Source organism: Camarhynchus parvulus, chromosome 4, assembly GCF_901933205.1.
Source record: "Camarhynchus parvulus chromosome 4, STF_HiC, whole genome shotgun sequence".
Lineage (NCBI taxonomy): Eukaryota > Metazoa > Chordata > Aves > Passeriformes > Thraupidae > Camarhynchus > Camarhynchus parvulus.
The window spans coordinates 64,794,908-65,082,187 of NC_044574.1; the positions used below are offsets into that span (position 1 = coordinate 64,794,908).

The 287,280-nt window shown below is 42.7% G+C and overlaps 6 protein-coding genes and 1 long non-coding RNA gene across 12 annotated transcripts; 4 read left to right on the forward strand and 3 right to left on the reverse strand.

The window, feature by feature from the left end:
* Positions 1-1,099: 1,099 nt before the first annotated feature.
* LOC115903566 (centrin-2) lies at positions 1,100-5,757 on the reverse strand. Of its 2 annotated transcripts, none has more exons than XM_030948158.1 (5): positions 5,658-5,757; positions 3,981-4,136; positions 2,915-3,043; positions 2,678-2,815; positions 1,100-2,443 (listed from the first exon to the last, which is right to left on the reverse strand). In XM_030948158.1, the coding sequence occupies exons 1-5, from the start codon at positions 5,658-5,660 to the stop codon at positions 2,354-2,356; spliced, it is 516 nt and encodes a 171-aa protein (XP_030804018.1). In that variant the 5' UTR covers positions 5,661-5,757; the 3' UTR covers positions 1,100-2,353. The 2 variants fall into 2 exon arrangements, with proteins under 2 accessions (XP_030804018.1, XP_030804019.1); XM_030948159.1 differs by lacking the exon at positions 5,658-5,757 and adding an exon at positions 5,279-5,587.
* Positions 5,758-5,849: 92 nt separating this feature from the next.
* Positions 5,850-9,827, forward strand: BBS12 (Bardet-Biedl syndrome 12; the record flags this gene model as incomplete). The annotated part of the gene is made up of 2 exons (XM_030948359.1): positions 5,850-5,947; positions 7,292-9,827. Coding segments are annotated over 2 exons (2,244 nt in total), but the record flags the coding sequence as incomplete, so codon positions are not given.
* Positions 9,828-33,245: 23,418 nt separating this feature from the next.
* FGF2 (fibroblast growth factor 2) lies at positions 33,246-56,103 on the forward strand. The gene is made up of 3 exons (XM_030946842.1): positions 33,246-33,508; positions 48,000-48,103; positions 51,641-56,103. Exons 1-3 carry the CDS (start codon positions 33,337-33,339, stop codon positions 51,824-51,826), a joined length of 462 nt encoding a protein of 153 aa, XP_030802702.1. The 5' UTR covers positions 33,246-33,336; the 3' UTR covers positions 51,827-56,103.
* Positions 51,585-52,968, reverse strand: NUDT6 (nudix hydrolase 6). The gene has a single exon (XM_030946843.1). It carries the CDS (start codon positions 52,714-52,716, stop codon positions 52,297-52,299), a length of 420 nt encoding a protein of 139 aa, XP_030802703.1. The 5' UTR covers positions 52,717-52,968; the 3' UTR covers positions 51,585-52,296.
* Positions 55,480-63,058, reverse strand: LOC115902908. The gene is made up of 3 exons (XR_004060663.1): positions 63,024-63,058; positions 58,077-58,132; positions 55,480-55,688 (listed from the first exon to the last, which is right to left on the reverse strand). It is a non-coding gene; the product is annotated as an uncharacterized LOC115902908 (long non-coding RNA).
* A 1,302-nt stretch (positions 63,059-64,360) lies between these two features.
* On the forward strand, positions 64,361-226,124 carry SPATA5 (spermatogenesis associated 5). Its single transcript, XM_030946841.1, is given in 17 exon segments — positions 64,361-64,512; positions 65,217-65,341; positions 65,914-66,071; positions 67,229-67,287; positions 68,111-68,452; positions 68,455-68,724; positions 70,788-70,917; positions 71,572-71,628; positions 72,294-72,417; positions 73,533-73,788; positions 85,250-85,404; positions 89,574-89,783; positions 100,877-100,930; positions 101,306-101,385; positions 112,998-113,124; positions 192,630-192,794; positions 225,350-226,124. Coding segments are annotated over 17 exon segments (2,622 nt in total). The 5' UTR covers positions 64,361-64,379; the 3' UTR covers positions 225,527-226,124.
* Positions 226,125-232,241: 6,117 nt separating this feature from the next.
* SPRY1 (sprouty RTK signaling antagonist 1) lies at positions 232,242-251,375 on the forward strand. 5 transcript variants are annotated; one of them, XM_030948040.1, is made up of 4 exons: positions 232,242-232,404; positions 232,518-232,721; positions 238,198-239,070; positions 245,961-251,375. In XM_030948040.1, the coding sequence occupies exon 4, from the start codon at positions 246,016-246,018 to the stop codon at positions 246,976-246,978; it is 963 nt and encodes a 320-aa protein (XP_030803900.1). In that variant the 5' UTR covers positions 232,242-232,404; positions 232,518-232,721; positions 238,198-239,070; positions 245,961-246,015; the 3' UTR covers positions 246,979-251,375. The 5 variants fall into 5 exon arrangements, with proteins under 5 accessions (XP_030803900.1, XP_030803901.1, XP_030803899.1 ...); XM_030948041.1 differs by lacking the exons at positions 232,242-232,404; positions 232,518-232,721 and having other exon boundaries at positions 238,158-239,070; XM_030948039.1 differs by lacking the exons at positions 232,242-232,404; positions 232,518-232,721; positions 238,198-239,070 and adding an exon at positions 241,996-242,112.
* Positions 251,376-287,280: the final 35,905 nt, after the last annotated feature.

The window sequence follows — 287,280 nt, forward strand, 5'->3', positions numbered from 1 at the left end:
TCATTGCTCTGAAAACAAACTCACACCTAATGAAGTGAGAGCACAGCACTCCTTGGCAGTTCCTTGGGTCTTTTTTCCCTAAAGGCAGCTGAAGATTTGCCTGAGTGAGGGACTGGCAGGACTGTTGGACTGTACTGTGGGCCTGAGAGATGATGCAGAAGTTAGAAGCTGCATGTGGGAGATTAAAATTGCCATGCAATTGTCATATTTTGGAATATAACTTGGAAGCAATTTTTTTCCTCTTGAACTATTTTGTATTTTATTAAAAGCCTGGTACTTTTCCAGTTCAAAACATATCTCATTAGAAGACATTTGCAATATTATCTTCAGCTGTTTATTGCCCTTACCAGTGCTTTGAAATTTAGGTGTCTGCCAGACACAAACTGCAGTTCCACTTTCCTTTCTGTGCAGTGTCTGCCTAGAAGGAACACTCAGAGTGAAAACCAGGCTTTGCTGATGGTGCAGAGGAAGGATCTCAGCTGGGTGCACACAATGAATGTCTGAATTGCAGCCACCTGAGGGGAATCTGCAGGTGCCAGGTAAGGACCCACTCTCGTGTCAGCATAAGGAGAAAAGGGATGCAAAGAATGGGTTTACAGAGCACCATGAGATGCTTGTTAACACTTGCAAGTTTTGTGCTCATTCAGACACTGCTTGACATTCCAGACTTCAGAGATTAATGGGCAAGCCAGAAATAACATTTCACAATTGTAGTACACATGGCAGGGATGATTGTGTGGCTTTTTCCTACCTTCAGGGCAGATAATGGGATTAGAACAGGAAGAGAGAAGTGACATGCATCATAGGTAAACCACAGTCATCAATCTCTTCCTGTGGCAGCACAAAAAAAAGTACAGTCACTCTTAATAGGCTCTGGGATTCCCCATAATCAACTAGAACTTCAAATTTCCCTTTCTGAATATATGTGGTTAGTGCTAGAAACTTTTAATCAGCAGAGTGGAAGAGGAATTACGTGACAGACTACTGCACCTAAGAATTCGTCTCTTAGAAAGAAGAGATAAATGAAAGTGAAAATAGGCTTGTTGAACCATTTAAGACTTTAAAATAATTAAGGAAAAAAGAGAACAAGCACAAAAACTTAACTTGCAAAACAGTTTTATTTCACACTTATACAAAGGTAAGACATTTTAAAACACTTGCAGTACTACAGATTACATCTATAGCCACCATGTTAACAGGGGACTTCTCAGGCCTCTGGAGCTTTACAGGATTTGAAAGTTTTGAAGCTGATTGTCTATACAGGATAAACCCTCCTGCAGAGCAACATAATCACATAGCAGGCTGTGTGTCACTGCTCTATAATTCAGAAGGAAATGTGACTCTCCAATTAGTCCTGGATTGACAGTATATGAAAGAAATACTGAAGAAAATGAAGGTACTACTAAAAAAAACCACCCCAAAACCTGTGATGTGCAAAATGGATTTGGACTGCATGGATTTAAACATATTCAGTGCTCCACAGATGTCCATGGTGACCTACTTTTTCACTTCAGATGCAAATCCTCTCTGCAGTGTAACTGTCAGCAAGACAAAATTTACTCTCCTGCACCATGGAACTGAACTTTTTAGGTCCCTGAAATCCTGGAATAACAGCAACTCTGGGGATGCCTGGGGAGTAAGAACAATGGCACAAGGTGTTGCCTGGTTATAAACAACAAACTTTGGTCACCCAAGCAGGTTACATTCAAGTTTCATTCTGGTTTCAGGTGATCAGCTAAACACAAGAACATCTATGGATAGCACAAAGGTCCAAAGGAAAAGCCAAATCTACATTTGCTTTCCATTAAATCCAAAAACAACTTGCCATAGGAAAACAGTGTTTCATACAGAAATACAGACAAATATACAATTAATTTTAGAGTCTTTCGTGGAAATAAACAACAGGAGACAAATACCAAAAGATAACCTAAAAAACCTTCAAAGGAATAAAAAATACTGCGCTTGTCCCTTCAATCAGTAACCTTAGAAAAGGCAAAGTAGCCTTTCCCAGCAGCAGTGGGCATCTTCACATCTGAAGTGAAGTATCTTTTAGTTAAATAGTAAAACACAGCAGTTTTTATCCAAAATGGCAATCAGGGAAGTTGTTATGGTAGAGGGGAAGGGACCCTGCCTTGCAGTATCTTCCTTGACTTCTGCAGTATCTCATTTTGGCAGTCTTGGGTACTGCAGCCCTCCCTCCCCAATCATCTTTGTTTAAAAAGAGAAATAAACAAAAAAATCTGCCCTTTCAAACTCTGTTCACATGGCAGAAAACATGCAGGAGGCACAAGCCCAGTTTTTAAACCTTTTCCAGGTTATCTTTTGGACCAGCTGTATAGCAAGGCAACAAATATTAGTATAAGCTAGTTTTCTTCATGATTCTCAAAAATTCTTGCTCGCTTACTTCCCCATCTCCATCTCGATCAGCTTCATCAATCATTTCCTACAAAACACAATGTACATTTCATCAGGCACTGGACTCTAAACACAACACAATCCACTCATTAAAACAACAATAAATCAGAGGCCCATCATGTGAAAACAACAATGTATTTGACTGCTTTTCATATTTCTGATCTCTCAGCCCTTCTGATATAGCAGTAAATTCCCACCCAATCCCTGGCAGATACAGAAATGGTCTGTGCCTGTTAGAAAAGCTCTGGCAATCAGAATTTACCTGAAGTTCTTCATCTGTTAAATTTTCTCCCAGCTCCTTGGCAACCCTCTTCAAGTTTTTGAATGAAATTTTTCCTGTGCCATCATCATCAAATAATCTGAAAGCTTTCAGGATTTCTTCTTTTGAATCCTTTTCGCTCTAAACCAAGAGTAAAGCATATGTGAATCAGAAAACCTCTGACACTGAGATGTTCCTTGCTCTTATGCTGCCACAAGAACTTCTGCTAAGAGTTCCTACCATTTTTTGTGTCATCATAGCCAAAAAGTCTTCAAAGTTGATGGTGCCACTTCCTTCCTTGTCAATATCTGCTATCATCTTCTTAATCTCTTCCTTCTTTGGCTCAAAGCCTAAGGCACGCATTGCAACCTGTGCCAAAGCAGCAAAACCAATTCTGTTAGGAGGCCACCAGAATTTTGGTCTAAGAGCTGAGCTAAAGCCTGTTTCATTTCCTTGTCCAGAACTCTAGTCACAACTCACTGCCATGGAAACACCTTGGTGTCCTCTACCATCTTCTTTCATCTTGCTGAACAATAATAGTGTTGGTTTGATTTTTTTATGGTGTTGTTTTTCCTATATAGTAGTGGAAATCCATAGTTTATATCAGGCAGAGGTAATTTTCAGGTTACAGAAATTGAGATTTCAGAAATTGAGGTTTCACATGCAGAAATTGAGCAGAGTGTATGTAAGAAATCAAGGTAAAGAAGGTAAGTAAATTTAAAGTGTTCATGCTTACAAAAAAATCAAACCCATAAAATCACAGGGAGACAACTGATATTCATCTTCCCCCTTGTACTACTGTATGTGTGCAAGTGCACACACAGTGCCTCACTTGTAACTGAAACACAACTCAGATCTCTTTTTTGTTCTTTTTTAAATTAAAAACCAGGTATTTTTTGGATTACATATATGCAAATATGGTTGTAACTTTCCTGAATGTGTGCAAAATCTGTGTTTAGTTCTCAGCTGAAGTAAATATTTGATACTCTGATACTCATCCCAGAACAACAAAAGTCTGCTTCCCAGGAACAAGCACCTTAGTCATGAAACCTGAAACTGTTTAGTTTCTCTAAAGCTCAGCTACTCAAAGCTGTCAGATTTAAATAGCTACATAGAGAAGCCTGTCTGCTTCATGCATTACATGCAGAGTGCACCCCAAATTCAGTCATGACAGCAAGCCATTACTCTTCCTTGTACTCCAAAAACTGCTTTAAAATAGGGTTGGACAAACAGAAAAAGCAGCTGCAATTTTGAGATCAAAGATATTTTCACCTCAGAGGAAAAAGAAAAAAAAAAGTTTGAAAACCTTCAGTTCTTTTATGTCGATGCTTCCAGATCCATCAGTGTCAAACAAATCAAAAGCTTCTCTGATCTCCTGCTTTTGCTCTTCTGTAAGTTCAGGTTTCAAGCCACTTTTCTTCCTCTGGGCTGTACCTAAGCCAGGTTTTCTATAGTTGGATGCCTTCAGAAAGTGAAGGGAGAGAGCAGATAAGAAACAGCACCTTCCTGGGAGAATTTCAAATACACTTAATTATAAATGAGAACAGTAATACAGTAGAGGTGAGAGACATTCCTTGCTGCCAATGATAGACATTGAGTCTCTAGGTCAATTTCCTTAGGTTACTGTAGAAAGAAAAAAAGATATTTTGTTTCTGAGGAATGCGGATTTGGCCTTCCTGTTTTCTGTTTTAAACTGAAGTATTATCAATTCAAGGAATAATGCCAAAAAACAGGTGGACAGCCTGAAAATGAATACTCCATTGAGGTGACCACAACCCTCTGCACCTCCTGCCAGTTGCCTTTCCTGCAGGTTTACCTGAAAAATATGAGTACAGCATCCTCACAGCTAAAGAGGGTGGTTGCTTAGGGTCTTGGCTGTAAATAAGACTCAAAATCAGCCACTCCTGTGGGAAACGAGTTTAAAGGGAGCCGTGTGGCTCCAGGCTGCCTGTCCATTGAGTAGATGTGGAGCCAGGCAGCAACGTACAGTGGGAGCAGCGAGATAACACACGATCTGTCCCATAAGGAGAACTAATCTGCTTGTGCTGAGCTGGTGCATCATTATCCAGGACACTTCCGAGACTCTTCCTGCCTCTGGTGTAAGCCAGTGCAGGAGAGAGTGTCCCTCCCCATCTATAAAGCAGGGAAAACCCCTTCCTCAAGTATAGTTTTGGTTTTAAATCAGCAGCAGACAGATTTTCATGCTGCAGTCTGGAATCTGCACAGGATTGTGGAAGGAAAGGCAGTCGCTTCCACCCCCAGCTCCAAGTGGCTAGGCTTTATAGAAGTAAATAAAACAAGCACAAAGCAAGGGATTTGTTACCTAGTTACTGCTGACCAGTGTCTGCCTCTGCTGAATTGTTAACGTGTTTAGGGCTGGGATCTCTCTTTTAACTAACAAGATTCCACTTTCTTCTATTTTTTCTTCATTTTGTTAATGAAATTTCGTTTTCCAACGTGATTTGTCCCTACCAGGTTGGACTGCAAAGCCATTTGTCTGGCTCACCCCTGACTTCCCTCTGCTATTAACACATGTATCAGACTTTTTATATGCTGCACTGGGAAGAAGCCACACAAGACCTTTTCCTGGCTACGGAGACTTACTGTTCCGTTTATTTCACATCTGATTTGTGCAAATCCCTTTCAGGTTCCACCTCCGGGCCTGGCCGGTGCCATTCCCACAACGCTGCCGGGGCCCGAACGCTGAGCTGCGGTCTGTGAGCTGTGCCAAGAAGAACCAGGCACGCCGAGAGCCGGTGACGCGTTTTGCGAATCCCGGTGTTCTTCCGGGCGCGTTTTTCCCGTTGGAGTAGGGGGCCTTTCTGGGGTGCGCTGCGCGAGGTAACCGGGCAGCAGCGACGGCCTGGGCAGGGGTGGAACCTGAAGGGGGTTTGCACAACGCACGGTGCCGGCGGGAGGGGGCGGAGGGGCTCGGGGGAGGCGACGGTGGGAAGGGAGCCCGCGGCGGGGAGGGCGCGCTCACCATCCGGCCGGGAACGCCGCTCCGGGCTGGCACCGGGCGGGACGGGACAGCACGGGAGCTCCGCACCGCCGCGCGCAGCCGGCACGCGCCGCCCAGCCGGCCAATGAGCGGGCGGAACGAGCTCGGGAAGCCGCCCCCTCTCACGGCGCCGGCCAATGAGAGCGCGGCGTGCCCGTGAGGGACAGGTGAGGGAGCGCGAGGGCGGGCCCGCCCGCGGGCAGCCTGAGGGAGCGGCGGCCGTGTCCAGGCAACTCCGTGTCCAGGGAAGCGGCGGGAGCGCGGCCCCTCCGGTGAGACACCCGCCCCGGCCCGCCGGGCACCCTCCGGGCCGCAGGAAGCGGCCAGGCCGCCGCCAATGCAGTTCCGGTGTGTCCGCTCCGGGCGGCTTCCCCCCGGCCGTGTGGAGCGGGCGGGCCGGACGCGCTTCCTCTCCTTAGCGATAGTACGACATAATAACGTAATATTCAAGTGGACTTTCACTGTGTAGGATGGGGAGAAAAAAAAAAAAGGAAAAAAAGAGCTTTTTGGATTGGGAATAGCTACGCAAACGGTCCTTCAGTGAGCTGGAATAAATCATGTGAATGAATTCCAGTACCTGAAGGGAACTTACAGGAAAGATGAGGCAGGACTATTCACAAGGACATATAGCGATGGGACAAGGGAGGATGGGTTCAAACTGACAGACAGTCGATTTAGATTGGATATTAGGAAGAGAATCTTTATTGTGAGGGGGGTGACGGACGGGAACAGGTTGCCCAGAGAAGTTGTGGACACCCCATCCCTGGAAGTGGTGAATGCCAGGTCAGATGTGGCTCTGAGCAGCCTGGTCTGGTGGCAGATGATCCTGCCCATGGCAGGGGGTTGAAACTGAGTGATCTTTAAGGTCGCTTCCCACCCAGGCCATTCTGTGATTCTGTGATTTGAATCTGAGCATACGAGATACAGGACCCAGGATTCTTGGTATATATTCTTAGTTATTCAAAAATGGAGCCTTATTTTAATCCACATCTGCCACGGGACCATGGTGTGGCAGAGATTTTGAGCGAAAGATTTCTTTTTGATGTGCTAAGAATGAATAGTTGGTCAAAACTTTAAAGTCTCAGCAGTTTGTAAGTTACGAAGAAGTGGCATTGCATTTATTTCGCTTAATGAAGTATTTATGCATGTTAGTTGGACTAAACAGAATTTGGAATAAAATATGTTTTTCCAGACTTGAAAGTTAAAGTCAGTGGCATGACTGTTGTTACCAAGAAGGATCCACACAGAGCTCTTGAGTTTGGCATGTAATTTGTCCATTCTGCTCTAATGAACTTTTGCCCTAAGCAAGGCAAATAACTGAAATTCCAGACATCAGGGCAGGAGGAGGTGGTAGTTCCACGCAGCCTGCACTGCCAGAAGTGTAAGAAATCGTGGGAATTAACAGCTCTTCACTATCAGCCAGCCTGAAACGATTCCATGGTATTAGTGACCCAATTCAGCAACTCTGACCAGTGATTTCTCAAAATCAGCACACAGGAATAAAGCTTTATATGGCAGAGAGCTGTGTTCAGGTGTAGACTGTTAAATTATTTTTTTGGTGATTTGTGCTGTGGTGTGCTGTGAGGATGGGGCAGTAATTTGTCATCTGTTCACAGATGCTGCCCACTGCCCATGGCTTTCAGGGATGTGAATGCCAGGAGACACATTGGACTCCAACAACTCTCAGCCTTAGCATCCACTGGGAGAACATTCCTGGGGCCAATGAAATCACATAAATTCATTGTGGATGAAATCACCAAGCAGAGCACATTGATTTGTTCTGCTGTTAGGCTGCTGGAAAGTTTGGATTTGACAAGTGCTGTTGGACAGCTTCTTAACGAGACCATTCAGGCCCAGAACAAGGAGTTTAAGACGGGGATGAGTACCCTGTTGTTCCTGGTTGGAGCGTGGAGCAGTGCTGTGGTGGAGTGCCTGCAGCAGAACATTCCTGTCCCAGCAATAGTGTCTGTGATGTCTGAGGGGTTGAACTCCTGCTGTGAGAGAGTCCAGTGTCTTCAGATACCAATACACGATGTAAAGAAAGAGTTGTGTTCTAGCAGAGTTAGGCCAAAGGCTTTTGGAAGCAAAACTGACCAAGCTGGATGTGATGCTCTTACAAATCCTTGGGATTTGCTGTGTCTTCAGAGAGATATTTCTGCAGCAGAAGAAGTAATTCCAATAAATTCTTGTTCCCATCAAGGAGATTATTGTAATTTTAACAAGCTCCTGGTTTCACCCTTGGCTGGCTTTGGTTCAGTGGCTTCTGTTGTCAAGGCAGCGGGTGACAAAAGTTCATCTGCTCTGTCGGGAAGTGGTGTTTCTGCTTCCAGCTGTGTCACACGGAAGTTAACCCACAGCAGACACTTCAGCACTCTAAGGAAAGGCCATTTTGGAGGTCAGCAGGGAAATTTTCAGGGACACCTTTCAGGACCACCAGCAGATGTGTGTGGATGTTGTGGTTTAGGACACCTGGCAGTGGCTCTGAGCCATGGAAACCAGACCAGCGTGAAGCTGCTACAAAGCATTGCTGCTTATCAGCAAGAGAGAGCAGAGTGCAGTGGCAATTCCCAGGTTAATATCGCAGAGATTGTGACGTGCTGTGTGCTGGGCCTGCCCGAGAGCTGTTCCTGTGTCTCCCCAGGCTTTGTCACATTAGTGTCACCAGAGCAAGCCTCAGTCATCAAACACTTTGCAGACAAAGCCCTCCGGGTTCTGCTGATGGATGGTGACCTCACGGAGGGGTACCGACACTTAGGTTTTAACAGACCACCTAATGTAAGGACCGTCTTGGAGCATCCCAGTCCACAGGGAGGCAGGGCAGGAGATGCGTGGCTAAGCAGAATGTTGGATATTCTGATGAGCTTTGAAGTAAACCTGGTTTTGGTCAAAGGAAACGTGTGCAAAAACTTCATGGAGAGGTGCGTGGCCAGCAGGATATTGGTAATCGGCTGCGTGGCTCGGGATGTGCTGTGTGCCTTCGGGGCAGCCACTGGTGCCCAGGCAGTGACGTACCCGAGCCAGCTGAACGCTTCCTCCATCGGGAATGGGGCCTGGGCGGAGCTGTGGAAGAGCAGCGATGGGCGCGCGGTGGATCTGGGCGAGCTGCTGCCGGCGCGGATCAGCGCGGGAGGCATCCCCCTGCTCACGGCCGTGCTCACCACTGCCCTGCCTTCCAAGGCGCAGCTCCTCGAAGACCAGTTCTGGACGTTGCTGTATCGGCTCCATCACGCTCTAAAGGACGGGAAGGTTTTCCCTGGGGGCGGTGCGGTGGAGCTCTTGTGCCTCAGTCACATCCAGGCGCTCGCAGAGCAGCCCGGGCGGCCGGGAAACGACAGAGTTGTGAGAGAGCTCCCCAGTCCCTGGCTGGCAGAGTATAAACCCATTGTGCTCCAGGCACTGGCAAGTGGCTGGAGGCAGTACCTGTCCGTGCTCCTGTGGAACACTGCGAGGGCCAGCTCGGAGCTGGAAGCAGGTGCCTCCGTGGATCATCACCTCCAGAAAGCAGCGGCCTGCGGCTCTCCCTCAGCTTACATTTTGGAAGAGTTTAGGAGAGGGGGAGTGCTCAGGAGTGGCTCTGAACCCTTCCCTGAGCAGGTCGCAGATTTAAAGGTTTGTGATAATGTTACAGCCAAGACAGAGGCGTGGAGGAGAGCTCTGGACCTGGTGCTGCTGGTGCTTCAAACTGATGCTGAAATTATCACAGGCCCCAGAAGGAATCAGATCCTGAACTCGCCTGTGTCAAGCGAATTTATGTTTTTATAGGATTTTGAGGATTTGTAAGTCTGTGAGTCAAATTTGTAAGTCCATGGGAGAAGGCTGAGTGCAACCTACATGTCTTTATAAAGCAAACAGTGTGATGTGATTGTGACTTTAAATTGTAACAGCAGAAGTCAGAATGAGGGACAGTCACAAGGTAATTTCTTTTTTCTAGAGATGAGAATTAAATAACAAACAAAAAACCACTTGTGGGTTTATCTCTAACCTAGGCCATGCATTTCTAGCTAATGGTATTGCCTGTATGGATGTCCCCTAATGTCTTCTGAAGAAAGGTGGAGATCTCTTATATTACATTGCTGTACTTGTGTTAAATGAAAGAATATTTGTAATTATTTCTTAATTAATACCTTTTTCTTAATTTCTGTACATTGCAAACATAAGAGTTAAACTTGAAATGATGTGAGTGTTACATTTGTATGAATAGATTCTATTTTTGCATATTTATATGGTCCATACGTCTCTGATTTCCCAGTGTAGACCCTCTGGAATTTCTCTGGTTTTGACCAATTCAGGCTGAATCCTTCCTCTTGGTATTACAGACTGGATGCATCTCTACACAAAATTTTCCTTTACATTCCCAACTGGATTTTTAGATCATTTCCATGGGGTTGTTCTGCTGTCCTTGCAGAGAGGAGAATGTTGCTGTAAGTTTTTGATGCTGGCTAACAACTGAATCTCTCCTGGTGACTGAGGCACGGCATTTTTGCTGGGTTACAGCACTGACAGTTTGAAAGCTGGGCATGGAGAGCTGGCACTTCATTGCAACAGAGAGGTGTGTAACTATGGAGATAGTTTTTTTCTGAGCTTGGCATTCTGAGTCACACTGAAAGTGAAATGTCTCACCAGTCTGGTGAAAATAGAATGGAAAACGACTGGAAATGGTGATGCTAAAGAGGATCCTTGCATTCAAGAGCTTTCTCATGAAAATGCTCATGGCTGGCAGCACAGATAATAAAATGCATCCATAAATTAGGTTTAGATACTTATTGGGGGTATCTTTATTAAAGTCATGTTACGTCTCTGACCTGAAGCTAAATATTCTGATTTTCTGTCAGATCACAGAATTTGGTGGATTTTGGCAAAATACTGTAGGGGCTTACAATTTTAATTTGGAACAGTAGTTCCTAGCAGCATAAGGATCTCGTTAGAGTACAGTTTTGATCATCCTGCAATTATTATTTCCATTATTAGGAGGTTGGCAATTTAATGTGTAGCTGCTGGGCCATACTCTTGATGTACCAAGCTGTGAGAAAGAGTCTGGTAGATCAAAAGAGACAAAAGGAGCTGGGGGCTGTTAAGTGAGAATGAAATGGAAACACAACACATAAATAAATATAAACAGACTCTGCTGCTCTGCAAGTGTTTGCAGCTCATGTTGGGCTTTACACTGTTTTTCTTGAGCCTCCTGTGCTGAGCATTGCATAAGCCCTGTTCCCAGGGAAAGATCCACTTGGACTTTATTTGAATAATAGAGTGAAGTGTGTTATGGAAAATCTGCAGACAGGAATTGTATTGAGGTGGTCCAACATCTATTTATGGGACTCTTAGACACGGGGAGCTGACGCACCAAATGTTGAGAAAGTCCAAAATGATGTAATTTTTCCAATCAGGCTTTTGAAAAGCACATAATGATATATTTAAATGTTGTGATGCCAAACCAGGACAAGAGGTTTTCAAAAAAGCTGTCAGATGTTACATTTGGATTAATTAATGCCTGTTTTGATGCAGACCAACGAAATGGAACCATTTATAAACTAGGTACATCCTGTATCCTGGGTTATTTAAAATTCTGTCTGATACACACAGAAGATTGCCATGCAAGCTCTCCTCAAGGCTTCTCCTGTAATTTGGAATACAACATTCTGCTGTGGCTCCCTCAGCCTCAGATCTCCTAAAGCTCTCTGCACCATGGAGTGGAGATCCCGGGCCTGTGTGCCATGGCGCTCGGCACAGAAATGATTTCAACATCTGCCACAGGCAATTTCAGCTCCTGCCAGGCAGAGGCTCCTCCTCTGGACACAAAGGCTGTTTGTGTAGAGCATGGTGTGATGGCAGAGCTAAGCTTTCACATGTGATGTGCTTGGGAAATTGGGAAATGGCTGAGATTTCAGGAGTTGGCACATCTTGCTCCCCGCTGGAACCAAGTCCCAGTCAGGTGCCTTGTTTCTCCCTTGCATCCCAGTATCATCATTCCCATCTCACTCCACCTTCTCTTTGGGGCTGATGGCATTGTATTTCATATTTCTCTTTATAAAACAAAATTTTAGGCCTCTGTACCTTGAGGATTTCCTGAAAGGTAGTAGAGGTCTTGTAATTCATAGCAACCAGACCCTTGTCCCAAGCTGAGCCAGCCTGGAGGGCACAGCCACCTGCCAATTCTGTCCATGTAAGGGACATGGACCAGTGATCAGTGGCTGTCAGGAGGCACCTGAGAGTTTGCCTGCTGCCAGGTGTGCTGAAAATGTCAGCTGGGGGATGTAGGAGACTGTGTGTGCCTACAGTGCTCCCCAGGTAGGAAGGGAGTGACTCTGGGAGGGTGAGGAGAAAACTGTTAAGACTGTTTGTTTGCACTGAACTCCTTTAGATACCCTAAGCCAGGGCTGATGGAGAGGCTGGGAGAACATTTTCCTTTTTCTTAGGGGAGGGAGTTGGAGAGGGCAGTTGAATCTAGGAGAAAAGTTATAGAGTGACAAGAGATTTTCAGCTCTGCTCACAAGGATGAGGTGACTGCAGGCCTGAGTCATCCCATCAGTCACACTGCCAGCAAAAAATCATTCTGAAGAATGGGAAGAACTGACCTTCTTCCATGTTGGCTTCCCATAACCAACATCTACAGGAGCTGAACCAACATCACCAGGTATCAAGTGAATGAAATGTAACTCTTTGGGGGTTTTTTGTATCTTTTTGTTTGTGTGTAATCTCTCTAAAACTCCCGTGTAAACTCCCTGTTACATGAAAGTGCCAAACTCAAATGGGGCTGAGCTGCTGCTTCAAGAATGGACTTGCTGTTCTGGAACCAGCTGAATTGGCAGGACTGCTGTGAACAACAGGCACTTCTGGGAGCAACAGAGACCCATTACAAGCCTGAAGATTTGTTTTACCCAGTTTTATCCCTCTCTCTCTGAAGATCAGCAATCCTTTCGAGGTAGTTCCACACCAGCCCAGTCAGACCATAGTTTGTATGACATAATTTGGAAAAATTGCAAATTTAATTCCTCCACTTGCCGCAAATTAATACAATTAATCATTGTATTAATTAACCATTTATTGCAAAGCTGCAGGACCAAGACTGTTATTTTCTAACCAAGCATGAATAGATCTGCAGTCTTAAAGGGCTTTTTCTTTACAGATAATGTTGCTCCAAGAACTAATGTCCACAGGGATGATTCCAGCCCAGGTGAGAGAAGAAGGAGAGCAGCTCAGGTGCATGCACAAACCAGAGGCTGGGGTTGGTACTGAATAGTGGGAGGGAAAAAAGAACACACCCCTCTGTTCTGGCTTCCTACCTGTTTATTCTGCTCATAATACCCATTTCTGTAGATTTTTGAAGAGCACCCACAGCTTCTGATTTCAGTGCTGGTTTGCTGTGAGTACTGGGATTCAGCTTCTTGCACTGTGTCCCTGAAAACTCTGTAGGGACAAGGGCACTTTGGGGCAGAGATGCAGAATGGAAGGAGAGAGTAGTTCCCCAGTTTCTCCTTCCACATCAGGCCCTGGATGACCCCTGGGGAGTGGCTTCAAGTCACATTTAATCAAACCCCGAGTTCCCAGCAGCCATGTGTTCCCATGGTGAGAAGTGTTTGGGAGGAGTCTTTCTCAGAGAGTGGAAAGAAAGGCTGGGCCATGATCATGCACAGATGGTGAAAAAGCTCATTAGAAAGGAGAGAAACCAAGGGCTGTATTTGGTTTCCCTGCCTAGCAGAGATTCAAAACAAAAAACTGTTTAGTTCAAAAGGAATTCTTTCCTTGGGGACCAAGTGCTACTCCAAACAATAGGATTATTTTTTCATTATTGCAGGAGTAGCAAAGATAGCATGCAGTTTTGATTTAGAAGTAATGGGAAGATTCGCCTCAACTGTGTTTTATTCCAGCTGAAATCAGTAGAATGGGGTTTAGTGCTATTCACAACTGTTGTCCACTGTGTTGTGAGACCAAATATTTAACCAGCATTGCAGATTTGGAGAGATGACTGAAAATAACACAGTTGGTGAACTTACTTATTTCCAAGGTATAATTTGAGTCACTGCTTTCACTGACTACACTTAAAAACAAAACAAAAACAAACAACAAAAACTTTTTATTTGTTAGGACTGGAGAGCCAGAATCACCCCACAGGAGTTGTATAAAATAAATTTTGTTTATATATATTGTATTTGTACATATATTCACACATTCTGGAGCAGAACAGTTTCTCAATCAGCAACATTAATTTACAGTGTAGTCATACAACTCTGACTGATTCACCTCCTGTTTATGTCAAAGAAAACCGTCGAAATACCTCCTTTTTTAGAATGGCTACCTATTATCAGTTTGTTTTTTTCAAAAGAGCCTTGTAGAAAAAGGATCCCTCCAGTAAACTGAAAGGAATTGTGTCTTGTTTGGGGTATTAACTCCTGTATCCCATCTGCTGCTCCATTTGCAGTTTTGCCTGTGAGTCACAGCTCCAAGATAAGCCTGTACCAGTTTTACAGGAAGTGAGCACAATTCCACATGTGTAATTCCAGTATGTCTTTGATTCCCTACACTGATGAAAATTAACTGGTACACCTGCAGCAATACAGACATGCTGATTAGATCAGATTAATTAACTGGCAAAGCCCTGCTAATGTAACATTATTCCAGCTCCCTGAGTATTCCTTGTTCAAGGTTAGGGGCAGTCATTGCTCAGTACCTCTCACTGCCTTCATCTCTTGGTTTAGGTGAGCACTGTTTAAATAACCACCCCAACCATCCCACCCAAATTCTGGTGCTTTCTGGAGCTCTTCAGCTGGGACAGCGTTGCTGATGGCTGCCAGAAGCCAGGAAACTTGGATGTCATTGGCAGTAAGAGAGCTTTACTGGAGCTGAAGCCCAAATCTCTCTTTGTTTATCTGAAGTACCAGGCAGTTAACTTGAAAAATGGCCATTTATTGTGACCCTGGCTGTGCAACTATTCAGGCTTGTAATTGACATCTCAAACACAAGAGCAGTGCTGTAAAAAAGCACTCAGAGTTGCCAAATGTCAGAGCAGTGACTGCTGTACACGGAGTCACTGTGGCTAATTTGGGAACTGCTCTCACATCTCAGCTCCAGTGCTGGATACTTGGGACAGTTTCCCAGCAGAGCTTGAGGAGGGCCTCCAGCTTCCCAGATCCCTCTCACAGCCATTCATAAGGCCAGTGAAACTGTGGAAGAAGAGAGAAGTTTCAAGGCCAGGAGAAGCTGGAGGAAATCCAGTGTCTCTTGTTTGTTCACATCTCATTATTAAACAGACTTATTATTATTATTAAAGTGCTGAAGAAAGGCCTTCCAAAAATACAGGAGCTAATTTAAAAGAATTTTGTCTGTGCCAAGAGGTCCTGCTTGAATTAACTGTGTTTGAATTAACTGTGTTTGCTCACCTTGAATGGGAATTCCCAGATGCTTTTGCTGATGTGTGTGTGTGACAAGATGTAATTTCCCAGATGTTATTCTCAGGAGACTGGAGGGGAAGGGGAAATCACACTTGGGTCCTGAATTAATACAGGGACCAATCCCTTTCTCATTAAAAACATCAGTGAACTTTCCATGGTTTTGGGGATTGGTCCCTGAGAAACTGAATTTTGCAAAACCATGATTGTCCTTCTTCTAAATACTGGCAAAAGGTGGCTTTTGGATATTTCTTAGTGGCAAGAAATGCAAAACCGAAGACTGCAAATGATGAGGAGTGCAACCTTCATTCAAAGCCACTCTCTCTCAGATGAAGCTCTGGTAGCAATAACCATTGCTTAGGGATGACATGGAGAACATTTCCTTCAGAGATGCAATAGGTTGAGCCGTGCTATCCACTGAAGAATTTGATGAGGTTTAGAAGCCCAGCCATCCCTGGGTTAAGGGATGCCTCCTGCAGGGAATGCCACATAGGAAGGGCAGTCAGCTTTGGAAACAGGCATATCCAGGTCTGTCAATCTGTTTCCTTTCTTGAAACTGCAAACTTTGTAGAGAAGAAACTCTTTACTCTGTTCATGTGGTATGTAACAAAAAGCGGCCTTGGATCAGGAGTCAGAACTGTTGTAGGAATGAATGAATGTTTGATGTCATCAAAGATACAGTTTCTTCACCTCAAAGGAAATTTCCTTGATTTGCAAAGCTGATGAAGGTGATGGAATTTCTCTAAAAGCCTTTTCACTTGGCCATACACCATTCCCACAAGTCTGAACTCCACAGGGATAATATCAGAGTAGCTGAGTAATAGTAAAGTAAAGGAGAGTAATAGTAAACTTTGACAATGAACACAGTAGCTCTTTTTTGGAATGGAGGGTGAAGATTAAACCACAGCAGTTACAATGTGCCAAGCAGAGCTCTGAGTAGTCCTACAACACACAGTGCAAACTCAGAGGAGCAGAACAGTTCCTCCACATCCGAGCTGGCAGGATGGAAGGAATGTTGTCTTTTCAAATGCCTGGCAAATGAAGTGAGACCACAGTATGTGTGTGAGGGGTTGGAGTTTCACTAATTCTTTTTAACATCTCTTTGAAATAATTCCCCATAATCTGCCATCCTTTCCTTTGCAAGCCATCTCTTTATTTATGGCTTTAATACTAATCTCCAGGGCTGAGTCTCTGTCTGTTTGTCTTGGTCTGACAAAAGTGTTGGAAGTTGCCCCTTGTCACATTTCCTGTACTGCTGATGCAGTGCTGGGTCAGGCAGATTTGTAGCAATGCTTTTAATATTGCAAGCAAAAAATGAACAGACTTGATTGCTGCAGGTTAGAGGAAAATCCTTCCTTCTCCTCTTTGGTTTAGCTGGGGTTGTTTTGGTTGTGGTTTATTTTTTTAAGTGGAAACTTAAAATGCTTTTTAGAATTGTGCTTTCATCTGTCTGCCTCTTCCCCTGCTCTGTTTGCTCTTGTGTCCCCAAAATTAGCAAGAGTAATGTTCTAGTTTGCAGTGCAGTAGGAAAGAATAACTTGACTTTCTAAAATGTAATAAACAGTGCAAGACCTGGAACAAGTACAAAACCTTCAGACAAGGTGAAAGCCCCCAGAAGAATACCTCCATTCAAACAGTCTGGGGATGTCTGCAAATACTGCCAGCAGCTTAAGTCTTGTCCTTTTCCTTTCCAAACATGTGTATTAGGTTTTCCTTTAAAAATACATACTGTATCCCTGAACTCTTCCATGCTCCCAGTCAAAGAAGGTAGTATTTCCTTTAGACCAGTTGATTCATACACAAAATAAAAGATGTGAGACATTATTTTGGTCTTGGTGGTTTCCCTCTTGTGATATTGATGGAAAACATTCTCTTTGAAATATTCAACCTTTAAAACCACCAATCATCTCTAGCTCTTGAGGGTTACCTGGCTCCACGTCTCAGGAATTCCACGGGGCTCCCATTCACTTCTACCTGACCTGATCCAGCTCTGTTTAAAATGTCCCTTATCCTCTGGGGCCTGTCTGTGCTGTACAGGAAATCTGACAATGGAGAAATAAAGTGCAGTGTACAGATTTGTGTTTTGGTTTGGAATGGAAGTAACTATGATCTTCCCTCCTCTTGGTATTTTTACAACAAAATATCTGCTTTGCAGACAGAGCAAAACGGTTTTGTTTTGTGTAGGAAGCTCAGGTACTTTCTGTAATGCCTCTAGGCTAAATCAGTGAAGATAAAGCCCTTACATCACACCATCTGTTCTGTACCTGGGCCTCTAAATGCACATGGGATGACTTAGAATAATATGCCTAACAGATCAGGGTAATTTGTTCCTTAAATATGAGCTTTGTCATTTTGGGGTCAAATATGATGGAGTGAGAGACTGTCTGTTGTTTAATGTGTCATCTGTTCCACCTGGGTGACACCCATCTGTTTGAGTGACCCAAGCACAGGCTAATTTTGTAGTTGTGCTGTTGCCAGCAGCCTGAGAAGGATTCCTTGTGGCATTTATTTACTTCTTTTTATTTGCCTTCAAATCACTGCTGATTACGGTCTGACTTTCTCTTTGTGGTCAGATGAGAACAGCAGTGAAAATTCCACTGAAATTTAACTTACTGGGAAGGAGCCACGAGTGGTCTAGGATTTATTCTTGGATTGTTTTGCTGTGTCACCATCTTTTATTAGCTGGTAATTTCCTGTTCATCAGTGACAAAGCAGTCAAACAGCACATCCTCTGCAGTGGAGGTTGTCCCTGCATGAGTAGCTTTTTGTATTTTAAGTCTGGGCAAGAGAGAATTCTTCATAGGGGTAAAAAATGTGCGTGGAAGGAAGGGATTAATATTAGGATGATGGCCTCATCATCTGATTTGGCCTCTTAAATCCTTCTGGAAGTGCCAGGTCTAGAAATTCCCGCAATTAATTTTCCTACAATCCCTTCTGTATTCTGCTTCTAACAAAGTCCTGTGAGAATGACTGCAACAGATGAGAAAATTAACTGAGATTTGAATCACATTTGAAATTGGCAGGAAAGTGAGGGGCTTAAAGCCAAGCTCCACAACATCCTCAAATACAGAATACTTGGGATCAAGAGCCCAGTGTTTGCTTCTGAGGAGAGCTAGGCAGCTTGTGATTTGCTACAATCAATCAGGACTTTGCAGTCCCATCAAAGAAATGTCACTGGGAAGGAAGTGCATGAAGGGAGAGCCACCCTGGAGGCTTGCCTGGGGAACAGCACCAGCTGGGGCTGGGACCCCTTCCTGCTGTTATCTGGAGTGTGGAAAAGCCAGGCTGGAGAATATTATGAATCCATTTTTGTTGCTGTTGTTTTGTTTGATTTTTTTTAGTGAGTTGATTAGCAGAGGTTGGCTGCTGTTGATGACAGGGTTACCTGTGAGAACTGTGTGACCTGCTCAGATGTAATTGTGAGGGCATTAATTACATATTGCTGAAATTTCAAACTATAATTGGAGATCAGTGTTATGTTGCAGCCTTTGCAGTAATCTGAAGCAGCTCCGTTCCACAAGAAATTTTGGAGACAAGTAACCACTTGAAGCCTAAAACTGCTCCATTTCATTACTGCTCTTTGTTTTCATTTTTAAATCTTGCAATTAGTGTTCTTAAAAAAATAATAAAGCAAAAGGCAAATGCAGACCATCTGTGAAATAGAAAGAAATTGTTAAAAGCTGCATCCACGAGGATCTCTGGGAAGAGTGCCACAACACAATAAAGCATTCAGCCAGCATGATATAATTACAAATTAAACATCTCTAAAACAAATTCCACATTGAAAATAAAAATGAGTTCTGCTTCTTTCTTTGTGGTAGAGGATCATATGAATCTCAGTTCTAGAAATTACCACCTATCCTCCTGCAAACTGCAAGGTCTGGGGGTTCTGCGTGCCCTCCACAGGTGGGGTTTTTGGAGGCGGCACCTCATGGGGCATTGCTCAAACCATGTTTCAGTCAAGAGAGTGAGTTCAGGAGGATTTAGAGCAAGTGTGGAGCTTGCTGTGTTTTTTAGAGCTCTGACATGATGGCAGGTAATGGCATTCTGTATTCATGGGATACAGAAACGTGTCTCTTGTTCCAGGAGATGGCTTATTCAGCTCCTATCAACTGGGTTCATTGAAATAAAGGGCTATTGTCAATTATGTTAAGACATAATCATTTTACACTTAACTAGAACACAATCTTCAATATTCTCATTTCTTGTTTTTATCTAAAGGAACATTTTTCTGGTTTAAGCCAGACTGGATCTGATGGCTCTTGGGGCATGCTTGAGGTAAAAGTTCTTTCAGCAAAGTCATCTAAGTATTTGTATTGACAACTTATGTTATAATTTACTGCTGTATTTGCAAGAGGAACAAATGGAAACTTTAGTCCTTGAAAAAGAAAAAGCCAGCAGACAAATTCTGTAAATAAATGAAATTGATGATGATACAATATTTAAAATTATTGCTGAACAATTTTGTCATTTAAACAAGACTCTTTTTTTCTAGGCATGGCCTGCCTTTCACAGAAGTGTTACCCTCAGTTTTAGAGGTTAGTTCTGTCTGTTAAATAGATCTGTCCTCTCCATCGAAACCAGAAGTATTCCTAAGAACTGAAGATGGCTGTAATGAAACAAAAATCTCCAGAATAAAATTTCTCCATGAAGATCAGATTAATCCTGAGACTGAATAAACAAATGTGTTTCTCAGGAAAGTTGAAAGTAGCTGCAAGAAAATGGTTTGGCCTGCAAAGGCACAAAATAGTACACCAAACACAACACAGTCTTTGGAACCTTCCTAATTTTAACCAAAAGAAAAATCCTCTACCTCATATATATAGTTCTAAATAAATAATCAGTAATTAACATGTTTGGAATAGGAAAAACTGAATTTTCTGCTTTGAAGAGGAGCATAAACCAATGGCTTTTAAGGGAAGGCCCATCAGAGTTTCCTTTGGACATCTGAAACCAATGAAGATGTCCTTGGTCAACATGAGTACTGCAATAAATGTACAAATTCAAGCTTCTTTGCTTGCTGATCCAATGTTTTTTTTTTTCCTGTGACACTGTTGTAGAAATAGAAGCCATGTATTTAATTGTGAATTTCTTTACTTAGTTCTGGAACTTCAACCTTAGATTTTTTTTTTTTTAGATTTTTCAATACCTCTGAAGTGTGATGATTTAATTTCAGAATTCTGTTTGATGTGCATTGTAAGCTTTACTTTGGTCACAAAAGCTCTTGTTTCTGATTGCAATTACCACCAGTGTATTTCTATAACAGAGAGGTTATCTGGGGAAATAATTGCCATTCTTTTTATCCAGCCTGTTCATCTTCATACTTGCACTTCTCAGCTCTCCCCTCCTGTCCTAGGTGTGTTAAATCAGGAAGTCTCAGCCCTGCTGTCACCTGAGCTGTGCTTCCTGGCTTTCCACCCTCTGAGAAACCATTCCCTGGATAGAGTGCTGTCTGCAATTAGCCTTCTGTGCCTCGTGGAATAAAGATGAGCAGCAGCAGCCCAGAGCTCTTGTTGTGCTCAGTCAACTCGAAATGACAGCTGCTGTTAATAACAATTAGAACTCATTAAAACTAAGTCCACTGGTGGTTTGTATGAAGTGAATACCTGCTTGCTCACTGGCTATTTAATTAATGTACAGACTGTCAAGCAGACAACAACAGCACTGACTGGAGAGACACTATAAATCCAGCTGACTTCCCCCATTTTCAAATCTCCAGAGACTGCTGACAAAATTGTTGAGATTTTTTTCCCCTCCAGTGAATAAGAAATGCTGAGTAAAAGGATATTACATAAATTGGCTGACATTTGGAGTGAACTAGCTAATTCTCATTGCCTCGTGTGTGGTGGCTGTGTGTGTGTGCACATGTGCCTGGTATTGTCAATGAGCTCCCTGCCCACTCCCCTCTGCTCCCAGCAGGCTGCTGGGAGGCTGAATTTTGGGGGTTACGTAAGAGACAGTCTAGGAAAACATCCCAACCATGTGGAATTTACCCTCAGCACTAACCTCTTTCCTCCATTGTGTCATGCACTTAAAAAAATTATTTTTTGTTTAGTGGCATGACGGGGATGTGTCTCATCTGAAAAAATGAGGTCTGTCTGTCGTGGGGAGGGAGTTGGGTGTACCAAAATTGACTTCTGCTCACTTCTGCTTTCCATGGGCTGTGGCTACAGTCCCTGGAGTCAAAAATCTTTCCTTTCTCTAACAGCTGGGAGTTGAAGATCAACAAGGGCAATCATGCAGCAAAGGGAGATAAAAATGAGCTGTTAGGGCTGTACCTTCACCCTGCTGGCAGCTGCTTCCTGGGAAAGGGCTAGCAGCAGGTGCTGTGTCTACAAACATTTCTGACAAATAATTTCCCTTGAAAAGTAACAAAAAGTAATGTTGTGAGGTTACACTTTATGGTCAGAGAAGTTGGGGTCATTTGTAGTTTGAATAAATTGATATGAAAATCATAAAACACATTCCAGTGAAAGTGCATTTGCCCAGGAACATCACTTGTTTGCCATGTGTAACCCTCCTCTGAGCTGTGCTCATTCTGAATGCAGCTTCATACTCCTGCAGATTTGTGAGGAGTTTTATCCAACAAGTTTTGGTTGGCCTGTCTTTTAACACCAGAAGCACACTCAGTACATTTTTCTTATACCCCTTTGGAACAGTGCAGCGTTACTTTATTACATGGGATTTTTCTCTTGTGGCCTAGAACCTTAATCCTGATTCCACTCAAGTTTCATAGCAAAGATAAATTTGTGTAAGCAAAGTAATATTTGTGTTTTCTTTTAAAAGTGGTTGGGATCGGACCTCTAGGCCCTGTCTCTGCTTTGTAATGTTCTGCTTTGAATTTCTTAAACGTTCTGTTCTTGATCTTTTGCAGGTTGAAATGAATGAGAGTTCAGCTCCATGCAACAGAGCAGGAATTACAGCTGAATTCCTCCCAGTACCACTGCTTTTCATATGCTAAAATCAATAGATTGGATTCAGACAGTAGGTAAGCAAATGCATCTCCTTTGTTCACACTCACCTGTACCACATCTGGATTCTGGCCAGTTCCATCCAGTCTCCTGTGATAATTGCATACAGTTTGTTCCTGTCCCTTCATCCCATTGCTTACAATGCTTACAGTTTGCCTTTCTTGCATGTAACCATCCTGGAAAAAAGACTGGTGTCTGCGAGGTAATGTAATTGTGTTTTCAATTATGCTCTGTGGGAGTAATCCAAACATCATCATATAAACGAATTTCTTTTTTTGAAGATGGCACACAGAGCTCCTGTAAAGAAACTGAAATAAGAATAAAGGCTATTCAGTGCTGGTCTATTTTGTATGTGAGTAGAAGAACAAAGGTACCCCACTTCACCCCTCCTAACAGCCAAACCTACTCACCTCTGTTGGCTCCTAACACAGGATATAGCAACACACAAGCTGCAGCTTTTTCCCTAGGAATTTGGTGTTGTGTCTTGGGCATGTGGCAGCCAAAAAGCATTTGTTTACCCCCTCATAATTTTCAGGGGCCTCTTTTTTTTTTCTCTTTTCAGAAAAAATTACTTCCATCTGCTAAGGACAGAAAAAAAAGTTGGATAAAGTTAAAATTCATGCTTTTTACTTTTTTTTACACAAATCACTTCATCATTATTTCTGTCACATCTTTACTCTGCTGTCCTTACTGCACGTCTTAGACCCAGGCAGTTTCACACATGTGGTGCATGGAGCCAGGACTTCTAGTGAGAGCTGGCTGGGAATGCAAATGACTTAGAAACAATGGCTGCCATCATCACTTCAAAGAGTCCAAGAGATTTTTAAGGGATTTGGATCGAGGCCTGAACTGACTCCAGAGTGCTGAGATAATTTATTGGTGCTTAATTTGGGGAGCATGGGAGATTTCTGGGAATCAACTGCTGGAAATGGCAGGCAACATAGGGATACCCTAAAGCATTCATTTCTCTAGAAGCTTATGCTCGGGGTATCAAGGTGAGAGAGTAATGAAGAATGACAGAAAAGGTTTGTCATCAAGCTAACAACTCCAGTGACAGGAATTTAATTGTAGTCATCCCCTAAGCTTGAAAAATGTTTCAAACAGAGCTCCCAAATAGGTCCAGCGGACTCCTGAGACACTAATTGTGTCTGTCTGGCAGTTGAGTGGCACTGGCCAGGCTGCACTAAATATGGCATCAGGTTGGTTCAGAATAGTTGATTCTGAACTAATTACTTAATAAAATCACAGGTTTATTAGATGATTAACCTAACTTTTTATTTGTTATAGGCTCTGGAGAAAACATGCATTGGCAGTAACTCATTCCTTATATTGCACTTGCCACTTTTTCCTGCTCTCCTGCCCTAAGCTCCTGAGTTTTGCTATGATATTTATAACTGTCTCATCTATTTGCCTTTATAGAGCATGGAATCTTCTAGAAACCAGAGAAGAGCATACAATATAGATGGAGAAAAGCAAGAAAGGGATTGGCTGTAGTGTGTACAGAAAAAACCCCAAACAAACATAAGGAAAGGCTTTTTTTTGGACTTCCCTAAGTACATTCTTTGGGCTGTAGTCAGGTTGTACTCAGCCTCTTCCCCTTCTGAATTTCTGAAACTTTGGTTTTCTAAAGATCACAGTTCTCTGCTGCTTCGTTCTGTTCTCCATTCCACAGCCACAGCTGGGAAAGGTATTCTCTGTGATGAAACTGGCCACTAGGAAAAAAGCCAGTGTTCCATAAAAATAACTCTGCTCAATAATAAATTTGTGCATGAGGTCATATTCTTAATCTGAAAATAAATAGCTAAATAGTTTTTAAAAAAAGGTCCAAAAAAGCAGCAAGCAGTTTATAAGGAAGAGAGCCATACTACAGCAACTAATGAACTGATGATGCCTTATGGGCTACTTGGTACCATTGTAAGAAGGAAGTTGGAACAAATAATTGTCTTTGAAAGTCACCTCTACAAATACCCTTGATAAAAAACAGAGTAGTTGGCATGGCACTGGTGTCACTTTACATTGTCTGTGGTGGTGGGGTTGTGACAAGAGACCTGTTAGTGAAAACTACAGGAATTGTTCAGCATGAGTTGAAGTTATTTGATGCAGGGCCATAAAGGCTCTTGTACACTTTCCTTGGGAATGCACAAGTGCTGCAGGTAAAAAGATTTCAATACCTTCATTTGATATCTGTGTGCACTGAAAATACCATCTGGAGGTGGCTGCCAAAGAAGTCAGTGAGAGCTGCTATTTGAAGGGTGTGAGTGAAAAGTAATGTCACCGTAACTTCCAACCAAGTAGGGGAGGTAGCCTGGGGATATATCCTGTGCACATCCTGTTCTTCCTTCCATACTCTGCATGGGGATTGATATCCCTGCTAACTGTGCATCCAGCCTTTCCCTTGGCATGGTGTCCCCACCTCTCCTGCTTTGAGGGACAGCAGCTTCAGGTACAGCAGCTACAGCATCTTGGTAGCTTAGGGAGGCTGGGGAAGACATTGGGAAGTAAAAACCTTAAAGGAATGTTAACCTTAAAATCACTCTCTTCTTGCCTGTCTTCAAATCATCCCAGAGCAATTTTTTTTTACATCAGTAAAAACAAGGAAGGATGTTGGCTCTGAACTGTACAAGCACTACTTAATACAAGCACAGCTTGGCCAGCAGCGCCTGCTCTATGGCCTGCCTTGGCAGCACCCTCCTGGCTGTGTGTGGACACCCAGGGAGCTGCTGCAGGAGCTCTGGCAGCTCTGGCAGGCTGCAGCTGCCCCAGGATCCCAGCCCCCGGCACAGCCCCACACGCTGTGCGCTCCCAGATGTGACAGGAGGCACGGTGCTCCCTGCACAGCTGGGCTGAGTGACTAACCCTGGCTGTGCACCCACACACGGATGTCAGGAGAGCAGCCAATAGCTCAGAGTGACTCTCCTTGTCTCTGTGTGCACGTCAGCCACAACAGTGGCAAACCCAACAATGGGCAAGGAAGCAATCAAAGGAAAACCCAACTTCAGACTAGGAGCAACTGATGTAAAATGGGATGTGTAACTCCTATTTCCAGGGAAAGGAATCATCGATATTAGCTTGCTCATTTTAAAACAAATGAATCATTAGATGACAAAGCCCATAAATTGATTCATAAACAGCTGTCATCTGAATATGAAAACTCTGAGATTAATCTGTCTGAAAAATTGCAGTTCAATTGTGAATGGAAATAACAGCTAAAATCCAGCATTCATCTTGGCCAGGATGAATTTTACAAAATAAACTTCAGAGTACACTTCAAAGTTCTATCCATCCTTGCATGTATAATATGTGTATGCTGTCTGGCCACCTGGATTTCAGTTAATTCGTTAATATCACTAATTGCAATGACTTTGGCTTTCTGGTGTTTGAGGGGAAGGCTTCTATCACTGTTTGCTTGCTGAGTTTTTGGTTGTTTTTCCAAGGTACTTGTTGGCTGTGGTGCAGTGACTCAAGGCATGGGATTACTCAGAATGAGCCCTCAATACTTATGGCAATAAAGTCTGGCACGCATATTTTTGTTATTTTTCCCCACAGTGAAGCACTCCTAGACAAAGGTATGGGTTTGGGATTGGTTGCACTTGCTGAGGTAATGGATGCCATGGGACCTGCTTTGAAGAAGACTGAAGAGGTTTGTAACTTGAGTTTTGTGGTAGGCAGGTGATGGGCAGTCTGGTGGGACTCAGGGAGACTGCCACCCTGCCAGGGAGTGAAATGGGGAGCTGGGAACTACCGTGAGATGGGGAAGTCCTAGGGGAAAGGAAAATGAAGGAGCCTATGGAAAAAATAAGCTATAGGGTTATGAGGATTGGCTGAGGAAGGAGAACGTGAGCTTTGAATTTCAAGAAAGGAGGCAGCGATTAAGAAGCATTGGGGAAAGGAAACACAGCTCTGGAGCACATGGCTAGGAGCCACAGTGAGATACAAAGGAAAAGTAGTCCAGAGGACAGAGCTTGGCATGAGGAGCTGGGGAAAGATTTAGAAACAGGCCAGGAACCTGTGCCTGACAGCAGGGGAAGGGAAAACAACAGGGTGGGGACAAAGGAGAGGAGACGAGACAGGCTGGGGGTGGAGGGTGGGGCAGCCAAGAGAAAGGAAGATGAGTCTGTGCCTATTTCAGTGTCCTCCTGGTTCTCACTCCTGGGTCTGGCATTACACAGCCTTTCCCTTCATCTGCTGTCAGGAGACACTGTCATCCCCCGATAACGTGCACACATGGACTCCTACACAGCAGACAACCTGCCACAGGGACAACCCTTCACTGTTTGGGACACAGAGTCACTGTGGCCTGCGGCAAAGCCGGTGGGCCCAGCTTTATCTCCGGTGTCAGCTGACAGCCCCCACAGGGGATGGGTAGGGAATCTGTGAGTGTTAGATCAACAAGATGAACAGCCCACAAAGGTTTCAGAGCAAACATTCAGACTCCTAATGACACTCATAACTCTTGCCTTTCATTCTTAAGTCCCAGTTGCTTGGAGTTTTCACCTTCATCATTCTTTTTAAGGTACAGCTGGTTTTTCCCTAGAAAAGTCTTCCCAAATGCCATGTGAAGTATGTGACGGCTGGAATTCATGGCAGTATGAGTTCAGCAGTTAAACAAGGCAGAGGTCAGTAGCTGGCCAATTCATGTCAGAGTGAACTTCCTCTTTAGCATTTGCTGGGCGCGCTTGGAGCAGGTAATGCAACTTCTACAGAGAAAAACAATCAAGACTGCACTTGATAAAAGTAATGAGGCTATAACAACGTGGCTTATGCAGGCATTCGTCCTCTATTTTTTCCTGAGGAGGAAAAGGATATAAATTGTGATTCTTATGTAATGAGTATTGCTTTTGCATAAAAGGAGACAAAACACTGAGCAATTTAACCTCTCAGATGCTTGGAAGTTAATGATTGCAGGTCAGCTTTGAGATAATAGCCTGGGCAGTGTTGGGAAAGTCATTTTCTGGCAGATAACAGATTCCATTTTGGCATGTGGACAGTGGATTACAGTCCTTTAACCACCACGAAGCGCTGCGCTAAGCTCTGGTCTCTCCAAGAAACAAACAAGATTTCACAAGAGCCAGCTGGCTTCAGTTGCACTTACAGTACTTGTAGCTTCAGATATCGTGGGAGATGCAGTCATGGTGAACTTAAAGACATATAGGGATGCTTTCCTAGCTGAGAAAGGGGGGATTGCAGAACGTGTCTGTCCCAAGCTGGTCACTGCATGGATGGATGCATTGGGGTGTGGTGGAGCAATAACTGCATCCACCCCAGCACTGAACACTGCCTCAGGCTCATTTGGGAGAGTTCTCCCTCCCTAGAAATAAAAGCTAACACAGCACAAGGGACCACATCATTTCTTTGCACTTCCAAAGGCATTCCAGGGCTTGTCTGTCCTTTCTCAGATGCTGCTGTGCCGATACCCTGTACAGGGAGCTGTCTCTGCAAGGGCTTAATGTGTTCACTGTGCCACTGGAACTGTCTTTGTGTTCTGCATGTGATGCTTGGTCTGTGACCTGCTGCTGCAGGGTGTTATGCTCTGGGGAACCCTTTAGTGGGGCCTAGGTTTGGGGATCCATGGAAACAGTCCTGAAACAAAAAGAAAACAAATGGGAGAGTTGTGACATTCCTTCTGGAATACTATCAGCACAGATTGTTACCAAGAGAGAGAGGTTTGGGATTGTTTCTTTAGTCTTGCTTTTCCTACCTGCCAGCTAATACATCCTACAGAAATGACGCAGAGCAAGATTTTGGTTGTGCAAGTGGTAGAAATTAAATTCATGATGTAGTAAAATAATTCTTTTTCTTTGTAATGTCCCGCTGATCTCATCTCTCCTTGCCCTTCAGTGTGACATGATGAAAGCTGCATGATGTGGTAACTGCTGTTCCTTGGGAACAGTCTGTCTTTGCTGTATTCCTCCATGAGGTTACTTTGGCTTTGTACTATAACATACCAGGGAATGGAAAGAGTATTTTCCTCACTTCCACCTATATTTCTATTTCCAGCTGTAGTCCTGTGAATAATGTAACATTCTCCAGAATTAGCCCATGTGGAAGTTATTCTATGTGGAAGTAATTCTATAACCTGTATAAGAATCTAATTTAAAAGAGGATAAAGACAAATCTGTAACAAAATTTCCACTATTTCATGATCACTTGCTAGGAGAGACAGTGAAAGAGACATTTTTGACTTGCAAGGGGTTTGTAGTTGATGTGGAAATATTTAGAGCTGAAATTATTGCAGGCAGACTTGTTGCAAGCAGCCGTGCTTGAGCTTTCCAACCTTAACTATTCTGTGTTTATGTGAAGATCTGCTTCCTAACAATTTGTGTGTGCTCTGATCAAATGGGGTAATGGGTTTCTGAAATTACAACAACCACACAGGCAGGCACAGGCTGTATCTGCCCCACAAACACTGATTTCCCCCAAACACAGGGAAAAAGATCTCCCTCTAATCTCTGAGCATGTGTTCAAGCACTTCCAGTGCAAAAGCAGTTGCTTTACCCTGTAGCAATACAACAAAATGTGTCCTGAGTCCTGAGCAGGGGCCAAGTTACTTTGGGACACTTTCTGCTGCCCTTTCAGTGACATGGGATCAGGAGAGATAAATAATTAAACCATGATCTTATGGTTACAATGCAATGCTATGAGAAAGAGATGTGATTTTATGTTTCTTCCCATTAAGGAATCTCTCAACAAGTCGATTTCTTTGAAATCCAATATTAACCAATATTGTTTGAGTTCATGATGTTTGATTGCAGAGTATTTTTGAAAACTTTTTTTTTAATGTATATCATCAATCTTTATACTGACATTGTTTATTTTCTTAGCCTGGAGTAATTTTGCTAATTTAGATGGTTTGCTCTATGTGATGTGCATACAGAAGGACAGAGAGGTTGTGCATATGTGTTTGTGTGTATATTAGAGAGAGGGAGAGGGGTGATTTTGCTAATTCTGAACTGTAACCCCCATAAATATTTGTACTTAAGACATTATTTCTCATTTCTCATAAGCTGAGGTCACTACTCCATCTCTTAGAATTGCAACAGCTGCCAGTGCTTCTAGATAGTTCAGATCTTTTTCCAAGTGCAATTATTCTGGACTACAGAAAATTTGATTTACTTCCAATTTAGACCTCACTGGATTGTTTGGTCTCTTATTTTCAGCCATGCTGGGCTGCTGTGTTTCCAACATTTGTAAAGACAACCCAAAACAAAGTTTTGGCCATCTGTGGCATTATCAGATTAAGCATATGTTGAGAAAATTTTATTTGGAAAGACATAAACAAGTGTCCACTGGTACTTTAGAGGAATAAAGTACTCCTTTGAACTGGAACGGAGACTGTAAGAGGTTTGTAATAGGGAGGAGATTTTTGTTTCTATTGTTGATGTAATGTCTTTCTACTATTTGCACCAGAAGAAGAAAAAAAATGAGGAGGGAAGAAATAAGCTTTTGTTTACAAGAAATATTGAAGGGTCTTAAAGTCTTCAGAAAGGTAAATGAAAAGCTGAACTTCTGTTACAGGTGTTTTTAAAAGAGTGACCATGCAAGTAGATTTTCCCAGGCACTTAATATCCATATATACTTCAAGCAGAGAAACTTTGCCTCAAAACTGCACCTACAAAAGCAGGTGGGCAAAAACTGAAGCTACTTTTTATAGCAACTAATTTGTAGAAGGAAAATTCAGTTATAGCCAGATTTGTGGCTGTTTGCTTCCATCATACAAGGCAGGAATCTTCCCAAATTTAAACTCAAGCAGTTAATGTACTTTAAGTTTTTACATTTCCTGTGACAAGTGAGTGTGAGAATTTGTGGGAGACCTTTGGTGTCAATATTCAGTGCTGGAGAAACGAGATGGATGATTTCTTTCCACTGTTAGCTGAGTGCTAGACAACACAGGAACAGCTTCAGAAGGGACACAGCCCATCCATCTCTTTTTGGCTAATTGCTTCTTGGATATGCACCAAAGAGAGGGACTGGGAAGCCAAGAGCCCCAGGGAGTGGAGAAGCTCTGTGCTGGAGTGGAGGCCTGGGCTGATGTTCCGTTTCCAGCAGCTGGAAGCGTTCCCTGCGCCAGAGACACAAACCACCCGCTGAGGTGTCCTCATGGTGGAAGATGGATGAGCCTGAGTATTCCTGGGTGTCTTTGCTTTCCCGTAGTTCTACTTGCTTTTCAAAAGTGAGGGGCTGTTTGTTTGTTTGTTCGTTTGATTTTAATTCTATCATAAGTGCTTTTCAAACACTACTTTCATTATTCCAGTGTGAGCAAACTGGAGATGTTATCCTGATAAACTATCAAGGACATATGGCTTGAAACTCTTTGAAAAGCAGTTTCTGTGGGAGGGGATTGACATTTCCTGGGCTCATCATATGGCAGGATTTGTAGTAGTAACTGCTGGAAAACCAGGAAAGGTGTTGCCCCTTGGATTAAAAACCAAAAACTCATGGATCAACCTGATGGAGTTTCTTACTCTTAATTTAAAATTATCTCAAAAATTACTCTTGGATTTTTCAGGGTTTTCCTGTAACCACACTAACAATATAATTTAGGTCTGAAATGTGTTTACTCTGGAGTTTTTTTCCCAGATGTTCTTGCTGAGAGTCTCTAGAAATTGAAGAATTATATATTGAATAAATGAGATGATTAGATGAGCAGATGAGTGCCTTGTGTTTAGTATGACCTCTGTGTGTGAGAGCAGCTTTTTCTCTGTAAGAGGTAAGGCATTCCTGTGAGGAACAGGAAATTGGACTCAGATGATTCTTAAGGGTCCCTTCCAGCTTGAGATGTTCTCTGATTCCATTAAAAATTGTAGCTGGTTACAAAACAGGGCAGGACAAACAGAGAATGGCAGCAGTTCAGATAAATGGAACAGGTTAGAGAAAAGGTCTCTAGGAGGTACGTTTGAAGTAGCAGGAAGGTGGGGTCTAAGGCATTGTAACATGGAGTGTCTTACACAGGCCAAGAGAAGACCTGTGGAGGGGTTGGATAACTGATGGTCTGGGTGGAGGGGAAGCAGCCATATGGGTGTGATTGTGTGGAAGATCTGAGTTGAGGAAGGGTGGTGGAAGAGGCCACAAGAAAGGAAAATGCTACTGCCAGAATTGCTTTAGTCTATGTTCAAGAGCAATATTAATGACCATATTAAGAGGCTGGACTGCAGAAGAAAGTAGAGTGGAGAAAAGAAAACAGGCGTGTTTTCCATTTGAAGAAGAGAAAGGAAAATATATTTAAAAATATAGACGGTTGGCAGATACTGAGGTGAGTGTAGATTGCTTAGGGAATAGAACTTTCATTTTAGCTCTGTTATCTTTTAGTTGTAGGCCCCACATACACAATTCCCAGTGACAAGCTTCTAAAGAGTTCTCAAGCCTCACAATTTTATTGGTGCGCTGGATTTTACTGATTTTCAAAAGGATCATTTGATAAGGATTTTAAGCTGGTTGCCATACCTACCCTGCCACCACTGGGTTTGGCCCACTCATGGAGATCAGGGCTCCAAAGACTGAGAAATACCAGGACTGTGTCCTGTAAAACTTGGTGTCTACTCTGCAGCTGTGACAGGGCATCCAGCTGAGAGCTGTGAGGGCTGCCGTGTGTGCAGGGAATGTAAAGTTCCAGGAATGGCTGAGTGGAACCATGGATGTTTAGTCTTAGGAAAGTTTTTTTGATTTTAAGCATTTTGAGATTGTTTTTTAAAGAACGTATTAGAGTTTTTAAAATGACATTTTCACCCCTTCCCTTCATCTACTTGAAGTCAGCTTCATCTTCTCTTCATCTGCCTTCCAAGAAAGACACAAGGACTTCAGAAGGCTCCATAGTGCAAGGACACAGAATGCCCTGAATGGAGCTTCTGTTGCAGGGGAGGAGCAAGAGGAAACAAGGAGGGTCTTCACTGTTGGCTGTGACCATCCAGAGCTCTCAGGTACGGTGATAATGTGGGATTTCCATGAGAAGGAGCAGAGAGTGTTTTGAAGTGGATGGGTGGCTGGGGGACCTAGGGAAGGGGGGATGCTCACGGAGCAGCAGGGCTGCGATGCCCATTTGGCAGCAGATGCCTGCCCTGGGCTGTGCCTGTGGCACTGAGGGGAGCAGCTCACATGGGGTGAACCTGTGCCTGGGCTGGGCCGTGCTCTGCCTGCTCCCTTCATCATGAGGGTGTGGGAAGCAGTGTAATTGCCTCTGATTCTGGTAAAGAACTAAAATTTATGGCTTGCCAGAGGTCAGAGCTGGGAAGGGAAGTTAAGCAGAAACAAAATATCCTTGACGTACTTGCTAGCAAAGTGAATACTGCAAACTGCGTGAGCTGGACGCTGTGTCTGCCTTGGCGTTGGTTTGTTCCTGTGGGTTGCTGCATATTGGCTCTGTGAAAAGCCCAGTGTTTGCAGTTCCACCTGGGACTGTCCAGGGCTGCTTGTGCTGCCTTTGAAGCCAGAGAGCTTCCCAAGCTCCAGGCATGAGCAGCTAGCCTGCTGTTACATAGGAGATAAGGGGCGCAAAGCATGTTTTGGGAAACAAACCTTTTCATCCTGGTTTGTTGTCAGCCTCAGGCACAAACTGCATTTGATGGGTCACTATACTTTATAAACTCTGTCCTTTTGTTTTATTAGAGGGGGAAGGCCTATACCAGAATTTTCACCTGTTGCCTTTTGTTATCATTTTGCTCCTGTTGGCTGGGAGGAGAACTGGTCTCTGGTGAATGCAATGGAACAAAACGGTTACCACAGATTTATTTTAAACACATGTGTCATCATATTGTGATTTAAACAATTTAGTGTGGTGCACAACATCTTCTAATCTAAAATAACTCTCCAGTTACTTTTTTTATAAGACCAGAGGAAAAGATGTCCGACCGATGTTCGCTGCATCCCGTTTCCAGCGCTGCTGCAGCGATGCTCAGCCGGACAGAGCCCCGCGCTCCAGGCCGGGGTCCCTCGGCGCGGGGACCCGCTGCCGCCCCTGCCCGGTCCCCCGGGCTGTCCGGCCCGGCTGTGCCGGCGCAGGGAGCGGCCCCCGGCGCGGCGCGGGGGCGGTCGGGGGCGGGGCGCGGCGGGGGCAGCCCGGTGCCGGCGGGGAGCCCGTCCCCGGCGTGCTGGGCTCTGCCGCCTGTCTTGCTTCCCGCTCTCCCGAGCCGGCAGCACCGTTGCGCAGCTCCCGCGGACCGGCCGGGACGGGACGTGTCGGGACTCAGCGGGGCTCGGGGCTTGCGAGGCGAGGCGAGGCTGGACGGCCGGGGCAGGGGCCGAGGCCGCCCGGCGCTGGCGGCGGGGGGCGGCGGGGGCCCGGCGCGGCGCGGAGCCGCCGGGGCCCGGCGCATGGCGGCGGCGGGGGGCATCGCCACGCTGCCCGACGACGGCGGCAGCGGCGCCTTTCCCCCGGGGCACTTCAAGGACCCCAAGCGCCTGTACTGCAAGAACGGCGGCTTCTTCCTGCGCATCAACCCCGACGGGAAGGTGGACGGCGTCCGCGAGAAGAGCGACCCACACAGTGAGTTGTCCCGGGAGCACCGCGGGCGGCACCGGGGCGGGCGGGCGACTCCTCGCCCGGGCAGCGGGGCTGCGAGAGGGGCCGCGCCTCGGCCGTCCCGCCCTGCCGGAGCTTCGGCAGCGAGCCGTGCTTGGAAAGCGCCCGTCAGTGTGCCGAATGTTCCTGCGCGAATAACCGCGAGTACGCAGACCGAGTTAATTCACAACGAGTTAATTCACACCGAGTTAATTCATACCCACATCCCGTAGCCGGTGGTTCCGCACCGGCACCCGCGGGATGTCCCGGGGCAAAGCCTCGCTGGCGGCTCCGCGCTCAACCTGCTGGGTGCAGAGCTTGTCAGGTGCACAGAGGTTCTGTTACGGGCTTGAAGGGGTCTCTGGTTTGTTTGCGTGGCCCTTATACGGGTCTGATGGCACTTGGCGGCTCTACACGGCGGCGGTGAATGCGGTGGATGCATCAAGGTAGGAAGGAGGCTGTTCTTTTTTCCGGTGCGGGTAGGTGCTCATGAGTAGGAGCACTTTGGGCACACAGGTACTCTTAGGAGGGGTAAATCTGGCCAAGGAAGCAGGGTTTATAACAAACTGCTGGCAGACCACCTTTTTGGCTTAAACTGTTACATGTTGCATTGTTTGTTAGGTTTTCTTAAACTTAATTAATGATGATACAGATAAAATGTATGGATACCAGCAGCAGCAGGAGGTTGTCCCTCCAGTACCCGATCTTCTGAAGGGAGGGAAGGGCTCCAGCCCATGGACTGAATGATCATAGGCTTTCAGGGACCGTGTAGCAGGTTGCTGTTACCAACACAGGCTGCTTTTTGTCCCACAAACAAACTGCCTTTTGCAGAGCTCAGAATATTTTGGAAGTATTCAGCATGGAGGTTTTGTGGTGAGTTTTTGATGCACCTGTGAGGCATTTCCTTCAGTGCAGGTACAGGGACTTGCTGCATCAGATCATCCCAGTGTGATTCCCAGCTGGAGGGAGTTGGTTACTGTGCTCGGTGTGCAGGGCCTGCCTGCAGGCACTTGGCATGAGGAGCAGGTGAAATGCCTTACTGGCATTCTTCATCTGCTTTGCACCTGTGCTCTGACTGATGGATGCAGGGACCGGGTTAAACTCAGGGGCCAGGAGGAAAAGGAAGTGAGGAGACAGACCAAGGATTCTTAATATTACTTTCCACTTCAGACATTCACCTTTTGCAAAACAATTACCCAACAATTCCAAAACAAATACCCAACAATTCCAAAGAAATCTTGTAACAGGAATCCTTAAAGGAACAAAATCTCATTAGATTCATCAGACATGTCACCTCACCCTAGAAGTAGCTATGGAAATGTACTGCAAAGGGAGGTGATGTTGAGTGGAGGATGTTCAAGGCTGAAGCTGAATCCAAGACATTGCCATGGCTGTTGAGATCTTGCCTCATTCCCTATCTTTGCTTTTGAAAAGTGCAGGTAATGGTGTGTGTTGTTGTGTGCTCACCTGGCTGGGCCAGGCTGCCCTGAGTGGAGGTGGTATTTATCACTGCTGCCTTTTTCATCATAGAGCTCCCCCATAATAATTTCTTCCCTCCTGCCTTTTTAAATTATTTTCTCAGGAAAACCAATACTAGTTTTTCATTCTTGAGTCCACTGAATGTGTGTTTTCTCTTCCTATTGAACCTTATCAATACCAAAATTTTCAACTGACATCTCGTGCTTTCCTAGTAGTGAATTCTCTCCTTTTTTCATTATCAGACAGCTCTTGGCTTGTTGCTTTTTCTTCCTTTCTTTTTTTTTTTTCTTTTCCTGGAAGAACCCTAGTTCTGAGAAGCAGAGAATAATCAGTGCTTGAAGCATCAGCGAGGCTCATTGCTGGGGCATTGCGTGGTTCACATCCTTAGCATCCTTGCTGTAAATACGTCATTCCACACGACACTGCTCAACTCTGACCTGCTGAGTGCTGCTCTGTGGAAGTCCCTGTGAAATCTCCTGGTATTCCCGGCATGGCAGAGGGCAATAAGTCTTGGACAATGTGAGAGGACTTCAAAAAAGAAATTAGCAATGAAAATATACACCTCGAGTAGGGTGATTTTCTTAGTTAAGCAAAAGGTTTTGTAAGGTGGTTTTGAGAAAAGAAATACAATGTCTGCACAATTTGGTTTAGAAATAATTAAAGGCCCCTTCATAGAGATGCTTGTGGTTGCTGCTATTCTTAGGAATTAATTATACAAAATAACATTTCAGTAGCACATCATCCTTCTTGCTTTTAAAGGAAGTTCTTATTTTAGAAGGCAAGTTACTGTCTCCTTATGTTTCAGACCAAAGTTTTAATACTATAAACAATTTCCATGATCCATGTCCTTTTTAGCTCCCCTCCTCCTGCCTCTATTTGAAATACACAATACACATCCACTTTAGGTCATGGCATGGTTTTACACTCACCTTCATTTATTCATAATTGTGTCGTTAATGAAATTAAGAATGCCGGAGGATTGGGATCATATGATTCACCCAGCTGAAACCCAGGACAGGGCACCTTCCATGGCCATTATTGCCACATCTGACGCGTGTGCTGCCGTGACTCCAGTGAAGTGCCCCTTTGGACACACTCTGGGGACTCCATCCAGAGTGTTTTCCCTTGAAGAAGTGCTTTCAGACAAACAAGAAACAGAAGGTGCTTTCTGAGAGTTTTGTTGTCTAAAGCAAAACAAAAACATGGCTGGTTTGTTGTTGTTGATCAACAACTGTTGATTTATGCCCTGGAAATTGTACAAAGGACGCAGTGTTTCTGGAAAGGCTCTTAGAAACTCTCCAGAGGTGTTTCCCTCAAAGAGGCTACAGTGCTGGTGAGGGAGAAAAACCTGGAGAATGGAAAGGGAACACTTATCCATACATTTAGAACATGTCTAGTAGCACAGCTGGTTCCTTTCAGAGTTTCCCTACATGAGGAATGGCTGGCATTTATGAATTTCCATAATTTCTTAAGCAGCTTTGTTTCATGATGAGCATAACCCAAGACTATCCAAGGCATCCTGAGCCATTCTTGTCCATTCCTTAATGAGGTGACAAGGCTCCAGCCTCTCACTTGGAAAGGATTCAGCTGTGTGAGCTCAGTCAACCCTGCAGATGTATGAAACACCTCCTTCCTGCTCAGTACCTCTCTCCTCTTCCATAAATATCTGAAGAAAATGTAAAATAGGGTAATACTTGTCCAGGAAAATTTCTTAAGAAGGTTCCTTTCATAACCAGTGGTTAATATTAAGATTTTGACTTGTCTCTCTCACAACATTTAAATGGTTATGCTGTAAATGTTTTGGAAAGACTGCTGAAGTATAGACTGACTTTTAGAGCAACTCAGTGCAGATGATGGAAATCTGATCACTGATCATGCAATGGGAGAAAACTCATGGTGACCCTCAAGCTGAGCAAGTGTCAGGAAGTGTTTCCATATGAAGGTTCAGGACCTGGTGTTTAGCTTTCATAGGTAAGTTGTTTGGGACTTGGATTATCTTCTTTCCCATTCTGGTGTCCCACAGACATGGCCAGAGCTGTTGACAGGGCAAGATCTTTTCCAAATCTTAGCACTAAGTGAGAGGTGACTTGTTTAAAAAACCTCTGTCCCTAAATGCTCAAATACGTTGCTTCTACCTCAGTCCTTCTGGAAACAGACTCTTTTTGCATTACTTTTGATCTGTTGCACAGATCTGCACTGCTTTGCCAAGTACTTTGTGGCAATAGCATGGAAATTCCTCCTGGCTCCTGGATGTAGCTGCCTTTAGGGGATGAAGTAGCAGAGATCCCGTGTGAAAAAGTTGGGAATATGCTTCCTTTGCTTCTCTTATCATAGAAATACCATCGTGTTCCTGCATGTGCCTGCTCAGGGGAGGATGCCTTCTCATCTCTCACTGTGTCTGCTACTCCTCTATCCCAGTTCCTGGAGAGTCTTGCCCACCCCAGAGCTGTGTGATCCAGTAGCAGGTACACTCCCAAGGTGAACCAAGGCAACACGAGATGTCTCCAGTGGGCAGTGAACTGTCCTGTCCCTCCCAGCTGTTTTCTGCCCAGTTTGGAAGTGGGGAAGGTTCTAAGGGCACCACCACCCACAGGTACACTAGAGGGCAGGATTTAGCCCTTAGATTGTCTCACACAGGAAATCAGGAGCACTTTTAGGTACTTACATAGTCTGGTTTGCAGGAAAATGATAATCCAACTCCTGTTAGCCACTGCACTCCCAGAGCTGGAAAAGAAATACAGATAACATGTTGTGAGATCAGGTGGCTGCTGTTGGTTTTCATTTGTTTCATAAATGCTTGAAATTTGTGCAGCTGATTCTAAGGAAAAGTTTATCTGTAGTGGGGTCATATTTAAAAGCATTTTACAAAAAGTAAATTATTTTAGTAACTCAACCTGAATTTTACATCATAGTCTTTTCAGTTACACTTTGTAAGCTTTCCCCTGCTCCCCTGGATTACAGATAAGGCAGGCAGTTCTAATAAATAATTATTTGATCATTATGGCTTTCAGCACTCTTGGGAGCATTGCCCTGGGATCAGTGGCCATCTGTTCCAGGATACTTGAGAGGTGATGGATTGTGCTGAACTGGTGCTCAACCCTGGAATTAATGGTGCTTTTGACTGTTGGTGACAGTGTGTTTAGTGCAATTATCTAATATAACCAAACCAGACCCAGTGCAGCCCAGAGAATGCTCCAGTTACTGTTGCTGAAGAACATACATAAGTGTACAACATCTGTAAACTGAGTATCTATACCAGGTGGTATCTGAAATCATGTTTATAGCATGATTTTTGAAGCCTTAACGTTGGTAATGAGATAATGTTTCAATCCTGATGGAGAATTAATAGCCTTTGCTTTTCTTAGCACCTGTTTAAGATGTGTTTCAAAATGAAGCAGCTCTCTCACCCTTCGTCATTTTCAGTAATGTTTGGTAACAATATGCAAGTCAAGTGTTTTGCCTGTGCCTCTTCTGCTGCCTCCAGACTTGTCAATAAAAATATTCAAAGGGCGACTCTCTGGAGTGCTGGTGGCATTTTAGGGTTATTATCTTACGTAGTTTTTTGTTTGTTCAGGGTAGGGCCAGATTTTGACTGGAGCTCGATAGGATCAGCCGAGAATACAAATGAGATGATGTCTGCCTGGTTGGGTGGAGGTTGTCCTGCAGGAGCTGTCATGGTGCACTGCTGCTGGAGTGACCCTGGCTGAGCCTGGTGCTCATCTCTGACTTGCAGAGCTTGAAACCACACTGACCGAGTGATTCAAAGGAGAAGGAGACTGAGGGTATTGGGAAAAGGCAAAGTAGGGCCCTGACTCCATGGCCATGTGCAGTGCCAGTGTGGTGAAATTCTGCTCGTGAATGTGCTGCAGAGCTCGGGGTTTGTCTGTTACCTTCTGCAAGGGTTGTAGCAGATCTCATAAAACCAGAATCATTAGGATTCCTGGAATATGCAAGTCACAGAATCCTTGCAGCCGTGGCTGTGGAATCCTGCATGGTGGTGTTTTGTAAGAGCAACGAGAGACGTCAGCTGTGATACAGCTTGAAAATATTTGTAGTCTGTTTCTTGGTTCTTTCCTTCCTGCTCTCAGGCTGACCCACGATGCCTGATGCAGACTTACCCCATATCCCCAGAGACTCTGTGCCATTCTCTGGGGGTGTAGCTTTGGGGTTATTTTCCTGTTAAAGGATGTCCTTAACATACTCAAGTGTGCAGTTATCACAGCATCTGGATCTGTGCTTGGGGGAAGGTCTGCAGCACCTCTGGCAACTACCATCAGCTTTTTGGTATCTTTTCTTGGCGTTTCTGGGTACTGGGGAAAAAAACTTGAAGTCTTTTATTTTTCACCACATATCCATCACTGAGAGGCCAAAAAAGTGCCAGAGCTGGTGCAAGGGAGGTGGTAGGAGTGCTGGTAGTGTGGAATGGAGTGTCCCTCTCCAGTGGCAGCTGATTGTCACTGCCTGTCCTGTGATGCAATGCCCTCGTGTTAAAATGCAGGACAGGAGACAAGTTCTTCCCAGATGGATGTCTTGAAAAGCATTAGCAGACTCTATGCAGTTGTCACCCCTGTTATTTCAGGTTATAATATAATTTTGGGACTGTATTACAAAGTTCATACAGACCCACAACTCTGAGAAGACCAATGGAGAGACTGACATTCCTGGTGTGCAGTTACTCTGTGGGACCTGCTGGGAACAGAGGTGGATACAAAACCAGGAGCACGTGTTAGTGTGGAGAAGCAGCTACCAATGGCCATGTAGGGGCTGTCACTTCTGTGGAAAAGTCACTTAGGGAATCCTGCTGCACAGACCTGTTGGGCTGAGCAGTTCTTGGGAAACAGTATGTGGATTTGGGTTTGTCCACCTGTAATGGAGCAGTTGGGATGAACAGCTGAGCATGCTCCTGGCCATTCATTAGCGTATATAAATAGGAAGGATTAATTTTGTGGTTTTAGAGATGTTTACAGACTCACTGTGGATGTTTTGCTGACAGTAATGTTGTTCATTCAGGAAAATGGAGGAAAAAAAATGTACAATGCTCATGTCCTTAGAAATGCAGGAATTCCTCAAAGCTGAAGAGGTGCACAGAACTGGCTCATGTTGCCAGATATTATTTCAGTCCCAACCTTCTGCTTGCTTTACAGCTTCAAGCAGTAGCTTCCCCCAGAGCACTTACCTGTGCTAGAGCGAGTACCAGTAGTCGTAAGGTGTTTTCCAGTGATCAGGCTCTAATCCCATCAGTATTGTCAGTGTGATATTTTATTAGGAGAAAATGCTACTAGGAGTGGGGTGCCTGGCTGCTGCTTTGATGTGATGAAAGGTGGGACACTTTGATGTCTGACACTTATAGCTGCTGTACTGCAGGAGCACCCTCTTGCAGGAGCTGTCTGGAGCAGTGTGGGCACTGAAACCATCCCATAGATCTAAACCAGGATATGGGCACTAGCAGTGGTCAGGCTGAAGCAGCAGGGAGTCAAGTAGGTTCTTCCAAGCTGCAGGAGGTCCAAGGTCTCTTTTGTTGGTCAGGAATCCCTTCTTAGCATAGTTCAAATGTACTCAGAATAAAATTGAGGACTGTTACCCAAATATGCACTGTGTGTTTTATTTTCAGTTAAGGAATTTGGTTTCTTACAAAGAAAATTCTTTGCTCAAGCAGGGCTGCATTCAAAAGCAAATTAGAGCCTTTTTGTGAAGACTGGGATTCATTACTGTGCTGGGTCAGCAGTGATTGACAGCTCTTGTTCTTCACTGCAGCTTGTGCTGTTCCCCTGTGCATGCTTTATTTAAAGGTCAGCACAGGGTGGTTACCCAGCTTGATGGAAGGGGATGAAATAGGACTATGAAGTAAGACTTTTTGCTTATTGTGGCATTTGCACTGTCCTTGCAATAAAGGAGCTGCACTGGCACCAGTGCTATGCTGCGTGTGCACGTGTACGGCTTTAAATTTTTTAAAATTTGTTTACTTTTTGCAAAAATATTAAAGTGTCAATGATCAGTTCAGTTTCATTGGTACTGGAGATGGGGGAAGTACAAAGCTAGCATAATCGCAATCTCAACCTTTTGGCCAGGTTAAGGGCAATCAGCTGTAAAGGCAGCTCAATTCACAGGAGCTCCTCTGTATGGGGTTGTTCCTTCTTCCTCCCCGTCAGCTGTGCCATCTCTCTGGACCCTGGGTGCCTGACAGAGTTCCTTTTTCACCACTGTGCTCCAGTCTCTCTGAAATCCCATTTACTTATTCTTCTTGGCATTTCTAAAATCCAGCTTTTCCTTTCCAACTGTGACACTGAGGCTTATTGAGCCTATGGGGCAGCAATGTCTCACCACTGCTTTGGCAGCCTCTGCCCTTCATCTCATGTGTTACTGCTCCAACATCAGTCACAGCCCTGAAATACCGTGTACTACTGAGTAGCTGGGTGAGTTGTACCTGGAGGAGGAACACTACAAAATACCTTCTAAAAATTACACATTTTACCTTCTCTGTCTTCTGAAATGCTGTTCCTGTGTTTGCCTTGAGTCGTCCTTGGTTTTATGTGTTTGTTTTGCTGCAAGTGAAAAACAGGTCATAGTTACAAGGAGATGAGTGAACGCACAGTAAACATAAAGCAGAACTCCTGCAAGTTCTGTACGTGTCTTCTGACATGGTTGTGTTGGCTGAACAGTCGCACCAGCTTTGTTCTGAAGTTCAATACCCAAAAGGGGTTATTCTGTGATTTACTTCAGTCAATACTGAACAAAGTGAAAGCAGATGGAAACAACGTGGGGCATACCTTACCCTTGCTAAGAAAAGCCCTTTGGGAACAGTCCTAAAAAAACTACATGTCAACAAGCATGCATTATTCTTTTGATAAGGCAACCCTGAAACATTTTTCTAAATCAAGAATATGGGGTGAAAAGAACGGTAATTTGGAGACTAAGCTTTATTACCTGTACCCAGTAAGGAATGAAGGTCTTCTCTGGTAAAGTTAGGAATTTTTTCAGTTTGCTTTTGCCCTCTTGACTTCCAAAGACGCATCAGTTCATCTGCAATGCCGAGGAGTCAGCAAACAGTGTGGCAGAAAGCATTTAGAAGGGTTTTACATGACGGTGACTTGGAGTTTCTGGCATACGAAATACTTTCGTAATGCGAAGCAATCGCTGTTTACTTTACTCGGCAGCACAAAATGCCCAAGTTGTGCTTTGTAAGCAGAATTCACAAACTTTGGATTTGCTTTTGCATGACATTTTTACTTTTAAAGGGCTCGAGGTAGGTTTGATCAACCAAATTATGTGAGCTGTGAGAAGTGGAAAAGTGTGGCTGTGCATGTTTTACATGTGGGCACACAGGCAAGGAGCAGTGTCACACTGGTGCCAGAAGTGTTGGATGTCACACTATTCTGAAATTATTGATTGTTCTGCAGGATGATTTTACTGACTTTTATGTGAAATTTATAGGGAGCACCAGAGAATGCTGTGTGTTTGGTAATCAGTGTTTCATGGTGAGGATTCCCAGTGTCATAGGTGCATGTTAGGTAGAACGGGGTACTTGCAGCAATTGAGGTCAAGGTAAAAATCAGAATAGGTGGAGAACCTGAAGAGGGAAATAATTTCCATTGTATTCAGTATCTGTAGTACTTAAAAAGATGCAAACTTTTAAAATAAAGTCCATGTTAATGTGGTTGATTACCATAGTGGGTGGATGCTTAAACAGTTACACAAGTTACTGTTCGGCTTTAAGCCTTGGTTTACTCTTAAGTGTAATCGGAACTTCCTGAAGTGTTTGCATTTCACGAGTGTGTATTTTTGTTGTAGATGTTTACATTTTGGACACCTTGGTCTGTCTGCGAGTGGTTTTATGCCTCTGGCTGGCAAAAAGGAAAAAGATACGCTTAGAATGTTGTCATGCAAAAGCAAAGAAATGTGCCTTTGTATGGGAGCGTGACTCACTGTTTCTTGTCCTGACACTCCATTGGCTTGATTGTTTTTGTTGCAATTCTGATGGTTTGGTTTATTAGCAGCCCACCTCTCCTGCTAAGGTTTGCTGGTTGTTTCTCCTCTCTATTTGTCCTTTCAGTGCCTCATATGTGTTCCAGGTTTTAGGCAGTGTCTGCATCAGTGACTCTGGCAGTGGCTCACTTTTACCATGAGCATATGAAAGCGAGCAAGGAGTTGTTCTCTTGTTCACAGTCTGAAGACCTGGGGATGCCTCGTATGTCAGCGCTTATCAAACAGCAGAAGATGCTAAATTGCTAATTGTGCCTTTGAGAAAGAGATATCAGAAACTGTCAGAGACTGATGTGAGCAGAGGGACGCAAAGATATTTGTAATTCGTAGAGAAAGTTACAGTAGGCATCACCAGGCTGGGGCTTGGATCTGATCCAGCAGACAGGAAAAGCCAGAAGGGGGTGTTACTATATGTGTGTTTGTAAATGCATGTGTAGCTTTGAACCAGCCCCTGGGTTTGTCATATTAGGTGTGGAGCAAGCATGTCTGACTCCTTGTGTTTTGCTTGGACACCTGGCTGGGAATAGATGTTGCCCCCGAGCGTGAAGGAATGGCCAACTTCAGCCACAGAGGATGGAAGAGTGGGAATTCGGCTGTAGGGTGTTGCATTTAGCGAAACGTTGTTGAGTCTTACTTTCCTCCCTGTTTTTGTGAACTTCCTTGTATTTCTGATGCTTATTCCCTCTGGAGCTGACCCACCTCTGCAGTGAGACTGCAAAATAGCTGCTTTGTGCTTTCCTGTGGGCACCAAGGTGCGGGAGGATGGGCAGTGGGAGCTGGCGCAGCAGCCTCACCGCGCTGTCACTCGGGGGCCTTGTGAAAGGATTTTCCTTACAGGGCCTCTGCAAATATGTTGGAGATGGGCCCTGAGCCTTTGGCTGGGGCTGAGCTTTTCCACAGCAGGCTGTAGTAACACTAGTCATTGATCCAGAGACGTGCAGCCTGGGATTTTTGGGGGTACAGAAACTCTCCTTTCTCATAAACTGAGTGAGAGGTGTTTTGCTTTTTGTTCCACTAAAGCAGCTCTATGTTAGTGAAAACGGGGGTTGAAATAGTATCCAATTTTTCCTCTCTTCCCAGGCCATGAGCTGCTCCCTTTGCTGCAGTGTGGCAGGCAGGGTTCTCACTGTGAAGTGATGGATTCTCTTCAGCAGGAGGCTGGGCTAGAGGGGGTCCTTCTGACCCGAGTTTTGTGTGATCCTGACACTGGGGATGGTACTTGTAGCTCTAGTCTGCACTGAAGGCTGTCTGTAGGTGTTAGCTAGAAGGGTTACAGTGAAAATACAGCTGAAGCTGTCATCAAACCTTTATTTGCTGTGTAAATGCATCCAAAGCCAGAAGCTCATAGTTGGTTTTTACTTCATGGTTTTTCTGATATAGTGGTTAGAGTTCCCATTTCTTTGTGGAGTAGGAAAATGGGGATTTTATTAATCCCTTTGGCTAACACATCCTCAAATTTCACCTCCTTCAGATGCGTGAGTTTGCCTCATGCTCCAGTATAGCAGCATCCTCCTGTGCTGCCCTTACCCTGCTCTGTCTTCACTGCTCTTTGCTCTTTTTGTTTGCCTTTTATTTTATTCCAGACGTGTTTCTGTCCCTTTCTCTCCTCCCTGTGACCTTTATTTTCCCTTTTCCTTACTAATCCTGTGGCATTCTCCTGCCCCAGAACATGTTAGCCAGTGCAGCTGCTGTGAGTGAAATACCAGCACGTGGCTTTGGTCACAGGGATTGCCCTGGGCGAAGGGCTTGCCAGCAGATTCCCACTGGGAGTCAAAAGGTAGTACCAGCTCAGCAGTGAGCAACTTCCAGAATGTGCAGCTCTGTTTCCCTGAAGTATTAAGTTGGTAGGTTTTGCCCAGGTCTTTGAAATGAACCCATTTTGAAGGAGATTTTTGGCCAAACTCTTTACGATGCATAGCGGGGAAACCTTCTGGGACCATTTAAGTTGTGCAGTTCCTGGGTCTGGGCCACTCTAAAGCTTTGGTTTATTAGAACTGTAAAAGGACCTGAGAGTTTGCATTGTACGTGTGATTTTCCAGTTCTAGTGCTCAGGACAATAAAAGTACTTTTGGAAAATGTTCATGTTTTCTTTATTTTTTGCATTTGCTAACAGCTTTCCTGTCTAGCTGCTTGTCCTCAAAATTATTTTCTCCACTGGACTGTGCAAAAGTGCCTTGGAAATAATTTTTTTTGAGGTATCTAAGAAAACGAGGAAGATCCATTTTTAAAGAGAAATCTGAAACTTTGCCAACCACAATGCTATTAAATACCACTTTTCACCTTCCATATTCTTAGAAAAATCTCTCCAAGTTGTGAAATAAATGCCCATTTGTAACTCTCTGAAGTACACTGTTTAGTTTAACCTGCAGCTTGTACATCTGTCCTGGCCACATACCCTGTGAAAGAACATCTCAGTGCCTGTTGCAGTGTGCTCCAGCTTCCTTTAGTGCCACAGATTGTACTGGTTTCTGTGGGTTGGACTGTATAGCTTGTGGTGTTTTTCAGCCAGAACATCAGTGAATATGAATCTCTAATAGACCTCTGTGTATTGTTGGGAAAAACATTCCCTCTCTATCCATTTTTATATGACTGGAAGGCACTGTAGGTTCACTCGAGCTACATCACTTAGAGTTTCTTTGCTGGTGTGAAAAGTGCAAATGGACGTCCTGCAATTCATTCCTTCTTACTCAGCAGAATGATTCTATTAAGCTTATTATGATAGAAAATAAAGTCTTTAATAGGAGCTGTAAATTTCCTGGGTCCTTTGAGTTGGTTTTATTGTTTAATTTAATAACTTAATGATGACTTAGCCCCAGTCCTGGGGATGTTTGCTCTGCGGGTGAGCTCTGTGTTTTCACAACACCAGCAGGCACCGAGCAGAGCCTTGTGCTTGGTGTTCCTTGTGGATTGCAGGGCATGAATGGGAACAGGGAAATAACTCACTGCCGTGCTAGAGAGGCCAGAATATCTGGGAAAACAGGCCTTTTTAGCCCTTGGTTAATGAGCTCTTTCACAACAATCTGCTACTTTTTTTTGGCCTACAAATGTCTTAATTATTTGACTTCCATGGATGGAGTCTTGAGGTTCAGTTGTGCTGAAAACAAGTATTGGGAGTAGATATGAAATGATGAATGGAGTCTGCACTGTTGCTGTTGGTGACCAAAGGCTGTAAAAATGCAGATTATCGGTGTTAAGTGATACATTTCTCTTACAACCAATTTAGTTGCAGTGAGCTAAACCTAAAATTGTCACTTCTGCTGAAGATCATATAGTCAAGACGTGTTTGATCAGTAAGGCTGTGTTGTATCTTGGTATCTCCAGTTCAGTGTAACCCTGTGGCAAATACTCACTGCATTAATAAAGCTGTAAAATAACACTGAAACCTGAAAAACTCACAGTTCTGTTCTGGCTCTATTTGTTCATGTGTTTTTGGAGTTGGAGAGGAAAACCCAGTGAAGCTGATCTTTTTGAGCTTTCAGTATTGCAGCTCTTTTCAAGCTCTGCAGGAATACCTTGGGTGTTTGTTTTTTTTCTTTTCACAAGCTAGACAAATTTTCACAGGACTTACAAACCTTTACCAGAAGTTTATTTTTACAAAATTTTAACTTCTGGCTCGGTGTGATGCTGTAGGATTTCATGTGCGTTTTTGTCCAGAGGAAGTCATGAAGCATAATAAGTCAGTACTGTAGTAATTAATATTAATTTTCAGCTGTTCCACAGCTGTTTCTTGTTAAGTGTGTGGTGAAAGCTGTGTGCTTGGCACATCTCAAAAGTCCATTTCCCACAGTCCCTGCCCAGAGCACTTTTCCACGTTCTTGCTTCCCCAGAGGCTAAGGAGTTACACCAAAGTGTTTGGAGCTGTTCACAAGTCTGATTTTGGCCTCATAGCTTAGGAGCACTGTAATTTGGATACTTGATTCTGAGATAAAATTGTGTCTGACTTCTAACTTTTACCCTGAAAAGGGGTTTGCAGCAATTATCCCAACAGTTTTATGTTCCCTGTATTCCTGGTGTTGGAGTTTCGGTTGGTTTCTTCAGTGCTGTCTTTTTTCCCTTCAACAAAAAGCCAAATAAGCAACAACCTCTCTCTGAATCTCAAGAGATGCTCCTTCTCCAAAATTTACAGTCACTTCAGGCATTTATGCTGATGGCTGAAAAGCTCAGGCTATTTAAAACTGCATCTCCAAATGGAATAAAGGACCTGCTGAACCAAAGCAGGTGGGTGAAGGAAGCTCTCATCTGAGACCTTGTATATAACAGGCAAAGGCAGGCAAAAGGGGAAGCTTTCATCCAAACTCCTGGGTTTGATTTATGGCTACAGAAATCAATTGTGTTGTGTTAATAATTCACAGGTAGTAGCTCAAAGCTGTGTGATAGGACCTTACAGGTTTTCATTTCTATAAAATCTTTAATTTCTTTTAATTGATGCAAAACATGTTCCTGCTTTGTATAGCACTGTTTCTTGTGCCTTTGCTGCCTTCACCTACTGGTGCAGTTCTGTTTGTTTGTTCCACCCACTTGTTGGATGGATGAGGTAAACTAATGGATATTTTCTGCTGGGAACTGCCAGAACCCTTAGGGAGTGATATGGACGTGGACAGTCTCAGTTAGGCTCGCTGACAGTCTGCCTGTACAGAGCTGTGTGTGTTCAGCGGCCGATGCTGTTCTGCAAACATTGAGACATACCTCTGGAAAAATTGCCATGAAAAATCTCCATTTTCTGGGAGCAGTTGACTGCGCCCTAAGTGGCCTTTCAAGGAATTTCATGGGTTTTAAGTTGCCTTTATGCGAAATGAAGATGGAATAACTCAATCTCGCTGTTGCAAATTCGAAAGTAGCTACGTGCTTTCTAAAAATGGGATCAGAAAGCCAAATGTTGAAAATTTACTATTTTCATTGCACGCTGAAGCTTTCTGCGGTGGAGGGTTTGAAGGACTGACTGCTGCAATCCCATGATGGCTGAAAAAGGTGAACAAAGGTGAAACCTTTTGTTTTTGTTTTTTTGTTTTGTTTGCAGTCAAGCTGCAGCTTCAGGCGGAGGAGCGAGGAGTGGTGTCCATCAAAGGTGTCAGTGCCAATCGCTTCCTGGCCATGAAGGAGGATGGCAGACTGCTGGCCTTGGTAAGCAGCACTTGCCTGGTGTCTCTGTGTTGCTGGGTCCTGCCCTTGCTCTGTGTGGGGTGGCCTTTCTTCCTGCAGGACTGACTCAGCTGCTCGGTGTGGGATTTATAAGGAGAAATGAGCTCTGCACAGCTCCTGTCAGTTACTTGAAATAGGAATTAGGAGGAGTTGGGTATTTCTGCCCTACCTAGGAGCTGCAAAATTTAACAGGAATGGCTTGTCTGAGAGGGAAAAAATCACAGTGATCAGGAAATTATTAAAACAAATGAAGAATAAAGTGTCTGCCTTTTTACCCTCAGGAGTAATTTTTTCCTCTTTCACTTACTTGCACATAAAGTGATTTTAAAAGATCTCTTTGAAGGGGAAAGTAAAACCAATTTCTTTTAAAAAATTACTTTCATGGTACTAATCTGTATAAAATTATTTTCTCATTTTCCTCTTTGTAGAGAATCAAGGTTTTTTTGGGCACTTCCCAACTAGAAAACTGGCAAGAAAAATATTTTTGAAAATGTGATGATAAAATTTTAAAAGTTATATAAGTGCGGATAAATTAAGGTGCTCTCCAGTGAGTCCAGTTTAGTTTAAACTCTTGTTTATTTTATTGGTATCAGTTGAATTTTTAATTGTGTTTTAAAGCCAGTGTGTGCAGCAAACTCGGACAGTTAATGTCTCTCTGAGCCAAATGATAAATTTTGCTTTAAGAGCTGAAGTTACATTAATTTTGCTTATGAGACCTAGACACTGTAAATCCCTCATCCACATTTATATCCTTCAGTGCCTGGTGAAGCACCAGGGCATCCACCCTGCCAGAATTTTGGTTTGCAATAGCCCCTGGTGCTTTGTGTATTTGCATAGCCCCATTCAGCCTCTGTGCAAGCCTGCTCTGTGCCTGGGGCTAACAATGTGCATTCCTAACCCTGGCTGAACTGCAGCTAATGAAAGACCCGTGCCAGGGGATGCAGAAATTATTTCTGATTCTCCTCTGCCTCCATGAAATGAGACTGTAAGTAGTTTTACAGGAGCAGGGCTCCCCAGGGCGCTCCTCAGTTCTGGCTCCAGGGAGTTTTGTGTGGGCTCGGGAATGCAGTTAAAGAACCTGCTTCAAGTTACTCGGATATTGTGTGACAGCTCAGTTGAAGAAAATGTGAGGAGTTGTCCACTGTGCTATTCTTGAGTTAAGGATAATTGGGAATTTCCTGTGGTGCTGGTGCAGTGGCATTCGGCTTCCCATTCTAATAGCACTCCGTACCCTGAGTGACCGGGAATGGTCAAAATAGGCTGTTTAGCATCATTTCTGAAATGATAAACATAAACACAGGGGTGTGTTTATATTTGGGATTTCTGCCCTGCTGCTGCATGATGGGTTTGGTTGTAGAATATGCTTCCCTTGCAGCGGTTTTTGTTTGCTTAGTTCCTGTAAGGTGAAGCGCTTGTAAAGTATCGTCCAGTCACTCGGAATTACTCTCTCAGAGTATGTAAAGTTGGGCCATTTTGTGCTTCTCACTTGAGCTTGTAAAACTTTTTTCTTTGGTGTTGTTTCTGGAAATGGGTATTACTTGCATCATGTTTGCTGCACGCAACATTGTTGTTATTCAAAGGTGGAAACTTTACTCTTTTAAGACTTTTCTTCTCCAACCAGCCTAACAAACGCTGTTGCAATTTCATGGCTGTTTTCTGTAGCACTGGCAGTGTTTTTCCATGAGGATTTCTGCACTGTAACTTCCAACAGTCTGTGGCTGGCTGTGCCTTTACCATTTTCTGCCTCTAAACACATTCATGAAGCTATTTCTAATTGCCAGCGTCTCTTGTTCGCTAGAGCAGGGCTGTGTTTCACGAGAGCTTGCAGAGTGTACACTGGAAATGTCTGTGGTGAATTGCACATGGTGAAACACTGCTGAAATTTCTTTCAAAACATTATGGAACTTTAATTCCTAAACACATAATTTAGTCCTCTAATCAGTCACTCAAGTACTATTCTGTCCTTTTTAATGTCTGGGGTTTTTAATTACTTTTCAATGTCCAGGATCAATTTGCGCAGTGTCCTTGTTTTACAAATAAATTAACATTTTTGGAAATATGCTTGCAAATTCTAATTCAGGCCTGTTTCTCATCTTGTTGGATGTTTTTGTAATTACTTGTTGAGACATGCTGCAGGGTTGTTCTGAGCTGGGCTTTGCAGGATGATTTATTGCACAGCCCGTGGACCATTGCTCACCCTGGTGACCTGCGTGGGGGTGCAATGGGTCGCGTTCTTGTGTGGAAATCTGGATGATGCAGCTTTTAACTGAGCATTTTCATGTTCTTTACTTAAACAGACTCAGTCATGGGGGAGAGGTGATCTCTACCGCTGGAGGAAATGGCTTGATGTGAATGCAGATAGGCAAAACCTCCCCTTGGAAAATGCTCTTTTAATTGCAAATATTTGTGCAGAAATGCATCTGTTCCAGCAGAGTTTTGATGAAAAAATGGAAACATTTCCCATCTGATATGGCTTATTTTGACTTTCCAGTTTAATTGTAAGAATGAAATACTTTCACTTTATGGAGTGAAATGTGATTATTTAATTTAATGAAGAAATTTCCCAAACTTCCCATCAAAGGAAGAATTTTGACTGACTTGTATTTTATGATAAATAATTTGTTGAGAATATGACCTGTTCATTCTGTCATGCTTATGTGGCTTTGCTGTGATCAGACAGGTTTTGCCAGACTTGAAGGAATTGACTCGAAGGGAAATTCTTGTCTTTTGATGTTATGGATTCAAATTGTGCTCAAAGAATGTGAAAATAACCTGCATTTAGTTTGAGGAGAGTTCAGGTGTTTCATGAGGTGCTGAGAAAGCTTCTACTGTCAGATCTGCACTCTGGATGCAGCCTGGACTGAAGTGTATTTGAAAGGAAAAAACACAGATATCCAGAGTTTTTCCAGGTGCTGAGATTGACAGTGCAGTGGCTGGCATCCTGCTCTTGCTAGACAGCAGTCCAGCTCCTGAAATGTCACCTCTGGGACATGTTAAGGAATACACAGTTCATGAAGCCTGAGCTGTCATTTGTCACCTTAATGATGGGGTTTATGTCAAAATGTTTACATTGACAATGTACTGTAGGAAAGCACTGGTGTCACATATGCTTTGGGGAGAAATAAGGACTTTTCTTTTTTCAACCTTTTTTGATGTGCCTCTGCCTGAATTTGCAGCTTGGGCAATTGTACTGAATTGTCTATATTCTGCTTAAAGTTTTTGTTCTTAAAGGCTTCTTTTATACATTTTCTGATCAGAACAAAGAATTACACAGTAATTAAAAGGAAATTAAAAGCTGCTTAATCTGTGTTAGAGACAATAAATGAACCATAGGTAAAAACCTCTTATTGTAAGTTTTTGACAATATTTTCACAGTAACTATCTTTCTTCAGTTGTGAAACAGTTAATCTCTATCTTAAAATCAAAGGTACTGCTCACATTCTTGCTAAGTTAGTCCCCAGAATGTGAAGAATTGATTTGTGGTGCTACACCAGTAATGCTTTCTCTTTTCCCTTTTAGAAATACGCAACAGAAGAATGTTTCTTTTTTGAACGTTTGGAATCCAATAACTACAACACTTACCGGTCACGGAAATACTCAGATTGGTACGTGGCACTGAAAAGAACTGGACAGTACAAACCTGGACCAAAAACTGGACCTGGACAGAAAGCTATCCTTTTCCTTCCCATGTCTGCTAAAAGCTGACTTCCATGGCAGATTCTGAGCACCAGTGCCACACAGCACTGAAGATGTCGCCTTTCCTACTCCTCCTCTCTGAAGTAGCCAAATATAAGCAATTATTTGCTGATATTATAACTACTTTTGCAGATACCAGATTAAACCATGAATGTTTCATACTGTCTTTATATTGCTCTTTAAACCTGTTGTGCCAGTGTGCGTGGAGGTAAAATGACTTGCAGAATATATTTTCAGGATCAGTAACACTAGGTACCTATGTATTTTATTTACCTTATGCTTGCTTTATGGAGTAGAGGAGAACAAACCCGATGCACACTCATAGCAATAATTACCTTTAAAAATAATTTATATCTTAGCTTATCAGAGAATAATTATGTTCTAATAATTACCTAAAAATAAGTCCACAGATAACTATAATATTCAACACTGCAGTAATTCTAAATTATTACTATAAAGAAATGTGAACTGTATTGCTATCATGTCATGTTTCTGTAGGGCTCGGGCAGCTCCCTGTGGTAGAGCTTGTAGAACAGGCCTGTGTAGACAGCTGGGAACTCCCTCATGGTTATGTCAATCCTATCAAACCCTTCCCGGTACCCGAACAGTAAGAGCTTGGCCACGTTGCTGGTGATGGGCGTGGCGTTTTCCGTCCTGGCCAGCTCCTCCAGGTCCATCCACTCGCAGCGGAGGCACTCGTGCTGGCAGAAGCTGATGTGGAAGGAGGAGGGCTCCATGCGGCAGATGATGTACATGTCCGACTTCCCGAAGGCTCCAGGGTGCTTGTGCTGCTGCCTGATGCTTAGGATGGACTTGAACTCTGACTTGATGCCAGTCTCTTCAAAAACCTCACGAACTGCTGTGTCTCCTGGGTGGAAAGAGCAATCCTTGCAGTACATCTGAGAGTAACTTAGCACTCCTTAAACCTTTTGGAAAGGTGGAAAGCCTCTTACTCAGCATGTTCTGTATTCTGCTTCGTAAGGTTTTCAGAATGTAGGTCTGTTTTTCCAACATAAGGATAAGCTAATATTTTGATTCCCAAACAACAGTAATTGCTGTGTGCCTTTCCTGTGTATATCCTACAGAATTACTTTGGTAACGCTGTGCAGGGTGTGGTTTGTAATGGACACTGATGGCCGCTGGCTCCACTGATCTGTTAATCCAAGACAGCACTGCACTGTCTTTGTAGTCCTTTGGATCCCCATCCCTCTCCTTGCCCCTGCCCAGTCTCGGGTTCAGATCCTGTGCAGCTGCACCTGTACTGATGTCAGACCTCTTGATCAGATCAGTTTCACTGCACTTCACCCCAAGGGGTAACAAAATGGATAGAATTCTTTTCAGAAAGTGAAAGTTGGTGCCAGATCCTTTTCAAGATGTACCGTAAGAGTCAGGTGACATTTCAAATATGCCACAGCACCAGTGCAGCACAGAGCCTGTTCTTGCAGGAAACATGCTGTAAACATGCTGCATCTGTGCATTCTGTGTGCCCCAGCCAGAGTGAGGTCAGTGCTAACATTCCTCACCACAAACGCAGCAGGAACTTTAAGGGTCTACAGGGTCTGTGTGCTGCAATTACAGCCAGAGAACCACCCACCCATCCAGAACTCCTCCAGAGAAATTTTTCTCTTCAATAACAAATTGAAGAGCGCCTAAGAAGTTTTTTAGCATTCCACTGATTTCTCCGAAGTCTGCAGTTTTATCATAGTGAAGTCAAATCCTACTTGCCTGGGGTAAGTACTGATAGGTTAAATGCTGGCTTTTCCCAAATTAATGTAACTTCCTGGTCGTCTCTGGTTGGAGTGGTTGATGTCCAGAACTGTTGTGCAATGTTACCTGCTCCTGTTAGTTCATTTCCAGTAAGGAATGTGTGCTGGCTTGCTTCCAAAAGCAAATGCATTTTAAAAGACTCGTAGAGATTCACCATCCTGTGGAGGCTTGCATCTTGCCAAGTCAGAGGGAAACAAAGCAGATAGTCCAGGGGTAGTTTCAGATATTGGAAATAGAAACTCCCTGTGGCAGGTGGTTTTGTTAGTGGGCAGGGGGCTACAGAAGTGAACTGACATCGTGAGGAATGCTGAGGCAGGCTGTGGTTAAGAAACTTGCAGTAATGATGGATTTCATTTAAGCTTTGAGCTTTGCTTTTAGATGAAGTGCCATTTTCTGTTTCCCTTTTATTTAAATGTGAGTGTGTATATATAAAAATATCTAATGACAATTAAACTAGAAGAAACACTAGGGCTGGTGTTTCAGAAATACTCAGATACAAAAATGTGTGCACTTTGCTTAATCTGCATTATGAAATTGGTGTCACTTGCATAAGTCAGTTTGCACTCATTTAAGTAGGCAGCCAAGCCTGTTGTCACTTCATGTAACCAAAGGATTTTAAGCAATGTAATTGCAATTTTAAATTGTAATTTAAAATTTAGTCCCTTGAGTGACTTGTGTTTTTAAGGTTTGATGTAAGAATGAAAAAGGAAAATTAGGCTCTATTATATTTTATGCTTGACTAATTTATATCTTTTTGTAATATAAGATGTGATGCAGAGAATTGTAACTTTTATTATTCTGTAGTTTAGAAGTGGCAGGAGGGAAGCTGTAAGACACTTTTCTCCTGGGTGGTTTTCAGCCCAGGCTCCAGCCATAATCTCACCTGTTAAGTGAGGGATGGCTGCTGTTGTACTCAGTAGCAGTATCACTCTGGGGAGTCCCACTGGAATGCCAGTGCTGGTCATTTGTTGTTTCCTTGAGTACAAAAATCCTGCTGCTGCTAGAAGTGAGAAGGAGCCTGGCTAGACAACAGCCATGGCATCTGGGATTCTTTTGAAAACATGGATCCATTTCACCCTGTTACATTACATTGTCCAGCAAATATTTTGGATTTCCATCACCAGGTTTGACAGAAAGACTTAAAACATGACTCATGAGTTACAAAAACCAAACTCAGCCATATCCTGTCAACCAGCAACTTTCTCCATGTATTGAAATAATAACAGGAATACAACCCTACCACACATTGTTGTAGGGAGACTGCTAAACCAGGAGATATTTCTAAGGTACGGAACAGTCAGGAAGCCTGGGCTCGACACCCAGCTTTAGTAACCAGCCTATGGATTTTAAGGGCTGAGATACAAGGAGAAAAAACCCAGATTTTCTCTCTCTTCATAAACACCCCTGTTCATTCACCTGTGAGGATAAACTGCAGCAGTGTTCATCAGCTGTGCTGTGTTGGAGAGAAATGAGAAGTTTCCTCAATCCAGCATTGTTTCTTACCACAGGAGTGCTTCATGTCCCTGTTGGGAGTAGGTGCCCACAAGACTGAGGCCCTGCACTTCACCCTGGCCCTGTGCCGAGGAGCTCTTGGTCCAAATTAATCAAGTGAAGGGGGTGGAAGGAAGCAAGTGCATTTATTGGAATGGAAATTTTTGCTCAGTCCATCCCTGTGGTCACTGCCCTGGATTCCAGTGTGAGCTGAGAGCTCCCTGTTTCAGTTTTATTTGGGCTATATATGGGTTACCTTAATCCTCTGCACCTCTGGCTCATATTGCAGCACATCTGACCAGCCTACAAACACTTAGCTGGCCTCAAGCACTCACTTAAAGAAAGTGTGGAAAAGAGTAAATGTTACAAACACAAAACTTCTTTGTCCTGAACATGCTACCCTGTTACCATTAGGGTCCCAGCATTGTGTCACTCCATCTATTCCCCATTAATTCAAGGAAACAATCCATCACAGAGCAATGTGGGTCATGCTGTATTTCAGTGGTGTTCATGTCTTTATAGTTCTGTTGATGGCTGACCTGTTCTCATAGGACTTACCAATGTCTTCTCCTGGATTAGACAGACCTCCTGGAAATTTCCATGCGTTTATAGTCTGTATTGGAGGAAAAATCCATTAGTGAAGTAGTCAGCCTGTGTTGCACTCTTTAAAAAGAAGGAGACAATTAACACATAACTTTTTTTTTTGTTGAAGTTGCAGTATTGTTATTTTATAAATATCAGAAAGTAGGAACTTGTTTGTTCCTGCTGACAAGATGATTAGAGACAGCTACAGTCTGTAAGAACTATGGGAACAAAACACCTACTGATTAAAAATACAAACTGTCTAACAGTCATTAGACAATGTTGCTGCTAGGTAGAGTAGTTGAATATTTTTTTAAAGCTGCTATAGACTATATAATCTTATATTTAATCACTAATGTATTCTACTTCCATTGTTTTGGCTTTTTAAAAATGTATATATATTTAATCTTACAAACAGGTATTATGATTGTACTGTTCTATACTGCACTGGCTTTAAGATGTGTCTGTAATGATCATTTAGTGTAACTTGTCATTTTCATGGAATACAAGAAATGAGAGCTTGTGTGTGATTTATGTATAGAAACATTTATTGACAATAAAGTTCAATATTAAAACATGAAGTGCAGGCTTGGTGTTGTTACTCACACTGATAAAGGAGTCCCAGTCCCTGCACCTCTGGCAAGAGCACAAAGATTTGTAGGCTTTACCTTTACTTCTATGTACTTTCTATTTCTTTCCTTGTTAAAAGTTTATGTAGGAAGAAGTTACCCTTCTCCTAGAAATAAGTGCAGTAAAAAGGCACACTGGCCCAAAAAAAGCTTTTTTTGGTCTATGCAGCATAGCAGGGAACCTGTGTGCTTTCCAGTGATTTGAAACCCTAATGACTACATTGGAAAACTATTTGTTTTTCCTGGGCATTCTTAAAGGGCTTGGATTGGAATTTAAAGTAATAGATTAAAAATAGTGCAGATGGAAAACACATATATTTGTCTATTGGCTTTCAGATTTACTTTTAGTTCCTGGAAATCTTTGTGTGCTGTGGAATTGTCCTGTCACAATTAAATCCAAACAGCTCTTAAAATTCCAATGGCTGTTACATTTTTTTTTACTCTGATATCTGTTCAAGATATTTACTAAAAGGTAAGCACGCACATTTATATTTTTGTGTATAAAAGGGTAAATACATGTCATGTTTCTAATGTTTACAGTGTGCTATTCTGTCCCTGGAGACACCCTGGAGCTGGAACCACTTTTGCAGTCTACAGCATGAGAGGTAGGTTTATGCTTTACTCGGTAATTGTTGAATTGCCTGAAAGTCCTCCTAAGACCAATTTTAATTTATTGTAAGTAAAAATACAAAATACAAAAACGAAAAATAGACATATTTAGTTTCAGGAAACAAGTTCAGAGGAAGAGAAATACCCTTGTCTTTTGTATTAGAAACTCAACATGTGGTATGATTGAACCTGCCTATGAAAGCACTCTTTCACTGAAGTTCATTAACTGTGTTGTAGGTCCTAATGAACTGACCTCTTGGGTCCTGAGGAGAAAAGTCTTAGTAGCTATTTCAGGAAAGATGGGAGAATGCAGCCAGTGAGATTCAGGCAGAGTTTTAACTGTATAAAATGAAAAATATGCATTCAAGTGTATTTCAGTCCACCTAGCTAAGCTTTGATTGTTTCATGTTAAAATGGCATTAATCTTACTCTCTCAGAGAATTAATTAAAGCAGTTTTAACATGAAACACTTTTACTTGCAGCTGAAAGCATAATGGAGGCTAAATGTCTGTTGAAGCCTTACAGCTTTCTGCAGCAGCTGAGTTAGAACCTGGGTCAGTCTGACAGGGGCTGGCAGACATTTCAGTGATGGATGCTCGGTGACCTCAAACCACATCACACGAGGCACCCTCACCGCAGCACTGCTCTGCTCTGGCATCCTCTGTAGTGAGGGCGGGCGCTTCCGTGTGTGAGGAGTTAAAGATCTTTACACCTGCTGGACCAAGCTGGTCTCCAGGTCATGGCCAACCATGCTACTGCTCGCTTAAAGCCACAGATATGCCTGGAATTTTGGAAACCAAACCAAATCAGAATCCTTCTCTCAAAATCCGTTTCAAGCCATGGGGATTTTCCAGAGGTCTGCATGGATCCAAAGAAAGATCAGGAACTCCTGGGTCAGTTACAGGGGAAAACATAAAACTCAAAACAGGAAGGATATTTAGTTCTGCTGAATCAATCTGCAGTTATCACAAAGCTGTTGATTTTTAGAGTTGGTTTTTTTCCCCTTAATATGGAATTCAACAATCTGTTGCTAGACAGTGTTTAAGACACTTGTAAAAGGAAGTAACTTTTTACGATGACAATTTTGGACTGGAATAAAAATAAAATATATTTTGTTTTATATTACAGAATAAGCTTATCTAAATGAACTTCTCTATTTTATAATCCAGTAACAATCTTACCTTATTTCTGTCTTGTACAACCAGCACCTTTCCAGTGCTTTCATCTAGAACAGCACCTGGTATAGAAAGAATATTGAAAAAGAGAAAGTGTTGGGCAACGTCACTCAATCCGAACAACCAAAATTTAACATGTTTTGCTAATGTACAGTTAGCAAGGTTTGTATGGATGAATCACAAAGCGGTTTGTCTGTGGAAAATGGATGCACAGTAAAATATCACAAAAAGGTTAAGTATCCCGTAGAAAAATTCAAAGTTGGCAGTACCAAGATAAATAATTGCAGCTTTTAAGTTCCCGATTAGACAAGAAATGAAAAGAAAAACTTGCTTGTGTTAATATCAGAACTAAAGAATGCAAGATCAAGAGGTTACCCAAACAATCTGGCAAAGCTGCTCGTTTCAGCAGAGATGGGCCTGTAATATTCCTCAAATTACAGAGAATTTTCCAGTGACTATGGCTGAGAAGCCACCCTGAAGGAGGATGAATTTTTCTTCAGAGAAATTCATGACAAAGCCCCCACCTGCTGTAGTGAAGATCTGAGTGGTTTTGGGTTAAAAACACACTCTGGGCTGACTGTACAGATAATGTTCAGCTGTGTGACTATCTCTGAACTTGCACTACCCAGCTATCAACTCATGACAGGAACTGCACCATAATCTGAGTCAACTTCTTAATCAAAAAGTGTTGCTTCCAAGTGGAGAAGTGGCACTTTCACTTGGTGAAAAAACCTGTCTGACTGAGAAGTGCAGCTTTTCCCTATGTCCTCATGCTCAGCCCATGACTTTCTCCCACAGATTACAAGTTTTCCTACTTTCTGGAACCCAAGTGCTTTCATGTTTAATTATGTCATACTCACTGGTCATACTTTAAAAATGTCCTTCCCTTACAACAGGTATTTTTCTCAGATTTTAAAAAGCGTTGTGGTAAGCAGGATGAGTGCTGTGGTGCAGCTTACCAGGATCTTCTCCACATCAGTCATGCACAGCTTTCAAATTAGGGGTTAACGGTAACAAAATGCTCACGTCATTTTACAGCAGGAGGAGGAGGATACAGGCACATCTGTGATGACATGTGCATTTAAAATGCTATGGGGAACTATACCCACAGGAAGGAATTATTAAGGAGTGAGTGTCCAGCTAAAAACATCCTGTTTTTTAATAATACATGGCAGAGTTATGTGTAGGAGGATATTTCAAAGATGAAGTACCAGTCTTCTTTCAAGATATGTCAAAGGACATGCTTTAAGAGGGTAGTCACATATTGGCCTCCCCATGGCTTGTGACTTTATGATTTCATTCCTCCTGTAAATACTTAGCAGTGTCCAAGTTCCACTACTGTAATGATTAAAAGAGGCAACAAAAGGAAACAGGAGGAAGTTTGTGATTAGAGGATTTGTTTTCTAGAAAAGCCATTCCTCAGCCAAAGGGTTTGCTGAGACCAGGGAGGGCTGGTGAAGGCAGGAAACTGCCGTTTGAATCAAACAGAAAGCGTGTTTGCTCTCCTCTGTTCCTCTGAAATTGAAGCCTGTGAATGTCATTTTTGGCAGTGAAATTCCCAGTGAGGTGATCAGAATCTCTGCTAGGGGATACCTCAATCCAGAGCAAGAAGGAGGAAAACACAGTAACAGGATTTGCTGCCTGGTCCCATGTTCCCTTGCTGGGCCACACCTGGTTGGCATCAGTGAGACTGGAGTTTGACTGCCCTGGGTTGTGGTTCTTAAAACTCTCCCTCCTGCTACAAATGTGGTGCCTGGAGCTTTAGTTCATCCAATGCCAGGATGACTTTCTGGAAAGGTTTATACTTGAAACCCAACCAAGTAATCACTATTACAATACCACTTGGTTTTGAAGGTTCTCTTTTGGGGAACAGGCAAGAAAAGCATTTAAACAATAAAAAGAATCCCTTAGATAACTCCAGATAATGAATAATGGACGAGAAAATATCCTTATCCTACCTGTTTTATTTATGACTGATGTAAAAATGCATGCAGAGATGCTCAGTGTTGAGAAGCACTTGTCAACCACAGAATGAGTGCAGACACCACTGCTTGCACTGTAAGCATCAGCAGGCAGGAGCAGGTATTTGTAAAACAACTTGGGAACTACTTTTAAGTAATTTTTTGTAAGTGGCTTATCAAACCTATTCATCTCCATCTTCCTATGCAGTTTTACAGTAATGCAGCTGCTCAGTTTAGATTTCCTTAAGTACCAGGACTGGCCAAGGGTGATCATCCTATGTGTGTGTAGGCTCTCCTTCCTGGAGTCCTTCAACTCCAAGGACTTTGTTTTAACAAGTGCATTAAGGTAGTAGCAATGCAAACAACAGCTGTGTTGTAAGATTTGTAGACTTTGTGAGGGGGAAGAAAGTGCCTTTCACATTTCTTCCTCTCCTTTTACTTTCCTTCCTCAGTTTGTCCTCTCATGCCATTGTTGCATACTTACAAACATGTCAAATTTACAAACATGTCACTTTCTGGATATATTGCATATTTACAAACATGTTACTTTCTGGATATGTTGCATATTTACAATCATGTCACTTTCTGGATGTGTTGCATATTTACAAACACGTCACTTTCTGGATGGCAGGCCACATCCTCCTCGGAGGTGGAGCATTTTGGAAATGCTCTTTAAAAACACGTTAATCACTTCATACACCAGAGACTTCTCTGTATCTTTACACATGTGGAAAATCCTGCCGCCTACAAACGGATGTAGTAACTTAGCTGGAAGACACATCACACATTCCACTATTTCTGAACAATAATGGCCAAGCCCAATGAGTAACATTTGCTACTCTCTGCTTGGCCACTCTGATCCAGTCTGGTAAAACATGACCTGACCCCGCTTATTCACACCTTTGTCATCACTTGGCTGCATGGTCCTGAGGCACAAGCCCTGGCTGTGCTGCCTTTGCTGCGTGGGAAACTCCAGACAGAAGGAAAACCAGCTGCTGGTCTACTTGGCAATGAGACTTGCTACCTGCTCCCTGTTCCTGTGCTGGCTCCCTGCTGGCCAGCCAACCACTCTCCACATCTCTGCTTTCCACTTCAGGATGCTCACAGGACTGACTCCTGCACTTCACTGACTGCCCACAGCTTTGGGATGGAGACTCTCACCAGAAAATTGCTTTTATTTACTGCAGACACGTTCTAAAATACTTTTTGGTTAGGGAATAAAGAAAGCCTTGTGTTTGACCCCCTCCCCAATATCCGTATTTAAATACTTTAATATTTCAAGAAAATGAATTAAAAATAGAATGGACCCTTTCCACTACCCAGGGTCTCCCTCCTAAAGTAGAAAGATAATGGAATAAACCTACCAGGTGATATCCATGCTTCTTAGTGTATTTTTGGGATATGTTCCAGATCCACTGACAGTGAGTAGAACAAAGAACAAAAAAACCCTACATAGCAGTCATTATTTCACACTTGTTTACCTGCCTAGAATGATTTCTTGAAGTATTTATGTCCTTTGAAGAAAATCCCAATAATGACTAAAAGTGTACAAGTTCGAAAAATGGTAGCAAAGAACACGTACATTGTATGTTGTGCAATTTTAAAATCCATACAAGAAATCACGAAATCTGTATACCTGCACTTACCAAAGTTTTCTTTAATGGTTTTTTCCTACTTGCAGAGTGCAAAGTGTTTTGAAGCACAGCTGCAAATTATGCTCTGAAAATGTATTTTTCAATATTTGCAAGTCTTTCAGAGTTATGATTTTTCTTATTGCTCTTTCTGATGCCCACCAGAGTCACAACTCATCTTTTATGTGATTTCCTTTCGAGCAGCACCTTCAGCTGTGCAACTTCTACTCAGAAAACCTCTCTGTCACTTAGGTTTCCTCACAAGGAGCAACCCGGTGCTTTTGCCAGGAGAATGCACTGTCCCGCTCCAGTTTAAGGCCACATATTTTAATGGTGAGGTCTCCATACCTCAGGAAAACATGCTCCAACATGTCCATTGACAAACTCCAAGGCCGCCTTCAGCATCCACCCTGCCCTCTGCTGGCCTGGGAACCGAAGACTCCCACTGCTGATGGCAGCAGCACTGTTTTGTAATTAAGGGCTTTTCACCCCAAGCTTCTTTTCACCTGACCTGCTGCTACACAGAACAAACCATCTTTTGTGACTTCTTCCTAACCAGATTTTTCAAATTGCTGTTTATGGACCTTAACACCGCTTGGTGGAGAAATAACACCCCACAGAGTCCCTGCATGCCAAGGACAAACAAGTCAGGGCTGCAACTGGAGTGATGTGCTCTCCCCAGCCTCGTAATTTCTGTGTGTTAACGTAACCCTTATCCAGTACATGAGGGCTCCAAACCAATCTCCAATTACAGGTAACTGAGTGATGGGATAGGTAATGGCTTATCTGTGGAACTCTGCTGAGTGAGAGAACAAAACCACTGGAATTTGGTGAAGCTAACTTCAAGATGACTGTATTTTTGGCTCATCATCAGTCCCTTGTGCTGTGCTATATGAAAAAGAAAAAAGGGGAAACCGTCTTGTGTAGCTCCTCGGAAATTTTCTGTTATGGAACAACTTTCTAGCTGTGGTTGTGGGAGGTCTACATGGATGAGAGTATGGTGTTTGTGGGTTTTTTTGTAAAATATATGTTTGGATTAAAGATTTCTAGGCACAGTTTAGATCAGCTTTCAGACTATTGCCATTCAGGCTAATAGCTGCTTTAGCTTCTGAACAATCCCTGTTGGGTCGTTTTCCTCGTTTACAGACATTAACTTGAACACAGTTTAGACAGATACACATATTAAGCACACAGAACAGAGAAACGCTTTTTTCCCTACATTGGCAGTTGCTTTTTCATTCCAAAATGCAGCAGCCAGCTGGTTTCCATGGGCTGGTTGTACAGAGGAACAATTCCTACTGAACAGGCTCCTAAGGGCTCCTTCGAGACTTTCTCTGGGTGCCACCACCCCTGTAACTCACCTGCAACCCCCAGCTGGTGTGTGGCGAACCCTGGCAGCCTGCTGGGCCCCTCTCCCAGCCACAGCGTCAGGGTGGACGAGCCCTGCTCAGCGTGGTGGAAAGCAAAGCCTTGGGAAGCAGCCACTGCCACAAGGCTGCTCTGGAGGATGGGGACATGGAGCCAGACAGCAATGCGGCCTTCATCCCGCCACTGAGACACGGACTCTGCAAGAGAGGGAAGTGAGGAGGGTCAGGGACCCCTGTGCCCTTGCTCTGTGTTGCTTTGAACTTTACCACCAACTATAGCTGTTGGTAATGTGCAAAAATCTGTATTTTCACGTCATTTACCGCAGGCTAAAAGTATTGTTGGTGTGAGAAACTCACCAGCAGTCTGAGAGGCTGCCAGGTCGACATTTTATGTGGTACAACTGGGTGTTCACATGCAAAATGATAGCTTTTACATTTAGGGTCTGTCATGAGAAACAGGGGAACTACTCTACTGGAGTGCTCTGTCCAGTTCTGGGCTCCTCAGCACAAGGAAGAGAGGAACTACTGGAGTGGGTCCAGTGGAGGCCACAAAAAGGATGAGGGGTGTGGACCATCTCTCTGTGAGGGGAGACTGTGGGAGCTGGACTTGTTCAGTCTGGAGAAGATGAGTCTCAGCTGGGACTTCATCAATCCATCCAAATACCTCAAAGGGGGGTGCCAAGAGAATGATACCAGACTCTTTTCAGTGGTACTCAGAGACGGGACAAGGAGCAATGACCATAAACTGAAACACCTGAGGAAGAACAACTTCACACTGAAGGGCAGAGCACTGGAACAGGCTGCCCAGCGGGGGCGCGCAGTGTCCTTCTCTGGAGACATTCCAAACCCACCTGCTGTGGTTTGTCACTCCTGTGTCACCTGCTCCGATCGGACTGGATGATTTCCAGGGGTCCCTTCCAACCCCAACTATTTTACGGTTCTGTGAACGATCTGTTTTCCTCCTGCCAGCGCCCTTCACCTCCCGGCCGCGGCTCAGGCTCCGTGAGGGGAGGGGGCGGCTGAGGGCGCCCCCTGACGGGCCGCCCGCCCCCTCACACACCGCCCCCCGCCCGCCCCGGCACTCGGGACCCCCGCCCGGCACTTGCCCCGCAGCCACCGCCCGAAGGCGGCCCGCTCCAGCCGCGGGGAGCTGCGCAGCTCGCCCAGGTCCACGCTCACACCCCCGAACTTGTCCGTCCGCGCCCGCAGCCCCGCCAGGGCCGCCCAGCCCCGCGCCCTCCGCAGCCCCCGCCACGGGCCCGCCATGACGCTGAGCGGGGCGGGGAGCGGCCGCCCTCGGGGCGGTGCTGGCCTCTGCTCCGGAACCGCTCCGCGCCGACCGCTGGCAGCATGTCTGCCTCCTCTTCCAGAAGGAAGAGCAAGGGGCGCCCGGCCGCGGGCGGCGGCTCCCCGCGGGATGCTCCCCTCGGAGCTGCCGCGGGCGGGCCGCTGGTGCTGCGTGTCGCAGACGCCGTGGACGCAGGTACGGGGTGAGGGAGGCAGGCACGGGGTGAGGGAGGCAGGCACGGGGTGAGGGAGGCAGGCACGGGGTGAGGGAGGCAGGCACGGGGTGAGGGAGGCAGGCACGGGGTGAGGGAGGCAGGCACGGGGTGAGGGAGGCAGGCACGGGGTGAGGGAGGCAGGCACGGGGTGAGGGAGGCAGGCACGGGGTGAGGGCGGCAGGCACGGGGTGAGGGAGGCAGGCACGGGGTGAGGGAGGCAGGCACGGGGTGAGGGAGGCAGGCACGGGGTGAGGGAGGCAGGCACGGGGTGAGGGAGGCAGGCACGGGGTGAGGGAGGCGGGCACGGAGAGCCTCGGCCCCGCTGCCTCAGCCCGGCGCGCTGAGGGCGCCTGTTTTTGAATCCGAGTCCCTGCCCAGCCATTCCCGGCGGCTCAGGAACGCAGGACCGGGGGATCTCCCACTCCAGGCCCCCATGAAACCTACCCTTATCCCCGTGGAAGTGTGCCGGCGGTAGCGAAATCCTGGTGGAAGGGGCGGCAGCGTGGGGCTGCCCGTGTTCCCAGCCCCGCCGGCGGCGCCGCCTCACGGGGGGCCGCGCGCTCCCCTCAGCGCGGGCGCCCTGAGGGCTGGCGAGGCTGTGCTGCTCGGGGAGCGCGGGAAACGCCGGGGTTACTGAGGGGAAGGGCAGAAAAAAACTAATTTTTTTTCGTCCCGAAAACTTCAGGAGATGACAAAGTCCCGAAGATGCTGCGCAGAGCGCTGGCGCAGCTGTCGCTGAGCAGCATGAAGTCTGCGGATCTTTGCATAGGGAGGCCGGCCCTGCTCACCTCCGCTGAGGGGCGGCAGGAGGTGAGACCCTTTCTTGACCCTATGAGTGCTTTTCCCATGCTGTTAGCCTGTTCCTGTTGTATTCAATGGAACAAGCATGGATCATGTATTAAGAAAGATGGTGAATGTGCTCTTCCATGTTTTCTGCACTGTAGTTGCATCTTTATTCTCTGTGTGGGAAAAAATCTATGCAGCTAGCTTTTTTTTTCCTATAAATTTATAAGTCATGTGTGAGTAATGAGTTATATTATATCTTGCAAAACACATCTGTACTACTTGCAAATAAAGTGTATAGTTACTTGCTTATTGTTTTTTCACTGATGTGTGGCTTTTTCTAATCAGCATAGTGTATGCTTTTGAGTCATCTCCAGAATGTGTAGAGAGTCCTTGTGGAATTTTTTATCACATCTGTAGGCAAAATATAACAATATTAATTTTGAAAGTGTCTTAGATCAAATCTTAAAGAGCTCAGTGCTCCTTGTCTCTTGCTCAGTGGAACCAGGTTTTAACCTTATCCTTCATATTAACTTTGACTGGAAATGAGCAGGGCAAGACCTCAACTGACAGGTGTTTGCTTTGAAAACTCTTCCCAGGTCTGTACTGCTTGGCCCACTGCAGGCTTCCCAGGGGGGAAAATTGGGCTGGCTGAAACCACTCAGAAGAACCTGAAAGTAAATCCAGGTGATGCCCTCACTGTGCAGCCTGTGACTGGTGCAGTCATCCAGGCAGAGGAAGTTGATGTAAAGTTGAGGTATGGAACCTGTTATAACCTTACTGAGGTTTTTATTCGAGCAGATCCCTTGAAAATGTTGTCATTCTCTTATCACTTCACAGAGTTGGCATTTGGATTGTTGTAGAGTCTGATTATAGTTATTTCCTAAATACAGTTACTTTACAGTTACTTTTGAAAGTGTAACTGTGATGTAAATAAACATCCCAGTTCCCAGGCAGTCATTTGCAGATTTTTTTTTTCCATGAAGAAATTCCTCCTGATTTCCAGAGAGCCGTAGTTTCATGTAAGAAGCAAGGACACAAATTACTAAAAGAACACATTGAAGTCCCATTGCTCAAGTAATTCCTAGGTTTCTAGATGCTTTACAGGTGTAGTTCATTCTCTGCAAATTAAACACCTCTGGGTAGTGCTTGTATGCATCATTTAGCTCTTCCTCCACTTAAAAGAATCAGACCCCAACAACGTATAGTTAACTACGTGTTTACTCATCAGGAAAGGCTCTGATCTATTAAGAGGTGTCCTCTAAATTAACTTAATACACCTGTTTTCCATCAAGCTGCTTTTTTTGACGGCTAAAATCGGGCAGCGGCTTTCACTGGCGGGCTTGGGGCTCCCCCCGTTGTTCGCGCTTGGAGTTGCAGCAGCAGCGTCTGCTGTCAATGTCCTTGGTGCCGCTGCTTTTCAGCCTGCAGGTGTGTGAGTGCTCGCAGAATTTGGGGAGTTCCGTCTGCAAAATGGGGATGAAGTGAGTCTTAGCTCTGAGTCAGCTAATTAAACGACTAGCAAATGCTTTGTGGGAAATCTTGGAGTGTTTTGGCAGTGGGTGTGCAAGTGCTCAAGGCATTGTTTTAGTCAATAAAAGTTGTGTATGTGTGTTTGCAAGGCTGAAAGAGACCTGCCTGATCTAAATTCTTCTCAATTCAGTACCTGTAGCAATGATTAAGATGCCTGCATTGCCTATTGGCGATCCTAAGCAATGATAAATACAGCTTAGGGTTTTGTTAATTACAACATTTTGTTTGGCAAAACTGGGTTAAATAGGTACACTTCTTTTATTACTGTGTATCTAATACCTTCAGGGTTAGGTCCATATGATATGAAGACTGTGAAGTGCTGTGGACTGTGGTTTTGGTTTTAAGTGCTTGGAAAACCAATTTTTTCCCTTCCTACCACAGGGACAAAGATGCTACTGTTAATGCTGAGGAAATGTCTGTTTGTCTGCTGAGAAACCTTGGTATGAGTTTTACTGCTTCTCTTTTGACTGTTCAGTTTTTGTAGTTCTGGATACAGGAGCAAGGATTTTCCTTTTATGTTCTTAATCAAGGGCGTGTGGCAAAATAGGGGAAAGTTACTTTGTTCACACTTTGTTCAGGGATCTGTCTTGTTGGGCTAACTGATTATGTCATGCTGCAGATATCTCATTTGCATTAGTTGTGGTTCCATTTCTCCTGTCCATTTCTTGTATAACTTGGCTCATGCTAGGAGTGTTCAGCACCCATTGACAGCCTTCAGGCTGATGCTGCTGTGGTGCACTCCAGAGTTTACTTGCACTGTGAGGAAAAGAGTGCACTGCTGCACATTAATAACAACATTAACGTGAAATTCCAATCTCTGAATCCCTTTTTTTTTTGTGTTGGTGGTAAATAAGTAAAGTTGCTCTTCATTGGGTGGTAGGTGTACATAAGGAAGGCAAAAAAAGCAAGGTAAGTTATTGAAGGTAGTGCATACAAAGTTTTTACTTCTTACAGTACTAATTCCAAAATCCTCTCTTTGTATGAAATTTAAAAAGGTGAAATTAATCATGAGTTTAAGTGTAGGGAGATTACTGGATAAACATTTGTCAGTATCATATGTAGAGTCTGCTTGTGCACAGAAGGATAATTCAAAGAACCTGAAATTACCTCATAATTGCCTTTTGTTTTGTTGATTTATAGTACTTTCTAAGCTTCCTGATAAAGAATTATTCTGATGCAAGAATATCTTGAGTGTTAATTGCTGCCAAAGTAGATTGAAATAGCATCATCTTTGTCTTTTTTTCTTCTTTAATCTTCTCACAGATGGGAAAATAATCCTGCCAGGAAACCTCTTGGCCTTCACTTACTATGGCAGACTTTGCAACATCGTGGTGATGAAAGTGAAGGGGACTGACGGTGCAGAGCTGATTGCCCAGGGCAGCGCCATTCCCGGTGATTCCAATGAGCCAGACCTTGAGAGGTCTGATTTGGAGAGCAGTGCCTTAGACTTGTCCTTGCAGCTGGGCAGGATGGACATTGGTGACAGTCCCGAGGTTGCCTCCGTGAGCACCCCAAGCAAAGCCGTGGATCCAGGCTCACCAGTCACACCCAGTGCTCCAGACTCTGGGCACAGAGACAGAACCAGCAGGGGAGATGGTGCAGACCTCCCCAGGATCTGGAGCTGCCTGGGGAAGGCAGCACTGAGGGACTCCCACTAACTGGCAGAATCGGAGCAGTGAGCAATACAGATTGTTTTTACTTCATTTCTTCAAGAACTAAAATCAATTTTATTGAGCCAAGGACCAGTGCAGCAGAGGATGGCGAGTGTCAGTCCCGGGTCACCTATGACATGATAGGAGGCTTAGGCAGCCAGCTCAGAACTATTAGAGAAACTGTTGAACTGCCCTTGAAGCAACCTGAACTGTTCAAGAGCTATGGTATGATGCCTGAGAGTTGGCTTTCTTCATTAACTTTTGTCTTTAATGTGACTTTTTTTTATTTTTAAACACTTAATTACTCCAAGATTATGCACCAAATTTTATGTAACTGATCTGGTAAACTTGTATGTCCAAATGATGTCAAACTGCTTTATAATTACATTGTGTGGATACTGTGGAGATGTTTTGGTTAGCCTGTGTGAAAAACAGTTGAGCAGGGAAGAAATGTGAGTCTGCACCAAAATTCAGGCGTGCATGAGCAGAATTTATAGCAAATAGGGAAGATTTCTGTACTTGGACACTTGAAAGGGGCAGTTGTTTGTGTTGTCGTAAGATTTTGTGTTGGTAGACTCAGTTAATCGTATCTTTTAAATGGAGGAGAACTCAGATTAATTCTTCTGCTTTTTTTATCCCTGTGTGTTCCTGCAAAATTTCAAGGAGGTCTTTTGAGGCTGCTTACTCAAACTGCTCATGTGTTCAGCATGGAATTACAGGGTGGAATACCAGATACATTTACTGTTGCCATATATAAGGTTGTAGGTAATATATATAAAAACTTGGAGGATTTTTGTGACTGTGCTGTGTATTTATCACAAATGGCTGTGTACCTTGTTGAGGTGTGCATTGCTGTGAGACAGGGCTCTTTTACCTATAAATACTTATTTACTCTCTTGTCTTGGAGGCCCTTTATTTCTCTCTATGACCTCTTTCCCCACACACAGGGGAGGTGATTTCAGTGGGGACAGTTTCCATAGCACACAGGTGGCTGTTTCCTGGCCATGATCCACAGGTTTCAGTGGGGTGGTGTGAGGCATCTCCATCATGAGTGGTCCAGCTCAATTTGGTCCAACCCCAGCATCACCATAGGGTTTGCTTCAGCATGAGTGTTCTTCATACCTAATCCCTGAAGCTTGAGCAGATTCTCTACTCATCACATGATGGATGAGGATGTTTTCTCAGCAGTTACAATCCTTTAACCCCCATCCAAACGTTGGGAGTCCTTGTCTGCTCCTGTGCAGTGAGGCTGGAGCTGAGGTGAGCCTGTGGTTCCACAGCCCCGTGTATTGCCAGTGCCAGAAACACCACAGGAGGGAGCAGCACATGCTTTAAAGGGCTGGTCTGAAGGAACCTGTATGTAGGGATGCTTTTATTTTTTATTCTTTGTCAGAGGGCAGATAATTTTTTCCCTTTTCCAGTGTATTAGTTTCTAAGATTTGGGCATGTGGCCTGCCCTTGAGGCATCCTTCCCTGTCTGATTCCCAGTCCCACCTGATGTTTCTTTGGTTGTGTCTCACCAACCTGCTGGGGTCAGGCCTTTGTCAAACGCTTGTCTTTTTGCTTTCTAATTTTTCAGCTTCTGTTTTTGGCTTTTGTGGCCATTTAATTTGGCTTTGCTGGTCTTAAACTTTCTTTGGTGGGCTCTTTACCTGGGATCACAGTTGTGTTTCATGCAGTTTACCTGTATTTTCTGTCCAGCTTCAATTGTACACAGCAATACCTTGTTCTTCCAAAGTCCCTTATGTTTCTGTCTCTGGCTCTTAACATGTGCCATTAAATAGGCAGAATCATCCTTTTAATGTGTGTTTTTCACCATCTTGCAAACATTCCTAAATCAAGCCTTACAGTATCTCTAGAACTTTTTTGGAGTGTTGCAGAGAAGTGGTTTTCTGATTTGGGAAATTTGATATAATGACACTGTAAGAATCATGAATAACTTAAAGGGTATTCATGGATGTTAAGTACTCAGCTGAGTAACTTTCTTGAGAAAACACAGGGAAGATTATAATGAACTGCTGAAAAATATAATGATTTAAATAGGTGCTTTTTAAACAGAATCTTTTAAGCTTTAAAAATACAAAATGTGTATGTATGTCCCATTTAAGAGTGATCTTTTCCCTGAAAGCCTAATTCATCATAATGCCATGTCTGTGAAATTAATTAATGCTGGGGTCAAGTTATTATTGGTAGTAACAGGGACAGTGAAGTGTGCAAGTGCAGGCTGGGCCTGGCATTTATCACCAGTAACTTGTGTACTCTGTTTGCCTGCATGTGCTTGTCCCAAGGGATCCCTCCTCCTCGGGGAGTGCTGCTCTATGGCCCTCCAGGAACTGGGAAGACCATGATTGCCAAGGCCATCGCTAACGAGGTTGGCGCTCATGTTACTGTCATTAACGGCCCTGAAATCATAAGCAAGTAAGTCCACCCACTTTATTTGCATTAATTCTGTAAATATAGTAGCCCAAAATATACCCTGGCATCACTCCATCCACTGTGGGGAGGTGTAGTATTTGCTGTGGGTTACCTGCCCACAAGAGTCAGAAACAAATGGGAAAGGGTTCTTTCAGGTAGCGCTTACATTTCTTGTATTAAAAGATGTTTATATTGGACTTGGCCAGGAAATTTGTGTAAGGCATGGACTGAATTAAAGATGGGATTAAAGTTGCATCTGCAGTTGCCTGTAGGTTACTTCTGCAATTAGAAGATGAACTTGTTAAAGCATATTTGCAATTAAGATGACACTGCACAGACTGATGTCTCCAGAGAAGTAATTTTTTGTAGATAAATTTTTTGTAGTAATTTTTTGTAGGTTGTAGGTAAAAAAACATAGCTAGAATTGTTTCTAACACAGAAGAGAAGCAGTTTCCCTTTTTTCTCTAACATTGCCTGTGCCCCATTTCACCTTAATTTCTGGTCCTTGTGGAAATAAAGATAATTGTAGATTTGCCCGGACTTCAGGACCTTGAAAGTGAGCTACGGCTTTTTGTAACTCACAAGCAGTAATTTTCCAGGTTGCCTGCAAAAGACAAAAACTGCAAGATTTTTATTAAAATATTTTAATTCTTACAGGTTTTATGGGGAGTCTGAGTCGAGGTTACGTCAGATATTCGCTGAGGCTTCTCTCTGGTATGTTCCTTTGGAGAAACTTATTCATGGTATTGGTTCCAGCCTTAGTGTTCTTAAAAGAAAAATGTTTCCAAGAAGCTTTGAATTGTGACTTTTTTAGCCAGTGCTTTTTAAAAGGAAATAAATTTGTTTATGTTGAGCTTAGCTAGGAGGAAAGCAGTCACATTTTAGGATGCCTCTTAAATCTTTTAGGACACTGCCCTTTTTAAGGGAATGTTCGGGATGGTGCAGAAGCCCTCGACCTGTGTTGTTAGTGCATTGTGTGCTTATTTCAAGAGAGGGAAGCATGAGCCAGAGTTTCACCAGGATCCAGATTTTCCTCTAGTTTTTTTATCTTTGGAGGCCAGCTCTAAATGAGTTGGTGTTGGTACTGGATATAGCATTCCTCTGGAGTAGGGTGGCATCTTGCCCAAATTTCTAAGACTTGGTTAAGGCAGATTTTAGACTTCCATGTGACCGGTGCTCACTGTACATTAGCAAAAGATGATTGCATACTGAAGGTATTAGTTGTCTAATATAGTATTAATTTTAGTTTTCTCTCTGAGTGGGATGCTTGTTAGTTTTTGTAGAACTGGATGTTTTCCATGAACAGCTTTCCTCTGCCTTAGTGTTTTAAATCTTCCCCAGCACCTTAACATTTTTTCCCTTTATTTTTTTCCCCTCAGTCGCCCCTCAATTATATTTATAGATGAGTTGGATGCACTCTGTCCAAAGAGAGAAGGGGCTCAGAATGAAGTGGAAAAGAGAGTTGTTGCTTCACTGCTGACATTAATGGATGGCATTGGCTCAGTAAGTTGAATCCAATGGGACAATTATGTACATGGGGACTCACTGAACAAAATAATATTGCTTCTACAGTGGAGCCAATTTGAGATGTATCACTTGTGGGGAAATGAAACAGACTTAGGTGAGACTTTGTAGAATAATCTAATGTTTTTTTGGATGCTAAGCAGAGGATGTAGGAGAGAAATGTCTCCTGAAGACTGTTAGTTTAAAAGAAAGTAGGTTTCTTCCATTCACTGCCTTTCCTTTGCCTTCTACCCCTCTTGTAGTTTTGAAGATCAAACTGAAATTTCAGTGATAGCCCATCATTCAACTAAACCAGGTATTTTTAATTGCTCTGAAATCAAAGTCATCGGAATACTTCTGGTGATATGTAGACTGCATGATTAAAGGCAACAGCAGCTATTTCAAGAGTGCCAGAGCAGTATGTAGGACATAAATAAAAGCCTAATAAAGTAACAGTAAATTTAATTGACTCGAGTAAATGATGGATTAAGCCCATAAAGTCTGGCAATCTCTCATCTATTGTTTTATGATTATTAGCAGGAAAGATGAAAGAACTCTGTCCAGAGTATGAAAATAAATTTCTTCTGTTTATGTAATCTGCAAGTTTCTCATTGTTTTCCTTCATGGCAGTTTGAGTTGCCCAGCCTGAAATTGTTCACAGGCAGAACGTATTTTCTGGTGACAAAGGCTGATGGATATTCTTCCTGGAAAGAGTGCTTCATTCACAAGAAGAGAATGACATTACAGGAGACCTCCTAACTGATGGTGCCTCACTGTAAAAGTGAAGAAGCAGAGCTTGAGGAAATTGGTTAGGATTTTTGACCTTGCTTTTCCTGCTGGACTTACAGGAAGCTTTATAACCTCCCATCTCTCTTGGGTTTGATACCTGAACTGATTTGTTTCCCAACAGTGTTTATTCAAGGTCTGCTGATACCATTTTGTTCTTGTGCCAACACTGCATTTTAGCTCAAGCACTTCTTTTTCTCTCCTTGGTTCTTAATTTCCTGATTTAGGAAAGGAGATTCTTGGGGATTAAAATGGGAGTGCCTCTTGTATTACCTGTTTGACATTTAATTGTATTTTAGAAGTAATACTTTGTTGTTTGATGCCTTCAGGAAGGCAGTGAAGGGCAGCTGTTGGTCCTTGGGGCCACCAATCGCCCTCACGCCCTGGATGCAGCACTGCGCCGCCCGGGGCGTTTCGATAAGGAGATAGAAATTGGAATTCCCAATGCCCATGACCGTCTGGACATACTCCAGAAGCTTCTCAAGAAGGTTCCCCATTCACTCACAGCAGAGCAGCTGGCACATCTGGCTGATAGTGCACATGGTTATGTGGGTGCAGACTTGGCAGCCTTGTGCAAGGAAGCAGGTAAGGCTTTGTTTATCTTATTTAGGATATTATTTTACTGTTAGTCTCTTTATTAAAGCAAAAACAACCCACAGTCTGTGCTAATAGCTTTTAAAACACTGAACGTTTATTAATTTTTGTGCCAAAGAAAACACAGCCAAGCTCTTCCCAGGCAGATCAGAAAAATTCTTTGAAAATTAATAACTTTTAACATGCAGTGTTAAGATCAATAACCCTGGGGAATCCCCTGTGCCATTTCTAGGATCTTAGACAGCTTGCTCTCAGTAAACCAATGGTTTTGGGAGTTAACTAACATCCCTAAGAGTTTTTCTATTTTCTAGACAGCCCCTTGCACACAAAAATCCTAAGTCACTCTGGCTGCACAGCTTGTCCTGCAGGTCCTTGTTCCCAAGATGTGGAGGCAGTGGGCCTCAGGGGTGTTTCCTGTGTCTCCCTTCCATATTTTGTGCCTGTATTCCATTTCCCTGCAGAGGAGGAGCTCCTGGCAGGGGCGAGGGCGCTGTGTGCACCTGGCTCAGGTTGTGCAGCCGAGCTGAGAGAGCTGCTGAGCGCACCCTGAGCTGGGGGCTGGAACGTGGCCCTTGGCCTTGGGAACAGGCATAGCCCTGGAGAATTATCCATGCCAAGGTTCAGTATGTTCCAGGGAATGCTTCACTTCTGTTTTCATTGGATGAAATATTGCAAGTACGCTCTATCAGATCCTGGGTTTTGCTAGAGTGCGTCTGCACAGTTTGAGCATTGGAACTGAAATCTGCCCACGAGCAGCCCTTTAAAACAGCTGAGTCAAAATCCAACTGTCCAGCCCTGCTTACACATGTTTGCTCCCTTGTAGTTCACAAATAAGTTTGCTGCATGTGCTGGTTCCTTTTATTTCCTTTGGCACCGGGACAGCTTCCTCTGGCAGTGGCACAGAGCACGGATAATTCGTGCATCGGAACTGACTGGGAAGATGACAGATGTTTTATTAGGGATGATGGCACCTGGAAAAGCCAAGTCTTTGCTTGCCAGCTTGCAGAATTTTTAAGGGATAGTTCTCAAATAAGAATCTGTGGAGTTTTTATGGATCAAGAAGAAAAAAATATATGAGATTATTTATTTTCTAGTGCTTTCCTCTTGGCTTCAGTTGTGTTTTAAGTGCTGTTTTTAGTTAGAAAACATAATTTTTTCCTGCTTGTATATATTTGTTAATAAAAAAGATAAACTCCCTTTTTATTTTCCTTCCCCTGTGTTTTTGGAAGCCTGTCAGGTCTGCCTGTGTCTCAGTGCTCAAATACTAAACACTCAACTAATGTAATCTCAATGTAATGTAGTTCTCAGGGAGAAGTGTTGTGGTTTCAATTCCAAACATGACCCAGCTGAGGCTTTTACTTATGCATGTGCAGATGGATTCATAATCCAGCTGCAAATAGATGATATTTACCCACTTCTTGAGGACCTCTTAGAAAATAAATCTGGAATGTTGTGCAGGTTGAGCACTGCATAGACAAAAACCTTCAGGCATCTTACCTGTGACTGCTTGCAGGACATGGTGTTATCCAGGAACTTTGCATCCAAAGCCAGTGGTGGGAATGAGGGGAGGAGGATGTCTCCTTCCTGTTGCGCTTCTTTCTGCGAGTTTGAATCCGTGCTGTCAGTTTCCCTGGCGTTTTTTACGGTGGGGCGACCTCTGCTGGGGAAAATACAGTCCAGCGCCGTTAACTCCTTGCAGCCCGCGTGAATTTTCCTCCTCAAGCAGTTGCACAAGCATGAGTCAGTCGAGCTGTTACATAAACTGAATTTAGGTTGCTCATCATTAAGGAATGTTCTTAGTTTGAGATTTTTTTCTTTTTTTTTTCCAGGTAAGCTTTTTATCTGTTTTTTATATTACATTTTCAACACCTTGTAAAATATTACTGCTTTCACTGGAGTTGAACTTAGCAAATACTTTTATAATATACTGTTTCTCCTCAGCAGAGCAAGATTCCTTCATATGGCAAATTTTCCAGTGTTTTGTCTAGTTTTTCGTGTTGTTCCAAGATGCATGGGCTCCTATTGCTTCACTTCAGAAACTCTGCTGTGGGCCAAGCTAGCTTGCTGTCCAGGAATGCTCTCTGATATTCAGCCTAAGCTTCCCTTGTTTAGTTTTATCCCATTATTTCTATTTACATCCTTGTATAACACGTTTGCTCTCCCTCCTTAGTGTTTACACCCTTCAGATATCTCTAGGCTGTTCTCATGTCCCCTACCTCCTCGTTCATTACTGAGCCAAACTATAAATATTTAGCTCTTTTAATCTTTCCTCATAAATAAGTCCTTCCTGCCTTCCGAGAAGTTGTGTTGATTTTTCTCTGAACTGCCTCCAGTTTGTCAATAACTTTTTTGGTGATGTAGGCCTTAGAATTGAACATAACATTTCATATATATGTATATTACATCATAAAGCATGGTATAAACATGTAAGTAAGATGTCTAATGCACATTTCTAGATGTCCAAAATGCTTGGTATTAAAACAGCATCTGAGTTAAGAATTCTTTCACAAATGTTAAGGTTATTTGTGCTACATTCAGACTTGATGTATGTCTAAGTACAGGGGAAATGTGGAAACTAGCTTAGAAAAAGGATTTCAGAACTCAGGAATACATGTTCAGTTTTTGGCACAGGATTACTGTTGCTTGCTGATTGTATTTCTGTTGTGGTCTGTGGGAGACTTGAGTCCTGCATACCCCATTTATATCCTTAGGTTTGGGGCTGGAAAGACTGCAAGGTTGCAAGCTAAATATGTTTATATTCTTAATACAAAGTTTAGATCATTTTCCAGAGGACTTATCTTTCTACTTCAACTCTGTTTTTTTAACACATGTATTGTGTATATACTGCTTATATAAACCAAGAGAGCAGTAATTAGTAACATGGTAAATGTAGTATTTGTAGGGCTTTTGCATCTCTAGTCAGGTTTCCTAAGATACTTCATTATAAAACCTTTGATGTTTTCCTTCTATGTAATTCTGAAGACCATTTGTTAATGGAAAGTAAATAACCATTGTAGAATTAAACATATTCCAACTGTTTTTTTGGCAGAAGTTGTTTGTTCTCCAGTGCAAGATTTGCTTAGTGGTACTGCTGGGGTCAGACAGTCAAGTTTCATGTTCTGTTCAGCAACTCTGCATTTTCATGAGAATTTTGAAGAAGTTTTGAGGGCCTGTAATGTCCATTTTGTGTTGAATGTTTCTAGGCCCCCGTGACTATGGTGTGTACAGAATTGTGGTGTGGTGTAGGCTGGGATGGGCAGGGAGAGGCAAAAAGGACAAGTAACTTGGAGAATCTGTGCAGTGTGATCTGGACTTTCCCAAACAGGATGTTGTGACCAAAACTCATGACACCTTTAATGGAGGCGCTTATAATAATCAGCTAAGAGTGGTTTTATTTTTATAAAGAAGATAAACTGAAGATACAGTTCTAGCCTCTCACCAAAATGAAACCATAAAGCTGATTTTTATAGGATATCTGCATGTCCAGGGTTGCAATATCTGTCATGGCTACACGGGAGAAACTAAGATTTGCTGTGATTCTCTGCTGCTTAGCAAGATACTTGAGATTTCCACAGAAGATAACAGGCAAATGTGATAAACCTGCAGATTCCATGCTGGGCACTGGGCCACATCCTGGGGACATCAGCTTGCACTGGGCTCCCCTTGGTAGACTCCTGAGAACTTGAGTACCATCCAAGGGATTCACACACAGAATTCTTGACAAGAAAAGGCCTGATTTATGTGTGTAGCTGAGAAAGTCATATTCTTCAGGCTGGGAGAGGTCTACTGTATCCTAAATTATTTAGTAGACTGGTTTTTAGTGTGAACAGCTGCCTTCTGAATTGTTTTATCTCAAGCAGAGGAGTGTATAGAAGATATACTGCCATATCCTGGCATATAATGTCAGTATTTGTATGACCTTAAGATCTCGATGCTTCTCCTTTATTTAATTTGCCACGTGGTCTTTTATTAATTATCTAAAAAACTATAATGGTTTTAATTTATTGGTGAAGATAAGCACTGTACTTCTTTTTTAAAAAAACCAAAACATATGAAATGTTAATTATGTAGCAGGGACATGAATGGTATAAACTGTACTGAATGTTAGAAGATGCTTAGCAACAAAGGTTTCCAAATATAGCAATTTATTATAAACTTATCCTTCTATGGCTGCCTGTAGCATTTCAAGAGGGTGAATATAAATATAGCTTGATTTCTTCAAGGAGTGGGTTCAGTCATATTGTTTACAGAGAAAGGAAGTATTTGCTTTGTGACTCTCAGGATTTATCTTGAACATCCTTGTTCATTACACATCATTTCAGTGTGCTGATATAAAACACTTGGGCTGTGATAAGATAGCATCATGAGGAGAGGAAGAACAAATGGCTTTGTTTAAATAGTGGTCACTGGCAAGAACATTGATTTGCTTCCAGTAAGGATGCTGCAACCACTGAGACTTTGAGACTTCTGTGAAAGAGGCACTGGTGACTTTGTTTGGCATCAGAAGTTTTTTTAATTGCCTAAAAAAGGTATCACCCTGCTTAGCCTTTAGGATTAGAATGGTTTACTGGCTTGAGCTCTCTGTTACCAAATAATCTTAGAGAAATAAGAGATTGAGATGCATTTTTGACCAGTATGAACCAGCATTACTCTGCTGAATCTGTGAAGCCACTTTCATAGGCATGTGATAATGGTCAACAGAGTCAATTGTTGGTCAACAATTGTGAGTCTTGTGCTCATAACTTTGAGTCCTGCTGTTTGGAGATCTTGTCTGTGCTGTTCATTTGCCCATTTAATTATCCCTGCATTCTGGTGAATAACACAGGATGGAGAGGCTTTATGCTGTTTAATCCATAGCTCTGTATATTGATTTTATGTGGATATTAGGTCTGTAAAGGTGTGATTTATTTAGGAGCGTACTGTACTTAGCTTTTTGTTGGAGCTGAGAAACTTCCTGCTGTATCTTCTACCCCCCAAAAAAGATTTTCTGCAGTCCACTTGCATTAAAAGTAAGAATTAAAAACCAATAATCAACTGAAGGTTTGTCTGCTAGGATTTTTCTGGTTTTCCCTGTCACTGGCAGGGAAGTGAATTCCCCTGAAGCCCAGGAATGTCTCTTTGTTAGACCTGTGTGGCTTTTCCCCCGCCAGCTCCTGCAGTTGTGGTAGCCTGGCCACCTGCAGGAAACATGAGCCGTGTGGGCTAATGTGATTAACAGTGCGGCTCTGTGCGCCCCGAGGAGCAGCCCCTGGCTGCTCTTTCAGCCAGACAAACGCTGCCTTCAGTCCCTGCCTTCCCAGCCTCCTATCTCCCATCGAGCTCTTCCTTTTCAGCTCAGGCACAGCCCTGATCAAACAGCCCAGTGTTAGGGCATCAAGAATATCCTGCCTTTCTTTAAGCCATAAAGATTCTGAACCTTTCCCAGCACTGTCTGGACCCGGGTTCTGTTAGGAGTGTGCAGCAAGTGTGGATATTTTTCTTGGATTGTACTGCTAAATGTAGGAATGTGGGCTTGAGATGCTGTTGAAAATGCAGATTTTGACAGAGGCAGTTGATGACCAAGGCAATGGGATTGTTTGTTTTGCAGGGTGGTTTTTGGTTTGCTTTCTAATTAACTGACTGCAGTTGCAGTGCTTCCCCTTTTAAATCTGTTTGACATGCTATAATTATTTTATTCCCTTATGGAAAGTGACTGAAAATACCATGTCTGTGTTGTTATTTATTTATTAGTAGCAGGGACAAATATTGAAGGTATGCTGTTGCAAACAATCTGCTATTGCATTGTCTAACTGAGTACTGGTTCCCATGTGACATTCAAAATGAGGTGGGAAAGGCTGCTTGCCTTTTTGTGAAAAGGTCATGTAGAAAATGTGGGAGTTTGGGGAATATTAATAACATATCTAGTCAGATGGTCAATATAAAAAAAAAGTGTTATGAAATTTTTGCAGAAAGGGCAGAAGATTGGATTTTGAAATGTACTGAAAAGCACAGACATGATATAAAAGTCAAGATACGAATGAATTTTTGGACTGGGACAACTGAGTTTTCTGGCACTGTGTTCCATCACTCTAATTTATGGTGTAAGGAGAGCAAGACAATCCAATGTCCGTGTTCAGTGCTAAGAGTGTGAAGTTGGTGCTGTGTTCTGTGGTGTTTGAAGCAGAGGGTGTTTCCAAACCAATGCAATTGCCTGAGCAGATTAGGAGCAAACGGGCCCTTGCTTGCACACGCACATGGCAAAGCAGTGTGGCTTTTTTGGCCTCTGTAACATGGATTTTGGGATTGTTTCTTCCAGCAGAAGCTTGGAATGATGGCTTTTCTGCAGAACTGCCTACATCTACAGCAATGCCGGTGCACGCTGTGTTGGTTTTTGGAATTATTTTTTTCTTAAAGAAAATCCTTTTTCTTAAAGAAAATCTTTGCTCTTTTTTTTGTTTGTTTGTTTGTTTTGTAATGGTACTTGATTTTTGGTTTTGCACGAGGAACATTGCACTCACTGCAGTCAGGGCATGTGAACTTTTGGTTTTCATCATAACTAATTTTAAGTGTGTGTTTATCCAAAATCTGCAGCTAATTGGATGAGGAGATTGCTGACTTCATGCACACAGTTGTGGCTTGAGTACTTAATAATCTGTTTAAAGCACATCCCATTCTGCCTTCTGATATTTATATAAGCAGGAAATAGGGATTATTTTTTCAGAAGAGTTGATCAATAGCTGTAACTAATATTTTAAATGAACCTTCTTGGCAGATGTCACCATGTTCTTGCTTCTGCAGCTTGAGTGGTATGAAAGAAATGATGTTATTCATGTGTGGCAATGCAGTTAGTAGGCATTTGTATGTGGAATGATTGGTTACTATTGGGGGATACAACTTAAACATTTTCAGGCAAAGTTTTCATAAGTCTCCTGACGTTAATTTTTAGCTGTATCCTTTGCCAACATTCCTAATTACAATTAGACTGGGCAGTTAGCCATTAGCTGTTGCTTATTGTCTTTCTGCCCTTGCTGCTCTGGTAGCCTGGCAGTGCTTATTTTTCTCCTCACACACGTGTGACCACCCTTAGGTACATTTATGTCTGGGAGCAGGCTAGGAACAGGTAGTCTGGTATTCCTTGTTTCCCTCTGTTGTCACAGTGTCGGGATAAATGACGTGTGTGTGTGTACCTGATCTGTGAATAAACCGTTTCCTCTACGAAAGAACTTCTGAAAATGCAGTTCCTCCTTCCTTCCTTCCTTGCCCTCCCCTGTCACACCTCTCAGCAGCTCCACAGACATGTTCCAGCAAATGTCAGGGCCCTTCAGGAAGGACTATAAATTGTGGATATAATCCCTGCAGTAGGTTTGTGCTCAGGTTAGCCCAGTGAATTTGCAATGTTATGGTTACAAGGGATTTGAGGGCATTATCTTTCCTGCGCAAACAGTGCATGAAAGTTCTTCAGGGATTTTTCCCATATAGCTCTGGCAGCTAAAGACAGATTGCAAAATATGGTTTTGAGAGCACAAAGTCAAGGTTTCTGCTTCCTGACTTTTTTTCCCTAATGCAGTTTTATGTATGGGTTAAATGAAAAAAAAGTTTAAAATACATTTTTAAACTGACTTTAAGTTATATGAAATGCTTTTTCTGTGCATAAACCTGTTAAATTTTGAAGTGTAGTGTGTAAAGATCTGGAAGTAGAGGAAGATGCCCCCTCCAGTGCCATAAGAAAGCTGGGGTCTTACCCATCCGTGCCCCTCTCATGAACATTCCACTGCCAGCCACATGGTAGAGCATCTGACAGGGAGAAATAGTGTGTGTCTTCTGGGTTTGGCCAGAAGAATTTGGGAGGGAAATGCAAGCTCAACAGAGAAAGAAGAAACATTTACTCTTGTAAACAATCTTACAAGAAGATAACAATTTCTTTGAAGCTACTTAAAAATTCTGGTGTTGGGATTCTGATGGAGTAAGTCCAGACAGGATGGATTTGCAGAAGGAATAGCTGATGGGCAGTAAAAGATACATGATTAACCATTTTGTTGGGCTCAGTTTATTTCCTCAAGTGCTGTGTGTATATTCTGTTTTGGAAACCTAAAGTATATATGTTGGTCATTCTGAGTGGCTGCTTCCTATTATTTACAGTGGTGTGTGATTATACACAGACTCTGACAAATAATAGCAGTGTCGTGGGATCTATTTTTAGGCTCAGATATTTGTTATTATGACCTAATGTGCCAAAACTTAGCCAAGCTATGAGCAAGAAAATCTTACAGGCAGACAATGCTGTCGACCTTGTGCATAGCCTGGTACCAAAGAAGGATCATCTGTACCAGGACAGGGCGTTCTGCTGGGTTTTTCCCCTCTGTCCACTTGGTTTCCTCTGTTCTAGACAGACAGGATGAGTTGGTGAGGTAGAGCACACAGTTGCTGGGCTGGAACAAACTGTTTATTTTCCATTGTTTGTAATCATGCTTGCCTTATTATGCTGCTCTTTTTTTTTTCCCTTTTCCTTTTTTTTTTTTGTTTAAACCGGGGTTTTCCATTGCCACTTCACTGAGGATCAGAGTTGTTCACTATCCCTTTGCTCAAAATAGATATCTTGTGCCTGTGTAAAGTGCCACTGACCCTTCAGCACTTCAGTCCTTCCTCCCCTCACGCAGGGCTGGAATAAAACAGGGAAAACCCACTCTCCCACTTCTGAGCCCTCCCAGGCACTGCCAAAGGGGTTATTGGAACTCATTAACCCTGAAGAATGGAGTAACATCTGAAAAGCAGCAAGCAGAGCTGAAGCAGGTGCTGTGCTCAGAGCCAGTTCACAGCAATGACACTACACTCAACCCAAAACATTCCCATGTGGAAGACACCCAGGTGCCTGATGTTTTCTGAGGTGTTCCTGTCTGTATCTGCATTATAACTTGTGTAGTGATGGACATGGCTTTGCTGTAAGATTCCATCTCTTTTGCCTCTGCACTTCTTCTGGCAGCAGGGTTTGCATCCTACCCTGCATTTCCTTACATTAAACCCATCTTTCAGCGTCTCGAGACAAGGATGTGTTTTCCTGCCTCTGGCAAGCCACTGGCTGGATTCTTCTCCTGTTACTGAGGCTCCCTCCCCCACCCCTCTTGTTAGAGGTCAATCTGAAGTGCAGGAAAGAATGATTATGATAACAGGAGGAAACAGGAAGAATCATGCTTTCTTTTTCAATCTGTTTTTTATTATTGTTTTAATGTAAAACATTGTTTCAATTAAATGCTGACCTGTGCAGTGGCGTGTGCGTGCACATGCTGAAATGAATTCCGGCTTTGTTTGGAAAGCTGTGACCTCTTTATTCCTGTTCTGGATCAAAGCTGTTGCCTTTCAAACCCACTGCTGAGGACTGAAATTTCGCTTGTACTCCTTGTAGCACTGGCTGTAACAAACCTTAAGAGCAGTGGTCTCCTTGGGCATTTTTATTTGGTGTTCTCTCTCAATTTTTAAAACAAATGTGCTTGGTTTTAAGAGGTACTCATGTCAGGGGAAAAAATAACTATGACATTTAAAATGCCTCAAATGAGTAGTTGGTGGAGTAGGTATAGAAATAAGTGGATATCTTTATCATTTACTTGCTTTCTCTATGCCTTAATTTTGTGTGATGTTATTTTTTAAAAACTTGCATTTTTTTAAACTGAGAGTCCCATGTGAATTGACTGCCCTGAAAGAAATTAGAAGACTGGACCCCAATGCCCACTCCCACCCCACAAAGTCTTAGCTCCAATGACACTGGAATAGTATGTTGAGTTTGTTATTTGTTTGGATATAAATTTTAAATCTGGGGGGTGAATCTATGTTGTTTCATTGAAGTTGTTTGTTTTGGTTTTTCTTTGCTTAAAATGAACTTCTTTGGAGGAAGGAAGAAGTGGGTGAGAAATTTGCCTGAGTTGTTAAAATGAGTCAGTTACATTTTATACTTGTCCTCTGGTGACCAGATTTTCATTTTGCTCCTTGGCCTCATGGAATGTTTTTATTTATGTATCTTATTAGTTTTGGATGTTCTGTGCAAGGGGAAACCTGAAATACAAACTTTTTTCCTTTCTGTTATTGTATTAAGAGCCTGCGTATTGGATGCAGGTGCTCCGACTCTGCCGTAATTGGCACTTTATGGAGAGACACCAGCTGTACTGCTTCACAGGGGACATATAATATCTCTTCACACATTGTATATATTGTAGGAAATGCAGAATTCCTGTCATTGTCAGAAACTTTGCATGTCTGCATCTACCAGTGCCTCTGCAGAAAAAAAAGACAACAATCTGCTGAAAGTTAAAACCACGTCTATTTTCAGAAACGGCTTATCCCTTTTATTGTCCTTTCATGTAGCACTAATTGATGTTTTGTTTGGTTAAATATAGAAGAGACTTAACAAATGTTTGTCTTTTTATGGTCATGCAAGGTGATCTGGTGTGGTATGAAGTGCCTCATTTGTTTTGGAACACATGGCAACAGATACTGCGTATCTGGATGTGTGTGTACCTGCACATAAAATTATACTCATCATGTAATAATATACCAAAAAAAAAAGTTTAACATTTTCAGTCACGGGACAGGTTTGGAAGCAGAAGCAATAAAACTCTAAATTATATTAGGCCTTAAAAGGGATAATTATAGAGGGGAAGCAATCCTGCTTTTGGGCATCTTACACAACAGGAGCTTCAGTTGCTCTCTTGGGAATGCCTGGGAGCTGCCAATGGTACCTCTCAGCCCTGCCTGAGGAATATTGATGTAATGATGTGTGAGTAGGTGGGACTTGTGTGGCTTCTGAGGGATTGATTTATAGGAGAGAACTAGGAATTAGTATCAAGATTTATAGATACTCTATGTGAGTGATTTGTCCAAACAAAAGAGTGGGTAAAAGCTCTGCCTGCTTTTGAAAAGTGTAATTGCTGAAGGGAACAAAGAACTATTGAGTGTCACAGGGAATGTTTGTTCTATATCAAGAAAAATGCAGGTGTCTGGCATCTTATTATATGGGAAAATATGGTTCCAATGGAAGTTAAAGCAATCTCATCAGTTTTTTTTTAAGTTTTGAAGATGCTGTCCTGATAATAGAGAAGTGGGTGAGGTTGTGGATTTCTTGTGAGCTGATTTAACATGTCCTTGAATGTTCATTGTCCTGCTTCCTCTGTGGTTTAGAAATGTGTTCACATCAATGTATGGACATTTGGAGAGTTTCATCTCTGGGAAAAGGGGAACAAGGCTGTTTCATTCTGTCTTTTGGAACAGATACAATTTATATTCTATCTGTGGTTGTTAAATCCCCTTTTTTGTGCTCTCTTTTCAGAAATGTCTTGCATGTTTTTTGACATAGCTCAGGCCCAGCACTGAGACACTTTGGAACATCATTTCCTTCCCAGTGCTGCAGTATGTTTGTGTGTGGAACACTGTGCTCGTGAGAGCCAGGAGGAAGCCTACCTATTTCCATGTTTTCTTGTTTCGCTAGGTTTGTACGCGCTGCGGAGAGCGCTGGGGAAGAGGCCCGGCCTGTGGGACACCGCCGTGGCTGGGTCAGTGACGATTGCTTTCAATGACTTCCTGCAGGGGATGAAGAATGTCAGGCCCAGCGCCATGAGGGAGGTGGCAATTGATGTGCCAAAAGTAAGTTGTTTTGTGCAGTGCTGTGGCAACACTGTCAGGGCCACGAAAAGAGGAATTTCATGGAGTGGAAGCCTCAGGTTACTGGTGAATGTTATGCATCATCTTTCTGTTTGGGTGTTTGTTTATTTATTTATAATTTTGAAGAACTGTTTGCAGAATGGTTCCTGATGCTCCAGGAGGAGTTTGGGAGTGCAGGATCATATCTCCTGATCTCTAGTTTTTTATGCTGAGTGGATTAATGGGGTACAAATCTTCAGATGCATGTTCAGGGAAGGTCTGGAACAGCCGTGGAAGCTGGAGCCTTCTGGGAAGCAGACACAAACTAAAGCAGAAACCAACTGTTAGCATTTGTAACCAAAGTATGTTGAAAGAAACTGTAAACAGTTTGATTGCTCTGATTTTTATGTTAATGTGGCCTGAATGTCTTCAGTGGTATTATATGGTTTCAAATGAAGGCAGAATTCAATGCTGTAGGCTGATTATGACTGCCAGTCACCTGTCATGTGACTGTCATTATATGAACAGTTCATTTGATGGTGTTCATCTTTACCATGCTCACTGCCCTCTTAATTACATATTATAGTAGTTCAGTAGCAGACCCAGCATAAATTGGGCTGGGGAACTGACCTGGTTTAAGGGAGCTCTGATCTGTGTTAAGAAGATCGAGCAGAAGAATTTTCTATTTAATCTGACTAAATCCCGATTCTGTGAGCAGTTGTGTTGGTGTTCCTCAGCAGCTCCCAAGCCCTGGAAGAAAACATTTATGTTTCATTGCATGAAAATGAGTCATTTTGGAATTAGATTGCACAACTGTAGACCCTTATTCCCAAACTTATAGGAATGGGAAATAAAATCTGTGAACCGGATGCTGCCCACAGCCAGCTCGGATGTCACACTTGGCTTGCTAAGAGCCCATGCTGTGCAGGGTGGAATTGCCTGGGCTGGCCCCAAACAGCTTTTCCTGGAAATGGTGTCATGGCACCAATATCCCCAAGGCTAAGTGGCTCTGCTGAGAGCCAGAGTTGCTGATTTTTGCCTTGCTCGTGGTGCTGCTGGCTCGTAGGCTCAGGTTGGTTGTTATTCCTTTGCTGTGCCTCTCAGGCACTCCAGTCCCTTTGGAGCCAGGTGGAATGCTGCCCAATGGCACAACACAGGCAGGTAGAAGCAAGGTGTTGAGGTACTGCAGGAAATCTGTTCTCAGTCCTGGTCAACCTACTCCTCAGGCTCCTCTTGTCCACTAAACCATCCTGCTAGTGATTGTTTTCCCTGATTGTCACTTGGTTTTATTTGTTAAACACCCACCGAGTTATTGGAGTACTACTGCAATTCATTCCTTTATTAACAGCATAGTGGAGATTATTGTTGTGCTAACAGAACCTGCATTTCCACAAAGCAATGCATATTCTCTGAAGATGTAGGGTAAATTTCAAGCCATCTGCTTGCTGCCTGGGGTGAGTTTAAAGTAGATTCCAAAGTAATTTGGGTGCAACAGATTTTGTGTCCTCCCATATCACTTACCAAAGGAAGGGAGTTTGGAACTAGATGATCTTTAGAGTCCATTCCATCTCAAAGTATTCTGTGAATGCTGTAATCTAAAAAATCCTTGCTAAAAATAACTTCAAACACTAAATAAATTATAAGATGTGAGATTTTTTTTCCCCAAAGAGAAGACAGGAATTTGAACTACATTTATAATATCAGCTTTTTAGGTATTTATTGCAGATGGAGTACTCACTTGGCATCCCCCTTGGTGTGGATGGGCCTTTGGCCCATGTAGTTACTTACAAGTAAAACCATTGACAAACATGACATTTTTTGATTTTCAGCTTCATTTTTTAGATGGTGGGGCTCTTTCATATTTCATTGCTTTGCAGTAGCCATGTGCCAATCAAATGACAAGAGTTCAAAGTAACTTCTGAATAAAGCCACAATTCCTTTCTCTTGTGTCTGAATTGTGTTGGCTGTGATCAAGGCAAATGTAAAATCCTTGCTGCCTAGTTCTGTGTAGCATCTTGCCTTCCATTTTGAAGAGCCTTTCTTGAACTTTGCTGTGTGATACAACCTTTTTAGAGGACTGCTTTTTCTAGACCAAGGATTTAGGAGAAAGAGGATGCACATTGTAAATCAGGAAGTTAATACTGCAGTTCTTTGGAGAGTTTCACTGCAAGTTGCTGTTCCTCCCTCTCCTGTGGGTCTTTATGAAATTTTTTTCAGAGAGTGCTGTGGGTTTTGCTTGCCTCTTTCACTCCCTTTAGTGTAATTCAACACTCAAGTTTGTGTCTTTACAGGCAAAAGATTCTGGATAAGACATCCTTTGCCTGTCTGCTTTATTTCTTTATTACTGACGCTTAATAACCTCTGGAGAGCTGCAGCTCTGCATCACACTCTGAGCTCTGTTGACCTGGGGAGAGCTAAAGATTGCAGCAGTAATGAAATGTTGGTGTAGCAGAGAGCTGGTTTTGTATGTATGAGCCCAGCCCCAAGGCTGATCTTTAAAGCCATTTCCACAGTGACAGAACATCACACCTCATTGCTGCTGTTGCAAGACCTCTCCTTTGAGTTCCTGTGCAGGGGAGAGCAGTGTAACTATTGCTGGTAGACTGTTCCCCAACCTCTCTTGCCTCACCTCTCCCCACCACAAAACTTATCTCTCTCCTTTTGAAATGAAGACAAGTTTGTTCTGTTTAGAATTCACCAGAATGTGAAGGTAGTGGTTTATTAGCTATTTTTGCTCTTAATACTATTGCTGCACCAGTTCCTCACCTTGTACTGTCACAATTTAAATTGTAGGCAAAGTCAGAATAAGTCTCCAGATTGCTGAAAACAACCTTCGTGTAAGATGACCTTACTTCACCTTTTCTGTACAATTCTGTCACTTGTAGTGGTCTTAAATGCCACGTAGTGGGTGTGAAAAATCACTTGAATGATGCCTGACTGATATTCAGTAGACTGAATATTTGCAGAGGGTAAATGACTGAATATTTAAGAGAGTAAAAGTAACATTTAAGTGTTTTCTCCCTGCCTTTTTATGTGCATGTCAAGTACTGCTAATAGATCTTGCCTTCTATTGCTGAAACTTACAGGGAATTCATGATGGCCTAATTAATTTCAAGATGCTCTTGTTCATGTTTGTCAAAATCTTTGTCTAGATAGAAAGACACGATGACTGTCTATACTTTGCCAGGTATGAGTAAGGATTGATACTGAAAAAAGGAGAACAAGCTTATGTTGTGGTCTGCCCTCAGAAAAAGTTGTCTAAGTGTCAGATTTAGTTCTGTGCAGTTTACAAAGCTCCTACATAGAATCAAGAGCTGTAGGGGTAGGTAATACGTCTTTTTAAATGACATTAAAGTCACGCTATTTGACCATGAATAGCCACACTATTTCATATCTGACTCATAAACACAAACTTTTGTTATGTTTGCTGTTTGCTCTCTGCTCTCTTTGTAATTTTCTTTTATGTTGAAATCTAACAATCTAAGAGAAATTTTAATTGATTTGAAGCTTGCTTGGTCTTAAATAAAAGTGCTTGTACCACATCCAAATGCTTTTTTTTCATCAACTTCAATAGCAGACTGAATTAACTTTCTCAGGGACTGTCTACTTTTAGTTTCCACTCCTTGTCCTGGCATCAGGGGAAAACAGGGACAAACCAAGGGTGACACCAGATTTCAGCTTGGGGGGAAAGGCAATACCTTACCTCTCAGCAGCACTCTGCTTGCTTTTCACATGTAACTCGCTTTCCAGAGCTGAAGGATAATTTATGTTGAGCAAATTTCTGGAAGAGTGTTTTAAGGCAGCAGATAATTTGATTTAGGTGTGCCTTGACATGTTTAATATTTGAAGTGAATGGGAGTGGATGGTGACCAGAGGAAGAGCAGGCTAGGAAGATGTGGAGAAAAGTCTCAGGCTTGTTGACAGCCACGTAGGAAGAGGTGTGGTAGGTTTTAGATCTGTCTGCTTTTTTGGTAGGGCATAACACATGCCTTTATGTATTCCTGACAAGCCTGTCTTGTGCTTCTTGTTTAATAAAGACTTTTTGAAGAAGTGATTCATTGAAAACAACTTAATTAAAGAACCAGTACACATTCTACAGAGCATTTTTGATTTGTTTACTTTAATAGTTTTGCTCCATGGTCTGAATTCAGCAAAAATGCTCTGTTCTGCAGGTATCTTGGTCAGACATAGGAGGACTAGAAGATGTCAAGCTGAAGTTGAAGCAGGCAGTGGAATGGCCTCTCAAACATCCAGAGTCCTTCATCCGAATGGGGATCCAGCCTCCTAAGGGTGTCCTGCTTTATGGACCTCCTGGGTGCTCAAAAACCATGATAGCAAAAGCTTTGGCTCATGAAAGTGGCCTCAACTTTTTGGCAGTGAAGGTAGGCCATTCACACTCACGTTTTCTTAACTCTTACATAACAACTGATGGTTTTACCAATTTCCAGTTAAAATCCAGTGGCTCTTAGTGTTTCTGTTCCCTATATATACTCCTGCAAACAGCTTGTAAATATCAAGTAAGTTTGTGTTTTCTTGTATGCTGTTAAAAGAATTGTTATTTATTTTGTCACAGCACAGATCTGGGATGGACAGGTAAGCTGTGGAGTGAGGTCTTAAATATTGGCATTGTTTAAAGTCTTTCTAAAAGTGGCAACAATATTTATACTGCAATTAAAGCAATGTAAATGAAAAGTGGCTCTGGATAGTGGATAGCTGCTGTTACTGTAATAATTACTTGCATGCATGGAAATATCATCTAATCTCTTACATTCCTTTTCATTCCTCAGGAAGGTCACTTTCTTTATCTTGCTGTTCGTGTTTCATTACAGATTTTTCTTGTCCCATTTGCCTTTTTTCTGGGGAAATAGTTCTACTTCATCAGTTTTCAGAAAGCTTGAAAAATCAGTTATATCTTGAATACTCTTGTATAAATGGGATATTCTCTCAGCGTTGAGAAACACTTAGTATAGAACATTTTTGGATTTCGTTGCCTATGAATCAGTGTAATTGATCACTGTGGGTTGTATGGAAAACAAATGAATGGAAGTTATTTAATAATAATACTGAGCTTCACTGCATAGGAAAGAAAAAAAAAGATAGCAGAGTGATTCCACATGGGCTAGTCTTGCAGCTGTGTCAGAATGTTAATGAAGTGCAAGAAAAAACATTTGTTTAAGTATTTTGAAAGTATCTCCTCCTTAGCAGTAAGATCACGTCCCCTTCTCTGTTGACCATCTCTCGACTCACAAAGCCTCCTGTGTTAGTTTGCACACAGCTTCCTCCTCCTCCCATCCTTTCAGGCACGCTGTGGATCCTCTCTGGGAGCAGAGGCAGTTGTGTTGACCCTGAAACCAGCAGCCCTTCACTGCCTGGGCTCCCTGGGATTACAGGCAGCCCTCTGGGTCACAGTCACATCAACAAGGGCAGCCTTGGAAACCTCAGCCCTTAAGAAACACTACCTTTACTGCCTCTTCCATAAAGACAAAGTAGTTCTTTGTACTCCAGAGTTACTGGTAAACAAGGTAACCTTTTCCTCCGCCTCTGCTTAAAAGAAAACATTCCTCTTTGTCTCACCCTAAGTACTGGTGCCTGAGAGGGTGAGGAAAGAAGGTAGCAGTCTGGAAAAAAAAACCAGTTGAAAATGGATGTTGTTGCTGTCTTGTATCCCTCAATCGTGGCACCATCAGACAGTTTTACTGATGCAGTTAATTGTCTGAGAGTGAAGGGTGGCTCATGCTGACCAGGAGGTATCCAAAGCTGCAGTGTACAGTCATGCAGCGTTTTTCCATGGTGCAGCTCTGCACGTGCAACATTCCCCATCATTGACAAGCTGCAGAAGTGTCTGGCTCTAGGAAATTGCCTGTGATTCCCAGTTGGTTTAAATCCCCTGGCCTAGAACTGGTCAAATATTCAATGTACAGATGTTTCAAGAAGCACATCTCTGGAGCATGTCCAACCTTGGACATGTTGACTCCAGGAAGGGAACATAGCCCACTTTCTCTAACTTCACATTTGTTTCCTGGACAGAAAAAGGCAACATCCATCATGTACTAAATGTGTTAAACATTGTCTGTAGCACTTTCTCAAGCACAACAGGCATGAATTAATTTCCACCGCAAGTGTTCCTGCAATAAATCCAAAGATGAGTATGTGGGGTTTTGGTTTGTTTTGTTGGGGGATTTTTGAGAGGGGATTTTTCGTTTCTTGCTTATAGCCCTATTAATTTTCCCCTTTTCTACATTATGTCTTGGATATCCATCCCTGGAACCGACATCAGGCATTTTGAAACGAAAGTGCGATTCTTGATGATTTACTTTTCAGACTTGCATTTTCCTTCCAGTCTCTCTGGAGTAAGTAATTCTGATGAAAAGTGTCTGCTGTACAGCTTGTAGGATACTCTTTTGGGGTAGTGCAGAGGGCAGAGGTTCTTGGGCCCTTCTGGAGCAGGGGCTGCAGGCAGGAGGCGCAGCTCTGGATGCTGCCTCTCCCTTTGGCTGTGAAGCCTGAGAGGAGATCGATTCTGTTCCATGCAGTGCTTGCTCGGTTCGGTGATTTTTGGAAGGCTGGACCTATTGTGTCTGCACAGTGCATTTAAGAGCCACGAGCACAGTAAGTCCCAGCTCCCTCCCATCAGTGCTGGATGTGCTGTCCTTGTCTGAGCTGGCTGTCCTGCTTCAGTGCAGCAGGTATCGCCTCCAGGCAGGCTTTGTTTGCCAGATGTGTCTGTGCAGTTTGGACAGCTGACTCTGTTCAGTGAGACGTTTCAGCTGCCTTATGAGCAAACTGTTCAAATGTGACCTTTCCATCTGTCTTGGGCATGGGGAGCTGTCACAAAGCAGCCTCTGGCCCACGTCTGACTGGCCTCTCGTGAGGTTTGGGAGATGGGCTGAGTCTCCGTGTCATTTCTGGGCAGAGGAGCTGAAGAAAATAACGTGATAACAGATGTTTGACGTTGCATCCTGTTCTCTCCTGAAATCTATTGTGAAGTTTGAATGGTTAGTGTTACAATGAATGTTGCCCTTTTGTAAACATGCTCTTTGATACTTGGCCAAAAACTTTTTATAGCTGTATTTGCACCAAGATTGGTGACCTTTTGCTTTTCCAGAGCAAAGCAGCTTGTTGGTTGGTTTGTTTTACAAAGCAATCTTGCATATAATTCCTAGGGGGAATAGTTTATTTTTGTTCCTTCTCTTGACTTTCTTTGTCTCTAATACAATGTATCTGCTAAATTTACTGGGGGGGAGGTTGTCAGCTACTTTCCAGGGGATGGCTCTTCCTGCTCCTTCCCGCCAACCTCTTTTTCTAAGTCTCTTGTAGCATTGAGGCTTTTCAGGGTTTTAGTGGTCATCTGGATTATTCCCCCCTCCAAACCTCTGTTACAGAAAAGGCAACTGAATTGTTCTCAGCTGCTTGGAGATTTTTCAGTGTTTTGCACTCATGGATACAAGCAAGTGTAAGACTGCGTGAAGGAATGGATTAGGATAATTTTTTCATTCTGCAGGATTGAACATCAGTCTTGACTTATCAACAGCTTTTGATCTGACTGACTGCTTGTTTCAGTCAGCCTTCTCTGCCCTTTTGTCTTTCACAATCCTCTTGTGCTTGTACCAAAGTTTGGAATTTTCTTCTGAAATGTGTTTTATGCATTTTTTGTGCTAGTAAGAAAAACCCCTTATATTCAGGTATTGGACCTATCCATACAAATATGATGGGGACATAACTTTCAGCTTCTGCCAGGCTGATGACACCTTGCTGTTATTTACAACCTGTCTCTCTGACATTTTTGCTTTAGATGTCATCTAGCTTTCTGAAACTGAACATGAAGGAAATGAAACCCTTTGTCACTGTATTCCCTCGTTTGACTATTTATGTCGTAGGTATTTCTGTGGACTGTTTTGACAGTTCCTGCACTTAGGGTCAGTTTTGGCTGGCTGGTTTTTTTGAGCTATATTTTTGTGAGAGCACTAGGATTTTTGTGGTGATATTATATTTTTGGAAGAAACTCGCCTGGCTTGCTGTACGGCATAGATAATTATCTCTGCATTTGTCTTGCATCTTAGTTTATTTAGACGTGTTACAACTGCCCTCTTGGGTTTTAAATTTTTTATTTTATTTTATTTTTAGGAAATTCTGTGTCATTGTGTTGTGCTAAGAATCAAATGAGTATTACTTTTCCTTACATATTTTCTGTGGCTTTTCTGGGAAGCAATTTGCAGACAGTCTGTGTGGATTTTTTTTCCCCTCCTATTATTGTGCTATTTAGGTCATTAACTTTACTACCAAATAAAAAAACCATTGAGCTGTTTTTGGTTTTAACCTATTTCAGAATGAACACTGGAGTCTGCTCTTAAGATGTCAGGCTGGGAGGTACCATCAGGATACCCATCCAGATAAACTCTATGAGATTATCTGATCCATGGGGACTTGGAGTTCTGTTTTCTGTCCAACAAGCAGATTACCTGAGTTTATAAGATATATAGCAAGAAAAATTATGTAACTTCTATATGCTTGTACAGGTTTCAGAAACATCATTTTTCCTCTTGCTGCTTAGTGTTTTTTAAAATGTGTCTGTTTAAAATCAAAGGTAAGGCCAAGCCTCACTTAGGGGTAGTGACAAAAACCAGCTTAAATTTTTAAAAGTTAAATGCCTTGCAGTTCAGCTAAGCGAGGCACAGTAATTTTTGTAAACAGGATGAAGCAATACTTTAAAAATCCCCACCACACAACACAAAGAAAACCAAACCCACCTGTGACAGTAAGGAGTGTTTAAGGTTGTCAGCACTGAGCAAAACCACTGGTACAGATGATGTGAACTATACTGTTCTTAAACTTTAATTTGAAACATTCGTTAGGAGATCCAGCTACAGTGTGATTTAAAAAAAAAAGAGAAAATATTCCTGACCTTTTATTTGCTGTTACTTAAGAGCTTGGGCTGAAGGAATCTTTTCTTTTTTAAAATGAGCAGTAATTACAAAAATATACAGAGTTCCCAGGGCTCTGACTTCACCTTGGCTTGGTTGAGCTTCCTGTATCACCCAGCTGATGCTTTTGTACCACTCCCCGTGCTTGACATGTGCTTAAGCTTAGTTTGTCATCTGGGTCAATTATGTCAAAATATTTTCCAATTCAAGTTTCCTCTGCTTTTCCCTTCAGCTCTTGGCTGTGGCAGCTCCCACAGATTAATGAGGCTTGGAAAGGTCGACTGCTTTGCTTTGTGAAGAATTGTCACTGAGTTTTGGGGAGATAGCTTAGCCTTTTGATGGGGATTTCAGTGAGCAGAAGTCTGAAATAAGAAAGCTTGGTGACTGTAAGTAGTTTAAAAGCAAGGCATTTAAGATGAAAAATGCAGAGGCATTGTGGCTTTATGAGAAATTTTGGCAAACATTTGATAAAATTTCTAAAAGGATCCACAGTAACACATTTACGACAACTTGTTAGTTAATTAGCAGATGGTAAAAATACCTCTGTTTGAAAAATTGAACATTTTTTACAAGGGATAACAAGTTGAGATACTTTGATGAGCTCTTTTAATCCTGAAGCTTTCTGCATATTGTACTCTACTAAAAATCATTCATCCATTCTTACCATAAGCTTACCAAAAGTGAAGATGGAGGCAGAAAATGGTTAAATGTAATCCCCCTCTTTTTGTCCCTTCTCAGTTACCTTGCAAATGTATTTCTTATTAGGACTTTGTTTCTTTCTCTCTCTTCAAGTTACCAGTGGAGGAATGGAGTGTTGCTGGAGGTGTGAAGTCTCAGCAAATAGGTTTTGCAGCAGGGGTGGCTCATTTTGTGTGGTTTTGCTGTGTGATTTTTGATCCTGAGTGGATCCTGCACTGATGGTGTCACAGGCACTCCAAAGGCACTGGTGCATGCAGTGTGTGTAATTCAATGTTTCCAGTCAGCTCATTCTGCAGTGCAAATCCTGGCTTCTGTTTTATGTAAAGAAGCCTCAGAAGATTGTCACTGGAGTTTGCTGGTCAAGACAAATGGCAAACAAGTGGACTCTGAGGCAAGGCAATAAAGAAAACTGGATATTATAGTTACCTTTGCAGTCTTACCATGGTGCTTATAGCAACTTCACTGTAGGGATTGGGGATAACAGGGTTTTGCCAGTTTGCTCCCTTACATACTTTGGAACCCACAAGCACCTGCTGAAATCGAAGTTTTTCAAACCCCAGACAGGTGTCAACAAGTTTTTAATGTCCTCTGGAATGCAGGGCAGAGGGAAAGGAAGTGATTGAAATGGTGCATGGTGCTCAGCCTGGGGTTTCCATGTGCTGAGAAGCTGGGAGTGATGCAGATGAAATCTTGAAGCAGCCCTGAAAGAGGAGAAGCAGACTTTATTCTTAACAAGCAAATAGAATGCGTTTTCTGAGCAAATATTTTTCTATACAGTGTAACCTGTCACCAGATCACACATGTACAGCCTCTGCCTTAGAAAGAGCCTTACTGTTAAAATAAAGGAAGTTTCAGTGTTTGTCTTGTTAACTTGCTTCCCTGCAGCCACCCTGAGTCATGTGCTGCTTTCGTTGGACTGTGGGACGGATGGAATAGCATTTTGCCATGGAGATTACAGTGCCAAAGGACTCAATAACTAATTTCTGGGTCTCTTCAGTGTTGTTAGAGTAGAGCCTAAGGCTGAGAGAATTGAGATTGTTCAATCTGGAGAAGACTTAGGAGTGACCTAATTGTGGCCTTCCAGAACCTAAACAGAGCCTACAAGAAAGATGGAGAGAGACTTTTTCCAAGAGCATGATTCTAAGAGCAGGTTAAGGGACAATGATTTTAGAGCAGATTTAGATTAGAAGATTAGGAAAAATTCTTTACTGTGAGGGTGGTGAAGCAGTGACACAGGTTGCCCAAAGAAATTGTGGCTTACCCATCCCTGGGTAATGGATGTGGATTGCCCATCCCTGGATGAGGCTCTGAGCAATGTGGTCTGGTGGAAGGTGTCTCTGCCTATGGCAGGGAGGTTGGAACTAAATGATCTTTAAGGACTCTTCCAACCCAGGCCATTCTGTGGTTCCATGACTCTATCTCACCTTCAGTGTCCAAACTGGAAAGAATTAAAAAATATACTGGTTTTAATTCTATGAGGGATATATTGCTGGGGTGGGATCAAACTTTGCTCCTCTGAGCTGGATGTCTAAGCTTCTCCTGCAGTCTTAAGGGAAATTAGCACGTGGCACCTGAGAGGTGAACATCTGTCTGCCCAAATCAGTTAATGTGAATGTCTAATTCAGATGCTAGTGTGTGACTGTGGGCACTGAACACTGCCCTAGGAACACAGTGTGAATGGTTGAAAAAGAATTTTGGCACCTCTGTCCTTTTTTTTTTGTTCTTTTCTGAGATTCACAATACAGAGCTCAGTTTCTAGAGACATCATTTGAAATTAGATATTAATTATGACTGATACTTTAATGTCTGATCATTTCTGCTTTGAATATGCCAAAGAAGGAATTGTGCCTTATCTTGTAGTAATAATTAAGAGCAGTAATCTATTGGATGTGATATAAACTTTCTAGTTGGATCTTTAGGACATAGGAATTGTACTCTGTGGCTAGCACAGTTTAATGTGTCTAAGAGCCCAGAACCTGTATGTGAGGTTATCAGGGTATTTCTGAAGAGTCTAGACTGAGCTGTGTGCTGGAGACAACTGGAGCTGTGCCCATGTGACTCAGAAAGCCTAAGTGCATTACTTGCCTGATTGTCAGAAGAGTGAAAAAGAAAACATGTAAGAGAAATCACTGACTAACTTTCCTACCCAAGTGGTGGAAAAAATCTGCAAGTGGTCTTAAGACCTGCTTAGAAAAATGACTGATACTCTTTAACTTCAGGGATAGCAGATGTCCCTCTTGCAGTTTAAAAATGCTTTGAGAACTTCTGTCAAAACCATGTGTGCACAAGCTTATCTCATGTTGCTGCATGTATACAAGGGTTTTATCTTCTGTGCAGTTAATCTTTGAGAGTTAATTCTGATAATATTTTAATTGCAAGAAATTTTGTTTTTTTATTAAAATAAAAAATAAATTAAAATTCATCCAATCCAGACCATAAGCAAGTAGAAGGTTTCATGATGCACAGGGATATATCTTGTAAGTGAGGATGGAATAATCTTTAGGCAGAGCGTGCCTGGAAACTCTCTCTACCTTGAGGCTGAATAAAGAAACCTCAGCAGTATCCAGTGGGCCTGAATTGGCAGATTTTTTACTGTCAGTCTGGACTCCAGCTCACAAATGCTTATATGCATGGCTAAGCTACAGCTACTTCTGCCAATTTTCTGCTCCAAATCTTTTGCTGGTTTTGGAGTCCCTGTGCAAATGTCCACAAGAAACAGGTTTTATTTCTTCATGTCTGCTTGTATGGAAGATGACTTGTTGCAGATGAGAACAGAGCTGTGCAGCATTAAACTGGCCCATTTTTTACTAGCACCTCTTGGTCAGTCTATCAACAGCTATAAAAAGCTTTTAAAAAGAATCCATATGCTCACCCCTTGGCCAGAAATGATCTTTCAACAAATGTCAGCTAAGTCAAGCTCTTGTCATTTGATTTTTAAAGCATTTAGAAAAGCACTGAAAAATAAAATAAAAAACCCCTCCTGGTATTTCTTTAGTGGCCTCCAAAGTCTGCTAAAGGTGAGCTTTGTGAAAATGAGAAGCTGTATCAGCTGCCAGCAGGTGACTTTGTGGTGGCCTGCAGACTGCCTGTCCTGCAGATTTGTTTTTCAAATAAGAGCTGCCATCAATCTGAGCTAAAGGACAGCACAGGTGCAGACAGGGTAAGGCAAAGGCTCAGCTCAGGTGGGAGCAGAGCTCACCCAGTTCATTTGCTATCCCCAGCTGCTTTGAACATTTCTAGGTTTTATGTTGTGGTTTTCAGTGTTTGCATGATTGAATTGTACAGCAATTCCTCCTCTTCTGTGTGTGCTTTGTCTTACTTTGGAGCCTTTTCTTTTCTTACTGTGGACAATAAGGATTGTGAGCTGCTCGCAGTAAAAAATGTGACACTCAAATGGAGTTCTGGTATCCCTCATGAAGGGTAAACTAGGAGACTTTCAAACTAATTTTCATGAAAATTCTCCATAAAGAGGCACAGCTCATTAGCATGTAGTGATCTTTCACCTGGAGTTGCTGCTTAATGAAGAGAAAAATGGAGAAAAACTTCATGTCGAAGCTTACAGCAAAAAAGTTACATTCAAAATAATTCTCTTTGAAACATTTAAAATGGTATTTATTGCTTTGATGTTGCCTTCATCATATTATAATGCTTAATTAAAAATAAAACTACAAGCATCTGAAATTATATTGTACCTTAAAGCTCAAATAGGGTAGTTTTTTTGCTGAGACAAAAGAAAATGTCAGGCTGTTTGATGTTGGGTCACAGGAGAGGAGCACACCGTTGGCACGGATGTGTGTGATGTTGGTTTCCATGGGAATACTGATGTGAATGAAGATTACTTATGGGAATAAGGGCATGAAAGGGAAGCTCCACAGGCTCCAAGGAAAAGTTTGTGAGAGAAATCTATAATTGTGGGTAGAGTCTGCAGTGCTTTCTCATTGTGACAGAGAGCTGGATGGAAAGAGAGGACTCTGCCCTCATTCCTTAAGGATTTGTCAGGGCTGTGCTATCGGATTTCTCATCTGCCCTGAATGGGATGAAGGGCGAGGGCCCCGAGCAGCTGGGCTGTCTCTGAGCTGCAGTCTGACCCTCACTGACTGCTCCACGCTCCTCGTGGGTGATGTCAGTAGCAGCAAAAGGCTTTGTCCTTCTCTCTCTCACCTTGTTCTTTGTGCTTCTCTCTCTCACCTTGTTTTTCCCTTCTGTCTTTCCTGTGTTCCTTGGTTTTGTGTGTGAATAATTCTGTTTCCACACAGGTACCCACCAGACTCCAAGTTTGCAGTCACTGGAGGCCTCCAGGTGCCACTTTAGCTGCTACAGCAGTTGCTTTAAGAAAGAAAACAATGCCAATTGTATAATTTACCTTTCCTACAGGCAAGGCACACAGTGCTGGCCCTATCAACTCTTACAGTGTGGCTTTGGCCTGTGTGGTGCTCTAGGTCTGGCTGCTGCACTCATCTGGTCCTTTGGATAAAGGACAACTCTTTGAAAGGAAAGAAATAAAAATGGTGTCTATGCCTGGATGCTTTGCTGATATCAGATAACTTGTGCTTTGCTTTTCAGATACTATTTTTTTACCCCTACATGAGCACAGGTGTTTTCCAGTGTCAAGGTAAAGTCAGTGCATTAACTGTTACTGTAGGAATGAAAATGAGCATGGAGAGGGGAGCCTGCAAAACCAGTATGCTGCATTTTTAGAGTGATGAATCTGTGTTCCACCAACCTGGGAACAAAGTCCAGATGGTCCCATTCAAAGAGGGCTTGTAACAGAGGCTCTGTCATTGCCAGTGCATAAATGTGTGTCTGCCACACATTCCTAATTGTGACATACCTGCTGTTAAAGCTGCCCTGTGCTCTGGGCTGAGTGTTACCTGGAAGGTACCCACAGCTGGGAGGAGGTGGTTCAGCTTTCTGACTGTGAAGGATGTTGTTTCTTCTGGGGGAATTACAAGGACACCTGTTGTTGCCTGGAAAATAGATTGGAGCCACTGGCTCTTTTCGTTCAGGGCAGCAGATAATGATCCTTGTTTGTGGCTGCAGGTCAATGCTGATGCAAACCAGGCTGAAGTCATTGAGTCATTACCAATCCCAGGAGAAGCTGAGGCCCATTAGGAAGCATTATTTAAGCAGCCTATCCTACAGGATACAGCAGAACAGAAAATACTCTGATAATCTGCCATTGTTTTACTTTTTAGAATTGTAAGTACTTGTTCAAGACTGGAATGCTGACCCTGTGGTCTCCAGTCTGTTCCTGGTGGACAGGGCTGTGAGGATAAACAGGCACCACAGCAGCTGGCACTCATAATCCTGCTTGGCAGCCTCAGCAGAGCAGCAGGAATGTGCATGAGCTCAGACACTGAACAGCTCCCTTGCTAGGGATAGATGTGCTGCTGTGGAGCTCCTTGCTTCACCTGCAGAGTGTCAGGTTCAAAGAAGTGCTGTTAAACATTGGTTTAAGTCACTGCTGTGGTGCTTGGTTGGGCAGGATGCAGGTTGAGAGTGCAAGTAAATGCTTTGCTGTGATTTGTCCTTCTGGTTCCTTTGCAGCCCCTTGGTGTGCTGTTGTTGAGCACTTTTAAGACCCTCACAGCACTTGTTTTTGTGGTTAATTCCATTTCTCATTAAGGTACTGGCAAAGTATCAGGATGAGAGGACTAACCAACATGCATAGGTACTAAAATAAATGGAGAAACCCTCTATCTCTACCAAGCTATGTAAAAATGCACCCATAAGACTTAAAAATGACAAAATCTCAGATTTTTTTGTAACAGAGTGTGACCAGTGTAGCACTGGCAGACTGTCTCAGTCATTTTGTATACAAATGTATCATGTTTTTGAATTTTCTATTTTTTCAGGGGCCTGAGTTGATGAACAAATACGTTGGTGAGTCTGAACGAGCAGTGAGAGAGGTGAGAAAGGGCAGGCTGTGGATAACATTAGATGCAAAGCTTCCTTGGCTTCCAAATTCTTCTCTGCTAATGAGGTTACCATTAAACTTTCTGAAAAACTCCTTCTGGTGTAAGCTTAAAAAAGGAAAGAAGAAAATGAAGCAGCAGGCATATTTAGCTTTCTCTTGCATTGATACATGTTGAATTTGGGATCCTGTGGCAGCTTTTACTACTCTTTTTAAAAAAATCTGTTTTAAGATAGAAGCAACCCAAGACAAGACAGACTGATGTCTGTTATGTGAAACTCTGTCACTCTTGAGGTGTGCAGGGGGTGATAGTGTACTGCAAATGCTTCCTTCCCTTAAAACTGGGTATATCATTGTTGTTTTTTTGTAGATCTTCAGGAAAGCCAGAGCAGTGTCTCCTTCAATTCTCTTCTTTGATGAAATAGATGCCTTGGCAGTTGAAAGGGGAAAGTAAGTAATCCTGCTACAAAAAACAAGACATTATTTCCTGATAAATGATTCTTACACTGTACAGTCACAGATTTATTTACCTTTCTAAAATTATTTTATTAAATATCTTTATTCTTTATACAGAAGGGTAATGTGTGACTTTTACTCAAGCCTATTTAACTTGGCATAAACAGGTAAGCTGATGGAGTTCCTCCTTTCTCATCTCATTAGCAGGAATGAATCTACTGGTTCTCATGCTCTTTGGCTCTTTTCTGTGGTTTTACCTTTTATTTCCAGTAACTTAACTCCTTTCTTTTCCCAGGGTTGTTGCCCTGGCCTAATTTGGTGTCTTCATCAAGCAAACAGTAGGATCATAAGCTACATAACACAAATTTCCAAGGAGAATGCTCATAAAACTAAATTTACACCTATGTTTAAATGTTTTGCCAGACTGGGTAAAACTTCATTAAAAGATTTGGGAACATTTGTGTCCTTTAATGTGTGACATGAAGAAGGGATTATTGTGCAAACAGCTAATAGTATTTTTTTAATATCCTGCTTTGTGATGGTTCCAAGAGATGTTTAGCTCATGTCTGAATTAGAATTATTGCAGTTTTTAGTTGCCCCTACAGCATTTAAGATTTGACAGGCTCTGTAAGTGGACTTTCTTGGGGGATACCTCATTATAAATGTAACTGCTATTGCTGTTGCAATAAATACTTTTATCCTGTTTTATTATGCATGAAAAGCTGCCAAATAGGTTCATTAGAAAGTATTTGTCCTGTTTGAAGGCACAACAAAACTTCAATGTTTTTCTGAGAGAAAAGCTCCCTTAACATCCCTACAGGTTCTTTTGTATTGCAAGAAGGATAACAGGAAAGGATAACAGGTGTCATTTTGATGTTATTTTTGACAAAATAAATTATTTGTGTCACAGGAGGTGGCATCATGTAGCATAGAGCTGCCCTGTGAAGCTGCTGAGAAATGAACATTCTTACTGTTGAAAAGGCAAAATCTGATTGAAGGTGTTTTCCTCAGAGTCCTTTTCATGTGCAACGTGTGCAGCTGTGAAATTTGTGAGCTTCCTAGAAGTGCTATGCACTGAAGCGACAGAGAAATTGCAAAATTGTTTGCTTGAATCAAGCCAGTGGAGGGGAAAAAATATCATCCCCTGCTGCAATTGTTAATGTGTTTAGCTTCCAGAACCAGCACTTCATCAAGATCAAACCTCCAAACCTCTTGGAAGGTTAGGCCATAATACATTTTAAACAGTTTTTTCACACAGTGCCCTGGAGGTGGTGAGTTTGTTTGTTTGTTTGCTTTTTTAGGGAGTAAACAACCTGATTTACCTTACCTGGGACTGTCTGTGGGGGGTAGTGGGCCTGGCACAGCTTGCTGAAGAATGTGGTGTGACCTGCTGCAGTGGTGTTGTGCTGGAGACATCTGGTTTTGGAGCTTTAAAAAGAACAGGGCGGGATGCACAAATATTTCATTGTCAAATGTGAACCAGATGGGAGGTAAAATATGTAGCAGAGTTCTCATAAAATTCATCTGAAATTAAATGGTGTAGGAAACCAGACAAGGCACTTATTAGAAATGGCCCTTTTTAACAGGCTGACTTTGCACAGTAGGAATTTGCAAATGCACTAGAGATGCTAACGATTTGTGGCCTCTGGAGATCCATTTCCTGTACTATTACTGACTGTGCTGAAGTTTTCAAGGAAACACCTGTTTATATTGTCTCCCCATTCCCTCTGTTGGCTGAATTAGTTTTCTTTGCCTTGGCAGTGAAGAGCACTCTGTGATACAGCTTTGTGAGAGTTTAAATCCTTGATAGGATGCTGTGGGCTTTGTGCAGAATGTGCTACATTCCATATCTCCTGGGTAGGCAACCTCTCCTAATCCTACCAGGGTATGTCCAGAAATCCAGAGAATCTGCAACTGTTAAGCTGTGGGAGTAATTTTATGTATAATTCTGATCAGAAATGTAGAGGTGAAATAACCTTGAGTAAATCACTTAATGCTTTTGTTCTTCAAAGCACCCTGCCAAGTATTCATTAACCCATTATTTAGATTTGACTAAAACTTGTGGTTGTTTTGCTCCCAGCCTTCTGTAGAGATCACTAAGCAATCCCTTCTCAGCAGCAGGGGCATATGAACTGATAGATTTTGTAATTAAATGAGTGTACAGGTAGACAAAGAAAGCTAAGGAATTTTCTTGTTTGGGACATTCATGATAACTCCTTTGCATCAGGTAGTGGATTCTGTCACTGCACAAGCCATTGTGCAAACACTGTGGCTGCACTCAGTTATGCCACAGTGTTTTATTTATGACACATTCCCAAGCCATAATTCATTCCATAATTGTAATACATCTAACATGCTACCTAATGTAACTGTCTCGTGTAGCAGTTTTGTTTTACAATGTCTATTTGTGTGTGTTTATTAGTTAGAGCTAACAATAATTTGAAGTCAGCAAAAATTATAGTAATTGTTTTTCATTGTTCATTGTCAAAATGTTTTGTTTGGGAAAGATTATTTCTTATCCAGCCTGCTTAGAAGTTCCATATGGTTTATTGATATGAACAAAGCTCCTGGATTTTTTCATTGTCTGCCCACACCCTCCCTAGTTTGCATGTAGTGGAGTACACACTAATACATATTGATCAAGGAATTAAGAATGTGGGCTGGATACATACCAGTTTTAAAGACAGTTTATGAAAATATTATCCTGCAACTCTGAAGAAAAATAGTTCAATGTAAGGAGCAATTGCTTGAGATAAAAATCTGATTATCCTTGATGCAAGAAGTTGAGAGGGTGATTCTGAATGGTCTTGAGTTTCCAGTGTGGTAGTGAAGATGTAAAGATACTTTGACCTGTGTTCACTTCTGCATTTTGTTCTGTTACTCTCAGCTTCTAATGCTCATGGAGGATTTTCCCATCTCTTTCTGATTTATGTTGAGATGTTTGAGTAAGTTTAGAGAGAACTGAAAATGAAAAACTAGTGGCTCAGTGGCCTGACTGTAGAGAAAAAGGGAGGCATTCACCATGACTGTTTCTAAAGAAAAAATTATAAACCTGCAGCAGAAAAGATGGTAGAAAGTTAGAGGTGTCACATTGAGGTTTGAAGAGGAGAAATGATAGAGAAAGAAAAAACTTCTTCAGTCATGCACCAGGAGAGGTAAACCATGAGATGCACGGAGCCTTTTCCTCTGCTTTGTGGTTCTAATTAGCCTCTGCTTGCACAAGCAGATTATGACTTTTTCTCTGCTTTTCCCATACTTTTGAAAGATGCTGTTATGACTTTTTGTAGGACAGATTGCACTGAAGCAGGACTGGTCCAGATACAGGAAAGTTTGCCTTGAAGTAATCCTGTGCCTACACAAAGCTTGGGAGACTTTACAAATTACACAGCTGCTGAGAGTTATGGGTATTTGTTACCCTCAGTATCCTGACCATGTAAAACCTAATTCTTCTGGCCATTAGGGGTTGCCAAGAGGGAAATGGCTTGGTAATTAGACTTGAAAGTGATGAATGAACTTGGGTCTGTGTAAATGCAGTGCAGACAGTCTGTTTGCTGAACTTCAGAAATCTCCGTGCTTTGGAAATGGGACATTGTTTATATAAGTAGGATTTTTAGGATTTTTCAGCAAGAGACATCCTTTTCTTGTTTTCCAGAAGCAAAGCATTCCCCCTTTAACTGCAAGTCTCTATAATGTAGGATGGGAAATGCTGCAGACTGCTGTGAAAGGCACTGATAAATGCTATTTTCCAAGGGGAAGGAAAAAAAGGCAGACAAGGGACAAAATCAGTTCCTTGCATTTGACATGTGGAGACCAAAAGTTGGTAGATGAATATTGCTAACCTTTTTAGAGGATAGGAGTGACAAAGTGAAGGGACTTTGGTACCAATCCCCTGAAACCACAGCATGATTTAGGGAAAATATGTTATCCTGTATGGTGGGGGAAGGATAGATAGATAGATTCTTAAGCTAAAATTTAAAATACTCACAACCACTGAAAGACACACTGTTTTCACTTTAGCTATTAAAATTCTCAAGTTCTGAGGCTCTTGGGCTTTTAGAAGAACCTGTGAGGAACAGCAGCTTCTCTTCTGTAATGTACCACCTCTGCCTTAAACAGGGATAGTGATTAAGCTTCTCTTTTTAAACCAAGATATCTTTCTGGGATGTTTTAGCTCATATTTATTTATCCTCTACCCTTGAACTTGTCAGTGTATTTTAGTGCCTGTGCAGATTCCCTGATGCAATGGGCAGCGTATGTCATTGAAGGAGCTCAGTGTGTTGCATCCAGTAATGAAACCCACGGGCTGAATTCTGTGGGGATGCAGCAAAAGGGAGAAGTTCTTGGCAGAAATCTACCTTGCACAGGGTGAATTAGCAGTACTGAAGCTGGAGGAAGTATTGTCCCCCTGATGTTTCTCATGCAAAGACAGAAGAACATGAACAAATTATACCTGGAAGATATGGAGTTTCCCCCTGCCGTGGTTGTTATGAGGGACCCAATTCTTGTCCAGCTCAAAGAACTTTGTGTTTCTGGCCTCTGTTGGCACTGATGTCCCAGAACCGGGGGACATCAGCTGATTCCCTGCAACATCTGAGCCATGTTTGCACATGATGGAGAATTGAGGCATTCAAAACTTTCGTGACTGCTGTATGAATTCTTTAAAGTTTTGGAATTTGGTATCCAAACAAATATTGTCTGGGGAAAAAAGCTGCATGCCTAGTGCCAGCTTTTTATTTTAGGCCTAGCAAGGACTGATGAAAGAAGAAAGTTTTGAAACAATTTTATTTTACAGTAAAGCTTGTAATTGGTTTTGGAAGAGTGGTTCTAACAAATTACTCATAGTTCATGTGTGTATACAGCAAATGTCTGCAGTCCCTTTACTTTTAAAGTAATCTTGTTAGTGCTTTTGGCTATCAGGAATTGTTTATCATAATGTGATTTTGAATCTGTGTTTCTTCCTTTTTGTTTACAAACCCCGATAATTTGTAGCTTCCCAGCCTACATTATAATTTGGGTATTTGAAGTCAATAGAGACTTTCATTAACATCAGTGAAAGCAGGACTGGATCCATAAACCGTTTTCTTGAAGTCATCATTTTAATGATAGGCAGAAGGAACATTATTGTAACTAAAATTTATGAACAGTGAACCTATTATACATAAATATTGTTGTAATGAAATTAAATCCATTCTAGTTAGTTACTTCTAGTTCTCAAATACTTACAGCCTAAACTGTGCTTGCTTGCCTGGTAGACGTGATTGATTACAGATTTAAACTTGATTAACTTCCAGGAATGCACAGAGGAGAAATGCTGAGAAAAACAGAATGAAAGGAAGTGGGAAATTTACTGTGCATCAGGTGTGTGCTTGGTTTGGGGTTGTTTTTTCATTTTGTTTCATTGGTTTTTTTTAAGGCAACATCAGTGTTAGCAGAATGGGAGAACTCATGGTGTTAGCATCCTTCCTGTCAGCCAGGCAGTGCTAAGGCGAGCTGCAGGTGTGGGCTAATGCCAGTCTTCCATGGATGTGCATCTGGAATTAGCTGCAAGCAGATGGAAATGGGTGATGGATCACCACCTAGGCACTCAAGCATTTGGAGATGTGCTTGGGGAAAGCCCTCTGGAAGAAAGCCTGTTGATTCCAAACCTGTCTCAAGCTGGCTCCTTTCCTCCTTTTCTCTCCTTTCGCTGTGTTTTATTTTTCTGGGCCTACTTCATTAACTTTTGGAAGCTGCAATAATGAGAAATCTAGGTGAGTGGAAGAGGCTGCTTACACAACCGTGAAGGATAATTAGGATGTGTCTGCAGCTGCCTGCAGGCCATTTGTTTCAAAGTCACCTGCTGACAGCTGAGCACTGTTTCCTGTTTTCACAAAGCTCATCATCTTTTTAGGAAAGCTTACTTGCAAGCTGGAGACCACTCAAGGAGTACTTGGAATTCTTTTATTTTTCTGTGCTCTTCTAATCCCCTGCAAACCAAATTACATGAACTGCATTTAATTGCTGAATTGACAGTTGGCATAACATCATTTTGGCATGGTGGTGACAGTGAAGATAAATATTCTATCCAGACTGAATTTCCCAGACTTTGCTTAGGTTTCCTCTGGGTATCTGTGGTAGTTGAATTTTGTACTTGAGAAGACAGAGAAGATATGAAACAATATGGTGGGTAGTAGTTGATACAGTTGGTGCATTCAGGATCCAACAGCATCTAATTGTAAGGTGCTGATGGAGGGAAAGGTTTAGGATCATCTTCTTGCAGGGTTTTCCTGATCGCACAGGCAGGAAAATTCCCTCCCATAGGGAGTTTTTCTTGTCTGAGGACTGAAGGGGCTTGTGTACTTGTGTGTTTTAGAGTTTGTTTTTTTTTTTTTTCAATGAAGAGTGAAGCCTTGAGTGACAATATTTAAGATTTTCATGCTGCATTTTGTTCTTAAGCTTTTTAACAACATCCAAGCCTGTAGTATCTGTAGTGGTCTTAATAATGATTGTTGAAGTTGTACCATTCACAGAAATAAGTTTGGCCCAGTGTTTTAATATTGGACAAGCCTGCTTTTCCTGACTGGCATGCCAGTGTCCATTCTCATGGACAAAATGCCCCAGTGATGGAATTGTTGCACAAAATTTGATATCAGGGACCATCCTGCAGTTATTGTCTTTCTGGTAATGCTATTGGAGCAGAGAATTTTTTATTTTTCAAGTACTGAGGAAAACCTTAACCTGCCAGAGGCGTGTTTCAGCCGAGTTGGTGAGGGAGAGCAGCAGAAGTGTGTGACAGTTAATTAGGACGGCGGCAGCCGGATGGAAAAGCTGGCCTTGGCAGGTGCTCCTTGCTGACAGCTTCCCCCTGAGCAGCCCCCACACAAATGTCAGACTCAATAAAAATCCTTCAGCCTGTGCGAGTGGGAGTCTGCTGGCAGGGCGCTTCTGTATTTCAGGAACCGTTTCTGTATTTCAGGAACCTTTTACCTCTGTTCACAGAGGTTCACAGAGAGGTGGAGAGTCCTGCCAGCAGGGTCTATTTCAACCTGTTCACATTTTCTTGATCCCGAGCGTTTTGTCATGTCAATGAGTTTTACATTTGTTTTGATAGGAAATTATTTCCAGAGGTTTCAGTGAAAGGGTTATTTGAGATGATACCACATCCACAAGTATTTTGAAAACCTATAAATTTTGATTGTGATTGCGATTCTTTTGTTTGAGGGAGAAAAATAATAAAGCCAGGTTTTATCCATGTGTAAATCTTGCCTGATGGGATGCTTTGGAAGAGAAGGTGGGCTGGACTCTCTTTTCACAAAACCTGCATTATAGATTTCAGCTATGTGGGGATTAATCCATCTGCAGTAATTTATCCTGAATACTTCTCCTGACGCCAGTCTCTGACCTCACAGCTCTGCCTCAGGTAGGGTCAGCTGTGCAGGAGTGGGGTCCTCCCAGACTTCCTCCTGCTTTTGTACCCTCACAGTTGCTGTGATGTTAACAGCTCTCAAAATGTTACTGTGTCAAGATTTCCTGCATTTCCACATCTACAGTTTAGCAGGGTAATTAAATTAAGGTCCTGATTCTGAAGCCAAGGTGTTTTGACAAGCTTCAGTGCCATTGAAGTCAATGGCGGGATGGAGAGTCACTGGTTCTCCTTTGTGAGATTTAAGTGGTGGTGGAGAGACTTAAATACATTTTTCGGTGAAAATGACAGCTGGTGTTGGGAAGCCAGTGAAATGAATATTTTTTCAGAAGTGCTCTAGATGGTCAGATGATGCAAATGTATGTTTGCTTTAGTTCACAGTGGTGATGCTTACCAAATTTCATCTTGGGGTGAAACCGCAGTGACTGCATTCTCAGACTGCTTTTAGTTTTCAAATATTAAAAAATCTGTTAGAAAAAGGGTGGGGGGGGAGGAAAGGAAATTAAATAAGTAAAAATGTACAAAACAAGAAGTTGCTGTCAAAAAAATGCCTATAGCAGGAAGGGTAACATTTAAATGTGATTTCATACATCTGGTTATGTCTGGAAACAAAATCTTCTTGGCTTGAAGGTCTATATAAGCTAGTGAACTGTATGTACTCCATGGTGCAGTGATAGGATCAGGCTGTGGTTGCTTTTATATCCCCTGGAAGAAGTATGAGAGTAGTTTAAGGTGTCCAGGGGGAAATTTCAGTGCCCACTGATACATGAATCCAGCTGGCTTGAATGGTCATTGGATATAGCCAGAGGAGATGGAAATAAAAGCTGTGGAGAGCCCTCTCCTGCTGTATTGATTTTGAAGCTGGTGCTCCTGGTCCATCAGGTCCATCAGTCAAAGGCAGAGTTAATTCAGATTAATTGTGAGTCTTTGTAAACTGTAGAATACATGGTTTATTCTGCCAAAATGTGTATTGGGAATGCCTTTAGCCAAAGTAAAATACCAAGAACAGGTTTGTCTTTCATATTCAGTGCGGATAATCTTACCTGACAGGCTTCAGGAGTCTTCTCTGGTGGTCAAGCTGAGTGCCTGTGCAGGAGTGCACATGCTGTGTCTGAGACTGGTGGGACACTTGCAGGATTAGCTGGAATACCACATAGAGGAGGATTTCTGTCTCTAACTGCTGTGATGACCTTCTCTACTTTTAAAAACTTCATTGAGGATTGTAAATAAAGTGCAGTTGGCAAAAAATTAAAACAACACATAGCCTAATGTATTTCATTAGGGCAGCACCAGCAACTCTCAGGCAGGCTCCTCTTTGCTCACACATTTTTTATTTCAGAGGTATTTCTGGTTGGGGCACAGCTCCTGGTGCACAGAGCCATGCACACACATGGCCCTGCGTGGATTATTGAGGGGCTTAGTTCTGGCTGCCTGGATTTGCAGGCAGGGTGTTGACAGGAAATGAGTTTGTACCAGGACGTGCCTTTGGAGGACCATTTCCAGGCAGTTGTGAGGATGACATCAACATGTGGAGGTCAGCTGGAGGCAGGGGAGGGGGGCCAAGGCAGCCCCTTGGCTGGAGGTTGGTTTTGGCAGTGCCTCCGTGGGACTGGAGGGTTAATCATGGTTTGTTTCTCTGGCTGCTGTTTGCGTCCAAACTCCGGGCAGCCTTAATGAACGTTGCCTGTGTTCATTTGGAAGCCTGCTGGGAAAGCATGGGAAAATGGAAAATCGCATCCTTGCCTGTCACCCCTGGACAGCACCGGAGCTCTCGGAGCTCACCGTGGCTCTGAGGCAGCTCCCAGCAGCTGGGGAAGAGATCTCTCCCTGTGCCTGCCTGGGATTTTTATAGGGTGTTCTGTTCAGCCAAAAGCTAATTTATTGTAGGCCGTGCTAAAATGGTGGGATAGCTTAGTGAACTCTTGACATCAGAAATCCGTGGTGTCATAGGAACTGGGCACTTCTTCACTTCATACTGATTTTGTTATTGATATTTTTTGCATGCATGGACCTTAAAATTATTTAATTCACTTTTAAGTGATAATAATAAATCCCCTAATAATGTCCTAGAAGCCCTGCTATTGTTAGAGCTGTGTTATGCCATGAGTGATTGCCTAACTGCAGTTTTCTGATGATGCCCTAATTGCATGGAAGTCTTTGCAAAGTGCATTTCCCTGTGGGGATTTTCCTTAGAATAAACACTTCTTTAATGTGTTGTGGGTTTTGGTGGTTTTTTTTTGGTTTTTTTTTTTTAGTTAGAAGCTTGTAAGGGAAATGTTTATATTGGGGAAAGATGTAATATCCGTTCTAGCCACCTCTCTCTAAAACTAAATTTTTCTTTCTTTTTTTTTAAGGAAACAAAGAAAAGTTTAGCATCTCCTCCAAAGTCTTCTAGCTTCAGATCATCTCAAATAACATTTTTGTCCCAGTTTTACAATTATTTTCACTTTTGCTCAGCATTTTCTTTTGCTCAGTCCATTGGGTATAAAGTGGAGTAAAATTGAAACTCGTGCAAGATGGGAGGCCTGGATCCCTACTGAGACTAGCTAATGTTACAAAGTTGATTTTAATTTCCTTTAAGCTGTGTGTCTTTCCAAAAGCATTTGCTATCCATGTCCAACACCTGAAGTGTTTTATCACACTCAGCCCCTCTATAAGTCAGTGGGACTCTGACCCATGGGTACATTAGAAATACTCAAATATGGCTGGGGAATTTCCAGTGTGGCTGCAGAAACTCCAGAATCTGACAACCAGGTAACCCAAGTCCCTTCTCTAATATTTCTTAGCAACCTAAATGTTTTACTCTTTTAGCCAACATTTATTATAGCTCCTTTAAGGTGTTTTCCAGACTGGGTGTGATAAGTTCACTGTTGTGCTCTGGAAAATTGCAGAACTGGTTGTAGGATGGGAAAGTTAGGGGATTTATTTGAAGCTGTACAACAGTGATGGAGCCATTACTGTTGCTTTGGCTCTGGGACATCACTGTGGTGGCAGTGCTGCAGCAATATATGTGTATAATAACTGTACAACTGTATTTGTGCACGCTCTGTCTGGAAATAATTGAAGCACTTACATTTTAGTATATTTACTATTTTTATTTCTTGGAAAATGAAAACATCAGGATGATTGTATGGCACTTCTGTGTGTGTAGGTACATGTTTATCTGTATAAGCCTTAAATAGAACTTTTGGTAAAGGACTTTCAAAAAATTTGACATTAAAAAATTATCTTGATCCTGGTCTTGTTTTAAGTATCAGACTTCTTTTTGCTTCTTAGTTTATAGGGATCCAGAAGAACTTGAGAGATTAATTTTTTTTTAAATTGTATTGAAAAGAGCCTATTTAAGGGTAGAGAAGTAAAACCTTCCCCTGTGCAGCAGAAGAGGGAATAGCCCTGGAAGAGCAGTCCCATTGGTGAAAGATGATGGAGGTGTGTGCCTGCCATCCACAGGGGAAGGTTCTGTGGAAAACAGTGAGGTTTTGGTGTGTGCCAAGAGAAGGATTCCCAGTTTCTGGCAAAGGAGGATAAAACTCACATTTTTGGTACAATCTCCAGCTGCTGTCCCTAGCCTCCTTCAGTTTCCCTGCCTCTTCTCAGCAGAGGGAATACTTTATGGATGTCTGCTTAGGTTTTTCACATATTGGTGATTTTAAAACTGGAGTTTTCAGGTTTTTTAGCGTTGGGTTTTTTCCCTGGTAGCTGGAAAACAGAGTTAAAGGACTGACAATGCAATTATGAGGCAGTTGGTCAACACTCAATTTATTCTCACATGATGGAGAGAATATAAAAACATAGAGCAACTCTGCAAAACACATAACTGCCTCATTTTTTATACTGCATAGGGTGGTGTAAGCTCTCACTTGGATGATGCTAAAAATAAAGGTTTCTTTGACTAGTAAAGAAGTGGCTTGAATTCAGTTTTCTTAAAAATATTTATTCCAGATACCCACATTGTGCTAAGTTCTTTACAACCTTCATAGCAGGGCAATAAGTAAAAAAAAAAAACCAACCCAAATCTTGGTTGCTTTGCTGAATACCAAGAAAACCTATGGAACTCAAACTCTCTGATTTGGTTTTGCTCACTTCTTATCACTGATGGCATTTCAGAGGGTGAAGGCAAAAATAAATACTGTATCTTTTCCTTTCTCCTATTTCTAGGAAGGCAAAGATAATGCTTTGACTTTTTATTTTTTCTGTAAATCAGCTCTTCAGGTGCTGGCAATGTAGCAGACCGTGTCTTGGCTCAGTTGCTGACAGAAATGGATGGGATAGAACAGCTGAAGGACGTGACAATCCTGGCAGCTACGAACAGACCGGACATGATAGACAAGGTACAAATCGATGCACTGTTTATATACTATTCCTCTTGAAAAGACCAGATTTTGGTATAGTTCCATCCTCTTACTCTCCAAACTGCTGTCTGATCAACTTAATGATGAAGAGTAGAAGTTTGGAAATGAAGACAAGGCAGAGCAATGGTTCATGTTCCTCACTTTTTTTCCCCCTCTCTACAGAATTTTTAACAGAAAAAAAAAGTTTTATGGTAGCCTTAAATATCTGTTTCCTAGAAGAAGCTTTCCTTAAGCCAAGCTCATTGAACTACTGCAGCAACATTTCTGTCAAACTCCTGCTGTGGTTTTTGCTTCTGTTGTGTTTGTTTATGCAGGAGTTTGCTGGAGTTTGTTGGTTTCATTAGTTACTTCCTTTCAAGGATTAAGTGTCTCAGCAATTCAGTTACCAACTGTAAACAGGGAAATTTCTCCTGAATTCCCACGGCAGCTCTGCTGGTGTGACAAGAACATTTCAAGTTCGTAAAATCTGGAGGGTTGTAACACTCACTGCAGAAAGCATCCAAGCACAAACCCAACCCAGCAGCCCTCTAGAGAATCCACTTTAAAACAGTTTACCGCTGTGGTGTCTTCTCACAGCTAAGTGTAGTAGATGGATCAGTCTGAAGTGATTTCCTTTAAGATATGATTTGTAGTGTTGGTAAGATTCTTTATTCCACAGCTTTTCGCCTTCACAACATTATTGAATTTGATGACACGTTAATGAATTAAGTTTATCTTTTTTAGAGTTTCTTATAAGTTTCTTAAATCTCATATTCTAAGCTGGTTTTGGAATAGTCTTTTCTGTTTTTCTTGGAGCATTCGGACTTGAAATACATGTGAAATGTATATGTTTAAGATATGGTTTGTATGCACATGAAGTCTTGAGAAACAACTTGCATTTTGGCTGCAGAACACAGCCTCTTCCCTTCTGAACTGAAGGAAGCCACACAGCTGATGAAGACCTGACAAAGGCTTCCTCAGAGTTTACTTGTACATTTAGCTGTGAACCTGCCATGGCAAAGCAGAGCTAGCAAAGAGTTTTCAGTAAAAGGTAATAAAACTCATCAGTGAAAAGTGTGCTTGTGCAAGATTGCAACTTTCAAGATTTCACTTTTGTCAAATTGATTTGTGTAGGCACATAGTTTGTGGTAATTGGGGTGGGGCTGTGGCTGAGCCTCATTCCCAATGGGCTACAGCTGTGCAGGACAGGTGAGCAGCATTGAAGGTAAGGAGTGCCCAGGGGCACTGCCCAACCACCAAAGGGACCAGAGGGCACACAGGTGCAGTGCATCAGCGTGAGGGGATAAGAGGCTGGGCTGAAGAACAAGAAGGGCAGATGCCTGCAGCCTTCTGAAGTGGTGTGGTGTTACTCTGTGTGGGCTGAAGCCTTCTGATGCTCTATGGTGACACTCTGTGTATTGTGGCCATCTCAGCTGTGATGTATGCTGTGACAGGTTTGGAGTTTTTTTTGTTAAGTGTCTTTTGGGGTAAGACTAAGCTGAATTTGAAAACATTCTGGTTGTTGAATGGCTGGGAAATTTCTTTTGGTGTCAGTTCAACATTCTACTGTGTTGTCTCCATTACCACCTGGAAGTTGAGTTCTGTGTCATTCTCCCTTTTGCTGGATTTCTCCTGGGCACATGGTGAACACTGGTTTCTCATATATTAGGTTTTATTTGAAATACTGGCAATATTGGAACAGAACTACCATGAGTTAAGGGTGCCACCCTGCAACACAGAGGACTTTAGGATAGAACCTAAGTTACTATGTATTGAACCTACATCAGTCCAGATGTAAATCCAGACCTCTTAGCCTGGGAATTAAAGTTTTCATTTGGATATGATGCATAAAAATGTATTGTATTCTGTACATATGAATTTTATGGGAATAGTGACCTTTTAAGAATGAACAACACAGTTCTGTTATCCAGACTAGACAGGCTGTACCATCCCACCGTCTTCTCCTGGATCCGTGCAATATTTGCAGTGCACAAGTTGTACTTTTTCCCTTCTCTGGAAGAAAGAAGATGATACCAGAAAGCATTTGTACTTCACTAATGGGAAATCTTTCAGTAGGGGTTTTAGTTTACTCTGTAATTGGTGATCCCTTTGAGAAGGTAAGAATTTGTTAAATTAATATTTTACATGGAAATAGTTATGTATGTCAAAAAGTGAATGTCCTGTTTGCATAGGTAGGTATGGTGATTATATAGTAATTTTTGAGGGTATGACTTTTACATATGGTATTAAAGTGCAATGCAGTTTCTGTTCTCTACTTCCAAGGGCTGGGAAAATGTCTGCAATGCTTTTTTTGTGATTATTCTTCAGTTTTCAAATCAAGAAATGCTTGAGGAATGTGTGTTTCTAAGGTTTCTATGCCTGCAAAATTGGTAACAATCCATCCAGCGTTTTAATTTATGTGCCTCCTGCTTAACTGACAATGATGTGATGATTAATCTCTTGTAATTTGCAAACAGCACGTGGGGATATCAAATGTAAGGGTATTCCCCAGAGCCTAGTGCAGACTTCATTATCCCTGCAAACACTACAGTGCATTGCTTTTGGAGGGTGAATAGATTTGAGTCAGACTTTATACAAAGTTATGTGTAATGGGAAACTTGTTTGGGCTTGTCACGGATGCCTATTAATAACTTATTTCTCTAAAATGTCATGATTGTATTGAAATAATACTGCATCCTAAAGTTGTGTCTCATGTTTGTGTCTCAGCTACTTTGCGTCTCATTCATGTGATGCTGGGAAGACTTTGGAATAGTTTCTATTTTCTGTAAGAATACAAACCCAGCACGCACTGTTTTCAGCCATGTATGGTACAGAAAGTGATTTCTCTTGGAAGGGAAATATTCTGGAACAAGATGTTCTGAACATTCTTTGAAAGTGATACAGAAACAAAACACTCTGAGTCAGTAATAATAGTAAAATCTTTCCTTTTCTTCTTCATTCTATAAGCAGAATTGATGAGCAATAACTGGAAAAACTGCCTTTTGGTTTTGGTGACTTACCCACTCAGGAGTGATTTTTCATGCCTAAAATATGTAGCAGTAACTTTATGGAGCTACTTATGATTCAAAGCCTGTTTGTATTTTCCTATGCATCAGTTGTCCTAATGAGAGATCACTCATCCCCACATAAAATTTTTTGAACCCTGTGTATAAATTGCTCAGCTTGAAGTGAAATGTTCTGTCCAGACATACATGTGAACAAGTTTTCAGGTGTGGTGTGACAGATTTCCATGGCAGAAAACCTATACCCACTCATCAGGATTTGTGTGCCCTTGTTTTTCCTTTTCTCAGTGGAACCTGTGGACCTTTTTTTTTAGTGCTGGGCTTACTTCTGGTGTAAAAAGGGTGAATTGTTATCATTACCTACCCATGCAGATATCTTTTTTCCCCCCCTCTTAAACAGCGTTTCAAACTCCATTAGCAAGGGTACATAGGGAAAAAAGGGAGACTGTCAAATCCCCAGGGACCTCGGTGAATGTTTTAGCACAGGAAGCAATATGCACGTTGGTTTTCCCTCCTGCTGGGTCACATTTGAATGTCAAACACTTTAGCTGTGATGTAAAACACGAGGTGAGGCACTGAGTGAAGGGATGGCCCGTGGTACAGGGTGACATCCTGGTGCTCCTGACAGCTTCACTTCTCCTTATCTTGGGGTGCAGAAAAGAGTATCCTCAAATATGCTATTTGCATAAGAATGACAGGATGTGATAGGACAAATGAAGATTAATGGGAGGCTGTGCTGTCAGCATTGCCCATTGTCTCCAGATTGATGATGGTCTGGATTTTGTCTGCACTCATGGGCTTCAGTGTAGTTGAAACTGGAAGCTGTCCTGGTACCAGAATACTGAAGAGCTGAACCTTTGCAAATGCTTTGTTAGCACAGGAGGGCAGTGCTCGGCTCCCTGTTTCCAACCATCCTGCTTATTGCTATAAAAACATGTATTTTGCATATTGTGCCGGTGCAGGGGATTTTTCCTGCCTCCTTTTGCATGTTTATTTTGCTTTTAAAAAACTTCCTGCTCCCTAGCCTTCCTCCTTACTTTTTTCCTCTTCCATCACCTGCAAGTTTTGCTGCTCCTTATATAAGCTTTGTTGACTTCATTCTATTAAAGTGTCTTTGAAATTCGCTTATTTTGTTTAAGAGTCATGTGAATAACACTGAGTTTTCTGTTCTGGTTGCATTAACAAAATAAAACAGAGCTGCAGCTGATGTTCTTCCTAGCAACTGCCAAGCATGAGGAAAGGGAATAAAACTCCCTTCCCTCATGCTTCAGTTGGATTTGAAGGAGTCTTCTGGGCAGAGAAATCAAGCAAAGATTTATCAAACTGATCTGCCCCTCAAAATGCTGATTGCTATGTAGTTATGGGACAATCTTAATTTAAAATGACTTGTTTTGATGATAAGAAAAAATGCATGATAGAACCATTTGGCAGAATCAGTAAAGAAATTATAATTTCTTGCCTGCAGCAAAAGTGAATAATCTTTCCTCTTTAAAAACATCAAAGTTCACTTATTCTGAAGGCTCATGGAAGAAATTCAAATATTTAAGTTTGCAGTTTTACAGGTTGAAAGGAATAGGAAAGTATCTTGCACATTTATTCCTTATTGTCTGGAAATGTGTATGTGCCGTTACAAAGCAGGTGATGCAGTGGCACAATCTTACTCCAGTACCACATCACGTATTCTCCTGTTTACATATCTGCCTGTTTGTGGTTTCTGTTTTGCCCAGATACATCTCACTAAAGGTTATTCCTGTGTTACAACTCTGACTTGGTAGGATTTCAGTTTTCCCAAGTGTTGTATAGGACTGTAGAGTTAGAAGGCACATAATCCATCATGTGTCTTGCAGGGGTAGGGAATGAGCAGAGGGAGGAAAGGGGGATAAGTCTCTTGCTGCCATTTCTCAGCAGTGAAGATTTCATTCAGACTTGGAGGACAGGAGACCCAAGATTGGGTGCTTTTTAGAAGGAAATGGTGCAGGAACATTTAACTTTCCCACCTCTTGTGTTCTTGCGATGCAGTATTTCTGAATAGGAATTGAAGTATGGGAATGCAATCACCACATCTCTCCACACTGCTGAACCTTTAATTATTATTTTACTTTAAATGCTGAAATGCCTCTCTGCTTGTCAAAGGACACTCCTCATAGTCTTCTAAAACCCTGGGATTAAAAACAGTGAGATTTTGTGGGTCTCCTTTTCAGTCAGCCAGCACCTAGAGCATTTACGTCATCTTGTCCAGGTGCAAGTATGACTCTTTGAAATTACAGAAGATGTGGGATTTCTTTTGAAGACAAGATTGTTCTGGAGCATATAATAAATTTTCAGAAAATGAAGCTTTAGGGAAAAATGATATCAAACTACATGACATTGAAAAGAGGTTCAGATATTCTAAAATACTTCCACAATTTTGGCACCATCACATTTTCCATCAATTGGTTTTCTCTGGTATGTGTTTGAGTTTTTCCTCTTAATTTTCATAAACTTGCAACTCTGACTGGGACAAAGAGGTGCTCTGGAAAGTTTTTTAGAGGTTCAACTTTCCCTTTATTAATATTAGATCTTAACACTTTAGGGTGATTTGAAGCTTATTACCTTTACTTAAAAAAAAAAAAAGGAGCAAAAGAGTGAAATTATTGGGAAGTTTTCACATTTTTTTTCACCTGCTATACTGAAATGGCTGAATCGATACAGTTGATGAGCAGTGTTGTTTACTGGCTGAGACCTCCAGATTTTGAGGCTGGTTTACATAGAGAATCCATGGTTTCTAAAGATCCTGACCACTCTTAGTGTGCCGAGGTAGTTTTGGAGTTCATATATATATATTTGTATCTCTTTAAGTCAAGAGCTAGGTTTTAAGATTCACCTGAATCTCCCTGTCTCCCTTCCCCTCCTCCTCCTTCCTCACAGATGAAAACTTTGTTTTCTCATGAGCACAGCAAATAAAATATTTCCAGGTGTGCAAAAGTGATTTTTGTTTCCAACTATTCGATTGTCAGAGTGCGGAGGGCTGAGTAGTAAATCAGCCTTAAGGCTGCTATGGTTTTAAAAACAAAATCTTAGTGGTGACAGCTGAAGAGCACAGTGACTTTTTCACTCAAGATTTATTACTTGCCTGAAAAGAAAGGTTGGAGGGAAAACTTGTTGGTCTGCATATTTTCTCCTTTAGCTGATATACTATAGGGCCAGGACAAGTTGGCTTTATTTTGTCTGTGAAAACATACATTTAGACAATATATGTAAAAATATAATAGTTTTACTTCAAATAGAACAGAAGAGTCAATTCACCCTTCTCTTGTTGTTTATAGTGGAGAGCATTCCTTGCATCAGCTCAGTCGTGTGTTTTAGCATCACTTATACTTTTATAAACTTCCCTGCAGCACATGCCAGAACATTTACTTCAAGGTATCAATGTGTATTTATTTCATTCCAGAGATGGAAAGGTAAAGGCCATGAGCCAAAGTTTGTTCTTACTCAGACCTCCTGCCTGGAGGTCACAGAGTCCAGCTGCGGTACACAGAGTGCTAGCCAGCCTCTGGACACAGTGGGAACTTGGAAAGGCTCTTGGATTCATGTCTGTTGTGTAAATGCTGTCCTGGTTCAATGAGTCTGTAGCTGTGATAGCAGGTGTGGTTTTGGAGGTTTGTGGTTTTTTGTTGTGTTACTTTTGTTTATCTTTTTTTTTAACAGTGACATGGAAATTATGCTGTATTTCTAAGATAACATGGGAACATCTGGGGTTAAAATGAATAATACCTCTAAAAATGAAGGGCATGTAAGCAGTACACATAGAGTGGGTGTAAATTCATCAGTGTTGGGTTAGGTCAAGTCTATTCTTCGTGTAGGTTTAGTGACAAAGCAGAAAACTTTCTCTAGAGAAGTAACACTGATTTTATGACTAAGTGTAATGTACCTGTACAGCAAAGTACAGAGAAGCAAAGTGCAGCAAGGCACTATGGCACTATATTCCATAGTCAGTGTGCTGGATGGCATGAGTCTTGGTTATACTTAATTAGCTTCATTAGGGTGGTGATAGCAGTTAAAGGAGAGATATTCCAAACAGCCTTGGGTTTTAAATATTTACAGGAGTGACGCTGGGAGGAATGTAAGTGTAACACTGAGAGCTGCAGACGCTCGAGGAGGGGCTGCAGTTAGGGTATTTGGGCTGTAGCCACAGAGACATTTAGAGCTTGCTTTGCACTTGGTCTTCTGCCCAGCTTTCCTCTTTGTGGATGCAAAATGCACAGTGTTTGTCCAGCTTTTTGTGTATGCTATATTAAAATAGCATTATAAGGATGTTGTGTTTGTCAAGTGCTCATGAGTTAAGAACTGGCTACAATCTTCATTCATTCAGTGTGTGCATCGTAGTGCAGGCTCTGTTTACATTAATTAAAGATGTGTGCATTGTGCATGATTAATTAAATTGCATTCCTTTAGAAAATTATTTTTGCAAGTCATTATGATTGCCTCTACTTTAATTACCTTAATACTCACATTTCCTTGCTTTTGAGGGTTCTGATTAACACTGTTTAAAATCAGATGAACCATTGCTAGTTTCTGGGGGAGAATTATCAGGTTTCATTGTTTTGTGTCATACTGAGATCTTTGTGGTTATTGGCAGTGCAGGACCCTCTGGGTCTGCCACAAAAAACTTGTTTATTTGAAATGTGTGATAAATTGACAACATTAAGCTCTTTTGCTTAATGCTTTGCTGATTTTATTTTTGGTGGTGTCTGCTGTACAAGAATGGGACTTTTGCCTGTTATCCAGGATGTTTTCTGACAACAAAAGAATGCTTTTGCCCCACTATCCAGACTGTTGAATTTCAATGTGTTTTCTCTTAATATCAGACTTTTTGTTCTGGTGTCTTCTTTCTCCTTTTGCTTGACTGTATTCAAACAACTCCCCGCAGTCATTTTGGGAGCCTAAATCCAGTATGGGCTGCAGACTCCTTGAGCCTTGGTAGGATCAGTCTTTGAGTGGGCAAAAGTTGGAAAAGGTATCTACAAAATGTCAAGAAGCCTTACAAAGCCTTTTCAAATTGAGATGTTTCAAGTCCTCTCTAATGTGGTCAGGTCTCAAGACCTCTCTCCAAAGGTTAGGGTGAAAGAGTTTTATTTTTTATTAATTTTTTAAGAACTGTAAATAAAGCGACATTTTTCCTGGTCTCCTTCTCATGCAACAGCTGAAATGTTTTGACTGGAGCATTAGAAAACAAATCAGTCTAAGGCAGCCAGCCAGCTTGGAAAGGACAAGAAGGTCAAAGCTCGGGATAGCATAAGCTACTAAATAGATTATTTTATAATATAAAATGTTGAGTGACTTCTATATTAACTGTTGATAGTTATCTTTCCCCTAATAGGGTAGGGAGCTGTTCCAGTAAAAAGGGTGAAATAGGAGGCCTGGCTTTGTACAGGTCACTGGTTTGGTGTCAGTCAGAACCAAGGGCAGCTTGGGAGGATGAGGTGGCCAGCACACAGTGCCACTATTTGGTTGCACGCTTAAAGATTGTGAACTTTTCACTTTTCATTTTAGGTTTAGGAAACCTCTGAACCTCAGAGCTTTATAATGGGCAAGCTGAAATACAGTCAAGCTCTTTACATCAGTAAAAGACTCTAAAGAACAGCTGAATTTAGGGATTAGGTGCTATGCACTTGTTTCTCAGTAAGGATTTTAGTAATCTTTTATTTAATGTTCTTCATGGATGTTAGATGCCATCATTAATCCTTTCAGTTGGTTAGAACCATTTCTTTGTGAAATTTCTGTGGGGAGAAGGAAAAACAGGAGATCACAATCAAAATTTCCAAGAGCTGGTTTTTAGAAAATTTTTATTGTGTTAGAGGAGATCCAGCTTTAAATTCTATTTGCTCCATCCGTGATGAAAGCTGGATGTCTTGCACATGTGCTGCACATAGTTTCAGGGATGAATGGAAACACCATTCCTGTGCAGTATATATAACACTGAAAGACAATAGGTTTGTTCAGGAAAGACAGCTTCTTTCTCTAACAACTTAGTTCAATTCTTAAAGCTGAATGTGATAGTGTAATAATGTAGCGCAGGAGGAAAGGGAGCAATCTGGAGGTGACTGATTAATAATGTATCATTTCATAAGGTGTGTGGAAGGATTGATGTGCCCTGAAGTGCAGAGCTAGGGCTCTCCCTGTCCATGTGAGATGTTAACATCTGCTGTAAACAGTGCTAACTTGGTGAATGACTGCTAGAACACTAGGTACCTCAAGGTTGGATCAGATATGCATAATAACAAAATTTTGGGTGTGTTTTAGGGTCTGTGTGGTTCGATGTATGGGCAACTGTAAAAGTTAGCTCAGACTCAGGACAATTTGTGATTTTTTTTGGGATAACCTAGAAAAACATGTAAATGACAAGCTGATTGAGAGGAAAGGGTCTGAAAGTTTAATGGGTATTTTGATTGAGCAGTGCCAGGTGGGACTCAGCAGTTCTGGGAATCTGAAGTGACTGCTTCTTTTGGGGGTTATATATGACATATTCTTACCTAGCTGAGGAATTCAATTAAAGAGGGTGTAGTCACTTCTTCCTTTGTTTTAAATGTATGTGTATTCCCTCCATGGCAAGTGAAGTTTTGTGCTACAGAGAAGCATAAACCAAGTATTTGTGCTTTGAACGCGCTTTAAAGCAATACTTTGATTGCTGTCTACAGCATCTTCTTGAAGTACTCTTCCCAGTCAGGCACTGGAAAAGATAATTTTGGGAACTGCCCTTTTTAGGGGGGTTTTGATCATGTGATCTTGTTCCATGCAGAATGAGAGGAGAGTCAGCTATTCCTAATCAGAAACTGGTTTATGCCTTTGATCATCCTTGCTGCCCTCCTCTGAACCTCTTCCAGATCTATTACATCCTTTTGGAGAGAAGGGGACCGAGGTGCAACATGGGCTTGTGTGGTGCACAATGATGTTTTCTGGTCTGATCTTTACCCTTTTATTAGCAGTCCTGAATTTTTAATGCCAGAATTACTTTTTTGACTGCTACCAAGAGCCAAACTAGAGTTTTCATCACTGTCTATTAAGATGAGAAGTGGTAATGATTCATCTCATGGCTCATCTGTCTATTTATGAAGAGAATGTTGAATTTCCCATGTTTGGTGTTTTGCCTTTACTGATATTGAACGTTATCCAATTGCTGTCTCCTGAGAGTCTTGGACGGTTCTTTACCATCAGTCTTCATCCCTGTTTCTTTGAATAACTCTATCATTAGAAATTATGGCTCCTATATGATGTAATTTCTCTGGTATTAAACCTCATAAAGGAGGTGTAAATTTTATACAGGAAAAATAGATGGAGATGAAGGGGTCTGTACTGTGTGGCAATAGAGAGGTAACAGGAAAGGCCTCTCCCCTGCCAGTGCATGCTGTTATCTGCAGGCAGATCCTGACAAGCACAGTTGGACTCTTACTGAAAACAGAGAAACAGAGGAATGAGAGATAAAGCATCACGCAATGTAACGAACTTGGGGGAATTTGTATTCCTTTGCACTGTTGTGTATTGGTTCTGAAAAGGAAAGTGAGAAGAACGAGAAGCCTGGCACTGGTTTTGGTGCACGTTTGGGTACAAAATGAGCAAGCAGAAGCAAAGCAAAAATTAAAAAAAAAACCAGAATGATCATTCTAAAAGAAGTTTGTCCCTGTATAACAGCGTACATGGAGAGAGCCTAAACATGTACATGTGTGGAGAGCCTAAACCTGCCTATCTGTTTATAAAGAGGAGAACAGTGAAACAGGCAGTCCTTGAGGTTTACTAGGTGATAGGGGAAAAAAGCAATCTGTAAGGAGAGCTGTGTCTTTACAGTAGGCAGCAATGCACAGGAAAAGTACTGAGTGCCAGCCCCCCCATTCTGGGGGAATGCACTCCTGAGAGTGGCGCAGAAAATGGAGGGATCACAGCATTGGTTCTTGCAGACAAGAGTGAGTCCTCTTCAGACTGCAGAGATCTTAGCTGTGCTTCAGAAGTTGTTTTTCTTAGTGGTGAATGCTTTCTGCAGAAGTCACTGAGCGAGGAGAGGCAGCATTAGCCAGTTTGCAGGGCAAGTCTTATTCCATTACTTAACAGGGAGGCACGTGAGCTATGTAAGCAGGAACACACGCCAGGGTGTGTGTGTTCATCAGTCAGCATGTGGGGTGTGTGTAATTGGCAAACACACACCTTGGAACATGTTCCTGCACCTATAAAATGGCCATTTATTTTAGTTTTATTAAGGAATGTAAATACCCTCTGCTAGCTTACAAAATTCTCTTTTTTACATATATAAAATCGAAACACTGTTCTTTCATGCATTTAATGCTGAAGTCTGTTAAAGTCTTTAAATACCTGTTTTAGTGCTTAAGTACTATGATCTGATATCTGAGCTTCTCTGTTGTCTCCATGCACTAAACAATTCCATTTGAGTGGGTGTGAGGAAATGTAACTTGACTTCATCCTAGATTTCACTGTTGATTCCTATTCCTTGTGCTCCTCTGAGCTTCCCCACCTGTACTTAGAAGCAATATATTTCCATGGGGAGCTGCAGTACAAACCTTATTCTTCACCCAGAAGGATTGGCTTCAGAGGATATCACTCTTGGTGATAGTTTGATTCTGGGTATCAGCGGGGTAGGATTTTATTGTGTTGCTTCAACTGTCTGCCTGCTCTCCAGATAAAAGTGTTGTCAAGGGGTGGAAGAGTGCAACAAGTCCGTGACATGGAAATAGGCTATGCTTGAATCAGTGACATGGAAATAGGCTGCAGCTCCTTGCTGCAGTTCTGGCAGTTTACTGCCTATAGAAGACTGACACCTTCTTATTGAAGGTCTCTGTCTCCTCTGTGCGTCGTGAGCAAGAGTGATGGAAACAAAGTGGAAGAGCTGTAATTGCTGTAGGCACTGTAATTGAGGCATTAGGTGCAGTTCTGTCACTGCTTCTGCAGAAATTGCTGATTAACATTCACAGAGCTCAAAAGTCTTCCCTCTGTGCGACCCCACTGTGTGTGAAAGGATTTCAGAATTATGGCTGAAGGGGAAGTCTTGTGTTTTCTCCTTTTTGGGTTACTTTTTTTTTTTTTTTTAGTTACTTTCCAGCAAAGAGAGCAGGGAAAGGAGAGAAGCCACCACTGAAGGCTCTAGGTCATGTGCAAGATTTGTACAAGACCATTTACTGGCTTTGTAGATAATAGGACTCTGTCCTGCCTTTGTTTTTCATGTGAAAACAGAGTCTGTTTTACAGGAGATGCCACATCACAAATAAAGAAACTGTTTAAGCAGACACATTTCCACAACAAAGGCATATTTTGACGTCATCTGCCAGCAATGCTGTGACAGAACATAAATAATGTGGGCTCTTAGAAAAGGAAAAACATTAATTGGAACCATTAACCTTCTGAGACAGTGAAGACATTTGGAAAGAAATTATTTTAATTAGTACTGTTCTAAGAGAAAAAAAGTTGTGGTTTGATTCAGAATCTTCAGCATTTGTCTACCTGGCTTGCCACCTGAAGTTTTGGGCTCACAGAGAAATGCCAGCTCATTATTCTAATGGCAGCCTGTTTTGTTTTGGTTTTTTGTTTTTCTTCTGTGGTAGGATTTCCATGGGTTTACATTTTATTTATGTGGATCTTGCTCTCATAAAAATACTGATGCAAAAGATGTTAACCTGGAACTCCTTCATGCTCAAACAATTTTCTTTTCCTGTAAGCTGAGGATTACATTTCTTTCTGACACTGGGATCATCTAGGTATATAGCTTTGCTGTAAAGCTCAGTGTAGATTTGAATGTCTGCAGAATTGGAATTATAGAAACTAGAAAAGGGTCACTGAAGTCAATATCTGATTAGGCAGAAATACACCATGCATACAAACAGGGCTGAAACAAGGCTTGTTTTGGCAATTCTGAACCCCTTGAGCTTTAACATTGTCTGTTTATATAACATATTTATATAGTATACCCAAATTATTAATATAATCACTTGTTTTTCTACTTTTCCTCATATAATAATGGAGTGAAAGAACAAAGCTTTGCTGAAGGAAAAATACTGAGAAAAAGCTTGAGGTGGGATATAGGAGTTCCCCCACCTCACCAGAGATGAGGGAGAGAGTGAAAATGAACCCAGTGCTTTCTTAGCCAGATGGTCCTGACGCCCTGGGCTGATAACTTCCTGCACATGGGCAGGCTGCACAGCCATCTTTTGTAGGTGCACCACATAAAGCTGGGTTTGCCAGGAGAAATGTTTTTGTATGGAACGTGAGAGTAAATCTTGCTGCTTCAATTTCAGCTTTGAGCAGTAGGGATGTGTCTAAATGTTGGCTTGTACTGATAAAAAACATTCTGGGTTAAAAAAAACCACACTTCAAGTCCTGTCCTCATCCACAATGTGTTCTCTTCCAAGGAGGTGGTTGGTGTATCCACATCATTCAGCCCTTGACCAAGTATATGTTATCTTGGGGGAAATAAAACAACAAATGTCAGGGTCCTGAAGGTGAATTTGCTTTCTTTTGTGCATGTGGTTTATTGGGGTGGATGGAACAAAGACTTTTTATAATTTCGAGTATTTTTGTGGTAAAATAAGTTATTGTGGTGTTCTCCCTTGTGGAAGAATATAAAGGTAGTCTGTTATTATTCTGTATTTTCCTTGGGTTTTTAAATAGTTGCTTCAACTGTGATTCCCTATTCTGACAGGAGCAGCTGTTGCACGTGATTCTGTTTCTTACTATTACAACGGTCCTGGGCATGACATGCTTTTGTTTCAACAGTCATTTTATTCATGCATGTGAAATGATTGAATTTTCTGTGTCTGCTAATCTGAAAATTAGCTAAAGGATGCTAAATATCTGGACACTTGGTCTAATTGTATTTCTTTAAACAAAGACACCTGTTATCTCTAGTTATCGAATTTGTTACCAAGAACTGGAAGAAGAAACACTGAGCATTTTGAAAGTTTTGTGCACATGTTTTTAAATTACTCTCCAGGTTCCCAAAACTTGGGATCAGCAGATGGCAGTCAAACCAAAGTTCCATCTCTTAGCTTGCACACAGATTTCCAAATCCCGTGCCTGTAGGAGAAAGTGGGAAGAGAAACTCAGTGGCAGAGCTGTGTCAGAAGAGATGTTCTTACACATCTGTAAATAGATACAGGTTTGTCAGACCTTACAAAAGAGAAGCTTTGATTTCTCTCTGTGTAAGATTTGCAGAGGCTGTTTGTTTCAGGTCATTTGACTTGGGAAGCTCTTAAATTTTATTTTTTTTTAAAGCCACTGTGGATGTTTTGAAAAAGAGCAAACTACTGATTAGGTTGTCTCATTAGTCTTCTAGAGATGGGTCTATTTTAAAATATTTTCTTATTCTACATGTGTAAGGAAAGAGCTTAGATTTTACATGTGGAGTGTCTGTCTCACTTTGGAGTATATGTTTTTTATTAATTAGTTTTGGGGTTTTTTAAATAAAAACCATAAATTTCTTTAATTCATGGTGGTTAATGCTTAAAAGGAAAGAGTTTTTTTTACACTTTCTACTTGTAGTTTAATTATTTTTTTGGTGGAAGATCAGCTAAGTGGCTGAAGGTTGTTCAGTATTATATTGTCTTTTCATTTAGATCCTATTCTAAATAGTTTGCCACTTGCAAACCAGTACAGCTGTATTTAAGTTGTCGATGGAGTAGTTTCCTAGAGCTGCACCTTCCATGTAACACAGTTATTCCAAAGCTTAGTTACTGAAAGCATGAGAACTGAAAGGAGTTGTAGGGTTTGAGGTATCATTATGCATTTATTGTACTATTAGTTCATTATATTTTCATGTTTTACACTTTACAATGTCATTGAACTTCAACCTGTGCCTTTTTTTTTTTTTTCATTTTTATTGCAAATTCTATTTTCTGTTTGCTTCTGTCTGCTATTAGGAGGGGAGAGGGAGAAAATCCCCCTAATGGAAAACAAGCCAACAAAACACTTTGTGGGAGAAATACTCACAGGTTTTATCATGAGTCAGTATTTCAGTTCACACTTCACATCTCCCTTTTCTCTGGAGGGATTAACACTGCCTATTAATTGAAGAGCACAGTTTATACTGAGCATTATTTAACATATACTGGTGGAATTACTGTACTTCCTGTTTTGTATTCACAATAATGGGTTTCTGAAGAGTTGCCTTTGTATAAATACCTCACTGACATTTCAGGCAAGTGCATTCATGTCTTGGAGTAAGCACGAAAGAGTAATGTGTTGGAACACTGCTAAAGAAGGAAATCTCTTTGTGTTTCATAAATGATACCCCTAAAGCCTTTTAAAAATCTGTGTTTTTAAATGACAGCTCTGCCATGGTTTTGTTTCTTTGCTTTATGTTATTCTGGCTGGAATTGGCTGTAGTAAAGCATAAAGGGAAAATTGTGGCTTCAGCAAGGAATCTTCTCTGCACCTGGAGTGCTCTGCCAGGAAGGCTGAAATACTGTCACATGGACTAGCAAATCTGCAGAATGTGTTAATGTTAAAGGGAAGTGAAAACTTCATAACAAATGAGCTATTAATGCAAGTACAAATTTCCTTATATGTCTCTTAGTCCCATTTAAAGTCACTTGCAAAAAATCAGGGGGCCATGGGGAGCCCAGGGAGTGAAGGTTTCCACCAGGCTTCACGTCCAAGTTTTGTCTGTAGTGGTTGTGGGACTGCAAAGTTCTTATGATGGCCAAAGCTGATAATGCATGATGGAGATCAGGTCAGAACTAATTAGGTTTTATTATCAAAAGTCATTTGCTAATGCTTACTGACCATCTGGTTAGTTCTGAAATTTATATTGAGTCTCTAGAGAAAGAGAAAAAGATTAGAGATAACAGTAATAGTGACTTTTTTTTACATGAATGTTGAAATTAATAGGAGATATTTAGCCTCTGTTAAAGGGCTGTTAGCTCTCTGATAATGTTTATATTTAATGTTTATTTTCTTAAAGGTGCACAAAATTGACACTGGGCTGAATCACTGGTTCTGTTTTCTTTACCTCTTAATTAGTTTTTACCATGTGATGTAGGCTCTCAGGATGTGTGAAGTAGTTTCTTACATTCCAGAATGTGTAGAAAAAGTAAGAAATGGGAGGATATTTTTTTCTCCTTCAAATGAAAGCTGCTAGGTGTAGCTTTACATATTTGCCACATTTACATATTTGATGAAAATACTGTAGAGCAAAACCCAGTCTTGTGTTTTTGTGCTCTCAGTTTCACTTCAGTTTTCACCTGGTCTGTAAGTGACACTGCGAAGATAATGAGTGTTTAATCCTGAAATCATCTTTGTCCTGTTTTATAGTCTGAGAGGGGAAAAAAATGTGGGGAATTTCCTTTTAAGATACCCTTGTTTCCTGCCTCCTCTTTAATCTCCACACAAGATATGCTTCCCAGAGAAGTGTCAGCTGGCAATTGCTAGCAGTAGCAATGCTGCATGTGCAGGCCCTCAACTGAGAAGAAATTCAATCAAATGGCACATAAACCTGAATTCCCAGAAATTTAAGTAACTTGGCAATACATCTCCCCTGCACATGAGTTTTGATTTGCCTGCCTGAAGCTCTGCTCATGTCTGCTCTGCTGACAAGGTTTGCACATTTGTGACAGTGCTGGTGTAGATCAATGTCCAAGAGCTGCATTTCTCTGGCTGAGTTGGCAGCAGGCTCTGGTGGAGACTTTCTGCTGATGTAGCTGTACCTTTTCCCTGAATGATGTGAGCCAAGCAAGGCCAAAAAAAAAAAACCTCAGTTCTTTCCAATTCTTTGACTGCTGTGGTACTGAACCTATATACCCCTAAAGAAATAATGTCCAACATTAACCACTCTGACTGAAACATTCTGGGCTTGCCCTTAGTTCTGGGCTGACTTGTCTCTTTAAGGTTTCATGACAGTGTTGCAGATGATTCTGAGAATTAAAAAAAAAAGAAAAATAAGGGCATAATTTGTCTAGATTAAATCAAGTCTCTGAAAAACTCCAGGCTCTTTATCTTTGGAGCATTGGTGATGATCCAAACAGGAGGATTGCTTTCCCTGGAAGGATTCACCTAGATTTGGCCATGGAAAATATATTTGCTCAGCAAATTTAATAAGCTTATCACAAAGTTCTGCAGGCATGTTCTCTGTGTTTTGGGTAGTCTGGACAACATACTGCTGAGTAGCTGCAGCCCCATCCTCCATGATGTCTTGTCTGCAAAGCACGAAGCTGGACTTCGGGTTTGGGGAGAGGAAAGAGCTGGGAATTCTGAGGTCCCACTACTGTGCTTTGTGGCAAAGAAAAGGGCAAAAGGATCCAGAAAAATCATAGTTCCTTGAGTGGATGTTAGCTGTCTGGAGTTTATGGTTGTCATGGCACAGTACTGCAGACAGAAGGCAAGCAGGGAGCGCTCGCCCTGTTTGCAAAATGACATGATTGAGATGTTGCTTGTGGTCATATTAGATGCTTGTGGAGAAGCAGAGGTCTAATTGTAGCTGCACCAGAGCTCTTAAATAGCATCCATTTAGTCACCCAGACTTTGAGAGAAGTCTGTGTTTGGTTGTGATGCTGGTAACCACTGCACCACATTCCTCCTTAGGGGCAGAAAAAGAAGCCAAGTCTTATAAAGAAATAATTTCTCTGCTGCCTTGCAAATAGTAGTGCAATCCACAGGCTACAGATCTGTGGTGGGGTGTTCGGGTGGCTGGGCTCTGCACAGAATAACATCCTCCTGCTACCACAAATTGTTCTCATCATCCAGATGGGAAGTGTCTGGGCTGGGGATTGGCTGTTTATGTTGGTAAATTCAGGAAGGCCATGGTGATGCACCAACACCACGTTGGGCACTGTGCAGGAAAAAACCTGTCCCTGCCAGCCCCAAGAAATGAGGGTCCCAAGTTGCCCTTCTGTCAGCAGTGTGTCATAGGATAGACTTTCTGCTTCTCCTTCCAGATAGCTTCCTTTATGCTTCAGAAATAAAACCTGCACAGAATCTGATGGAAGACACTTCAAGGTTGTAAAGGCAGATGCTCTGAGTTAACCAGACCTGCATGGGCAGCTGCAGCTTGATTTTGCTCTCCTGTGTGTGTGTGTGTGTTACAGGGTCCTGCCAGAGATTCCCCAAGTGCAAAGTATTTGTTTGAGGGATTACTTATGGATGGCCTAGTGCCAGTGAAAATATCTGCTCTGAGTACAGCAGCAATCAAAACCCAAACAAAGCATTTTAAGATATATGCTGAGCAGTATGGGCACGATATAAAAATAGTTTGGTGTTTTGCTCTGGGATGGAACAACGTGGCCAGTGCCCACGTGGAGCTGTGGAGGAGGCTCAGAGATCAGCATCAGTCCTTCAGGGAGTTCAGCCACTCTCAGATAAGGGAACATGGCTTTTATCATTACAATTTTCAACTTGGCTAATTAGAAAGCAGGCAAAAGTGAATGGGGAACAAAGATGGAATAAAAATATCTATTTGTATTCTTTGTAAGTTGAAGGAGATAATGTTGCTGAGTGGATAAGCGGCTACCTGGTGACTAATGGGGGCAAGTGGCTAATGAAAGAACAACTTCAAAAAGCTATCAAAGAGAAAAATGGCTCACAGCAATCACTGCCATGCAGTGTCACTGAGGTAAGCATCTTAGCCAGATTACACAAGGGATTTTCTGTTTGTTCAGCTACTGAAATGAACCAGATTTGAAGAAGAAATATTATATAAATGTGTTTTGTCGTGTCTGTGTTTTAAAATTAATCTAAGTCCTTAAAGTTGCTTATATTATTCACTCTCTTCTTCCTGGAGTTTGGAAGATCCTCACCAAGTGGAGGCTGAAGGTTTTGACACACAAACAGCAGCAGAGTTGTGGTAACTCTTCCTTTGCACAGCACATTCTTCATTTGCTGCAGCAAATGTGTGGTAATTTGCCCATCTGGATTTGAGTCATATGCTGCCTCTCAAGGAAAATGTGTGTTCCAGCCACCATGGCAGGGAATCTGAAAGATCAAATGTGGTTGCCGCATATAAAAGTGTAAATAATGCAACTTCTTGTTATCAGATGAGTCATGGTGGTTCTATGTCTGCAAGTACATGCTCAGCTTCTAGGATGCAGAGTACACAAGTAATATTTCTTCTCTGACAAAAGTGTGTGTGAAATGACATGTTAAAATAGGTAATCTTTGTATAATAATGGTTGCTCATTTTCTGATTTGGAGCAGTTTTCTGCTTTATACAGTTCTTTATGAGGGAGTATGTTGTTGCAAGCTCTTTTATTATTATTTTATTTTTATTATTGCTTTTATCGTGTTGGCTGTGGAAATATTGCCAAATCCTTCATGGTGAGCTGTAGCAAAAACACATGGGATTAATCAAAATGCAAAATAATATATATTATTTCACTTTTATAGGGTAGGAATCCCATGTGTGCGTGCCAGTTAATTTTGTTCAAGGAAAACTTCCTCTTGCTCTGCTCCTTATCAGAAGTAGAAATAATACTATAGTTGCATTTTTAAAAATTCCAACCCTTTACTCTGTAGATAAATAGGATTTTTTTTTGGTTGATTCATCACCATGCTGTCAATTAACTGGAACAGATATAAAAACTCTTTCTGTGCAGTGTGAATAGGCAAGCAGAAAAGCAATGTAGAAGTGTTGTTTTCTTTGCCCTGTATACAGCAAGTGAATATTAACATGTACTTGTAGGTCCAAATACCTCTACAGAGGATAGGCATGTACAAGTTACATTTTTACATGCCCAGATCTATTTGACAGCTTTTGAAGATATAAATATGGTGCAGGAAGGAACAGTACTACAGACAGGTGAGTCCCAGCCATGATTTCAAACATCCCTGTGCAACTTGGATGGTTTCACACACAGTAGCAGACCAGTGCCTTTTATAAATAAACAGATGTCATAGATGATGAACAGTTAACTAATTGAAACTGTCCACCTCCAGCCAGCTTTATAAATGGACTGCCATTTAGCAAGTCAGAGAGGGCTGCACTTCTTTTTTTTTTTTTTCTGATGATTAGATGAAAACTATTTTCTTCTAAGAAACATTTTCAATAAAGTGGATTGGATGTCAGGTTCAGTAATGCATGTGGAAAAGTTTGGTAATTTACTGAGGTATGTGATGGTTTCACTCGTGTAATTTTGATCTAGTTGCATGACTCAAACTGTGGCTGTAAGGAGCTTTCTTTAAGTCTGTGTCAATACAGTATTTAAACCACACCACACAAAAAAACCCCATGTAGTGCCATTTTTATATGTTTGTGCCATATAATTTTTTGAAAGAGCTTTGTTGAATATGTGTTGACTGTTCTTATGATACTTTTTGGTTAATCTTGTGATTGACTCCTCCTTGTGCTTGTAAGAAATGACAGTGCTTAATTAAGATATGGTATGAAGTAAATCTAAATACATAATTAATAATATCGAAAGTAATCAGAGAATTGTGACCTGGTTGGGTTGGAAGGGACCTTAAAGATCATCTAGTTCCAAGGTGGGGACACCATCCACTGGACTGGGTTGCTCAGTCCCATCTAGCCTGCCCTTCAAGAACAAGGCCTGATGCATTGCAACCTTACCAGCCAAGGAAAAAAAAGCCCCAGCAATCCAGATTTCATGGTGAACTGCTTTTTTTTGGCATAGTGGTGGCTGTCTGGACTGGCGAGTTCTTGGAGAGGGTAACTATCAGATGGTGTGCAGGGCAGGCAGATGATAGTGCAAGAGTGACCCATCCCCTTATGTGGTTCTGGAATTCTGGCTTCCAAGTGCCAGTAGTAGCCAAATGTAGACAGTGATTAAATTCTAATTATTCAAACTTGAATAATGTAATACTTAATATTTTAGTAGCTACCTCTTGATTCTTACTTTAGCTCCATCTCCTGCCCCCCCACCCTTATCTCAGCTGTTACTTTTTCATGTCAAGGGAGAGGAAGAAAAGAGGCTGCAAATGTGTGGGGACAGCCTTGTGCCTGTGGAGCAGATTACCTCCGGGACATGCAGCTGAAGTGTTTGAAACACCCTGGAGTTTGGCAGCTTTCCGTTTGCTTTCCCTTTTCCTTCCTTTTTTTAGTCCTCCAGTAATAGCTCCCTTGTTCCAAAGAACAAAACCAGCACTTAGTGGTCATTCAGAAAGATTCATTAAAAACAGGAATGGAGTAATTGTAAACAGGCACCCCCCTCCTATCATACCTCCCCCTTCCATTCTAGCCCAGGGCACAGCAGCCTTGTGTTGTCTGGCTCCAGACAATTTTTGGGAGAAAAAAGGGAACAATAGCCTTTGGAGGTTAAAATAACCTTTCCTTATTCAGCTGTTACAGTACTTTCTTAGAAAATGATTGAGAAAATAACTACAATTAGAATTTTTTAAAACCACACGCTTTAACTGATAAATGTTCTCATTTATTCTCATTTATTATTGTTCTCAAATCATAGTATGACTTTTATAATAAAATAGAGGTAGTGATTGTGCTAAGATTTCATTACAGAAGGTAAGAAAGGTGTGAAACAGCAATGAGAATGTTAATTAATGCAGTTTTCTTTTAGACTGGAGTAATCAGTGGCTGATAAAGTTTTGATTCACTCCTGGTTTGTCTTTTTTACAAGAGCTATCCAATAATATTGCAGATTTGTTAACCTTTGTGCTTCCTGGGAATTACTGGCAGCTGCATGGGCTGCAAGGAGTGAGTTGAAGATGTGCTGGGGGTGCCTTTCCTCCCTCCCCTTTGCCTCTGTAGCTGCAGAACCCTTGTAGAGTATCTGCTGCTTTCCCATCCTGTCAGCTCTGTCCAAGAGTGACCTGAGGCTGGAGCTGCTAAAATGCTGTGGATTTAGATGGAAAAACAGGTGCAGAGTTACTTTAATGCTTGCAACTGCTCCAAAATTGAGCTTACTATTGATCCAGCCAGTGCACTGGACAAGGGATGGGTATATAGTAAGAACTGTGGCATTTTTGATTGACAGATGGTTTGGCCGTGCTTCTTGTAGAAACTATTTCTTTATCTGCAGTAGTGTGAGAAGCTAAAGTTCAATTGGAGAGCCAGCTGACTTCAAAGCAGAACAGTCCATGAGTGAGGCACACCAGGCAGTGACACTGCATGGCAGGGATTGCTATGAGCAATTTTTATTTTTCCCTTTGATAAACAGTACAGTGGCAAAACCAGCAGAGCTGCTCCCCATGGGGTGTGGAGAAAAGTATTTAGTCTGAGGGCTGCATTAATCAAACTGGTACACAAATTAATTTGGTTTGAATAATCCTGGATTCCTTGTCATGACCCACTGTTTTGCTAGGAGGGATCTATGTGGAATTGCTATGAGAGGATGGTACCTCAAGGTTCAGGTGCAAGGATGTTAAGGGCAAATTTCAGCCCTGCTGCTGTCCTGGCTGGATAGTGTAGGTGCTTTAAAATAAATACCATTAGGAACAGCCTAATCCATCTAAGTATTCACTGCTGTTTTGCAAGTGATTGGGAAGAAATCATATGATTAGCATCCTTGGGCTAGGATCTATCCTGTTTGTTTAAAAGCTGCTCAGAGTGACCCATTTTATCCCTTTTTTCCTCTCTGCCTTAAGCAGAAGAGGCCAGAGCAGGAAAGCATGGGAAGGACAGGACATGTAGAGTCTCTTCCTGTAGCAAATGTAAAGAGACAGGTTTTGTGTGCTGGATTGATGGCATGTGGCACAGCTGCCCTCACCTCCAGCCTGACCCTCGTGGCAGAGGACAGTGTCAGCGCTCCCAGAAGTGACGGGTCTCTAATGGGAAGTCGCGCGTGGCTGTTGAGCTGAAGCTCCACACCTGTTCTGTGTCACAGCAACATCCCCTGCACACGGGGGGAGTTCTGTGAGTTATTTATTTGGGTGTTCATTTCCTTACATCCTGTTCTCTCAGCAAAGCTTTCACCTCAGTCTTTTTGGCTTGTCGTCCTAAACGTGCATGTGATCATGTGTATGTCTGCAAAGGCCTCTGAAATCATACTGTGATGAAGGATAATAATTACTTTTTTCACAACTTTTTTTTGTCACTTCACTAAGTAAACGTGAAAAAGGTTGTGAGAATTTTCTAATGTATTATGGAAGAACATACCAACCCCACAATTGATTTGGCATGTGCTGTTAGCTCATTTAGCCTTCCTTTAGCTCTGGCCTTGACCAGATTTGCCTGTTACAGATGAGTGTTTTCAGTCAGAGGCTGGAACAGCATCACACCTTGGCAGCATCCTCACACCCACACAACCACATTTTTCTGTGGTTTTTGACTTGCTAACCTCAGTCTTTCATTGGTTCATACCTATTTAAGTAGGTGGTTGTGCTGTGTCTTCAGAAAACATCAGCAGAGCTGTGTGCTTCAATTATGCTTAGGGAAGGTGGAATTTCTCCCTGAGCCTGTTCAAGTTGCAGGGGAAGTGCATTATCATGATCTTAGTATTAGTTTGGATGAGTGTCACCCACCATAAAGCTATTATGCTTTGATGATGAGTTATAAATACAAGAGTGTGACTCTGAGAGTGGTACTTGAGGACTTTCTTTTATAATAATGCGTGTAGTCAGTTTCTTTTGGTATAGAAATCTTAAAGCTTAGTTTAATATTGTACTAAATATCTGCATACCTTATAGTCATCCACCTCTTCCTTTACTCGTATCTGTTTTGTACTTATTTTACATTTTGCTGTGGTTAAAGACCCTGATGAGAGTGATCAGGCTTGGGATTCAGTGATTAGTGCTGTTTTAGAGATGCAGATACCATTCATAAGGCTGGACCCAGCTGTTTCTGCCTGATTTTCATTCCAAGCTGCTAATTGCTGTTGGCAGGGTTTTTTTTACTGCTGTGCTGCCCTTGATTGTCCTTGTAGTTGTGAACTGTCAAAATATTGGGGTTTTGGGGCCCTCATTCTTCACCCCATCACAGTTGTTGTCTTGAACGTTGCACAGGTAGGTTGTTGCAGGGATCATCTTGACTTGGTTTGTGGATGTGAGGAATTACTGAAGGTAAGGCACACAGGGAGTATGAAGTACAAGCATCTTTAGAAAACAGGATCATTAGCCCCAGAAAATCCAAAGCAAATGCTTTTGCAGCCTGGCCTCTCATCAATGTTGAGGTATAAAAGAAAACTGAGAAATTTGTGTTTAGAGTCCTATCAGGATTTCTGAATGTGCTCTTGAGAGACTAAAATTTATGTTTAAATAGTCATTGCATGTCATTTCTAAGACTTAGTGACAGAAAAGGAACTTGAGGCACGTGATTTTCTTGTCATAGAAAATGTCTGTGCTTTTGAGTATGAAGACATACATGGAATACCGCAGCTTTCTGTGTGTGTTTTTAGTTTTGACTTCCACTGTTGACATTCTGCATAATAGCTTTTGTGAGGTGTAGATATAGAGAGTGGCCAGCAATGGGTGGAGACAGGTCATGGTATTGACAGAGGAGATAATACTGGATGGAAAAGAGGAGAAGAAGCAGGGAGGCAGTGTAAATTATACTGATTCAGTTACTTTTGAAGTGGTAAGTGCTGTAGTATTACCATAGTTGCTCTTCTTGCCTTTGTTCTGTCATTACCTAAGAAAAGATTGTTGTTTGATAAACAATGTGCAGCATTGGATGCCAGATGAAAGCATAGCCAAGAGATTAGATTACATTATCAAGGGAGAGAGGAAGGAAGATGCATTGAGAATGGGTCTGTTACAAGTCACCAGGTAATTATCAGGCTCCATAATTATAAAGGGACAGCATCTCCTTTCTAATGTCTGTTTTAAATGTTACTTGTGATTAAAAGCAGATCATTTTGGGAGGGAGGAGTGAGCTTTGTTATTTCTCCATCCAGATTGATGTTGAAACAAAGAAAAGCTGCAAAAGTGGGAAAAGTCCTCTGATGGTGTGTATACATGTGCATGTTGGGAGGACAGAGATGTGATTGTGAGAGCTCTGAACTTTTGATTTCCCAGCAAAGTGGATATAAAAATCAATCTGAAAATAGTGTGGCATGAAGTAAATGAGTTTTTCTTCTGGTAATGAAGTCACAGGTCTGGTTTAGCTCATGTGAAGGGTTGATGGTGATGTGATATGTTGGGGTGTCCCCACAGGTTTCAAAACTGGGCGAATGACAAAGTTCCAAATGGCAGGTCGCTTATTCTGTATCCCACCTAATGCTGATATCTCCGGTGATAGATATTATTTGGCCATGTGACATATTTTTCCTTCTGTGTCACAGGTCACTAGAAGCAGAAGTTAAATTTTGCCAGCTCCAATTACTATAATCTTAAATAGAAAGACAGGTTTTCCCCTCTTTAGAATCACTACATATGTGGTTGAATAAGGGCTGTTTTTCAGGCCCTTTGCCTGAAATGGCCAAACAGCCAAAACGGGTTGCCACCCACATAAAATTGTCTAAAATCCCACAATTAATGCTATGGAAATACCTGCATGACCACCACTCCTCTGTGTTAGAGTCTCACTGGTGATCTATGAGAATATTGGGAAAGAAGACAATCTCAAAATTATGCACAACAGTTTAGAAAATGCCTTTTTATGTCTTCAGTATTTCTAACTTTGACATGCTAGGAGGATTGCCAGGATGATGGGACTTCCATGGCCATTCTACTGGTAGAATTCTTTATTTTCTGTTGTTGCTATGTTTGCCTTTTCTGCCTGCCCATCCCCATGGTTGAATATGTAGATGCTGTTGTTGCAAACATTTCTCCAGAAAGGTGAGGCTCGCCAGGTGCAGAACACCTGCCACTGCTAAAGGGCTTGGGAACACTTTTCAGAGAATGTGTCCTGGAGAGCCAAGCAAAGGACAGACTATGGCTAGAAACATACTTTAATTGGAAGTGCATTAAAGTTCCATAGAAGAGGAAGAAGAGAGGGAAAAAAACCCCAAAAAACCCCAAACCAAACAAATTAACTAAACAGCTTTCAGAAATATGAAGGAGGGCTTCTAATTTGGGCTCAGACCTGGAATAGGTCTTAAATCTCGGACTACTTTGTCAGTTAAGTTCAGTTGCAAAGGGAGAGCAGGCACATGCCTTTGGGAGCCAAAGAGAAATATTGATAAATAAACTGCAATGGATAGTTCTTCCATTCCTTACAAACAATGCTGTTAGAGAGGACAATGAGGGTGTTGTTTTAATGAGATTCTAATCCGTGACTGGAATAGCTTTGCATAAAACATGGAAATTTTGCTTTGTCAGAGGCCTGCGAATGGTACTGAAACTGTAATTGTGGTCAGTGCTATTGTGAGATGCAAACACTGGAAGATGTGGTCTCTGCTATGAGTTTTCACATGTTCCTATTATGTGCCTGGTGGCTCCTGCATAAAAGCCTTGTCATAGTTGGAAGAGCAGGGAGCAAATGGACTTGCTAATGCCAGAGAGTCAGCCCTCAGTTGGCATGTGGATGGCTGTGGACTCAGCAGCATTTACTGCACAGTCTGCTGTGTTTAGCCTGTTAGTCCAGAGTAAAATCTGAAATTCTTAGAGTCTTATGTTAGACCTGATTCTCTTTGAACCGATTAACATGATTCTTTCTGACATTCACTACCATATGTGGTCCATATAATGTGGATTTGTCTGTGGGAAGCAGCCTGCCCTAAGTAAAACTTAGCCTTCTTGAAAAGCTTCTTTCCCTCCCACACCTTTTTTCTTTTTTTTTTTTTTTTAAGTAGGTTTTGTGGAAGTGAAGTATTACTGTGGTATTTCAGAACACAATCCTCAGATCTTAAAAAAAAAAAAAAAAAAAAACTAAAGGCAGGGGACTAGAGGGATGGAGGAAGAGAAAAGCTCTGCATGGCAAACCATTGTCTCTGGAAATGGAACACGCCCACTAGGTATTTTTCCATCAGGAACCATTGAATTAGTCCTTTGCATCCTGATCAGAGAGATTGTAAAAGTGGGACTCTTGCAGTGAATAGACTGCTTTTTGTCAATAGCTTTGAAACTGCCTGCCAGAGCTCGCATGCTTTTGTGCAGTAATTTGTTTATTATTACTTCCTTCCTATGAAAACAGAATAAAAGGAGTGACAAGCAAAATACACATTTGGGTGAGATTTTGCAGTTTGAAGTGTTTCGTAAGAATGATTCAATGGTGTGCGTTTGTTCCCTCTTGCAGTGGGAACCCAGAGGGGAATATCTGCTGGGGTGTGCTCTTCAGGAAATGGGAAAGCAGCAGGATGCTCCATCTCTGCAGGGGACACAGTCACTTCTGAGATGTGAGAGATTGCATTGAACTCAGTTCCTTGAAACACTTTGTGATACCATTAAAAAAATGGTTTGGCAGCACAAATTAGCTGCATCTCATGGCCACAGCAGTGTGGTGAAAGTGTGGGTCAGCAATCACAAGCTGCAGAGTTCCCTCTGAGACAGGGCTAGTAACTCATTTTATTCATTGTTTCAACGTGCAGACTTTACCTGGGGTCAGAACTAAGGCCTGAAGTGTGAATTTAGGTGAAGGATTTTAACCTTTGGGTAGCCAGTGCTTTGTTGGGTTCCTCTCCTTTGACTGTTGTGTCTCAGTGAGGAATGTCACAGTGGGTTGGTGGCCGGGGTGATGTGAATGAGAAGCCACTCATGTTAGCTCAGCACCATCATGTTTAACCAAACAGCTGTGATGGGAGCTTGCAACTTTAGATTTCTCTTAACCACAGGTAAGAGTAAGTTGCTGACCATCAACATTAGGCACTCCCTACCCCACTTATTCAGCTGCCTGGTTCCTGGAGGAATAGGTATACTAATGTATTTGTTTTTTGTTCAGAAGAGAAGACATGATTTCACATCACCTCTTCTTTAACAAAATAAGTTATACACAAGTGCAGAGCAGACTTGGTTAAAAAAGTTGGAAGTCCCTATTGTTTTTTATAAGTATTTGTTAGCTATTCATTTCTATTCAGACAGCATGCAATGCCTAGTGTTTTTTTCCATGGAGGCTTGGCATAGTCAACGATGAGACCATCTTAACCTTGCAGCTCTCAGCAGCAGTGAGGTGAAGGGAGCCTGGAAAGTGCGACGTGTATTCCATAGCAAGTGTGGGTGATTAGCAGTTGGCAATGAGCTGATATGAAATGATAATGCAAGAGTGGCTGTGGTAATTGTTGTGTTGTCTGTGTCTCAGGAAGAGGTGTGTCTGCCTCTTGCCTGCAGTAAAATTGATGACATGGTCTGATAGACAAGTGCTACATAAAGACTGAGAGGAATTTATAGGCACCTGAAGGCAATACAAGCCGATGATGAAAGGCGTTCTCAGTGTTAGACACTAATTCATAGTGAAGTGAAATCCTCACAGGGGCTTTGTGTCTGCAGTGCAGCTCGCTGGGATGAAAGCCCACCTCAATGGCAGCAGGTTGTAATTCAAACACACTTTGGTGCCATGTTGAATACACAAATGAAAGGAAAGGTAGAATTATTAATTAGATCTTAGCTGCAAACTTCTTACTGCAGCTCTTTCTTAAGAATCTCCTCAACTACTCCACCTTTTACTCATCTGTTATTTTGCTATCTGCTGTTTTTCTTTTTGGTTATCTTAAATATGTGTATTCAATGCACATCAATAAATGCTTCAGAAGCAGAGTAAAAGATATGTTTGAACCAATTGGGTTAGAATTTTACAATTGCCTCTTTTACAGCTAACTAAGCATTTTGTTCTGGGGAATGACACGTTTTCTCAGTCTTCCTGTCTGTCTCCAGAGCCTGTTTGTGTAGTTCATCAGGTTTCTGTGAAATAGGGGTAAGGTGACACACTCAAAAGACTTAGTAGTGCTTAAGTGCAGTTTCACTTCCTAAAATATTGCTCATGGTTTAGGGACTGCTATGAACTAGTCTTATTATTTTGTTTTCTTCCAGAAGATACCAATTTCCAGTGATAATCCACAGAATTATTATATACTAAATGCAGAATAAAAGACTGGGGCAATTTATGGGAGCAGATTAATTACTGTTATGTCCTGTGCTGTAATCATGTTGTTATGGTCATTGTGGTCTGGCTCTGTAAGAGAGGCCAGGCTTGTAGAGAAATACATTAAAGAAATGGAAGAAGTTTCAGGCACGGGTTACCGTGATCTGGAGAGTGGTGTGTTTGCCAGGAACCTGGTTTTTTTTTTCCTTTGTCAGCTGATTCATAAAAGATAGTGCTTTTCCTGTGTCCTGTTGGAGAGAGAGTTACAAACTGCATTTTGGATGACTGTAGCAGTCTGAGGTAGTGAAGAATTGCTGTTGGTTTTGCGTTTTCCTTTCAGAACCATCAGATGCTCAGTGCACTGGTGGAAGGACATGTTCTTTCATTTCTCAGAATGCTGAAATTCAGAGACTACATTTTTATGTATGTATAAATGTTATTACATTGTATAATTGTCTTGTGCTCACCTTTTCCCCACATACTCAAAGCCTGTTTGGTTTTCTGTTTATGGTCTGTATCATTATGTTTGCTTGCAAAGCTGAAAGTAGTGGAGTGGCAGAATTCTTTTAGAAACATGAGAGGTGCCAACAATAATGGTGATGATACAGAGTTCATAAGTATTTTTATTTATTTCAAAACGAATTTCACAGTCTTTCTTCACACTTTGTCTTTTTGTAAGTTTGAAAAAAAAAAGAAATTGGACTATGTCATTACGTCCCATTAAATGAGGTCAGGTTGTACTCTAATGCCTAAAGTTATCTGAGACTCTTCTCAAATATGCCAAACAAATTCTCCATTTCCAAGGTCAAAACCAGCTAGATTCCAGTGATTCTGGAAGCTGTCTTTTTTTTCCTTTTGGAGCCATCTTGCTGTTCCCTGGATGGCGTCTGCTGTTCACTCATTCAGTTCATTCACTTGAGTCAGTCTTTACCAAACTCTGTGTGGGTTTCCCCCCCTCCGCCTCCAAATCTTTCTCAATTGTTTTTCTCTGAACCACAACTTGCCCTTTTCCACCACTAATGATGCTTTTTTTTTCTGACTTGCTCCTTTTGTGAACACTGGCCTATTCAAGGCTGAATTTCTCATTGCTCCCAGCTTGACCTTTCCTCATTTTGTTGACTTCATGCTTTCAAATTTTGCCTGCTTTTCCTCCCTCTCTTTTTGTTCTTCTTCTCTTGTCTTTTCCCTGGCACTGTATTTCTCCATCTTAGTGTGTCCCACCCTTCCTGTTCATGTCAGCTACCTCTCATTTTGTCACTTGTGGCAAAATCCATCACCTTGGTAAGGAAATTCCCAATTATATTGTATTTTCCTTTTCAGTTCTTTGCTTTGGAAATGGTTTTCCTGATTCTGTCCCATTTCCAGTAGTCATTTACTACCTCAGGTTTTACAAATTGATTAGTGAAAAGAGATGTACTGAGTCAGAAGAGAATCAGCTTTTTCACATCAACATGCCTTCCTCCCAGAGCTAAAACAGGAGCTTCCACAAAGCTGCAAAACTAATGAAACTTCTGATAAATTTGTACATCTGCTTGTTGACTGCCTTCTGCTGAATTTTAGGAGGGCTGCAGCTGAACTTGTTGTGTATTAAATACCAAAGAACCTACTGCAGGAAAGAAATTGTATGCCCACACACTTCCAGCATTTTCTTCAGTTGCATTTCTTTCTTTACTGACTCTTGTCCATTCCTCACCTCTGCACTTCTTTCCCAGACTTCCCTTTCCTGGTATTTCTTGCTTTGAACTGATGGTTGCTATGTTACATATAGCAAACCTTTCTGTTTTTTCTGAAACTCTTCTGGTGAGTTTTTTTTTCCCTTATATTATAATTTCTACTCTTCTTATTTCTCCCTAGTGCTAACTAAAACAAAACCATCATGATTTGAATTCACATTATCACTGTCTTTTGACCATTCAGATGCTTTTCTGAAATGGACGAGTGGTTTCTTCAGTAACAAAAGCAGTGATGCCACCCCAATTCTCCTTCCCCCTCCCTGCAATAGCCAGTGAATTAAAGTTGCAACAAAGGGAGACAAGGAAAAGGACTTGTGATGGCACAAGTGGGCAGCAGTGTTGCTTTGGTTGCCATAGCAATGAAGTTGCCCATTTTGGCATGAGAGCATCAAGAGATTTAAGTAATGACATCCATTAAAATATGGTGTGGGTTTCCTGCAAGTTGGCAGCAGGGCTGCAGGGTTATTCTCAGCTATCTGGGGCTTTTTTGTCTGCTCTCTTAACCTTCCTGATTGACCTGTTTGCAAAAACATTCTGTATCCAGTGGCTGCCTTCCAATCGGAGACAGCCCCGAGGGTAAAGTTCACTGTTTAATTCCACAAGTGCTTAGGGACAATGCCTATTATAAAGGTACACAGAAGACTGTTGTGCTTGCTCTGCCAGTGTTAATGGAACTAATGTATTTGTCGGGAGAGGAAAATACAGCTACCCCTCTCCAGAGGGTAAGCACAAACTCTCACTGAAAGGAGAAAAAAGATGGAAGAAAAAGTAAATATCAGGAAAACTATATTAGTAGTTATATGGATTCTCTCCTGGTCTGTCAGATACGTATACTTGGAGAAGAATAAAATGACAGCTAAATCCTTGCTTCAAAAATAAACCACAGAATAAAAATCACTTTGTAAAGCATCCCATTTCTTGCCTACTGCATTACTTCTTATTTCCTGCTACAATAGCTCTTGCAGAATTTCTCATACTTGAGATATTCAGCTATTTAAAAACCTGGTAGGAATATTATGGATGTATTCCATGGCAGAGATGATGGCTATTAATTTGTTAGGGTGACTTCTGAAATATGTTTTTTGTTGATGTGGACATTTGATGCTGTTCACAGATGTACTTGAAGGTGCATCCTCTCAGAATGTGATTTTTCTTCATGGCAATATTTCTCCTACAGATATTGAGCTGTATTGCTTTTATTTACACTCCTTATTTTTGCTAGCAGAGGAAGCATTTCTGGATATTGTCATAACATAATAACATTAAAGGAAGCATTGATTTTTCTAATCTAATCTACTCAGAAAGTAATGTGAATGGAAGGGGCATTTTCGGTTTGTGAATACTTCTTTGTTTTTACTTCTGTGCTTGCAAGTCAGAGTATTAAATATTTAAGTATTAAATGTTTAAATATTACTTTATTTAAAGCCTTGATACTTTTCTGCTTGGTTGTTCAGCATTTGCTGTACTTAATTAAAAAAAAAAAAACAACAAAGGAAGTTGGATCCCAGCTGACTGCTACTGTTGCTTGTAGAAGTAAAAAAGTTAAAACTTGAGCTGAATGGTTGAAGAAAGTGTGAGTTTAGACAAAGCTTATTAATTGTTACTTAGCCTGCACCAATGAGCATCAGGGAACACCAACATAAGAGTTTTCATGTAAACCTGCAACCACAACTACATAAACAAGTCTCTGAGCTCCTTTGAAATCACAGGCAGCTTGAAACCATGAGCAAGTTTGCTATGAAAATAACTTATGGTTAAACCCTTTTAAATTCCATTGGCAGTTGAGAAAATAACCTGTTATTTAGGTCATGGAACATTTTTGTCCCTTACTTTGCTTGTACCCATTGCATCAAATGAGGCTTCCCCTTCTATTAAATGTGACTTCTTACAATTGGTTTGAGGCTTCATGTTTATTGTAGTTGATGGTGGGGGGCAGTGGGGACTAAACACGATTTGAGTCTAATTGCAAGTGATTGGTTTTTCATTTTTCCTTACGTGTCATTGTTTAAATTCTGCTCTTTTGACATGTTTTGTCCTAAAGCACTGCCTGTTTACAATTCAGTACTTCTATTAGCTTAAGGCCCAGCTAAGCAAATCCTGTTCTGTGTTAGTAAATGTCTTGGTTCCTGACAGATGCTGCAGCAGGAATCTGATGGGTATGACATTTACAGCATTAAAGCTGCAATGGTGAGAAATAATCTCTATCTTGTCAGTTTATGGTAGAATCAAACATCTCTTTTAGTGGAATAAAACAGTAGCTGTTTCCCACTGCAAATTAGAGATGCAATTTTGGTTGGTTTTATTGGATGGGCTTTTTGGTGATTTTTTTTAATTTAATGGGGAAAAAATCAACTATTTCCCACAACAATCTGCATTTGTAAAATGAGTTGTGGTTGTTACAAAATTTTATATAAAGTGTTTGGATCCATAAGCTTGAAGAGATAAACATATTTCTCAGACTCAGAAGGTTCATTCCAAGCCTTTGTTTTATGCACCCAGATGTTTTGGATTTACTGGGTCTGCACTGAAAACTGGGTGAATTTGGCCCAGAAACTACATGACTTGATCATAAAAACTTGTGTTATCTTATGAGAAAGAAAGTTTTCATGACAGATGGAATAGTTCCTGAGCTGTCCAGTGGTTCCCAAAGTAGCAGACAGGAGAACTACTGGTCTTGGCTTTCCTTTTCATTTCAAGTTAACAGGAAAAGAACAAATGTGTCGAGATAAAGGCTTTATCCTCCAAGGAAGTTCTTTGATCCTGTGGTGGCTATCCCAGTGTAACTCTTTACGAGGACACTTGTATTCCAGGATGAAAATTCCCCTTTTTTCTGTGTACTAAATACAAGCAGAAGAGGGTAGGGAGCATTAATCCTGGAATACAAGTGTCCCAACAGGATTAGCATAGCCATTAATGTCCCTGTAGACAAGCCTGAGAGGATATAGAGAGTTAAAACAGCCTGTATTCTCTTAATTTTCTTTTTAAAGTTCAAAACACTCCCTGCCATGCCTGAGGCTAAGTTCAGAGTTGAGGGATGCTTCATTGTGAGTGTTTTTCTGTACCTGCCATTGCCCCATGGGTATCACAAAGAGGTTTCACACCCAAAATCTGCAGCAGACTGTTCACCTGTCCCAGTCACAGACCCTGCTAGAAGGGAGTGTCTGCTTCAGGTGGGGTAAGACGAGATCTGTGCTGCCTCACTTCCAGAGCTTGGGGTTATTTAGCAGGTACAGTCATTCCCAACTTGCTTTTTTTTGTTTTGCTCATCAATGCAGATGTGTTCTCAAGGACAAAAATCACAGTGGCCTGAATAAGAAGGAAGCTGCTGACAGCTTTACTGCTGGTTTTTAATTGCTGTTATTCTCTGCGAGCAGTGTGGCTTTTCCAGAAGTAGTTCTGTGGAATTCTGTGGAATTCTGAAAATCATACCCTGAGTGTTAAAAAGGTGCTGTATTTTATTGGGAAATCTTCCTTACTTTTTTTTTTCCCCTCCTAAAATTATGCTAATGGAGAATTTACCATTCACTTTTTGAGCATTTATTATTCTGGAGTAGTCCCCACTCTGCTTCATAGTTGACATTCTAATTTGTGCACAAGTACTAGTTTTTTAGGAATACTGGATTTTTAACAGGAACAGCTTGAATTTAAATTATTTTTCCAAACTCACATACAGGCAAGACCATATCCCTGCTTTATAAAGAATTGGCAGAATAGACTTCAATTGCCAGTCATGGGAGCATTCTGAAAACCCGTGTGACAAATTCAGTTATATTGAGGGCATGAATTTTTTTTCCAGGTTTTCCTGTTTTAAGGAGTCTTCTGAAGCTGCTTCTGTTTGTAATCCATACTCCATGTGTGGAGCACTGTCCTTTATTCTTTATTACACTCTGCAGGTTGTTGATTGCATGTACCTTTTGAGTCTATCCTCTGGCATCCAGGAGCATAAACAAAGCTGCAGACACTGTGTTTTCCTCTCCCAGCAGCATGATGTGTTTGTGAATTAACCAAGTAGCCTTGGGTTCTACTTGGGTTTCCCCATTGTTGGAAAGGCAATTTATTCCTTTAATGAGACCGGAGATTAAGGATTGAATTAAAGGGAAAGTGTGGGTTGATACAAAAACCAGTTAATAAATAAGTTAAATTACTGGTCTTTTCAGTTTTAATAGCTGATGAGGTGTTGGCTTTCTTTTGACAGTGCTGAGTTGTTGGGAGTGATTGTTTTGGTTTTTTTTAATGGTTATAACCTCTAAAGAATACTGTGCCCTTACTTTTTCATAACTGAGAAACCACTGAAGTAAAAAAGTAGGCAGCTCCAGAAGTGGGAATGTGTGATTTAGGAAAGATCATGTGAAGATCCTGTGGTTTAGAAAAGATCAAGCTGTGAGGGGGAGAAACCACCCAGTTTCTAGAGCTGCATAAAAAGATTCACCACAGGAGGGATATTTTGCAGCCATGTCTGTGAGCCTCCTTAGCCAAGAGGTCTTTCTTCAGTAAAAAAGCAGTGATGCCACCCCAGTTCTCCTTCCAGGTTAGGTGTACAGCCACATGAAAATTAAAATAGGGAAACCAACGCAGCTCCCAGATGCATCCTAGAAACAATCAGATGTTGGCTAATGGACCTTATTTCTGTCTCACTTCTGTCTACTGTGCTTATCCTTTGCCACCCTGTGGTTTTTTATGTCCTGAAGGGATTTTTATCTCATTGCATGGTGGTGTTACATGGGTGCTTCTCTCTCATGGCTCTCTGGGGACATGTGCCTTATCCCTTTCCTCTTCCCTGCATCTCCCTCTTTGGGAGAGGCACAGTTCAGAGCCAGCTGCTCTTACCAGAAATTCACGCAGTTACCTGGCAGTAGAAAGGGAAACCCTTTGAAGTTGTGAGTAGGAAGGAACATGGACCATCTTGGGACTCTGGTGTGTGTTTCCTAGGCATGGCCACAGGCTCTGAAGTCACAGGTGGCAGAAAGGAGCTCCTTTTAGCCCCAGGTGTGTGGGCAAGAGGCCACCCCACAGGTGGAGGAAGCTGCAGCGCTCCTGAGCCATCTGGCACAGGTTAGGCATGCTCATGGGTTTTGCTCCTTCCAGTCCCTTCTGGAGGTCCAGCAGGGAGTCAGCCATGGCCCAGGTCCCTTTGTAGTTGCAGGGGAAGTTGCTGGCTGGAGATAAGGCTTCCAAAGATCCGGCCCAAATCAGACTGGATGTCTGGCACTGGGCTGCAGCCGTGCGAGGAAGTCCTCCGGCATCGGAGTCAGATGAAACACGGGTCAGAGACTATGGGGTCACAGGAGAAAAATTGCTAAGTTAGCTTGAAATTCCAGGTCAAAAGTTTTTCCTCCTTTTATTGAACACAGCAAAAGGCATTTCTGATTACCAGGGATACTGATAATGCAGTATTCTAGATGCAGATCCTTTTGTACTCGGCCTCACACTGCTGCCTGTGCTCTGAAGGTCTTTCTTGAGGTTGAGACTCGTGCATGAAAACAATATTCCCTGGGGTTTTGTGCAAGAAAACTGGCATATTTTAAAGCAAAAAAGAGTATTGAAAACCATGATATCTCCATGGTTTTACTCTTTTTAAAATTACTGTATTATATCTAATAAAAATATCCTTGGTTGTATGCAGGGTGAACAAAATCCTGTGTGTTCCAGGGCCCCCTGTCTCATAACCAAAGCCATCCTGGAAGGGAAGGAGTGATGTTCCCCTTGAGACCCTTCTCCCTCTTCACTGTGCTTTTCTAGACTTGTCTCCCTCTCAGTGGCTTCTCTTCTTCACCTCCTGTCCTCTCCTTGCCCAGGAGCTACTTCAGAGACATGAGTATTTGTCCTTATTGGAGTTTCAATCTTTTTTTAGGCTCATTTCCCCACTCCCCTGCAAAATGGACTTGCTGTTGGTGTGTAAAACCAACCAGATTTTGGTTGTCTCTTGAATGATTCAGTTTACTGGCTTCAAAGGTCTGAATGACATGGCTTTCTGTGATATGTGGCTGACATATCCTCTTCAGATTTTTGCTAGCAGGCCAAATTGTAAGTAATACTAGTAAGATGTGTTTGCAATCAAAAGTCCAGCATGTTATTTTCTTGGATCCACTCTCACCACTGTCATTTTGTCTCATTGTGTACAACATTGTATTTTCCTCCACATTTGAATGTTTTGCTTCCATCTGAATTAAAAAGCCCTAGAACAGCTCTCCCCCTCAGACAGTGGAGTCCTTTTTTATGATGTTTAGCCCCATATGTTGGTTCATCCCTTTGAATTTACCTTTCTAATTTACCATTACCTGTCCTTTTTTGGGAAGTAGCTTCTTGATGAGGCTGCAGCCCAGTGGCGGCTCACCAATATTCTCTTAGTTTTTCTTGGAACATTCAGTTTAGGAAGTGGACTAATTAGCACGTAAACATTGTTTAGCAGAAGAACTCCAATTAGCAGTGTTTGGCCTGGCTTCAGCGATAAACAAAGTTTGGATGCATGTCAGTGTTTGTCCTAACAGTTTATAAAGTCCATTTTGTGGTCCTAGGGGACAGCACACATTAAATAGTCACTGCAGCTGAGGCCATGAGAAAAAGCTTGCTGTGTCAAGCTTAATAGGCTGTGCATGATACATTAGTGAGCTACGTTGGAAGTTTTCCATTAATCTTAATTATTCTGAAATACTAACGAAATCTTCACAAATATGTCTTTTTCTTGTTATTGTCTGTCTGGTACCATAGGAAAAAAATATGAAACACACTTCAGTCCTTGTAAACTAATGGAATTTAAGTTTTCAATGTGTATTTTTGTGTTGTCACTGTATTTTTTCTCTGTTTTGTTAAAGCCTAGAACTCAGCTAGATTCTTATCAGCACAAGCATAGGCAAGCTTCTTGCCCCAAGAAATCAGCTTTCCTCATTTTGGCATGACAAAATTAATACTGATAAATGGGTGGGATGAGCTTGGACTACCCTTTTGGTAGTATTGCAGGTAGCCAAGTGTAGAAGCGTACACTGGGTAGTTCTAAGGGAGGGATGCTTGGGTGGGGTTCTAAGGGAGGGAAGCCCACACCCGTGGTGGGCTTATCTGTAAGAAACTGAAGACTAGAAGGTTGTTGAAGTGTATAATAACCATTCCTCCTTCTCTACTCCTTAGTCACAGTTTTGTTGACTTTTTTCCTGGTTGTCCTGTGAATTCCTGTATATGAGCAGGGGAGTTGGAGAGAGTGGATAACTTCATGTGCCCATCCTTTCTGTCGGGACTTTTAATTTATGATATAGGCAAACTGGCTCAGGGGTTGAGTCTTTAGTGCTGTCTTTAGATCACAGACAGTATTGGATGACTAAAGTAAATATGAAATACTCTGTGGGTACTAAAAATACTTGAACTAATTGATGTAATCCTAGCTCTGCGTGAGAAGAGGGTGCAGGGAAGCTGCTGTTAATGTTTTGCTGGATTAGCTCTATTTGTATTTCAGAAATTACTATAACTGGAGGATCACACAGGTCAGGTCTGTTCTTAGCTGTATAGTGGCTTGAAAATCTCTTTTTTTGGTCCTGATAGCATTACACAGGCCACGGAGGCAGCCCGAAAGAAATCAGTTTTCTGCTGGAAATCTTTCCAACCAATTAAAAGACATTGTTCAAGTGTCCAATTTAGATTTCATTGATCAGTTAACTGAAAAATAACAGATGCAAATAAAGGAAAACTATTTCCTTTCTCCTTTAGACAATGAGACAGATCCAGAGCTTCTAGACAGCCACACAAGGGTGTCTGTTCTTCACTGCAGCATCTTGTATATAATCATGTATATTATTTGTCATTTAACAGTGCAGGATGTGAAGCTGCCCTTTCCCTCAGCCCTGGGTGGTTAACTGAGAGAGTGAAATAGTCCACTCACCAGGGGAAGGAGGAATCTAACCCTAATGTTTAACTATTTATGGCACTTCAGTGTCACCCATGCTCTGCCATGGCAGATTCCTTGTGGATGGCATTCTTGATACTCCAGCTGCAAAAGGATCATGTGTTCCTCAAATGAAATTTGTTGCAGGTTTTTTTAGCAGTTGGGGAAAGCCCTTCCTTCAAAAGTGAACATCAGAATCTACTGTTGTTCCTGAAAAGAATGAGATGTGATTGGTGACATGGTTTAAGTTCATGTTAGCTTTAACTAAACACATCCACATTTTCTATTTTTTTCTCCTTTTCTAAATATTTTTCTCTGTTTTCTAAGTTACCAGTATGTCTCCTCCTCATTCCCTAATGTTCTTCCATTGTCTCCCTCTTCCTCTCATTACACCCCTCACCAACAGGCCAGATTTTGATTTAACAGTTTTGTGGTTGATACTTTACTCAGATACTTGAAGAATTATCAAGTGAATGGTGCCATGGGCCTATTGAAAAATTTGCTCCTTGGAAGTTTTTTTTGTCTCCTACAAACAGATTCAGTAACTTAGCTTATAATTACATTTATTAGAAAATAACAGACTCTTCCTACCTGCCATCATGTGAAGGTACTCAGAGGAACAGCCAGGTATCATTTAAAACTCTTCATTTGGTTTGTAGTAGTGGAGTTCTCCATTACCTTAGTGCATCTAAAAAGAAGTCTTTAAATATATGCCATGTGAAAAGGTGCACAGAAATTAATTTCATTTTAGATGTACAAATTTCCTAATTATTCACATTTGCAAATTTAGTTCTCACTTGCAATGAACTGATAAATGGTGTCTCATTAATTTCCAGCTTGGCCAAAGTTTGTTTATGGTGGTTGTTTGTTTGGTTTTTTGTTTTGTTTTGGTGTTTGGTTTTTTTTAATTACAAGGGACCACTCTTGGGAAATATTCCAAAGACCAGGTTAAAAATGAGCTGTGATAAAAAAAGTCCCATAAAAGATGGGAACTGATTGATGGCAAGGTAGGTTGATAAAAATTGGTCTCACATCAGAAAGTCAGTTACTAACTGCTTGATTTTTCTTGAGGTCTTCTGTTCCCTTGAGCCTTGGAAACTTTATTGGGGTTCTAAAACAAAATCCACCCCTGATTTAATTCCAGCATGTGCCAAGTAGGTGTTGTGCACTTCTCCTGCAGGTTTTAAAGAGACTGCGGGTGGGTTTTGTTATACTTGCAGTCTTAACTGTGGGGCTGTATTCTGGAACACACCTTTGCGAAAAAATAAATTTTATTTGAAAAGATACAAATTATTAGTGGAAAGCCTGTGAGTGATACCTAAAAATAGAGATGGTTCTCTTCATTAAAATAGCCCAGGAGCTCACATTCATACAGTCATGGCTGGTGTTTGTACATGTAAGGAACAGGTGAAGCAGTGAGCAGCTCTGGCAGCACAGGTTACACTGCATAGGAAACTCAGAGTGAGCTAAGAATTACATCCAAGTTTCTTCAAGTCCAGTAACCAATTTTGCTTAACTACTCTTTTATGGTTTTTTTCCCCTCCCTGTTGATTTTTTTTTAAGTCAGCTATAGAACAGGGCTCTAGTGAATTGAGCAACAACTCATTTCCTTTGCGATCACCAGGAAATACACGGAGCAATTAAGGGTGGCTGGATGGGAAAAGGGCTTTCATTTCACTGAGATACAAAAGTTCCCAGGCTTTCCTGGCTTTTCAGCAGCCTTCCAGGTGGTCTGACTTGGAGCTAAGTCCCCCATGTTCCAATGTCCATGGCAGCAGCAAATTTGAGGAAACAGGACTGACAGCTTGAAGGATTTAATTTTTTTTTCTCTCTGTGTTTCATGGTTTAACAGCTCCTGTACAAATCTCAGCTTCTATTTCCTACCTGTTTCTTTATTATCTACATAAAGAGCAAAGAACTTCCACCAACAGCCTACAGATTGACAGAGAGTTGTTCTTTAATAAGAAGGAATATCTCCTAGTATTCCTTGAATTCTCCATCTGTGTAAAGATTTAACAAGTATGGGGCTATGTTTTAAGGGAGGGTGACCATTTGCTGGTCCTGCTTTGCGCAGAGATGCTCAGTGGCTGTTTCTCTTTCAAATGTTGACCTAAAAATGTAACATTTCCCCACAACGTGAGCTCCATGTGACAGCAAGTTGTAGCTTGTTGAAATGCACTATGCCCACTAGTGTAAAATGAGAGTATCAGGATTTCATGTGGAAACATGACTTTGGCTTGAAACTGATACAAGAGATTTACAAGATAAAAAACCTGAAAACTTCAGCAAGTCCTAACAAAATACTCTCTTTAAGTAATGCACACTAAGTAAATATTATTGTTTATTGGAAACCCTTTCCCTATTAGAGTCTATTTTGCTGTTTACTTCTCTAGGATCTGAATAGCAATGCCAGTACTATTTTCTAGGAGATTAAAAAAAAAATCTGAGTTTTATCTCTCTTTTTAAAATTCACAATTTCTTTTTTCATTGCTGATTTATCCAAACTGAAAGAAACTAAATTACAGACGTATCCATATCTAGGTGGTGTCAACTTCTGCTCCCTTGCCTCCATGGCTGAGAACTCACTATCTGCTTTTAAAAGAGATCTCACAGTCATAACACATGCCAAATGTACTGAACTTTTTTGTTCACTTGCTGATAATACCGGATTATTTATCGAATATTTATCTGGATTTATTTATTGTAGAGAGGTTTATGTGTGTGGTTGTGTGCACGTGTGGATTATCTCAATTTTGTGTTGTTCCCCACCCTTATATTAATGTTCATGCCATGGCAGTGTTTTCAGTGCCATTTGGAATTCTGTTTAAAGCTCCTAGCCAAGTAACTGTTCTGAATGTTAATTCTCTTCTGAGCAGTGGTAGAGTTCCTGTGTCCTTCCTCTCTGAGGCTCTTAAGTGCTCTGTGGTCTGTAAGACCCATCACAGGATTAAGGAACAAGAAGTGCTAATCTGGGTTTTACCCCTTCCTGGCTCTCTAGTTCAGGCTGCTGTGAAAGGAGAGAGCTGACCTGACTTTGTCACAGGGCTGGGGTGAGGATTAATTAACTGCAGACACAAATTGTTGCATGGGTGCTGGGGAATGTTTCACCAAGATTTTCAGCTGGTGCAGTTCAGTTGAACTAAACAGAAACTTGAAGAAATATGTAATTGTCTGATGGAAATAGATCTGAAATGTTTTTAGTCCTGTAAAATGCAGAGGAACAATTTCTCTTGTATCTCACTGTTCAAAATACACACCAGATTTTAAAATCTGCCTGCACCTGTTTTGGCATCCAATCCAATTAGGATTTTCTTTCTTTCTAAAAGGTAGGACTGAAGTTTGTTACCTGGAATTGTAAAAATAGAGATTGATGCCTTATCCTGTATCAGCAAAATGTGTCATCAGCCTTCAGCAGGGAGTTTTGAATGCAGTTCCCAAGGGGCCTGCACTACCTGAGACTTCCAAAGGCTCAGCTGCTGTCAGCTGGAAATCCTGGCCTAGAAAAATGTTTGTATATTTTGATTTTCCACCTCAATTTTCAGTAGATACTCCAGTTTACAATAATATTATTTGTTAGCTGGAGCCAAGACTGGGAAAATATGACTGCTCTGTAAAACCTCTGTAGCTTTTATGGAGGTTTAATAGCATTGGACACAGAGAAAACTATACTCCCAAAGTAGTTTTAATATCATTGAAACACCTGATTTTTGTATAATCTCCTATTTTTGAGAGCAAATGAGAGAGAGGGTGCTCTATACATGTGCACATAATAAATGTCAGTCTGGTTTATTCCTTCAGAATTAATGTTTGTGGGACTGGAACTTCTGTAAAAGGCATTAGCACAGTGAATATTCTTGCCAGTGCCACATTTGTGTGCTTGATGAATGATGCCTTGGTCATGAAGCCCTTGAGGAACAGAGTGCAAATAGCAGATTTTTTTTAATACTTTTTCAGAGATTTTACAGGTAAATCTTTGAATAGAGTAGAATTTTTAAAATGTTGTCTTTTGACCACAGTGTACAGGGTGCTACATTTCCTTCTCATTGAGTTCCTGTTTGGGACAGACAAAGCAGATGTTTGGCTTGGAAGCAGGCTGTATTTGGCGTGGTGGCAGGAAGTACTGAGAGATTTGCTATTGACATTTAATCCCTGATGTTTCTGTAGACTGAAAGAACTTTTTTTTTTATTTCTCTCTTTTTTTTTTCCTTTTTTGTTGCTTGCTTGAATCTGTGTAAAATGAACTGAACTCATAATACATATTTGGCAAGGGAGCTGGAAACACAGTATTCTGTTTCTTACAATCTTGACAGTCTTAGTCATAAATCCCAGTCCCCTGATTCCTCTGATCACAGTGAGATTTTTTTTCTTGCAGGTGTTTAAAATGTGAAATTAGATGTTTCCCCCAAAACTGTATGTCTGAGCTCCATCACTGCAGTAATGTGACTCAAGGGCCTGTCCCCAAATCATTCTGCTTTAGGAAAGTTTCTTCCTGCATCTGGTCCATGCTTTGTGTTAATCTGCATTAATATTAATTAATATGTAATAATATTAATCTGTTTTAAAATTAGGGATAAAAAAGAAGGGAGGAGAGCAGCTGAGAAGATAACTGGGCTGTGAAGGCAACCAAGCTGATTTGCATGAAAATACTGGAATGAATTACTGTTGTAATAAATTCTGATGGTTTTTCTGTAAAACCTCTGGGATGGGAGTTTTCATGCATAAAGTTATTCAGCAGAGATTTTTTCTGCAAAAATCAAAAGTGTCAGAAAAAGAACTTCACCTATTTTTCCATATTTGCATTTTCACACAACAGACTTTTTTTTTTGTTGTTGTTGATCATCTTGGTTTGTGGAGGCCATGAAATTGCCTTTCTTTTTCCCTCACCTGTGGTTCAGGCTATGATGATCTGTGCTGTGCTGGAAGCTCTGTGCATTTTTATGCAGCAGATTTGAATCCTGCAAAAGTAAAGTTTCTGGGAGGAAAAGCAAACCCATGGAAGGATCCAGCTAGTGAACTTCATTTTGGGTCAATACCTGGAATGCTTCATTTTTAGTGGACTGGATTGAGGTGGTTTGGGCTTTAGAGCTGCACCAGCCTGAACTGTGTCTCAGATGGGAGTATGTGAGGGCAGCTTCTACTGTAATAGGAATGCTTGGAACCAGAATATAACTCCTTCTATTAGGCAGTCAACAAAAATTTTAAATGCCTTTTGTTCTTAGGGGTATTTTTATAAAATCTTAACAACCCGTGGTTTCCCGTTTAATTTGAATATAGCTTAATTCACCAGCTTGCCTTTCAAGATGGTCCTGGATTTACCACCTGAGCCACAACTTCCTTAATGTGATGCCAAAGTAGTTTTAAGGGAAGGATATGCTCAAATAATGTGGAAAATGTGTCCAAGAGAATGAGTGTGTGATAGCTCTCGGGTTACAGAGTGCAGCAGAGTCTGCAGGAGAGGAACATGTATTACCCATTAACACTTTACAGAAATGAGTCCTGCAGAAATAGTTACTGACTGGAAAGAGAAAAAAAAAAAAGAAGGCCAATTATTTTTCTTCACCAGGTCTATTTTTCAGCCCTTCCTGCTGATTCTTAGAATGTGGGTACTCTGTTTTAAAGAAGAGCTTATCTTATAATTATGCAATTCAATTATTATATAGTGATTCTGTGCTTACCACCAGTCACTAATGTAGTTCTTCCATACCAGGTGTAGCTTCCTTGGGTGGCACTGAAAAACAGAGTGGTTTTAAAAGCTGTTTCAAGAACTAAAAAAAATGGTGAAGCCACCAAGCATACAGGGAAGAAGCACCAGGAGTGTGAAAAGTTCTTTAGAGCAGGAGGCTTCATACATTAAGAAATGTAAGGAATTGAAGCATTATAAAGGCCTAAAACAAGATGTTCCTTCTGGTTTCCCACAACTGGAATATTTTTTATTTTGTGCTTTAGTCCCAGGCCTTGTTTTTGTTTAGGTAATCTTTATGTCAGGTTGCAGGATATGTTCCTGTGCATAGTTTTTCCTAGTACTGACAGCCAGAAACGGTTTCCAATCCACGGTTTTTAAAAGTTTTCTAGGCTATTTATGAATTAAATGAAACTGCCTGAGGTCCAATAAATTTACTCATTACTGGTATCAGCATTAGGTTTTGAAGCTTTCTGGGTTTCTGTTATTCCCACTGCAGTCTCCAGACTGTGGTCTCTCATCAGGCATCTCTGTGCACACGGAGCCGCCAAAAAATCAGAATAGGAAAGAATTACATGCCTCGAGTTGTCGTTGCATTGTTCACAGGAGCCTGCCTGTGGGAGAAAAAATAAATATTCAAGGCGGAAAACTCTCCTCCATTCCTCAACTAAACCATGGCTGTGCCAACACAGAGAGCTTCTCTGTCCCTAAGGAATAAGGTTGTACATTTTTTTCCCCGCTGCTGATCAGCTGTGCTAGAACTGCCCACCCATCCTGGGTACATGCCTGTGGCTGGTTTAGTGGGAAGAGATCTCAGCAGCACCAGCAACCTAATTCCCTCTGCAGAGAGTACGTGTTCCTTGGCACAGGCATGGCTGTTGATCCCCAGAGCAATTGGGATTGGCCTAGGAGTCTTTGGGAGTGGGGAACATGTGCAGGAGGTGGTGATGTCTAATGGGTGAGGCCTGGTGAGAAAGAGTGGAAATTTGTTTGGTTTTTTTTTCTACTGCTCAAGTTGTTTTTGATAGGAAAGTTTAGTGATAGAATAACCCCAGGCCTTGTGTCTGGAAGCTAAAGGATGGCAAGGATAAATTTAAAGTAAATTTAAATTATTTAAATCTAATTTTTATTTTAATTTCCTTTTTTCCCATGGTTTAATAAGTTAGCACACTCTGATATTTTTATCTACAGCTTTAGCACGAACAGTAATCGTTGCCAATCCCTGTAATTATTATTTTGTGATCCTTTGGGAGCCTGCTGTACCAAGGCATTCTCTTCCCGTCGCTTCGGCACCTGGGAATTCAGGCTCCAATGATATTTTCCAGCAGATGTGACTCTCGGGGCTTGTTTATTTTTAGCTGGGGATTGTGCACCTTGATCTCGGTGGGAAGCTTCCTGTCCTCATTGTCTTTTACAGCCGGTTGTAAAGGCAAGTGGCTTATAATGACCTACCCTTACTTCCCCTTGCTGCTTCCAAAAGACACAGGAATGTCATCATCACATGTTATAATTTACTCAGGGACTTTCCGATGAGGACCTCACAGGTTTAACCTTTCCAAAAGCTGTGTTTGTTCAAGAGGGTAATAGTGTTGGTAGCTTAAATGTTGAGGCTAAGAAGTTAGCAGATTGTGTTTGATAGCTTCATTGATCTTTGTTCGCTGCACGGTTTTTATTTCGGGGCAAGTGGATCTGTGTTTTTTAGTGACAGGCATATTTTGATCACCTGATTGCATTATAATGAAATTTCTGAGGAAAACCATTTTTATTTTTTAATGTCACATGTCAAAGTTCTAACTGTTCTTAAATTAGTTCTAAATGGAGAAAATTGGGGGGGCACACAGGAATTATTTCTATTTCTCCATCATAAATGGCAGCAACTACTTTTCTTAAAAACATATTTTAGAACATCCTGAAACTTTAAGCCTTGTGTGTGTATCTGTGCTCCTGCACATAGGTGACTGTGTATACATTGTCTCAGTGTGTTTAAAAGCCTTGTGTAGCAGATTGTGAGGAAAAGTTTTTCTCTTTAATTTACAGATACTTCCAATGTTTGTTAAATGGAAAAAGATTCAACAAGAGAGGGCTCTGATCCCAGGCTCAGGTATTTCTGTAGCCCCTGTGAGTGCTGCTGTTGCAATGCTGTTTTGTCGGTTTCCTGTTGTATGAAAAACAGTTTAAGGAGCAGATTTCCATCTATTATATTCTTCAGAAAGCAGGCAGGATGATCCAACTGATGGTTGGGTTTCATATACAGGGGGTTTGGAATAAAGCCCAAGCTTGTGGATCATTTCATCTTTTGCTCACCTAACTTGTTTTGCCATTACAGGGAAAAGAATGTTTGTTTCCTAAATATTCCATGTGGTAGATAGTGGAAACTCCATGCTCACTACCTTTCTCCCCCAGGAAGCTTTTTCCCCACTAGTGATATGCAGGTTTTATTTTTGGCAATTGTTTCGAATTTTGGAAGAGGGACACGATACAAGGATCCTCTTTCAGTAGTCTTTTGTTCAAATTGGAAAAGAAAACAGAGCCATCTTTTTCTTTGCAAGGTGAGCAATTAACAGGAGAGTGCTGCTGCTGTTGGTGCTTTGCCATGTGGTATTTATTATTGGGTAACATGGCATGCTAATGTTCCTATGAGTTGTGTTTTTGGGAAAAGACTCAAAGACCTTCAGTTCTCCTTAGAAATCTTTAAAAAAGCCAGAATTGTTTTGAACAATTTGTTTCAACCACCTGTCCCAGAACCATCTTTAGTGAGCTGTTGTGATTTCCAGTGTACTCTGAGAATAGCCTGAAAAGTTTTGATGCTTTCCTAATTGCTGCTTCACAATCATCACTAAAACAGACCTCCCCAAAACATCTGGGTTTTTTTTTTTTTGTTAGAGCAGAAGGTTGTACAGAAGTTTCTTTTGTCCCCGAATTATTCTCAGTCAGGCCACTGTTTTTATCCCTAATAGGAGAAGTCACTCCTAAAATGCTTTCTGTTGTCAGTGAGGGTGCTGCAGAATTTTGGCTTGTGTAAAAAACAGTCAGTATTGGAAAAGAATGGTAGAAGGATAGGTAGAAGGGGCATATTGGATGTGTTGTGCAATTTTTTTCCACCTACTTTTTATAGTGTTAAAATCAGTCAACACTTGTAAAAGTGATAAGATGGTCTGAAGGGACCTGGCAAACTGGTGCAGAGATCTCCCTGTTTTGTTCTAAAAGCATTTGTGTGCACTCCAGGTAGTGATCCTGAAAAAACCCCTCCCAACATGTACCTACAAAGCTCTGTTGAATGGCACATCCTGACACGTGAAAGGAGAAGTAGTGGGCCTAAGCTACCTGAAAGAATGGCTTGGCATTCCTGCAGCTGAGGAGAGCTGCTTTTGAGGAAAGAATGGAGGTGGGGAGGAGCCTGGCCAGTGGTGAGTGTGTGTGTGGGGGGTGGGGGGTCAGGAAGGCAGGCTGGAGCTAAAAGGACCACATCCGTGTTTTTCCAGGTGTCTCTTTTGTAATGTTTCACTTTTTTTTTTTTTTTAAGAGGCAGCACATCCAGTCATTCAGAGAACTAAGTGACAAGAAGAGAGAGAAGCCAGGCTTGTGCTGTGCTTTCATTAAGTGTTTTACTGCAAGTGGTACCTCATTTTATAACGCTTTCTCAATTACAGGGTCTCCAACACACTCATTGCCCCTCATTTTCTTCCTCATTACTTTATTGCTTTGTTTAATCCTTTATAATGTGTCTAACCCACTGCTCTAGGGTTGCTTGCAAAGGTCAGGCTGCTCTTGAGATGTTTTTGCTTGAAATAAGTGAAATGGTTCCAAATTGTCTGTGTTTAGTGTGACCAAAAAACCCAAACCAACCCAATCTTGTAAAGCTTCAGAAATGAGTGACTTCTTCCCTGATCAAACAGGACTTCCAGAATTGGTGCTTGCCTTCTACTTAAAAGATTCAGGAGGCCCCTCCATGCTTGAAACATATATAAATGATGAAAACAATTAAATGTGTACATATTTTACAAGATTTAACTTGACAAGCCTGAATAAACTAGCTTCTGCCCTGCACCTTTGTTCTTGCCCTAGGACTTTCTGTGTACTTGCGATAGACTTTCAACTCAGTCAGAAAAAATTCTTCATAACTGAAAGACTTGGCATCAGAATTAAAACACAACTGTTTCGGGAATTGCTCATACCTTTCCCATTGCTTTGGCAGTATGACAATTACAGGTAGAAAAATTAAGCCACAAAATTCTCCTGAGCCCCCTTTTGCTGCAATTGTTTGATGTAGTTTTTACAGAAGGATGTCCTCCAAATGCAGCTTGCTAAGAGAAGAGGTGGACCGTGTGCTTCAGTAAAAAATCTGCTTTTCAGGTTAGGTTTGCATCTTTCCCTTGCATTGTTTCAGGGTGAGTTTCAGTTATAAATAATAGATCTGCCTGGAACTCTGCACTGGTGTATCTTGTGGGCTAGGTGTAGTTGTTGGTGAGAGCTTCCATCTTATTATCTTGCCAAATTTATTTTCATTTTGATTTTATATGGTTTCTAATTAACTGAAATATGTTTGTATATTTGGATGTTTAAGTTCAAAATACTACAGTCGGTGATGTCAGAAAGGCAAACGCTATGCTGAGAATATTTATGCAAACTTTCTCAGTGAGAACAAACGAGAATTTTTTTTATGGTTAGAGGCCTTGAAAAGGTGTCTTCTTTTCCTGTTTTTCTTGAGAGGTGAGGTTTAGTTCCATGTTGCTGGCTTTTTGACTTTGGATTTTTCAGCATGTAGTTCTAATAGCTTATTTCATTATATAGCTTGTGAACCTGTTCAAGGTTTTCTGATCATTAATGCAAATGAATACATTGATGCAATGTCCTGGTGTAAAAGAAAAGCTTTGTGGCTCTCAGTGATAGGAAGTTGTTTGCATTTGAGTTTACAGGTATTTCAGCTTTTTTCCTTAGCATCCCTACTAATTTTTCCTGTTAAGCAGACTGATCTTGGTGGCCCTAAAGCCTGATTTCCATGTATGTACAGCTCTCCCAAGTAGCAGAACTGTGTATCATAAGCACACACACAAAAAATCAAATAATATAATGGTGTAAGGAGGAAGCCTGATGGTGTCTGCTTGTATTTGTAAGTGAAACTGTGATCCCCCCCAGAAGTTATGGCTGCCTTTCTGGTTGTAATAATTTAACAGCTTGTTGAAGGGTAAAGGGGCTCCACTACCAGAAAAAAAAAGGCACATCTAATATGAAGGCATTATCTTTGAGTATAAAATGGTAAATAGCAGTAGCTCCTTTGTAATTTGGTAGTGCATACTGAAGGTTAGGAATGGTAGTTGGGGATATGCAGTATAGCCAAGAAATACATGAGACTTTACAATCAGCTACTGCATTATTTTGTTTCTTTTCATGGAATTTTGAATGGTGCAGGAATTAAGAGGCTTGGGGAAGTGTTGAAAGAAAAACCTTCACTGGAATTGCTGGTAGGGCAAGAATTGTTCCCTGTTCCCCAGCCTCCATGTTTTCTGAATTCAGGTGACTTTGTAGCAAGAAACTTTTTGAAACAATTTTTTTAAAGATATTGTAATTAGAAAATTGTCACCTGCCTCATAACTTTTAGTGAGCGATCTGAGCTGGGAAACTGACAGAACCATCTTGGTAAAAGCCCATTAAAGGATCCATTTCTGACTACTCATACAACTGTTGTGGTTTTGATTATTTGATGACAGACTAGGAGATATCCAGTGATGTAAAGGACATATCAATTTGGAGGAATACTTGGCCTTTAAAAAAAAAAGTTACTGTTATTATTGTGGAGAAACCTGAGCTATGAAGTTATATAAGTTGCAAACAGCACTGAGCTCAGTTTACAGGAGAGCTGTGTGTGGTGCTTCTGCCTCTCACATGACTGTAAATTAGTGTTACCTGTCAACAGGTTGTTATTCTGTCTGTTTGGCCTGTAACTGTTATAGAAAGAACAGGGAAAGGGAGGAAATCAGCTTTGGTCATGACCCAGAATCTGATGAAGGCATTGGAAAGATTTTTGTTGCCTTTATTATGCTTGAGGTCAGATCCTTGGAGTTTGAAAAAAAATCCAGGAAAGGAGAAAAAAACCAGAGGCTTGAAAAAGAATTTGTCATTTGATTGCTGTGTGAAACTATAGGTTAGATCAGGGCAAGCATTTTAGTCCTGAGTAAAGAGAAATAATTTAGACATTTTTCATAAAAGAAGGCTTTGCTGGATAGCCATGATGTGAAAAACTTTGTGTCATGCACAGATGCTCTACGAATTTATCAGGTTGTTTTCAAGTAATCTCAGGAATGGCAGAGTAGCCAGACTAAGGATTCATCTAGTCCAATTTCCAGTCTCTAGTAGCTGCCAAAAAACAGATGCCTAAAAAAGAACACAGAATTACTTAAATTCCCAATTTGCTGCTCCTTGCAGGTACAGAGCACCAGAACATTTATCAGGAATATTGCTGCTTTTTCTCTCCTGTCTACTAGAGTGATTGACAAAATACACGCAACCAATGGTTTCTTGACTGAGAGAACTGCAAAATAAACAAAATAAGACCCAAAGGAAGCTTTCCACTAAGACTGAAAAATATAATTGGACAGCAGTGATAGTTTTAGCTTTGCCCATAAAAATGCTAAGTCACAACCCTGAGTAATTGTTTTACAACTCTGCCTGATTTTTCATTATGAACATTGTCTTTGGCTATTTTGTTTTCAAATATTGTTGGATCAGCTCTATTAATAAAGGTGCCCTCAGGGTATTTGCAGCTAGTGAGGTGGCGTTCTGGGTACTGATTCAGCACTGAATAAGGAACTATTTGTTACCTTTTTGTTTGCAGCAGCAACAAGTTTTAACATTAAAGCATTATGGTATCTGATTGCCTACAGGAAAGGGATATAATATTCACTTAGCAGCCAATGAATGAATGATTAAAATCTTAAAAGCATTTAACAAGATGGAAACACAGAGCAGGGCTGTTCTCTGGTGTAAAGTTACAGAAGAGTTTCACTGGGTCAGAGAAAGAGTATGGGAGATTGGATTTTTTTGTTGTTCTTGAAAAAAGTTGCAGTGTTACTTTTGCTGTCAAGTCAAGACAGCTCTGAGGGGAAAACCATAGATGAGTGATGGTATGTTAAAAACAGCACAAAACCAAACAAAAGAATTGGTTCTAGCCCTGTAATATGACCAAAAAAAGAGTCATTAGTATGAAAAGATGTGCACATAGTTTCTATCCTGACCATTGGTTAAAGCTGTAACAATTAGGGTGATGTAGTAAGGGAAGTACTCAGCTGAAACTGCAGTTCAAGGAGTTAATTAAGCACAGGGACAGCCTTGTTGCCTGTGACAAGCTCTGCAGAGTCTGACAGCTGCCTCTTTCTTACTTGTTTATTAATTAACAGGCTGTCTTTAATGACATCTGAACACTTTAGTAGTTCAATATATTGAAAGTGTGTTGTGATGCTTTGTGCATTTTGAGTTTGGCAGCCTCTCTCTGGAAGATGAGAGGTTATAATTGGTTCTTAAGGACCTTAAGTTGGCCAAAAATTCCTCCTAAACAATTTTTTATGAGTAGGGAGAGAGCCCAGGGCATGATGTGCCCGGCGTCCCAAGCACAGTTTGTGCTCAGGTCCCCAGGGTAAGGAGCAGTCTGAGAGACATCACAGATGAAACAGGGAGGAAAGGGCACTTTGGAAAGGTGAAATTATCTCCATTTAATCCTCTATAGCTTGTTGAAACTTTGCATCTCCTGAGTAAGTTGTACTGGAAGTCTAGGACTCCAGGACTAGGGGGATGTATATCTACATATGAGAACTGCTAATATTTTCCAGGGATTATTCTTCTCCAACTTCATGCTATGGCTTGGAGGCAGAGAAATGGGGGCAGCACAGCTTGAAGGTTCCCAGAAACACTGAAAAATCTTTGGATACCATGGTCTTCATCTGAAAGTGCTATTAAAATAAGTTATGTGATATATTGGAGGGGGTTTCCTGACAACCCCGAACTGTTTCATTTTCTTCCATTTCCGTCTGTCTGCCCTTTAAACCCACATTCTTTGGGTATAGCAATTGGATTTGGCTAGAATAGGATCTTATATTCATTCATTAGCTTTTCTGAATGACTTGATCCAAGCTGAAAATTGCCTGAAGAGGAGATTCCCCACCTCACCAGAGCATCCCTGGACTGATATCCTGGGCATGCACACAACTATGAGCTTTGCAATCCATTTCTTGATTTTTCAGCTTTAAGAAAATAGCTTACTGAGATAAGAATCTTAATCCTGTCAATAAAATAACAACCAAAAAAAAAAAAGGAAAAGGAAAGGGGAGGCTGGGCTGACAGGTTTCTCTAACCCAGAAGACTGTGAGGTGTTGGAAAGATTTTTCCCTTGTTCCTGTCTGTCTCCACAGAGCCCTCACTCACCCTAAGGACAGCAGCACAGCCTCTTGCCATCAGTGCTGGTGGCGGCAGCCAGTCTGACCTGGAAAGGAGCCGAGGCCCCGGAGATCTCCCCTCAGACCCGGAAATGTCAGGAATTCCCTCCCTCATCCCGCTGTGTTTATTCAGGGCTTCACCTGATGGCACTGTCAGGAGGCAGCCGGAGGCTCTTCCACAGCAGTGCCTGTGGCTGGGGCTGGCTGGGTTTGTGCACAGCCAGGCTCTGTGTGCCTCGGAAGGGACAGACTTCCATCCAGGCTTTTCTTTAAGGAACAGCACAGATCAGGGGAAGGTGCCCAGTGGGTCCCTGGCAGAAGTTGAGCTCCTCTCCTGAGCTGGTTTGAGAGACAGGTCTGTGCCTAAAGGTGTGTGAAGGCCAGAGATGTGAACCCCAGACTCACCTGGACTGGTCCTGGGAGGTGACTCCTTTCACTGGAAAGCATTAATTTATATTATCTGTGCAAAAGATGGTGTTGACATAGGTTCCATCCTGGAGATGACTGGGATTTAGTGCTGCATGCACTGATGCAGTGCCTTGTGCTTTAGGAGTCCTTGGTATGAAATGAGACCTCATTATACTTTTTTTGTGTCCTGTACAGTTATTTCCTCAAGGTCCATTTTTTTCTGGTAGATTGAAAAGCACAAGCCTGCTTGTGATGTTGAATTCTTAGTGATAAGCCTGCCCTTAAAACCAAAAGCTTTTTATTTCTCTCTAACTTCATTGAGAATATTCTCAGTACTATAGATTTTATTCTCAATAACTCAGTTTTAGAATAAACTTTGCTTTACCAGTATTAGTTGGTAAAGAATCTCCATCTATGTTTTGGAAAGACAAATATGTATACCTATATGGATGTTGGATAACATCATTGGAAAATGGGGGAAAATTTCTTTGAGTATTGGTGAGGAACATAATTTCAGATGATTTGCGTTAAAGAGACTGGTGAAAAATGTCAATGAGGACAGGGAGATCAAGATGTCACGCAGATATGGGAAGAGGGTTGGGATTGGGCTGGAGGGAGTGAAGAGTGAGGTTTTTAGGATGGTAGAAACCAGGGATGTGTTTCATGGAATAAGAAGTCAGAGAATAGAATAGAAGGAAAGATGAATGAGAATTTGAAAGACATGAGTAGATGAGTTGGATGAGTTCACAAGGATGAGAAGAAGACTGAAAGTAGAAGGAAGAGGCTGGATGAGCAAAGGGAAACTGCAGCTGGGACAGAAATACAAGAGGAAAAACTTGGAGATATAAATGTTGGTGGAAAATGGAAAGCTAAAAGTATTATATTTTTATATTTGCTATGGGAAGAAAATTTCCAGGTTATAGGTGCGAAGGAAGTAGCGGCAAGGAGAAGCAGTGGATGAAAAGTTGGAAAAACAGACTTAGGATTTTGTAAGTTCCTTTTACTTAAGTGGGAGAAACAGAGCTGACTGAGCTAGGATTGTGGCAAAACAGTGCAGTGGAGGGCATCAGCCAGACCTTGAGCCTTCCAGCCCAGATGATCCATGGCACAAGAACAGGAGCAGAGGAAACGGGTGTTGGTTTATTGGGAACATGCAGGTCTCATGCCAGGTGTTTGGTTATCAGTGTGTCAGTGAATATAGATAGTGTTTCTTAAGTCACTGTTTAGAAAATTGTTTCTCTGAAAAAGCCTCAACCATGTTGTCCTCTTACAAAAGTTATTCCTGTCCTAACATGCTGTGAGTTGGCAGGAGAAGGTGTGACTGTTCCTGCGCTGTCTGGAATTTGGACAGTTTTTGGCTGTAACCTCTCAAGTAAAGGTAACAATAACAAGAAGTCATTGCCTTATTGTTTCTTTTTTCAACTATAAATTACAGACTTTGGGTTGTACTGTCAGGAATTTAGAGCTGGAAGCAAGTTTCTGCCACCTTGTTCCATTTATGTTTTAAATCTTACTTGATGAGTAATAGGCTTCGAAGTGAAGCAGGATTGAGGGAGAGAGATTTTTAGAATTTTCAGCAGGACTGTACTGGGCCAAGAAGAAATGCAGGTTAGTAGAGTTCAAGGAGTTGTGCCCAGAACCTTGCCATTGCATAAACCAAAATCAGAAAAATTGTTGTTGGGATTTCTTTGGCCCAGTCTGCTGCTGAAGTCCAGTCTACCTGCCTTTATCATAGATTGCTCTGTGGCAGTGACATACAAGATTGTAAGAACTCAGGAATTGCTTGAGACCTTTGAGGGTTAAAAAGCTGCACAAATGTAAGACTAGAAGTAAAAAACAATATGCTAGTTCTAATTTGAAGACAAAATTGCTGTGAAGCTTCTGACAAACTACTCCGAGTCTGTTCTCCCCAATTTCCACACCTGTAAAACTCTGTTCTTTGTTTCACAGAAATGTAACAAATATAAGCTGTTACTGTTACTATTACAGTCTTGTGAAGATGGAGAGTGATAAATTATTAGCCTTAGCATGTGATACTGCTTGCCTGACAGAAAATCAGAGAAGCTGTGGATGCCCCATCCCTGGAAGTGTCCAGTGCCAGGCCGGAGCTTGGAGCAACCTGGTCTAGTGAATGTCATCCCTTCCCATGGCAGGGTTTGGAACCAGGTGATCTTTTACCTGAGGCTTTCTCTGATTCTATGAATATCAGCTGCAAATCAGCAGGTTGAGAAAGGCTGTAGCTTTGAGTCCTTGTCAGTGCTCAGTTGAGGGCATGGATCTGTGTGGGTGCTGCATTTGGGGACAGCTTGAGAAAACAGAGCACCGAGAGGTCCTCAGGTGGTTTCTAGAAGTGCAGATGTTGGGGGTTTTACCTTTTTGCCTTCCTGTTCCTCCCCCAGAGGAAACATTTTCTGCTGATTTTCCTTCCCAGTAATGATGCATTTCTGTGTGTTTTGTGTGAAGTTGCAAATGAAGGTGAAGTTGTTTTGTTTTTTTTTGTCAGGGGTCTGGCTTTCACACTCCCTCTCTCTCCAAGTCTAGGCCTGCAGTCTGTCCGCTGAGTATCTGATTCATTTTAGTTCCTCCAGGGATGTGTTTGTGTAACCTTTTAATACCAGGGACCTGGGTGACCTTGGCATAACACCATGAATCATAGATGGGAAATGTAAAGTTAGCAAAAAGAAATGAAGTAAGCGTAGTTACGGTCAGAAAAGCAATTGTACAAATCTCATCTTAGGCAGCAGATAGACTTCCTGTGTATGTTTTGAGTTGTCTCTGCTGACTTTCCTGACAAAAAATGAACCCACAGGGATCTTAATTGGCTCTCAAAACCCAAGCTGATTTTGCAGGCTGATAATTAGTGTGTTTCTGTGAGCATATTTATATACATGTTGAAAACAGCCTGTATCTAATTTAGATCCTATTGAGAGACACAAGACAGGGACATCCATGGTGTGATTTCCATTATATTTATTTATACAGATTTCTAAAACTCATTAAGAGTGCATTCTGCACTTTGGACTCATGACACATAAATCTACATGTGTATCACTAATTTATTATTTTTTGTAAAGGCCTGCTCAGCACATCTTAAATCAGAGTTGCGCACCACCCAACAGTAAAATCAGCAAGTCTGTAGCCACATAAATCTCTCCAGCCTGTGTCCATCTCCTCTTTGGAGTTCAATTTCAGTTTGAGCACAAGATCATGTGTGGCATATCCTGGATTGCAGGCACTCAAGAGTGAGTTATTCCCGAAACAATTTTCTGAAAATTGCTTTTCCTGAAAGGACTCTTCTTTTTGTTTCTTCCCCCTTGCCCTCCAGCTGAAGAAATGTTATTAGCAACTGTGGTGAAGGTGTCTCAGAAAATTGCCTGAGCTGTAGTAATTTCTCTAGGTAATAAAGATATTTTATATAATACTATATCATTAATTCAGTATGATGTGACCTCACTCTAGGTGAAACTCTCAAAAGTACTTTGCTGAGTCTTTTTTCAGAGTGGAGGGCCTGACTTGTCACTGGAAATGCGAAAGAATCACATATTTGGGACTCACACTTATAAAGCACCTTGAAAAATCTTGCAATGCAATATGAAATTCAAACACACATTCCCTAGCTGACTTAAGTATTCGTGTTTTATGATTTATTCTAGTTAAGCAAACTATGGTCATTATTCCAAAGATCCCTGCTGGCTTTTTGGTGGAATGCTTTTGAGAAAACAGATATAAAATAGCAGAAAATACTATTGGTTGTCATATTTTTCCCCCTGCCTTTGCCTCCCTTCAGGTGAGAAGTTCATTTTCTTTGACAAGGCTATGTAGAACATTTCCTGCATGTCACATCCAATATTCATTTGAATTTAAATGATTCACAAGTCGTTATTTTAATATGTCAACAGAATTTTTTAAAATCAGAAAGCAAATGAAGGCGCCAACATCTACAGGGTGGTTAAAAAGCTGCTGATGCTTTTCCTCCTTTCTCCATGCAAGGACATGGAAAGATCTAGAATCAATTGCACTTGGTTTGGATTGGAGAACATTTTTTTCGAGCGACTGATTAGTGCTCTGAAGTTATCAATAATTAACTGTTACTTTGATTAGCGGCAAAACATGCCCATTGAAACAAATGGGTCCACCTCTGGTTCAGATGCATTGGAGAGCCTTTTTCTTCTGACATTGCCTACTGCAGTCTTGCCTTCTCTGAAACGTCTTTTTCTTCATCTTTTATTTTGTTTAGTTTTATTTAGTTTTATTTTGTTTTGTTTTGTTTTGTTTTGTGAGGAGGTGTTGTTACGGTGCAGTTCCGGGGGCAGCCAGCAGGGGCGCTGGTGGCTCCCGGCCAGGCGGGGCAGCTCTCAGGACTGCCCTGCTCCTCCAGGGGGCGCCGTGGCGCAGCCGCGTTTCCCTCACGCGGTCATGGCGGCCGTGGAGCGGCTGCAGTGGGAACCTCGGAGCCGCGGCTGGCGTGGGAGAGGCAGGCACCTCCCCATGGTGACAAACAAAATGTAACAGAAAGGTCCACAGCCTTAGCAGGAGCCATGGAGGCCAGGTGGATACACAGCCCAAGGCAGTGGCAGCCAGCTCCTCAGTAGTAGCTGCTGCCCACAGCCAGGAGCTGTGCCCCCCGGGAAAGGGGTTGGCATCCTGGGTTTTCCCCTGAGGCACCCTCATGGATGGTGAGGGGCCTTTCCAGTCAGATTGGGTGTTAGTAAGGTTCAGCAGCTGCTCTAATGAGCAAAACTCCCCTCAAGGTAGGAGAGGACAGCAGGAGACAGAACCCCACGGTGGTGGCGGATTTTCCCCTCAGCGATCGCGGCCTGTCTCCCATCGGATAGCGAGACGGGGAGAGGAGCCGAGCCCTCACCACCTGGCCGAAATCTCGTGGTGTCTTTGCCCCTTCCAAAGAGAAAACCCCTCCAGGTAAGAGTAGCCAGCTGCACCCTTCCCCACCTTGGCCATTTCTTTTCTCTCTTAAGGCCATTTTTCTTCTCTCAGTCATTATTGTCGCTCAGCAACAAGTGGGACAATTCTGTCTTGCATTGGTAGTTTTCCCTTATATGAATGATGGGAGGCAATTTTTAATTTTCCTTCCTCTGAATGAAGCTTGGATTTTCAACTATCCCTTAATTTTATGTAATACCTTAATTTTATGCTATATGATTGCCTTCTTGGCAATAAAATCCTTCATACTGTATTGTATGGTAATTATTCTCCTTTGGAAGTCAGCGTGTTTTCATCTCATAATTGTCCCTCATTATCCAGGCCCTGCTGCAGGAGAAACTTCATATTTCTGAGAAATATTTGGAGCCAGTTGGCAACTAAGGCACCCCCCAACATAGTTAGCAGAGAGAGCTGTGGCCTCGCTTAGGCACGAGTGTGAGAGCCTACGTGTAACTGGAAACATTTGTTTTCCTGCTGTTTGTGGAATTATTGCCAAGAGAGGAGCATCAAACAATGCTGTAATGTCTTTTGATGTTTCTCCCTTGGTCTTAAATCAGGCTCTGATGTTAATTAGTTTGCTGGGGTGGGTTTGGGGTTTTTTTTAGTAATTTAATGATGAGTATTAGAGTATAAATAAAATAGTTTTCTTTGCCTGCACCAAAATATTGCAGACTGCTGAGATGCTACTTGAGGATTAGAAGGCTGTGTAAAAGCCAGGGTTTTATAGAAAAACTCAGTCACTAACAGAGCAAGTATGAGTACAAATTCTTTAGCAGCTTTAGGGTCTGCAGTTGCAACCAAATGTCGATATGAGCTGAAAAGTTCTTTCAGTAGCTCCAGAGAGAGCCAGGAGCCACTCAAGGCAAAAGGTTAACAGGTGCCACAGATAGGGTTTGTAAAGCCATACCAGCAAATATCTGTGTTCAGTAACTTGGGTTTATTCTGAATCTTTCAGTATTTCTTGATGCAAATTTCCCCCCATCCTTGGAGCATGCTTTGTTTTCACAGAGTTTTAGATTTTCTGTAGCCTTATATGGAGTGTTTGTGTTCAGTAGAATTTCTCTAAATAAGCCACTATAGAGAATGACCTTTAAGCAGAGAAGAATGGTCATTCCAGAGGATTGAACAGTAATAACTTGAGTAAAATTAAAAAAAAACCCTTATGGCAGTTTAATTATACACATTTATCTTATGACTACACAAAATTATATTAATTGTACTTCTGGAGTATGGTAATCTGTATTTTCATATAGAACATACCAAATAATTTAAAACATTGCACCTGTTTAATATCTGTTGTTACATTAGTGTTTTGCCACTAGTCAGTTCTTTTAAATAGTGTTTGTTCTTAGTTATGCTGTTGATTATATATTATAATTCAATATCCAGAGGCCACAATAATTTTGTAGGCTAAGTGTTAAGGGATACACAAATAAGATGATAATTTTATTGGTGTAAAAGCACATCATGCTAAACGCTTCTGGGTTTTCTTACATATTTACCTTGGGTTTGTAATGGTGTTGATGAGGGTAGAAATAAATTCCAACAGTGATGAGCGAAAAAAGGATTCATCTAAGCTAACCAAACTGTGAGGTTTTTTATTTACTGTGAGGTTGGAACAGGCTGGCTAGGGAACTGGTGGATGTTCCATCCCTGGAAGTGCTCAAGGCCAGGCTGGATGAGGCTTGGAGCAACCTGGTCTGAGGGAAATGTCTCTGCCCATGGCAGGGGGGTTGGAACTACATGGTCTTTTAGGTCCCTTCCAACTCAAACTGCAATTCTGTGATTTCCTTTATAGTCTTTTGTACTTTTATAGTTAGTTGGAACTTTAAAGGCAAAAATAATTTTATTTAGGTATCTCTTTTAATGAAAAAAAGAGTTGGAGCTTGAACTGCCCTATCAGTGGTGTGTGCAGTGATTAAGGTCAAGACAAGCATCTGTGTGGAACCCCAGTCCACTGAGGTTCATTGTCAGACACTTAAAATATTCATGGTCATGACAGAAGTCTGACTAACCCTCCCCTTAAACAAAAAGGAAAAGAAAACACTGAAATATTCTAAAGAGAAGTTTCTTTAGGCCCTGGTCTCACATGATTATGCCATTGCTTCTCACCAACAGCGAGACCAAGACCCTAAATATTTTGTAGAAATCTTTCATCCAAGTGAGTACTTTCCTGAGAAGTATTTTTTGGGTGTGGCAAAATTATTGATTTTATTTCTGAGTCAATCTATGAAGGTAAATCATTACCATCGTTAATCAGTTTAATATTTCAAGATCAAATGTGTAGATGTTTGGCAGGGACAATGCTTTGCCTTCACTGGGAGATTATGAATTTTGAGTGTTGCCCTTTTTAAAGCTTTCAGAAGCTTTTGCCTGTGTAATGTTTTTCTGAGACTGGAAGAGAAGTGCCCTAAGTATAGCTAATTATTTACCTCCCTCATCCAAGGTAAGCAACACTTCTCTGTGGGGTGAGTATGTGACTCACCACACTTATCTGTATCTGTACCTTTACCCTCTTAAATATTTTAAGTAGAGATAGTGGAATGTGAGCATGCTTCTGGAGCTGTAAGCTGGAATGTCAATTTTCTGGGAAAAGAAATAAAATATAGCTTAAATTAAGCCACAACTGATTTTGACATTCTGAAATTCTGAAATCATTGTCTTTGCTAGCAAGGTAGAATGGCATACCCATGCAGCCTGCCTTGGTGAAGCTCAAGTCCTAGATGCTTTTTAGAATTATTCTAGGTGATCTAAATAGTGCTGTCTGTCCTTAAAGTTGTCCAACTCTTTGTCAAATGGAATGGTCATAGGAATCTTTATAATGATGATTCTTGGACCATTGGGACCATTGTCTGCTTCAACCTTTCTGCATGTCAACAAAAACCACTTTTGTTTTTCTCAAGAAGAACTGACAGGAGATTATCTCCTACCACAGCTGTTGGTTTTGCCCATACCAATATTGTTGGGTTTTTTTACTGTGGTTTGGTTTAGAAAGTCTCTCATCCCTTGCACAGTAGAGGAGAGACTTCAGACTTTTCTTATGTGTGTACCTTTTGTTACCTTTTTGAAAGTTCTATCCAGATTTGGGTGGATTTTATTTCTAGTAAACTTTCTTTTCTACACATGGCTGAGTCTGGCAGCTAAATTAAACAGTTGTCATTGGGTGTGATCCATTCTGGCGTGGCTGACACTTTGGTTTAGTCACCCCCATCACTCAGAGGGCTGAAAGTTGAGAGTGAGGTGTAGGGGAAGCGTGGAGAGTGACAGCATCCCTGTAGCTGGGTATCAGGTGGCTGAACAAATTGGAGACAACTGATGTAGAAGTCAAAACTGGGAAAATCAAGCAGATGGATCTTGTAAGGGGCACTTTAAATGTCACAGAGAATCTAGATTACTCTGCACACTTATGAAATCAAAACAGAGCTGTGAAACCCAAAGACAGGGTATAATCTTCATTTTCTTCTCCTGAGTGGCCCACCTAACAGACTGCTGCTGCTTTATTAGTTCCAGTGGTAGATGTCTGTACTGATATTTCATATAAAAAACTGTAATATTCCATATGGTGAAAGGGGTTTTCTACTATGCTTCCTTTTCTAAAATGTCACATGGGAAAAATTCCCATAAATAATGTTGTTTTCACCCAAACAATGTTCATACTAGGAATGGTTTTCCTTTCTCATAGTATAAAACAAGTTGGGTAATTCTGGAAAATATTGACCTAGTTCTTTCATGTGAAAAAAAAAGAAAAAAAGGCAAAAGGAAAACCATAGAAATGAACAATATAGTTAATTCCACATGGATCTCCTTTTGTATTTTTATATGTGAAATAGCATTATGGGCAATAGTAAATAGGTTTTTAATGTGCCAGGAATTTAGCCTCAGGTATTTGGCTGCCCTCCCACGTCCTGCTTCTACTGTTCTGTCAAACCATACAAGGATAAGCCGTCCCTGGATGCTGGGTGTGCATGATAGCAGAGACTCCAGGGTGACATGTTCAGGCAGTAGGGAAGGTCGGGCATATTCCCTGGAGGAGCTCTAGGATGTGCTTATCAGTGGAATTTAAAGAATAGGCACTGTTACTGAGTGTTCAATCCTTCAGATTAATTTTCAGTAAAATATTAGCAAGTAGTTTTCATGCTCAAAAAAATTATACAAGACTCCTTTCTAAAATTGTTTGACCTTGGCTAGCCTGGATAGAAAAAGATACCTTTTTGAAGGTGCTGCTGTAGTTAAAAAAAAATCTGCTTTTTCTATGAATAATCAATGCTTCAGATTGGTTTCTTTTAACAGAAATGAGTGTTTTCTTTGGTAGCCAGTTGGGGTTTTTACAAGAGACATCTGGTCATGGGAGGATGTACTTTGGTTTGGAAGTGCTCTTGTTGTGCTTGCAGAATGTTTCCACCAAAGTTTATGGCATCCAGGCAGAGCCCCAGGGAGATACCATATGACCTTTTCTGAGTCTTTAACTTGCTTTTCTGACCCAAAAGTTTTCAGCCTAAAATTTTTCCCAGAAAATGAAGAGCTGCAAAACCTGTGCAGCTCTAGCTGCCAGTGTCATTCCAATTCACTGTCAAGCTGCAGTGCTGATTGGGGCAGATCCTTCCAAGAGCTGCTTTTGTGTGTGAATCCTGTTGACATCTTTGATTGTCTTGACTTACCTTAATGGAAAATACTCTCTTCTTTCTGACTTCTTCTATTATCTTCTTCCTCCTATGTTTCTCCCACTTTCCACTCATCCCTTCCTCTGTGGTCTGGCTCCAGCTCTAGGTGCTTTTCCTCTGTGCTAGAAACAATTAATGCTGGTTTAGTTTTTAGCTACAATTCCTCGGTAAGGAAGCTCTTTAACCTGGGTTTTAATTCCCTGGAGCAGGGTGGAGCCATCTGTAATCCTTGGGTGTTGATCACAGTGAGTTAGAGATAATTTCCAAAGCCTGGAATTCCCTGTTGGCCAGGAGGATTCAGCGATGGGATAATGAGTAAGATTCAACCACCCAAGTTTTAGGATTTTGAGGTTATATAAATTTGCTGATTCATATAATGAGAAAGCCACTGGCCACTGTTTAATTTCTGGGATCAGCCTCTGCTGCTGTAAATATTAACAGAGTGCCAGGAGAGAGGAGCTGCAGTAGTTTACAGCAGCTGGCTGGGGCTCTAATGTCTTAATAAATGCAAGTGGGCATTGTTACAGTGATTGTAAATGTAATAATTGTAAGTGTGCATTGTTACAGTGATTCTCCCTTTGCTGGACTCATCAGTGAAGAATTTGGAAAGGTAATGGAAGGGTACTGTAAATAATAATCTAAGCTCTCAAAAAAGATATTTCTAGTCTATCATAGAACTGACTGTGAGCACTCCAGCTGAGCTTGATGCATAAAAACACAGTATATATGATATGTAAACTATGTGTATTATTAAATCTCATTAAAATGATTGCTGCTGTAGAAGAGATTGTCTTCCAAAAAAAAAAAACCCACACATGATGCAGTTTCCTGTTACAAGAATGAAAATTGTAGAGATTAACAGCTACTTTTCTACTATATACATTTAAAAATGCCACCTGAATTATATTCTCTCATCAGTTATAAATGGTATTAGAATAGCTTTTTTCTGAATGAATTGTCAGATTTTTACAGCATGCTGTTAATTCAGACTCGTTTGCAGAGATTTTTCAAAAGCAGAGTGGGTATTTTAAGAGTGTTACAAAACAGGGTTTGGAAATCTGATCAGGTCTTCAATTCCATGGTTTTCTCTAAATCTTTTACAGCTGCTTGTAGTCTCTTCTAACTGATTTTCATTAGTTTTATTGCTCCAGTCCATTCCTGCCAAGTGTGCTGCAGACTCTGGTGTTGGTGATTTGCAGGCAGAGATTCAGTGCGAGGGCCTTGTCACTCTGGTTCCTGATAGGATGAGCTCCTCATTAAACTCCCCTAGGAACACTGCAGAATGAACTGCATGTACATTGCCCTGCAAATAATACATTGTAATTAATGTTAAATGACTCACAGAGAATAATTTTCTTTGATAATCATGCCATTACTTAACAATAATTCTTGTGGGTTTACTTTTAAGTAACTTCTTGTAAGGAGTGTATATGCCCACAGGTACTGTTTAAAAGCTAGTTGGGTAATTAAATATTTTTGCAGTAATTGTTACCTCTTACAGCTGCTTCACTGAAATTAATAAGAAAGAAAACTTGGAGAAAAAGAACCAGCAGGAAATACACAATTGAAAAAAGTCTGACTTAATTTAAAAGAAAATACAAGTAGGAAGTTAAAGGAAGTGTCTCTGATACAGCTGGATGTGTCAATGTTCATTTCAGCAATATGAATAGTAACATCAACTGCATGATGTTAATTTAGCATCCATTAGCATACAGTAATGAATTGAAATTTGGAAGGCATTTTTATTTTATTCCAGGCTTGCCAAGCTGTAATTAAAAAATGAGTGAGAAGTCATCCTTCCTTTTGATAAATTCAGTACAGTTTTGCAGTGATTATTGTAAAGGTGATGGGAACTTTTATCTTTGCTCTCCTCCAGTCAGAGACAGGGAAGGCAGGGATGTGGCTTGTTTCTGTCAGCCTGGCTGAGCTGGTTTGGGGATACAGAACTGAGAGGAGGGAGATGGACACTGTGATGAAATCCCAGCAATTTGTGGACAGGTGAAGCCTGGTGCTTGAGAGACTCTCAGAGCTCCTGGATTTCTGCAGATAGAATGTTTCCTTGTCAATGGCTGGCATCTTTGGCAGGCAGAGGACCAGGGATGCTTGCCTGGCAGAGCCCTGCAGTTCTGCACAGCTGTGGCCAAACAGGCTTTTGTCCATCCTAGGACTGCATTGGTGTAAGGAAATAAAGTATCAAGGACTGTGCAACTCTGCAGTATGGGCAAGGACTGGGAGGATTTTTCCTATGAGCAGAGTGAGATGAAAAAGCAATGTTACCTGGGGGAGGTTCATTTCTACCCTCTCAGCCCCCCTGAAGTTTTTGTCTGTGGATGTTTGCACTCTCAAAGGGGCTAAAACCTGTCACATTAGCCAATAAATCTTCCAGGAGTTTTGAAACCCTGTGAGTTACGGAACACTCACGTTGGGCTGTATGCAGGTATACCAGAAGTGAGGGGAAAACCTGCAGAGATTCTGAGAGCTGCTGTTGGAGACTGTCTGTGCTGCTGAGGGGGTCTCCAGCACAGTTCCCATCACCCATCTGTGTAGATTATTGTGCTCTGGCATTTTTTCGATTCACTTACCTTTGAATACTGGCAGTTCTGAAGTTACAGTTTAAGAATGCAAGGTTTCTGAGCTTTTAAACTCTATTCTCTGTTACACAAATGCTGGTTTTGAAATAGCTGCCTGTGAAAAAGAGATGTTAAGTGTGTTTGCAAAGGGGGGATTTGAATTGTGCATTAACTGAATTTTAATTTGCCTTAAGCAGATGAAAAGTTGTAGTTTTGTCAAAATCTGACAGTCATAATCCCCAGCTCTGTCCAGGGAGCAAGTTATTTCCACTTACATTTTAATTGTCTTCATTTTTGTGTTTAAAATGGGGTTTGATTCATTGTCAGCACCGTTTGTGACCATTTTGGTGGTGCTCATCATGAGAGAAGCTGAATATCCTGGCACAGATTTCCCATAGAATAATTTTTGCATGCATGTGCTGTTGGTACAAAAAGATTGTGTCTTTGTGTCCCCAGGAAGAACCTAAAACTCTTGATTTTTCCGTCAGAGCATCTTGCGCAAAATGAGATTCTCTGTTTCCTCCTGCATATTCTGGCCTTCAGCCAAAGCATGGCTTTATGAATTCAGAAACTTCTGAATGAAGAATGAATATGATTTTGAAAGCTAAATAATATGTGGGAGGAAATGTCGGTAGTTGTGAAGCTCTTGTGTTAGAAATGTAGCTATGTGAAGTAGGATTTTTTTCCTTAAATTCCTTTGATAAATCCTAACCCTAGAGCCCAAGAGTTGTCTCTATTCAAAGGGCAATTTGTATTTCCTCTTGGTTAGAGGGCAGCTTTGAATGCTGATGGCCCTGTGAAGTAAGTTAGAGTAATTTAAATTTTAAATGGCTCAGTGCAGCTCCTGCAATTTGCAAATGCTTCGGGAAGTTCCAGATCAATAGGAAATCGAGGTAGGTGTCTCCTTTACGAGCCACATCGCCCTTGGGCAACATCGGGCTCTGGGCACACCATTCCTGAGCTGCATCCTGAACTGGGCTATTGTCTGTCTTAAATGGTACGTTGGGAGGAGTAATCAGATAGTTATGTTAAATTGACTACGTTTGAATCTTCCTCTGAACAGTGATTAGAGTCCAAGATAAAGCTGGTGGTTCAAAGCGACTCCCTGGCAAGTCACTTAAGCTTTCAGGATCAAACGGTGCTAAATTCCGGGAAGACCTTAGCATGAACACTGAAGATATTTCCTGTGTCCACGTTGCAATAACTTACCACTGGAATTCGGTAGGAAAAACACAACGTTTCTTTTAAATAATGGGGCAATCGAGTCTTTCATCTAATACATTTCAGTTCCCAGGTGCTGAAGAGGGGGATTCTGTGGCACTGGCAACAGGATGGGAATGTGACAAGCTGTTTACTCTATTAGCTGACAAAATATACAGCTCGGGTTATGGCAAGAACATTTTTGTGCTTTGAAATTGCTTATGGTTTCCAAAATCTGCATTCTGTAAGGAGGAGAGGCTTGTTCACTTAGGAAGCTCACACCGAGCTGGACACCTGTAAACTGAAGGGGAGTAAACCTCCCTCAACACTTCATAAGAAACCTTAGCTGAAGGAAAAAATTCACCTCAGGAGCTCAGCGTGGCTTCTTTTGGGCCTTTCTGCCTGACGATTTTATAGCTGGCACATGAATGCAGCTTTCCAGACAGCCAAGAACTAATAAATCATAGTTGGCTTATATATGTAAAAGTTGTTGAAATTATGCAAATTAACTGTTCAAACAGACCCTTTCAACGGGAAAACCCAATTTCTGTGAGTTCTACTACAAGTAAATGCAGTCTGAAATGAGATACGTTGCTGACTGTATCAAAGGAGCATGAACAAGTGTTAAAAAGGTGATAGGAAAGCACTTTACCAGCATAGCTTACACCTCAGGAGACTTCCTCAGGAAATAAACTGAATATTTTCAACAAGAAGAGAAGGAAATAAGCAATGATAATATTAAACATCTGAGTAGAGCAATGATCTCTAAATCTTGGCAAAGAAATAGGCTGTAAGTAGACCATCATAAAACTCACAGAAGAGAGGGAAAAACAACGCAAAGGGAGAGCTGTAAATGAATATGGATCCAGAAAATGACAAAAAAAGAAGGTAAAGGTAACTGAATGTTTAGTTGTTAGAAAAGTGTAATTAGGGAGGAAAAAAAAAACCAACAAAAAAAGAAGAGCAGAAATTAAATATGGCCCGAGCTACTGTAGTAATGAATATGATTCTGTCCTTTTTTGGTGGTTGTTGCTGGAGAAGTCTTCTGTGGTGTTTCAGGCAGGATAAAGGAATGAGCTGAAGTTCAGTAGAAGAGAAAGTCAAATGCTGACCAAATTTAATCATAAGCATAACTCAACTAAACCCTTATTTGAAACACATCCCCTAGTGTTTCAAAATCTAGATTGTACTCATAACTTTAGAGGTGTTTGAATCTGTCCATCAGGACTGGTGCTGTAGCATCTTGAACTGACAAGGTGTGTTAAGAGAAGTTCATTGAGGCTTTAGGTCAAGGTGCAGCTTTGTTGATTGAAGTACAGCTTGACTAGATGAATACTTATTCATGCAGACAAGTAGAGGTGCAATCTTTCACCCCTGCTGTTTGGAGCCACTGTTCATTTAAGTGGGAGATAAAAAAGGTAACTCGGGTAGTACATTATATTACTTAACAAAAAACACAGCTGGGTTCTTTTCCAGCAGACACAGGCAAGAGAAAGGGAGGGAAAGAAAAGAAAAAAGAGAAAGTGAGTTAAAAAAATAGACTTAATGAGAACCACGGTAATTTTCAGCCCTGATAATGTGATGCAAAAAATAAGCAAGATACAAACCAGGCATCTTCACTTTGCATGGCAGTAAGATGGGGATGGACAGGATGTCCAGAAGGATATAGTGCAATACATCAATGAGACAGCAGCTGTATTTGACCAGCATGAAGAAGATGTAGGTGTTGATAATTCACAATTTAAAACCAATGTAGGAGTCTTCCCCTGAAATTCTGTTTCCACCTTAACAGTTGGATGTGAAAGCTGGAAATCCACCAAAGGTACAGACAGACGTCTAAAAGCTTTTGAAATTAAATGCCTTGGGGAAATAGGAGGTATTAAATGGAATGAATTTATAACAAATACTGAGATTCGTCGGGGAGTTGAACAAGACTTAATCTCCTAAATTATCCAGAAATGAAGATGGAAATATCTAGGATATGTGGTAAGAATGAAGCCAGATCTGATGCCAGACTGTCTGCCATGGCAGGAATGCCTTCAGGCTGACTGTAGAACATGTAAAAGAGACTGACCAAAATATTTCCTATATTGCAAAGTGCTTAGAGCCAGAAACATCACAGGTGGCTTCACAAAGTGGAGGACAGTGAAGGAGAAAGCCAGATGGGCAACAATCAGCAGGGTCCTGCATTTGTTTGATGGAACTCTTGGCAGCGTAGGGAAAAAATGTGAGTTCAGTGGCACCAAATGCTTTCCTCTAATATTTCGTGTCTGCTAGGGGCTATAAACACTTGGCAGACCTGCAGAATGATTTCAGGACTTTTATCAGCACCGCTGCAGTCCTGATGAGCTGAAAGGACGTATTTTAACCCCAGAGTTGCAGCTCCCTGTTACTTGCAACTGGCAGCTGCAGTGAGCTCTGTAATTTATGTAAACCCTGCACCACCCACAAGACTCCAAGATCAACACACAAAGTGGTTTCTGCCGGTATGAGGGAGAAAACCACCAGGTTGTCTTCCTGCATCCGGGGGGAGGAAGTCAGTGATTGTCTGCTTGCACTAATAAGAGGAGGCATGTCTGTGGGGCCTTTTCTCCAGGCAGTGTCTTGGCTTCTGACCCAGCCAGTGCACTGCTGTTCTTAATTAGCCGTGTCTTGACTGCATTAATATCCTGGCATGCAGCTATCTGGGATTCTGGAGTCAGCCGTGCAGTTCTTCAGTGTTACCCACTCTTTCTCTGTCACTGGAACCATGTCACCTGCTCTGTGCCACCAACAGCAACCTCAGTGACCACATTTGGCTGTTCCCAAAGTCTTTTTGCTCATCTGGACCTGAGAAAGTTCTTTAACTGCTTCAAGACTCACGCTGCATGTGTGCTGCTAGATGTTCTGTGTCAAATAGTGCTTTGCTGTGTGAGCATCACTTAGCAGGTGCTGGTTAGAGGCTTCTTAGCCACCTGTTTCTCTTTTTCTCCTCAATTTATAACTTAAACATGGGTTAAGAATGCACCTTTTGAAAGAAGGAAAGGGTTTAATTGGTGTTCAGGCATGTACCCATAGCAGAGGAGTTGAAACAGATGATCTTTAAGGTCCTTTCCGACCCAACCGTTCTGCAATTCTTCCACTACCAGGTACTGAGTTAAAACCCATAGTGTGTCTTCTGGTTGTTCCTTTATCAAAAGCATTGTTGACATCCTATGGACAGAGGCATCCTGTGCTGTTTGTTCTGCTCAGCAGGCTCCTGCCTGGCCACCAGCTATGCTCTTGGCAGGGAGAAAGACCCCTTGGATCTCTCCTGAAGGCTGCCAGGTGTTCCCAAGTTTGCCTTAGTTGGTCTCAAATGGGTTTGGCACCTGCATTGTACCCGGTATGTGTTACCTGTGAAAGGGCAGGAGGGCTGTGTCTCCCAAAGAGAGGGGTTTAAACCAGTGTGTTTTCTTCACTCCTTGTTTGTTTGGAATATAGGCCTCAAGATGGGTTTGTAAAAAGCATAATCACCTTAGTGTTCAAGTACAAACAAGTGATACTTTTTGTGTAGTGGTGTTATTCTCTTTCTGCGTTGAATGACTTTTCCTTTAGCTTACAGTTATTGTGACTGGTATCTACTTTATGGCTTTAAATGGTCTTCCAGAACCACAGTAGTAAAATAAGATCTTTCAAATAATGAAAACCAGAAATTTATTTTTTTTCAGCCACAGCGCTGGCAGTAGTGACAGAAAGTAATTGATTTCCTTTTGAAACTGTTTCTGAATTGTTTCCTTGATGTTGCCTACCTCTCTACTGATTTCTTTCTTTAGAAGCAGCTGCTTTCACATATCTGGTTTGTTCTGGGAATATTTCCTTTGCACTTTGTTTATCTGTACTGTGTCTATCTGTGGTTTGTCAGACAGGTCTGTAAAGTTTGGTCACAAGCCAGGAAAAGTAATGAAGAATTTTGTGGTAGGGTAGTCACTGAAGGAACCAGGTGTAAGGAATACAGAAACTGGTATGACAAAAGGTTATATAAAATGGATCATGCAGCTTTTAGAAATACATCTTCTTGTCTGCAGCACTTCTCCTTGTCATACACTGAAGTATGTTGCCTCAAGAAGTGTTCAGAGCGTGTCCTGTGGACGAATCCTAGGAAAACAAAGTAAGAGATGAAAAGCTGTTGCAAGGCAGGTCCTGATGGAGCTGGCTGCTGTTGGTTTTTGTCATTTGAGGCTAAGTTGTCTTTCAGAAACACACCTCATCCCATGCTGGTAATTTAATCAGTCAGAGCACTGGTAATATAAAGGTAAAGCTTATGTATGGAAAATAATGTATTATGTGGTAGATCATTGTTGTAGTGTTCGAAAGCTTCTGAGGAGAATTGTGCTATTTTGGCAGGAGTTCAAAATTCTCTTTCCTACAAGGAACAGGTTCAGTGGTTTGTTTTTTCTCTAACATGTCATTTTGAGGTTACATGGTAACATCTGTCAGAGCTATGCTAACCTCTGTCATCCAGCTGTTATAATTGTGGTATTTTCCTTCCTTTTCCTTCTCTTTCCTCTCCTTTCTGCTTTCCCTTTCTCCCCCCTCTTAAAAAAAAAAAAAGGTAAAAAAACCCAGCAATGAAAACCACCTCCTTTTATACTGAAACTTCAGGTGGAATGAAGTGGTTATAAAAGCATCTGTCAACACAGGAATGGTTTGCCAAGCCAAGTATTTGGGTTGGAAGTCATGCCTTCCCAACTGCTTGAAAACAGGAAGTATCTCTGTTAAGTGATGGATAGCTCTACTTTGCTGAGAGGAAGAAAAGGCTTTTTTTCTTTCTTTTTTTTTTTCTTTCTTTCTTTTTTGCCTCTGGGCCAACAAATGAGATCTGCAGTTGTTCCATGTATGTAAAGAGAGATTCCTATGGAAATGTAGATATGGGTGCACACATCTGTGTGTATGTGTGTAGATAGATATATGTATATATTTGTGTGTGTGTGTATGAATATACAAATGGAAAAAAAATACAAAACTCAAAACCAACAATACACTTTGTACATGATTGGTCCCTGTCAGAAGCCAGCCCAGGCACATCTTATCCCAGTGATTCCTGTAAAGCTCTCAAAATCTGTCAGAAACAGCCTGCAGGATTGCAACGGCTCCTGGGTGATTAATTGCCAAAAGAGTCTGGTTCCAGGTTCCATTACATGTAATTGTTATCTTTTTCTAAAGGGGTTCTTTCATTAAACCCCCACTCACCCCCCCACCAAAAAAAAAAAAAGGGAAAGGAAGAAAAGAGCTGACATTCCTGAGGTTTTGCACCTCTTAGACAGGAGCATGGAGGACTCTCTTATGTAAACATACACTGAAGAGGGTGTGTTATGTTGTTTATTAGCTGATGATAGATTTTTTTTTCCCCTTCACTTAATTTTAACTTTACTAAAAATCATTTATTGGAAATGGGGGAGAAAAGGCTGCATGGAGTGGGCATCTTCCAGTGTCTTCTCTACCTCACTGTGAGACCCAGAAAGTGGTAAAGGACTTGATCACTCCTGCTCCTTGCTAAAATTGCAGGAAAACAGCTGGAAAATGGGATATCCTCTGTGCCATTGTGGTAAAACTGCTCAGACTGGACCCGGGGAGAGGACAAAACCTTGTGTCCGCCACCCTCTTTGCAAAGGAAGTTTGTGGCTTTAAAACGTGTGGTTGAGTGTCCTGAAGGTACGGACAGATTATGAACAATAAATTGGTTTTCTGAGGCCATATTGACAAAGCAGGGGGGATTGAGAGCCTGATTCCCTGGCAGTGCCTCAGTGCGTTTGAACACATGTAATTTGGAGCTGAAATTTTGTGGTGCCAAACTAGATTTGTAACAGCATGGTTGCTTGGGTTTGCACTGCTTTTACTGCATTGAAAATGGGCCGTGTTTCTGACAGGTTTAGACTTTTATAGATGGAGGCCTGGGCAAAGCTTGGCTCCCAATGAGCACTGCAGTGATTTGTGCCAACTGGCCAATTTAACTGTTTGCAATATTAGATGGAGAAAAAAAGCACAGAGATACTGGTTCTGCAGCTGCAGAGTATCTGCAGATGTTTCTGCCAAGAGAAATGGTTGAAACTCAGTTTCTTGAGATATTTTAATCCTATCTGAACAAAACTGCATAAAAACGTGCCCTGGTATTGTCTGCGTGGGCCAAGGAGTACATTGTTCCTCACAGTTGTGTTTGCACGGTCGCATTGCAGCAGAACCAAGTCTCCTCAAGTCTCCTTTCTCCACAACTCCCCGTAAATTGGCTGTATCAATCAAATTCTGCCAGTGGCAGGATGGTGATGTGCAGTGGTCAGGGCACTGCTGTTAGTCTGGTTAAAAAGATGAGAATGTTTTGTGGCATCCACCTTTGTGCAGGTTTGGAAAGCCAAACCTGGCCTTCCTTAGAGGTTTTTGAGGCTTGATATACTTCCATATCAACTCTGGAAATTTTTGCTTACTTGAAGCACTGCCCGTTTGTCATTATTGAAGTTACACTCGTATCTGTTTTAAATCCCAACCCTAAGTGGAAATGACTGGGTGCTGTGAAACATGCAGAAGCAGGCCATGTTGTTCCAGCAGGTGATGACAGTGGTTTTCAATTGATTCAAGGCAGTTCTTTCCCCAGGTTTCATTTTGTAAGGAAGGATGTTTTTGCTCACTGTAATGTAAACTTTTGCTGGAATAGCTAAGAGACTGATCCGTAGTGCTGGCTGATGGTGTTAGTTCATGTGGGCAGCCAGCAAAGAGAGCAGATCTAGAGAACACATGGAATTACATGGAGAAGTTTCCCTCTGTTGATGTAACAAACTGGAAACAGGTATGAATTAGTGGTTGAAAGGAAAAGATTAACTGGAGATGTATACCTGGAGGACAAGCAGAGGGAGTAGCTGCCACACAGGCAGGGGCATCTGAGGGACAGATCATGTTCTTATTTTGGAGATGGTTCACTCTCTGTATCTATTCATCTTGCTTTGGACTGGGATCACCTCCACTGTCTCCCAGTTGGAGTTGGTTTGCTGTTTGCCAGGGTATCAAAGCACACATTTGCTCCCTGCCTTTAATTCATGCTGCTGCTGAATGCCTGAGCAGAGGGTTGCCGCCGCTCGGTAGCGTGTTCCTGCTGAACACCTGCTGTCAAACTATCATGTCCTTTCTTGTCAGCTTGCACAACGTTCCAGGTCTTGAGCAAGACTGATACCACGGAAAGGCTGTGCAGCCTGGCTTTTATAAATCTGTGTGCAAAGCAAAGCCTTCACATAGGGAACTGCAGCATTTTCTAGGAGCTGGTTTTTAATAATGTTTGATAAAATTCTGTTAGCAAATGCATTTTATGGAGTAATGGATGCACCGTAGGCTATGGAACCAAAGTGCTCCACCCTGAGAGGAGTAGTAGATGTTGTGTAATGACAGCAGAGAGTAATCTGCCCAGATCTTGAGAGATGTACAAGGGTGGTGACCAGCAAAAAATGTCATCAAAGAGGGGAGCTGGTTAGAGATGTTGGCATGTGCTGAGGGTGGTGACAGATGTTGGCACAGAAGGAAGAAGGTGGGGAAGTGGAAGAGTGTGAGGAAAGGGGCTCTTGGCAGGAACAAAGCAGTATTGCTTGACTTGGGAGCCTGTAATTACAAGACTCCAGCCTTGTGACACAGTGAATAAGTGTGTCACCTGGAACAGAGGAATTTGGGGTTGCCTCCTGAAGCAGCTCGTGCCAGATGGAGCGGGAGTAAAAGCCTTCTGGGAGAATAAAATTTAGTCTCCACTGGACTATGGTTTTTAAGTCTTTAATGGTAATACTCCCATGTGTCTTTTCCCCTCAGCACTTTCTGTTAATTTTGGCAGTTAAGCCATGGTTGCAAAAAAGCCTCCAGTAATCTGTCAGGATGGATGAGCTTCCTGTACTTGAAACTTTGAAAGATCCTAAAATGCCTGGCGCTTCCTGATCTGTTGGGCTGGGAGCATGACCTGCTCTGGCAGAGTGAGAATGAAAACATCAGGCATTGAGGTGAGCCTCAAAAGCATAGGGGAAGCACCTTGATGGGAGCTGCCTTCACTCCTGCCGGAGGTAAATGATGGCACAAGAAGGCCTCAACACTTCCCACACTTGCAATGCATCTGTCCTGACATGTGGGCAAAACCATGGAAAACATCTCACAAACACCTACTGCTTGCAGGAAGGCTGCGATGGGGTGGTAAGGCCCTGGCACAGGCTTCCTAGAGAAGCTGTGGATTCCTCATGCTTGGATGTGTTCCAAGCCAGGCTGGATGGGACTTGGAGCTACCTGGTCTAGTGGAAGGTGTCCCTGCCTATGGCAGAACTGGGTGATCTTTAAGGTCCCTTCCAACCAGGCCATTCTCTGATTCTGTTTCTTTAAAATGACTTAGAAATGTTCAAATACTCTTAATGGTGAAAGTAAAAAAAAGAAATTATTGCATTGCCCAATGAAGTTACAAGATATAGAGCATCTCTTGTATTGAGGAGTCCATGTAAGTAGGAGCCCTGACCACAGTTCATAAATAGCAATTGTTAATCTAAATTGGAAGGATTGATTTACAAAGGAACTATTCCCAGTCCTCTCATTTTCATCAGTGATCTAATCCCAACAGACTCCAGAGGCAAAATTAAACTTCTAGTTGCATTTTTTACGTTTCACATTTAAAGCAATGCATTTGCTTGAAAGGAAACAAGGAAACAAATTTAGGATAAAAATTTCTTCCTATTTGTGGAGATTAATTGCAGCAGAGAATATGCAGTAACACTGATTCTCCAGATGAGCTTCTCTACCTCCTGAACTGATTTGCTTTCTCTTACTCACCTCAATATGCCACTTACTTCTCAGGAGTTTTTAAGTTGTATCTGTTTTTGCTAAAGTTAGGTTACCTTCACACACAGTTCATGTGTGAGCTTTTCTTGTAAGATGTGATTAAGTATGCTTTTGATTAATTAAGCATGACTACTGGATTCCTGTCAGTAAGAATTTTTTTCCTGTCCCATAGAGAGCTCAGCTAGTTGTGCTTCTCCCATTGTTGTAGTTCTGCATTCTGTGACAAGGTGATTTTTTTAAATGGCCAAGTAACCTTTGACAAAGCTAACTAAAGGTAGATGCTTAAAAAAAATGGGAAAGAGGAGGAGGAAGATTAGCAAAGCCCTAAGGTTAAATCTGGTCTGTTCTTAACAGGAGCCACAAATATTTTCCAGGCTTCACCTATTAATGTTTTCTTTCCTGAAATAATTGTCTTCATAATTGCACATAAAATACACCTTTTTGACCTAGCTATCTTTTCCAATGATATATTTTGAGGGAATACTCCATTTTAATTACAAGAAAATGAAATGTTTCTTTTTGAAAGAGCAGCAGTTTCTCCTTAGAAAACTGTGGTTTTGCTGTCGATGATACTCTATATTACATGAGAATTATCCCACTTTCCTAGTCTTCCCCATAGGAGCATTGTATCTGTGTACCACTCATAACCCTTCAATGCATGGGCACTTGCATAACTGTTGTGGTAACAACAGCAACAAAAATCACATAAACCTGCAGAAGAATTGCTCAGCGGTACAAAGTATTCTGGGTTCGAACTATTCTGGCTTCTACCAGAACCCCAATTATTTAATTTTGTGCCCTTCCTGGTTGAAGTAAATTATGCAGCCCTCACATCTCGACATCAGTGAGTTATGTAGCTCTGTGCACACATCAATTAATTTTGGCCCCATCAAGTTCCCACCTCCTGTGTGCTGCTTGCCCCGAATCGGGTTTGCATCTCCCAGTCGCCAGCAGTTCATCTCGCGCTCCCGGCAGCTGCACCTGCCCAGGCCTGCAGCCCTGCTTCAACTCTTCACCCTCCCCCTCCTGCCTCTGCTCCTGCTCAGCTGAGCCACTGCCTGCTCCTGCTGGATTCCTCCTCCTCCTCTTCCTGCTCCACAGCTTGGATCCATCCTCCTGCTGAATTCCTCCTCCTCCTGCTCCATCCTTGTGCCTTGCCAGGTGGTCACCACCTAATCCCATTGCACCCAGCCCAGGGCAGTGGCACTGGCCCAGAGGTCACCTGGCTGTCCTTATTGCTCTCCTCCCGATTTTCAAAGTGCACGTTGCAAGATTGAAGCTCCGTCTTCTGGAATGGCCTATGAAAGTCATGGCATGCTTGGAGCAGCCATCTCTTAAATCCCTACCTGTGGTGAAGACTGGATCACACAATATCCCACTGAGAAAAGCAGAAGCTTCTAGGTCTATACAAAAAATGGTGTTGAGGAGAAAGGTGGTGCCAGCACCCATCCAAATCAGCCCTGCTGGTGAGCATGACCTGCAGGTGCCTGCATCATGTGCCCCAGCAGGCTTCCCTAAGCAACCCAGAAGAGCTCACTTCTCTCCACTGAGCAAATACATCATGAGGGATTTCTTCTTCCCTTACTGCCAGCCTCTGCGTGCAGCTTGGTTCTGAATTGTTTTGGCCAGACAGGAAAAGCATCTCTGTGAGAAGTGTGCAGAGTTGAAAAGCCTGGAAGGGCAGCGTGATGTCCTACAAATGAGAGAGGGCCTTGGCTTCCTGTTGTGTTCTGAGCAGCCAGCAGCAGCTCTGCAGCCCACCCCCAGCCCCTCACCAGGCCCTTTTCCTCCAGGAACACCAGATAGGTCAAAGCAGGCCCCTTCCTCACCTTCTCCTGCTGATTTTAGCTCCTCAGGAACATGGAGAGGGGGAACCTGGTGGCTTGCCAAGGTGGTGGCAGCCGAGCCAGGAGCAGTCAGGCTGTGCTCAGGGTCTCCCAGGGTCACCACATCAGGAGGGCTGGTGGAGACCAGCTCTCAGTTCAATCTGCTTTTGTCTGCAGGGGCTAGAGGGAGTCTGACTTGTCTCATGCTGAGGTTATAGAATATTTTCTCTCCTTCTTGTCGATGTTGATATAGCCAGCGTACACTGCTGTGACTGACTTGTGCTTTTTTTGTACAGTTCCCAGCACATCTGGTCACCTTGGATAAGGTCCCTGGGCCTGATTGTAGCAAAAAAGTAATGATAGCACGCTTAAAACTTGGGCCTTCAACTACCAACGTATGTAAAACACAAAGCACTTGGGACAAACTGGAGGAAACACAGATTTTAGTCACTGACCAGAAAAAAGTGTGTTCACTGTGTTAGATCTGCAGTTGTGCTTTTTGTGTCTTGGAACTGAGAGCCAGGCAATGGAGTGCTTGCTCCCAGCTGATTGGCACTGAGTGTTTTCCATGTTCCACCAGCACCACAGCCCTGGTCATTCATCAGTGGGAAGTTAAGCTGGCTCTAGAAGATGTTCTAATTATCTGGATGTCCTGATGAAACCTGCCTTGGTTTGAAAGAGGCACCACCATACTCTTGTGAACATTTCTTGTTTCTTCTAAATAATAGAATTAGCTATGGGCATTTCCTTAAGAGCATGCAGAACACAATTGCAGTTTAATTCCACTCCCTCCAAGCCTAGTCTTGAAACATGCAAATTTCTCTTTCAAGTGTGTTGGCAAAAAATGGCAACATCCTGATGAACACACACGATTTAGACACTGAATTGTACACTGGTCAGGACATTGTCAGTGAGCTGAGTTCTTGGGTGGGTTCATCAGGAGTGGAAAACAGCACAGTCTGCTGAGCAGATATCAGTGGACAGCTTGTTTCTTGCTCTCTTCTGTAGGGATCCAGCACTGGCCGCTGCAGACACAGGCTGTGGGCTGGGTATTGACTTGTGGGCTTCCCAGCCTTGCTCTGTCCTTGCACAGCTCCATGCAGCACCACAGGACCGTGCGCTTTCTGCTGAGCATTTTCATGTTTTGTTTTAAAAATAACGAGATGTCTCTTAACATTCAGGATACATTTTTCCACTCTGAAGCACCACAACAGTCTTTTTAAAGAAACTCTAGGAAGGGTGTTGACTTGATCAATGCTGTGCAGGAAGGAAAGCTCTTTCCTACTATTTTTTCAGCATGACTTTCACTGACATGATCAGGCTGGGAAAAGACTTATTGGCTGACAGCCCAGGACAGCCATGCAATATCTCTAGTCATCTGGAACTCAAACTAGTCTACCCAAGGGAGAACCATAACATAAAAACAATTTAGGTTACACACTGAATCTTATAAACATTGTTCAGTTTCTAAAAATTAGTTTAAATACTATTTATGTGCATTTGCTGTGCATGGGATTATTGTATTTTGCTTTTCTTTTTTCCAAATGTTAAGAAAGGCTGGAGGGTTTTTACTTTTTTTACTGTAGATGGTTTTCAAAAACCTTGGAGATTTTTTTATAAACATAGGGAAATGAGCTTCCTCCTTTCCTATAAATTTAAGAGTTTGGCTTCTCCTCTATATTGGATATAATTGTTTTATATATAGATAAAGTTTACTTTTTGACCCTGTCCAGAAAGCTGTTTGAAGGGAGCTTCCAGAGGCCCCGTGGTTCCCCTCCCGCTCAGGACTTTCACCAGACCAGATCAGAGACAGCTTGGCTTCCTCTGCTGAGCCATAAAACCCCCAAAGGCAGAATTTCCACAGCCTCCCCAGTAACCTGCCCTGAGGCTGTGCTTCTCTTCTAGAAATTTTTTTCCTCCCATCCAGTCTGAACCCTCCATGCTGCCCACTGTGGGCATTGTCCCATCTTATATTTTCTGTCTCTGTTTGCTCTGCCACCCTCCCACCCCCAGTATAAACTGAACACCCAAAGTGCAAGGCCAAACACATGTGCGTGGAGCTGTGCATCACTGGCCCCTCTCTGTTGTTGCCTTATTTTGCATAGAAAACCTCATCAGTGTGATCTGCTTGTCTGTAAGCATGTGCAGTTCTAATAATGTGGGATAAAGCAACGTGGATCCACAATGTAAGATTCACTCCAACAAAACCCTTCTTTTCTCTGCTTGTTGTCTTGTTGGAAGATCTGAACTTGGGATGTGTCCATTGCCACCTGTCCTTCTGCCAAGTCCTAACATTCCAGCACACCTTGCAACAAGTCTAGAAGTATTGTTTTAGGAAAATGACTGTGGTTCCTCTCTGATTCCTTTTTTCCATAAACTGGTATTTCACAAGCTGAGTAGCCTTACTGTCTTTTCTTGTGCAGGTTCATACTTTTGTTTAAACTGTTGATTATTTGGTGGTGGTGTTGTTTTTGAGCTGTGGTTTTTTACTCCCTTGATGTGCTGTAACTTTTGCTGTGACACTTTCATTGCAGGCCCTGCTGAGGCCGGGGCGAATAGACAGAATTATCTACGTGCCACTGCCAGATGCAGCCACTCGCAGGGAAATCTTCAGGCTCCATTTCCAGTCCATGCCAGTCAGCGACGATGTCTGCTTGGCCGAGCTCGTGGAGCGCACGCAGAAGTACTCGGGAGCTGAGGTAAAACTTCCTGGAGTCGGTGCACAAAGGGTGTTTCAAGTTGAACTCAAACGTCCCTTGAGCTTTCTCGGAGTGCTGGTAGGAATTATGAAAGGGAATATTTCAGATATTCCTGTGTTTTTGCAATCTGGGGCTTTTTTACTTCAAGGTCCCCATCAGAAGAGTGGTGCCAGGAGAAGGGTCTTTTTCAGGGTGAGCCTTCATACAGTTGCAGGCAGCCTCACAGGATGTGCTGCCAGGACTGGAGGGAGGTGGAGGCAAGCTCTCCCAGACTTCCCAGACAGTTCCTCCACATCTCCAGGAATCTTTTGAGTGCAGGATTGTGACTGAGAGCCTTAGGAGGAGAGAGGAGAGATGGAGGTAAGAAACAATGTAGGGGAATTGCAAGCGAGTTGCTTTGAAACTTGTATTTTCCTATTCTATATAATCAAAACTTCACAGCAGCATTTATTGTTATAGCTCATTGCTATTATTTAGCTTCTGACAGTGAATGGCAGACAATTATTTCCTGTCCTGGGCAGAAGGAGAAACTTTTTCAGATGCTGCTGCCTGGCAGTTATACTAAGTATCAGGACATTAGTGGTCACCATTCTGCTCCCTGAATGTTATTCATGTTAGTCTCTCATGAAAGGATATTTCGTTCTTTCCTCATTTTAATTAATTGAGAGTAATTATATTAATTCAAAAATTCAAAGAATGTTAATAAGGTTGCCAAGCTGAGCTCTTGAAAGTATGAAATACCAGAATTTCCACCTTGCTGTAGCCAGCCCTAATGTCTGCATTATCACACCATCTAATTACATAGCCACCTTCTGCTTTTTCCATAGCAGAGTGGAAAATGTGCTGTGCTTGCCTTGGCTTCCCATGTCACTGTGTGCTGTTTACAGGGGCAGGGAAATAAGCTAAATTTTTGTCTTGGGTGATTGTGGAGAATTCGTGTGATTGCTTGAAGGCCCTTCTCAAAGGACTGGTGGTGCTCCCAGGCCAGGCTTCCCCTCATTTAGCTGTCACTTAGATGCTGGTGGGCTGGAAAATGCTGTGCTGCCTACTCCTAACTTCTGGCTGGTGTGGGCACTGCTGTGTGTGCTGTGGGGTCATTTTGGGAAGCTGTGTCACAGCAGACACCAAAGCCAAACCCATGAGAGATTTCCTCCTCCAGAGCACAGGACAGACTGCACTCTGGGGATGAATGAATGATTGGAAGCTCTGTAGTGAGCAGAGCTGGTTTTTGTAGCACATCTCTCTGTCCGGAATGTGGGCTCTCACAATGAAAAAAAAAGGCAACAATAGAAAGGATTTCATGCTTAAATGTTGGTCTGGAAGACTGTCACAGCTCTACTGCTTCCATGTTTTGGAAGTAACAGTGTTATGTTTATATCTGGGGGACAGTGACACAACTTGGGAAAATGTATCTGCCTCTGGCTGAGTTACAAGCCTCCAAAAACATAAATATAAACATCTCCTCTGTTGCATATGGCAACTGTCGCCTTACCGGGCAACAACTGCAATGCTTGTATTTTAGAAATTCCAAGCATATGGGGATTTCCTTTGGATCTGGATCAGCTGAAAAGCTAGTGGTGAATTCCAGTGCCTGGTTGATAATGAGTCACAAATGTCTTGGTGCTGGCTTTGTGCAGAATCAGAAATAAGTTAATGGGTCATTGAGCGCAGCTACAGACTGGTTTCAGGGGGGAAAAAAAGCTGCCTGTTTCTAATATGGTATTTCTCACGAATTTTGTTCTTTTGCATCATGCAAAGTATTATAATAACTGGGATGTAAAGAGTAAATACAGAAAAAGCCTCAGTCAGGGTTTCTTGGAAGAATATATAAAGTCTTGATAGTTGGCACACACAGTGGCCAGTTTCATTAAGCCTTTTCTTCCCAGTGTCTCCAGCTTCCCAGCTTTACAAATAGTTTCCGCTGCTGAATGGCAAGTTCCCATTGCACTGCTCTAGCCTTTGTTCAGAGAAAGAAATGGAAAATGCCTGGTTTTGTGACTGGAAGATGCTGTATGAATAGGGAGCTGCGTGTAAAGATGCGTTGAATCATCCTGACATGAGCTGAATAAACAGCCAGGAAAGTGGATAGTTCAGTGTGCTTCTGGCTTCCAACTTGGCCCCTTTTCAGATCAGATACTTGTGTATTTTTGCCTGTCATCGCTTATGACCAGTTATCTCTGTTCACCTGCTGCATGTACGTTTCTCTTAATGACTACCTTTAAAGATACATCAAGATAGCGAAATGGGGTGATTACTTCCCACTGTTTCATGTGAGGGAAGGTGGAAGATAATTTATGAGGGTGAATTACAGTTTCCTTCTCTTGTGTGTCAGTGAAGTTTAATAAGAAAAAAGACATTAGATGAGCAATGTCTGTACAGTTAACTTTTAGGTCGAAGAAATCCTCAGCTTTCTGGAAATGTTTGAATTTGAGTGCAATCTTCATTTCCAGACCTTTCTGAAGTAGTGCTCAGCAGCAGTACTTGGGCTCCTCTTCAGGGATACTGCATTTTAATTTGGGCCAGATGGCAGGAGGTCCAACTTTTATGAAACTGATAATTTTTAATGGTTTTACATAATTAGAATGTCTGTGCTCTGAGCTTGTTCACAGTTTGATCACAGCTTTTCCTAGAGCATTTTCACTGTTGTACTTCATGCTGAGAAATTTTATCTGTTTCATTTCCCACTGAAGTAGGGATAATTAGAGATCTGACCACAGAAGTATTTAAAAGCAATGTTTTAAAGTACAAGCAGTGTGAGTTTTTTGGGTTTCATTTGCTTGTTTTTATGGTGCTGTCACAGCCAGCTATCCCTAGGAAAGATGGGCTTTCCGCAAACTTAGGTGCTCCATTTTTCAGTTTGGGGTTAGACAAGCACGGGATAAAGAGAGTGTTTCCCCACTGGAGAAATATTTTGTTCCAAAAAGTAGGTGATAAAAAGGAAAATAAACCCAGCAGAGTGAGAGATGTTCTTTTATTGTCTGAGCCACAGTCAGATGAGGTTTTTGTTGCAATTTAAAAGGCAGGGAGGGAGGTTTTAGGCAGAAACTGAAATCAAGTGTTGAGTTGTTTTGAGTTTAAAGTTGGTTGGAAGTAATAAAAAATTAAATAATCTGGGTATGATGACAATATTCCTCAGATGAGTGTGCTTATAAAAGTAAGATAATGGGGACTGACTGCTTTTAAATTGGTGGAAAGCAGGTCATGGTGAAAGCCAAGGCTGGCATGGTTTCTATAGTATTATCAGTTTCCATGCTTACAGGACACAAGAGTAGAGCAGGAATCTTGGAACCTGTAAATCTTTCACTGGTTCTGAATCGAAGTGGAGCAGTTAATGTAAAAAATATCTTTCTCACTTTGCAATAACTCTCAATGGGAGCCCAGAAAATGAAAGGGAAGAAAAGCAAGCTGATGAAGGTTTGCTCTGGCTCAAATAAGAGCAGATGTGATGCCAAAAGATTTGTGCAGCAGCAAACTAGCTGAAATCAACTCAAGTCTTTGACTTTTAAAATATGTATTCCAAAACATGCTTGTTCTTGTTTACCAGATATTGACATATTTAAACTAGTAACTTTAATTAAAAACACCCCAAACAACCAGACCTCTCCAAAATCCTCTGTTTCGTGCAGAGGAAGATACTAAGTACAAAAGGAATGAGGATGTGTTCCACCATAGGTTCACAGGAGAGTAAAGACCCTTTTAAGAGACTGGGGAAGATTTGTCTGTTTAGTAAAAAGGACATCTACAGTAAAGGAGAGAGAGGGTTTAGATATAGGGGAAAAACTGGATGTTCAAAAGATAAGGATGTGTTGCCTTCTTTACATCTAGCTGTACATGAAGGAAAAGATCTTCCAGACTTAAGGAAAAGGCTTTCTGCTTAGCAGTATTAAAGGGCAGTGGATTCAATCCTATATAGTAGCCTGAAGTATTACAGTGAAATGTGATTTTTCAATGTGATTTTTCAAGGTGAGGAATGCCATCAAATTGAAATGTAGCAAGATAAAGGCCTCAGATGAACCTCTGATGTTTCTCTTGGACTGGTGCAGAGGATCTCTTAATTTATGTCACTCATTGAAAAGTGAACATTTTTGTGTGGGTGGATGAGGAAAAGTCTCAGCCTTTATCCAATATGGGTAGCATGGGATCACCTCCTTCCTTACACACATTTATCAGTGCTAAGGATGTGTTTGGCACAGGTGGCTGGAAGGTGAGGAAATACCTGGCATTGGGAATGTTTTCCAAATGTTAGTGTTTGGGATAAACGAGATGAATCACTGGAAAGGAAATCACTAACTGCACAGGACTTCCCATGGGATTTTGCCTGCTGCTGGTCTCGCAGGAGGCTCCTACGTGCAGAATGTGCTCGGGCACACGGGGAGTGAGGGCAGTGTGAGCACCTGGGGATGCCTGGGAATGGCATTGGCATGGCAGTGCTGAAAGCAGGACTTGGGGGCATTACTCTGCCTCTCCCTGCTCTTTTCAGTCACTTCAGAAAGATCTGGTTCCTGTCGCCCGTTTTTCAGAGGTGTTTCCCAGAGTGGGTGGATTTTCACCATGATGTGTCTGAGCTGAGGCCTGATAAAGAGCTGTGTGCTCTGACCTAGTGAGGGTGTAGAGCATGGCTGGCAGTCAGTACATTTATGCCAAACATAAGGTTTGGTGTAGAGGGGAGTATTGGCACTGAAATTTATGCATGGCAAGCTCATCTGAGAAAGAACATTTTCTCCTTCAGTGAGATAATGATTTGCTAATAGTTGAATCAAGCAGGGGAGATTTAATGCATGTGGCTGGAGGGACATTAGTGTTTCCGAAAAGGTCAGACACATTAACAGCTCAGGAGGACACAGTCGAAACTGCTTCCTAAGGAACTCAAAGAACAGTGATCCTCAGAGGAACTTGGGCAAAAAAGCCAGGGGAATTTGAATGAGCACCAGCCAGTGCTGAGGAATGAAATTTTGCTTGCTCCTCAAACCTGACTTCTTTTTTTCCCTCAAAAAGCTGATATTTGATTCTTTAAATGCCAAAACAGTTCAGATGCAGGAACGTTACAGCTGATTTCAACGTGTTTTTCTTCATTAACTAGGTATTGTCACCCAGATTCTGTAAGTGAGCACTCTTGTGTTTCCTTTTGCAGGGTTGTTTTGTGTTGTGTCCAGTGTCTGGACAAAGAACATGAGTAGGAGCTTCACCTGTGTCAGGAGCAAGTTCCCTTCCCTTGAGCTTGCACAAACCAGCTGTGGCCAGGGGAGATGCCTGGCTTTGCCAGCAGCGCCAACTGTGCTGTCTTCTCCTTCCCATTTTCACACAACCTACCCATGGCAGAGTAACCAGGAGCTCCCAGTTGCTGAGGGTGGCAGAGGGGTGCATGCTGCCAGCACAGCAGGGCACGGCTGAGCTGCCACTGTCACACAGGCTTATAGAAGAGGGACCTAGGCACAGCCTCTGTCAGCCAGCTTTACTTGCCCTCTGCTCTTGCCTCTGGCTTTGCTGCCTTATTGTCCTGGGCTTGGCTGCAATTCCCAGCAATGGAAAAACATGTTGCTTTTTAAAAGCAGATGGGAATTCATTCTTGAAGGAAAAAATATGTCTCTTTAGCCTACTGCTATTGTTTTCTTTGAGTTTTATTTTTTGCCTGTGAGTTATTTCTAGCAACTTTTAATTTAATTTTTTTAATCAGACAGTGGGGATTATTCTTCAATGTCTTAAAGCACACGCTCTTAGTATAGCAGTGATCACAAGTGGGGGTATGGAAAGTTCAGAGTGAAAATTGCATTTGCAGTGATCAGGAAGGAATTGGAAGTGTTGACTTATTTCTGCCTTTTGAAGTACTTTCATTGGTGTAATACAAATGCTTATATTAGATCAGAGTTGACGAATTGGCTTTTATGTTTAAAAAAAGGAAAATAAAAGATAAAAAGTGTGTTTTTCCTCACACTGACCTGTTTTTCTGATTTAAACCTGTAGTGCTGGCACCTGATCTCATAAGTTATGATGTGTCACGGGGTATGTGGTTAGGAGTGAACTTGCTGCTTGGAGTTTGTCTCAACTCTAGTCCTAAAGTATAAGACAAGGTGTACAAATTTGAGAAAGTCACCAAAAGGTTATTGCAGTTGAGAGAAGACTTATTCCTGGGTCCTCTACTCTTATATGACAGCTTCAGGGCCACATTCTCTCAACATACACAAGTTGCTGTTAATACTGAGTATTTAGTATAGTGGTAAAAGGTATGTCTGAAGTTTTCGTGTTTCATTGATTTGTATCCACTTTTTTCTTAAACTGGGGTGGGTGGGGAGAGTAAATATGCTTATATATTCATTGCTATTTCTCATGCCCTTAAGATTAGCAAGTGTCTGACTTGCTTAAGTGTCTGTTATGATTAATTTTAGTAGTATTCAGTGTCTGACTGTCCATCCTCAGTGTTCAATTGCTCTTCCTTTACATGTAAATTCATTTTCCCCCTGGATATGCTGCATTAAGAGGAGGGCCACCAAGTTGATTAGAGGGATGGAGCACCTTTCCTGTGAGGAAAAGCTGAGGGAATTTGGATTGTTCAGCCTGGAGAAGAGGAAGCTTTGGGGTTACTTAATTGTGGCCTTCCAGTACTTGAAGGGACCATGCAAGAAGGGAGGAGTGTTTTCAGGGCTTGTAGTGACAGGACAAGGAGGAATGGCTTCAAACTGAAAGAAAATAAGTTTGGGTTAGATTATTATGAAGAAATTGTTCCCTCTGAGGGTGGTGAGGCCCTGGCACAGCTTTTCCCAGGGAAGCTGTGGCTGCCCCACCCCTGCTGGAGCTCTGGGCAGCCTGGGATAGTGGAAGGTGTCCCTGTCCATGGCAGGGGGGTTGGAAAGAGGTGATCTTTAGGATCTCTTCCAGCCCAGGCTGTTACATGATTCTGTGATTTCAGAGACGTGGCACATTTCAAGGCATGATGTCCAGCATCTGCTTGGCCAGGAGAGCTGCAGAAAGTTCCCCACTTCTGCAGTGAAATTACTTTCCATCCTTAATAGAATCAGCCCTCCAAAACCACGGGTTGTACTTGGTCAGTGAGATCTGAAATGGCTCTGATTGTGATCTTAATTAGCACTAGGATATTTAGATGTAGTACCTGAAGGCTAATTCAGAATGTTTATACCAGATGAAAGCATCCACAGGAACACCTTGTGCTGACCTACTTGTGTTTCTGGGGCTGTGCCAGTTCAATTGCTGTCATGGTAGAAGAAATGTTAATGAATGGCAGAGGAATAATAGGGCCCAGGTGTAAAAGGCTGTTAATCTACCTGGCTATTGTTGCTGTGAATGAAGAACATGTTATTTTAGTGGCAACACTGACTGTTTACACTTCACTGAACTGCAAAGATTGGCAAGCTGGGGCTGTGTGTGTGAATTAAAATGTTTGAACATATATTGGTATCTTTGTGTGCAGGGAAAATAGGATGTTTGCTTTTGGCAGTCATCTGCAAAAAGTCATTGTTTCTGTTGCAAAAATTTGGAACCTAATAATGAATAATAATATCTAATAAAATCAAATCACAGTAGGCTGTGAATTTCTTGAACAATAAATGTACCTAATTTCAAGCTTCAGTGCTCTCACTAGTCAAACTACCATTGTGTAGTGCGTGCACCAACTATTCAGCTTCCATTGCTTTCTCCCATGATTGAAATGATATTTCACTTGTGTAAATTTTGAGTTTGTTTTCTGAGGGGTGATCATTATTGATAAAACATTTGGAGTGGGAGAGTTTTTTGGTTTCTTCCTTAAGTTTTTGACTTAAGTGATTTGCTTTGATACTTCCTGTCCCTAACAATGTGTGTAAGGCATAGGCTTATGCACTTGTCATCCCATAAAGTTATTTGAGTTCAAAAATGCACTCTGGTATATTCCTTTCAAAGAGTTTTTGATTATGTGTAAGTTTTTTAATAGAAGTGAGATTTTTGGGGAGTAGAATTGTTGAAATGTCTGCTTTTGTTCCACTAGCTTTTTTTATCCACAAACTCTAGCAATGGCATTGTTGGAGCTGGTGGCTTTTTGGTGAGATTAAGCTTCTCAGTGGTAACTCTGAAACTATTTGAGAAGTTGTTGGTAATTAAAATAGTCACTGATGCTGAATGTGGGAACAGGGAATCTTGCAGCCAAACCTCCATTGTCAAATGGGGCAGTTTTCATTCTGGCCATGTAACTTCTGTTTTCCAGAGCCCTGCTGGAAGCTGATGGGCACAAGCACTACTGTAGCTCAGATTTTTGCATAGCAGAAGTTGAAAGTTGTTATTTCCAAGTTATCTTTTATGCTTACCCTTACATACATATGGAAAAGCTTTGGATTGCCTTTGGCAAAAGGCTTAAAAGGTTATTGGCAGATGGAAGCAGCACAATAACAACTCTGCAGCAAATTATTAGCTATGTTAGAAGCAATTCCATGGTCTGTTTTACTTTTTAATTAAACTTTTTTCAGACTTTTTCACACATCACCTAGTTCTCAGCTTAGGCTTTTTGTTTCCTGTCTTTGAGTAATGAAAATGTCAAGGATAGCTGGGTAGGAAAAAAGCCTTTCAGGTCCAGTCTTCAGTAATTTGTCCATGGCATTGCATGTACAGAAGGGAGCCATCGGATCTGGCCTGACCACTTGCAGTGGGAGAAAACAGAGCAAACCCCAAGATGACTGCAAGTGCTAATTGGTCTTGACATCCCCATTGTCAGGAAAGGAGAACCAAGAGCGTTTTGTCCAGTTTAAAAGAGCTGCTTTGGTTTTGTTTGATGGTTTATTTTCTTATTTTGGGAAGTTGGGGATGAGAGTTATTTTCTCAAAGTAACTGGTGTCTCAGAGACGTAGCGTTTGTTACTTCATTTCCTAGCAAACAAAGTGAATTTGTGATAAAACTAGAAAATTACTATTACATTAACATTGCACAGTGACACACACTGTTGTAGGGAAAGGAGGGGAGAGCAGCAATTTGTCCTGTTTTGTCCTCTCGCCTGCTTTTCACTGGAATAAACCAACCAGCAGTTCTTTTTCCAGAACTGCTCCCAGTGAGCTCTCATTCAATGATAAACCAATGAAGAGACAGTAAAAAAAATTACCCAGCTCATAGTTCAGACTCTGTGTGTTTGTATTTGTGAGTCTGTATAAGGAGAACTTTTTCTGCTCAGTCTCTTCAGCAGCTGGGTTTTGTTGTTCAGCTGGGGATGAGGGACCAAAGAGCAGGAGCCAGCAGGATGGGTTGTTGGGGATTTTTCCCATGACAGGCAAGAACAGGGACTTGAGTGTTCATCACTGCCACAGGCAAGCAGAAAACACCCACCCAAAAGCCACGTGCCACTTGTATTTCTGGTTACCTGTGCCAAGTGGTGGTCGTGGCTGTGTACCTGGGGAAAGGGGCTTTGGGGGCTCCTCTTGCCAGGGAGGGCAAAGTATGGCTGGAGGGCTCATCACAGGCTCCTCATTTCATGAGATCTTGCCATTTCTGTGGTCATTTCTGGGTATTTCTGTGTTATATAAACCATAGGAACCAAACTGTGCTCCTTTGTTAGCATAACAGAATTTGCAAGGCAAGAAAATGAGCGCAGTAGTTTTCTGTAAAAAAGAGAGAACAAAACTTTTCATGATTTTGACTTTTCTAGTTTAAGGCCTGAGGACTTCCAAAGAAGTGTTGCTGGCAGTCTTGTTTTAATATTCAAATAGCAAGAGCTCATCATAATGACATGTCAGCTCTCAGAAGTGGAATATGGAATATAGTCAAAATGTTAAAAACTGAAAACTTGCTCTTCGTTTCTAACATTTGTCACTACTAAATTTACAAAAGTATTTGTGAAGTAAGCTGACAAACCTGGGGTTTTGGGGGATTTTAGGAGATTTTTATGCATATAGTTATCTGTATAAAGACCTTTCTCTTCTTGTTTATGATTTTCTTCACAAGAAAATGTTCACAAATATCATGAACTTACCCATATAAAACGGATTCTGGTTTTTTCATCTTCTTTGTTATGTACTATCCTTTCACTCCTGAGCTAAAAAAAATGGTTTATTTATTAAAATAATCTATAGTTTGTCATCATTAAACCATGTTTATTAGTAACAATATTTATAGAGGAGCGGGGGAAAAAAGGAAAAAGAAGTTTGAAATTAATTTGTCTTCTGTCAGTGCTTGGAAGTTGGAATAAGAAAGGGAACTGGAGCACTGAGACAGTATCTTACCCTAGGCTAGTTGTTTACCATTAAAGAGAGAGCTTGCATGTGGGAGGGAGTGTTATGTTTTGGACTTACTTCCTTGTAACTCATAAATCTTGGCTGTATAAACGTTCAGTCATTAATTAAGGCTTTCAAATTAATCTGTTTCCTGACTGGACTTGGCTGGTTTTGCATAGAGTAGTGCTGTTGCCCAATCTCCCAGTTTCAGAGTGCTCTCAAACGTGTGGTATGGGAGGATGGTGTTTATTGTGGAGAGTTAATGAACAGCACCAAAGGAGGGAGGGGGAGCCCCTGGGTTACCAACATGTGCAGGAAATAGGGTGCTGGTATCAAAATGGGTTTGTGCACTTTAATTGCTTCCCTTACTTCAAACAATGGCAAAAGTGGCTATTTTATATTGATAAATGTCAGGCCTAGGCAGAAGTATTTTTCATTCCTTTCATTATTCTTACATAGTGTTCTGGTTTTGCAGTTCAGCCAGTTTACTCAGGATGATGTATAAATACAGCCAAAACATCTCTCTCATGTGATGGAAAAAGATTTCAACTTTTGTTAGAGACTTCTTAGAAATTATTGGTAGTATTATCACTCAGGTGCTGCTCATCTGAGATTTGTGTCCTACTTGTTTTACCCTTTCTTTACAAATGTATAAATGTGTGTGTATATATATATGTGTGTGTGTGTGTGTCTCCTTTCTTACTTATGCAGGCATGGAGGAGCTTTTATCATGCATCATCATACATTTAATATTTCTCAAATATTAAGTATTTTCAGAAATTCATCCTGGAGATGTACTACTTTTTGTAGGCCTTTTAAACCAAAAATATTTTCATTACCTGGGTACTAGATGTGAATTAAAATAGTCAGCTTCCTCCAGTTCTGCATGTGCAAAGGATTTCATAAGTAACTTGTAAGGTTTAGAATAGGCATATAGAAGAAGAGGGTGGTGCGGCCCTGGCACAGGTTGCCCAGAGAAGTTGTGGATGCCCCATCCCTGGAAGTGTTCAAGGCAAGAATGGATTGGGCTCTGAGCAACCTGATCTGGTAAAAAGTGTCCCTGCCCATGACAGAGGCATTAGGATAAGACAATCTTTAAGATCTCTTCCAACTCAAATAATTCCAGATTTTTTTTTTAGTATAAATGATTTTTCCATGACCAGGAAAACCCCTTGCCTTTTAATGGTGTCAAAGTGAAGGTGTGTTTTCAGTGTCACTTAGTCCTAAACTAAGCCATTCCAAATATTTCCAGGTCTTTTCAGTGTTGCTTTTTACAGATTGCTGATGAGAGGCATGTGTGAGGAGCACTGGCCAGAGGAATCCCTGTGCTTTTAATCAGTACTTTGAAAAAACTCAGTGTATCTTCAATGCTAATGTCAGCATGTGAAAGAACAGCCTCATCTTTAAGGACAACTCTGCCAATCTTACGTGTTTTTGGAGCAGGAAAAGAGATTATTGTCAAAATGTTTTCAATAGCAACTTCATCTCTAGAAGTTTGCCACAGACACACAGCATCAAAGATGTGCAGGCAACGAGTGACCCACTGAATTGGGCAGGTGGTGGAAATCCAGGTGGGCTTGTGGTGCTGGGTGAAAGTACCATGTGGAGCATGATAGCAACACTTGCTAAATATAAAATATAGCATTAAGAAACCGTGGTAATAAATCTCTCTTCTTCCAGTATACATTTGATTGGAGACAGTCCTGGGCTTGCTGGGAGATAGGATGGCTTGTTGGATTGTCTCGTTGATTTCTTCTTTCTTATGGATTTGATAAATCACTTGACACATCGTATTTGGTAATAAGTAAACTGTGTTTCAAAGCCTGAAATGATGCCTGGGTGAAATCTGTTGTTACATAAGACTTGACATTTAGTGTTGTGTTCAATGGTGTCTGTGTGCAACCTGAGGGGCAGAACAAATGACAATTCACCTTATTGCTTGCCATATACAGAGTAGGACTGGTTTTGCCCTGTGCAGATTCAAAATGAGGAGCTCCACTCAAAATACCTGTAGGCCTTTATTACAGATGGTGTGTTTTGCGGCTACCCATTTGTTCTGGGACCTGTTTCCTGAGGGCTGTTCCCAGGAGCTTGCATCAAGCCCTTGGGAATGGCTGGTGCTGGTTTCGGTGCCATTCCAAACCTGTACTGTACAGCAGAAGCCATTCAGCCTATTAGAAAAGGGCTTAAAGCTAAGTAAATAAAGGGACCAGTTAACGTGGTGGTGGGAGCCATGACCAGTGACCACTCCCTGCACCCCAGGAGCTGCTCTGCTCATCTGACAGCCCTGGAGCTCTCCAGGCTTTCCCAGCAGAGCCAGTGCAGAGACCCGTGCAGGATTCCCTTGTGATCATTGCTCCTGCTGTGGTTTCCCAAGGTGAACAAAACAATGATCCTGGTGTTGAAATGATAAACCAAGTCCAGTCCTAGCCCAGTCAGGATCTGCACAGAACAGGTTGTTCCCTGTGAGTTGGAACAACGCTGATAACATTTAGCAGGAATAGCAAATACGCATTAATATTTGCATTGTGATAACAGGAAGAGTCTATTTTGAGGTTTATAGTTAGTACTAATAATTCATCCTTGGCTTTGAGATCATTCTTGAAAGAAAGTGTCTGTTTCCTACAGGAACAGTCTTTCTTGTATGTCTCTCATTTTTCAAACAGAGAGCTTTTAGTCACTTTATTTTTACCAATTGAAATCCAGCAGTTTTATTGTGCTAATATTTAGCCTGCCAGGACTTTTTAGCACCAGATTTTTTTCCTTTGAAAATAGTGAGGGGCTTTTGGTGTTTGTTTCTTCTTAATTCACATGCAACATTTAAGGAAAGCTTAATTAATCCCAGCATGCAGGGAGAGGGAAAGGAAACAGTGCTCACCAATTGAGACTATATTTAGCTACGTTTATACAGAAGTGATTGTATTATCTAAAAATCCCTTTTTCTTTATTTTTGGATGAGTTTTGTGGCTAGGAAGGGAAGGCAGGCACAAGCTTGGTAAAGAGAGGTGGAGGGGGAAAAACTGCTTCCAGGGATCCAGAAAAGAGAAATATAATGAGCTATCTCTGTCTCTGTGTAGAGCTGAAGCAGGTCTTGCTTTTGGAAGTCCTTGAGTCAGAGGTTAGACTTCAATTTTAGGAGGTTTGCTGTGGCTGGAAAAGCTGTGGAAGTAGAATTCTATTCTCAAGATGTGAACATAGGAGCAGGCTGATCCTGGATAGGAAGGCCAGTTCTTGTTACTGTTTTTTATTAAAATATTTTGTTACTTCTGCTGCAAATTAACATTGGTTTGAACATTTTCTCTCTTAAGTATTGTTAAGTCTTCCTTATTAAAAAAACATTTCCTCAGTAATAATAGGTTCCATATGTAGATGTACTGTGTATGTAAAGTGATACATATTAATATAGCAATTGCCCATGAAAATGTGTTTTTTTGCTTTTCCACCATGTAATGACCCTTCCTGCTCCTGCCCCCAAACAAGCAGAACAACAAGAGGGCCCTTTGAACGGAAATGTGCCGTTTTAAACCATTTTCCAGATCCGATGTTTTCCGAGCTGGAGCGGAGCTGGCGGAGGAGGCCAGCAGAGATGGATCGCTGGCTGTTCCAGGAACAGCCTGACTGCAGAGCAGGGTCAGGCCCGGGGCTGGCGTGTGCCTGACAGCGAGTGCTCGGCTTTCCCGGGAAAGCTGCTCCCCAGGTGCTTCAGCAGGGCCCTCCTTCTGCAGGACCCTTCTCTGACAGCTGAGGCTCACTCAGGTGCTTCCAGCTGAGCCCTTCTCAGTGCCTTGCTGAATGCCAACACTTTACAGTGCTCTGCACTTCATCTCAAAAACCTGTCTGTAAAGCATTCCTTAAAAAGCAGGGAAACAAACTCCCTTTTCATTTTTAGAGGGTTACAACAGTATCCGAACATCTGCCTGTAGAAACAACACCCAACCTCCATTTCATAAAATCATAGAGCTTTAAAAAGCCAAGTTACCTTGTGAAATCTCTATTTTTTTAATCTTTATGCATTTAACAAAAGGCATATTTCCATGTGTTCTAGTTAAGTGTTGGAACATGATGCAGTAAGTCAGTTTGGCTGAGGAGATGTTCTGCAAGTGTCCTGCAGCATGAGCTTGCCAGCTTCCGCAGGGAGAGGAGGTGGGGGAGAGCTACAAGCATTCTTCACTCCTGCCAGTTGCGAGTTAAAAGACTATCAGAACCATTTCCCAAAGCAACAAGGACATAGCAAATTTTTCTTCAACCCACAGGTTGATTGGAAATGAAAAAAAAATTCAAATCCTGAATAAGATTAAGTGGTAATCCTGAATAAGATTAAATGGTCTCGTTACTTACCTGGGAAAAATTAATTAGATATTAGTAGATAGATATTAATAGTAGATATTAATTTTACTTTTATAAATTTTGCTTCAGATTTCCTTCTGATAAAAAATTATTCAGAAACACGAAATTCAATTTATTTCTTTTATTCTGTATCATTGACTTAACTTTTTACATTAGAAACAGAATTCGGAATGTTTCACCTTGGAACAATTTTAAAAATTTCAATTCAAAATGACTTTTTCAAGATTTCCTTTCAATTTTGTTGCTAAATGGAATGGGTGAGGTTGAATTTGACCCTTTGTTTATTTGGCTTTGGATTAAATAATATATTCTGCTTGGGAAATACTCTATACTCTATTCAGCAGAATAGCATGCTTCTGCAATTCTGCTTTTGGATGAACTTAAAACTAGAGGGAGTTGGTTTTATGAAACAGAGAATAAAAAAAGAGTGTTTTTTCACATTTTGCTAGACATACTTCAACATCAACATCTATTTTCAGCTCTTTTGCTGAAAGCAAATTTATAATTCTTTTGCTAAGAAAACTGAGCAGCCTGGACTGATAATTTGCTGGCTGCACTTTTACATGGACCCAGGTGTTCATGTTCTTCTGTTTATATTGACTCCACAGTTGAAAGATAAGACTTTCTGTCTTAGGTGGAAATGGTAAAGTTGTAGGAAATAGGTTTCAGAAAGAGGAATATTTAGTTGATCTGTATCTCAGAACGTATTCTGTTTGGAAAATGTATTTAAATGATTGTGTGATTATACATAGTTGTGGGCGACTAATCTAGTCTGTTGCTGCAGGTCATGGGAATAGTCATAAAAAGTATTTACTGTGAGTGTGAACCCGGATGCGTGCTTTCCCAACATGTTTCCCATATGGTCTGTAAGTAAACAGTAAATCAGATAGAGAAGAGCTGAGGAAAGAGAGGAAGTGGGTACGTGGGGATTCTGCAGCATTAAAACCCCGCATGGTTTGAAGCCCTAGCTTGTTTTGTCTCTGAACAAAAAAAAAAAAAAAGAGCAAGTCTGAACAGAACAAAGATGCTCTGCAGACCTAGGAACCCATGGAGATCAGGCACTGACAAAAAACCATAATTTTTTTTGTCAGAAAAGCCTTGGTTGAAGTGCAGAGTTGACTGGCTGCCTCTAGAAATGACTTGCTGTTTGCCCACCTACACTTACTGCTGTGGCAGAGCCTGGCATGCATCTGCAGCCTGCAAATTCTTTTCCTGAAACCAAAAACTAGTTTTAGGGGATTGCTGGTTCCATTTCGACAACTCACCATTCATGTCAGACTGTCCCTGTCAGACGTGTGATTCCCCCTTGGTCCTCTCTGCTTGCTTTGGGAAATCCAAACAGGGGAGGCAGGGATGTGTCAGATGCTCTCAGTGGGTGTGGATGAGGGTCTGAGCTGTAAGCACTGCAAAAATGCCTTTTTTTATTGCAGCTGAAGAGCACACAAGAAGTCCTGAGTTGCAAACTCTGTACCCTGGATGTGTGAGCGTGAGGGTAGGAGTTGTGCCTGGCAAGAGAAACACTGTTTTCACGCTGCCATTTCAATATACATGAAAAGTTTCAAGCTCTACTCATCTATTTGCTCTGTGTTTATCTGTTTTACCTGATTTACCTTTAAAGCAATCCCAAGTCTCTGAATTGTTGTTCCTCCATACTTGTAGCCTAACCAGGCTTTCTTTTAGCCACCATGACAATTCCTCTGTCCCTGAAAGAGGCCATTTCATAGCTCTGGTATCTCAGGCTGGGAAATTTTCTCTTGGATACAGCTCACACAGGCTTTCCATGCCCTGCAATCCCTGTGATTTTCCTGATTTTTGTCTTCTTTCACAGACTAAAGAAAGTACAAGTTTTCAGTGGGAAATGATTGGGAGATTAGAGAGAAGAAGTTGGCTCCAATCCAAAGGGTGGTGAGATATATTAACACAGTTTGTAAGATAAAGCCAAATCTCTATTCTCCGTTACCTTGTGAGACTCCAGCCTAGGGCTAAATGCAGCCACAGACAAATGCTCTTGTACTTCTGAGGGCATGTCAGCGTGAGGAAGTTATCCTGGAATGAGATAGGCTGTGAATGTAAATGCAGTAGCTGTTCCAGCCTAACACCCTGTGGAGACAAGGCCTTGGTGAAGTCACTGAAAGCAGTGGAATGACTCCAGTGGCAGCTGAGGATGCTGAGCCCCCACTGCATTCCCCCCTCAACAGCCAGCCCTGCAGGCAGAGGATGGGCTGGACACCATCTCCCAGGCCTTTTTTTTTTCCAGTAGGAATACATGATCTAACCATCTTTGCAATGGCTGCTTTTCCTGTCATTGTGGAAATCAGATTTATTGCTCGTGTTATCAACTGTCAGAATGAGGTGGATGGGGTGATGGCCAGCAGTGTTACCATAGGTGTCTTGTGAGCACAAAACATAGTTTAACACTTGCTGTCATGGGGAATATTTTATCTCTGCCTTTTCTTACTGTTTTTTGTCATTCCTACAGATTATCACTCTGGCTTTGATTGTTTCTGTGGGTATCTAGGGTCTCTTAGTGTGTGTTTGTAGTGCTGGAGAGATTGGTGTGTGCACACACCCTTCCTGTGGTACTCTGGGAGTTAAAACTCAGCTTTTTTAATGCTTGAGAGGTTGCCACCCACCAGTTTTTAGGCCTGTGCGGTGTGTTTCAGTTGTTACCTATCCTTTACGGTCTGCTGGAAATCAGTGTTTATTTTTAAAGTGCCTTTTCCCAGATTAAATAGAGCATTAATTAGTGCGTGAGAGGAACAGGGAGCATTATTCCACCGCAGTTTTCCATCGCGTCGAGAGCTCATTACCAGATGTAGAGCTCATAAACAAACACACATGGCTGCTGCATGTAAATCTTCTGCAGGAGAAATTACTGCTGATCCCTCCTGATTACATCACTTTGTCTTCCAGCTCATTAATACACTTTTGACCATGGAGACTATTTAGGTGCTAATAACTCACAAAGCAATATACAGGAAAGTATTACCTTTCCATATTTGTTAAACATATTTCCATCTGGAATTCCTGTCCATGGTCTAGACTGCTCTTTTTTTTTTTTTTTTTAATTTTGGAAGAGTAGTTGTGGAGTCAGAAATTCTCCTTCATAATTAGTGTTTGCTTCCACAAGGTCTATAGCAGGATATACAAATAGTCTTCCCAAAGCCATATGAAGATGATGATACAGAAATTAATCTGAAATTACTAGGCCAAAGTCTTTGCTGGCACAATCCCCAGGGAAGTTGTGCCAGCAGGTAAATTGGCCTAAGGATGAATAAACTTAATGAAATCTGGGAATCACTAATTTAGGACTTGATCCTGCCTGTTACTGAGGAATTGGATCCCACTGCAGTAACTCCCATGGCAGTCCCTGGAATCAGTCCCTGGCATGCCATGCACTGCAGTGGCTGCTGTAACCCCTCCACTGCTGATGGTCCATGAGGTTTGGGGCATGAATGAGCACTGACCTGAGGAAGGCAGCTCATCCCAGGTATCAGCAGAGCTTGCTAGGTAGTGGCAAAGGAAATTCATGACAGACTCAAGACTGTAATCCTACATTCAGTCCCTCTCAGGGATTGTCAGATGGCTGACTCCTGTTAGGAGTGACTTTTGCCTACCTCTACCTTGGCAGGTAATGTTTCACATAGTCTAGTGGAAAAGACCTCTCCCACATTTCTCATCCCTTTCCCAAACTCTCCAAGAGCACCAGCCACACACTGCCTGAGCAGCTGACCATTGATGAGTAGCCTTGTACCAGAGTTTCTTCCTATTTTCCTTTTACTGGAGACACCAATATATAAAAAATAGGTAGAAATATAAAACACCAAAGGAATGTGACACACTGTCATTAATCTCAACTTCTTTCTCTGACCAGAGCATGAATGTTAGCATTTGTCATTTGATTGAATTCTGCATTAAAATCTGTCTCTGCTTCTGATAGTGGATGTTACTGAGTCCAGAGTTTTGCAGTGCCACTAAGTACCATCACCTTAAAGGCAAAAAAAGTCTTGTTTGTTCATGGTACTTGTCCTGCTCAATGACTTATAGTTTCCATTTAGCTTCCAATTATTAAAAGCAGATAAGGGGTTTGGAACATATTTAAGCATGTGCTTTACTTCAGTGGTGTTTGCTGATGTCAGAGGAACCCAAACCAGATGCCTGTGTGCTTTCAGGGATGCTTTCTTGAAACAAGGGGAGAGGAAAAGAGAGAAGCTTCTCCTTCCCTTCTTGGCTCTCCTCTTTTCATATGTGAGTAACACACTGTGCGCCTGGTTTTGTTTAAATCCAAGGATGGCAAACAACCACACTCTGTGAAAACTTCCTACTTCTTCCCATCCTTCTTTATGGTTTGTTTTTTTTCTTCTTGCTATTGATATTTGGGAACCTGTGGAGACAAAGTGATGTGAAACTTGGAGGTCTGACAGAGGAATTTATTCTGGCAGTTTTTGTGTGAAGCCTTGTGGTGCCATGAAATCCCCCTCAGTTCCACTGCTTGCTTTGCTTTTTCAAACACAGCCGTAGCTGGGCTGGTGCTTCCTTTGCAGGGGGTCTGTCAGAAGACAGGGAGATGGATGGGAGAATCCCCCAGCTCACAGGTTGGTTGAATTGCCTCTTTTAAGGTAATAACATTCCTGAAGCTTGTTCTAATATTTTATAGCTTTTGTGAAAGTCATCGATACTTGTCACTAAATTACAAGGCTGTGAACCCAGTAAACCTGTTGGTTCTTCTGAATCAAGGGTGCTTGATGTTCAGATGAATTTGTAGCCCATTAAATGGCAGCTGCACTCATCATGTACTTCAACTCTACAATAAAAGAGCGTGTGTACAGACTCATCTTTTTAAAAGGGAAATGAACTTATAGGGATTTTGTTTATGGGTTTATGTTTTGGTTTTTTTTTAAACAGTGAAGCATTCCCTGACAGGTTTGCAGCAGCTAAGCAAGATATGTGTTGAATTCACATTCACATGTAAGTGTTACGTGGCTGTCCCTGCTTTGCCAGCTGCTCACTTCGTGTGGTGACAGACCAAACAACTGCTAAGTGACAGTGCTGAAAACAATTTTGCAAGTTTCTCAAGAAAGTGTAAAGATGAGACTTCTCCACCATCTGAGCTTAAGGGCCATGTGCATCACATCTGAAATATTCTGTACTTTGGAAAGATGAGGACAGGAATATTTTGGAAATACGAGTGTACACAGTTGGGGCACTGACAGCTGCATGTCACATCTTTTTCTCCCCACCAAAGTTTGGTTTATGTGAATAGGGTTAAGCTGACCCTAACCGTGAACTCTAGTGCTGATCAGAGATTTCAGACACACCCTGCTGTGTGCAAAAATGTCAGTGTGAACTCATGTTGAAGCAGTATAGACTTGATTAGGATCTCCTTTTAATCGAGAAATCATATTACAAAGTACATCTTCCCCAATAGTTCTAAGAAATGCCTTGTGGCAATTAAAGCAATTGCTTGCTTGGTAAATAATACCAGGAAGAAATCTAGCACATTTTACTGCTTTTTTCCCCTCCTAGATACATATACTGTGTTAAAGAGAAGGATCAGCAGTCCATCAATAGTACATAAATTCAGAAGTCCCTTGGTGGTTGATTTAATAATCTAAGTAGTGTGTACAAGCTAAAGGAGAACTGGAAAGTAGTGTGCACACATACTGCAAGGTTGTCAGGCAGTACTTAGTTATAAATCTTGCAAAACTGAAAAAAACTCACCCTGATAAGATTACCAAAACATGACAAATGGCAGCCATAAATAGATTTTTGACTTCCTGCTCATCTCTTCTTTCTCCTGCCCTTCGCACTCTGCTCCGGTGTAACAAAGCTGTCAGGGCTGTGCAGCTCCTCCAGGTGAGGGTCAGCTCTTGATATATTTTTGATCGTTGTGTGAAGTTCCCCTGTTAGTATGTGGTCCCCTTTTTAACCTCCTTGCAGATTCCCCCGATTATCCCAAATCACTTTCACATGGAGCTGAGGTTAAGCTTTATTTCTCTTGGCTTGTCCCTTCCGTAGCAGACACTTTGTCTTCACTTTGAAAGGACAAAGCGATGTTCAGCTGCCTGGGCTTGCGCCCAGCATTTGATTTATACATTATTTAATTTCCTTTAGAAAATTGGAAGCAGAACTTTAGGAGTGGAAGTCAGTCCTTTTCATTTGTTTAAGGATCTTTTAGGGCTAATATAATCATCGATAGTAGATGTCAGCATGATTAGGGTGACTTAAGGTAAAGCAAAGAAAATTGAATACCGGAGAAACTCTTTCGCAGAGGAGAGGGTGCCAAGATTTATAGCCATGCACAACATCTGTGGGTTATGAATTGGGGCATTAAAAAGTGAAAACAGAAAATCACCAGGTTTTTGAGTGACACATTGAAAACACCTGCCTCCCCTGGCTGCAGGCTGGGGCAAGAAAGGCTCTCGCCCTTTGCGATACATTTGCAGTTGATCCTTGGAGTGTGGGTCTCTCTGGAACTTAATTCAACCAAGGAGCTAATTCTGCAGAAATTCCTCACTGAGTCCAGAGGTTTGCATTTGGGCTGACACTGCATTCACTCCTGCAATTAGGTCTGTGCATGCCTCTAGGTGACCGCCAAGACAATTTGAAAATTTCCCATGCAGCGAAGTCAGGAAATTAAAAATTAACTCTGGAAAGGACATCATGTAATATTTGGCAGTGTGGTTTGAGTGCTGTGTCCACTGAGGGGTAGAAAGTCCTGCTCTCACCAAAAACAAACCCCAACTGAAAAGTTGAAATATGTCTTTCATGGGATTTTGCATGGTCCACAGCTGAGGGAGATATGGAAGGGGAAAGGCCTGTGGCATGCATGTGCTTATGGATACAATATAACTTGTGGCCTTTAATTTAGCAAAATAGCATTTAATGAAGCAGAGTGAGAGTCCCACATTGTTTCAGGCTCCCTGGTGCTCCGGCTGCTGTTCCCAACATGGTTATGTGGGGGGAGAAAGGGCTTCAGTGCTGCAGTGTCGCTGTGGTGCTGTGCCCTTCCAAGTCTCAGAGTCATCCATTTGATCTGGAAGTCACTTGATAAATGGGAGGGGCACATTGCAGGACAAGGGAGGCTTTCTCAATCACAGCCCTTTGAGCTAAAACAAGCAGCTTCACCACTCTGGGCTGCTGAGAAGTACCAGTTGTATGGTGTCATGCAAAATAAAAGGAAGGAATAAAGTCCAGCTTCCCTGTGACATTTCATGCATTTAAAACTTGCTCACCCCATAAAAAACAAATTATTGATATCAAAGAATTTTCCAGATAGCATGAAAAGTATTAAATATGATACTAAGTGGGAAATGTTAAGAACATCTGCTCTTAGGAGTACTGAATAATTTCAAAGCTGAGAGAAAATAGCATCTGGTTTTTGGTTCAGTATGGAAAACTGTGCTTCTGTGGCAGCATGCTGGATGTGGTGTCCTCATTCTTTTGGTCACCTTTTATTGTTTTTGCAGAGGCATTAAGACTTTTTGTCTGTCCTACTATCTGTACATCTAATGTGAAATGTGTAAATACAATACACAAGGAAGTGGAAAGTTCACACTTTCTCATGCACACAGGCAATTCCTGAGCAAATCAGATCTCAGCTCTTAACAAGGATCTGGAGACAATACCAGTTGTAGATACCCACACAAGGCAGAAAGAGCAGCATCTGCTAAGGACAAAGGCAATGATACAATTAAGGTGTCCTTTTTATTCCACCTCACAGACTCATGTCTACTTGGCATAAGCTGTTGGATGCTGTCATCCTTAGAGTCCTCTATGCCATGCAGAGTGGGATGCTGGCTGATTCCTGAGCCTGTCAGATAGGCTGGAATGGCTTCAGGGAGAGCAGTTTTGCTTTATTGTGTCATTTTATAGCTTGGCCACACAATTCAGCACAGTAAAATATTTGTGGAAGTTCAGGAGAAGGCATATGTGTGCTGTAGGCTCTAGCTAGCAAGAGGAGTGCACCCACAACGCTGCAGGTAAGAGGAGCAGATGGTCTTTTCCTGTGTATTCACTCAGGCTCTGGTAGGCAAAGCAGCCCTACAGCAGGAGGCAAAAAACCTGATGGTGACTTGAATTTGTGAGTGTGCCTCAGGATCACTTCAGGACTGTCCTGCCACTGGTTGCATGTTTCTTAGTGCCTTTTTATGATCTTTCAGCTGTGGTCCTTAGTTATGTTACAGTTTCTGAGCTCACTCTTGTGGCATCCTCCTTTGGGCTTCATCCTCTTCTTCCTTGAACACTACTAAGCATAAATCTCCTACTTTTCTGGCCTTAAATTGTTTGAGTATCATGTTAGACTGCAACTTCTAAGAAGTTAAAATGCTGTTAATATTAAAAAGCAAAGCTGCATGCAACATGGAGGAAGGGGAAGGGACACTCCTCTGCTTCCCCCGTGCATATTTGCAGAGATGCTGAAGGTAAATTTTGAATGTGAAGCATCTTTGTGAAGAGAAATTCAAGTGACCTGTTTTCTAAATATTCATAGTGTTGGAAATTTGCATTACATTGTCTTGCCTAGACAAGGAAGGAGGGGGAAAAAACGCAAGAGACCAAAGGAAGTTCTTGCATTAATGTGGCACAGGTGTAGAAGGAGTTTACAATTATGAAAGAGAAGAATTTGTTAAATTAGGTCTGTTATCCATGGAGTAAGCAGATCTGGATGACTTTCAGACATTACATGGATTCAGTTTCCTCAGCTGGAGGAGGGAACCCAGATTTCAACTTGTAACGTTAACAATGCAAAAGCAGAGACCTTAACTGATTTTCTGTTCCATTGAAACATAACCCTTCATCAATCCTTAAGGTAATTGTTGGTACCCCACTTTTCTTGTTCCATATATTTGCATCATTCGTGGTTTCTTTTCTTGCTGCAATTACTTCATTTCTTTTCTTGCACAAGCAAACCCTGCGTTAGAACTTGAGTAAGTTCTTTTCCAGCATTTTTTGCTTCCTCCTTTAAGAATAATAACCGTACACAAAGGCATTTTGCTGGGGCTTAATGGCATTGCTTTCTAGGTCTGCCTGTCCGCCCAGCCACACTCTGCCTCCCTGGAATACAGGCATGCAGTAGTCCTCCTCCCTGATTTTCCTGGGAAACACGAGCAGCTGGTGCCATGAGAAGTTCCAAGAGATAAACTTAGAAACAGCTTGAAATTCCTTTAGCTTTCTGCTGGGGAAATAGATACTCCACAGGAGACATCTCACACCTTCCAGGAACTGAGAACCCAATAAATAAAGGCTAGAGAGCTTCCATTAAGGGCATTATGTGTGTTCTCCCCAAATGTCTTTTCTCACCTCAACCCAGGATGAGAATGCACACGTCACCAAGAAAGTATAACTCTTACTATTGTAGCATTTGTGTGCTTTCTGTCCAAACTGACAGAAAAACTAAGTTTCTAGGAGATTTGTCATTATTTTTAACTGAGTGAGTTTGCTTTTACTGTGTTGTGTTATGATAGCTCATTTGTAGGTAACTACGGTTGCTATTTTTAACCTGCTGTGTAAGGTCCAAATCAGGACAATATTTACCATGGCTCCAAAGACAGGACGAAAGGCAGAGTTTAAATGAACCCATGAAAAAAGGTGGGTTTTTTTTGCTTTCCTTCTTTGTATTGGATTCAAAAGTTTGGGGTTGTAGCTACCTTTAAATGGTGATATAATGTAATAGAAATGTAGCTGGAGATGAAAGATAGTTCTAGACTGGCTGTGTTCTGTTGACCAAAAAATAATATTTTTAGGGAAGAGAGAGCACTTCTCCCAGTTGTTTTTGCAGAGTTGCTTTTATTTGCTTTGTTTTGATAGGAGTCTGAGGCCTCTGCTCAGGTTAAACTTGAGAAAGGAAAGGCAAGAATTATCTTCCAGTGCAAGAAATAGGGAATATGCTGAATATATCACCCAGCCTTGTAAGTGCCTCGAAATCTGAAAAGCAAGCAAGCAAACGCAGCAACTGCTTAACACCTCCATCCTGATAGGTTTCATAAGGTGGGAGCTGCCAAATCTGTTTTATAGGTTTTTTTTCCTAGGGAGAAACTCATGACAGCCACAGCTAATGATGAAGTCTTCTAGTTTTAAGTTTTTAGTTGCATAATCCAATCTCTCTTGCTGGCGGCGTTCGGCAGAATACCCTTGGCTCTGTGTCCAGGCCCTCTGCAGCACCAGCAGACTGTGAGTGAGAACACAGGATTCTCTTAATTACTTTTAATTAAAATGAGTGCGTGCACAAACACACACACACACACACACACATAGAAAGACTCTGTTTTTCTAGTGGCTTGGCTTCCTTTTCCTCATTGAAGGGAAGAAGTTAAACTTTCCCATTAAATGTTTATATAAAAATGAAATAATTCTGAGGTTAACCAGAAATGCAGCTTAATCTTGTATAGAAACATGCATGTGATTTTTTTGGGGGGGGTTTTTTTTTTTTTTAGTTGCACAAATATAGCTGAAACTTGAAGTTGGCAGAGAGTGCTGTTTAAAAATATTTAGTCCCAGCATGTAAAAACTCGTTTTGTTACGGAATTCCTTTGTGAGAGGTGTAGCTATGCCATGTCTCTGCCAAAGTGATGGGAGCCATATCGGCGGGCGCCTCTTGGAAAATAGCTGCGTTTTGGGCTTGTAGTTACAAAATTGAAATCGGAATTTACATGTTTTATACATTGCTTGGAAGGATACCACATCTAGTAATATTTTTTAAGAGAGTGGAAGGAAGAAAAAAAGAAAGCTTGCAGATGGAGCCGAGGCTTCGCTCTGTTAGAACATGTCGGGATGAGCAGAGGTATGTGTGATGACACTGAGCATGTACCACTGAGAGCTCTGCTTTATTCCCCTTAGCTGTCATCATGTGCTGGAGTTATGATACATACACCTCATTTTGGCTACACACCTCATCTTTCCCTTCCCTGGGCGTGTGTGAGCTTTATAGAATAGCAGGAGCTACTGATACATGTGATGCTGTCTGCTGCCCGGGCACAGCCCCTGCTCAGTTTGTGGTACTGGAAGAGCAATTAAAGGCAGCATTTTGGGGTCACTCTGCCTCATTAATTGTTGCTATGATTGTCCCACATGTGCAGCTGGCCAGTTGTCTGGCTCAGCTCTTGGTTCACCTTCAGCTGATTCTGAAGCCTGGCTGACACGAGTAGAGAGCAGGAGGACTTGGTCTTTGCCGTGGCCGCCATGCAAAGGGTGAACCTTTCATGGGAACCCCCATCCTGGTCAAATCAGATGTATTCAGGAACAGGACAGCTTTGTGTTCCTGTGCAGCAACCTCAGGTAAGCTGTGGACACCCACACACGTGGTCACCTGAACATTAAGCCACAAAATTACACAAATAAGCAAATGGTACGTTAAGTTGTGCAGACTGCTCTGAACTAAGCTCACTTACAGACATCATTAAAGGAGCTGGTTTTATTCAATTACATTGTGCTTAACAATTTCTCATTAAAGGAATCAGGAATAGCAGAGATCATTTGCTCTCAGAGACACAGGATACACATAATCCTGGGTTTATGGTGTGGGATGGAAGGGACCTTAAAGATAATCTCATTCCACCCCCTTGGCATGGCCAGGGACACTTTCCACTAGACCAGGTTGCTTAAAAAGTAATAGCTGTCCTTTGCATTTAAAAATTGCAAAGATGCTGCCTCATCAGTACAGACTTGTTTTAAAGTAGGCAGTCCAATGTCTGCTAATAATGAATGTCTCTTTAATAAACAAGGGAGAAAGAAGTCTATATTTTTATGAAAAATAATATCTAATTGTAGACTGTCATTGCTGAGGGTAGGAACTCACCCACTCCAAGGCAGTGTTCCTAAATACAGAACTGTAGAGATGTAAGTGCTTTAACTTGAAGAAAGATAATAAGTTTACAACATAGATTATTAGAGATCAAAGACGCCTCTGTCTCACTGAGGCCTTGTGCAGCCTGTGAGGGCCTTGCTGGGACACTTCAGCTGGGAAAATTTTAGGGAGTGACAGTCATATCCTAAGCAAATCCACTCCATAGGTCCCATAGTTCAGTACATGAGTCTGAGGAGTGAATGGATACTGTCTGAAAAGCATGATGCTAATACACTTCATCATTTTCTAGTTAGAACAGATTATTCACCCTTTGCAAAATGCCCAAATGTATAATTGTATCATTTTGTGGATACCCCATCCATGGAAGTGTTCAAAGCCAAGTTCTGAGCAGCCTGGTTTAGTGGAAGGTTCCCTGCCCATGGCAGAGGGGTTAGAACTAGGTAATCTTTAAGGTCCCTTGCAACCCAAACCATTATTTGATTCTGTAATCCATCCAATTTAGATCTACACAGATCATAGAACTGAGCAGAATGACGAGATGCACATACAGGGTGATTCTTTGTCTTTCAAACATTGGTCAAAATTTATCACAAGGTGTTCAATAGTTCCATAGTATTGGAAACTTTTTCCTCTATACAGAACAAGATTTTTAGCAATCTGTAACAATTTCTCTGAGCAGACAAGAGAAAAAAGCTGTTTTCTTGTCTTTCTTGGCTTATACATAAAACAGGGGAAGGTGAAACAAGAGAAGTGCTACATTTAAGCCTTTTTGAAACACATCAAAAACTTCACCTCTCAGCAGCTAAGATCCTCTCAGTTTATCCCATTTTAAAGAAAAAAATATATTTGTGACATCTTAAAATAGCATGTTCATCTAGGGCAGGTCTCCCCAGCAGCTCCTGGAGCACAACTCATCCCACTTGCTGTGCTCCCCACTCCTCCCATGCCGACTTGTCGAATACCCCCTGAGCCCATCTCAATACCCCAGCAGCAAGCTAAGGCTCTTTTTATTTCATTTCTGGATTAGTTTTCTGATGGTCTGCTGCATTGAATCGGTGAATGAAAGGGCCAGCTGAGCCCTGGAGCCAGCACAGAGCCGGGCGGGAGCCTGCAGCCGGCAGCGGGTGGTGCCTGCACAAAGGAGAGGGGGGAAAGCGGGGCCATGGCGTCCCAGACTGAGCAGGAGTGACCTGCTGGGGGTGGCACAAACCTCGAGGTATTTTTACATCTCTGCCCAGCACTGCTTTGAGCCCCCTACAAATCCCTTGTGGGAAGTTGTGCGCTGCTGGAGCCACGTTGAATTATTTATGTGGATTTTAAGAGTACAGTCAGCAACCTCTCCCATCTCCTCTCTGCCTACGGAGCAGCTTCTCGCTTTGGAAAGGCATCCATGCCCACCTTTTCCCTTAGTCAGGTGGGTCCTGAGAACTTTCCAGCTATCCCTGTTTAGTGGGGATAAGTCTTTTGCTCTCACAAGGCAGCTCCTGGCACAGGGGTAGGGCAGGAATTCGCCCAAGTGAGACACAGATGTCGAGACCCGGGGGTTATTCATGTCTTTTTCAAATGCCGTGTGTGAAGCTTTTATCCCTCCCTGGCTGAGCGGGAAAGGCGAGGCCCCAGACCTGGTCCCGGCTCCCTTTGAGGTGCCCGGCGGGCGCTCAGCCTCGCAGGTACTGCTCCGCCAGGAAGAGCCCCAATTTGTGCTATTCACAACCCGCAGGGCACTATTCTTGTTTCCAGGCTCCTAATCCCTCTCTCACACACAATCCCTTACAACTTTAACTGGCGGGGTGGAGGAGCGAGTTAAAAAGGAAGGAAAAAGGAAAATGAAACACAATGTAGGGCCAGGCAGTGGCTGCCAGTTATGGCGCACACAATCGACACCAGCTGCAGCCCAATTAAAGCCCACATTCACAGGTGTTCCCAGCACACTCGGCCCTAACAAAACCACTTTCTTGAAAATACCTAAGGCTTTAACACAGAAGAGCTTTTTTTTTTTTTGAGGTTTTTTAAAGCTATTTAGAGCACTTTAAATACATAGAAGCTGAAAAGGACTTCAAGTCGGCTGGAAAGAGTTGGTGCTTAATGCCAGAATGGGGGAGACATGGCCCAGCTGAAGCAGCCAGCGTAACCATTGGTTTCTGGGGAAAGATGGGTCGGGCTCAGTGCTGGTTATGCAGGGAACAGTAACTGGCACCGGGCATTTTATTGTTGCTGGGAATGGAATGGGGCAGGAGAGAACGACTAGGTGTAAATCCTTTCCTGCTGGGGGGCTCATCGTTGTTTGTAGCATAGCTCTGGGCTGGTATGTGGCTTTGTTTTTTATTGATCTCTGTGTGTGTGGCTCAGACAGCAGATTTTAATTCTCCTTTCCTCCCAGGAAAGCTTGATGCTAGTGCCTTTTTCACTTTGAAGCAGAATTCTAAATTAATTGTTTATTTTCTGATCTTAAAGATCATCCCTGAGATAATAAAGCAGTCCTTCAAGAAAGCACTGCACTGGTTTTTTACACATGAATTCAAAAGTATTCCCATGGTAAGAGATGACTGTAGACAGCAGATGAATGCATTGGTTGGTAAATTGCTCTGACTCCATTTGAAATGAGAATTCTGTTTGGTAAACTTCCTTTGATAATGATACTAATAATAACCAAACTAGGGGATATTCTGGTACTCTTAGATTCAACAGCTTTTTACCCCGCCTGGCTGCCTCTTTACGCTGCAGTAGCACCCGTGCAGTTACAGTGGGTACAGTTGATTACCTGGTGCCTGGTGTGTTGCTGTTTAATCACTGCTGTCTCTGACAATCACTTGATGCCTTCATTACTGTCCTAGAGTGGGTGCTGAAAGCCACTCTGGATTCAGATGCAGTCACAAAATATCTATTTTGTCTCTCCGCACAGTGAGATGTATTTTTGCCTTTGGAACAGGACTAGGATGTTGTTCCTGTTCCTCACAACACACAGGGATCCAAAAGACTGCACTTTTATTTGTCCTTTTTTTGTGTACTGAAAAGGTAAAAATGATGATCCCTTAGTATTTTTATTTGAAACTCATTAAGAATTGCCTTGCAGGTAGGTAATGCTGGTTCTTAGCATTCATTTATCGAGGTGGCCAGATGCTGTTCATCCTACTAAATGCAATGGAGAAAAATTAATATTGCCCAAGCTTCAAACTCACAAATAATTTGGCCTAAATTAGGTACTGTCACTTGGGAAGAGATACTAGAGGCAGCATCAATAATCTTCTGAGAAAAATCCTCTCAGCACAAATACAATGATAAGAAAGGGACTGCAAGCAGCCCAGGGACAGAGCTATGGCCTGGTACAGCCCCCTCTGTGCCCTGCACAGCTTGAGGCACTCAGCAGTGAGAGCTCAGGGCAGAACTGGCCAAGGCAGCACTGGCAGGTGGGAGGAAAATGGACAGGTTGGGCAGGAGCAAGGTCTGAGTCACTGAGGACTCTTCAGCTTGCAAAGACTTGACTGGGAGGGAAGGAGATAAAACTCTGTAAAATCATCGATGGTACAGGGAAGGTGAGCAGGGAAGAGCAGATGCATCACCTTTCTCATAAAACAGGGAACAGGAGGACTTGCTGAAATTGCCAGGTTTCATACAAACAAAAGTGCTTTATTATATAAGGGTGATTGGACTGTGGCACTTGATACAGGCTGATCTTGAAGAGGCCAAAAGAAGTGATTTAAGAAAGCCATAGGAGAAGTTCATTGGGAGTAGACCTGTTGCAGGATTTTAAAGCTGGTGGTGTGGATGCAGCTTCTGGGTTTGGAGTGCTGCTAAGCCTGGAAAAAATCCATGTCTTGCTGCAAAGGGTCTCCTTCCTCTGCTGTCAGTTACAGCCTCTTCTGTGGCCTTCCCTTTTTTCCTCAATCCACAGAAATGACATTTAAAAGCCCTTCTGTTGCTCCATCTGGTAAGAAATGTCCTAACGTGGCTGTGACAAGGAGACTCCATGACAGACCAGTGACCTTAGGCCAATAAGGTCTGAATTCAGCAGATGAATTCACCCTCCTCTCGCTGTGGCTACACCACTACTTGTGTTTGCTTTCCATGAGTGATTTACCTTTATCAGCTAGTGAGAATGCTTGTGAGGATTTTTTTTTGTAAGTTTGCATACTGAACAAAGCAAAATAATCAAACTTGCCTTGTTGAATCTCTTACCTCAGAAACCTGATCCCCTGGGTTAGCCAAGGAATGGAAACAAGTCCATGTGACTCTGTGACCAGACACAAGGGCCTGCATTTTCGATGCTGTGCTGTAACGCCTGCTGTTTATTACTCAGTAATATAGAAAAGATTTAGTCCACAAAAATTCTGAGTGCAGCCATGGAAAGGGAGAACAATAATTTATGCCTTAAATGTATGCCTTCCCTTGTCCCTCAAAAGCAGCTGAAATGCTTTTAAGAAGCCAAAAATAATGAGTTTTCTGGTGCTTCCTCATGTCTAGTGATTTTCAGTTATCACAGAACTTATGGTTCAGTATTTAAGAATAAAATTAAAACAAAAAAAAATCATTTGGAAGTGAGTTGTCATCACTGTTACTGATAGTGTTGGCAGAGCATAGAGAACAGGTGAAAGCTTCATCAGAGCTATCAGCCTATGGGTGAATTCCTCCTGAGTGTATCGGTGTACAAATGAAACGGGAAGAAGTAGGATTGGCAGTGGTGTTCCTTCAGTTTTGGATGTGACAGCTTGACAGTGTCTCCTTCAGCTTCTCCTTCACTTAACCAGCTGCTGACAAGTGAACACCTTGGCAGTGTCACCCTGCTTCAGCGTTTCATGCTGTGGATAGGTGATGGTCTCTGTGAGAAGAACAGGGCAGTCAAATCCTGCTGGACTGCATTTGGGGATTTTTTTAATAATGCCAGAAAACTTCCAGAGTCTCTTCATTTTATGGCCTTACTGCAGGATTTATCAAGGGGAAATGGGCCCCTTTTTCAACACGGGTTCTGAGTCCAGAATGCTTGGGATCTGTTTTTCCATCACCAGTCTTTCCCTTGTGGAAGAATTCTGGGGTCAGTGGTAGGCAGGGAGTGCAAGGGGTGTTTGATCTGGTGCAGGTTTTTTTCTTTAAGTAGCTTAATATTCCTGTTCGAGATGGGGACAGAGTCACAATGTCTGCTTAGAGAAAAACTTGCACAGAAAGACCAGGGCCTCTCTGTTAACTTTCTGGGTGATGCATTACTGATCTCCACAAGAAGCTGGTGCACTAAATCTCAGCTGCACTTCCACGTTCAGCTGTCTCTGAAGTCCTGAAAAGCGTTAAAATGCGGAACAGCAGTGTTTAGCTTTGGTGCTCATTAGAGCAGCACAGAACTAATAGTAATATTGTTGTAACTTGACAAAGCCATCTAAATCCATGCATGTTTTCTTGTGAAAGCTTCCTAAACATGCTGCTAAATCCCCTAAAAAGCTACTAAACGGCTTTGGCAACCATTAGCAGAGCATAAGCGAGGGAACTCCTTTCAGTAAGTGAACAAACAGAGAAAATATGCTGAATAGCCGGACAAATGTGTTTCAGTTGGCTCTTTCATTTACAGATATAAGGGAGCAGTCAATATCGATCACTGTTTTCCCTGTTGCACTGGAAATCACAATATCTCTTTTCATTCCACAAGCTCCTTTCACCACAGTAATGTGTCTTTAGAGTGACACTGGCATCAGTCTGTTTCCGCTGTCTGAAGTCCAGAGAGCTTAAAAACACATTGCAGGGTATGAGACCTTAACCTTCCTCCCCTTCCACACACCCCTCTCCTCCGAGCCTCCTTTTGGAATTAATTGTTCTTATTTCTTTCCCAGTGCAAGGCTGGGAAAGAAAAGTGCCTGCAGAGCCTGGGAATATCTGCTCTTGCACTTTGGGGATGGAAAAATGTATCGCTGGTGGTTGGGATTTGAATTTATCAGGTGTTGTGGGGAGTTTAACACAAGGTAATATGATTAGTAAGTTAATTTGCAGCATGCTGTAATGTGAAATTTAATGTACTGTGGTTTAAAGTTCAAGCTACATCCTGTTTTTTGGATGTCCTAAATTGCCCATAACCTCATTTATTTTAAAAAATTTAAAAATTGGGAAAACTACTTGTGATTATTTGGCATTTGGAGTGATTTGATGTTCTTGGGTTCTCTGTCTTAAAGTAATAATAATAATAATAATAATAATAATAATAGTAATAATGCTGTGTGGTTGGTTTTTTTGTTGTTTCTTTGCAGATAACAGCAGTGTGCAGGGAAGCAGCCCTCCTAGCTCTTCAGGAAGACATCCATGCCAAATCTATCACTGGCCGGCACTTCCGGGGTGCGCTGGCGGTCGTGAGCCCGAGGATTCCCGACTCGTTAATCCAGTTTTATGCAGATTACCAGCAGCAAAGTGGACTGCACGCGCTCTGAAAGGCAAATTAATACATTCCCTATTCACTGTGTGAATGGCACATTTCCTTTGTGAAGCTGTCAGAAGCCAAAGAGTTTTGTACCGTGAGCGAGTGGAGTGTCTGGAGTTAACTGAATGAGGAATTGCTGTTAATAAAAGTCCCTGTGGAAGTTTTGCGTGTCATAGGCATTGTCCTAAACTTTAGATTTTACCATTTTAGTCCTCTAACGTGCCTTTTAGGGGTAGTCAGATTTCTGGTTTAAGTCAGTTTATCCATGTATCAAAAAAACCCCAAAAGATCAAATTCTGAAATTTGGTGGATTCGTGGCCCTAAAGAGAGAAGCAACAAATGCTATTATTGCCTTGATTTGTTCCTGCCTCAACCACAGTTATATCCCAGTGAGCGACCTCATTACAAAAAATGCTTACAATTATTGTGAATTTTTTTACTTGTGATCTCCAGCAAAGCTGCCAGACAGGCTTTCTGAGATAAAGCCAAGGCATCCTGATTGATTACAGCCAAACATTTATCTTTAGTCTTCACCAGCTCCTTTTTAGACATGCTGGCAAGTAGGCACCTTGAAAAACTGTCCAGCCCTTCACTGACCTGAACTCACTGCCAGGTGTCAGCAAAAGATTCTTGTTGTTCCTGTTTGTTTCCATCAAAATAAATAGGAACGTTGATAAAATAGATTTTTTAAAGCTGGCTGCTTAAAATCCATAATGAACCCTAATTAATGGATGAGAAAACCTCCTTGCAAAAACTGTTACAAATGACCACAAAATACTTCAGGGACAGATAAAATCTCCTCAGGTTGTTTCTTTGTTATATCATCTGTTGAAATGATGACAGGTCCTTGTGGGCTCTGTGCTCTTGCACTCAGGATGAAATGCAGTTAAGCAAACTAATATTCAGGTTTTTTCCCCAAAACAGAAAGGCTGAGCTTTTCTAGTCCAGACATAAACAGTTGAGGGAAAGGTAAACCAAAACCAACACAAACTTCAACAGAAAGGTAATTTGTTCACCTTGATTATGGTTTTTCTCTCTTTACTTACTTCCACACTGTACACATTTTGTAGCTTTTAAACAGAAATCTACTATTTTTAAATGACAGCTTTTTTATTACTCTCATTCTAACCTATTGTTGCTGTAATTTGCATTTAATTTTATTATTGCTGTAAAGGATTAGAGGATGATGAAAAGGGGGTCCTTTACTTAGTTCGGCTGATGTGTATGAGGTTTTTTCTTTTTTTTCATTGTTTGACTCTTTAGTATTCCAACAGACAAAGGGAATTAAGAAAATTATAAACTGGAAGAGTTGCCTTGGGGATCAAGACTGCATCTGAAACTACTTTATCCTTCTTTTCTAAATTCAGCATACTCCAGCTCGGAGCTCAGGATGTGAACCATTCATCATAACCATTAAATTTTTGAGGTTTCCAGAAATTAAATGCCATACCTTTATCCCCTGGCACTTCACTCCAGTGTGTGCTCTTGAAGGGAGGAAAGAGAGACTGCAGTTTTCACTGCCAATAATGAATTCTGTTTGTGATTTTGTAGCCTAAAAATAACACTACGTGCTGCTCCAGATGAGTGTTAAAACTAGATGGCCATTCCTTGGGAAGTGCTCAGTTTATTGGGAACATGCACCAAGGAGTGAATGTGAACTGAGAAACTACAAGAGAGGCAGGTGGGAGCTGGCTGCCCTGTCCCTTTGTGGAACCCTACTGCCATCAGAGGGAAATTTTGCACATGGAATTTCAGGACACTAGGAGAGAATGCTGGCCCATGTCTGCTGTTTGTGCCTTGGGAAAAATCCCATCCCTGCAAACTTTTATCCTTGTACCTGTATGGTGCCACATTTATCCACAGGGCACCAAATCTCTGGATACACACCCATATGCCTATATGCTTGAAGTGATTTTAAGTGTAGGAAGCTCACCTTTTTATCCTTGGGTTTGTGGCATTTGATTTTTTTTAAAAGTAAGATATTCTTGAAAAAAAAAAAAAAAAAGGCAGTGACAAATTTGTGAAGTCCCCAGGAGGTGTCTGTTGCTTTCAGAAAATTCTGTTTGGAAAACTTTGCCAGTATGATGATTCCCTGTCTCTTTCCTAAAGAAAGATCACTGCTACTGTGGGTGAGCAAATTGAAACATGGGTATCAGAATTCTGGAAAATGACCAAAAATTTGGTTTTGATCAAAACACAGGGGCAGTGTAGCCCTTTGATAATGCAGCTTGCTGAGAGCTGTTGCACCCTGAGCCTCTCGTTGGAACTTACTGATGAGGGCACTGTAGGACAGAGCACTCCAGGAGCATCTCCTGTCATTTACAGAAGCAAGTTTTGACTGAGAGCTGACTCCTCACAACGTGTTTTGCTGGATGCCTCGTGCCTTGGCACCCTCTCAGTTCTCTTGCAGTGTGAGCCCATAAAAGCCTGAACACCTCTGTGCTGCAGAGCAGCTCAAAGATAGAGGCACTCTCTCTTCTGCTGGGTTTTGTTGTTGTGTTTCCATGAGATTTAATAAAAGGATTGAGGTTCAGTGAATTTCAACAGAGAAGGCATCTGAGAAGAATATGTCTGTCCCATCCTCTCTTTAACTGCTTAGATTCCTAGGCTTACATCTTTAAGTTTTTGAGAAACAGTCTTTTTCCTGCCTGCTGTTATCTTTTGGAGCTGGATTTTGTCCCATCCTCTCTTTAACTGCTTAGATTCCTAGGCTTACATCTTTAAGTTTTTGAGAAACAGTCTTTTTCCTGCCTGCTGTTATCTTTTGGAGCTGGATTTTGGCCCAAATACTGCTTGAGTACAGAATTGTTAACATTAAATCAACTTCTCAACGTTTCAGGCATACTTTGTTTAAATATAAAATCTAAATCTACCTTTTTTCCTCCAATAACAACCTCTTGCAAAATGGTATAAATGTCTTTTGACAGTTTTGCCAGAAATGACCAGGAGAATATTTATTATCAAAATGCAAAATTGTCTTCACTTAACTTGAAAAAAACTTCAGTCCTGTGTTCTACCTAATGCATAAAACAGATTTTCACTGCAAGCATGATATACAATTCTTAATCCTAGAAGAAGGTATTAGGTTTATTGTGGATAATTTTCCTGCAGCCTCTAGATGAGAGCAGAATATAACTTTTACCAAGCTCAGGTGCAAGGGCCAACATCAGAGACAAAATAAAGATCATTTATTTCAAAGGTGGTTATTCAAAATCATTGAATTTAGACTTCAGATTTGAAATCAGCCCTTTCAAATATTGTGTCCTTAAAGCTGATTTCTGTGGATTCTGTATCTTGGCTCTTTCCTTTCAGCTTCTTTACTCATTTTGAATGTCAAAGTGTGGTGACTCTCCTCTGGAAGCTGGACACATGCCAACCAATGCTGCAGGAACTGAGTATCTATGGAAGGCTGGGAGTGATGTTTCCTAGTGAAGCAGTAGTCTGATTCTGCTGATAAAGAGTGTGGAGAGGGGAAAAGTGGAAGTCAGATCTGGTGTTTTGTCCTGTAGTGCCCAGGAAGATGAAGTTCAGTGATGGACACAGGTTGGTGGGCAGGAGAACTGTCTCTGCTTATTGCAGTCAGGGCTGTGAGGAGCCTGACCCTGAAGGGTTTTGGTTCTTTCTGGCTCTGCCAGAGAAAGCAGCTGATGTATGGGTGAAGCAGAACTGCCAGCACTAGAAATGCTGGTGTCCAGGGACTGTGGTATCCTAGTATGTAGTGCTAGAATTTGGGAGGAATTGGACCTCAAAGATGAAGAGTCACCCACTAGAAGGTATAACCTTGGTAAAAGGCCCTGAAAGAATGAGTAAAAAGCAGGCACAAAGAACTTTCCTTACTTCCTGTGATCCCAGAGTTGGGATGAAACCAGCTGTGCTTCCATTCACACTCCTGAGCCTTGGGATTACTCCTGTGCTGATGCAGTCTGGGGCATGGCAAGTGATTTGCAGTGGGGGCAGAGTTACATTTGGAAAATCAATTTTACATTGGGACCCCTTTGTATTCGTATTTAATATTGTTGCTACGGTTGTAGTGAATTGCAATCATTTTTATCTCCTAGGAACCCCAAAATCTTTTGCAGATGTTTTTTTTCCCCTTGACATGGAAGACAATACCAGAAGTGACATTAATGTGTGCAGTTCGATAGGGAGCTTTTCCAATGTAGTAGGTGCAAGAGGCAGAATTGCTGCTGTGGCTGGGCATGTTTTGCCCATTTGGCAGGCCAGCATCAGGAAGACAAATATTTCAGCTGAAACCTCCTCCTGATCTTGAGGTTTGTTGTCTACTCCTTCTGCAAGTGCTACCTGTCATTTATTAACCTCCCCTGCTGGAAACTTCACGGAGCGTTTCACCGGGGCTTTATGCGTTCTGTGTTAAACATTTTAAATGGCGTCATTCTTCCATACAGACTTAAATCCAACAGCTCCAGAGCCCTGACAGAGAAGGAGATGTGTGTTTTCTCTGTTAACTGGCCTGCCAAGGACAGGAGGGATGAGGGGGGAGAGCCCCTCTCCGTGTTTGCGTGGCAGGACTCCAGCAAGAGCACAGGTGTTGGGAGAGAAGGCAATGGCAACCAGATGACATTCCTTCCCCTTGGTCTAGCCATTGCTCAAACTGATTGTGGCTCCAGCAGTTGGACTGGATGGTCTTAATGGTTCATTTCCAACCTAAATGATTCTGTGATACCCTTCCAACAAAAGTGTTGTCTGCGTGTGCCTGTGTAAAATCCATGACATTAAAGCTTGGGTTCCTCTGACTAAAAGATTAGGGGGGTGGAATCACACTTGGCAACCACTGGGAAGATACAAGAAGGTAATCCAGACAGTGATTTATCCCAGCTGAGAAGTGAACTGCCTTTCTGGAGGTGCTGATGGGGCAGCTGATGTCAAAGAGGCCCTCAACACTTTTAGAGAACACTTACCTTGAGGTAGATGGAAGAAATTGAGAGCAGCAACCCTTGATATATTGAGAAAAATATTTTATCAACTTGTGCAAATATATCCTGTTTGCCTAAATGGTTATGGAAATGCTGCTGCTCTCTTCCTCTCACACCTGTGTGTGTGGCATTAACCATGCACCCCAGGGATTTTTTAATCTCTTTTGCTAACACTGAGGAGTTTTCACATCCCTGTTTGGTAAAATGGCTCTGCCATCAGCCAAGTGTGGAAAGGGCTTTGATAACATTCAAGGTGAAACACTTGTCAGCTCTCACTTTATCCAGGAACGGATTATCTGGCTGTGGAATAATGAGGTCATGTCTTTCCTCCACACCGCTGGCAAGAGCTTCGGATTTCACACAGGGGCAGCTGCTTACACCAAGCCTGCTCTACTTAATGCCTTTAAAGCTACCCTGCCTGCCTGTCAGCGAGTTCTCCCCAAGCTGAGGGTGTGAAACTTGCTCACACAGCCTCCTTTGCAGGGCCTGTGAGGGGGCTCCTGGTGCCTGGATTGCTGTCCTGTCCCAGAGTTGGGTGGCTGGGGTGCAGGAGCACAGGATGTGAGAAGCAGAGTGACCTGTGCATGGCTACTGCGCCTAAAATACAGGAATGTGGAGCAGGATTTGGGGGTGGGTGGACCAAAGCCATGCAGCTGTTTCCAGGTGTCCCATCAGCAGCTTGCAGTCTGAATCTGCAGCTTTAATGCAGAGCTGTGGCAGTGAGAGTGGCCATGGACATGAGAGATCCCTACAGCACACAAGTTGTGAGTGTTAAAGCCTATGGGTGCTTAAGTAGATTAGCAAACAAACAAATCCTTTAATATTCTGGAATGCTTCCTCACCACCTAAGTAGGGATTATTCCACCAAGCCTTCTGCCTAGTGAAAAGTCTGCCTTTCAGATGGCTGTGCTCTTTAATGATTTGTACTCTTCAGTTAAAAAAAAAAGAAAAGGAAAATCTGAAAGTGTATCAAAAGTGTCTGTGTGGATTTCAGGAAAAGCACAAAAATGATAAAAAGAGCTGTTAAAAATATTCAAGACCCTGTGAAAACTGAGGTTGCTGCAGTGCAGGCAGTAGCATATGTAGGATGCTGCACCACAGAGGTTGCTACAAATTTTAACCTTAAAATCTGTTTTACCCAACCCACTACGACTCTATGTACAAATACGTGACACAACACGCCCACCACTTTCTTCTTAGCACTGTGAAAATCTTGGTTAAACTGTCAGCTTTCTATCTGAAACATTCAAAAACAACCAGTTACCTTGGTCTGATTCCACTTCCAGGCTTTCATCATCTGTGATTTTGGTAAAAAGCTGCTTTTGTTAATGTGTAATGCCTCATAGTAACCGGTTACACTTTTACTACAAAGGGGTGTTTTATTTTCCCGAGGGATGAATAGTAATCAAGGATCAGCTGGTAGTGCCAAGTGCCCTGATAACACAATTGGCTGCATACAGCTTTGTTAGGCCCCTTCCTGCAGTGGCTGGCTGGGAGACTTTAAGAGAAGATGTTGGGAGAGCTGTTCTTTACCTACTGGGCTGTTGGGGAGCTGAATTTTGGGATCACTTTGTCTGCTGGGTGAGGAGGTAAGAGCTGGCTTTGGAGCACAAGAAGCCCTTACTGATTAAGGACAGCAAGGGGAGGGTGGGAGAGAGGATGGATGGAGAAAATGCTTGAAAATAAACATGTGAATTAGAAAAGTTACCCTGGAATTCATCACTGACTGATTTTTGTGGAAATGTGTGGGGGTTGATGGAGTTGGAAGGAGACAGAAAGTGGGAATACTGATTCTAATCAGAGTAGGGGCTGATTTGTGTTATTTTGATGCTGATTTAGGTGAGCTGAAGGAGGGCTGCAGTCACCCTAGCCGGTGGTAGGAAGTGTCTCACTGCTAAGCACAAAGTGGAGTCTGGCTTTGATCTCATTAACCCCATCAGCACTGGAGTAGCAGGTGTGTTTCTGGAACTTGACTCTTTCAGACACTTGAGGTGCATAGAAAGGGGCAGAGGTTACTTCAGAACCAAAAACGGTAAGACGCAAATCTTCCTCTTGTGATTTTTTCAGAAATTTAGGGTCCACTAATGGTATCAAGAGAAAGGAGGGGAATTCTGCCCCTTTTCTCAATGAGAAGAGGAAAAGTTGGGGGAATAAAAATTTGAGGAGAAGTGGGGATTTCTAAACTCCACAAGAAAAACAATGAGATGGAGAAGAAGGAAAACCCACAGCAGCAGTAACAGGAAGAGCATCTTGGAGACAGCTTTGCACAAGGTGGGCTTTTTATCTTGCAGTCAGTTCTATTAGGATGTGACTTAACCCGATTTTTTGAGAATACTCAATATCATTAATAAGAGTCCTATGATTTTAAGCTGGATTTATCCTGCTGGATTGTCTTGAGAGGAAGGGTCACAGCTGCAGAAGTTGAGCCCGAGCTGTGCAGACTACTTTGAGATTTCTGATTTAAAAATAGGATATAGAAGTGAAGTTGTGTGTAAGTTGTGTGTTAGCTCTAAAATTCCACTGTTCCATCGATTAAGGACCCCCCCCACACCCACCATGACTTTGATAGTAGAGTGTGTGTGTGGAAGGAAAATAATGGTGGTTGTGACTTGCTGAGCCCCTCCAGCTGTAACACACTTGTCCTGTCTTAAATGAGGGCTGGAAACAAAACTCACATCATAACCTCAGGTTTTTAATCTCTGCAGATCATAATGAACTGTTTTGAAAGGGTGGTTGGAGGGTTAAGCTAGGAAGGACAAACTGGTAGTGTAATAACATCTATATTAAAAATAAAAAAAACCCCAACCAACCAACACAGATGTAATGTATTATATAATCTCTGTTAAACTTGCTCTGGGAAACCCTCCAAGAGCCAGTGTCAGTCTCCATTTTGTACAAGTCTGTACATAACCTTTGTAAGAATTTGTGTGAAGTTGGGTGGGGAAACAGAGAAACACAAAGTAAGAACAGAATGTAGCCTGGCCAAAGCCTTTCTGCAATGGTGCAGTCAGAGCAGGGACACAGGCGGGTTTGCTCCTTCCTGGGCCTTTCCCACCAAGCCACCCCCTCAGCACAGGTGCTATCAGCCTCTCTTAGTTGCTTACAGATGCAGCAATTATTTGAATCACTGCTAATAGGTAATGGATAGAATAAGATACAGGTAATGCCACTGGGCTGTTTGTTTTCCAGGAGCTCGGGCACTGCCTGTCTCAGCATAGATGGTGTTCGCTTACCTCCCAGCAGAGAGCAACTTGGAACAAAGTGCATTCAGGCAGGGTGTTTGGATACAGAGGGAAAGCTGCTGGGAACAGCTTTCCCCCTGTATCCAAAAAGGAATATAGTGATAAATCCCCTTGTGAAATGTGAAAGAAGCTTTTTACGCTCTTCTGACAAAACATCAGTCTGACTGTATCGATCTACTGAGCTCTTGTCAGCTTCTGTCCTTTCCACCTTCCTCCTTCCCCGGAACTACTGTCCTAGTCGGCTCTTCTTGTGACACCTTTGGAAGTCATCTCTCTTAACAGAGGTGTTGTTGTGCTGTTTCATTCCCATTCCCTGCCAGGAAGGATTGTTTTCCTCTACACAATTCAGCAGAGCAGCTGCTGGCACTGAAAATATTGATGATGTGGAGGTGATTTGGAACATGGCAAGTTTCCTCAAACAAACAAGTAATGCAGTTACATTCATGGGCTTTGGCTGAGCTATCCTGTCATGAAATACACTGAGAAAATATTTTTTTCAGTCTTTTTAAATTTTAGTCTGAAACCTAAGTTTAAAACAGAGCTGATGGACCAGCTGTCTGCTGTCTAAGCTACCTTTAACAGGAACAGTAGGGCTGGTTTAGCTGTTCCTCAAGGAGCAGACAGGGAATAATTCCACATTTACTACATCTCTCACATTGAGTCTTTATAAACACAAACTAGGATATATATGGGTATCCTAATACCTAACAGCATGTGGAAAGAGGGATGTGATTTAGAAAATGCATGCCTTGGAAGTTGTCAGCATCTCAGCTTGGTTTTTGTGACATGATGCCTCCTTTCAACCTCTTGTCTTTGCCCAGAGAGGTCCGACAGTAGGAATTGTCCCTTCTTGCCTTAGAAAGAACTCTTGAGCAAATTATTCTTTCTGTGTCTTCCTAAGAAGTGCTGAGCACTTTTACTTTATAGCAATTGGCACCCTGGAAAATTTAAGTCTGCAGGAGCTAATGAACCTACAGGAGTGTTTGTAATTGACTCAAAGTTGTTGTTTTTTCATGTGGCAAGTTTTAAAAAAAACAGCAGATGGTTTTGAAAGGTAATTCTTGACATCAGTCCAGCTCCAAAAATGTTGTTTTCCATTTGCTTCCCATGTTTCACACTGTTGGTGTGTGATGAAATACGAGTAGTGCTACTGCTGAGCTGCTGTGCTCTTGTAGGCTTGTGGTGAGAGATCTTTTCCATGTCTTTTCAACCATAAAAGAGTAAAAGAAAGGTGTGGTGTTGGTTTGTTTGTTTTCTCCCCTGTACAAGACCTGCAGCAAAGACTCAAAGAATATGGTAAAATATATTGAATACTGATCTTAGGTGCATAAAGGTTTCAATTTTCTGGAAGTGGGACATTTGGAGGAGAATTAGAAAAGTCATGTTGGTTTGCTATGAGAACAGAGTGGTGTGTAAGTTCTAACAGATTGATGTTTAGGTTTTGATAACTGCCCTCTGCAGAGCTGAAATCCAGCCAGGTGGTGACAGCTATTTCACTACTCTGAGAGGTATGGACATAAAAAATAGCTGAGCAGTTGACCTCAATATCTGCTGGTGCTGAAGATGACCTTTCTTGAATACTCTGAGGTCTCTGTCTGGCCTTCCATGTAGAAAAGGCTAGAACCCACAAGGGAATTGTCAGGGAATTTTTTTTCTTTTGTTTAATAAACAGGGAATTGCTGAAAACATTGAGTTCAGCCAGGCAATGATGTCCACAGTTCTAAGCTAATACAAAATGTGTGTTTTCTGTTTTTCAACTAGACACACTTGTTATTCTTATCTTCATTCAGATGCTTCTTTTAGGTTGGATTATACTGCTGAAAAATCTATGGAAAGATTGCTGTAGGCAACAGTGCAATCCCTCCCTTGGGAATGCTTTGGTATTACAGTGCTGCTCCAAGAAATGTCACCTTGCAGCAGCATCACTGCAGTGTTTTGGAAGGCTAATGGGTAGGCTAATTTAGGAGGAAATTCTATTTTCTGCATAAATTTCAAAACTACTGAACTTGGGAGACAATAGAGACAGATCCTGACTAGGCTTTGAGATTGTTTAAACAGGGTATGTGTCAGTAATAGATGTGGTCTTTGTAGATGGAAATTCTCTGGCTTCTCAAAGACAGCGTGTTTAATTGATCAGGGAAAGAAACAAGAATCACAGGAGTGGTTTCAAAATAAAAAGTCATGGAGGGAATCTAAAAGAGGGACCACCCCCCCAACACCCACAAACACAGAGTTTCTGGTGTCACAACCTCCCTGAGTTCAGTGTGTGCCTGTACATGTCCTCCTGGGTGGGAGCCAGCAGGAGAGGCAGTGCAAGCTTTCTCCATGGCTTGTGTGGAACTAGAGCAGCCTGTCTCCCACCCTGATGCAAATGAAGGGGGTTTTCATCAGCAACATGACAGTATGTGCAGGGGCATGTGTGTTTTCTGTTCTTCACTGTCAAGGGTTTTCCCAGTCCTTTTTGGTGGGAGAAATCTGACCTTTTCAACCCATAGGCTCTTGATGGATATTGTTTTTTACACTGTCTCCAAAATACCAAAGTCTCCTGACTTCCTTAGTCTCAAAGGGAACCAAGGTTAACTTTGATTTCCCCAGGAACAGAATCCGGCCCTTGACACTGAATGTTCCTTGGCAGGTCGTTGTTATTATGGAGCAAAATTCCAAGATGTGCCTGGCAAGCTCTTCTAGAGTGCAACAAACCCCATCAAACACTCAGGGGGTGGCACTCTTGGCACTTTATACTTGAATTGCCAAGTGCAGAATGTGTCAGAGAAGTAAGACCCAGAAAATGGGAAAAGGATGAAAAAATAGAGGTTAATAGCAAATTATATTTTATCACTCTCTCGTTGGGATGTGGGAAAGTGACATCACTGTAGTCTTGTAGATTTGTGGCAAGAGATTTCAGCTATAGAAGAGTAAAAGAAAGGTGTGGGGCTGTTTATTTGTTTTTTCCCCTGAGAAGTTAAAATCTGTAAATATTGAAGTGAATGATGCTGTGGCCAGAATTCTATGTGGCTCCTGTGACATGTTCCTTTTCTTGTAGCCGGTTTCTGGTGGGAAAGCAGTGACAGCTTCTGAGCTATCTTAGAGCTGGCTCTCTAGAAACACACTTTGTTTAGCACCATTTGGTACCACACAAGTGTATGCAGGCTCAGAGGAAGAAGTTGCCATGAAAAAAAATTGCTTGTTGCAAACTTCCCTTCAAGAGATCCATGGAAGAACTTCCTCCCTGTTTGCATTTGCCTGTTAAAATCTCTCTGAAATGCCTTTCAGTGGTAAAGCAGAACCAAGAACATGACACAGACGTGAGGCTACTGCTTCCCCACAGAAGCTGCTGCAGCCACGGAGGGAACCTAAACTTTGGTTGTTGATACACTGTTCTCAAGAGCGACAAGAGAGATTGTGTTCATTAGGCCAACCCCATCATTCTTGCTAAAAGCAGGCTCAGGTTTCCATGTATATTTTCAAATCAAATTAGAAACGCTGCTCCCGAGACCTCCTTCAGCTGACAGTGACGGATTGCACAACCTGATAAACAGGAGGCATTCCTGAAGCTGTGCTAACACCCCAGTCGCCACAAGTGCTTCGATAATAAAAACATGCACAGAGCCATGTATTTAAATTAGCAGAGAGCTTCTCCTCTTCCCCCAGTAAAGCAGCCCACTCCTGGGGAGAGGCCACTTCTCCAGCAGAAATGGGAAAGGTTTGTGTCTGTGCAAGGAATTGTGTCAGTGCATTGGAAAAGGCAGTTTGCTCAGTGCTAGGACAGGAGACAAGGACTTGCAGATAATTTATAGTAGATGAGAGTAAGTTATTGGTATTCAGTAGTAATGACAATTTTACTTTTTCACAGAACTGTTTATACAGATGAAGATGAAGTCATATTAGCTAAAATAGTTAACAATTAATACAAAGTAAGGAAGATATGGTCAGTAGCTTAGAATATCTTGTGCACATGCAGGCAACACGTGTAGCAGCTACACATGAAGGCTAGAGAGGCAGTTCTCCAAGGAAGATTAAACTTGGTCAGAAAACAGTAACTCTGGGTACCTGAAGGAGAGGTGTAGAGGTACCAAGTTGCCTGTGTGTCAAAGGAGTGGTGGAAAATGAAGAGACTTGCTGTGGCCTACCCTTAGGAGGGTGAAGTTTTGCTTGTGGTTACCCAAGGAAAATTACTGGTTTCTTTGATACAGTGCAGGAGATGGGGAAGGGCAAGTGTGTTCTCAGACTCTCAGCCTATTTTACAGACTTTGGCATTTTCCTCCTGTTTAATTTGGGCACAGACTAAACCCCTCTCTCTGCAGCATTTCGCCGGTGCTTTGATTCCACATTCAAATGTTCATGAGGCAGGTTCACCTCGAGGTTTGTCCCTTTGTTCTTGGAGGTTTGCCTGGCTGCTGCCTTTTACTGTCTCCTCTGCCTCTAAGAAAAACTGATGTTATCTCCTGAAGTGAAAACTACAGGTTCTATTTGTAACTGAGGATTTCCTGTGTGCCTTTCCCCAGCCCAGCAGTGACGGCAAGAGGCAGCGGCGCACGGGCTGCTCGTCTTCAGAGAGCTTTGAGAACAGCCCCTGCACAGGAGCTGAAGAAATCCCCAGCCACCCGTGCCTCTGATCTCAGATAAAGGTCAACCTGTCTGGTAGAAAGTGTGATGGGAAACGCTGCCACATCAGCCTTCGCTTTCTCTTCCTTACGCTGAAGTGATTCACTGTATGTGTCAGGGTATGTCTTCTCCTCGGCACCCATGGTGTTTGGCTCTTGGGAGCAGCTCTATTTATCTCATGAACCAGCTTAAGCCAGGGCCAGCAAGATTTCATGAGAGCTGCTGAGAAACTGCCCACAGCACTTGTTATTACAGCAGTGTTCCATAGCTGTTGATGGTTTGTTGGAGAGTTTTTAAATCATGGAATCGTTTAGGTTGGAAAAAAATCTTTAAGGTCATTGAGTCCAGCCATCAACTCAGTGTCACCGTAGAGCAGTCCCTAAGTGCCACATCTGCACATCTTTTAAATCCCTGCAGGGCTGGTGACTCAGGCAGCTCCCTGAGCAGCCTGTTCCAGTGCCTTCAGTGAAGAATTTTTTCCTGCTTCCCAATCTAAATCTCCACTGGTGCAACTTGAGGCCATTTCCTCTTGCCTTGTAGTATATATAGGCCCAATGGTGTGTTAAAAAATTAGTTATGCTGGTCTTGTCCCAACAAGCATTCAGAGTTTCTGAGACCGTTCAAGCACTGACAACTGCAAAGTTCCACCTGACACAAACTCAAAGTTTGACACACAAAGCCTTGGGGAGCTGCAGGTTCCAGTCGGTTCTCCTGATGCCACCTCTGCAAGATCATCACTGGTGAGGGAAGTACCAGACCTACACATCCTACAGGTAAGACTGGCACAACAATTTGGTTCATAATTTTGTTATGAATGCTAATGGAGGAGGGTGTTTAGTTGCCTTTGAATTCCTCTGTAACCTTAGAAATGTTGTTGCAGCTGTGAAGATTGGTTATGAAGTGACAAGTAACATGCATAAAGGGAAACACTTCCCCTGCTGAGTGTCCTCAAAGCTGTGTTGGCTTTGTGACTGGGGCCGAGTGTGTGTCTTCCTTCTGGACTGGGATTTGTGTCTTAGCAAAGCTAAGAGATGCTGCTTAGGGAGAAATAGAATAATATTTCCAGGTGGGATCCATGGAAATAGTTGTTACTGATGGTGGGAGGATCACAGTTTATCCAGTGCATCTTTACAAAGGTCACTTAAGTCACCTAGAGATAAAAGTTGCTTCTAGGTGTGGATTAGGAAGAAAACCAAACAAAAAGCTAAGCATGGATTGTGGTTTTGTGCATCTTCTGGTACTCGGGCTGCCATGAGGGAGAAGTAGCATGTGACTGCAGAAGGTGGGGATTATCTCCAGTACCTGATCCTCAAAGTGAAAGTGGAAACAGGGGTTGGATCACTGCTCTTGGCCATCATTCAGTCTCTTGAACCCCATTCTGGCAGGTTTTTCTCAAGGATTTACTTCAGGCATACAGGGCTGGTCTCTATTGACTTGGTGTCAGCTGAGCCACCTCTAGACGATGGTTTGGAGATAGAAAATAACTTGGTTGCATCAGATTCCTGCCTGAGCATCAATCCTCAAATTAAGGCCATGCCAGGATGTAGCCATAGGTGCCAGTTCATTCTCCAGAATGTAGCTCTCCTTTTTCTAATCAGAACTTCTCACTGCTATAATTTCCAGGAATAATCTAGTGAGATGGACTTCTGTGAGGTGCAGGAATGTTTGCTTGAGCCTGTGGAGAGCCTTTGGATATCGCTGGAGGGTTTTTCCTTCTTTCAGTGAAGTATTAATTCAGGTGCCAGGTGAGAGTGAACACCTGCCAGTACTCTTGGTTATTTGACTGACCCATTTAAGCCTGGTATTATGTTTCTAAAATCAAGCTCTTACACTTGGCATAGATTTTTTAAGGTGGTCCTGGCTTTAGAGATGTGAAAGGAGAGGTGTTGAGGTGTTTCTAGGGTTGTATCCTAGGAAAAATGTATATGAACTTTTGTGAGAACAGAGCCCTGCTACTTCCAAAGGCTCCAAGATGAACTTGCACCACTAAGACTACCCTGCAGGAGTAGTGGTTTTTTAAAATTTTCTTAGTAATTTTGGTTCTTCAGTTGGATGTTTTTTTTCTCTTCATAGGTTTTTGTAACTCTTTATAGGTTCCAAAGTTTTCAGATGGGTTTCACTGAAAATGATTTTGTACTTTGTGCTCAAGGTGTGCCTGAGAATGATTTTGGTGAATAATCACGCTTTCTAAATCCCACAGCAATATTAATACTGATTTGGAGTACTTTCATTGCACACCAAGACTTTTTATGCCATTGTTTGTCCTTTGAGCCTCTGTCATTGGAGAATGGTATTTATGGTTTGTCTGTATCAGCAAACTCTGAAGTATTAGGAGTCATACTACCACTAGTACTATATGCTAGTATTCGGTATAGAACCTCTAATGCTGCAAGTTTTATTTCATAGAGAGATAGGTGATTCAGGTAAAGGTTGTGCATAATGATGGAAATTTCAAAAATGCAGTTTAGGTGATTTCTTTCCAAACTTAGTGAAGTTTAATGGAAAACAACTGCGCTACATCCACGAGTGTGAGCTGGGTGCACAGACTGTCATCGAGTGCCCCCTTTGTGGTACAATCCTATTTGTAGGGATTGTTTGCTTTTGGATGTATGTCCCTGCTAAGCAGCTCCACATATCCTTAGCACATACTTCTTTTCTTTGGGGCAAAAGGTGGGAGAATGGGTTTTTTCTGAAAGTGATTGTTAGTGTGTTTCAGATAAACTTAAGGCTGAGTGGTGTTTAGCCAAGTACTGGAAATCTCAACTATTCCAATACTTTACATGTTGTTATGAAATAATTCTCAGAATTTGGATGTGCTTTACATCACTTTCCCATGTTCTTTTGGTGGCCTGTTTAAATACTTCACTCAATGAGAAACACCAAACCAAACCCCCAAAAATCATATGTCAAAGGTAATCTCTGGCCATAAAACTACTGGCTTGGAAAGCATCCCTGTATCTCTTTGGCACCATGGCAGAGATGCAGTGGGGAGCTTTGGATGGGACCTTGCCGAGGCAGGGCTGGAAAGGCGGGAGAGAGACAGCCGGGTCGATAACCCGCATCGTCTCTGGTGCTGCAGTGTCAGCCGTAAAGCGATGGGAAGAGCCGCTTCCTATCTCACGGCAGGATGACAAGAGGGAAGGGAATGCTCTTCTCGGATCTTCAGCTGCCTCTGCAATAGTCTGAAAGCAGCAGAAAATATCTTGTGAATATAAACGAAGGGCTGTTCCACCTGGCTTGAAGGGCGCTGACGGTAAAACACAGTCAGGAATGCTCTGTCAGAGGAGCGTGGCAGAACTTCAGCCCTTCAGCAGAGCCCAGTGCCCGGCGGTGCCGCGGCAGCTTCATGAGTTCTGCCGAGGGCAGGCGGGGGCAGCGTGTGCGGACCGGGCAGCTCCGAGCTCCGCCGGGCCGAGCCCCCGGGGCGCTCCCTCTGCCGGCGGGGCCTCGGGGCCGGGAGGAGCCGCAGCTGCGGGACAGCGCGGGGCCGGGGCCGGAGAGGGGCAGGTCCTCCTTCATTCCCTCCCTCCCTCCTTCCTTCCTTCCTTCCCCGGCGGCCCGCGGGAGCGGCGGTGCCCGCGCGGGAGCGGCTCCCGGCGGGAGGGCGGGGAATCCACGCCGGGATTTCGGAGGCGCACTGACATCAGGGGGGCGCGGCCGGCGGCGGGCGGGGGCTGCGCGCTGAAAGGCGGCGAGGCGCGGCCCGAGTCACTCCGGAACGGCGGCGGGGCAGCGCGGAGCGGCTGCCGGCACTGCCCGGGCTGGATCCGCGCCGCCAATGTGCCGCGGGAGGTGGGCGCTCACCCCGGCCGTAGGTAAGCCCGGGCGGCGCTCGCCGCGCCGCGCACCCACCTCCCGCCGGGTCAGGTGCGGGCGGGCGGCCGGGGCTCCCCCGCGCCGCGCTGGGGGCGGCCGCGCTGCGAGGCGTGCGGGAAGTGCGGGCGAGCCGCGCTCGCTGCTCCGCGGGGCACCGGGCGAGAGAGCCGGGGCTCGGCTCCCCGAGCCGGCAGCGCTGAGCTGGGCGCGATTCGCTGCTCGCAGAGAAGCTCCGGCTCGGTACTCGCCCGGCGCGGAGTCTCCGGCGCGTCGGAGCTTTGCGCCACCCTCTCGAGCCTGCGGAGACCTCGGTGCCAGACTGCGGCGTGCGAGGTCGCCTCTCCCCGCCGCGTCCTGCCCCTGCCCCGAGCCTGTCACTCGGCCCCCGGCAGCGACAGCCAGCACATGGCTGTGTGCGGGGAGCTTGCAGGGCCATTGCATTGCGCTGCCTCTGGCTTCGTTCGCAGTTCGCTGAGCTCTGCCTGGAGAGCCAGAGCCGCTTCTTGATCGCTTTAAAAAGAAAATTAAAAATCAAAACGGAAAAGAAAAAACCCAACCCAGTCTTTTCGCACCAGAGGTTGTGGTTGCACTTTGCCAGACGGGACTTGCGGCAAGGACCATGCGGTGAAGCCGAACCCCGGAGCGGGACCGCAGCGCTGCACTCTGCGATCGCAAAGGGAAATAACAAACAGCCGGAGCAGGAGCCGCGCGCCCGCCGCCTCTTCCCGGAGACCTGCATCGCAACAAGCCCCGCTGCCTGCCGCAGCCTGCAGCCGCCTGAGGCTCGATCCAGACACTCCGCTTTGCAGGAAGGGCTGGATTTGCTCCCCGTCGCCTCTGAACCGAGGGAGCTGCGGCCGAAGGAGAGCGCCGCTTCCACGGGCGGCCGGGGCCGCTGCATGCTGACCTCCGGGAGAGGGGAGCTGCGGTGGGCAGGAGAGCGAGGCTTTTCTCCGCTGGCCCAGTAGGACCTGGAGATCGGCGAGCGAGGGCTGTGCGGGGACGAGGAGCGCAGCCCGCCGGCCTTCCCCGCCCCGGGGGCCGGGAGAGCGAGGAGCCGAGGCCCCGCCGCCCCCCGCCCGCTGGATTTGCCGTTCCCGGTGGCTCCCTGCACATCAGTAAGTTGGGACCCGCCGTGCGCTCGCCGCGGGGCCGGCGCTGCCGCAGCCAGCAGGTGCCGCGGGGCGCTGCGGCGCCCGCCCGGTGAGGGGCGGCCCCGACCACCCTCCCACCGTCCCCCTCCCGGAATGGAGGCACCGGGCTGCTGCGGAAAGGCTTGCTAGGGACTGTGTCCGGCTGCGAACGAGCACAACGTCAAAAACACCCCCAAACCCTCCTCGCAGGTGGGGGCCGGAGGGGCTGAGGCGGGGGTGCCGAGCCGCAGCGCGGGGAAGCCCCGGGACTGAGCGGCCGCTCGGCTGCCGCTTTAAGCGCCAGGTAATCTGCCCTCCCTAGGCAGGGACGGGCTAAGATCTGCCTTCCCCTGAGGAAGAGAGAGAGAAGGAGGGAAAGGAAGGGAAAAAAAAAAAGCCTATGTTTTCATTCATAACTTTTTTTTCTTCCCCTTTTCCCCTCCTCTTCCTTCCTCTCCGTCAGCGCCGTGATCCGCTCCGCTCGGGGCGCAGAGGGCGCCGCGCCGCCGCCGCCCGCCCGGGGCTGCGGGGAGCGGGGCGGAGCAGGGCGGGCCGGGGGGGCTGGCGGCGTGTCCGAGCGGGTGTGGAGAAGGGGAGGGAAGCGGGATCCCACCCCCGAGGTGCGGGGAGGGAGCGCAGCCCCGGGTGCAGAACCGTGAGGGCTCTCGCCGCCTGCGCCGTACGTTATTTTATTATTTTGTTTTACTCGTTTTTATTTCATTGTCCGGGGGGGAAGCAGTTTCGAGCGATCTGCGCGGGGGTGGAGGTAGCTGGTTCAACTCTCGCCCCGGTCTGCAGCTGGGCTTGTCAGTCTGCGCCGCGTTGATGTTGCGCTTTCCCCCCAAAGATGGCACTGGATGTCTTTCGCATTTTCTTGGGATATTGTTTTTCATCCTCTAGGGAGCCCAGCTCCTGGCTGGTACAGCTGTAAATCTTTCCCTTTTCGCATTCATTCACCCTTGGTCTGTTGTGGATTTGTATTCAGTGCTCGTGAGGAAGGCTGCTTCTTGTGTGGGGTAGGAGGAAATTCTTTGCTGGAGGGTGGTGAGGCACTGGCCCAGGAAAAAACTGTGAATGCCCCCATCCCTGGAAGTGTCCAAGGCCAGGTCGGATGGAGCTCTGAGCCACCTGGTCGAGTGGAAGGTGCCCCTGCCCATGGCCAGGGGCTTTGGGACTGCGGAGTCTTTTAGGGCCCTTCCAACCAAGGCATCCTGTGATTCTGTTCTGTGAATTAGAAGCGAGAGCGTTTGGTTTTCTGTTTAACCTGGTGACCACAAAGCCCACACAGGTGATGTTAGATGTAAAATGAAATCTTTGACTACTGGATGAGGAAAAGATGTTGTGTCACGGCAGAAGCTGTCACTTTCTGCCCATGGTGACTGCCTGCTAGAAGAAACATTTCCTCTTCTTGTTCTTCCTATGGTTCCACACCACGGTGCCTTTTACTCTCTGGAGTGGGGAACAGCTCCATGCTGGCTGTGGTCTGGGTACACAAGACGCTCTCATAGCAATATTGGATGAGGTTTTGAAATGCGTGATAGCACTCCCCTTTCTCTGCTTTCAGGCAAACACATCCCGGGGGGGTCTGAAAAGGACTTTTCCTCCGGCTGACAGTAAAGAAAAGCAGTTTGTTGTCTAGGTTCCCTGCATAAATGCGGCACTTAGATACTCAGCTACATTTTTGTGTAGGTGCAGAACTGTCACTGCAGTTTTCTCAGTGTTGCAACCTTCGTGTCTCTCACTAGGCAGGATGGAAAGGGATGGAAACATGTAACGTCTCTACTATTCTCCTACTATTTAAAAGATAGACAAGCAGATGTTCTGTTTATTTGAGAAGCTTTTACTCTCTCTTTTGAAAATGGATTTTTTTCTTTGTTTGTGTTTTGAGGTTCTTGTTGAGGGGTTTTTATCTGCTCTTAACGTTCTCATGAATGCTCAGGTACTTTGTGTTTGACAGCTAGTTCATCTAAGCCTTTTCTACCCCATTTTTCTTTCACACTCCAGCCTGTGGTCAGGAGATATTTGAAAACAGGTTGTTTGCACCCTTGCTTTAATTTAAAAAGGAGCATATTAGATGTGTAGGCTGAGTTACTTTCTCACAGAAAATATCTTGGCCACTTGACAGCACTTAGTTCAGGACTCTGTAATGCACATACGTCACTTTAAGAGGGAGACTTTCCAAATGCACTAGGAAGCAAATCTGTGGAGCTTTCTGATGCTGCACATTCAGGGAGAAGAGTGAGAACTGGGCTCATTCCTCACTCTGCCATACGGAACATGACCGTAGTGGTGTTCTTGGCTGTTTCCAGCTCAGTGTCGGGGGCATTCGGAATTACTGTTGCTAGAGACAGATGTTGAGTTCAGTACCAAGGGAGAGGCGCTTCCCATGGCTTGCCAAGAAAGCATACAAGTTAATACTGGATTTTTATTTTTAAATTTTTTTTAAATGGCATGGGGTCTCCTTTGCATTCCTGATCCATGATGCCATACCCAGACTCTCCCCATTACTGGACTTTGGCCAGATCCTCAGCACTGCTGTAATCCCCTCCTGAAAGTGATCAGTACCAGGTGGCTGGGGCAGTTTGGGCATTGCCAGATCATTTCTGTTTTCAGAAAGTATCTGGTGCTTTATCCCTCCGCTGCCCTTGATCTCGTGTGTGTATATGTACACACGCAGTGTTTATTTACACCTTCTGTCTCCTTCCTCATTTCAGGATTTCAGATGCATGCCAGGTTCCCGCTGAATGCCAGCAGCAGAGATCACTACAGATGGAGCCCCAAAGTCAGCACGGCAGCGGCGGCTCCCTGGTGGTGATTCAGCAGCCCTCCCTGGACAGCCGGCAGCGCTTGGACTATGACAGGGACTGCCAGCCCGCCACCATCTTGTCACTGGACCAGATCAAGGCCATCAGGGGCAGCAACGAATACACCGAGGGGCCGTCAGTGGTGAAGAAGCCGGCCCCGCGGACGGCGCCGAGGCAGGAGAAGCACGAGAGGACTCACGAGATTATACCGATTAATGTGAATAACAACTACGAGCACAGGCCCGGCCAGGTGGGGCACGTGGCCCATCAGCAGAACGCCAGGGCTCCCGTGCTGAGCCGCTCCACCAGCACGGGCAGCGCTGCCAGCTCCGGCAGCAACAGCAGCGCCTCCTCGGAGCAAGGGCTGCTGGGGCGCTCGCCACCCTCCCGGCCGGGCTCCGGCCACAGAGCCGAGCGGACGATCCGGGCGCAGCCCAAGCAGTCGGCGCTGATCGTGGACGATCTGAAGGGGCCTCTGAAAGAGGACTTGACGCAGCACAAGTTCATCTGCGAGCGGTGCGGGAAGTGCAAGTGCGGGGAGTGCACGGCGCCGCGGGCCCTGCCCTCCTGCCTGGCCTGCAACCGGCAGTGCCTGTGCTCGGCCGAGAGCATGGTGGAGTACGGCACCTGCATGTGCCTGGTCAAAGGCATCTTCTACCACTGTTCCAACGATGACGAAGGGGACTCGTACGCGGATAATCCCTGCTCCTGCTCCCAGTCACATTGCTGTTCTAGGTACCTGTGCATGGGAGCCATGTCCTTGTTCCTGCCTTGCTTGCTCTGCTACCCTCCGGCCAAAGGATGTCTAAAACTCTGCCGAGGGTGCTACGACCGCGTCAATCGTCCGGGCTGCCGGTGCAAGAACTCCAACACGGTCTATTGTAAACTGGAGAGCTGCCCCTCCCGGGGTCAGGGCAAGCCCTCATGATTTTGGGAGGGAGGTTTACTTCCTCCACCTTCAGTTTTTCAGGTTGTAGCTGGTTTTTTTTTTCCCTCTTCCCATCTTTTCTTCTTCCCCCCTCCTCTCCCATTTTGGGAGGACTGTTGCTTTCCTTTCCTTTCTGTCTGCCCAACTCCAGACACATGAGCTCTTCCCCTTGCATCTTTGCTCTCCTCCTCCTGCTGACCTGGCTGAGTGTGGAGCATTTCACGCAGTCACTGCTGCTCTTTGGTAAGTGTGGACCTGGGATCTGCACCTGCCGCTCCTTTGGGCAGGGTCTTTGAGTTTGTAACTGAACCACTCCTGAAAGAGACAGTGAGGGCTTACTGGGCTCTTGAAGCTTCTTGCTCTGTGAATATCTTCCCAAAGATGTTTTTTTTTTTTGTTCTCAGCAAGTTATGTTTTTTTTCTCCTTAACCTCCTGGGTGCCAAGGAAGAATAACTTTCCTGAGTGAGCTGGATTGTGAAATAACTTTTTGTGTGTGTTCTTTCTGGAGAGGGATGTAAAATAAAGGCTTCACCAAATGAAAGGCCTGACTCTTCTATAAGCAGCCTGCTTCTTTTTGCATCTTTTTTTTCCCCCCTCTCTCTTTTTCTCTTAACTTTTGGAACATTCTCAGACCTGAGAATTGCCCAGCCTTTTTTTTTTTTTTTTTTTTTTTTTTTTACATTTTCAATGTATCTTCAGTTTTTGCTAAACTATGTAAATCTTCACATTGGAGACATTGTGGCTGCAACTTACTCATTTGTTTCTTCTGCTGTCCAGTCTTTGAAGGATATTGCTTACTCCACCCTCCTAATCCAGTTTTTATAGTCTGTCAGTATCAGTTGATATTAAAGTTGGTGGTGTTCATATATCCAAACAGCCTTCAGGTGTCATTGAGCCACCTAAATGTTCTTGAATCCTTCAAGTCTCTTGTGATCCTTTGGCTTAGTGAGTTTAGCTCTGCTCTGTACTCTATAATTTTATTCTGTCCCTGTTTTATTGCCTTAGCCACAAATTGTGGTCCTTTTTTGTATATTTTATGTATAAAACACAAAGTTGAATCCCAACTATTTTTAAGACAAAAGTCTGTTAAAACTTTTTTTATTGTAAAGAATATTTATTATGTGAATCTCTATTATTTTATGATATTTATTGCAAAAGACTTCGAAAATGTACTCATGTCTGAATATAACAAAATATCAATACTTAACGAAATAAGGATGACACGAAGAAAGTACATATGTTAACTATAATGCAGAAAATATATTAATTAATGAAAATGCCTCTGGAGTTCTTTTGTTACAATGACAGGTTGTGAGCTACCTGTGTGTATTGCTGGGCTCTTCCTCCTTCTTCAGGTCTGTCAGGTGGTAAATAACCTCCTATTGATACTTCAAAGCCACTAGTCTGTGCTCTAGTTTAGTTTACCTAATTTTAAGTTAAAGCCAACTATATATCAAATAAGGGATGTTTAATACAATTGAATCTGTGTTGTGCTTAACAGTGCCAAGAAATGGAGGCTCTATTTATTTACCAAAGCATTTGGAAATACATTTGTGGAGGAGGAAACCACAACTTCCAAGTTGGTTTCTTTTTTGGTGTTTGGTTTGTTTTGTTGGTTTTTTTTAAGGAATACCACATTAACATGCAAAGCCATTTAAAATTTTCCTATATAGAACTTCCTGGCTGGTTAAATTGTGCAGCAGCTGAAGAAATTAATCTCCCCACCTCAATTCTAAATAAAAAGCTTGGAGCCAGGATGAAAAATAGTGATTGTGTTGCTGTACTTTGGTAGCTTTGAAATCTGGGAATGTGTGTATCTTTGGGCCTATGTCTGAATGTCTGACTTATTTGGTTCTTTTCCCATACATTTTCCAATGTCAGTTTTCCAATGTCAACGGAGTCTTCTGTCTTTAAATTAAAGGCTCTTAAGGGTGACCTAAGTGTCACAGCTACTTGTGGCCATTTAACACACATTCAACAGAAAAAGCTTTTCATTAAGAGTGAATGGGGAGACCTCATTCTTTTCCTCATGTGGGTCAAGGTTACATCACAATTCTCCTGAACTTTAAAAGTTTTAAATGGATGCAATTTCACATGGTGTTCAGAGTAAGTGGTTCTAGAGAAACTCCACTTCAGAACAGAGCAGTGACTTGACAAATGTGTCATATCTTGCTCTTTTTGGAAGTCCTGCTGCTTTGAATTACCATATTCAAGCTGCTCTGACTCCCAACACGGTGATGATTTGAATAAGCTTGGCTTTTTGTAGTTAATTCCATCCCAGCTGATGCAGTGTCATGGAACAGAGCTGACTGAGAAGCTGATTTTTTATTAAGCAGCACACATGACCCCTGAGAGGTACCAAGAGAAATCATCACCTGAGTACATCTAGGAATGCTTTGCAAGGTGCCGGTGGTGCTGCTCCTCTGTGTGACAGAAGTGACAGCCTGGGGGGCAGCACTGGATGCACACGGATTCTGCTTTCCAAGATTTCCCGGGAGGAAGCAAAGGCAGGAATGTTCCTGAGGAGCAGGGACTCGCTCTCCTTCGCTGTCCCCGCGCGTCTCGAGGAGCGACAGCTGCAGACGGCCCCACGGACACAATGGGGGCCTTGTGTGGTGCTGGCCAGAGATGCCCACTGGTAACTGTGTGCTGACACCCGGGAACACGGAGCCAGATGCCTCCTCTGCTGCACCACAGCCAGCTCCCTGCTCAGGGCCTGTGCTCCAAGGGTGCTGCTCGTGCCTCCTCAAGGAAAACATTGCCCTCTGTACCTCTGTCTCTTTTTTTTCAGCCAGGTGACTGATTTATCTGGGGCTTTGGGTTGGTTCCTAGCAGAAGAGAAGAAATCCCAAAGGACACACGTGTTCTCCATCCTTTAATATTTGTCTGCCATCAGGAGCTAGGTTGTGACACTGTTTCAGATCTCTTTTTTAAGACAACAGCTATGCTCTAGTTAGTCATGCTAATGCTGCCTTTAGTAACCAGATTTTGGGAATAACTTGAGGTTGCAGTGCCTCTGGAGAAAAAATTGGCTGGGACCTACACAGCAAAGAGAACAGTTCCTTGCAGGTCTTACATGGTTTACTCATTGCCAGGTAGAGCAGACAGTGTTAGAAAAACGAGAATGTGTTTTTCTCTTGGGTTAGATGCTGTATGCTTTGTATTGAACTTACAAGTATGTGGGCACACAGTTTGTGGTAACTGGGAGTGGGGCTGCAGCTGAGCCTCAGCCCTAATTGGCTGCAGCTGTGCAGAACAGGTGAATGGTATTGAAGGTAATGAGTGCCCAGGGGCACTGCCCAACCACCAAAGGGAACAGAGGGCACACAGGTGCAGTGCATCAACGTGAGGGGATAAAAGGCTGGGCTGAAGGGCAAGATGAGCAGATACTTGCAGCCTTCTGAAGAGACAGGGTCTTACTGTGTATGGGCAGACACCAGAAGCCTTCTGATGAGGTAAGGTGTTACTGTGTATGGGAGAGTGCTTAAAGCCTTCTGAAATTGTATGGTGATACTCTGTGTGTGTGGCTGTCTCAGCTGTGACACAAATATATCTGAGCTCGCTCCTGGCTACTCTGCAATGTAAGGTCATTGCCACTGTGCCATGGAAGTGGCTGGGGATTCCTTCAGGCAGTTGGGTTTTGTGCTGTTGAGCCACGCAGGGTTGGGTGAGAGCATGTGAATGTCTTTCCAGCTGAAAGAGAAGGGAGCAAGCTGATGGCTGGAGGGAGTGAAGCTGTGAAGCCTCCACAGCCTGAAGCAGCACAGGTTACTTTAAATATGCCCCAAGTGGTCAGCCACTGTGTCTGTTCTACTTTCCACAGTGGAATGGCCATCCAAGGATGCTGTGTTCTGTTGGGAGAGGGGGTTTCCAGCAATTAGGGCACTGAAGTGCACATTTCAGTCCTTCAACCCTAAATTTATCAGCAGGCTGTTTGAGGTTACTCCTCCATGTTTGCAGAGCGCCAGACTGTCAGGGCCTACTGCAATGTAACTCATAACAATTACTTTTTTTTCCCTGATATTTCTGAGACCCTGTTTTGAGAAGGCAAGAGAACTCTGTGTAAAATGAAGGTGTAATTAGGCAGTAAGTTCAGCTGACCTACTGACCTAATTGCATGGGTGATGGATTTGGCTGAGGCTGCCATCTGCTTCCAACAGCAAAGGCCTTGGATGTGCAAGGTCTGGGCTGAAGGAAAAAGGGAAGTCCAGCAAGCTGGAATTCTTGCTTTGCTTAGTGTCTCAAAACTCATGATAAGAGAGATGAGTTTAGGAAACAGCAATTTAACAATAAAAACAACGGGTGGATGAAGTTTCCATGTTCCATGCTGGAGGAATCTATGGCTGGGGTGGGATATTGCCCTCAGAGTTGGGATGTTTCTGTAAAGACGGCTCCAGTACACCAACACTGGGGTGGGTGAGGGCACTATCCAAGGGGGGGATAATGCCTAACAAATGAAAAGTACTTGCTCTTATTTATGGTTCCATATCATAAAGACAGGTGGGAGAGGATTAGCTCCTCTGTCTGTGATAAAGCAAATCTGTTAAGAGGGATTAAAGGGGCTAGATGAAGTGTTTTAATGGACTTATATGAAGTAATAGATTTTTGTCCTGGAGGAATGTTCAGGACTCACTGATACTTCTGCATTTCTTGTTCTGCTAAAATTACCTCCAAATTCTAAGGAATCCTGATTAATTGTTGGCCTTCTTCCAGCTGGAGCATTTGTGTCAGTCATGGTGGTGCTTCAAAAAAAAAACAAACCCTGGAATAAAATTCTGTTCTGCTGTCACATAGCTGGATTTAGCAGCCTTACACAGCACGTGGGGCTGCACAGGTCTTGTTCTGATGACCCTTCATTTGCAGGGCAGTTTGGTTTTGGGGCAGCTCTTATCATTTGTAGTTCTTCCCTGTGGTTGTCTTTCACCTTCCCGGTTGGTGGGAGGAGCCAAGGCATGGCTTCTTCCCTTGGCATTACTTCCCCAGCCAGGAGGAGCCTGTGGTAAGGAGCTGCTCAAAAAGATCACTGGAAGGAGCTGCTCAAAAACCTTGTGACCTCCAGAGTGATATTTACAGCTTGGTGATAAACGGATGCAGTGCAGTTGTTTTTTCCCAGGAGCTGCCAGTCCTGCTCCTCCTGGTGAAGCTGTCTTGAGATACTGCCTCATTTACTTACCAATAAATACAAATTTGGGAAAGTCTTCCTGCAAACCACACATGGCTTGGCTTTTTAGTTTAAGTATGTATGGGTGAGACACTAGTCTTAATGAAAAACCAAAAAAGAACTAGAAATTCACCTGGCTTTTTCAATATTCCTGGTATATGCATGGGGGGCAGTATTATAAGAGAAACAGTGTGCTTCCAGGAGAAGTACATATTCCAAAATTAGTTTGTAAGTGTGGTAGCTCTTTATTTTGGAGCAGAGAAGCATCCATTTGGTCAGTCCTTGGAGAAAGATGTGCCTGATAGCCATGGCTCTGGCCTTGTAAGCACGCCCTGTTTTGTGAACCTTTGTCTACACGTTGGTTGGGTGCCCCGACCTGAAAACAAACATCCTGCAGAACACGATGTCAGGAGGCACAAACAGCCTGACAGAGGCTCTGCCCCCAGGGGCTGAACCCCATTGTGTTTGTGCAAGAAGGAGCACAATGGGACATCCTGCCTGACCCCGCAGGGTCGCTGCCAGAGTATGAGCGGGTTTATTCCATGGAATATTTCTTCTCAGTGGAGCTGATGGATTTACACCAGTGAATGAGCTGGCCAGGAGACAGTGCCTGCACTGCCTTAGGAATGCCCAGTGCTCATAAATGTTAGGATGTTCTTAGTTTGTGGGATGAAGTGACTGTGAGAAGTAGCCGGAGCTCCCTAAATAGGCTGAAGTTACATAACTGATTAACTACTTAATGGCTATTTTAAATGAAACCTCCTGTTTTCTGGCACACGCTTCAATTTCCAAACCACCTGAGAGTTCTTGCAGGAAGATTCCTCTTCCACACTCCAATCAGGAGGAAGGGATGAATTTACCTGGCCTGACGAAGGTTCTCTCCAAAGCTTCATTTCTTCTGTGATGTCTGATCAGATGTTTTTGGACTTGTGCACTTTATAAGTAGCACACTTCCAGATTAAAATGAATAAACTGTTGCCTGAAAGGAAGGGGGAAGTGCTGGAGCTTTCCTCTAACCCGGATGTTTGGAGATTGCACAGTACCTTCTTTTTATACCCAAGTCTTATCTAAATCCAGTCTCATTTACCCGACCCCTTCTTTTTAGGGAATAATTGTCCACTTGTTCATTTTTCTACATGGCATGCAAAGTTCTTCTGGATGGAATGTGCTATGACTGCAGAAGCACCTGTGCTGTCACTGAGGCACTTTTTGATTTCATACATTTTTACATGTCCTGTATCTCATCCAATTCAAGGTGAGGATAAACCTGGTTAGTCAGGGTGGGAAATACAGGATAGTTGGATGTCATGAATTTTTGTTCTGAAATTCAGCTCCAGGTATAAACTTTGCCAGACTTTGGCTGTACCTGGGCTCGAATTTAACTGATCTGCCAAGAGTATGTGAGGAAATATTGTTAGAGTTGAAAATACAACCAGTTCTGCTGTGTTAAATAGCCAAAGGTCTCTCTGGAGCAAGTGGTAGAGATAGAAGGTGCCATTCTGGAGTCTCCAGAGATTTTTGTAAGGGCTCTCAAACCTGGAGTTCTAGGGCCTGTGTTCTTGTATCCCCTCTTTCTATCCCTTGCCCTGTACTGCAGCAGGAGCACTTGGCATGGTAGTTCCTCAGTCATCCACCACTGCTGCCAGGTGCAGGTAACATCCCCTAGAAAAGTTAACCTCATCTGCTCTCCTTCCTCACAGTTCTAACACACTGGGGTTGGGACAACTTTATCTGTTCAGGTGGCAAAAATTGCAAAGTATCTCAGAGCATTTTGCACTTGAACTTAAATTCTTTCAAATTAACTGGGCCTGATGAAACAGCTCTGAAGGAAACTGTTCTTCTCTTTGGCTGCTGGGAGAACTGGGGCTGGAGGGCTGTGTGGAGCCACACTGTGAGGCGCTGGCACAGCCAGGAGCCTTTGACCAGCAGTGTTTAATTACTGAGTCATTCTGTGCAGATGGATGGATGGGAGAGAGGGGAAAAAACCCATCCTGCTGGAAACCGTAGCACTTTCTGGAGAACTTTTAAAACATGCCATGGATGGGGGGGATGTGGTGGCTTAGAAGGATTGTTAATACTCTAGCGGGGAAAATATGCAATCTCAAACCAGGGGCCAATTTGAAATGTGCTTGGTACAGCACACTGTATGGTGTGATCCACCTGTAATGAACAGTTTCCACCTTTATTAGGTTTTGGGGTGTTATTTTAGTGGCAGCGGTGCTGATGTCTGGGTGTCAGCGTTTGGCTATGTGGGAAACAAGGTAAGGGCCTAAATAATACATGTTACTTGAGGGGCTGGAAACTAGAGCCATATCCTATGGCCTTCTAATTAAAACTCTTTATTTCCACAGATTTATTCTGTGGGCCTTACTAAATAGATCAGCCTTGGGTTTCTAATGGTGACTACTTGAGGAGGAATGTCGCCTTTGTTCCCCTGAATGGTGGGGAGCAGATTACCGGGCTGCCAATTTCCTGCTGCCTTTCAGAGCTGCAATTTGAGCCCTATTTGCTCCTGGCTCTTGCACAATTGGAAACAATGGGTGGCTTCTTTCAGGTTTCACTTCAGAGCTCTTAGAAACTGGGGAAGTGGCAAAAGCCCTACTTTACAGGTAATTAACAATAGATAATGTTTGCTCTGCGCCCCCGCTTTTTTTTTCTTTTTTTTTTTAAGAGCTGATAAAGGTAGGAGTCCGCACCGAGCTCTCAATACAGAACCCGCAGGGGCACTTTTGTGGATGCAGTCCCGGCCACAACCCCATCAAGGTGATGGTGTGGGTCAAACCTCCAAGCAAAGGCAGGGGCGGCCACACCAGAAGAGCTGCTGGGCTGCCAGCAGTGCTGAGGGCTCTGTTCCAGTCGGCCCGGTGTGTGTGAGTGTTTGCTGGTGTGAACCTGCCCTTTGATTTAGGGCCCCTTTTTATGGTAGCCTCTATCTCCTTTATTAGGTGTGCTCTACTCATACCTTGTTGACGTTTATGTAGGATAGTTAAATGTTTTCTTGGGGGTATTCCATTCTAGGAAACCACCTGTCCTGTAAAGTTTATCTTACATACAGAAGCTTGTTTTACCACATAAAGATAGAAGTGGCTGTTGTTTAATCTTATCTTGCTAATGGAGGGCTGTGGATGCCTACCAAGAAGATACCAAGAGATGATCTTGCAATGTTATTAAAAGTTATCAAAAATGGTTTAGGGCAGATGGACAGTGTCTGAATTGGGATGCTCCTGCCTTTCTGTGTTGCAGGTGCTCTCCTTCCTTACCTCCCTGCCTGAAGGCACATCACTGTAGGTGGCTACTGGAGCTGCAGATGTGGAGGCAGGGCTATGAACCAAAAATGGGACGTATCCAGCAGCACCGAGGAAATTCAGTCCCTGCACTCCATCCATGTATTGCATTTGAACATGTAACCAAAGTATCAAAAAACAAATGAACACAAGAAGCAGTTCTGCATTTCGTACCTGTGTTTCTGAGTTTCCCATGGGGATTGCAGAATTCCATTAGCTTTAACTGTGAGCATGGCTTTTGCTTCTTGTTCTCACCATCTGCAAGGCCTGGACTCAGTAAAATACTTCTGTTCCTCCTCCTTCCTGTCGTAGCTGCCTCTCTTACTGCCATGACTTCAGTGATGTCTTTTAGGCTGTAAATCTTACCATTGAAACCATCCCAGAAGGAGAGAAAGCTTGCAGAGTTGCAACATTCTGGATGTATCTCTGCTCCAGAGCAGGAGCAGATGGAAGGATGCCCATGCCCTCTGTTGCTCATCTTCACGGAGCTCTGAAAAAGAGGAGGAAGAGATTCTGAGCAGAGGCTTGGAGCCAACCTGTAAAACTGCCTCACTGGTAGGTTTGTTAGGAGACTGTGATTATTTCCCCCTTTCTCCAGTTCCTTGCAGATAATTTAGGAAGATGGAGGAGATCTGAATGAACAAGGTATGTGCCCACTCTCCTTCCCACCTGTGAGTCTGCAGCAGTGCTTCTATGAGATGCCAACACAAAGAGTTTTTCTGGCTCTCCTGTGCTTATGGACAATGCAGTTATATAATCTAATAGAACAATAATGGAAATGTCTCCCATGACAGGAGCTGTATGATGGATAATCTTTTCCTCCTCCTGCATTCTGTGGGCAGAGGGACATGTGGGGGTATTTGCACATGCACTCAGTGTACACCAAAGGTTTTCCCCTCCTGCCTCTAAGGCCTCCCCAGTGCCCTTGGGCAGGCTGTTCTTTGTGTCAGGCCTGCTCCTACGTGATGTTCTGCTGGGGAAAATGATGCCTCCCTCGTGTTTTTCAGAGGATGTAAATTTGCCAAAACAAATGTCGGGGAGAGGAACGCCTGACAATTCTGTTTTGATTTTATGTAACCTTTACAATGCCCTCCCTGCAATGCCTCCCAGATAAGGAGGTGGTGTGCCAAAGACAGAGAATGGTTACAGCTCCTGATGACCTCATCCCATCTCTCTGTTTCAAACAAGGCTCTTTTTGATGGGTTACGAGACGAGACGTGACATCAGAGTTCTCGGTTTTGTGCCTGCAGCGCCGCTGGGAAGCATCCCACAGAATGAGCGCACTGGCTGGGCAGAAAGGGCAGCAGTGGGACAGGAAAAGTGTGAGTGACAACAGCCACAAAGCAATGGAGGAGTTGGACAAGGTTGTACACTAATACACCAGAGTCAGAATGGAAAATGCTTTTTGAAATTGCCTATGTCCTTCTGCCATCAGCTTGTGTTCAAAGCAGTCTCTCACAACAGGACTGCCACGGGCCATGGCAAGGGCTGGAGGCTAAAGGCTGTCAGGCTCAGCAAAACCTGGAGTTAAGCACTTTGCCAAGTGAAGGAGCCGGATTTCAGCAGGATGTGGTGGAGGTGGCTCTGTCTCTGTTGCCCTCCTGTGCTGGAAATGCAAGGATGGCCTGTAAAGCCAGACCCCAGAAGAAATTTCTTGTCTGAGTCTCAGCTTCAAGTTTCTGCTAAAGCCTCAGCTCAGTCCAGCCATCCAGAGATGCTACCTGGCAAAGGAGAGCAGGAGAAAGTACTGACTCATCTGCAATTATTTGCCTAACAAAAGGACTCGGTGCTGTCAGGTGGTCCATAGCCTGCGGGTTATATTCTTATCTAGACTTAGGCAGCAAACCCTTTGATTTACAACTGGATGTAAGGAATAGCGACTGCTTGCCTCATCTGCTCAGTAGCTTGCTGGCATATATTCCCCTTAGGTTACAAGCCTAAAGGATCCCACATCAGCAAGTCACTGGCAGTGTGTGTTGTTGGCTGAGCCAGTTAGGATGCTGAGAACATGGCGCACCAATGCTCCAGGATCTGTAAATCCTGAGTAAAAAGAAAAAAAGCCTGCCTGGAAAGCTCTGAGCTACTCAGCTGGTGGTGAACTCCTTCCTGCCCCTTAAGAGACCTGGGATGCTCCACAGAATTGGGAGGCCCAAACTCCCCACAGCTGAAGGGACACTCAGGACAAGAGTCCTTGGTTATATAGAGGGGTGTTAAGCAGGCCTGCTCTTCTTGAGGCAGGTCACAGTCTGGTCTTGATCTCCTTCAGGCTTCCCCCAAGTCCTGCAGCCTTAAACCCAAGGGTTTGTGACAGGAGAGCTGTGCTGTTCTCCTGCATCCCTTCTGGAGCTCCAGTGGATTTGGTTGTGCTAAGGATATCGGCTAAAACTGGCCTGTGATCTGTGATCAAGCTACAAGGGCTTCATATGAGAATTACAGAATCTGCTCCCTGCAAAGTGCTGGGTTTGAGTCAGCCAGAGAGACCAAATGGAGGCTCTTACCAACTTAGTCTTTGTTGGGTGCCTAACTAGAGCTAAGCCTCCTGCAAGGACAGGGGCTTTGGCTGCCTTTTGTGATACAAATGGGCTATGTTTAAAGCCCTGTTTGTGGCTGGGAGTGGGAAGCTGCTTGTTTGAGGGTATTAACTGTCTGGTAGCACTCCTGGCCCTCACTGAGGTGGCCCCGGGAACAGGGTAGCTTGGAAATGCCACTTGCAATTAAAACCTGTATTTTAAAGTGCAGTTCTGCTGCTCGTTCATGCTGAGAAGGGTTTCCTATCTTTCAGAGTCTTTTGGTCGCTGGGCTACATTTAATAGGATGAGATTTATTTTTTTTCCCCCTTTCCCCCTTGAACCACAAAGCTGCCAAGCTATCCAAGAAAGAGGCTTGTAATTAATGCTAAGTGGAGTGGAAAGCAGGGTGGCTGCTCAGTGTAGGGCACACTCTGGCCTCAAAGAATGCCAGTGGAGCTCTGAAACAACTGTGAGTCTCCAGGTTTTTAATCATGCTGTGTGGGAGTAGGAGCTGCCCCCACTGCAGTGAATCTGTTTGGCTCCATTGTGGCTGGAATGTGAATATTGTACTGCGGGGCCATGGAAGTGTCCCTTTGGATGGGTTTCTCTTTTGGGGCACTCCAGGAAAGGCTGGATTTGCTTCTCTTTAAAAGCTTTGTCTAAGTTCCTGCAGGTTGTGACCTTGCAGTTTGGGGCTGTGATCTTCCTGGTGATAACCTCGTCATCTCGCCTTGGCCTGTCCCTAAAGGGTCTGTTCCAGGGACACATTTTCTCAGCCATCCCCTCCTCCTTGCACACAGCTTTGTTGTTCCAGTAAGTGGTTTCACTTTCTGAAGTGTTGAAAGTGGCTGTTAAAGCAGCAGCTGCCTTAACCTGGGGCTCACCTGCTTTACATTTGGGATATTTTCCCCTGCACGTTCAAGCTGTTTTCCCACTGTGTTTGATGAGCAAGTGGAATGCAGTTTCCATGTCTGCTGTATGGGTTCTAGACCTCACCCTGGGCAGTAATAGGGCAAGGCTTTTTGCTCAGCTCTCAGAGAGACAGGGGATGTGGTGGGCAAGTCCTTTGCTTGTGCTTTTCCAACCACTTCTAGGTGTCTAAAAATCCTTAGAGAAAAATGCCTGTGACTGCCAAGAAACCCTTAGCTAAGAAAACAGAGAATAGATCAGTACTGAGTGGCAAAAAAAAAAAAAAGTGAGGAGCAGGAGTGACATTAGGGTTTTTTAACACACTTTATTGTAGGTCCATTTCAGCTCTGTGGTTTTACTTTTTGGCTTTGCATTCCCAAACTGCATCCTGCATTTCTGCATCTGTTTGGTGAGACTATAGCAGAAACATTGGTATCTTTGCACTGCCTCAGCTTGCAGAACTGTAGAGAATAAATACCAGAGCTGTTGCTTTGGCCATTTGGTCACCTTGCTGTTGGTAGTGGGTTTTTTTTTTTCATTCTCTAACAAATAGGCTGTGGCAGAGGACCTGCTGTGTAGGTTCTCAATTTAAACTTTTGCTTTGTGGGTTTTTTTTTGCTGTTGGTTTTTTTCCCCCCATTTAAAACAAAGCCCCTCAATTGTCAAGCTGTGTCTGACTTACTCAGAATTCCCGAGTTTTGCTTCCTTTTTGAAGGTGGCAGAACAGAAAGCTGACGTATGGAATATTTTTCTCCTCCAGTGTGTGCGTGGATCTCCCCCCAGGCCGTATGTCGGTGTTTCCCAGCTGCCCGGGTTTCTCATGCAGATGAGCCCTGCAAAACGGTTTCCTCCTGCACCCTGTTAGGACAAAGGCTCAGTTGTTGTTTTCTGTTGATAAACTGGACATTTAACTGCTTCGTTTCCCCCCTACTACAGCAGAATTAGTCGGGGGCCATTTGCTCAGGCCCCAATCCCTGGGATTGCTGGGACAATCGCTCAAGAGGTTCCGATTTAGAAACCAATGAATGTCAAGCTGAGCCTCTGAACTAAACTTTCTTTGAGATGAGCCAGAGTGACCTGCAGCGAGCTCTAAAGAAGAGTGCAATGACCCCCCCCTCCCCTTCCCTTCCCGAAAGGAAAAATATTTCCCAGACCACTGGGAACCCTCCTGACTTCCTCTCCTGTGAATTCTGGATTAGTGTGATTTGCATGCTTAAAGTTAATTCACTGGTGAACGGAGGAGGTGTCTGGGCGCTTGAATAGATTCAGCTCCTCGCCGCCGAGTGCCAAAGGCCTCCGGTGCGAACCGCGGAGCGAGGGAAAGTGAGGACATGGAGGACAACTGCAGGGCTGAGGGGAGGGGAGGAGGGATTGTACCATTTGTACTGAAGTGTTTGCAATTCTGCCCTCCCACAGGCCATGGCAACTGGACTGAATGTAATCTGGCCCTTTTATTTTCTTGCTTTCATTCAAGTGAGGCCATATAACAAGTGAGGAGAGAGAGGAAAGGGGGAAATGCATGAAGTATACATAATAAAGGTGATGCTGCTGGAAATGCCGTTTGCTGCTTAAAAATGCAACCAAAACCCAGTGTACTGGATGGGTTGGGAATTTGAGTCCACTGGGTCCCTGGCAGGCTTCTCCTTTAGCCATCCTTAAAAACAAAACAAACAAAAAAAGCCCTGTCTGGTCATCCACAGACCTCACTCCCTGATAAGAGCCATCTCTCATGGCCAGATTAAAACATGGGCTCCATCTTGCAGCTTGCCCTTGATAAGACGCGTCCATCCACCCGTTAGGAAAGTTTCCGTTTCCAATTTTTTGGTGCCTGGGAAAGCTGCTTTAAAATTGATGGGGGAGAGAAAGAGGGGGGGAAAAAAAAAAGAAGAAGAAAAGTTTGAATCATTGCATGGAGTCACTGGCCCCGCTGAGGGGGCTTTCTCTCTCCTCAGAAGAACAGACCACGCACAAAGCCAGATGGTTCCCGTCTGCTGGCTTTATTCAATGCACTTCCTCCCACAGACGGGAGCCCTTTTGCCCTCCTTCCACCCCCCTCTTTCAAGCATCCACCACTGGGCCTTTCTGTTCTGCGGCTGGAAATAATCTTTTATTGCCCAGTTGTTCGGAAGTGACCTTTTGCCCTTGATTAGATAGCACCAGGCTCTATCGCCGGATTGCTTTTGAGCTGGCAGTTGCTTTTTTGTGTCCGCTGATCCGGTGTCAGGGAGAACAATGCAAGGCTTTGCAAAATTTTAGTCCGGCTAAGGCTCCATGTGGGATGGCGGGGGTAGGGAGGGACGGCGTCGGATAAAGCGGCCTCGCGGACCATGATTAATTATATGAAAACATTTCCTTTAATAAACTGAAAAACAAATCGTGTTTTGCTTTGGGTTTTATATTCAGCTCGCGCACTGATGCGAACCGCCGTGTGCTCCTTTCCAAGCCCTTGGATCCCCGGCAGAGGCAGAGGGGCAAAACTGCTCCTTGTCCCTCTCCTACAGGGTTTTTGTGCCTGGCTGCTCAGGCAGGTGAGCTGAAACCTGCCCCCAAAGCTTCCAGCTGGCATTGCGCTCAGTGTTTTACTCATGAGGTGGATGGAGGAGTTATTTCGGGGAGAGGCTCTCAGGCCCTGGAGGAAATAAGTGATCCTTCTCCAAAAAGCAGCTCTACAGGTAACTAAGTTTCAGGTTTTGTCTACAGGTAACTAAGATTCCCCTTTAGAAAGGGGAATCTTAGTTACCTGTAGACAAAAAAGTTGGTATTTATGGAAAGCAAAGGGAATTCTGTAAAATGTAGTAAAACAAGAAAAGAAAATTCTCTCTTGAGAAATTTTACCACCAAACCCTAGAACTGAGTGTGCATTATACTTGGCATAGGGATAATATGCTCCTATATTATTTTCTATTATTATTTTCTATTATTATTTTCTATTGAACATAAAATACACTGCATTGAGGGGTGGCAATCTCTTTCCTAAATAAACGGACCTTGAGCTTTAGCCTAAAACCAAGTCAAACAAAGCCCAAACCTGCCTTTCCCCTCCCCATCCAGCTTGATCTGGACTGACTTAGAAATAGCAGGAGAGAAGCTGGTGGCCTGTGGGTTATTCAATAATCTGTAAGCTAAAATCAAGAAAGCTGTTTTTTGGCTATTTTTGGAGTTAGGTTTTCAGTGTTCAAGACAGCTTAGTCTTAGGCAGTCTGGCAAAAAAAAATTTAAAAAGTAAGTACATCTGGTTTCCAGTCCAGGAAAGGAGAAAGATCCTTGTTCTGCATGGATTTTATTCTTTGTGTTTGGGTCTGGTGGGTTTTTTTGTCTGGGTTTTTTTTTTTTTTTTTTTACCCTGATTGGATTCTGTCACTACCCAATTTTGGAGGAATTTTCTCCAGGGAATAATTTGCTGGTTGCCACAATCCTTTTGTTACTGCTGTGCACTACACTGCTTCCTTGAATAGTAAACTTTAAAAAAAAATATGCATCAGCTCTCTTGGCCTCACGGATTCATCAGCAGCTTTTAATTCTGTCGAGGCCACCCCTTCATCTGGCAAATCACACGAATGTCTGTGGTGTGAATGGGACACGTTCTGTGTCACGAAGGCAGCTGGGGGGCTCTGTTCCCTGCCTGCCTGGGCTCCAGCTGCTGCAGTCCTGGGCCCAGTGAGGAACGGTGTCCAGCCCAGCGGCCACCACCACAGCAGGCACCTTCACCTGGGTTCTCCTGGCTCTCAGAGCAATCTGTTCCACAGGCCTGTTGGTTTCACCGCTGTTAGATGTCACAGGACTTCTCTGTGAGGAAGAGTTTGCTTATGATTCTTAATTAATTCCATGCATTTTTTTCCCCTCATGCCCCTATTTTAGCCAGTGAAGAAGTGTTATCTTTGGGCAGTAAGAAACACCGAAATATTTGTATAGATTCAGTTGCACTGCTTGGAACATTTGTCAGGTGGTAACTTGAGGGCACCTGAGAGGCACAGGTTGTATCAGCTGTAGCTCTCCAGGCTACAAGAACTCTTCAATTAACACAGGCTGTGTTAATTGAACCCACATCTGTCCCTATATCTGCTGGTTGTAATCACAGCAATGACTGCTGCTCTGTCTTCTTCCCTGTGCCAAAGTTATTGCTGTGATAAGGAATTTACATCTTAGCATATTTTAGGTTGGAAGGAACCTCAAAGCAGTAGTTCCAGCCTAATTTATTTTTATATAGGTTTTAATTTGTGCAAGTAAAGGATACTTTTTTTTTTCTTTTTAATGAGAATTGATTAAGAACAGCTATAGGAAAATTCATACTAGCAAATTTATTTGAATTCTTTCCACTTGCCCAATCTCTCACGTGGGTTCAGTGATGGTGGTATGAAAGCTACTCAGTCAGGTTTGAAAGAAGTCTGTGATAGAAGAAACTTCAGAGTAACTCATGACTCTTTATCAAGTGGAAAAAACATGAGCCAGTCTGAGGCAATGCAGCAGATCTGGTTTTTGGTGTAGGAACCCACGTGTCTGTGTGTGTGTGTGTGTAACAGGGGACTATTTCCACTTGCTGATGTCAGTGCTGCTGTTAATGAGCTGCCCACGGCCCTCAGAAATGTTGATTTCAGATTTCCACACCTCTTTGCCTGCAGACAGCCCCTGGTGGGACGCTGTGCTGGGCTGCAGCACGGGGCTCTCAGGCTGTGCCCGAGCATCAGGGTCTCAAATGGACCTCAGTACTACTGTAGGGCAGAGACAGGAAAAATCAAATGCTTGATCTTTTCCATTCTTTTTGTGTGGGGGAGCTTCAGGTCAGTGCTGTGAGCTGCTCGTCCTGCTTGGTCAGAGAGGGAACCCAGGAGATTTCTTATCCTCTAAGATGCCACCAGGTCTGAGACCACTCCCAGCACATGACAGGACAAGGGGGAATGGTTGCACGCTGAAAGAGGGTGGGTTTAGATTGGACACAAGGAAGAACTTCTCCCCTGTGAGGGTGGTGAGGCCCTGGAACAGGGTGCCCAGAGAAGCTGTGGATGCCCTGGCCCTGGAAGTGTTCAAGGCAGGGTTGGATGGGGCTCTAAGCAACCTGAGGTAGTGGAAGGTGTCCCTGCCCATGGCAGGGGGTTGGAATTACATGATTCTTTCCAAACCAAGCCATTCTGTGATTCTATGATCAGTCCTGCCATGTCTAGCCTAAGGTGACTTTAAATTGAAGCAATACACCTGCTATTATCCAGCTCGGATGAAATGGGGATGGAGCTAACTGGGAAGCTCAGGGGAAGAGTGCATTTAATTATTCAAATTCTACAGTGCCTGAATACATTTTTCCTTCCTAGACTGTTGTTTGAATTCCCCCCCTCTTTTTTTTTTATACTTAGAGAGGAGGTTGAATATCAGAGCTGGTCTTTGCTTGCTCATAATGTTTTCTCTTGAATTATCTTTTAAAAGTTTTTTTTGTGTTAGATTTGCCTAAAGAAATTGCCTTGGAAAACTAACAAAGCATTAAGACACTGAAAAACTGGGCTGCATACAGAAGAGACGTTTTAGGTACTTGAAGTAAATTCAGGAGTTTCAGGATATGCATGCATGTGGTGGGCGATGGGAAATGAGTTAATTTTCTATATTCCTAACTTGTTCCTTTCTTCTCCGGCACTGTTTGCCTGGGAAAACAATGATTGCCTTTCAGCCTTTTCTTCCCTTTCAAAGAACGGGGATTTAGTCAATGGGACTATTTACATGCAAAACGTGAAGCATATGCATAAGTGCTTGCAGGACTGCGGCCTTTCATTGTCGCTAAAGCAGCGCTGCTTTCCGGTGGCAGATGAACTTGTCATTTTAAAACCCGTAATAAACAAAATTAAGTCATTGCGGGCAGGTAATTAGGCTTAAGAAAAATAAACAAGCTTTAAGGAGTTTAATAAATGTTTTCCTCAACCCCCCAGCTGAGGAAAACGAGGCACTGTCCTTTGGAATAATACAGAAGTGCAGAAATAGACATACTGAAATAAAATGGGCGACGATGGGAAGTAGGGTAAAACCGCTCCTGGTTGTGTTGAAAGCAAAACTTTGAATAAGATGCTGAGAGAATTGGGGTTTCTCTACTTAGTTTATATTTAGCTTTGACTTATTTTCCTGCCCGTACTGGGAGACCTGCAGATACCTCAGAGCTCTGCTGACCACAGGTTCGCTGAGTGTGTAGTCTGCTGTGTAAAACAACAACAAAAGCTCGACAACCAAAATTTCCAGCCACTCTGCTGTCCTTCAGCCTGATAGCTTTAATTTTCTTCTTTGAGTAGATTGACCAAAGCACGCTATTTTTGTCTAATTTGGTGACCTCAGAACACAACAGATAAGGAAATTTGCTTATCAAGATATACGGTGGAAATAGCTGTAAGTGTGAGAATATGTTGCAATGCTCTTGTTAAGGCTCCTTGAGGTGACAAAAGCTTCGCTGTAGAACTATTTTCCATGTAATCTTTATGTTGTAAGTATCCTACTTGAATTGCACTGGGATCTAATTCCAAAAAATCAGGTTTTCCTTGGGGTTTCAGCCAGGATTTCTCAGTGTGTAAATATTCAAGCCTGAGGTGGGCTGTAAAAATCCCTGGCTTCCTAGAGAGCCTCTCTGCCTTGCTCAGTTCCCATCCTCATGGCAATAACCAAAATCATTCCAAATAAAGCCAAGGGATCACGGTGCTCCTTACTATGAGCAAGGGCTCTATGTCCTGTACTCCTTGCACAGGCACTGAACGCTTTTTGAAAGCTAAACAAATAATAACCCTATCAAAACAAACCAATTTAAAATGGTAGCAAATAAAAGAGGAATACAATCATGTGCTCCTTCGCCTGACTAATGTTTCTATGTGCTCAGCCCTCGGTCTTATTGCCTTTATGAGATTTACATAAATTAGTCATCACATTTTATCATTTTCCTTTTACATATGTATGGCTGTTAGACCGTGTGTGAAAAAATGTCATGAGTATCAGAGGTCTATTTGCATTAGAATTTCCAGTGGAAATGTCAAGTATGACCTTTCTCTTGTCCGGGTGGCTAATCCCATTTGAAATTCCTGCCATGCTCCTAGGGAGGGTCACTGCGCTTGTGAATTCAAGCACAGCACCTGCCGCAGCCTCGGCTCCTCCTCTTCCTCCCCGAGCTCAGATGACGGAGCTGGCAGCCCGCAGAGCCCGGCTGATGCTCGGCCTGGCTGCGCTTCGCTGCGATCTCTGCTCCCCACTTATGGGGATAAAATGCCTTGCTACGAATTTCTTAATTTTTTTTTTTTTTTTTTTTTTTTTCTCTTCCCTTTGTCGGCATGTTGTTTTTGAAGGGTTTGAAGAACATAAAGGGAAGACGCGGCAGACAGATTAATGGTGACTTTTGAAATACAGGAACGGTGATTTGGAAATTTTAGGGCAGAAAAATAAGACTTTTTTCACATTAAGAGAAAAAGAAAGGCAAGAATAAAGATGTATGGAGGTTCATAATGGATAAGAGATGCACCTTTCATGATGAGGGAGTTGAAGCCTTCCCTTATGGTTGTAAATCAATCTAGAGGCTGTAAGCAGGTGCAAATATATTGGCAGGATATCCACATGTAATAAACTAACCCTTGCTTTGCCACTACGTGGGTCTGTTGACAATTTCCCATTACAGGAAGTGCTTTTTGATATTCAGAGGAAATCTGCTCTTGGGTTATAATGTCTGTTTCTATCGCAGTGAATTTTTAATCCCATTGTATGCTGAGGGGATTGGAAGTAAAATTTCCTGCAGCCTATAGGAAAATAACTTTTATAACTTTGCTTATCTCCAATTACATTTTATTATTTTTTAGATGTTAGTTTATTTAAATATTTACTTTGGGAAATAACCATCAGAGATTAAGTTCTTGGTTCCTGTAGTCATGTGGGTATTATCTGTTTATGGCTCCTTTCTGAACCAGCCCTCAGTCAAATAATTTTCTATCAGACTGCAGCTGTACTGGCAAAACAAGAAGCACTGGTGCCTTCGTAATCAGTTCCTGACATTAGAGATAGTATGGCGAGTTCCTGGGCCTCCTGCATCTTATATAAAGTTTGATTAAAGCACAAAGCCAAGATAGTGAGAATGCCAAACTTGCTCCCGATTCTGCTGCCAGACTGCCCCATGAGCTGTAGCAAACAACCCATTTATAATCCCTAAACTTTATGTCCCTCTATAAATTGACAATAATTCCCTGTAATGTGTGGAAGAGGCTTGGTGAATGGAGATTCTTAGGGGAAAAAAAATTAACTTTGCAAGTAAAATTCAACAGTAGCTTGTGTAATGCTGTTGGGAATTCGTGCAGCCCACTCCTGCTCCTGGTTTGGACCTCCTGGGCTGGGGGGGAGCTGGGTGGGATGCTGAGAGCTGCTGAGGTCCACAGGGAGCCTGCCTGTTCCCATGACTCACGGACAGCTTTCCATGCACGGCTTACGCTGCACTGTAAAACCACCACGCTTCAATCTCTGTGTGACAGCAGGATGGTCACTCTGTGACCAAACTGGCCACCATGCCAACTCAGCTATTCCCTTTCCAGCCTGAGAGGATCCCCTTCCTGCAGCACCTCATTGAAATCGGTCCCAGCACCTTTATTTTTCCCCAAGTCTGAGCATTTGTCTTACCGCAAGTGTTTTGGTGGGTGATCTGCATTCTGATACAGCATAACCTTCAGTGCTTTTCCTGAGGAAGTGACTGTACTGACAAATGAAGCGTGTTTATCTGCTGAATAGAAAAAAATACAAAGTAAGAAATGTATTTAACCGGGAGGTGACTCAGTATGTGACAGGTGGGATGCTGGTTACATATTTTCCTTAAGGAGTGGTAAAAGATGACAGGAACAAATCTGTCATGTCCTCCCAGGGTGTGTACGTGGGTAATGTGAATCAATATATTACAAACACGGACATCGTGGTGGGTGGTTTTAAACTCAGTGCTCCGGAATCACTGGGGGCTAAAGCCAAGGTCTTTAAGCGACCTCCAGCCCTAATGCACTTGGCTAAAAACTCCCATAGGTTCCAGTAATGGCTGGGTGTCTAAGCAAGCGCAGTCAGGGCTGAGTCCAGTGAGAGCAGGGCAGCTTCCTTTGCGAAAAAAGTCTTGTTTCATCATGTTCTGTGTGTGTGTTTATCTGAAAACAGAACATATTCTTGAAATGACTAGTTATTGTCTGCTAACAGTTTCTGAGTCAAGAGCGCTGCTTGCCTCTCCAGGGAGCAGCAGGGCCTGCTGCCAGCACAGCACCTGGAGGGAAGTCTGAGAAGGCTGTGGACACAGCAATTCCCCTTCTGTCTCTGAAAGTCTGGATGTAATATATCTGCAGTTTGTGCCATCAGCTAGGCAGGCCAGCAGACACCATAGCTGAGTGTACTGGGCAAACACCAGCTCATTAAAATTGTAGGAAATACATTTTTTTTTAAAGCAGGAATCTTTGTATATCACTGTTAGTTTTTTAGGCCTTTCTGTGGAAGAGGAGAAAGGAATTCTTAAAGGCTGGAAAGCTGAGCTTACCCTTCAAAGCCAGCAGTGGGAATGGATGCAGTCCCCTTCTCTTCTCCTCAGACTCCCTCATAGCCACCTCTGGCACCCCACACTGCTCCTTCAGGAGGGATCTGACATGGATGAAAGGACAGGGATGATTGCTGTAGTGCCCTGAGCCCCTTGGCAACATTCTGTTTACTGCCTGGTCATTCCTATGAGCTCTTATGGGTATTCCCCATGTTGGACAGATGGCTCCAGCCAACTGGTCTCATGGGAAGTGTTCTCACGTCCTCAAACCTTCCCGTAAGCCTCGCTTTTTCCTTTAACACAGAGCCTGCTTCCTTAAATAGGAAGTTGCACTTAGAAGTGCAACCTCCTGTGAAGATTTAGGAGCCTCTCCAGGCTGCTGTATCTCTTCCAGGCACTGTGCTGATACAAACAGGCTGGGATTCTGATGCTGTGGAGACCTTACAAGGTAGTGGCCAGAGCCTCTGTAATAAAACTCTTCTGCTTATTATTGGCTTCCTGCAGCTTTCACACGCTACGATCCAGCAGAAAACAGCCCTTCTCCAACAACCCCGTTTCCAGTGGCTTCACCCACTGCCATTAAAAATCCAAGTCAGATCAGAAATATTCTTGAATGCCTCATTAGTAACAAACACTTCATGATATATCAGTTAAGTGGCATGGGTGTGACATGACGTGATTGTACTTCAGGAAAGCAGAAGACAAATAGGGTCATAAACAATTTTTATGGTGCTGGGAGTGGGAAGAGAATTTAACATTCTAAGGCATAATATTACATTTGGGCTATGGATATGTCCCCCTCCCCTTTACTCCAGTCTCCTGAGATTGCTGTACCACAGGTCAGCATTTCTCTTGGTACACAAGTGGCATATTTTACCTCCTGTATTTATTTATTTATTTTATTTGTTTATTTATTTATTTTTAAATATGGTCTTTCTGAGGAAATAAGGGGACTAGAAATAAGGAGTTTGTTGTTGTGCCCTGGCTGAGGAACAGATATCAACAATGTCACCAGTAATCTCTGAGATCTGACCTGCACCAACACCATGTGAGTGGAATTCAGGTGTAGTCCATTGCCTTCCTGGCTCACTTGGAGAAACAGGAGCTAATTAACTGTAATGCTGGCTTGTGAGGTCACCCTAAATCCAGGGAAAAAACTCCCCAGTTCTGGCCTAGCGAAGGTTTAAGTCCTAATCTGTTAATTCCGTCCGCAAGATACTTCTCCATGTGTTCAGAATTTAGATCCAAAGTTGCCCCCAACACACAAATATTTGACAAATGCTGTTAAGTACTAGATAAAATAAATAATAGATTGCATGACAAGTAGGGTGGGTTTTTTTTAGATTTCTCTACTTTATATGACTGTGATTTCAAACATATGTGGTTAAGCTTATCGGATTTCTAAAAATGAATGTTCTATAAAAATCACACTGGGCCCCTCAGCTGTGTTTTCCTCTATTATTTATAGAAAAATTGAAAACAAATGGTCTTCTCTCTTTCAAAAACAAAAAAGCACAATGAAATGGAAGCAGCTGTCAGAATGGGCTTTTCCTCCCAAAGTCATCTGCAACACAAACTAAATAGGAGATTATTTCCTTTAATCTGAAGTGCGTTGCCATTACATGGTGGTTTTGGTGGCAATTCCGGTGGAAGCTGAAGGGAAAAGTGTCAAGACTGTCACAATGGGAGAGAACTCAAAGGTCCTTTTTGGGCCATGCCACGCACGTGCAGTGCTGTACTGTTGGAAGGGATGTGGAGGAGACTCCTTGGTTGTTAGAAAACAAGATACACAGATTTAAGGGGTGGATAGTCTGGAGCCAGATTCATGCCTCCTAAAGGGGACCCCATAAAACATCTGGGAACGGATTTGGAGCTCAGAGGGGACACAAGTGCACTTATTGCACTGGAATACAGCATTCCCTCTAGCTGCCTGGGCTTTAAAGAGGATGCTGAAAGATGGCAGATTGCAGAAAGCTTGTGAGCTGGTTTAAAGGCTTGTGTTTTGCATGGTGAGAAAGAGATCAAGAATTCCATGTATTTAGCTTATCACAAAGAAAGGCTGAGGAGTAAGTTGATTACAGCACTTTCAAACACCTTTGTGGAGAGGAAATATGTACTAAAGGGCTCTGCAATTTAGCTGGCTAAGTCACAAGACTGAACTTGAAACCAGAAAACTCAGAGCACAGGCATGTATCTTTAGCAGGGATGTTTAATAACCACTATAATAAACCACTGAGGAAAGTGATAAATTCCCCAGCTCCTGATTTATTCAGGTCAGGGCTGCAGCCCTGCTTGGAAGCAGTGCTTAAACCAAACATGAGCTGCTGGGATGAGCAGAGAGACAACCATGATTAAATGACCTCTTGTACAGGATTGTGAGTGCAGTCCATTCCAATAGTAGATGGCAGCCTGAACCTCACAGGACAGGGCCAAGAGCAAAAATCATCCTTTGAAATAACTCGACATGGCACTGGCAAGTGTTACATAACTGCTCTCTGGATCACGAGGCTCCTGTAGTTCTTCCGGTTTTAGGTCCTGTTGGAGAAGGTCCAGCTCAAGCTTTTACTTCTACCCTGACTTCAAACTCAGACACTCAAACTTCTATTTGCAAACAAAACCATCTTTATTTTTTTATTAGAAAAGAAAACTGATTTTAACTATAGTTACCTTGTATGAAATAAGCACACAAACGTTCATAAAACAAGCATCCTTATAAAACCTCGGGTACCAGGTGAACTAATCTGCTCGAGTTACCCCAGTGTGTCTGCTTGCCTCCAGACAATCTTCTCTGTGAGCCTGCTAAGAGCAGTGACTGCATGGGAGCGAGCAAAAGGTGGTAGAATAAAGTTTACCATGGGAAGGGCAAGAAATCAAGATGATGAATGAATGCTTTGATAGCGTGGAACGTGGTTAAATTTCTGAAGGCTGAAGCAAGGGCAACAGGAAAAAAAAAAAAAGATCCACCCTATAACCTTTGATTTTAAAATAACCCTGGGTGTCTTGCTTGCAAGGTGTCTCTATTTCTGAATTTTAGAGGCTTCAAGGACTGAAAGCTTCTGCTGATCTGATTGCATTTTGTTTGCTCCATAGTGTCCACACTTAATCAATAAAAGACCATGTAGCTCTATGAAGGCCTGGACTAGGAAGAGCTCTGACATCCCCTTACATTGTCATTAATTAAAAAGAAAATTACTTACTTTTGGTGGCCATTGAGTGCTTTTTCAGCAGCAGAGAATCTGTTGCTCTCCACTGATCCAATATCCAAACTCTGAGTGGGATGTCCCTCAGTGGCATCAGGTCAGCTGCATTTTCACACTGCCTTTATGAAAATGTGGTGGTGTCTCCTGGTTGCTTCTCCTTTCCATACAGTGCTGAACATAACAGGATTATGGCCTTAAGAGTAAAATCTTCAGCTTCTCAACAACGTGCAGTGTGCGATAATAGTTGCTCATATAACAGTCATATGTGATAATATATGACTTGTTATTTTAGAGACAGGAGCTTGAGTGAGGGTGATGAAGCAAGCTAATTAATGCTTTGGAGTTGGTTAATGTAATCATGTTACTTGGAGAACATTCAGCATGCTCTGAAGCTTGTCCAGGGTTACTGTCAGGGACAAGCTTGTGGCCAAAAGGAGCTGTTGTACTGATAATGTATGGCAAATCCTTACAAGAATAAGGAATCAAAGTTAGAACTGGTTAGAAACTGAAATAACTTATCTAGATAAGATATTCACACCTTCTATTTTATTTTTGGATCTTTCTGGCAAACCACACAGTTAATGGCTGTGATTGAAGAAAAATATCCATTAGCACAGTGCTACTGTGTGGGATGTGCTCCGTAGCCTTTACTTTCAGAAATCACTTAGTTTAGGGCACTTCCTTGTGACTTTTCTCTCAAACACACCCTATTAACAATGCACTTTGTCTCCGACTGTATTGCAGCTGATGATAAACAGATGGATCTCGGTCACTGGATGAATATGAGAAAGCTGCTGGAGCATGGTATGGTTCATATTCCCATCCAGCTGCCTCGGGCTTCTGTCCTCTTGAAACCCTGCTGAATAGTGAAGGCTTCTAATTAGGGTGAGGTTGAGGGTCTCTTTCTGGCCGTATATCACTTTCTTTGGCAGGGCTTCCATGGACTCGCAAGAGGGAAAATGCACGATGCTGTCAAAACAGCGTCTTCTTCAGAATGACCTGAAGAAAAATGGGGTTTGTGTGAAAGCTGGCTCTTTGGGGCAGGGTGGGGAAGGGAAAAGAGGAAAGAACGATGGTGAAAATCGTTGGCACCTCCCCTAAAGCAGCTCCTGGCATGGGTTTGAAATGATGCTGCGAGTCACTGAGGACACAACCCAGTACCACAGGCTGCGGCACAGCGCGCACGTACGTGTGCGACCATTAAGCGGTGATCTCTGGATGCTTGAATTGCGCTTTCGGCTCTTTTAAGATTTGAATTTTTTTTTTTTTTAAGGATAACTTGAAGGGGTTTGTTTTCATGTTAAAGTTCCCTTTCCTGGCAGTAAGGTCTAATGCGGCACATAGTGCCACTGTGGCGAGGAGATTTTATCTGTGTGAAGTTAAGTGGTCTGAGGTGATTTTAAGTGCACTGAAGTCGGTAGGAAGTACAGAGGCTGGAATGGAGCCCTGGCACTGCCTAGATCTGCCAAAAGCACCCGCCAACCTCTTGGAGAGATGTTTTTGTCCCGCTTTTTAGAAAGCGATGCCCATAGCGAACGAAGTGGGTATTGAAATAATAGAAATCGAAGTCAGCGGCCGCGCTCGGCGGATTCTTTGCCCGCTTTCTGTCTGAAGGGCTGAGCCCACCTCACCGCAGAGGTGACGAGGGGACACAGAGGTGACACAGCGGTTTTCCCCCTCACGCCTCCCCTCTCAGGGCACGGGTGTGGAGGTGTTCCGTGCAGGAGCTGAGGGGCACGGAGGGCCATGGTGCGGGGCCCTGGCGCCGTCTCCATCGCGGCGGGCGCTGCCTCAGGGCCGCTGCCTCAGGGGCGCCCTCACGGCGCCCGCGCGCCCCGGGGCTCTGAGGGGCGGCAGGAGGCGGCGGCGTTCCCGACACTCGGCTCCCTCACGGCCCCGCGCAGCCTGAGGCGACCCGCGGAGGGCCTGGCCGTGCTGAAATGGCTGGAATTGGGTGTTTTCCAGCAGCCTTCTTCTCCTGGACCACACTGTGAGGCGTGAAAAGCCCGTTTGCAGCTTTGTCTGCCGTGCCATTGCGGGTCGTGGTGCCCAGCCGTGCTCAGGGCTGAGGTGATTTGCGGAACCCCCCCACGGTTGTGGCGCCCCAGACTTCACTTATTTATTTCCAGATGGGCCAGAAGGCTTGGTCACTGTTTTGCCGCAGGTTATATAATCAGGGTTTATAATAAGGTTTTATACCTGCGCCGAGACAGCCTCCCATGGAAAGGGGAGAGGCCGCCCCAGGGCGGCTGGAGCTTTGCTTACCCTCAGAAAAGCTGCCCCGCTGGGTTGTTTCCGCTCCCCGCCGAGCTGATAACCCGCACCTCCCCGACAGCAAACAAACCCTGCCGTTCCCCAAAGGTTGGGGGACATCCTGCAATCCCGCCTGGAACGGGGTCACTCACAGCTGCCAGCCAGTGACCCACTTTTCCAGCTGCTGCCAAGCGCGCTCAGCCTTCGGGCAGCCCCGGGGGCTTCGAGCTGTGGCCCTGCCCTTCAAAAAAGTGGTGATGTGTGAAAAGAAAATGAGAGTTTTAGCAGGGGAATCTCGTGTCCTGGTCAGTAATATTTGAAAAACAAAGGGAGGCTAAGATGGGTGTTAAAAAGTTACAGTAAAATCAAAATCTGGTTCTGGAATCAACATGTACTTCCCCAGTATTTTTTTCCTCACTGTAGGGACCATCACAGTTTAGGTAAATCTTAGGGGGACATTTTAAAAATATCCAAGACTGATCCTACTGGAGGGAGGGGATGAACAGCTGTTTAAAATGAGCCTCTTGCAGTGTCTGTGAAAATCAGAGGTTTGCCCTGTTTTAACATTGCCTTTTCTTGGTTGTATATTTGCTGGAGGTTTGCTGTATGCAGGAAGGTGGACCTCTTGTTTCCACGTATTTTTTTCTCTTTCTCTTTTACATCTTATTGCTCATTCAGACAAACCCCATATGGTCACTTTCACGCTGATTTTGCCACTGTCTTCTAAGCTGTTTTTGGAAAGTGACAGGAAAACCCTAAAATAGATTTCTCACCTCAAGGGTGGTATGTGTCTAATATATGTATTGGGACTGAATATTTTCAAGCACGAGCTCAAAAGAGCATTTATTTCTACTGAACCATGAGAAATGATCTTAAAGGCTTTCTTGGAGTGTATTTTGTACATGAGTTCAAATTATTTTCAAATAATTTCAACAGTTTTTTAAAAGAATGATGCTCATAAATTTTTAGGTGTGAGAAATATCTATTATGTGATGTTTCCCCTTAGTAATTGAAAGTATTCATAGCTATATGTGAAATTGATGTTGATATCAATGTATGTAAATTTCACACACATCTCCCAATTTGCTCTTCTTGCATTACAGTACTTTTATGTTATGTTCATGTGTGTTACAGTAATCTCTCCCTTCACCTTGGGAGAGAGAAAAAAATCACCTGCATATCTGTCCCCACTCTCGGAATAATAAAACCTTTATGCACCAATGAATTTTCCTCTCCAAACCACCGACACCAAACTCCTCAGATGGGGATGCACAGGGAATTTAAAAGTAGCAGTTAATCGTTGCTAATGCAGAGCCCAGGAGGAAGAGGAAATGATTTTATGACTATAAGTGGAAAAAAGGACAAGGCAATGGGGCTGGGAAGAGGACCTGCAGTGTGCAGGGAGCCTCAGGCTTTTGGCGTGGCGGCAGGAAATGGGCTGAATGCATCATGAGGGGCGCCCACAGATGCACTCGGGGCTGTCACAGATGTATTTAGGTCACTGACACTCTGAAAGCTTTATGCTTTTTGAGCCCAGGGGCTGTGACAAAGGCCTGTATACCCGGAGTGAAGGCTAGCATCCATCCGTGGCTGGCCTTATTGTATCCGCAGGAATTTCAGATCAATGAAGTATGTTAGCAATTATGTGCTGAAATAACTAAGTACAATGGGATGAGGTATGGAAAGCGATTCAGCCTTGAATTTGAATTTCTTTTGGTTTCAGTCAGTTTGTGCCAGCACCCCTTGCAATGCACACTGAGTCTCTGGGGCTGTCCTATATTGTTAGGACAGGAAATTTGAGAGACACACATTCAGCAGCAAGCTCCAAATGTGTGGGTGCGATGCTTTCCCTGGTGTACGGGCCAGTTTCGCTGCTTGGACACCTGAGGTACTTTGTGAATGTGATGCTGGTTCCTCTCTTTTGGCACAAAATATTTTATAGCAGGTGTTGTTCTGGTTTTTAAGCCTGAGAAATGTCACTTGGCTTCCTGCAAGGCTCCAGCCCCTGGTGGGCTGTGAAGAAAGTCCCATGTGCCGCCTCATGCTCTGCTTGTTCCCTGTGGTTCTTTCCGCTTGTGATTCCCAAAGGGCCAAAGAGGGCTGTGTGCCTGACCCCCGTATCCAGGCCACTGGGCAGACTGAAGGAAGGAGGAGGAATTCCTTTGAAGTTGTGGAGCTGTTCCCCAGTAGCTGACTGGAGCCCAGTGGTGGGTGCAGTGTCCCATGCTCCTGTCGCTGCCTCCCTGGAAAGGATCTGATTCCCGCTGCTCCCTGCAGTGCAACCACACCAGTTCCACTACAGTGCAGCCTCCTCCGACTTGCAGAGCAGTGGGCTGAGCCTGGCTCTGAGCAACCTCAGCATGACAGACACTCACAGAAAACCCCATTACAGATTTCCTTTCTTAAAAGCCAAAACACACGCTAGGAGAGCCTGGAGTCTGTGACTTCCAGTTAGAGCAGTTAATCAAAACGTTTGCCATGTATTGTGTGAGCTCCTTCACAGTTTGTGCATTTATCTTTTTAACATCTGCAGAACAGCATGGCTTGGATAGGTTTCTGTTACTACTCTGAGCCTTCATTGGCTCTTGAGAATGAGTGAAGAGGAGCCAGACAACATAAAGGGCAGGCAATCAAAGCTTTTGACTCTTAGATCCTCGCAGATGGGCCTTCTGATGAAATGACTAACAACTGCTGCCAGATCAGCAAGTAGCAACCACAAGGCACCTGTATTTATTTAACTTTCATTTTGCCAGATAACTTGTCTTTATGCTCTTGGAGTTTTAACTATGGATTATAAGTCACGAGGCTTCCTTCTGATCTCCCTAGCACAAGTGCAGAATGAGTCACTTGAGATTGGTCGGTGATAAGAGTTCTTCTTCTGTACAAGTGGTGGATGCAAAGGCAGGAGGATCAGGCCGAGGTGCAGATGATGAGTCCAGTGTCGAGTTTGTTTCAAACATCTTTATTGCCAGCCTCCGGGGTGAAGCCTTCGTAGGGCACGTACCAGAGAGAGGAAAGGTTTTTAGCAGCAGCCTTTGGTTGTTGTGAAAATAAATAAATAAAAATCAGTGACCTCCTTTATCTTTTCCAAATGTCTGTGCATGTCATGAGGTCGGCTGCGCAAAGAGACGCTGTCTGCAGCCAGGGCCCCCCAGCTGCTCCAGCCTGCCCGGGTGAAGCCCTGGGTGAGGGGCAGCCGGCTTCCCTGACTTTGCAGCCACCTGCCAAAGCCCAGATGTTGCCAGATGCCTCGAGCTCCAAACCTCGCACCTCAGAGCACTCGTCCCGGGAGTGACTTGCAGGTGGTGCTGCCAGCAGCTCCACGGGAGCTTCGTGGCTCGGGCCATTATGGAAAGGAACAAAGCCGCGGATGTGGCCGTGTCCCAGGATGACCTGGTGGCGCTGCCTTGCGCAGGCACGGGCTCCGATTGCCCTGTGGCCCCAGTGCCAACCCAGCCCCGCTGCCAGATGCCTCAGTGTAGCCCTGGCACGTGGAGCACACTTCTTTCTCATGGGCCATGTGGGGCTTCCTAATTCTTGGCTATCCTCTCGCCTTCCTTGAAGGTGCTCATCTGGAATGTGCCATGCTGTATATTGGCTTCTGTCAGGACAGTTTAGAATGTGCTTTGTGGCTCTGATTGCTGCTGCTTTTGGGTGCTGTGAAGGGGCCCCCAGTGAGTGCTTGGCTGTTCCTGGAAAGCAGTCAGCTCCCCTGTTCCTGGAGTCAGATATCTGACCAATGGCATGTGCCAAATCTCTAATTATTTCTGTATCAACCCCTGGATTTATAGCCAGTGCTTTACCTGTGTGCTGTTGGTCACTGGTGGCTTTTGTTCACCAAATAACATCCTGCCCATATGTGTTGACACAGGATAAAGCTGGGCTTGTTGACATAGGATAAAGTCACAAAGTGAACCTACTCAAGTGTTAGAAGCAACATTGGAGCACTACCATCAGACTTGGCCCATGGTTTTTAGCAATCCTTGCAGCTGTGTCTGTCCTTCAGGATTTAGGGATATGCTTTGCTGTCTAAATGAGCACATGTATTCTCTGTCTGATAGTGGAAACTAGTTAGAACACAGAGTTCTGCCAAATGTGATCTTTTATTTTTTTTTGTGTGTCTATAGTAAGATCTGATAGTTTTAAAAGGCTTCCATGTGACTCTTGCTGGAATGGTTTTCTTCAGTCACTTCTGTCTACACTCTCTTCTGAGTCCAACTATGATGAGGAGGCCACATAGCTGATTTAAGTACTTCAAGCTAGCGAAATTAGACCAAATTGATTAAGGGCATGTGTGGCAAGCAGAGTGCCTGAAAGCCAACCAGCTGTTTTCTCCTGAGAAATGTTCTTACCGAGGCACTTGGCATTCCCATCAATCCCAGGTTTCCAGTATCAGGATTGTTTAAATATTGAGCTCTGCCTTATTGCTATCTTTAGGCCACAGGGTATGATCTGCCTTTTTCGAGGAATTCTGCAGGGAGAGAAATGAAATTGAGGGGAGCCAGGGGATGCTTTGTTTTATGGTGTATCACCAAAGCAAGAGTGGTCCCATCTTTCCGCAGTTCCTCAGCTGGTGTGTTTGTTTTACTGAGGCTTCTTTTTCTGGAGTCATCTCCTGCAGGGATTAGTTTGGATCTGAATTTATGCAGATAGGGGAAGTGTCTTGCATTGTCCAGAATCATAATCGTGGAATGAAAATGCTGGTTTTGCTCATGGCTTAGAACAGAGCTTAAATGTGACTTTCCTGGGCTTTGTGCATTTTAGAAATCAAATTTGCTTTTGCATTAACATCACATCTGAAACCCAAAATTCCTTTTTTGTTTTTAAGATAAGGGGAAGAAGTCACGAACAGGACATAACACTAGCCACACGCATTATTTGTAAATGAACAGTTTCAGCCAGGAAGTAAAAGTTATGTGTGTGATGAGGTAGGATGGAATGAGGCATCATTCATGGCCTTTGTGGTGCTTCAGTTGGTGATATTGATGAGGAGTCATGATGGAGTGCACAAATCCAAGCCTTTGCATGGCTCTGGACACACTTTGGAGCATGGTAGGGGCCGGGCTGGCTTTGGGAGGGTATGGCTGCTGTAGGAAATGCTTTTCAGTCGTGGCTTACATGGGATTGACCTATGTTCTGTGAAGAGCTGGTTTGTCCAGCTTTACAGATAAAACACACCATTTGCTTGTGGCAAAAAAAAAAAAAATGCACAAAGGAGGTTGACAAAACCTTTATTTTTTTTTCCTGAGTGGTTCCTGTACCTGTCAAAAGGATTTTACAAGATGGAGAGTGAGGTAGGTACGTGGTTTCCTGCACTGTGCCTGAAAGGAGATGGATTTGTTAAGATGATTTTGACAGTGCATTTGTTTCTGTACGGGAACATTTAGGAAATCCTGTTTGGTGTGTTTGAGTGAGGCAATCACCCTGATGCTCTTCCTCGTGGCAAACTGCAAGTAACCCTGCCTGGGAGCAGAGCAGGCATTGCCCCATTCATAACAAAGGTGTCGAAACCCTCAGTGCAGCGGCGTCTCCAACGCGGTACCGGGGGTGGATCTGCTGAGTCAGCAGCGGGGCTGCTCCACACGCCGTGCCTGGAATTACGGCAGCGCTCCCCTTATCTCCCGGTGGGCAGGGAAAGGCCCCGGCAGCGGCAGAGCTGCGAATGAGCACTGCCAGTGTAAGGAGCAAGATTCCCATTTATCTTCAGAGTAACCTGAACTTTGCTGCCCTGCCCTTGCTGCTGGTTACGTGACAGCGTTCCCTTTGCGGTGCCATTAGCTAATTGTCCCTCAGACTGCCTGCTAACGAGGTAATTTGCCGCATCTGCTTCCACTTTCCGTGTCATGGACAGTTGCCGGCTTTGCAAAATGTTTTGTGTTTGTCAAGCTGCTCTGCCTGCCTGGAAATGTTTTGCCTGCTCAAATTTTTTCGGCTCATACCTCAAGGACTCGTTACTAGGTAACAGAGTTCCATTTGCCAATTGCCCACTATTTCCTTCTCACCGTATTACAGGCCTGATTATTAACATTTAGTTCAGAGAAATTGCTGTCATTATGTGAAGTAACTTCCTTTAGAGGTTACTCATTAACCTTAGGTATTTTACTGTGCGATTATCATTGCCAAATGCCATAGGCATGGAAAACCTTTGAACTCCTCAAGGTATTAGTGTATGGGAGAAATGGTATCAGCTGTGATTTTTATACATTCTCCATCCCCACCCTGCCTCCTCAGTTGGTTTTCCTTTTGACTGTATTCTCCTTCCATTCCTGTTGGCATGTTGCATAGCATACAGGGCCTGCTCAGCTGCTGGAGGAAAGAATGTTTTCTTCTGGAAGGGAATCAGCCTCTCTTGTTCCCCTTCAGATCTGAGATTAGCCCTAGCCAGCTCAGGGGCCCATTACCTGCTTTGCAGTGTGCCACTAGGAACAGAATTTGATCCCTTGCCCTTGCATGAAAAGTAAAATTATTGGAAAGTTGTGTGGCACGCTCCGTGCTGCTAACATGTAGTTTTCCAGCATGGCTCTTCCATGTTTGCTTTGGGGAGATTTTCAACTCTACTGCTCTAGATTGTGTTGAAGGAATGGAAATTTTCCGACAAAAATAATTCTCCCTTTGTTTTTTTCTTTTATTTTCTATACAGACACAATCAGCTGCATACTAAGGTGCTTGCTTCAGGGCAACATGTGTTCTCTGGAAAAATCTTACTAAATATATTTGTCTTTCTCCCCTAACCCATTTCTCCTTAGAAGTCCATTGACATTCCTGGTAACTTGATGCCTCTGACAGGATAGAGCAAAACAGTAGTGTAGGCCTGTGTCATCATGTGACTTCAGTGAGGAAATATATATCATACCCAGGAAATTAGGGAACAAGTGAGATATATACCTAGTGCTTAAACAGAAAGAAAAAAAAAGAAAGAAAAATTACCCATTCCAACAGGAATGTTTTTGCATGGAGTCAGACCTCATTTTGATGGTAGGAACCAAAATGTTGTGGTGGACAGGGAACATTAATCTGGTAAATCTTCTAAAATATAATGTTAGAAAAAACCAGTGCTATAAATTTAAAAAAGGGAAAGCTAAGGTGGGATTAACCAATGAGTCCTCTTAAGTCTGAGCCTGGCAACAGGGAGAATAAAACATGATCATGACAGAGCAACTTCTGTCAAGCACTTGACTTAATATTGCTCACCCCCTCTCTGCTCTGTGCATTTGATCTCAGCATGAGCTTTTGGGTTTTCTTGAAGGGGGAAAAGTGAGGGAAAACCCACAAAACCAGAATGTCCTTTCATGATGCATGCAGTACAATCTCCATGATGAAAGTGCTAAATCACTACCATGGAATTATTAATAATGAAAAATGTTTAGTAACACAATTTCAGATAGTGCCCCAACCCTGTGGGTTTTTCTGTGGTAATCTGTTTCTTCTTTCATTCTCTAGAACAGTTCTTGCTCCTGATTTCAGTGGGTATTCTCATGTGACAGTGTGTCAGCTGTGACTTCTCAACTACTGTGTGTCGCAAAGAGCTCAGCAGTGGAATTTGTGGTGACATCTAATGTTGCTCTCCAGGATAAATTTAGCGATTCACGAAGTCCAAGCAGTGCAGGAGGTGGGTAACACTTCAAAAGTTCTTTTAGTAAAACTGTGCTTCACTAAATTCCTGTCTGCTCCTTCTACTTTACCTGCTCACCTGCAGCACCAGGTCTGATTAATGGATGCATCATTCAGCGCTGTCAGAATAGCTCAGAGTTCAGCTTTTGCTTTCTGTTTATTGTCAATAAATCCACATCATTTAGCACAGACCACTAGTATGCTTTAAAACCAAGCACACCTCAAACTGGCATTAACTACTTGGAGCCCTTCTGCAGAATACAGCATGAAATACAATTTGCTGGTGTGTAATGTGAAAATTACTGGCAAGGCTTTACGCATGAGAAAGCATTTGGGGAAATTAAAAGCCTATTGCTTGTCATAATGGCATTCTGTACAAAGATTCTGGATTACAGAGTTACAAAATCCTGCTCCACTGAAGCAAGTGGATGCAGAAAATTGGGAAAACATGGTTAACACCTAAGACAAGGCATGTTCCCGCCAGCTGTGGCATGTCTCTTGCATTCATGAACACCAGCAAATGCCTCAACATATTTGTTTATTTATCCTTCTGTCTGTTTATTTATGAAATGTCTAAATGTGTCTGTTCTCTATTGTACAGGCATTACAAAATATTTACCTTTATTTTGATACGTGACATTGTTTCTTGGAGCAGGTATCATGGAATAATAACAGTAAGTGTCAGAGACAGGGTACCTAAATTTTTTTTTCCTACAGAAACACCTGTGGTAGTTCAAGTGTTACATTTTTCCATGTGTTGAGTTTGCAAGTGCAGAAGAAAGAGATGTATTTTTAGACCAAAATTAGACTACGTGGTAATACCCAGTAAAGTACTTTCTCCCATGGAAGTTGTGGCAAATTTAAGTTAAACAATGATTATTAAGTTTCCATAGAAGAAAGTCCAGAGGGATAAATCTCTCTTAGCAACCTGCATTGTAACTCCACTTGGTGGGGGGGAGAACCAAGAAGGAAACAAGAGAGTGGCCTGGAGTACAGCATGAACAGAACTGTATGTCCTTAGGATGTACAATAACAGGCTGAAGCTGTCATAAACACTCTTTATTTCCCTAAGGTATGGATATGTGTCTTTGCAAGTCTCATTGGAATCAGGATTTATTGATCTGGAATGTCTTAGAAACACCTGTGAGGTTCAGTGTGTTATTTTCTTATAAAAGTTTGTTTCTTTTTGAAAATGAAATGCCTATCATGCTTATAAAACAGACAAAATGTTATTGATTTTCTGCCAGGAAGGTTATGTTTAAACTTACCTAGAAAAAAAAAAAATCAAGATGCCTGGTAAGGCATTCTGCTTTTTTTTTTTTTTTTAAAAAAAGTCATTCCTCTTGACTAGTCCTGATGCAGCCAGGCTTAATTCCTTTCATCAGGAAGGGAAAAGTGGAATCTGTGCTTGATGGTGTATTGGTAACTAGGCAATCTCCAAAAGAAGAACTGGCTTGGTGGGGATTTTTTTTTTTTTTTGGGGGTTTGTTTGTTTTTTCTTCCCTGGAGGGGAAAGAATAAGAAAAAATGTTGGTCTCTGAAAAACAAAAAGGCAAGAAATGATTAGTCCTTATGATTTCAATAACGTTTGACTCGCTGCATTGTGACGACAGTGTTTGATTTTTCTATTTGCTTTCCCCCCACCCCCGCTTTGAATGCAAGGCTGGGATCTGTTGTTTCTGATTAAATGTGTGCTGAGCCGTGTGGCCTTAGAAAATTGCACTCCCTGCACCTCCATTCCTCGTGCTCTCTGTTGCCCAATGTGGAAGTTGTGGCTCTATGGGGATTTACTGTTTCCTCTTAGGATCACCTGTGCTGTGGTTTAAATAAAAGTTTGTTTCTTCAGCTGTCTGACTTCAGAGTTTATCTGACTCAGGCTGACCCCTCAGTTTTATAATGAGCTAGTTTATTTGCTTGTGCAAATTGGGTTTTCTTAGACAGAAATATAACAGACTGTAAAGAGGCCAGTCTTTTGATCATTTCACCTCTGGAAGGGGGAAGGCTACAATGCCTTTCTGCACTCACTGAGCACTCCCTGGGTTGTTAATAACATTAAGTTACTGTTCCTGAACACTCTGTGGTTGGATTTTTTTTTTTTTTTCAAACTGTGTTATAAAAGTCTGGTGTGCAGAAAAATGTTGTTTCTTCTGTCTATGCTAGGAATATTGATAGGGTTTAGAATCTAATTACTTCTCTATTTGTAGGAAATACAGAGCCTTTGCTTAGCAACGAGTCTGCCTGTTTCCAATTCTCCTTTAAGTGTATCTTTGTGCTGCACCTATAGCCGTGCACACCGGGAGGCACGAGGCGGAATGCTGGAAGAGAAGGAGGCGTGAACACTTAGTGAAAATGGTGCCAGTTTTTCCTCGATGGGCCTCGAGCCTCCAGTGCAGCCCAACAAAGCTGAGAGTGATGCGTCAAAATATCTTTTAATAAACAACCGAGGCAGTAGGAAATAATACTGGTCAGGGCTTGTTTTTCTGGCTCAGAGCCTCATTCCAACCTGTTGCAACCAGCTATTGAACGTCTATGGGGACACCCCCACACAGGAGGCCCCATGGAGGAAAGGAACTTTTACATTTCTGTTTGACTGGGATCCTTGCCAGTGGCTAAGTTCAAAGTGCAGTTTCCAGTAATTTGCTGTTACTACTCCGTGCATTTGATAGGCCAGGACAGAAGCAGGCAACCCGAAGTAATATTTCCTGATTTCTGACATTTCTCAAGATATGAATGGAGGTTGCTGAGGCACTAAAACTCGGAAGGGTTTTCCTGACTCCAACACCTTCGATGCTTTCCTCTTTCTCCTCTTGTGCAGGCCCTTTCCCTCCCCCCATCTCCTCCCTTTGCTCACATTCCCTGCTGTTGTCAGTTCCGTATTTGGATGACATTCATATTGATTGTTTCCCTATGCAAACACTGTGTGGCTGGTCTGATGCAACCAGAAGAATCCTATTGATTTACTGAGTGTGAGGGTTATTTAGATTGATATCCTTCTGGAGTAGTGATAACGCTTTCATCTCGCCACAGAATTATGGTTAACCTTTCCATTTTGGGGGAAGGGCATAGAAATGAGTTTCCTTTGCCCTGTTAACCGTGGTAAGCACAGGGAGAAGCCACTGGAATAACTACTGTTCTCTCCAGCATGTGCAGTTGTAGGCCATGTGTATGCCATTGTGGTTACAGAAGAAGCACCCTCTGTAATTAAGATTATATAAGCATTCCCATTGTAATCCTTTGTTTTCAGCTCTCCAAAACTTGCCTCTTTTGGGCTGATGTTTTCCTGGCTTGTTCTTTGCCATGTCACAACTTAATTATTTATTTTCCAAGCAGGGATGCAAATGTTGGAGACAGCTGAGGAAATGGACTTTTCTTGCCCATTTGAAAACAACTCTTGACTTTTTTGAAAATTAGATCCAGAGTCCAAATGAGCTTTAGGTAGGAAGGATGTGACCATTGATGAGCTTTTGGGGAATGCTATTTTTGTTGCTGAATAATCCACATTTGTGCAAAAAGTAATGCAGATGGACTGTGTAAGGGAAGAGATGAGGTTGGGAGGGCAGGCTTCAATGCTTAAAATCCCAATTCTTTTTTTTTTTTACAGCTTAAGTGTGCAGAATTCCTAAGTCTGCAATGGTGTGGGGGTCCTAGTACAGCTACCCACAAAAGCAGAGGGGTAAGAAATTTAAAGGTGCAGAGTTCAGTTCTAACTGCCCCCCTGCAGCAAAGTCAGTGCTCACAGGAACAAAAGCTGGGTGTTGAAACTTTGTGTGCTGGCTTTGCACTGAAGCTTCATTTTCAGCTGAAACTGCCATCTCATTTCTGTTTTAAAAACCAAATAAGATTCCTTTGACTAGTATATAGCTTCAGTTTTCAAATAAATAAGCAAGCAAATACCTTTTCTTCTAGAGACCACTGACAGGTGTTCACACAATCCAGGCACTCGTGAGGTTTTAATCATTAAACTAAACAGTTCCTTGAAAGCAGAGGAATTTGGGGTTAATTCTGATCTTTATACTTGTGCTGATCACATCCACTCCAGGTGTGTCCATGCAGTGACATCCATGGCCTGCCTAAGCAGCGAGCAGAAGGAAACAGTGAGTACATATTTTTGAGCTGTTTCAAGCATTAACTGGAACTGCATTATTCGTGATTAGGGCCTTTTTTTCCCATGTTTAGTCCAAAATCCTCTGGGGGGGCAGTGGGAGAAAGCACGGAGTGGCACATAATGCCAAGATGCTCTGTGGTGGGAGCTGATCTGCCCACGAGCGAGCGCCGAGCGTCGCTGGTACCGGGGCGTGTGTCATGTGGCCAGCAGCTGTGCTCCCTTGCCGGATGCTCAGCCCTCTTCCATAACCAGCTGCAGGGCCCTGGCCTCCCTCTCTGTGGATTTTTAGCCAGAAAGATGTGGAAGGGAGAAGGCTGCAACCTGGTCCATGTGTTGGGGTTTTTGTTTAATTAATTATTTTTTTATTAATTTTGTACAAGAATAACTCACCGATGTCTGGCTGCATAAATTTCTTAAGCCCGCAGTTTCCTGTGGGTGACAAAGCCTCTGGCTGTGTTACAAGCGCTCTGAACTGATTAGAGAATGTCAGGTTGCATCATGAGACCAAACAGCAGGTAAACAAAGGGAGCATGCTGTGTTCAAATGAAAAAAACTCCTCGTAAACCTGGAGGATTGCTGTGAACTTTGTGGCTTAGTGGTTTCTTGGGCAGGAGAAGCACCAGAGATGTAACAGTGAGTAACTGTAAAGGGTTACTACACTAAAACTGCAGTCTCACTCTGTTGAGGAAGATGCAGGGCTCACTAGATCCCACAGGAAGTTTTCTATGTAGTCCCTTGTGTCTTCATTGTTGATATGTGAAACCAGAATAATATTCTAGAGGCTGTGTTTGGTTTCCATAATATTTGCTTGAATGTGAATTTTACCGAGGGAGTTGGGTTTGTCCTTTGAGATCATCTGTGCAAAACAAGAAGTCGTGAAGGAAGGAACGTGTCCTGTTATTCACTGTAACAATAAACATGGAAAATGATTCAATGATCTGTGAAGCTCAGTGAAATTTATGAGAACACAGCAGCTGTCACACTAGATTAGAGCAAAGATTATTGTGAGCAAGTATCCTGCCTCCAGCAGAGGCCGGTGAGAGTGGGATGGGGAAAGGGCCTCAGAAAATAGATGTGTGTTTGGAATTATCTTTCCCTGCTCTATCTTGTCAGCTTCTAACAAAGAGTTGTGTAGCAGCTCCTGAGGCTGACATGTGCTTGGTAGCTTCTCCTGGATGTATTTGTTGTTCATTCCTCTGATCTCCATTTGAACCTGTGTGCTGCTTTGCCTCGACCAGCCCCTGTGGGCACTGAGTTCCACACTGTAATTGTTTTATGAAAAAGCATTTCCTTTTGTTTCTAAATTGCTGCCAGTTTAAAACAGGCTTCCCGACTTCCTTTATTACATACAGTAAATAATTCCCTTTTTTACCACATCATTCCATTTCATTATTTTTCAGATGTTGATTCTGTCCCCTCTTAGCCAGTTGGCATGTTCTAATTTATTTAGTTTCTTCTTGTCCGGAATTTGTTCTTTACTTTTTACTTTCCACGGTGCCTTTTCCCTTAATCTTTCCTGATTTTTCTGTGTGCTCTGTGCTCTGGTGTGGAGGTGAATGCAGCACTGTAATCAAAGGGCCCTAATGAGTAACCTGATGGGGGTGCTTGGATGAGCAAAATGCCTGTGGACTTGAGCCAAAGGTTGCACTGATTAGCCTGGGAAGACCGGTGCTGTCAGGCTTTGTCTGTGTGGTGTCAGAACAAGATAAAGGTATAGAAGTGCTCCTTGCTACCTGCCTTGAGTTCATCATCTCCCTTCTGAAGTCACAGCTGTG

Coding starts and splice junctions, on each gene's coding strand:
- LOC115903566 (XM_030948158.1), bottom strand. Junction 3,044..3,980: donor TCGACATAAAAGAACTGAAG/GTTTTCAAACTT, acceptor GCTTTGGCACAG/GTTGCAATGCGTGCCTTAGG. Junction 2,444..2,677: donor TAACAGATGAAGAACTTCAG/GTAAATTCTGAT, acceptor TGTGTTTTGTAG/GAAATGATTGATGAAGCTGA.
- FGF2 (XM_030946842.1), top strand. CDS start 33,337: ATGGCGGCGGCGGGGGGCATCGCCACGCTGCCCGACGACGGCGGCAGC. Junction 33,509..47,999: donor CGAGAAGAGCGACCCACACA/GTGAGTTGTCCC, acceptor TTTTGTTTGCAG/TCAAGCTGCAGCTTCAGGCG. Junction 48,104..51,640: donor ATGGCAGACTGCTGGCCTTG/GTAAGCAGCACT, acceptor TTTCCCTTTTAG/AAATACGCAACAGAAGAATG.
- SPRY1 (XM_030948040.1), top strand. CDS start 246,016: ATGGAGCCCCAAAGTCAGCACGGCAGCGGCGGCTCCCTGGTGGTGATT.
- NUDT6 (XM_030946843.1), bottom strand. CDS start 52,716: ATGTACTGCAAGGATTGCTCTTTCCACCCAGGAGACACAGCAGTTCGT.